The 264064-nt window shown below is 35.4% G+C and overlaps 4 protein-coding genes across 12 annotated transcripts; 1 reads left to right on the top strand and 3 right to left on the bottom strand.

The window, feature by feature from the left end:
- Positions 1-211: 211 nt before the first annotated feature.
- RPE (ribulose-5-phosphate-3-epimerase) lies at positions 212-16760 on the top strand. Of its 7 annotated transcripts, none has more exons than XM_081051761.1 (7): positions 216-414; positions 1064-1098; positions 7182-7261; positions 11821-11960; positions 12341-12475; positions 13046-13132; positions 13991-16110. In XM_081051761.1, exons 1-7 carry the CDS (start codon positions 304-306, stop codon positions 14111-14113), a joined length of 711 nt encoding a protein of 236 aa, XP_080907887.1. In that variant the 5' UTR covers positions 216-303; the 3' UTR covers positions 14114-16110. The 7 variants fall into 7 exon arrangements, with proteins under 7 accessions (XP_080907881.1, XP_080907887.1, XP_080907882.1 ...); XM_081051760.1 differs by having other exon boundaries at positions 302-414; positions 1064-1094; XM_081051755.1 differs by lacking the exon at positions 1064-1098 and having other exon boundaries at positions 212-425; positions 13991-16760.
- Positions 16761-17246: 486 nt separating this feature from the next.
- On the bottom strand, positions 17247-117541 carry KANSL1L (KAT8 regulatory NSL complex subunit 1 like). Its single transcript, XM_081051753.1, is given in 17 exon segments — positions 17247-17435; positions 17437-17565; positions 17567-17638; positions 18709-18859; positions 19929-20041; positions 21208-21262; positions 22458-22582; positions 23325-23443; positions 25416-25544; positions 31286-31393; positions 34310-34475; positions 52931-53135; positions 66888-67009; positions 71006-71203; positions 79533-79674; positions 98369-99485; positions 117331-117541. Coding segments are annotated over 16 exon segments (2979 nt in total). The 5' UTR covers positions 99457-99485; positions 117331-117541; the 3' UTR covers positions 17247-17378.
- A 10854-nt stretch (positions 117542-128395) lies between these two features.
- ACADL (acyl-CoA dehydrogenase long chain) lies at positions 128396-160944 on the bottom strand. Its single transcript, XM_081051762.1, has 11 exons — positions 160765-160944; positions 156408-156563; positions 154176-154313; positions 152657-152821; positions 148375-148441; positions 147301-147465; positions 146515-146616; positions 144908-145021; positions 137910-138037; positions 135729-135815; positions 128396-132742 (listed from the first exon to the last, which is right to left on the bottom strand). The coding sequence occupies exons 1-11, from the start codon at positions 160839-160841 to the stop codon at positions 132649-132651; spliced, it is 1293 nt and encodes a 430-aa protein (XP_080907888.1). The 5' UTR covers positions 160842-160944; the 3' UTR covers positions 128396-132648.
- A 35343-nt stretch (positions 160945-196287) lies between these two features.
- Positions 196288-225309, bottom strand: MYL1 (myosin light chain 1; the record flags this gene model as incomplete). Of its 3 annotated transcripts, none has more annotated exons than XM_081051118.1 (7): positions 224736-225309; positions 209217-209244; positions 204996-205139; positions 202812-202985; positions 202119-202196; positions 199091-199133; positions 196288-198517 (listed from the first exon to the last, which is right to left on the bottom strand). In XM_081051118.1, exons 1-6 carry the CDS (start codon positions 224850-224852, stop codon positions 199105-199107), a joined length of 570 nt encoding a protein of 189 aa, XP_080907244.1. In that variant the 5' UTR covers positions 224853-225309. The 3 variants fall into 3 exon arrangements, with proteins under 3 accessions (XP_080907244.1, XP_080907245.1, XP_080907243.1); XM_081051119.1 differs by lacking the exons at positions 209217-209244; positions 224736-225309 and adding exons at positions 209500-209524; positions 210297-211028 and having other exon boundaries at positions 196342-198517; XM_081051117.1 differs by lacking the exons at positions 196288-198517; positions 199091-199133 and having other exon boundaries at positions 202075-202196; positions 224736-225105.
- Between the last annotated feature and the right edge of the window lie 38755 nt (positions 225310-264064).

Here is a 264064-nt window from a genome sequence, read left to right on the forward strand (position 1 = left end):
GTTCCAATAACCTGATTTTATTTTATTTATTTTATTTTTTTTTAAATTTTTTCCAGGTCCAATAACCTGATTTTAAAAGCGAAGGTTAGAGGAAGGCGGAAGGGACCTTTACGCGAGGCCACGCCCCTATGCCTTCAGGCTACTAGCCCCTCCCCCGAGAGGAAGGCGGGACTTCCTCCTCGCAGAGCTGCTTCCGGAAGACGCTAGCTGGGAAGAGGCGGGCAAAACTGCGTCACCAATCGGGGCGACGCCTTGGTCTTGCCCGGGGACTCGTGGGATAACTTGCTCTTGGGAACTAGCACCATGGCGTCTGGCTGCAAGATTGGCCCTTCCATCCTCAACAGCGACCTGGCCAATTTAGGGGCCGAGTGCCTCCGAATGCTGGACTCTGGGGCCGACTATCTGCACCTGGATGTAATGGACGGGTAACTCTGCGGGGCTCGGGTCAGGGTTGCTGCACGGGGCGGGATGGGCGCACCTCTATTGAATGCCTGTTGGGTGCACGGCGTCCCTCTCCCGCGGAGCGCCTCACTCTGAACGCGGTTATAAGAACGGGACTGGGGGGAACGTCCTGGAGGCCTGGCTTAGAGCGGAGCTGAGGTGGTGGTATCCTGGGCCATGAATGCGTCCCCAGTCTCAATCTCCTCCCCTCCCCCCCGCGTAACGTGTGGTCTAGCACTTAGGATGCGGAAACGATCTTCAATCTCTAGGACACGTGTCTCGTTTTCAGCTAGAGAAACTGAGGCCGAAGGGGGGATAGGCATGACTTGCCCAAGTTCATATAGGTAGGTAGTGGTAAAGCTGGGGAGCCAGCCTTGTGTAACGATGGAGTTTGGCACCTGCGGTGAGATTGCCTGAGTTGTGCCACCTGCTGGGATCACCTGGTACTAGCCACTTAACCTCATTGAGTTTCAGTTTCATTATGTGAAAAATGCGAGTAGTAATAGAATTATCGCTTGGGCAGTACATGTAAAGTTTACAGGGCCTGGCATACAGTAAATTCTTTGTAATTGTTAGTGTATCATTGTGCAAATTTTGATTTTCCTGTCTATTTTCTCTTCAGGCACCCTGCTCTTCAGGGAGGTCAGTTTTTTGTAAGTAAATTTTAAGCACTGTAGTTATAGCACATAATATTGTTTGGAACCGAGATGATGCTAGTTTCTTAAGTTGGTTATAAAATGAGGAAACAAACCTAGAGAAGGCAGTAAGAATCTCAAGATTACTCAACTCTGTGACAGTTACAGCTTGGATCTTCTTGGGTTTGCCAAGTACCAGTTGTTCTCTTAGCCTCACTGATAACTGGCCATAAAGTCATAACCTCCATTATCTTGGGTTAGGATAGAAAAATAAATTTATGTTAAATAAGTAAAACGTCTCTGTGCCCTCATGCAAATTTGCAAATCGTATATTTACAAACAATATCAGTTCTTCCATTTTCATGTCATTCCCCTTGTAAGAGTTTTGTCTTCTTCATTTGTTCTGTCTGGTCAAGTCTGTTGTTTCTTTTTTGCATTCCACACATTACCTTAACTGGTATGCCCAACTGTTAATGGCAAAACCTTGATTTTTTTTTTTTTTTTAAGAGTAGAGTACTATGAGAATTTTATGCTAAGTGTGTAAGAAGGTCGTAAATGTTATCTCTCACAAAAGCTTAATTTTTAGTTCGTTATCATGTAGTTCTACTTATGTGCTTTTGATACCTTTGCTTGAATACCCTGAACTTTCACGGATAATATTACTTAAATGGAATGTGTACCTCAGAGATGGGTAGCTACATTTTTTTGTGTCTGAGACACAAAATGAGACGTAGAATTTTGTGTCTGAGACACCTAAGGGTTTCAGAATAGAACAGGCTACATGTATATGTATGTAGTCTATTGACACATAAAGCAATTTGGTTTTCAATAAGTCTTGGACCATGTTTGAGTAACGGGGTGAATGGAGAAAATAATTTGTTTCAGTTGACCAAAATCAGGAATATTAATGATACCAATAGTAGCTAGGATTTATGAGGACTTAACTATTTCTGTTCTATGCCTTTTGTGAATTAACTCACACAGCCTTAAGAGATTGGTGTTGTTATTAGCACTGGTATTTAACAGTGAGGAATCAGATGCAGAGATTGAGTCACTGTCAGTGGTGTCTGTGGGGACAAAGCCCCCAAAAAACAGTTTCCAGGCTCTCGGCCTCACATAGAAAGGTGCTGGCTCGGGTAGTAAATGGCCATCAACTGTGATCAGATGGCCAGCAGCTGTGGCTAGTTGGCCTTCAGCTGTAACCCGTAAGCCATTGGCCACTAATATAACGGTTGTGGCTACGCTAGCAGAAAATGGGGGCTAGCAAGAAGATGGTGGCTGGCAAGCGCGGACTGCTGTTAGGCAGATTATGTAGATCCTGCTTCCTGTGTCTCCAGCCCAGCCGCCAGCGAAATATATCGGTTTGACTCCCCTATCTATGGCTCCGTGGGTGTTCCTGTTTGGCCTTACCGTGTCCTGCGTTCTTGGGCGGGGAGTGGGAGCTGAGACCCTGCACGACAAATGGCGCAGCGAGCAGGGTCCCCTGCGTGACAGTGTCATAGCTAGGAAATGGTGGAGCTAGGAATGGAAAAATGCAACAGCTGTGTTGTGTCAGACATGAAATGTCTTCTGTGGGTACTGGACTTACAGAGAATACCTAAGACATTCTCTGTCCTCAAAGAGCAGCTAATTTATACACTACTATTTATTTCATAGCTCTCCTCCTACACTGTAAGCTCCCTGAAAACAGGTTCTGTTTCTCTGGCTCAATTCTATTTTTTGCAGGTAAAGCACCATGACAAGCTTAGTTACAGTTGGTTGAATGAATGAAAGGCTTTAAGGCTTTATCATAACCCTGAGCTTAAGATAAAAGTATTTGTTTTTTATTGACTCCTTTCCTCCTCTGCCAAGAAACATCCTGGTTTGAAAAAAAACTGAATTCTGCATACACCTTTTAAGCTTCACAGCTTTTTGAGCTAAGAGCTATTTTTATTCCCCTTTTGCAAAGGAGGAAACCAGTTTAGGGAGGTTCGTTCCCTTCCTGAATGTCCCACCAGAAGAGGTAGAGCCAGGCTGAGCTCTCAGGCCAGGGATATGAAAGTGGGGGTGGGGACTCCCTTTCCCAACGTGGCCACCCACTTTTTACCTTCCCTCTGGGTACTGCCTCCATGCTTCTGTTTCCTGGTTCCCTTTAAAAATCTCCAACACTACACTGAGTTTGGATGTGCTTGTTTTCTGGTCTCCTATGAGACTCCCATTTCTCTCCTGGTTAAAACTGAATGTCTTCATCAGGAAAGTCAGGAACAAATTCTGGGCACACTGTGGGGGTGCAGGGGTACTAGTATGGTTAGATATTTGAAATAAAGCCCAAGTGGAAAAGAAAATTGGGAAGCATATAAATGCGTCATGACTCCACAGTGACTGGAAATGTGTTGGTCCTGAGTGTGGGAACACAGCAAATAAGCAGTTTCCAAATTAGTTACCAGGATTTAAAATTTGGGAGGTTTCACATTAGTATTAGATTTTCAACTTGAAAAATATCCAAAGATTTGCCAGTACTGGGTCCACAGTCTCAGGATCACAATAGGCTCGAGTTGAATGGCAGCCACCATTAGCCCGGCCAGATATTCATTTGTTGCCTGTCCCATCTGCCCTGTTTTGCTCCTTAATGTTACCTGCCAACCCTTGTAGGCATATGAGTTTGTGATTCCTAATTCAGAGAAAGTGTTTTTTGGTTACAGTCGGTGACGTTTTATATCAAAGTTAGACCTCCCTTTAACCATCTTTGCCTGATCTGTCTGAACTAGATTGCATGACAATTACAAACAAAGCTTATGATTGATGATGGAACATGATGAGAGATAAAATAATGTGTTCCTATCTTATAAATAATGAGAGTTTATTTTCAGTCAGTGCTCTGGGAAAAACGGACACTTTTTTATTGCATTTATATTTTGCAGATTTTGCTCCCCAAAGTACCCTCAAGGAAAAAAAGACAGAGTAATGTGATAATGAAGCAGACTTCCCGATGAAGTTTCTCTTCATTAAAGTGAAATAATTTGGTGTTTTCCAAGCTGGTCTGATAAGAAGTCTTGGGCACTTGTTAAGAATTTAGATTCCCAGGTCCTCTTTGGTGTCAGTGGGCTTGGAATAGAGCCTGTAAATCCTTTTGTTGCAAGTGCTCCCATGGTTACCGTAGTCAGGCAAATTTGGGGTCAATCTGACTTCATGCTTGGGTTTGTAGCCTCTTTTTATTATGACTTAGTTAAAATCCTTGGATTTCTACTGAGGATACTGGTGCATTTTTGTTCTCCCAGCGTACTTGGTGAACACAGTGCACTGATGTGATTGATCTTTAATAGCGCTATTCATTTTATAATTTGGGGGTCAGTAGTTTTATACAATCTGCTTCTGTTTCCCAGTGAAGTAAAAGTGCATTTGTTGTTTTCTCGAGATGTGATTGTTTATTTTCATGATAAATGAAACCTAAAGCTGAGAGAAAAACAGTACAGGCATACCTTGGAGATGTGGGTTCTGTCGCAGACCACCGTAAAAGAATGAGTGTCAAAATAAAGCAAGTCATCATCTTTTTGCTGATGGAGGGTCTTGCCTTTACTTTGTAAAATACGTAACACTTGTGAAGCTCAGTAAAGCTAAGCACAATAGAACAAGGTATGCCTGTACTTCTGAGGTCACACAGCAAATTAAACGAACAGTGAACAAAATACAAATTTTTCAATTCCAGAGTTGTGTAATATTCAGTAAGCCTCCCTGCCTGCTTCTCTGACCCCTACGTCCAAGTTGTAAGTAAACACAATAAGCCTCTTATCTATAACCCTAGCAGTAATTGTTCTTAGGTGAATGGTAGAGTGATTGATTTCCTACATATTAAAAACCCAAGCTCCAAGGACCGACATGCTCGTGTGTGAAAGTGCCTGTACCAGTCCTCAGATGTGTCCTGAATCCTGACCTCCCTCTCAAGTCTCCTCCTCACCTGAACTTCATTTTTCTGTCTGTTGTTAGTTTGTTGGTGGAGAGGCAGGTGAGTATAATAAAGAGCCTGGACTTTGGAGCCAGGTTTCCTGCCTTTAATGCAGGGGTGTCCAAACTGTGGCCCGCTGGCCAACTGCGGCTCGCAATCCATTGTTAATTGGCCCGCAGCAAATTCTAAAAATATATTTAGTTTACTTAAATAAACCAGGTGAGGCAATAGTACTTCACCTCGAGTGAGTGGCCTGGCTGTTTGTGTATTTTACCGCATATAGCCCTTGGTGAAAACCGTTGAAAAATGTTTGGACACTCCTGCTTTAATGCCTCCTCCAGCACTGCCTGGTTGTGTGACCTTGGACCTCTTCTTCTCATCTGTGAAATACAGATAATGTAGTTCCTGTCTCATAGAGTTGTGAGGTTTTAATGAATTAACATGGAAAGTGTTTAGAATGGTGCCTGGTCCATATAAGTTTTATTTTTTTTATTAATGCTCATTCTGCCTGTCATCTAAGGTTGAAATCTTAACCGTGGTTCATTCTCTCTCTTCCACCCCCTACATCAGTTTACACATCCCATCACTTTTACCTGTCCTTGTTTCTATACTTACTGTTCCTTGCCGTTTGCTAACACTTACCTCCCTTCTTCCAATTTACTGCTCAGTCCATCTTCCTACTTTATTTTTTATTTGCTTCTTGCTTTAAAACCTCACTTCATATTTACAACAGGATAAAGTCCAACCACTGAGCTTGCCATTTGATACCCTGACTGGTAAAGTCTGCTGCCTGCCTTTTTTCACACCGGCCTCGCTAGTCAACGCCATCTTCCCCCTTCTTTGCACATAACTTGCCTATTTCTGCCTTTGCTTCATTTCTTTTCCCACCTTCACAAATTCTCTTTGTTCTGTGAATCTCATGATCTTCCCCCACTTTTAAAATACTATACTATTCTCTGGAATTATTTTACCTCATTTGTCTGTGTGTTATTGTTTAGTTTTTCTTGCAATCCTCATGTAGGGTATACCTATTACTTTCACAAATAAAGCCCAGATTTCAGTGGCTTAACATTATAAAGTTTATTTCTGATTCATGTAATAATTCAGTAAGCAAGTCCTTTCTTGCAGAAATTCAGGGGCATAGTCTTTCTATCCTGTGGCTCTGCCACTCCTTAAGGACTTTTTTCTTGGTAGAAGGGTAAAGTAAGAGCAGAAAAGGAATACTACTTAACCTCCTGGGCTTTGCAGTGACACGTGTCACTAAAACTCACAAGCCATGGGCCAGCTGGGTACTAAGGGAGTTGGGAAATGTCCTGGGCTACATTGGCTTCCTACCAACAAATACACTATAACAGTAGGTCATGGATTCTGCTGAGTCATTAGGCATCTCGTACCAAGGAGACTGTAAACTTTCCTGGGCTAACCAAGAACTTGCGCATATTTATAAAATACAGTGCTCTGAAGTACCCAGTATGGTAGTTGCTAGAACACAGTGACTAACTAGAGTAGGATAGCAGTTAAGTACTTTGGGTCTCATACTTGAAGACTTAATTGGAATCCTGCTCCCACAAATAATTAACTGGTTGACTTGAGGTTATTTATCCTATGCTCTTCATAAAATAACACATCTACTTCATAAGGCTACTGTGAAAATGAAATGAATTGAGAGGTACAATACCTAGCATGTTGTAAACCCTCAGTAAATGTTGACTTTTAATACATAAAGTTTCTTTATTGATGATCTTTAAGAAAGTTTTAATAAACTGTCATTTAGTGCCCTGTGATAGAAGTGGATTAGATATAGCCACAGGCAGCCTGTGACAAATTAGAATTGGAAAGACCCATATTAGAGTTCAGAACTTCCTAACTAGTATGTGACTTGGGCAAGTCATATAACTTCTGGGGTTTTGATTTTGTCATCTTTACATTTCTACCTGTCGGGGTTTATAACTTACAGTTAAATCATATGACATTATTATGATTTTTTAAATATCAAGGAGATACTTCTTTGTAAAGCCAAAATTACCCAGATATTTTTAGTATCATTTGATGCTGATGTTAAATATTTAATTGAGAAATAGTGCAATTACAGACTCCTCTACCCCCATCAAGAATACATATTGAGAAAAATACAGAAACTGAATTGAAAACATTTTCAGAGTAAGATTTTGTTTGTCTTGTAGGCATTTTGTTCCCAACATCACCTTTGGTCACCCTGTGGTAGAAAGCCTCCGAAAGCAGCTAGGCCAGGACCCTTTCTTTGGTAAGTGGGTGTTATGCCATCTGAAGCTGGATGTGTTGCTTAAGTAAAAGAAAAGTAGGTGGTTGATTTCTCAACTTCAATTTCGTCTAGAACGCTTTTACCCCATCTCTCTGTTGGGGCTTCATTGGCTGCCTGTACTAAGTCAAACTCTCCTATCTTGGGGCCTTGGCACTTTTGCTAATCTCTTTGCCTGGAAAACTTCACTTGGCTGGCTGGCTCTGTGGCATCTTTTGGCCTCAGGTTATTTGTCATTTCCTCAGGCCTTTCTTAAATTAAGCACCTATTGTAAATTAACCCTTATGCAGTTCCCATATCAGCTGGATTTTCTTCTTAGAACTTCCTTCAATCTGAGGTTATTTTTATCAGACTATATACTGTGTTTCCCCGAAAATAAGACCTAGCCAGACGATCATCTCTAATGCGTCTTTTGGAGCAAAAATTAATGTAAGACCCTGTCTTATTTTACTATAATATAAGACTAAGAATAGAGTAGAATACAACAGAACAGGACAGAACTGGGTCTTCTATTAATTTTTGCTCCAAAAGACGCATTAGAGCTGATCGTCTGGCTAGGTCTTATTTTTGGGGAAACACACTAAACTCCTTGAGAGCAGGAATTTCATCCACTTTTTTATTGTGGTTTTCCTAGAGCTAAGCATAGACACAAGATTGGGGCTCAGTGTAATTGTTAAGTGAATTAATTAATTGATTGATTTATGGTCTAGCAGTGAAGCCAGTTATTTTATGCAAATTGGAGCTTTCTGTATGTGGAACCTGTAGATGTTCCCACTTGAATGTCGTAAGATAATGTGAATTAAGATTTTTAAGATCACACAGTAACCTAGAAATTACTTCTCATGGAACACGAGTTGAGTCTACCTGTTGCTCTTTCAAACTAAGTTAGCAGTACCTCACTTGCCAAATCTCTTGTACATGAGTTTCTCAGTGGCATTAACCATATTGCAAGTTCTCAACAGCCATATGTGCCTAGTGACTAATGCACTATCCAGTGCCACTGTGAGCATGCCCTTAGCGTGGGAAGGCCTGTTGGGCAGGGCTTCTATGTAGTACCCATCCACTTTGAGCACACCAGAAACAAGTACATTATTGCCTCATTTATGTGGTACGAGGGAAACAGTATTCTACCAACGTGTTCACCATTTTGAAATTTCCAGATAACGGAATAATCCTCTGATTATCTAAACTTAATTTTGTACTACATTTTGGAAAATGAATTTTTCAATCTAAATGTGTTATGACTAACAGGTGGATGAAATGAAATAAGTAGCATTGTTTGCCCCACTGTACAGTGGCCACAGAATCTTCTACTTATGGCTTCGTGTGGATTTAATAATTTTTTCCCCCTTTTTCTCTCCCTTTTATTTGGTCTCCTAGTATTACTTCTCACTCTTACCAACCCTGCTGCCACCACCACACACAGTCTGCTTTTTCTTGCTATTTTTAGTTTGTTTTTTGCTAGTAATCTTTCTGATCAATCTTTCTAAGAGTGGGTCTAAAATAAGGATGAGTGGACTCCGTGTCCTTTATTGTTTGGGTTTTGTGACCTTTGTCTTTTATATTAAGAAACATTTGTTTGTTTAATTCTTGGATCCTGGTTGTTGGATAATTGATACGTGAATATATTCTAGGAACTACATCATACGTTGTATGTATAACTGCTGAAATTCTTAACTGTTTCATCTCAGTATTGAGTAGAAATAACCATCTAAGAAATAAAGTGAGAGGGGAAAGTTGTCTGTATCATTGGCCTTCGAGTGTGGTCTGAAGGCCCATGGGAATCCCTTTCAGATGGTCCATGAGGTCAAAACTATTTTTAAATTATTTGCCGTATGTGTACTGAGGCTGCGTAAGCTCTGGTGAGTTAGTCTGCTGGTTCCTTAGCCCGAATCAGAGCAGTGGTATTAACCGCACGAGTAGTCAGTACATTCTTCATCATGGTGTGTTCCTAGTAGGTATCCTTGATGACGCAGTGCAAATTACTGATTTTAGTAAATCATGATCCTTGAATGCGTGTCTTTTTAATATTTTGTGTGACAGTGGGAAGTCCATATAAAGCACTTCTTCTGCATACTGGGGGATGATGGTTTTCTCAAGGAAAACCACTTGCGCCATTGTTTGAGTTTTGAAATGAATTAGCTGCTTTTTTAAATGAACACCATTTTCACTTGAAAGACTGACAGATGAACTATGGTTATCAGACTTGGGTATTTTACTGACATTTTCTTTAAAACTAAGCCTGTTACTTCAAGGAAAATGCCTTACTAGATTTTGTTGCCACTAGTAAAGTTAGCTTGCAAGTGAAAATTATAGACTTTTGGAAAACTTGTATCTGCTGCTGTGAGCTTGACAGATTCCTGGTACTTAGAGCTTTTCTGATAAGATCTGTAGTGATATAATGTGATTTCTTTTTTATATTATATAATGAAATGTGTCACTATTTAGATCTGTGTAATTCTTTGATCCAATACTTAAAAGATGCATTCAAAGCAAGATGGACCAATAGGTTTTAGTGTAACAAAGTACAAAAGGTTCACTCGTAGGGTTTACAGATTCCACATTGAATTAACTTTTATAAAAGTACCACTTGTTGAGTTTTGGTGTAGAAATAGAAGGATATCCACACTTGCCTGGAAAGACTATAATATTAATGTACTCTGCCCTTTTTATGTCCTTTTCTTCATATGAAAAGTATTGGAATAGATCGAATGCAGAGCAGATGTGAGTACAGATGTCTTCTATTAAGTCCGACATTAGAGAGTTGCAATAACGTAAAATAATACCACTCCTACATTAACGTATAATAGATGTATTATTGCTTATTATTTTTAAAAATAAGTGGACTTTAAAATTTTTAAAATTTGAATTTCTTATACATTAATATTGATATACATATATCCCACATCAACATTTTTTGGGGTCTTCAATGGTTTTTAAGAATGTAAAGGGAGCTTGATGATAGAACAGTGGAGAACTGCTCACTCAGTATGTTAACGACAAGCAAATTTCCTGAACTCGTGACTCCCTGAACCTGGAGTCTCCGTGAAGGTTGCTAGTGGTTACTGCCTGCGAGACTGAGTGACAGAGCTGTCTGGTAACTTAAGGAATGAGTAAACTAGATACTTTAAATCACGTTGAATTGTCCTTGTTTATAATACAAAGAAGTAAACACCAAATAGAGCCTGTCTTTTAATATATATTCTATTTTTGTTGCTTTTGTTAGTTTAGAAATATAAACTTTAATCTTGGCTTCATTAGTCGAGTGGTACATTCTTCCTGACACTTTCAAAGGCTTACTGCGTTTCAGAGTTTTGTTTGAGTTTTGGAATACTAGGATTGTTTTCTTTAATGTGGATCAGAAATATGCTCACTCTGGCAAAACAAGAACTCAGAACATCTCACTACCATCTCTCCTGCACAGTAGTATTTACTGTTTTCCTTCTTCACAGTGGTTTTTTCTTGATTTAGTTTCTTTTAAGCTGCCCTCTCTTTCTCATTAAATGCTATTAAGTTTGAAGTCAAGATCTTTAAGAAGGCCATGCCCATTTTGCCTAATATTTATATGATTCAAGCTTTAGGATTAGGATGCTTGTCAGCCGTGTCCTATTACCTTGTTCTTCCCCCTCCATCCGTTCCTCCTCCTGCAGTCTTCTGCCTCTCAGTTAATGGCAGTTATGTTCTAGTTACTCAGGCCCCAGTCCTTGCAGGATCCTGCCTCCTCTCAGCCTCTACATTTAACCCACAGCAACTCTTGTTGGCTCTCCCTTCAGAATATACCCAGCATTCCACCACTTCCAGCCATCTGCAGTTGCTGCCATCATCCTTTCTCACCTGGGTTAATGCCATGGCCTTCTAAGTCAGATCTTGTCACTTCCCCACTCAAAATCCTGCAGTGTTTTCCTATCTCACTGGGAATAAAACCCCAATGGCCTGCACAGGCCATTGCCATCTCTCTGCTCAGCCCACGCCTCTCTGCCCTCATCTGCTCTCCCCAGGGCTTCCCACCCCAGCCACACTGGCCTCAGTAGCTACCATCCTAGTTGTGCTGTATTTACTTACGTTTCTATGGTTTGTCTCCGCGACTAAGAATGTGATCTCCATGACAGCAGAGATTTTTCTCGTCTGTCTTTTGCTGTATCCCTAGGGCCTAGAATAGTTAACGGTATGGTAAGTGCTCAGTGAAATATTTGTGAAAAGAATCACTTAGCGTTCTTATTTTATAAATGAGGAAGCAAGTCTGCATAGATAATACAACTTTTTAAAGTTTATAATAAAATGGCATTTCCTGGACCTGGACCTAGGTTTCCTAATTTCTAGTCATTACTTTCCGTATGCAGCAACATACGCTTCTTTGTAAATGAGTTTAACCAAAACCTCATCTTCAGGATAAAAGGAGGTGAGCAGTGTATAAATGTGACTATTTCACAATTATTTTGATGTCAGAAGAGTTTATATTCCAAACAGAAAACAGTAGACTTCGATAATATGAGCCAGGTATGTTCCTTTCAGCAGTATTTAGGAGATGTGTCTTTTCTTTCTAGACATGCACATGATGGTGTCGAGGCCGGAACAGTGGGTAAAGCCAATGGCTGTAGCCGGAGCCAATCAGTATACCTTTCATCTCGAGGCTACTGAGAACCCAGGGGTTTTGATTAAAGACATTCGGGAGAATGGGATGAAGGTGAGAGGCCAGTGGTGACAGAACTGTTTTGTACTATTCCTACTCAGTTGAGAAGATTTGGTAGAAGACAGGAAATGATAGGGAGATAAGACCGGACTTAGGCAGCTGTTGTTCAGCTAGGAAGCCAGAGTTTAAATATAACTTGTTTTTTAAGTATAATAATGTATGATAATTTTTTTAAATATTACTTCCTTTTAGAAACATTTACATCTAATAGCCTGTTAACTTAAAAAAAATAATTATGTAGTCTGAACAATTCATACATTCCATTTACATATGTATTCTAGTTTTTAAAAATAGACATTACTGCTATATCAGGTACACCACGATAATATAATATAGAATTGTTAATGTGATTAGCAAATTTATCTCTGTCACAGGTTGGCCTTGCCATCAAACCAGGAACTACAGTGGAGTATTTGGCACCATGGGCTAATCAGATAGATATGGCCTTGGTTATGACAGTGGAACCTGGGTTTGGAGGGCAGAAATTCATGGAAGATATGATGCCCAAGGTAAAAGAAGTATTTGATTCTGGGGTGAGGCTTTTATTGGTGTTTGTTCATTCAATAAGCCTATATTGAACCACTTGTGTATTTAGACATTTCCTGTTCTGAGGGTGAGGAGATGGAAGTGCCTACAGATCGTTGTAATACACAATGGCAAATGCTGTAAGAGATTTAGGTTTGGAAATTAGAAAAGATAATAACATCTTAATCTTGAACTTTTCTTTCAAAACCATTATCTCTGTAGCCTTTAGAGCTTTGGGGAGTTTCCATTGAATATCGAGGGTTTTATCTGTCTTGTTTCATGAAGTATGTTCCCTGCAAAGCCATAGCAAATTAAATGCCATTTCCCAAACAGAACAGAGTTTGCTTTTATAAAAGCAAACTTTAATTTGTTTTAGTATATTAAAAAGGAAATTTTCCGTAGTCATAATTTGTATATTGATATGAAGTTATTGTGTGAGACAGTTGGAGTCCTATTTTAGTGGCTGATGTTGGCTATTTTTTTGTTTATTTGGTTGTCGTCCCGCCCCCCCAATATCCACTTTAGGAGTCACTTATTTCCTCGTGTATATCTAGGTTCATTGGTTGAGGACCCAGTTCCCATCTTTGGACATAGAGGTCGATGGCGGAGTAGGTCCTGAGACCATCCATAAATGTGCAGAGGTGAGACTGCTTGACTGACCCAGACCAGTTTCCTGTCCCAGGACATTGTCTTGTGGGCCAAAGAGATTTCCCCTACGTTTCCTAAATTGCCTTTCTTTCTTGGAAAAGTATTTTTTGTTCAAATGTAGAACTAAGAAAATAAAGAGCAATGAGTGAATGTTCTAAAATCACATAATCATTAATAACTAAGTTCGGTTATCTGAGTAATGCTGAAGAAAGTTCTGTTTTGGAAAAGAATATGCTGAATGCCATGGCGCCTTCAGAAGATCATTAAGTCCCAGTGACTGAGTGAGTCATTTTTCCAAATAGGAAAAGAAAACACACCTTCTTACAAGGGGGGAAAAATGTTCTTCTGTAGAACTTAGGTGTGTTAATTACCTATTTGTCCCTTGGAAGAACTGACTAGAGCCATTTATGATGAAATTCTAGATCTGATTTCTGGATGCCTCTAACCTCCATGTGGAGATGGGGTGAGTGTTTTACCACAGCCAGGCTTAGTGGGGCACCTGAGCTTCACTAAGTGGGTGCCACCCCTGCCTGGAGCTCTGCAGGTGATTTAAGTTTACGTGGCCTGTTTGTATTTAACATCACGGTCTAATCTGCATTTCCAGTTTTTGGTTTGTTTTGTATGAAAGCCACACTTTTCTGCTTTATACTTCTCAAAAGCTTCATGTCCTCATTTGTTAAGCATTTCAACCTTTCGCCATCGAACCAGATTGCTTAAATCTCTTCACTTCCCAGTGACTCTTGTAAAATTAAAGTGCTGACAAGTTGCAAGGGTAGAAATTCTGTTTCAGGCATTCTTAGGCTTTTCTGCATCTTCCTTGGAGATATAACCGAAGTGTTTACTTCTTGCAGGCAGGAGCTAACATGATTGTGTCTGGCAGTGCCATTATGAGGAGTGAAGACCCCAGATCTGTGATCAACCTGTTACGAAATGTTTGCTCAGAAGCTGCTCAGAAACGCTCTCTTGATCGATGAAAGCACAAGGCATCCCACGTTTCTGCTCCTGAAATCTTTTTACTGGAAAACAAGAATATTGACCAAATCCTATCACAATTGAGGCAGTGCTGCTTTTCTGAGCAATTATTCATTCCAGTGACTAACATCTGTTGTGCAGAATGTTCCAAGAGGTTAGAAATTGGTGTGTATTACTACTTTTTAGTGATGGAATTTAAAGGTTAATGTGGTGAAATATACCATTTTTACTGGGAAACTTGATTTTTATAAAGAGTAAAAATATGGCTGTTTTACGGTTATAAACAGAAATGTGTCTTAATTCCTAAGGAAGGCGTATTAGATACTATGAAAAAAATGTTTTTTCTCCATTTCTAAAAAGTGTTTTCTGTTGTTTCTCGGCTATTTTCCAAAAGCAAAGGAAGTCCTTCTCTTTTTTCTGTTTCATGTCATTGATTTGTATATACCGTGTTTCCCTGAAAATAAGACCTAGCCGGACAATTATGTAAGACCCAGTATTATATTTTTGGCTCCAAAAGATGCATTAGAGCTGATTGTTTGACTAGGTCTTATTTTCGGGGAAACACGGTATGCGTGATAATGAGTAGAATGCAACTTATGAAAACTCGAAGTGAATCTGGCTGGGATGGCATACCATGTTCTTCTTGCTTCTAAAGCATCTGTTTTTTACTTTGCACCTTATATTTGATATATGAAGACTAAAAACAATGTATGAAGCCCAGGGATTTTCAGGTTATCTGTTTTAAAATACAAGCATATTTTTACCAGGGTGTTTGTTAGATTTGCTGCAGGGGCAGGTTTCTCAGTGATTTCCTCCCACCCCACCCTTTTGTTAATCATGGCCACCATTCTTCAGGACATGAAGTAATAATGTGCTAGTTCTGAGCAGAAAGGAAAGAAAAGCTTCCATTTGGAAGTAAAATTGAGTTGAATCTTGACTCTTCCCTTTCCAACTATTTGACCTTAGCAAATCAAATCAACCAATTTCTTCGAGATTCTGTTAGCTGATTTATACATTGAATGCAACTAATAAATGCAGGTTTGTACTGAGGATTAACAGAGATACTATCATACACTTAAAGCTTCCACTACTCTTCCTAGAATTGTAGGATAGAAACGAGGATGCTCAGTACAAAACTATCATTATAAATTTGTAGGTTATAAAGTACTTTGATATAATCTCATTAAATCTACAAATCACTCCTGTGAATGGTAGGACAGGTACTTTTGTCCCCATTTAAAAAATGAAGATACAAAAGCTCAGCAACAGGCTGATAGCACGGAAAGGATCCAGTAGGGCATAGGATTTTCTGGTGTGTATTCTTTTTACAAACGGAGGCCTTGGGAGGTGCATTAGGCAAAGAACGCTTCTTTTACTTAACATGGTCTTATTTCCAGTCTAACTTTACCCTGTGGTGGAACCAGGTGGCTGAGGAAATTCTGGAACTATGGATTTTTGACCCCAAGGATACATATTTTATTAATCCATGAAAGACCAGGTAGGCTAAGAGATGACAAGGTGTAGAGTTAATCCATAAACTAAATATTGTGTCTCAAATTACACTATGAAACAAATATATCTGCCACTTCATTATTGTAAATACTCTTGCTACGTAATACGTACGCGTATGGCAAGAAATAACAGGACCAGTGTCATTGAACTTCTTTAGGCGACTGAGTTTTAAGAAGTAAGATTTGAAAAGTAAGAACATTAACAGGTAAGCATGGAATAGAGCTTGCTTTGTGTTTTTTTCTAGATTACAAAGTAAAAATTTGTTTCTTAATGTTTGTGTTTATTTTAGCTTGGGAAAGTTTTGTCCCATGAATAAGGTGGTATTAAATCAGACAACAAGGTATATAGAAATAACTTTAATTAAAAAACTTACATAGATTATAATATCAGACATGACAGAAAGATTTGAGTTTATTTGCCTGACAACTTGGGTTTGTCTGGCTTTTGTTTTCTTTTTTAAAAAATAAATGTACAGTAAAACTACAAGCAAAAATTTGTCAGTATTGAATTTGAATTTGTTTTTCTTCTTTAAAGGAACTAGCATAATTTCCAGTCCCTAACAAAAACTTAATATCATCCCAAGGCTAGGCCAGATGGCCAGGATTGTCAGCTAAATGGGTACTACAAGTTGAATAACCTTTTTTACATGAGAAAAAGGGATTCATATAAATTGTCCTCAACTTTTACATAGGAAAAAAAAATGATGTAATGGCTTCAAAAAGTTTTCCTTAATGTACACTCCAGTCTCCAGTATTGAAGCATTATCCTTTGAAAAGTTTTAATTCTCACTCGAGGATACAAGTAAGAATAGATGCTTATTTGAATAGAATAAGCTATGGTATGATAACAAATTAACTAGAAATAACAATGTTTTATACTGACAGGACTTTTCCTAGAGCTCATTTAAGTTGGTGTCTTCTCACGAGATACAGATAAAATAGATAAAAACTCAAGTTGAGTAATTGAGTTTTAAAAACTCACGTTGAGTAATTGAGTTTTAAAAGATGCGATACTTTTAAAAAACAATATTTAACTCTACTTTGCTTGTCTGATTCTATTAGGAGTGCATAGAAAATAACCTATGTTTAGTCCAACAGATATCAGTGATTTCAAATAAAGGAATATTGTGTTATCTGGTATAGAAATTTCCATAAATAACATCTATTGGTTAAACATTTTTTTAAAAAAAATTCGATCTCCATAGTCAAGACTTAGGTGTCCATTATCATTGGAAACATGTGCTTCTGTATTTATAGTGCAGCTTACATTTCATGGGGTAATTCATACATGCATTTTTAAAGTGGAGTAGTCACTGCCAGTGTTTTTTTAAAACTACATACGTGTGTGTATGTATACTCTATACACACATATTTGTATACTCTAATATTTCTGAAGCAGTTTTCATGAATTACCATGTGTATAGAAAAAGCTATCATTTGCACAAGTATGTGTGCATGTATATATGTGTGTATGGATATAAAATCTTTTTAAAATGATTTACCCAGTAATGTGATTTAACATCAAATTGCAGCAGTTAATTTTTTGGTGCTTGTGATTTGCATCATAAACACAAATGACTAGCATTTGTCTGTAAGTGAAAAGCTAGTTAACTCCTGTGTTTCAAGAAGGAAAGAGACATACCTTCCATAACAGCATAAAAGATTCCTCTATGCAGTACATGCTCTTACTCTGGAATTGTGACAGGAGCGGGTGGGAGATGGAGAACAGGGATTTTTTTTTCCTCCTGTTTTCCATTCAGTTAGTTTTCTTTATCTGTTTCCTATCACCAGTTTTTTTCTTAACATGAGTTAAGTCCTAGAGCAAAGGTTTTGTACGCTTCCATTCTGTCTGCCTGCCTTTTTGGATGGTGACCATTCTCTAGTGCACTGGCACAAAAGACTTTACTGAAAGCTGGGCTCGATCTTTCAATCTGATTGTTCTTTTTCATCTTGGCATAAGAAGGCATCTGTGTCTTCATCCTTCAGTGGAAAAGTCCGTCGTTCCCACCACAGAGACTGAAAGAGAAAACATGTTCAGTTAAGTTTCAACTAATTTGTTTAAATTCATGTATCAAATGTGAAAATGTCAATTCTGTAATAACTATTCAATATTTAACACATAATGTACAAATTTTCATTTGGACTTAAATATCAAACAACTCCAAATGGAACATACTGAGAATTGTTTAGGGACCTTTGTGAATTATTTGTTCACTTTGCCTCTTCCATGAAGATGAAACACTGCCATGGGGCACTGGTGTTCATTTCCAGCCTAAGAGCACTTTGGGAAAGCCGTTGTAAAGGTGTTTTGATCTAATTCTGCACTTCAGTATTTCTCTTTGCATCTCATCATTATTACAAACACCTATTGACTTGTCCTTCTGAGTTTTCCACTACTTTCCACTGCCTATTCTATAGTCTCCATTCTAGCTGTGGTTCTCCTTTTCCAACCTGCTTATGAAGAAAAGTGCAAGAACTTTATAGATGCAGTGGTAGAAAACACTCCCCTTGAGGTGAGAACTGGATCTTCTGGGAGACAAGTAAAAATCTCTTATAAGGGGAAGTCGAAACAGCAGCTAACATTCATTGTGTTCCAGAGGCTCTTTAATCTGATTTGTTTTATAGTGAAACGCTGATACAATCCCCATTTCCTAACAGATAAATGAGTGGGTGGAATTACGTACTGACATCCATCAAAAGATACAGTGTAGTTATCATGTTTCCCCAAAAGTAAGACCTAGCTGGACAATCTAATGTGTCTTTTAGAACAAAAATTAATGTAAGACCTGGTCTTATTTTACTATATTAAATTTATAAAAATTTACATATTAATTCTTGCTCCAAAAGACGCATTAGAGCTGATTGTCTGGCTAGGTCTTATTTTCGGGGAAACATGGTAGTGATGGAACCCGAATGTTGGAATACAGATCCTATGATTCATATCCAGCATTCCATCTATACTGATTGTCATACTGCGTTTGTTGTGTCATGACAAATCCTGAATTTATAACAAGGAATTGCTACAAACAAGTTTTTAGAAGGATGAAAGGCAGTTAAAAGGTTTAGCTAGTTGTGGTTACACTTACCGTGGTTTCTTGTCCTTCGTGTAATGACGGTGAGCCATGTGCAGTCTGATCCTGGCTCTGAGGACTTGGAGCAGCACGGTGCTGGCCACTATAGGCATTAGGGTATTCTTTCAAAAGCAAGTCCTGTCCTTCCACATTTTTACTGTAAGCTCTAGGAAGAAAACCAAGAAAGTATTTATTTCTTAAGGTCTTAACATTTTATATAACCAGGTATCACTAATCAATTTAACTTGGTACTTTTCTTTAAACAGTTCTGCCCAAAATATTTTTAAAAATTCATCTGCTAATCTTCCTGATGCTACTCATATCTCAAAGATTTTTAAATTGTATTTTATGAAGTCTTTTGCCAAATTTTAAGGTTTTTGTTTATTTTTTTGTTCTCTCAGAAAACAACAAAGGACAGTTACTTGACCCTTAAAACAGTTTTTCTGAGTTTCCAGAGTATTCTATGATTATTGTAATGTCATCCCTGAAGGACTCGATTCACATTTTCTTCTGTACTTCTGGCAAGTTATATCTCTGGAATGTGGAGAAAGGTGAGAATTAAATCTCATATATGTTAGGATAATTCTTGGAATAAGGATCTACAACAAATCTGGATATCTCGAGACCTAAATACAGAAATGTATTTTAACAACACTAATTAAATGAGATGCCTGCACACCAGATTTCAACATGACCTTACTTACTGACTTTTAACTATACAAAACACTAGCCAAATGTAAATATAAACTACCAGAGATTTTTCTCAAATATATAATTACTATGTTTTTAGAATTTATTCCCTCATTGACGTTCAAAATATTTTAGACTAGTTGCTTTTTAGACTGGACAGGTTTCTTGAAAATTTTTTTAAACAAAAACATTTTTGAAGTAATTATGTTAAAATCGGTTACCCAAATTCTAATCCCTAGTGTTAGATCCAGTACAATACATTGAAATGACCTCCTTTATTTTAGGGAGAATTATCACATTTGATCCGTTAAATCTACTCTTCTGAGGTTGACAGTGATCCTGAGCATTAGAGTGGACTAAAATACAGAAACTCATTTCATCACTATGAATTAGCCCAAATATAAGCTCAGTACATGCAGTGTTTCAGTTCCAGTGCACAAATAGCTGATGTTATACAGTATGTTTTTCCTTTGTAGTGATCTCTCTCATTCATACAGAATTTTTGTTGATTCCATGGTTTTGGGTTTTAAATGCATAACACCTACCTGCTGTTTCTTCTGTGCCACTTGCTTTGCTCCCATAATGACCATCTGGCTTGTTCTCTTGCTTCATATTTTTTGTGTCTTAGGGAGAAGGCTTCATCAGAAAGATCTTCTATCTGGAATTAGAAATAAAAAGTTTTACTTTTATTAGAAACATTTTGAAATACAAGGACAGGTGTCAATTCCACATCAAGAGAACAATAATAAGAAAACTTGAAATCTAAATGGAGAAAACAAATATTGTGAGATGAACTTCAAATTCCTAAAAAGGGGGCATCAAAAACTCCCTAAACTTTCTCACTATTAGGTCATGTTTGAACACTTAACCTAGATTACAAAAAGGTTCACAGTGCTTTCATTTTATATATTTTTAAAACTTTATTCAAATTTTGTATTGATTGCCCATTATGGAGTATACTGTTCCAGGAACATGTTTATATCAAAAGTAAAACTGGTTGAGATAAATGAGAACCTAACGACTTATCTGGAGTTTTAAGATGGCGGTGGTAGTGTTTTAAGAATTTGGGTTTCCTAGCTAGGATCATTCTGAACGAGGGTAGAGTGCATTAAAGAATGGAAGGGCATTAAAAAGTAAATTTTGGTAGCTGAAAAACACGATCAGTGGGCATAGAAAGACTTATAAAAACAAAATGTCTTTTATGTAATACTGCTTCTATAGACTATCACTTTGAAATTCAGTTATATAATTTGTTGTTCTTCTCTTGATATGTTTTACCCATATACAATCCCTTTCCCACAGTTTCAAAAATTCTGGAAAAAGTTTTCATAATTCATTTGGTGACACTGCCTGATCTGATTTTATTATAGAAACATTAATATTTGGTTATGAGAGTTGTCCTAGATTCCCTGTACTTATGATGTAATATATGTACCACATTGTTTTTCTAAAGTCCAAAATGTTCCAAATTCAAAATCAGTTTGTTCCCAAGACTTTAAATTTGGTAGGCTTGAATATTAAGACTAAATCTCATGCAGGAAAAATGTGGCTTAATACTGGAAATGAATGTAGAGATTCACGTAAATTCAGTGTTTCAACAACTCACATAAGCAAATGGTATATTTTATATTTGGCTTTTCTTTTTTTTTTATACATTGTCCTTGCAGTCAAATTTGCAAAACATTTTTCTAATCAAATTTCATAAGAAAAAAATCATTGTACGTTAAAGGGCTTATATTTCTTTAGTTCCTCAAATATCAAATAAAGTAGACTTCATTCATAATATATAAACTACAATTACCCCATAAGTGAAAGGCTACTTACCTCCTCTCCGCCTACATTATATTCATCCAGAGGCTGAAGAACAACCATCCTCCAACTGTTGAAGATACAAACCAATTTCAAACAGCTCTAAGTCAAGTAGTTGCTAATAAAATGGCTCAATAACAACAAAAACTGATTTGTAGCATTTGCCAGTTTCTTTGTGTGAAGACTCCCTTCCTGGCCTCTTTTGAGTTTAATAACGACCACAGAATTCCTTTGTATTAAATAATCGGTTCAACCATTCAGTTCCAGCCTAACACCATAAATTGAAAATCACTGTTGCTACAGAACATCAAAACCACAAATAACAATTGTTATCTCTTATATAGAATATATCAACAGATTCTCTGTGGGAATTCTCATAATACCTCCTAGAGTTAATACCTTAAAGAAATTATTAACAAGAGAATTAGAAATCAGCTGTGATAGAGAGCAATAGGAATTACTATAGTCGTCACCCAGCTTACGTGTGTTTCCTTCCATCCTCTTCTCTCTCTACTTTCTGGTGCCAGATTCAGTCTTGAACTGCTGTCATTTCTAAAACAAATTGACTAACTTCACTGCCCTTAGGAAGCACAGTTTCCTGTGGCACTCAAGGACCTCCACAATCTGGTTCTAACTTTTCCAGCCTTAACTCCCTTTATTGCCCCACACAAAACCTCAGTCTGTGGCTGAGCCTTGAGCCCATGTCCATGTGCCTTTGTGTGGTCTCCATGTGACTACACTACCTTCCCTGTCCATGATTCTTCCCAGACCTTCCCATTCACCTTTCTATTTAATGTGTTTATTGCTCACTCGGCAGTATATCCAAATCTTTATTGTTAATAGGCGTTATTGTCTTACAGGGTAAATACCCCATTGCAAAGGTAGTAGCTTTTTTTAAACTCTGCAAGCTCGTATAAACCTCCATTTTGAAGAGCAAGGATTATTTGCTAATATAATTATATCCCTAAAGTACCTTTCAGAGCCATCTACATATAAGAACTAAATATTGAATTAGAAAGACTTAAGTGTGCTAAAGTGAATAAGTCAGAAATTCCCAATTCTTAAAACCTTAGACGTTGTGATACTATTTAAAGTTGAGGCACATTTTTCAGCATGGGTAATATAAAGGTTTCTTTCATCATTTTCCGTCCATGGTTATACAAGTGGGAGGAGGGGAAGAGGACCATCTTTTATAAAATTTAACTTCACTCTGAGTTTATTCAAGAAAAAGAAGGAAGAAATTTGAAAAATATAAGTATACATACCTTGGAGTAAGTATTTCCTTATATTGGAGTTTCTCTAACTTAGCTGGGGCCACTAATGACATGGGAATCACGATATTATCTATGTCATAAGAACTCTCGCTTCGCAATCTCCGTCGTGCAGTATTCTGCAGCAAAATAGGATTATAGTAGTTTTACAGAAGTATGCAGTTGTCTGTGATTATACCCTCCTGAGTTATATAAAGATAATATAGCAGTGTACAATGTGTAAGCTTTACAAATATATTGTTAAAAATCTGACTATAAATGTTGAGAAAAAGTATACCTATCTTCTGTAAACCAATGCAATTTTTTTTGTGTAGCAAGTTATACAGTGTACATTTGTATGTGTGCACACATACAAGCCTTAAAATGAAAACCTCTTATCAGAAAAGATTACCATAGGCACCCTAAATGTCAATGAAATGATCATTCAATATAAACTCACTTTTTATTAGGAAAAGCTATGAAATACTCAGTGGGCTTTAATAATGATTTTTAGTAAAGATCATTAATTATTACACTCTTCATTTAAGTGTTCCTAGTCCCTGAGCTTCACACTTTTTTTCCCTAAACTCGTCCATCTTTGACTTCTACATTGACCAGATAATAAAAACAACACAAGTGCTTGATTCTTATTAGCAAGGTTATACTTAGCTTCACATTAAGGAGTAGGAATGCTTATGATAAAAGTTTAAGCTGTAACAGGAAAAAAGCCATAATCAAGAATTAATGAACAATTAACTCCCTATAAAAATGTTTAATTATTGCTTCCTAGTAAGAAGGATGCTAATATGTACTAAAAGCAATGCTCTTAATTAACAAAAGTCAATAAAGCAGTTTTAGAGGTCAGTATACAAAAAAACCTACTTGTGATGATGAATTCTGGGTTCTTGATATAACATTGACATTAGTAGCAGCAGGAAAATTGATGTGAGATCCTGGTTCTGTGTGCTGAAAAGCAAATTCTTCAAATCTTGTTCTTTCTCCTGCCATGGAAAGAACCATTGAGAGTATCAAACGTTAACATGGCTTACAGGAGTTAGAATTATTTTATAGTTAGGTAATGTGATTCCTTATCTGTTGTGTGTTTTTTTAATTATTTTTTTAAACTCATCTCAAAATAACTTACCCACAATCCTGCCACAATTATTTATATTTTCTGGGGTCTTGACAGTTTTCATCCAATATATATCCAATACATATTTCTTTAATAATCTCATCCCCTGCCCTTTACTCTTTTCCTGTTTTCTTTAGATTATTGTAATTGTGTTCATGTTTCTGTACCTATCCAGATGTTGAACCTTCAAGACTTACCCTCTTAATTGTATTATCTGTTCTCTCTCATGTTTTCGTATGTTACTTTTCTACTTTTTGGGAGATTTTTTTGACTTAATCTTCTGACCATTCTATTGATTTTTGGAAATTTTTCTATTAAAGTACTTATTTCTGAAAGTTCCTTTTCTCTGTTACTCATTTTTATAGCATCCTGTTCTTTCATTAATGAAATTTTTTTCTTGGGTTATTATAAGTTTACTTCTTGGTATTTTCTGTGTTTCTTTCACGTTACTTTTTTCCATTTCTTTTGGTTTCCTATTTGTGAGTATATATACACTTATTTACTGCCCTTGTTTGTTTTAATTTAGTATGGATATTAAAATTTTCCTGTGTAATGTAAAATAAGATAAACAGTCCATGGTTTTCCACTTGTTACAAAATGTCCTTTATGTCTAGTAGTTTCTTCAAATCTGAATCCACATATTGAAATTGGTTCTTGGTTTCCTGGGTTTTTAATACTCTAGAAGAGAGGTTTTTTTTTCATATTTACTAGTTAAAGAGATGACACCAGATGTCCTGCTCTTTACGGAGTTGTCTAGTTACTTCTTGGTAATAAAGCGCTTTACTTGTTCTTCTATCCCTGTGTTTCCATCAAACTTGAACTTAGATCTGTCGATTGAAGTGAAACATTTTACATCTTAGGTAATTGGTATTTCATAATGCATCTTAAGAGACACAAGTTTTCCTTCCTATGTTTTGGTATACAGGTATGGAAGTTTCTTAGAAGCTGGTTGAGGCACTAAAAACAAGTATAATGAAATCTCGATGAGGGTGGGAGTTGAATTTTGTGCCACACTGGTTGATGGGGCAGTGACTTGGTCTGTCACGGTGGGTCTTCTGGAGGCAGTGATAAATGTGCTAAACCCAGCATGTGTAGTTACAGTCTAGTACATCTTGGATGTAATTAGTTTCTAATTTATTGGGCATATTGACATATTACATCTGGGAATACTTTACCAATGTATATACTATTATGTCCAGTGGAACAATGAACAAGACCCAAAGGGGAATATAGATAATTTGCTATTTAATATGTGTCTTCCCCGTTTTATTTTTTTATCATTAATTTGCAAAAGCTATGGAAACTATCTTGTCTCAAATCACCACAAAAATCTCACTTTGTGTTACTAGAATGGTTCTAGTTTCAAATACATCTCTATAGATCATCCTGGAACTTTAAGTTCCTAAAGTGAATTGAATGAGGTAGTTGAGTTACCTTAACTGAATATCGTCTAATTTCTCAAAACTCTGAGGAAGCTTCAGTGAATCAACACCATAGTAGGTACCAGAAATGGTAATAAATTTCTACACGGAAACTTTGTACTGACCTATTTTGAGTCCAGAACAACTCTGGAGAGTAAGTCCTGTCCAGGATGAAAGTTAAGTAGAAAAGAACTCTAGTCAGGGAACATAGGAAAGAAATCCTTAATGGCCATAAAGTGGATGGATCCCCAGGCCACAAATAATTCTGAACATGTTGTTTAGTGTTCACAGGCCCATGGATGTTTTGTATAATTAGTGACTGGACTGAATTATCAACTCCCATGAATCAGTGTGTACTTTGGAGATCAGACTTGATTTTCAGTTTTAGATACTGGAACTCATATCCTCATTTTAACCTACCTAACGCTGTTTCACTCAAGTGTCTTTTCTTTCTTCCCTGGAACAGCTGTGCAGAAGATTCTGGCCTTATGTGAGGCTGGCATGTAGGAGAATATCCGTTTTTCCACTGACTCAGAGAAGTGTTACGTACTAAAAGAAATGGAAAGAAAGGAAATGTGAAGTTTTAGTTCCTTAACACAAATCAGATAATGAACACGTTAATGTGTATCTACTAACATCATTGCAGAATATTAACATACCATTCAGTTACATAGTAACTACTTACCTACAAGATGGAATACTCCTAAACTGAAAATACCCAGAATTAAGATGCCTTAAAAACATCTTTAGGAAGTACCCAACTTCCTATAGTTGCTCCATTATCTGAAGGAGATGAAAAGTGATCTGTGCTCAAAGTCTTCTAAATTGTAAAATGTTATAAATAAGATTGATTCGATCTGTAAATCTGGTTGAATATGATCTGAATCCTTAAATTAGTTCCCGCTTACCCTTAAATCTGAAAATAATTCAGGACCAAGTTAGATTCTACAGAATCAACAGGCTGGGAACTCTTGGCAGCAAGAACCAGATTTCATCAAACTGACAGTTCCCAGCACCATTCTTTCACTTTTTAAAGCAATGAGATTTTTTAAAACTAAGTCACTTAATACCTCTATTTCTCAGTTGCCTTTATCTGTAAAATAGGGAGAATAAGAATTACAAGTATACTCGGCATAAGTATTCAATAAATGTTAGTTTCATCATTTTTGCCTATCTGAAACCCACATTTCCAGTATTGCATTAATCAAATTTTGAAGGGCTTCTTTTTTGAAGGGTTTTGGAAACATGGAAAGGAATGGGAAAAAACAGCAGATTTGAATGCCATATTCTCACCAACACTGAAAGCATGGCCTACCAACAGTAACTGGACTTGCTTTCAAGATGGCAAAGCACCCTAAAAACGATAGACAATTTTTTTTGTTTCTGTTTACATAGACACACAGATCTGCACGTAGACATCCACACTAGTAAGGAAGAAAGGGAGCTTGTAAGTAGAGCAGAATTTATGAGGAATCTGAAAGACTAATACCACATGGAATTTGAAGAGCAAACAGTACAAAAGCACATGGGAAAATGTGCCACAGAAAGGTGCTCCAGACCTGCAGGAAAGGAGGATGTGGAACAGGACAATCGTCTAGAGCCACTGATAGCATGCCAGCCCCTCAGCTTCACTGATGAGATCTGTCCTCACAGATCAAACCAGAGTCTCGAGCAGAGGAATGGGCAGATGGGGAGATAAGGCCGTGTCCATGTGCCCCACCTGAGACTCGTCCTGTCCATCCCTAGCTGCCTCTGAAAAATAGTACACAGTTCACATTTCTACCCCTTCTAGGAAAACCAGTCTAAACAGTGAATATCAACTTTAAGGATGAGACCACAATCAAGACTCCAAAGGTCTGACGACCAGAATCATAAAATGAAGAGGTACAAACAACAAATGAAAGAACCGTCTCAAGAAATAGATAAAGGTACATAGAGTACAGATTAACAAGTCTTTAAAACACTAATATTGCCACAAGAAACAGGCAAAAGGCCTCTCCAGAGAGACCTTAGAAATTGAAAATGTAATTATTCAAATTGAAAAAAACTCACTCACTGGACTAATAGAATGGACACAGCTAAAAATCAAAATCAGTGGGGTTGGAAGAGGCAATTCTACAACTCAAAAGAATATAGACTGATGGAAAAGAGCACAAACCAAAAAGGGATAACAGGAGAGAATAAAGAATAAATGGGAGGCTATATGTGAAGAAATGATAGCCAAAACATTCCACAATCAGTGATATTAACTGTTAAGATTTCAAAAACTCAGTATCAAAAGAAATGGAAAAAAAAACATAAATCATGCAGCACATCACAATGAAGATACCCAGAGAAGGGATTAAAAACGTTACTGCAAAGGAATGAGAATCAGATGGACAAATAAAAACTAGATCCAGGAAAACAAAGAATTTTAAAGAATTCAGGGAAATTGTTAAAATTCCTCCAAGATTTCTTATCACCCAAAAGGAATGCAGAGAAAGGGGTTAAATAGAAAACAAAAAGGCAGGCATAATTCTAAACTCATTTCTAAAAGGGCATAACTAGAATTGTTAAAGAGTTAGGTTTTAAAATGTACACGTGACTGGCACATGTAGGTGTCTCAGTAGTGCCCACTCTGTTTTACTACAGATATTTCTGAAGTATTTTAAAGCAAATTCCAGACATTCCACTTTTTTCTTCTAAAAGCAATTCACTACCCTGTCTTGTAACAGCACATTAAACATTTTGTAGAAAATCTTCACTAAGGTGATGTTTTTTTATTGAATTTTACTCAAAAGTTTTCTTTACACTTACCATTTTTCTCTTAGTGTCTTGTAAGGTTGCAATGGATGCTTAAAACAGTAGGAAATACATCACAATTCAGAGTCTAAAGTTATAACCCTCCCAGCCTTTGGTTTCTTGCTTTCCCAAATCTCCCAGATTCCATCCTAAAAACACCTTGACCCAGTATCTCTCCTGTCTCCTTCCTTTTCTTTTCATTTATTCATTCAATAACTTTATAGAGATCCAGTTACATGGCAGCACTGTTATACCCTGGGACACAATAGCAAAAACTGGCATGGTCCCTGCCCAGATATAGTTTGTAAGCATTATCTCAAAAGCTGTAATTTAATGTGTGGTAGAAAAGTACTAGTACGAGAAATTAATGAGAATATATAATAGCTAATGAGACAGCTCTAGGAAAGGCTTCCCCAGATAAAGTGATCGATTTCAAATCAGAAATAGCTGATGGCAAGAAGAATGATATGTACAAAAGCAAAGGGCATCAGGGAGCAGGACAAAATTGGCAACTCAATAGCAGTAAGGTACGGAGGAAGGAAGCATGGTAAAAATGAAGCATGCGCAGCAGGAGCCAGCCTATGTCGGTAGGGCTTTAGGGCTCCTCTGTAAAGACTATTCTCAAATATTTGAAGGGAATGGGGGTAGGGAGCAGGTGTGACATTAGATTTGCATTTTGAAAAGCACTTGGTACAGGGATTAGAGAAATAAAAATTGATTAGGCTATTTAAGCAGTATAGATAAGGGATCATTAAGTTGGACTGAGGGGTGGAAATGAAGATAAGAGTAGCAGATTTGAAACAAATTTATAAGATTGCACTGAAAATGGGTTTAGATGTGAGGAAGTGGTGAAGACTGAGCCCGAAGTTGCTTGCTTGCTTGCGATTTGTGTTATTGTTCCTCTCATCTGTCCTCTTAAAAAGTAATAAACTTTAATCTGACATAATTTTAGACTTACAGAAAACTTGGAATAGTACAAAAGTCCCGTATACTTTTTAGTCAGATTCCCTAAAAGTTAACATTTTATCACATTTTATTTTTCTGAACTCCAATGAAATTAAGTTACTGACATAATGCCCTCTACTCTAAATATGTCGAGATGTATTTTTATAAACCAAGAGCATTCTTTTGCATAGCCACATGATCAAAATCAAGAAGTTGACACTATTAGCTAACTGTAGACCTTACTCAAATTTCACCAATTATTCCTATAATGTTCTTTTTAGAAAATTCTGATCACTTTGCACTCAGTTGTCAGGTTTGTTTAAAGTTTTCTTGTATCTGAAACCGTTCTATTATCTTTCATGACTGAATATTTAAACAGGCCCTTAAATAGCCTTTGATATTTTCTCATGATTGGTGACTAACCATCTATTAACTCTTCAACCCACTACAATTTCTCTACTTCTTGGTTACCTGGAGTCAGCTGTGCTCTCATAATTGCCAACTCTAATAGATAATCCAGGACAAATCCCAGCTCTGGAAAATCACAAACAGCCGTCTACTTACCTTCACACAATTTTAGCATAGTGTCTGACACATAAGCACTTAATAAATATTAGCTATTCTTTCATTTTCATTATTGAATACACCTAGTTTTTCTAATTCATAAGATACAATTTTTAACATTTAAGGCTTTAATCCATCTGGAATGTATTTTCATGTTCATCCATCTTAAATTTGTTCTACTGTGCTGTGTAAGGTAGAGGTCATTTTATCTTTTCCCAAGTCATTATTTAATGCCACTGATTACAGAAGAAACACTTGTTTAAAGCACAAACTCTGAGCCAGACGGCTTGGATTTGAATCCTGGCTCTACTACTCACTACTCAACTATGATCTGGGCAAAGTTAGTCAAGGAGAAAAATAATACCTACTTTACAGGGTTGTAAAGATTAAAGCAATTCACAAATATAAAGCCCTTCAACCAGTACTGGCATATAAGGAAAATATAAACGTTTATCATTTTTCACTAGGCCACCTTTTACTGATATCAAATACCACCTTTATCATATAATGAACTCTGGTCTGTCTGTAGGGTTTTTCCTTCAGTTTCCTTGATCTAGTTTTCATCAGCATCGTAGTATCATACTGATTATTGCTTTATGATACATTTTTATATCTGACACACCTCCTTATTGACCTTTTAAAATTTTTATTTGGATATTCAATATTTCCTCTCTGAGATAAACTTCAGAATAACTTTGTTTCAAAAGAAGAATACCTGTGTGATTCTGATTAGAAATACATTATAAATTAATTTGGGGAAAAGGATATCTTAAGTTACAATACTGTCTTCTGACAGGAATAGGGTATTTCTCTCCCTGTAGGCACATGCGCTTCTGTTCCTAAGTAAACTTCAAGTTTTCACCTAGATCCTTGTAAAGTTTAATCCTAGGTATATTTTCATTGTCAGTGTGTCTAGGATAATTTATCCCTTTATATGTTCTAACTGGTTATTTCTGGTATATATAAAAACTACTGATTTTTTAAAATTTATTTTAAAATCTACCTTTCCCAACTCCAATTTTAAAAGGCATTCAGTTGATTCTAGAGTTTCTGAGGTAGATGATTATTTCACCTGGAAATAATTTCTCTTAGAAGTAAAACATTTTGTATGACTTTTTTGATGTTGAGAAGATTTTAGCTTTGTGGATAGTAAAAATGTTATTGTCTAGTTCTGATTACTTCTAAGCATAGACAATGTTTCATCTCAGGAATCCTACCCCCATTCAGAGTACTCATAAATGTTTCATTGTGAGTTTTCAAGTTTTATAATTTTAGTGTTTTATTTAAAATTCCTGGAACCAGCTAGTATTATGGTACATGGTATGAAATGACTGTGCAAACAAACTTTCCCCCCAAAACTAACAATGCTGTTCACTAAATAGTTCTCCGTTTTCTCACTGATGTACAATTCTTCCCTTATATAATAAAGTATAAGCTATGAAGTTTTTCTTCATGGATTTACTTTCCTAAATGTAAGCAAAATAGAATATAGGCTATTATAGAGTTTTGTCATCTTTCCACATGTACTTGGGCTAGATTCTCTCAATTCTTTTTCCAGCAATTCCTTTTATATTTTTCTGTTTATTCTTCCTAATGGGCTTTATAATTATATTGTTAAGTTAACCAAAATCTATTAGAACTTCAAGTTACATTGCATTAAACATATAAATCCACAGGAAGAATTGATATCCTTATTACTCCTACCATCCAGGAATACTGTTTCTCCACGTTTATTTAAATTTCCTTTAATATTTGTCAATAACATTTCATACTTTTCATTCAATAAGTATCACGGATTTCTTGTTAGGATTACTTCCGTGTATTTTCTAGTCGTGTGTGGGTATGTGTGTGATTTTTGAAAAGTGTATATTAAAAATTAAGGATTTACATTTATTCCTTTGTTAAATTTTATTTCCTTAGCAGAAATAAGAAATTTTATTTCCTTAGCAGAATGCAAGGTATAAAAGGTATATAAAATACAAGATTTTTAAATGACATACCAGGTGATGGTGTTATGATACAATCTCCGACAAATTTATTTTCAGCAAGATCTCCTTTTATTTCTGTCTTTTTAAACAGTGTTTCAAAGTGAAAATGAAGAGGCACATCTAGAAAAATAAAGTTTAAAAAAAGGATTTTCAGTGAACACCACTCTTTATAGGCTCTAATGTTAGGATTGCTTTTTTTCTATAAATAGCATATAAACTTTGAAAAATAAGCAAAAGCTTGAAAAGACAACTTTCAGACATGGCAGAACACTCTTTTAAAACATATCGGTAGCAGTATTTTGGAATTACTGCTTATATGCAGTTAATAAACAAAAATGCTAACAAACAACTTCATTAAAATAGTACATAAGACGAACAAAGTTATAAATACTAATAAATACTGTTTACAGGTGAAACAAATGCACCAAAAGGTCTTTAATAAAGCATACAGCCAGATCTGGCTGACTCTTTAAGTCCATTCCACCCAACCCCCACAATCTTTGCATTTGAAATAATGTTTCCAGAAGATAAAATTACATGGTTTTAATCACTTAAGGAAAAACTATAATTCAGATGCAATCTTTTATGAAACTATCAACTTTCATATTCCCTTATCTTACTAGGGATTAAGAATCCCAAAATGAATCTTTTACAAAGATTAACACCTACTGACATACTAGCTCTCTTCCTTTAAATAGAGACTTAGACATTCATTTCACTGCTTATATTCTATAGTCTCACAGCCAAAAGAGGAATAAGGTGTGCTTCACCTTTATTAAAACGGTTTTTCAATCAACAGTGCAAAAACAAAAGAATCTGAAAAAGTACTTGTTAAAAAACTTAAACTCTTTCCCAAGAAACAAAGATATATTTTATAAAGCAGGTGATATATTGAAAGTGATGTTACTGAAAGAAGGTATTTATTTTTAAGAAAACTGAACTCATAAATCAAGATTGACCCAGGAAGGGTTTAGATTTTAAAGAAGTATCTCTCCTTCAGTTGATGTATTTTAATGGCAGAATCATACTCAAATGTGGAAAAATATACATTAAAAAAGGGGGGGTTCTTGAGTATCATGGAGTCTGTCCCAAGGAACAGAAGTAGGATGGGTCAATCCTACCACTATGCCATGATCATATGAAAACTATATGACAAAATGAAAATAAAAATACAAACTAAATAGGCTGCTTGAACATCTCAGGAGTCTGATATTTCCAACTACCAAAACATCAGTGTGTTTCTTCAGAAATACCACTTATAAAGAGACTATCACCTGTTCTACTACTGTTCATCATGAATTGTGGGGCAACATGATGCAAGGAGGGAAGAGCTTTGTCCCACTCACCTGCCTTGCTTAGTACCCACACTACGACCTGTGGGCTTTTATCAGAATATTTCCTGACACTTCATTGTATTTATCATTAGGTCGGTGCAAAAGTAATTGCGGTTTAAAAGGTTAAAAATAATTGCAAAAACCGCAATTACTTTTGCACCAACCTAATAGTTTACATTTCAGTTGTCTTAAACAACAGAGCAAGTGCCTTGAGGGATTTATTTGTGTTTATACTCCTAGCACCTAGTTAATATCTAGTGTACAGTAATTAAGAGTTTTACCAAAAGAACACAAAAGAAAAGAATAACCCTAATTAGTAGGCGAGGAAGCTAATCTTAACTTACTAGAGTGGACATAAAAGGATTAAGATGAAGGATATTTATACAACTCTCAGGATTATGTCATCAGAGAAACAGACTTACTATTACTGTTAATAAGAAAACAGAAAGGCAGTAAAAAGTTAGGAGTGTGGCTCTAGAGAATGACCATCTCAGATTAAATCCTGCCTCCATCATTTATTAGCTGTGTAATCTTAGATGAGTAATTTAACATCTCTAAGGCTCAATGTTCTCATATGTGAAAGAGGACAACAGTACCTACCAGGGGTGCCAAAAAGATGTGTACACATGACTTGTATGCGTCTGTTATCAGTATATATTGAGTATTACAATTTTAATAGTTTTTTCCTTTAAAATAAATACTTTTTTTTTTTTGGCACCCTCTATTATAGGGTTGCTACATTATCTATCATAGGGTTGCTACAAGAATTAAACAAGAAACTGTAATGTGCTTACAGGGCCCAGTGTATGCTAAGACCAAATGTTTGCTTTATTGTTACATTTATTAGTGTCTTTCTATTAAGGTTTCCTCAAAGATGGAATAATATAGCTCCTGCCAGGAACTTACTTCAAAGTATGGTGTACTTAAGAAACCACTCTAATACTGGTAAAAACTAAGCTAAGATTCAGGGCCAGAATAGGTACAAATAAAAAATAGTGCTTTACAAAGAGGAGCAGGAAACAAAAGCCCATTTGAGGTATCTTCCCATAAAGGGAAGAACCCGAGGAAAACTGTGTGTATTGTAGATGTTTCTTTTTTGCTCTCAATGTTAACTTTAGTCGCTAGATAAGACTGGAAAGTTTCCAACAGAAAACCAAGAACTAGAAGCTGAAAGCCTAGTTTCAAGCAGAAAACCAAGAACTAGAAGCTGAAAACCTACTGACATGAAGCTGTTTATGTCTCATTTAATCAGTTGTAGATTATAGATATTCTTACGGTTCAAAAACTGACTATACCTAAAGATGGACAATTTTCTTCTCTCCAAGAAATCCAATGTTGATTATAAGTGGAGGAATAGTATATGGCAGTGAAAGCTCTTGCAAAATAACACATTTGAAAAAGAATATTGACTTACTGAGAAACATTTCATCTGGATAGCCATGTCATCAAAAAATGCTAAAAATTGAACAATCAAAAGGAGATCAAAACTAGCTATTTCCCAAAGTAAATGAAAATGGTTTCCAAGGAATTAAAGAATCAGCTTGCAAAGACATTAACTCAGCAGGTGACTTAATTCCTCTATGAAAACTGTTTAGTTATAATATCCAGTGACAAATAATTGATGTTATTAGATTCCTTGTAATTATAGGATTAGAGTTCACCAGAGAAAATACAGTTAGAAATTTTTTATAAGAATGCTTACCTGATGGCAACGATAGAACAGAATGGAAAGAAGAATCTAACTCTGATACGTGCTCTCTAAACATGTGAGACTTTGAATTGTGTTCACAGGTATGCCAAGTTGAAGCTGACTGCAGGCAAGGCATTTGTGTAGTATTTAAAAACATTGTTTCTTTAGAAGGCAAAGTCTGCAAAGAAAAAAAAAAAACCAAGACTCAATTTTTGCCGGAAAACTGAATCAGAGAGACTTGTCACAGTTACAGTATAGTTATCTGAATAACACAGAAAGAAGTCCTGGCTTAGTCACCCTGGAGAAAGACCTTTATAATGACACAGAGTAAGTAAGAGAAATTATTGGAGGCCATGGATGTGATAAGATTTGACTAGTCCCTTTTCAGTTTTTCAAAATGAAGACCCATTCTATGAAAACTGGTCTTTCTCCCGTCTTATGAAATTACAATAAAGAGAAGTGAGTTTGATAAATTTGGGGTCCAAAGAAAATGGTTACAATCCAGATTAGTGAGAACTGTAACTGATAGTGAGCAGGTGCTATAATAAGAATTCTGTGTTCTCTTTTCCATCTTGTAACTTGTTACAATCAGTTAATAAAACTGGATTTGCTGCCTTAAATTCCAATGCCAGACAATATCTACAATGGAATAACAGTAAAGTACTCTGAGTATTTTACATGTTGACATTAAGTAAAATTTAAGATATATCATTAAAAAAGATATGTATGAAACATGCAATATGTTACATGAATTTGAGTTTCTTAGTATTAGGTTGGTGCAAAAGTGATTGCGTTTTAAAAGGTTAAAAACAACTGCAAAAACTGCAATTACTTTTGCACTAACATAAAGATTTGAATCCAGGAATTTCAAGAAAACCATGCTGCTAAGTCAAAAAAGTTATATTGCTACATTAAGAAAAACAAGTTGTCTTTAAATGCTGGATATTAAAATTATTTTTCTGGTTATGAAATTAGTATACAATCAATAAGAAAAACCTACAGAGAAGATATTTTAAAAAATTAACAGAGTTCATTTGTACTCCTTCCCTCATTCTCACCTCTCTCCTACTATAACATTAGGGCTCATTTTTTCTTTAAAGTAACTGATATTTAAAATACTTATTAGAACTGATATCTTAAGATGCTATTAATATTTTTAACCATTTTTATTTTATAATTTTACATTAGGTTTTTCAACTTTCTTGATTTTGAGTTTCCTGGTTAACTTTGGCATTTTCTCCCTGTGTTTCCACAGCACCTTGGGCATATCTATCTGTACCATAACATTCAACTAGATTTCCTCTGGACTGTTAGCTACTTGAAGGTTGGGACTCATTTGTTCAATCTCGTTTTCCCAGAACATGACACCATCCCTGACATATGGTTAAAATTTGCTGGCCAACCAAATTGTATCTTATTTGCTTAAAGAAAATTTTTAAGTGAGTAAAACTTCAAATACATGTATGCCTGAGACTATTTCATTGCGGAAAAATAGTCTCTGTTAACATATGCTAAAATTTATCATGGAATAACTTCCATTTACATTTCATTGGCCAAGACTTAGGTCGCATAGTTATACCTAGCTGCCAGGCAGGCTGGGAAATGCAGTCATTATTCTGGGTGGTCAAGTAAATGAATGAGTTTTTATAAAAAGGTATATAATATGACGACACGATTATAAAAATGTCAGTCATTTCTAAGATTTATTCTAATGATGTTATATGTATATTTATGGGAACAGTTGCTATTTCTTACATTTACAAGATGCACCGTCATTGTAGAATTGTTTGTTCTTTTATAATGTAGTTCAGAAAGGTATAATGAACATTTATTTGAAATCACAAAGAAAAAAATGTGCTAACCTCTCTTTTTCCATATATGGCTACAGCATTATGAATAAAAGTTGATAAAATCTGAATATTTACCATATAAATACTTTTCTCTTGTAATTTTTCCAAATCCGGGAAACCCATTAGCCAATTTGAAACTATCCTAAATAATTATGGAGACAAGTGAGGGGCATGTAGGAAAAGGCCTTTTTTTTCCCCCTGCAGAGAAAGTGAAGGAGGCTGAAAAGGAATGGATGGAGAAATAAGAGAAAAACCAGGAGATTCTTGCCAATAACAATTTAAGTATCTAGAAGGTGTGATCAACAATACCATGAGCTGCATATAAAATTCAAGTAAAAAAACGCCAGAGAAATATCCACTGTTGTTTTTCAACTTTAATAATGAAACACTTCCTATGTACAAGAGAATATATCATTTGTAGGGATGGCATAAAATAAATTTTAAAAAGCACCTATACTCACCGTCCTACTTTAAGAAGCAGAACAATACAGTACCTGTGATGCCTTTTCCTTCCACTTCGCCTGCAGGAGGAGCCTGTGGGAGACAGGCTTCCTGCCTGATACCTGCGCTCACCTCCTCCCTGTTCAAAATTCCTGATTTTCAGCAGGGCACAACCGTTAAGCTTCCTTGCATCTAAAAATTACTAAATACTAGCCAGAGAAGTCACGTGTGCAAGGTCCATGAAGTGTCCTTCCCTCTTCTGCTTTGCTACTTGTGACACAGCTGTGGTGGTCAGCTACCCTACCCACATGGATGTCAAATAAGCAGGAGGAGCCTGGCTCCCCGATCACCATGTAGAGCATGGTCGTCATGCCTAGACTATGTCAATCAGTTACAAGACAAAGAAATAAACTTAACATCTTGTGTATGTAAGTATATTGTGAATAAACTTACCTCTTGCTTCTGTCAAATAGCTAAACCTGTATCTTAACTAATACAGTGCCTCCTTAATCATATTTCCCTCTCACACTTCCAGGAGTAACTGCTATCCTGAACTTTAATTTTATAATTTCCTTGATTTTCTTTATAGTTTTTCTAAATAAGTATATGTAATCCTATAAAATTTATTATTCAAATCTGTATGCTTTAGGAATGTATACAGATAGAATAATGTTAAGTATATTTTCCTGCTATATTACTCAATATTGTGTGCATTCAATTCATCATTCTCCTGTTAATAAATATCTAGATCGTTTCTAGTTTTTTACTATTTATGAACAATGGTAGTCTGAGTATCATTATATTTGTCTCCTGACTCGTTGGGTATAAGAATTTCTCAAGTACACTGCAAAAAATGGAATAGCTAGGTTATACAAAAGGATGAACACACATACTCATCTTGCCCAGACGATATGTACTGTGTTACAAAGTAGTTGTAACTAATTGACATTCCAAGAGAGCAGCTCTTAGTTCTCACTGCTTCAGATCCAATGCCAACATGGGTATTGTCAGATTTCTTATTTTTGCCAGTCTCAGAGCATACAAATAGTGTCACGATTGAAATTTGCATTGCTCTGTTTACTATTTAAGCTGACTACCTTTTCATACATTTTCGTTTTTTGGGGAAATACATATTTTGATTATTTTTCTATTGGGATGTCTTTTTCTTATTGATTTTATAAATTATGTTCTCTAGAATTTACAAATCCTTTGCATGTTCTTTATATTGCTCCCTGTCTGAGCTTCTTTTTACTTTCTTTGTGGTGCCTTTTGATCAATAGATGTTAACTTAAATGTTCCCTTTTACATACATTTTTGACAGACATGCCAGGACCATTCAATGGGGGAAAACAGTCTCATCAACAAATGATGCTGGGACAACTGGGTATTCACAATTAGGAAGCAAAAGAATGAAGTTGGCCTTCTACCTAACACCATATACAAAAATTAACTCAAAATGGATTGATGACCGAAATATAAGAGATTAAAGCCTTATATACCTCAGTAGAAAACGTAAGGATAAATCTTCATTACCTTGGATTAAGCAATGGAGTCTTAGCTATGATACCGAAAGCACAAAAAATAAACAATAAATTGGACTTCATCAAAATTAAAAAAACTTTTGTGCATCAAAAATATTGTCAAGAGGGGCCGGCCCAGTGGCTCAGGCGGTTAGAGCTCCGTGCTCCTAACTCCAAAGACTGCCGGTTCAATTCCCACATGGACCAGTGGGCTCTCAACCACAAGGTTGCCAGTTCAATTCCTTGAGTCCTGCAAGGGATGGTGGATTCCGCCCCCTGCAACTAAGATTGAACACGGCATCTCGAGCTGAGCTGCCTCCCGGATGGCTCAGTTGGTTGGAGCGTGGGCTTTCAACCACAAGGTTGCCAGTTCGATTCCTCAAATCCGCAAGGGATGGTAGGCTGTGCCCCCTGCAACTAGCAATGGCAACTGGACCTGGAGCTGAGCTACGCCCTCCACAACTAAGACTGAAAGGACAACAACTTGAAGCTGAACTAAGATTGAGAGGACAAAAACTTGACTTGGGGAAAAAAAAAAAGTCCTGGAAGTACACACTGTTCTGCAATAAAGTCCTGTTCTCCTTCCCCAATAAAATCTTAAAAAAAAAAAAAATAGGACAAATGCAGAAAATTTAAAAAATATATATTGTCAAGAAAATAAAAAGAGAACCTACAGAATAAGAGAAAATATTTACAAAACATATACCCAATAAGGGTCTAGCATCCAGAATATATAAAGAACTCTTACATCTCAACAAAGACAAACAACTCAAGAAATGTCTTCTTTTGGAGACACTTCTCCAAAGAAGATATACACGCAGCCAACAAGCACATGAAAATATGCTCAGCATCATTAGTCATTAGGGAAATACAAACTAAAACCACAATAAATTACCACATTACACCTACTAGAATGTCAATAATAATAATAATAATAATAATATAAAGTACGTAGTTCAGCTGCTGTGGAGAGCAGTTTACTGGTTCCTCAAAAAGTTAAACAAAATTACCATATGACCCTGCAATTCTAGTACTAGGTAGTACGTTAATTTGCTCCCACATTTTCACAGAAGTTGCATATTACATACATAAACTGTTCTGTTCCTTGCCTTTTATTCCTAGTAAACATACCTTAGAGACCTTTTCACATCAGTTTGTATAGTTTCCTCATTCTTTTTTATAGCATTAGAGTGTATGATACACTCTAATGTATTTAGCCAGTCTCCTGTTGAATTAACATTTGGGTTGTTTACAGTTTTTGCTTTTACAAGCAATGGTGTCATGAATTAGCTCATATTATATACCAATTCACATTTTAAAAAATATTGAGATGAACTTCACATTACATAAAATTAACCATTTTAAAGTGAAAAATTCACTGGCATTTAGTACATTTACAATGTGTAACCACCACTTTTATCTAGTTCTAAACAATTTTTATCACTCCAAAGTAAAATTCCTTACCCATTAAGGAATTTCTCCCCATTACCCCATATGCCCTGGCAACCACCAATTTCTCTTTATGGATTTATCAATTCTGAATATTTCATATTCCAAGGTGTGATCAAAAAATACAGTGAATGTTTACATAAAAAAAATTATCACTGTAAAAGACCTTGACATTAATCCCCTTCAAACACATTCCATCGTTCTTGCCACTTTCTGAAGCAGTTCTGGAAGTCCTCTGTCATGAGTGTCTTTACTTCATCCTCCATCATGACAATGCTCCGTGTCACACATTGCTTCTGGTACGGCAATTTCTGTCAAATAAAAACATTACAGTGTGTTCTCATCCACCTTATTCACTGGATCTGGCACCGTGTGACTTCTGGCTCTTCCCCAAAGTCAAAATGACCATGAAAGCTAAACGTTTTGATTCTATTCAGGACATCAAGGCAGCCACGGCAATGCAACTAAAGACACTCATGAAAGAGGATTTCCAGAACTGCTTCAGAAAGTGGCAAGAATGATGGGATAAGTGTATTCGAAGCGAGGGGCAGTATTTTGAGGAGGACTAATGACAATGTGTCTTTTACTGTAATAATTTTTAAAAATTTAAACATTCACCATATATTTTGATCATACCTCGTACAATAAAGGAGGCAAGGATATACAATGGGGTGAACACAGTCTCTTCAATAAATGGTGTTGGAAAAACTGGACAGATACATACAAAAAGTTGGATCCCTCTCTTACACCATATACACCACATACAAAAACAAATTCAAAATGGATTAAAGACTTAAATATAAAATCTGAAACCATAAAACTCCTAGAAGAAAACATAGGCAGTAAATTCTCTGACATCGTTCTTAGCAGCATCTTTCTGGATACGTCGCCTTGGGCTTGGACAACAAAAGAATGAAAATCAAAGGGAACTACATTATACTAAAAAGTGTTTTCACAGCAAAGGAAACCACTGACAAAACAAAAAGACGACCTACTGAATGGGAGGAGACATTCACAAGTTATAGATCTGATCAGGGGTGAATATCCAAAATATAATAAGGAACTCATACAACTTAACATCAAAACAACAATCCAATTAAATAAATGGGCAGAGGACCTGAATATACATTTCTCCAAAAAGGACATACATATGATCAACAGATATTTGAAAAGATGCTCAACATCACTAATCATTAGGGAAACACAAATCAAAACCACAATGAGATATCACCTCGCACCTGTAAGAATGGCTATTTTTGAAAAATTAACAAATCTAGTGAGGATATGGAGAAAAGAGAACGCTCTTGAACTGCTGGTGTGATTGTAAATTAGTGTAGTCACTAAGGAAAACAGTATGGAGATTCCTTAAAAAATAGAATCGCCATGAAACCCAGCAATTCCACTTCTGGATATTTATCCAAAGAAATCCAAAACACTAACTCAAAAAGATATATGCTCCCGTATGTTCAATGCAAGATTACTTACAGTACCTAAGACAGAAAACAACCTAAGTGTGCATCAACAGACGAATGGCTAAAGAATTTGTGATACCTACATACAAGGGAATATTAGTCATGAAAAAGAATGAAATCTTACCATTTACAACACGGATGGACCTAGAGGGTATTATGCTAAGTGAAATAAGTCAGACAGAGAAAGATAAATTATTATTTCACTTATGTGTGGAATATAAAACAAAACAAATGAATAAACAAAACATAAACATACCCACAGACGACAAGCTAATGGTTGCCAAAAGGGAGGGGGGATGAGGGAGATGGGGGAAAAAACCAAACATGTTTTCCGAAGTCAAAGTTCATTCATGCATTTATTGTCGTAATATTTGGGGGTGCCTTAAAAAATGACTTTTAAATCACTACTGGATGGTTTCACCTCAGTGAACTAGACACACTTGCTTGGGTGTCATACACATTCCTCAAGGGGAGGGACTTAGTGGTCCCTCATCCCTGAGCCCCTGGGCCCCGTGGAGTAGAACACTTAAGGTGAACAAACAAACAAATGTGTAATATGCTCATTGCCAGAATGCCAAGGTGGGTGAGGGGAGAGCCTGCATCGCGGGTGGCAAAAAAAAAAAAAAATACTTTCAATTCCAGGGTGTTATGAAGACGTAATATTACCAAATCTTGTTTTCTGTATTACTTAATCAAATGATTTCTTTTACCTACGCACTAACGTTTACCTAGGTAGTAAACTACTTTATTTTCTAATTTTAAACTAGTCATGCATTCCTAGTGTGAAACCAATTTTGTCAAGATGCCATATTTTTTTTTATATATTGCTGGGTTTAGTTATTACCATTTTATTTAGAATTTCTGCATCTCTGTTCAAAATGGAGATCAGCCTAAAATTTTCCTTTTCTAATCTGTCTTTGTTAGTTGTTTATATGAAAAGTATGCTAGACTCAATTTCTTTTCTGTAAATTTGCTAGGGTTGAATTATATTTTCCTTGAGATTATTCAGTAGCATTTGATGTTCAATAAAGTCATCTGAATCTCATTTTTTCTTGTGAGGAGAATTTTAATTACGGATTCAACATTTTAATGGTTATAAACTATTCAGGTTTTCTATTTCTTTTTGATTCAACTTTCATATGCTACATATCTTTAAGATTTTGTTTATATAAATTTTCAAATTTAAGGGCATAAAGTTACCTTGTTTTCCTCCATTGTTATTTTCAGAAGGGTCTGTATTTTTAACAGGACACATTGCCACTGTGTGTATAACTTAGGATTCTAACTTTAAGGAAGAAAGAGAAAGTTGATAGGTGGGGGTTAAAACAACGTGTAAGAACAATACTGACTAAGCAATAAACCTGTCAAATGACCAGCTCCAAGCTACATCTGCAATAGCTTTGATATAAGTGACAGAGCACAGTAGCATCACAGCAGCTAAATTATATAGCAGAACACTTAACAGTCAAATTGAAGTCTTCCCTTAAAACATTAGAATACTATTAAAAGATGTGTACCCTTCTATAAGAAAGGCTAAAAGAAGACAGTAACTATTAAAGCAGCCTAGGAATAATAAGAATGTATGTTGTGGGTCAAAAAACAAAACAAAACAAAAACTTAATGAATGAATAAGATGTTTCATTCCTTAGAAATGTTTCAAATGATTAAAAAAAAATTAGCTAACTTACACTTTTAAGATTCTTTTGCCAAAAATGTTTATGAAAGTGAACAAAGCTACTACTAGATTTAACATTTTAACAAATGTTTTTTGGATAAATATTAAGCAGTATGCAAATTAGTACTGGCTCAGTTTCCCTAAGATTTTTAAGAAACTAAAGACACGTTATTCCCATTTGCTAAGCAACTCCTGAGTTGTATATAAGTGATCTATAAACAATAAAGCACTGTCATTGATTTATGTACCTATATATCACCTTCTAAATAATATGGAAAGTAGTCATTTTAACACATTTATGTTGATGTGACACCTTAGTCCAGAAATGGCAAATGATATAGCATGTTTGCTACCAGTCTTTCCTCATTTGTAGCAAACATTGTTAATTAGTCCCAGCTCAGATGTCAAAATTTTTCTGAGTTTCAGATAGCCAAGTCACTATCAATCAACCACAGTAGGCAAGGAAGATGGGGGATATTTGCTATTTTTCCTCAGTGGCTTGAAAGAATTAATATACCATATAAAGAAGAATGCCTTATTAAAAAATAAACATATAAGGGGGTGGGGGGTGGGTGATGAGGGTAAAGGGGATCAAATATATGGTGATGGAAGGAGAACTGACTCTGGGTGGTGAACACACAATGGGATTTATAGACGATGTAATGCAGAATTGTACACCTGAAATCTATGTAAATTTACTAACAATTGTCACCCCAATAAAATTAATTAAAAAAAAATAAATAAATAAAAAATAAACATATAATCCAGCACCACACAAGTTTAAAACAATGACTTAAGTTTTGTTTATTTGGGTTCTGAAAGATACGTTTCCCTCATCCACTTCCCAGTAGAGTTTACAGAATTATGAATCAGATGACACTGAGAGCCACATTTCACTCATGCCCTACTGCTACTTAATCCCTAATATAAGTATTAATTACCATTAAGACTTGACTTGGGCATTTTACAAAGTGTACTAAGCAATACCATAATTTGTTGTGCCTCTTCTTCCTCTCCTGATTAAACATTTTCTTTAATCACATTAAGTCAGTTAAGAAGACTAGTCATTTCTTCTTTGAAATGTTTTTCTATATCTGTCCATTTCATTCCACTCTTAATAACCTTATATCTGTAATAGCCGTTTAATTGATCTCAGTTTCTCCAATCTCTTCCCAAAGCAAGTTGTCCTGTTAAAAGGCACCAAGCCAATCTTTGAAATAATATATAGATCATACCACTTCTCCACACTACAACCATCACTGATTCCCTAGTGTTATCATCATCATCATCATCCCCATCATAACTCACATCTGATGAGGACTTAAATGCCAGGCATTGGGCTAGGTACCTTTGAAATATGTTATTTAATATCAACACAATTCTGTAAGGTAACCCTATTTCTCTTTATTGCTTGATTCAGCTGATGTCTTAATTTGGGGTTATCTACTTGCCCCCAACGTCCACCCTAAGTGGAAGATTGCTTACTGGTCACAGATTCCTCCCATCCCAGTATGTATGCATGTATGTATGTATGCCCTTTTGCTACAACTTCCTTCTCTTGGTGAAATCTATTTCTCCATCCCCTTGCATCTGGGCTCGCCAATGTGACTTGCTTTGACCTACAGAACACAGTAGAAATGACCTTATTGAGATCCAGTGCCTAGGGCTCAAGGGGCTTGTAGCTTCCTCCTTGCCGTGCAATGAGGCCATTCTAGCTATCGAAGGATGAGAGGCCACAAGAGAGAACTGAGTGTCCTCGGCCAATAGCCAGTACTACTGGTACCTGCTGGAGGAAAAGGTGAGGCTAACTTCTCCCAGCTCCACTGACTCTTCAGCTGAATGTAGCCCATGAAGGTAGCCCTACTTTCATGGATGGGGAAAACACGACAGTGAGTGATCTGCATAATACCACACACTATTATTAAGAAGTAGAAATAAGATCTCAACTCAATGTGTTTTCCTGAACCCATGCATAAAACCACTAAAATGTACTGCCTCCCTGTAGGAAATGATTTTTAGTCTCTTTAGAACTTGGTACCTTCCAGATTTATCTATAATTACATAAAGCATGTTTTCTCAAAGAAATAATGCTACATATGCTATAAATTTAATTCAAGAAGGAGCTGAAGAAGCATATTATGGCCTAAGAAACATTTTTTCTTTAATTAATTGCAAATTAAATTGTATTTTAAAGAAATCTATTAGCCACATTTACATTATAAGACTTACATTAGAGCATCATTCTGGAGAACATCATCATATCTTAAATATTCCTGCCATCGCATTTTCCTAAATTTAAAGATATACTGGGGTGGCCAGTTAGCTCAGTTGGTTAGAGCATGGTGCTAATAAAACCAAGGTTGTCGGTTCGATCCCCACATGGGTCACTGTGAGCTGCGCCCTCCTTAAAGATACACTGTAGGTAGATCAAGCAATATTATACCAAGTATTAAAAAAAGCATAGCTCCTCTAAGGAAAAAAAAAACCTAACGTGTTCCAGTAATAAATAGGCTGGGACAGCAAAAGATGTGATTCAGCTAGAAGAATAAGAAAGCCAAAAAAATTAAAATACCGTTAGAAACTAAATGGAGTTTTAACAATTGTTGCTATGGATATTTCATAGAAAGAACAGTATGAAACAGGTCACAAAAGATTCAGATCAAATGTTTTACTCAAGCTCATGAAAGAAGTAGTGTTAAGGCTCAACATTAACACTTAAAACTACAAACTTGTACTTTATTTAAATAGTGCTAAATATATGCATCCTTTCATTCCACTTTGTGCTTCAGGTTCCCCATATAAAATGGGGTATGGATATTAACTAAGAAATATATATAAAGTACTTGTAAGTTAAAACAGTGCCTGGCACAATACTTGCTTAATAAATATTAGTTATTATTATTTGACATTCTCATTGGAGATCAGTATTGTAAGAAGGTTAAATTCAAGTAAAAATACATACTAATTTATGCTTTTTACTAATTTTGCCCAGCAAAAGGATCAAAAGCTCTGCAAATAATGATTCTAAATAATTATTCCAATCCTACTTCTATTTCTTTCATCTGATTGTTCTGGCAGAACAAGTAGTGTGTAACAGTTGCCTGTAGAAATGTAGACGATTAGAAGGATACATAATGAACTCACAAGTCTGCCTAAGGAGAATTTCTAGGCAGAATGTTCAAACTGCCAATTGGTTTTATTTAATTGCCTATGACAAAGTCTCTGTCCTTTTCTGTCTAAGCTGGTAGTGTTGCTGTTGACCTAACACTTAAAAATAAACCCGTGTAGGTCCCCCTTGTATGTTAAGATGGCCCACGTCATTAGATAAGTGGGTTCTCCTCAGATCTTTTCTGGATAACCCCCTTTCTATTCCTGGCTTCTGTGAAGATGGTGGATTGGATCCCTGAGTCACACCTAATCTTTCCAGCGAAGGTTATCCAGCCACAACCTTGGATTCTCTCCAGAGTGGGCTACATAGCAGTTTTTACAAAACAGGATGAGTATTTTCCATATGATCAACTTCTGGTTCCTTTTTGCTTATCAATTCCTTGCTCAATCTATCTATTTCCACTCGTATCTTACTATAAACAGCAAGAAGAAATTCCACACTTTGCTTGATAATTTCCTTAACTAAATATCCAAGAGGTCAGTGCTTATAAGTTCTATTTTCTACTTAACAGTAGAGTATTATTCAGCCCAGTTTTCTACCACTTTATAACAATGACTGCCTTTCTTCCAGTTTCTAATAACAGAAATCTTTACCAGAGGCACTTTTAAGGCTCACATTTCTGTTCATGTAAACTTCTGTTCATGACAACACAGGTATTCTCTAAGATGGCAGCACCTTTGTCTTCCATCCTCCTCACTTCCTTCTGAGCTCTCATCAGAGTCTAGGTTTTTTTTTTTTCTTTTTTCTTTTTGTATCATATACCTCAAAATCCTTTCTTCCTCTGACTATTACCCAATTCTAAAGCTACTTCCACAATTGTAGGTATTTGTTAAAGCAGTACTCTACTTCCTGGTATCAAACTCTGTATTAGTTTCCTAGGACTGTCGTAACAAATTGTCACAAATTGGATGGCTTTAAGCCATAGTTTATTTTCTCAGTTCTGGATGCAGAAGTCCAAAACTAAGGTGTTGCCAGAACCGCACTCCCTTTGCAGTCTCTGGGGCAGAGGTGTCCTTGCATATTTCAGCTTCTGATGGCGCCTGGAGTTCCTTGGCTTGTGAGGACACAACTCCAATCTCTGCCTCCATCTTCACATAGGCTTCTTCTCTGCCTCAAATCTTTCTCTCCCTTCTTTTGTAAGGACACCAGTGACAGGATTTAGGGCCCATCCCAACTCCAAAAGGATCTTATGCAGGTTCTTTAACAAAGACCGTATTTCCAAATAAGGTCAGTGTATTAGTTTGCTAGGGCTGCCCTGTAAGGAATAGAATATATGAAGGTCTGCCTGGGAACATTTGGGGATGTAAACTCTCAGTGGCTGGGATACGTGCTTGGCCTTGGAAGGATTGGCTACCCTCCCAAGGACCAAGAAAATATTTACAGGATGTGGAGCCTGGCCTTCGCCTTGGTACAGGTGGGCTGAGCTCTGATACATCTAATCTCATACCAAGGACTGGCCCCGGCTCCTAGCCAGATCCGAGACCAGTTCCTTGTGTTGTTAACACGTATGCTTATTGGCTCCTTGCTGCTGTTGTTAGTGAAGTCCTCAAAACCCCAGAAAGCGAAGGAGCAACAGCAACAGTTGTTCCCCGGCTGCCTGGGCTGCTGTAAGGTGTTTCGCTCGTGCTGATGAAGGGCCGGTGCTGTTTCTGCGCATGATGTTTTACCCGTGTTGATATTTTACCGGTGCTGTTTCTGCGCATGATGTTTTGCCCGTGTTGATATTTTACCAGTGCTATTTCTGCGCATGATGTTTTGCCCGTGTTGATATTTTACCGGTGCTGTTTCTGCGCATGATGTTTCACCCGTGCTGATAACTTTACTTGATTGGGATTTTGCCCTGCTGATGAAAGGCCGTTGCTGTTTCTACGACTCTAATTGACCGGGCCCTGGTGGTATGATGAATTGCCTCCTTGCTTGTTAGTGGTATGATAATATATTCCTCTAATCTCTGTCTTGTCTTACTCACTTTCACTTTGTAATAAAACTCTTTAACCCCTTCATCCCGGCTTGTGGTGGTGTGTCTTGCGTATCGGGCCTTGAAAATAAGTCTGTGCACAGCAATCGATAATACTTATCGATACATGCCCTAACAAAGTACCACAGCTGAGTGGTTCAGAATGTACTGTTTCATCGTTCTGGAGGCTGGAAGTCTGAGAAAGGTGTCAGCTGGATTAGTTTATTTTGAGGATTGTGAAGAAGAATCTGTTTCACGGCTCTCTTCTAGCTTCTGGTTTTCGCTGCCAATCTTTGGTGCCCTTTGGTTTGTAGAATAACTCTGATCTCAGTCTCCTGTGTGCATGTATCTCTGTCCAAATTCCCTTTATAAGGAAACCAGTCATATTGAATTAGAGTCTATCCTATTCACCTCACCTTAAGTAATTACATCTGCAACAAGCCTATTTCCAAATAAGCTCACATTCTGAGGTACTGGGGGTTAGGACTTCAACATATGCATTCTGGGGGACACAATTCAACCACTAACAGTGCTTCATTACACTGTCTTCTTGCTTGCATGGTTTCTTATCATGCAAGTCAGCTGCAATTCTTACCCATGTTCTTTTAAAGAAAGATGTTTTTCCCTGCCTTTCTTATCCTTGTTCAGTTGCCTGCAATTCTTATCCTTGTTCTTCTAAAGAAAGATGTTTTTCCCTGCCTTTTCCCAAGATTTTCTCCATTTTTGGTCTTCTGGAGTTTGAATGTGTCATGCCTGGGTGTTTATTTTTTGGTATTTACCCTATTTGATGTTCTCCTGCTAGAATTTCCCCGATATGTAGCTTGGTGCTTGTCATTAACTTCAGACAATTCTCAGGTACTATTACTTCAAATATTTTTTTCTGGTCCAGTCTCTCTTTTACTCCTCCTGGTATTCCAATTACACATTTGATAGACCATCTGAAATTACCCCCAAATTCTTGGATGTGCTGTTCTGGTTTTTTTTGTTTGTTTGTTTTTCATTCATTTTTCTATTTTAGTTTATATTTTTTCATTTTTTTTATATTTTATCATTTTATATTTTATATTTTTATATTTTTATATTTTATATTTTTATCAGTTTATATTTTATCATTTTTGTATTTTAGTTTATAAAGTCTCTGTTAACCTACGTAAGCTCGCTGATTCTATCCTCAGCCATGTCTAGTCTACTGATGAGTCCGTGCAAGGCATGCTTCATTTAGGTTAAAGTGTTTTTGATTCTTAGCATTTACTTTTGATTCTTAAGAGTTTCCATCTCTCTGCTTACAATACCCATCTGTTCTTGCATGTTTTGTATTTTTTATCCGTTAAAGACTTTAACATATTAATCATAGTTATGTAAGAGATTTGCAACGTTTTTTCATACTGAGCCTAGTTCTGATGGTTTCTTGGTCTCTTTGGAGTGTTTTTCCTAGTATGTCTTGTAATTTTTTTGTTGAAAGCTGGACATGATGTATCAGGTAATAGGACTTGAGGTAAACAGGCCTTTATCACAATGTTGTATTAATCTGGGTAACAGTTGGGCTATGTTTAATGTCTGCTCTAGGTGTAGGTGCCAGAGGCCTCAAATTCCTTTAGTGTCTTGTTTTTGTCCCCCCTGTTGACTTCTGACTTCCTTCTCAGAGAGTCTATGCCTTGTAGCTGTAACCAACTGTTATTGTACTGGGAGTCCTGTTGGTGTGGTGGGAAAATGTGGGGAACAGGAAGCATATCTATTATAGCAGCATTTTCTAGTACAATCTTGATTAAATCTCAATCTTTTAGTGGGTCTGTGTCCCTGGTCTCTGACCTTAACAAATGTTCCTTATTTTCCACCCCTGTTCCTTCTTAGGTGAGGCAGGAGTGGGAGAAATGCTCTTCTCCCAGGTGGAATAGAACTCTGGTCGAGTCTTTTCCCCTGAATGGTAAGCCTTGTAGACAATAGACAATACTCTGGACTTATTTCATAAAGGTTACCTTCCCTGTCCATGCCAGAGCCACTAGGAATCCTTCTTGGCTTTTCACTGTGAGAACTTAGTGGGTTGCCTGGAAGTGAAGTCCATGAAAGTGTGGGGCCTTCCTAAGACTGTAGTGTCTATGGGATTTTAATTCTCCAGCTAGTCCACACTCAGCCTCAAGCAATTCATCAAAATTATCATTTAAGAGTCCCTACAAATTACTTTATGGTTGTTGTGGCTTCTGCTCCAAGTAAGCAGATATTGGTTGTGACTCTCTGGATGTTCCTGTCTCTCCATATTTTGAGGTGGCAGTTTGCCCTGCATCCTCAAGTCTCTGATGGGTCCATAAAAAGTCCCGCTAATATCTTTAATAGTGTGGGGGTTTTTTGTAATTTATAGATGTAATTGTTGCAATGAGAGATGATCTACAAACCATCTACTACATGCTACCTAATATCAAAGACTCCCACCCCTCTCCAACTGGCCTTATGTAAGCTTTTCTCCACCAGTACTCAACTAAAGAGTTAAGTGCTATAGAAAATGATTTAAAACATTATTTTCTCAATTCTGCCAAGAATGCTACAATGCTAGTACCACTCTAGAAGCACAAGGGTTAATTTATTACACACAATGGATGGTTTAGCCATTTTACCCCTTAATATTTCAATGTGTATTTCCTAGAGCAAGTATGTTTTCTTACATAATTGCAAAACAGTCATCATATTCAGGAAATTCAACATTGATACAATATTTTTATAAAAGCTGTCATCAATAGTCCAGTCTTCTCAATTGTCCCAGTAATTTTTTGCCTCCAAAAGAATTCCGTTCTGGATCATATATTCATTTAGTTATCATATATATTTTTAGTCGCTCTTCCAATCTATAACAGTTCCTCGACGTTTCTTGGCTTTTCCGATTTTGACATTTTTAAAAGAATACAGCCCAGCTGCCATTTTTTAATAGCATATTTCAGATTTTGACTTTGTCTGATGTTTCCTCATGATTAAATTCAGGTTATCCATCCCTAACCAGAAGGCCATGAGGTGTCATCAAACAATATGGTGAATGTTTAAATTAAAATAAATTATTACGATAAAAGACACATTGCCATTAATCCCCCTAAAAAATACTCCCCCTCGCTTCAATCACACTTATCCCATTGTTCTTGCCATTTTTTGAAGCAGTTCTGGAAGTCCTCTTTCGTGAGTGTCTTTAGTTGTGTTGTCATGGCTGCCTTGATGTCCTGAAATGACATCATTTTGACTTTAGGGAAGAGCCAGAAGTCAGACGGTGCCAGATCCAATGAATAAGGTGGATAAGGACACACCATAATGTTTTTATTTGACAGAAATTGCCCTATACCAGAAGTGATGTGTGACACGGAGCGTTCTCATGATGGAGGATGATGATTTATGACACACTAAAATACACCTTCTCTCCACTATAGCTCACACCTGAGTGCACTGAACAAGTTGAAACTTGTCACACAGTTATGAAGTTTCAACGTGCCACTCCCCGTATTGAGGATCTCTGCCTTTCCGTTGGATGGTACTCAACCATCTGTCTTGTTTGATCACAATGGAAAGGCTCCATGTCACACATCACTTCTGGTACTGCAATTTCTGTCAAACAAAAGCATTATGGTGTGTCCTCATCCACCTAATTCACTGTAGCTGGCACCATGCGACTTCTGGCTCTTCCCCAAAGGCAAAATGATCATGAAAGGTAAATGTTTTGAATCGATTCAGAGCATCGAGGCAGCCATTACACCACAACTAAAGACACTCATGAAAGAGAACTTCCAGAACTGCTTCAGAAAGTGGCAAGAACAATGGGATAAGTGTGTTCAAAGTGAGGGTGAATATTTTGAGGGGGATTAATGGCAATGTGTCTTTTACTGTAATAATTTTTTTATTTAAACATTAACCATATTTTTTCATCACACCTTGTACATCATGATATTGTATCCTTCACATAGGCTGTTAATTTTGATCACTCAGGCAAGGTTATCGTCTGGATCTCTACTATATAGTTAAGACTATATAAATATCTTGCTCCATATCAAATATCCATTAATAAAAACTAATTTGTCAGAATCCATATTCTTACTTATAATTGGATCTATTAAACCATACTTAAAATCGATTACTAATAAAACAAAGCATTTTGATTTTTATATAAGTATATTTAAAAATATTTAAAGCAGTAATAATCAGAAGTTATATTAAATGATAGCATCAAGGATAATTTTTCCTTTGATATGTTATTTAAAAATATAATAGGAAAAAGCATGTCATACAAGAACTAAGGATAACTAATTTTGCCCTTCACAGTTTGTTTAGATATGCATTGAAAGATGTATGCCTACCACTTTGCTAATAAATGTAAAATATGCTTTTCAAAATAAATGCTTTTATTGAAGTTTATTTTATTTATAAAAGCTATAAGCATGGACATATAAAATCACATTGCTTATATTCTAGAAAATGGAAATGGAGCACTAACTAGGATTAATAAATACCAAATCTAAAAAGGAGAGCAATGTGATTTTCTCCAAAATAACTGACAGCTGTGATTTTATTTACTTTTTTTCTTTACTAAGCAAAAAAACAAATATGTAGTAAATTTATGCTCTCCTTATTACCTTACCAGTAAAATTTTTAAATCACCTAGATACGTTATTTTCCTTCAAATTAGTTTAAGCATAATAATGGATTTAATAAATGGAGATGTGAGAAATTTCAGAGTACACTGCTATGTTTAAAAATTCATTAAATCCCACGAATACAGAGGGTGCCAAAAAAAATGTACACACATTTCAAGAAAGGAAAAAAACTATTAAAATTGTAATATATACTGGTAACAAAAGATGAATACAAGTCATGTTTGCCTTCTGCAATTACAAGAGGTGCTCAAAGTGGTTACCATCAGTGTAATTTTAATAGTTTTTTTCCTTTCCTAAAATGTGTATACATGTTTTTGGCACCCTCTGTATATTGTCAATACCTACTAGTCACTTCTAAGCTATATACTATTTAAAACTTTCTAGATATAATTATCTAAATAATGGTGTACAATCCATATCCTCATGAAACATATTGACCATAAAATCTTTGTTCATGCTTTCCCAAAGGCAACCTTACCTGTGGAGTCCAATAAAAAGTAGGGCTCAATCTGTAGAGTTTTCGTTTGTGGAAATTCTGAAGTGGCCTTGTTCGAGCTGCTGTACTCATGATAGTCAAGGGTGGAGATTTCAATCTTGTCCTGTCTTTTCTCCTTTTCTTACTGTGCTTCTGGTTAAGTAACCAGCTACTGGAGGAAGACAGCTCATCTAAATTCTCTGAAGCACTGCAATGCCATGAAATAATTGGGGAATGGAGGGAATAAAACAAAACAAACAAACAAACAAAAAAGACAAAGAAAACTAAATGTAAATTTCCTTGATTGATTATGACAGAAGAGTGTTAATTTTAGCCAACTCTGTGGTAACAATTGGTGAGAGAATTAATATTTGATTAATTATTAATATTTAATTAATATTCAATTGGTGAGGAATTACATATTCAAGTTGTGAAAGTAATTTCTACTTCTATTTTTTCCTGCAAAATAAAAATCCCATAGATTAGAGATGCTCACGAGTTCACTAGTACAATGTTCATGTTCATTTGTAAATCAATAATTCATGTATTTTACACAGTGTTGCAACTATTTACATCATATTCTTTTTGCATATTGGGGAAATTACATAGGACTAGGACTACAGTTTAAAACCTTTTTAAACTATACGTTTAAAAAGGGCTGAACTCTCATCTTAAGTTGCTTATTTAAGTTGCTCTTAAATAAGCATTTCAGTGAATTTTGAAAGAAATACATAATCCTACTGTATTTAGAAATATTTTAAACTTCTGATGACACAGAAGTCACAACTATAAAATGAAACATCACACAAACTACATGAGCAAAAAGCATATTAATTTTTAATTATTCTTCATATTGCTTTTAAAACATTGTATTTAAATATCTTAAACATCAGAACATTAGGAAGAAGTTAATACTCAGGGCCACATAAATTTAATTTCCTTTATACTATTATATATAAAATAATGAAACTTTTTAGGCACTGTACCATACCAATTTAAAACTTATTTATATAGACAGTATCCTAAAATCAACAAGTGAATCTGCTATATGTGACATAAAAGTTCTAATCAACATGTAAGTTGTAAATGTGCTCTCTGGTTCAAGTAGAATTGGCGTTCAATGGTAAACATAAGCGTTTTTCTACAGCACTATCATTGGTTTTCAATCATATTTGCTTATAGTTGTTATAAAATACCCTGTTAGCTTGTGGTCAAAACAAGTAATTCAAGAATGTTTTACACAGTAATAAGAAACCAAAAATAAAGGTACCTGAATAGCTTATGTTGGTGAAACAAAAGAGAATAGTTATACATGGATTTGGTGACTATTATATAGTCAATAAATACATAACTGAGTATATACTATTGGTCAGGCCAGTATAGGGAAAAGAGTTGATGATAGCTATTTCACTTTAAAAATATTTAGTCTGCAGAGCTTTAGTCAAGTAAGTTTTAAGTCCCAGTAATAAGCGTTCTAAAGATCTTCCCTCTGAGAAAGGTTTAAGATATAATGCTACTCTCAAATTAACAGGTCCAATTTCATATCCTGATGTTACTTTCTGTGACATATCGTATGTATTGTTCCAGGGTGAGCAGAAGGCATAGATGATAGCCAATGTCAAGTTAGGCACTAAGCAGGTCAGGTGGCTGGCACAGAAGCAAGTCAAAGTCAGGAAGAAGACAGGTTTCAGTAGGTAGTTGGTATCAGAGGTAATCAAGTCAGAGAGCTAGGATCTAGGAAGATGGATCCAGGAAGACGGGTGTAATCCAGTACTAAGAGATTCTTTGTCTAGCAAGTTAGAAACACCTTTAGGCAGATTATACTGCTCTTTAAAAGAAACACTACTGGGTAGTATCTAGGGAAAATGAAGAGCTCTTACTTACTATTCTAGCAGACTGAAGCACAGTTAACTCACTCTGGTATTTACAACTCTTCACTTGCTAATGAGCTCTCAGTTACCGCCTCCCCCCGGGAGACTTAGTCCTCAAAATGGTGAGCCACCATCACCTTACTGAATGACAGCACACAACTTTGAACTGGCTAGAGGCTCACAGGCTGATTTAAAAGAAAAGCTTGTCATTTGTATCACCAAATGTTATATTTTCAAGTTTCTACAGTGGCTGACATTATCGTAGGAAAAGAGTTTAGTTTTACTATTTTCTTTATTTAACGTTCCCTGCTGCAGACGATTCATTCTTAGATGACTACTAGCACTTTTTAAGTACTAAGGATCCTTGCAAAGTGTCATCAAAAGTTATCCTTCTCAAGTAAACAGGGGAATTTACTGGAACTGATCAATGTGTACTCAATGTGTAAAGCATATTATTCTCACCAAAGCTAAACTATTTTTAAACTATTTTTTTTATTTTTGGTGCATAAACTATTTTTATAAATAATTGATGAGGTTGTTATAAAGGATTATTATAAATCACTAATAAATTCACTTATTTTACAGTGTTTTACATTAAAGAGATAGTCAATCAATGAACCTCATTGAAAAGCAGAACAAGAGATAAATTATGTTTCCTCTGGAGATAAGAGACTATCTAGGAATTAAGTATTTAGTAAAACATGAATTTAAGACAGATATCATTGACAAAGCAATATAAGACACTATCATCACAAGACATTCTTTAAAAAAAATCATAATAATAGGAGAAGAAGGAGGAGGAGGAAGAGAAGAAGGAAAATAAATATGTCAATAAGAGAAATGGCTTAGTGATCCCAATCAGTTGTAGGTACACCTAGGAAACTCCAGAAACTGATGCAATGGGCCACTGTCAAGTATTGTTATATTATAGTTAGCAAGACAAATATCAATACTTATCAATATAATTATCATTGGACTTTTGAAGTAGCAAGTTTACAAGTGGGACAGTACCAGGGGAGGCAACAAATTACATTTCTTTGATTTCTAACTGGAAGCTTTTACTCAAAGAATAAAAATCCCCCAAAGGCCAGCCTCGATCCTTTGTTATAGGCAGACAGAATAATTTGGCTTTAAAATGAATTAAATAATTGAGGAAGAGGGACAGTGAGGCAGTGAGGGTAGATTTTGGCGTACACCTTTCTACATCTCCACCACCACTCCCCTAACCCAAGCTATTTGGTGCCAGCATTACGCTAACAGCCTTATAACTAACTGGTCTCCCTTCATACATGCTTTTTACCCTCCAGTCCCTTCTATACCAGTCTTTAGGGAAAACAAGTCTGATCCTGTCACTCCCTTTCCTCCCATCTCCACACTGCCTAAACTCTCAAAGCTTTCCCATTGCTCTTAAATTCTTCATGTAAAAGACCCTGATGGTCTGGCCCCTGCCATCGCTCTCCTGTCTCATCTTGCAGGACACTCTCTCTATTCCCCGTGTTCCAGCTACAATACCTCCTTTCATTTCAAATAACTCAGAGTCTCTACCATACATGTTATTTCTTTTCCCGGAATTTTCTCACTTCCTCCTTCACCTACATAATTTCCAATAATTACTTGGCTCTCAGTTCAAAAGTAAATTCCTCAGGGAAGCCTCTGAGCCCTTGCACAGTCCCTCAGTCTTCCTTTCCAGACTGTAAGTAGTGCAGAGACTGTCTGTTTTGTTTACACTTGTTTCAGAAGTTCCTGATATTTCAAAAAGATAAAATATATATTTACACTGCCTTGAGTTCCCCTCTAAATCTCTAACTCTTTGGTTTACAAAAGTTAGTGTATGATAGTAAGATATGATGTATCTTACTTCACCTTATCTTATAATCAAGTATGTCAATGATAAATTTATAAAAATAAGCAGATTGAGAGGTACAAGATGTTTTGATTTGCAAAAGAGAAAGCATAAGTCAAGTCTAAAAAATGTCTTCTAATCTATATTTTTCTTTTAATCTGAAAAGTGAAAAATGACTGAGAGCTTTATCTAAGAAAATAATCAGAAAGTCCTCAGTTCATACTTTATTAACATTGTTTAATTTCTCTAACAGTTATTTAATGACTTCCTGAAACCACTGATTTTCTATTACAATCCCAGAAAATTTTAGCAATTAAGATATTTATGTATGATTAACAACAGGCATTGAATTTGTTTTTATAGCGTATAAATGGAAAACTTCAAGTGAATTTTTTAAACAATGTATTCCTACACTCTGATTACTATGAGAACCAAAGGCCCAGAAGTGAGTCAATTAATTTTTTACATGATAGTTCATTATAAATCACTACCAGAATCAATTTCTGCAAATCTTATACTTATACTTATGTCATAATTAATACTTAATTATACTTATATCATAATTAATAAATAAAACTATCTAAATGGGCATATATATTAGCTAACATCTTCGTGTCATCTTGTGATAGTAGCGGATGGACGTGGAAGAATAATCTAATTTCAATGTATATATTTTTAAATATAGTGAAAAATAGTCTGGAATTTTTCATAGTAAATTATTTAAGTATTTGATAACCTTTGCCTAAGCCAAACTGTGTTCTTGGAAGGACTGGAATAAATGTTATAATGCTCTACTCAAATACTTCTAGTAAATAAGAAACTTTTGGGTCTGATTATACATTTAGAATGCTAGAACCATAAAAGCATAGAAAAGATTTCATGAAGTTATTTTTATCTTTTATTCTCAAGGAATAACAGAATAAATATTCAACACAGAGTTTAAAAATACTGTTTTAGGTCAGAGGTTAAACATTTCCCCCACATTCACCTATTCTCATATTTAAACATATTCCAGAAAAAGTAGAAATCTATAATGGAGAATTAAAATGTGCATTCTCAGAGACATTATGATAGACCCCAGCCCCAGATCCCCATAAACTCACACACACAAATATCCACACCCACTACACTGCTTTGAATAGTGTCTTCAAAAATTTACATCCATCTGGAACCTCAAAATGTGACCTTATTTGGAAATACAGTCTTTGCAGATGTAAGTAGGAAAGATGAGGCTATACTGACTAGGGTGGGTCTTAAATCTAATCACTGATGTCCTTATAAGAAGAGGCAGAGAGACAAAGAAGAGATCCACCCAGGGAAGAATGCCATATGAAGACAGAGGCAGCTGGAAATGGTCTACAAGCCAAAGAACCACCAAGGACTACTAGCAACCAACAGAAGCTAAGAAAAGACAAGGAAGGGTCTTCCCTAGAACAGTCAGAGAAAGCACGGCTCTTCCTGTCACCTTGATTTTGAACTTCTAGCCTCCAGAACTGTGAATAAGTTATCTGTTATTTTAAGCCACCCCATTAGAGGTGATTTGTTAAAACAGTCCAAGATACACATCTAAGAATTATTGTTTTTCCATGATTTGTAATCTCTATTTTAAGTCTCTCCTTTTTACCAGTGCGAGTTATTTGATGAATTCAACCAGTAGCAACAAAGGTAAGCAGCAACCTTTCCCAATCTTTCCCTGATGCCCAAAATCCTGCCAACAGTTGCATTTACTATTTTCTTTTCCCTTGATAGTGTTTGGAGAAATGAATACATCAGATAACTCAGATAACTAAATGACATCTAGGATGACATAACCCATTTTAAATTGAAACTACATAAACTTACGAAATGGGCCCACTAGGGGCATTACTGATCCTCCAAATGGCAAAAGTAAACACTCTTCTCAAATGACCAATAGATCAACATCCAGGCATTATCTGGTATAGAGAAAACTGCCATGATCAGGTCATTTCCCCTACCCTGGGTACTAAGTAGGGAAACTATACCGCTACTTAAAAATACAAGTCTCTTCAACTAGCAATAAGAAAATGTTTTGAAATACACTGTAAAATGGTACTCTAAATTAATGTGGTCTCTCTAAAACAAAACAAATAAGGTACATGTACTTTCTAAAAAATTAAGGTGTACCTTAATGCAGCCATTAAAATGGAAATATTTTAAGTATAAAAATCTTCAGATATAATATTGAAATAAGATGTTAAAATGTTTCCAATAGATCTCAACTGTGAAAATAGTGTATAAAAATAATAGGAAGGAAATATTCTCTGAGCAATATAAGTGATTTCCACGTTTTTCCTAGTATTTTGTGTATTTTCCAGTTTTCCTACAATAAGTTTGTACTATTTTTATAAGAAGAAAACAAAAAAAAGTATCTAAAAATTAAACTTTTTGGGGGGGGGGAATCAGGGACTTCTAATATATTTTTAAATGGCTATTTGAGAATAAAAGACTTAGGAGACATAATAACCAAATGTAATGTGGGCTTTGTCTGGATTCTGATTCTAATAAATTAACTATAAAAAGATAATTGTGAGACAACTGGAGAAATTTGAATATGGATAGAGAATTTCATGAGTAATAAATTATGGCTAATAAGAACAATAAGCAGATGATAATAACATGATGAGTATGTTTTTAAAAAGTTTATCAAAGAAACATACAGAAGTATTTACAGTTAAAATAACAACAAATAGAATGTGCTTTTAAAAAGTCCATGGGGGGGGAAATGTGTCAGCAAGGGAAATAGCTAAAATGAGTTACCAAAATCTTAAAAACTGTTAAAACTGAGGATATGTAGATGCCCTTTATTCTGCTTTCTCTATGTCAAAGTTTTCTATATTAAAAGGTAGAGAGAAAAAGAGACCCACTATTGCAGTGCTGTCATTCTTATTTCTGGCTCTTACCTTCAATTGGGATCTTTTAAAGAATAAGGGCAAATAAATTAAGAAGCCAATATGATAGCTATATTTTTCTGAGAATTGAGATACAACATTTGTCAAACATTTCTAGCTAATGTCAGATTGGGAGATACAGTTCAGACTCTTCAATATAATCTCTGATCTGTTTTTCTGACATGAGTGACAGGTAATTTGAAATTGAGACTTTACAAATTTCTATTTTTGATTTTAAAGGAACATTTGGAAATAAAAAAAGTTTAAAAAAGTGAAAGCTATATTTTTCAAAATCCCATCATCTAAACACAAATATAGCTTTCATTAAAATTTTGACGTACACACGTCGTCTTTTTCTCTATGAAATCATACTGTACAATATTTTGTTATCCCGATTTTTCCCCTTAACATTCCAAAATGGGAATGTTCCCAAGATTGCATACTTACTATACACATAATTTTTTAATAGTTACATGATATGCCAACCAGTGGTTATATAACAATTTACTTAAACGTCCCCTAAAACATTAGGTTTTAGACTTATGTAAATCGAGATAAAGAGAGAAAAGCAAGATTTTTACAAAAGAATTCTTACTGGTCTTACTTTAAAAACACAGCAGGGAAAATTTTATTTCCTTACTGATGTTGTATATCTAGCGAATACAAAAATTAACATTATTCATAGGAACCTAAAATTATGTTGAAAACTTCAGCCTAGAATAATATGCTGCTAACAAATAATGTTTCTCATAACTGAAAAGCAACTATTGAAACTGTGATGAGAGTAAAAGAGTTACTTTATATGTGATTAGTTTGCCAGTTTAAGTGCAGTTTTTCAATTAGGATACTCAATCAGAAAGAATGGCTGCATTTCATGAGATAATTACCATTAGTGGAAATAAATAGCACCGCAGTGATTCACTGGAATCTAATTTCACATCATATTCTGGGACTCATTAAAGCAAAACAAACAACAACGACAATAAAAATCTAGACATTATTTCAAGTAGAAATCACCTTCTCATAGATACTCCATGGGGTAAACAAGGATCCACTTATAACATTTTATCTTCATTTTAGAGTATGTGATATAAAAACCAATGGCTATCTCTATAATGATAAAACGTAATGCTTCATTTGTTTGAAGACATTTTTTTTCAATTGCTCAGTTTGTGGTGATTCAACTTAGGCCTTGCTGCCAAATAAAGCTAAAAAAAAACACAATTCTGACTTCTGGGAGATAATGACACTAAAATAAGAGATGGGGATTGGGAATCAATGAATAACAAGTGGGGAAACTGGTGTCCTGGAAAATAATTAACCAAGTGAATTTACTTTAGACATTGTGAGAAAGGATCATTAGGATACTTAAAAACTGACCTTAGGTACTTTTAAAAAATTATATTAAAAAGTAAATTCTATGTGGTCCTCTAAAAAATTAATGTACAGAACAAATGACCAAACTTGAAAAATTCAAAATTTAAATGTCTTCTAACCTACTTACACACAAAAATTACAGTGTAATGTGATATAAAGCTAGAAATACATATGCTTTATTAGAAGCACTTATGAGATTACTTACCTGGCAACCTCAAGTATACAGAATATAGCTAAAATCACAAAAGCCTTTAAAGTAACAGAAAAAGATCTCAGTTAAGTCCATACACAAAAGCTCACTGCTGTCACTGTTAAGAGAGACTTTCTCTCTTACTAGAGAATATCTCTTACTATAGTACAGATACAGATACCGCTTTTGGTTATCTGATTTTCTAGTCCAGAATTAAATTAGATGAGAGGAAGCAGAACTGCAGAAAACAGCCAGGAGAGCAACAACTAAAATATTAATCTGACTATGAGGGAGAAGAAACAAAATACACAAAAAAAGTTTTTATGGAATGCTGATAACCTGTAAGAAATCTTGAAAAGCATTTCATTCATTCAACAAATACTTATTTGTATCCATGATGTGACTCACTGATCTAGATGCTTAGGAAAATAGCAGTTAATAAGACAGACCAAAAAAAAACCAACCAAACAAACAAAAAACAAAACGATTACTATCATGGAGCTTACATTTTCATCCAGGAAGACAAATAATAAGCAACTAACAAGTAAAATAAAATGTCATACGTGTTATCTCATTTGATCTTCACAACAAGCCAGGAAGCAGACTGGTCTTATTTTAACTGTGATTTAAAAAGTTGCCCAAGATCACAATGCAAATGACAGAACTGGGATTGATCTCAGATCTGTCTAATTCCAAAGTGATAGCTTAACAATGCATTTTCTTCATAGCACTCGATCAGGGTTTAAAATTACATTTATTTAAGTAATTATTCAGTTGATCACCAGCTAGCCTCTATATCGTGAGGGCAGAAACCACATCGAAAGTTAAATCCATACTTTTACCAGCCTCCTGAATAATTCAAGGACCTGAAAACAATTTAAATCCATTTACCTTCCTCCTGACCTATATGCTATTGTTGCCATAGACATTTTTTTTAACCTCACTAGACACATTTTACTACTGTTTGTTTACATATACTCATATAGTTATTTACCATTGTATTTGTTCTACATTCCTTCTTGCATCTCAAATTATTTATCTGGGATCATCACTTTCCACTGCCTGAAACACATACTGTATGGTTATTATTAGAGTCTACTAGTGACAAACTCTCAGTTCTGATATCTCTGAAAACATCTGTTTCACTCTCAGACTTGAAAGATGTTTTCTCTGGGTATAGAATTTCTAGGTAGACAGTTATTAGGTTGGTGCAAAAGTAACAGCGGTTTTTGTAATTATTTTTAACCTTTTAAACCACCATTACTTTTGCACCAACCTAATATTTTCTTTCAACACACTGAAGACGCCATTCCACTGTACTCTGGCTCCCATGATGACTCTTGAGAAGTCAGCTGCAGTCAAACTGTGTCTTTCATTAAGGTAATGTCTTCCTCCTCCCAGACCCCCACACTTGCTTTTAGATGTCATTTGTCATTTCCTCTGTATTTCTAGCAGTGGATTTCTTTTTATTTGTCCCTCTGAAAAATCTGTTTCACTTCCTGAATTTGGTGTCTTTCATCAGATCAGGTAATTTTTCAGCCAATATCTCTTCTGCTCCATTCTCTGTTTCATCTTCCAAGTCTCCAATTAAGTCTCATCTTAGACCTGCTCAATATGTTCTCCATATTTCTAAATGACTCTTCTATATTTTCCATTGTTTTGTCTCTTTTCCTATGTTCAGGAACTTCTAATCTATCTTCTATGTTACATGTTCTCTTTTCAATTGTGTCCATGTTGCTGCCAAACTCACTTAGTTTTTAATTTCAATATTTTTCAGGCCTCTGAAGCAGGGGTCTGAACCTCTGAAGGACCTCTGAATTTTTTTGGACCTCTGAAGCAGGGACTCAACAGATATTTGTATAACCATGTTCATAGCAGCATTATTCACAACAGCCAAAAGGTGAAAGCAACCTAAATGTTCATGAAAGGATCCATGTAAAAACAAAAATGTGACCTATATGTAAGACGAAATACAGTTCAAAATTAAAAAGAAAGGGAATATTGACACATGCTACAATATACATGAACCTTGATGACATGCTAAGTGAAATAAGCCTGTCACTAAAGGACAAATACTGTATATTGTCACATCATGAGGTACACAGAGAGTCAAATCATAGAGACACAAAGTAGAATGGTGATTGCCAAGGACTGGGGAGAAGGAAGAAAGGGGAGTTATTATTTAATGGGAGTTTTAGTTTAGGAAGATGAAAACATTTCTGGGGATGAATGATGCTGATTGTTACACAACAATGTAAATGTACTTAATGTCACTACACTTAAAAATGGTTAAAATGATAAATTTTGTTATGTACATTTTATCAGAATTTTAAAAATTCTTATTTAAATGACGACTTTTCTTACTTTTACATATACTTAAATGCATAAAATGAATAGTACTTACATGCTTAATAGGGATATCTTCACAAAGCGCTTTGTGGTGAAGTGTCAAGTCTGAACGACATTAAATAAACTAAGCCTTTACTCTAGAAAAACTATGAGTCTGAAATGTTTTCTTCATATATAATTATGTGTGAAGAAAAAAATAACGTATTGAAAAACCAGCAAGATACAAGTAATAAAACTAAGCTTCAACTGACGTTTTTACTCCCAGGGCCAAAAGGCTCATAAATAGATACATTTCACATTGCTTCAATGCAGGTATCTTTAAAAAGCTTTTCACATATTACTATAATATAAAGTTCTATCTCCAGTTAATTTTCAAAATCTATGGTAATGTCCTCAAATGTGAGTAATGTACAATAATCTGTTAAATTTATAGAATTTTACTACTATGCATTCCTTTTATAAAAAGTTCAATTAAAGAATACAGTACTTCTAAATTAAATTCTTAACTAATTTTACCAATACTAACTAAGTACTTTTCACAATATAGGTAAGGGGTTAAAATAAAAAACTCTAGAAACCACGTAACATCCTTTTACAGGGCTGCTCATGCTACAAGAAAAGAACAGGGGGAAGGAAATAAAGGGGCAATATTTTATTTGTCAATGTTCATCCAAACCTTAACCTAAGTCCTCCCGCTTCCTTTCTGACTTTTAACTTGGATACAGTCACTTTATTATAAACAACTGCATCTATACCCATCTTAATATCTTTCATGCCACTCTCAAAGAGCAAGTATATTTTCTCCTGTCATAAGGTCCCTCCATAACTCTGTGATATTTATTTCTGCATTTCCCATCTCTAGCTCTTTCCCATCCCTTTATTTTAATAAAGATGCTTACATTCCTTCCACCTTAAACACAAAAATACCTTACTTGACCTTGTACATCCAATTCTACTATATAGCCTTACTGTCAGCAGCCTCTAAAGTATAATATTGATTCCTTCTCTCTACTTCATCTCCATCTTCACCCTTATTAACCCACTCTTATCTTTCTCTCCATCATGTCATTTCACTGCTTTTGCTAAAGTCTCAAATTATAAATGACAAAACCTAGAGACATTTTTGTCTGGCATCTGACAACCACCATATACTCTCAAAATTTTTTACTTTTCCTCCAGAGTTATCAATCTCTTATCTGCAATATATTCCAGTTTTTATGTTCGTAGGTAAATAGATTTGTATATTTATGGTATACATTATCATAAGGAGAATTTTTAGAAAAATTTAAGTGGGGCCAGGAGTATCTCTCAAATCTTTTGTTTCACAAAGCAGTTTGCTGGTTATCTGACAACAAATCATTTAAAAAGAGTGATTACTTAAAGATAAATTATACATTTTAAACAATGTTTTAAGTGTTCTAAATTTATTCATCTTCTCGTTGATGAAAAGTAGCTATATTACATTTTCTAGCAAATGTTAGAAAATAAAACAATCTTTCCTTCAAGGGAAATATAATATTTTGATAACAAATGTGAAACTAAACGCTTTTTGAAAGAAATGTGTTATATAGAAAGTATTTTGAAAAACTGTTGCTGAAAATAAACTTATTAGTAAAATTAAATAAAACACATCAGCATACTTAAAGAAGTTGGACAACAAATTTTTATCTGCTTTTAAATCTATCAAAGAATTTTAGTAGGTTTTGAATATGTTACAAATTTTTAAAAATAAACTTTCGAATTAGTATGTAGGAACAACTACTTGACATTAGGAAAGATGGCAATTACTACTTGATTTCAACAAGAACCTTTGATCTATTACACAGGACTGAAAAGGTATGATTTAGTAAACACAGCCAATGTTACATTTCTTTCATTTAGATCTACCTATTTTTATGAGTCATCTTTTTCAACTATAACAGGTATTAAAACCAAATATTCAAACAACTGCATGAGATGCCATTATTATTATATGCTTTAAATAATTACACATTTCACCTACTAGACTGCAAGTTATTTAAAAGTGGAGACTTTGTCTTCTTCATCTTTGTATCCCTGGGACTTGAGTATATGGCATACAGCAAATAGTTATGCAATAAATACCTTGTGAATGAATGACCAAAAATACAAGCAAGTACATCAAAATGAAAATATGTACACACACCTAAGTATATGTGTGATCAAGTAATACCTGCTTAGGTAAATGGGTGTAGCCTCAAATAACAATGATCATATACCAATTTGATGGTGTTTAATGGTTCAACTTGTAATTGTGACTTTCTTAATTAGGATATGCTCTCATAAATAAAGATATCAGAGTCCTGTACAACATGTGAGCATGCTTACTTTCAAAGTGAATCATCAGTGATACAAGGAATGAATATAAAGTTAACAAAAAATAAAGCAAAACCAATAAAAGAACTGTTTCCTGAACAGAACAATGGACATATATACCCAGCACAAATAAAAATGTAAAAGTATTCAAAATTAAGACTCTCAAAATAACACATTAGAACTAAATATCAAATAACAGAATTTTATTGTAAGATTTGGTTTATATCCACTAATTTCATTAAGAATGTGATGGCTACTTAGCATAATTTTCACTATGGTATAAATTTTTGTTTCAAGCTATATTTTAAAAAATTTTAACAAATCATGTAATTATTAATATAAATATTTCCCAATACTAAGTTACACTTTGTCCTCTATGGTAGTTAAAGCAAAGAAGCCCACGTTATAATTTTATTGGGAAAAAAGATGCACACACAAAAGTATATTCTTTTAACATCTTAAATTCTAATTGCATGTTTAAAAGGAAAAATTCAAAGAGAAAAAGTAAGCAAAGTAAAAGAGAACAAATGCTCTTCCCCAAAATTATTAGGATTCATAGTATATATACATAATTTTGCTGATACAACAATAAACTGCTAATTGATTGTAGGAATTATTACATACAGAAAAAAACTCACCATATAAAAGCTGAATTAAAAATTGGCTGAGTAAAATTTAACTGGATTTTATGAATAATATTTATCAATCTTCTATGCCCACCCAAACTATATCTAGGATATTTTTTTTTCTTAAAATACATTGCAAGGGCAATATGGAACTTAAGAACATAAATGTACAAAATGGAAGTTGTATTAAATAAAGCAGTACTTCTGCAGCAAATGGTATCAGTTTTGCTTTTTCAGAAAAATTATGAAACTTCCTGGAAAGCTCTCTTCCTCATTTCTCAGGTTTGTAGTTACCTTAAGTATACATCTGATGTTATCTAAAAATGTATCCATGGTCTATTGATTGTTCTCTAATAGTGCTTAAGTAAGAAGAAAAAAAGCAGCTGAAATACTTAAAAGATAAAACAAAATAAAATAAGCAAAGACAAATTTATAAGCAAAATTATCCCAGAGATACTTACCTCCTAGAAAGGCCATTAGCCAGACATTTATGGCTACAGGATTTGGAGGAGAGGGGTGATGAAGTTGGAGACAAGTTGAGAGGGGCAATCAAACTGTTGATGATCTCAGTCAACTGTGCGCTCTGCAAGAAAACAGTCAACCTTTTACTGCTGCTAAGCAAGTGTCTACTAAATGCTTAACTTCTCATGAAATAAGTAAAGGTTTATTTTTTAACAAATATTTTAATATACAAAAATGATTGACACAGCTACTAATTTTTCCATTTATTATATCTACATTTTAAGGTACACCTTTTACACATCCTTTTTTGTTATATTTTCTTTTTCTACTCATCATACCCTCTTCTAAAACATTTGAACTCTGCTAATAGCGTCTACATAACATTTCCTTCGAGGTGGCCAAATTAATAATAACAAATTCATAAGTATAATTTATTAAATGGGTATTATGTGCAGGCACTATACTAGTACTAGAATATTTCTAATCTTTAAAACTAACCTGCAAAATAGGTAATATTAGAACTAGGATATTACTGTATGTAAAATCAATGACGAAGAAGAAATTGAAGCAAAGAAAGATAATGCAGCTTGATCGAGGATTATAAAGTTAGTAAGAAATGGAGCTAGAATTCAAATTCAGGCTTCAATCCCATGCCACACTGTCTCTCAGTATTTTCCTAATTCAAAAATATCAGCTTTTTTAGGTACCCAAAATTTTCATTGTCCTGTATCCCAAACTTAAACATATGTAATATATTTGTAATGTGGTAATTACTATTATTCTCAAAACAACCACCTACAACTATTAAAATAAACATAGGCCATATGAATGGGAATAATACATTTCTATAAAAAAATGACAACTATTTTCACTACATATATAATCCGCATTCAATATAGAAAAAAAGGGAAAGTACAGAGAGGTTTAAAAAGGAAAAGATCACCTGTAGTAATATTTCACAGAGAAAACAATTGCTATTATAATATCTTGGTATATACCTCCAGTCTGTTTTTTGAGTATATGTGGGCATGAGTATATATACAACATGTATGTGCGCACGCGCACACACACACACACACACACACTTACACACTTTTAATTAAATCATGCCACATAAATTTTCTTAAATCTGGTTTTCTCACTTTATACAATGTGACTACAATTTTAAAAATAAGACTTATTTCACCATTTTTACTAACTGCAAGATATTCTATTAAAAATAGAGGGTTACATGAAATTATTATTTTGAAACTTATTTGTATGAAACTAATAATCATGTTATTAGAAATAATGAGAACAAAGAATATGATAGAACTAAATCTAATATTTGAATTCTTCAAAAAATCTTTTATACTAAAGACCCTGAAATGTTTTTGCTATTTTTCTTGAAAAATAATACGTACCTAAAGACTTCATTTTAAAAATTATTACTCATTTTTAGATTAAAGCTCATTTTCAAAATCACCAATACAAAAAGATTCCTTATCCATTTATCAAGCATTCATTAGTTTATTCATGCAAAGAAATTTATAGAATATCTCATATTTTCCAGTCTGATATACTGACACACTCTTCTCATTGTTCCACCTTCAAAAACATCACCTAAAATATTCTGACACTGGAGGTCGCTGGTCAGGTATGTCTGAATAATTGGCCCAGATGGACAGCATTACAACCAACCCCTAGTTTTACTCTTATCACCACTCCACTCCAGCCCAATAAAATCTTACTCCTGAGTCCATATTTGGGATAGGAAACTCAGTAAAAACGAGAATAAAAGTAAAATTAGGAGAGGCATAATTTGAACTCTAAAAACAAAATGTAATCAACTTAAAAGTGAAAACACTAGCTATTGATAATAAGGTTTCTAATGTAAATACACTAGTATGAAATTTATTTTAAATTACCTGAAGTTATAAAGTCACCTTTCAATTTATGAACAAAACATATTATCTAACAATGCAAATATACACTAATACTATGAATCAGTGTTATTTTTTAAAAACTGGTATCAGTGTACAACTCAACAGTGCTCTCATATTTTAACTGCCAACTCTTTAGTTGCTTTTGAGACACCTAAATAAATTTTGTTTGGTAAGCAAAATATTCCTCTAACAAAATTAATTTAATCAAGTAGAAGGATTGCCTGATCTATATTCAAATTCCATTATGGTCTGTGAACAGTTATTTACCAACAAATTATCTTAAGGAAAATATGTATGATATTAGGTTTGCTGCCCCTGCCACTTAAAACCCCTGGACTGTTTTCCTTAACAAGTAGTATTTGAAATCAATTTCATTTTTAAGAAATTGGCCTATAAAAATATTTTTAGCATATGTTTCAAGAGCAAATGACCTGTTCATAGGCAATTTATTAATGACCTTTACAAATGATTGCTGCAGCCCGTTTTGTCCTCAGCTCTCCCTATGTCTACAGCCATTATATTACCATTGTTCTCACAACTACCATGTTTCCCTGAAAATAAGACCCAGCTGGACAATCAGCTCTAATGTGTCTTTTGGAGCAAAAATTAATATAAGATCTGGTATTATATTATATTATTATATTATTTTATGTTATATTACACCGGTCTTAAAGTAAAATAAGACTGGGTCTTAAATTAATTTTTGTTCCAAAAGACACATTAGAGCTGATGGTCCGGCTAGGTCTTATTTTCGGGGAAACAGGTACTGGATCCCTTCCCTACCAAAGCCCGCGTATGCCCATCAGCAATGGGACCTAAAATGAACAAGATACCCAGGGCCAACCTCATGGGTGAGCAACCTGTGCAGTTGCACAGGGTACTCAGAAGGGTTCCATGCTTGGTTAATGAGCTGCTGTTACCAACTTAAAACTCTTGAAAATTGTTTTCAAAAAGGGCTATATAATTTCATTTTGCACTGGGCCCTGCAAATCAGCCACTTCTGATGTTAACTTCCGTCCAATCAAACAAATTGGTGCTATCAGGGAGAAAGAAAAAAATACAAGAAATCTCTTTTCAAAAAATAAGTAGTAATCTACAGATAAAGGCAGTAGATCTGACTGACTGAGCAAACACATTATTCTGGAGTGTGAAACAAGTAGGCTCAAAGTGAATGGGGACTGATCCTGTGGGATCAGGAGAGGGAAAAGAAAGAAGTGGGAATATAACCAACACTTATTTAAAATACCACTTATATGGTAAAGTACATTCCAATTTAACATCAGATAATTACAAAATAACTTTGTGAATTATAAACTACTCATAAAAGTAATTTGATTATGCATTCCAATTAAGGAAAACCAGGCAACTGTAAATGTAACAAATATGGGGTGGGAGAATTTATACCATATTCTGACTTAACAGGAGTAAGATACTAGTATCATAGTACTAAATTATTTCACAATATACTTGTATGTCAGAAAAATTAGATGTAGGCAGGCATGAGTCCCTATTACCCAGTGGAACAATGTAATTATGCAGCTGTCGTCCTGGCCAGGTATACCCCAGCAGATTCTGTCTGGTTGAAAGGTAACAAACTCCTAGATAGCCAGGTTTGTTCAGGAGCCAGTGAAGTCTAAATCAAAATAAATGGTTTGATTTCAAAGGGTAAATATAACACAGAAGAGTTAAATTTCTGGAGTGACCCATAACAGTATTTAATACCAGGAAAGGCTTTGGAATTGAAGTAACGTATTAGGAACTTATTTGACTTCCTATTTACGTGATCATTTTTTATGAAAGAATCCATATTTCAATATTATCTTTCACTACAAATTTCCATCACTAAATGAATCAAACAACCGTTCAGTTTTATTAAGTGATACCAGTGTTCTTTCCCGTGAAAAAAGTCAATGATGATCAATTTTGTTAGAAAAAAGATTTTTCCAACCCTAGGATAAATGAGTTATCACCCTATGTACTAATACTTTACATATTATATTTAAATAATCTTAATTATATCAATATTATAATAGATATTAATCATATACTAAATATTTTACATATATTTAATGTCAAATTGCCAACTCTAATAACCCATACCCCAAGTAGACACACACATTCATTTAAATAATTTATAAAACCTACTAAAAGTCATGTTATGCCACTCACACCTTACTCTCACTTCTCATTACCTGTTTTTCTATGTTGCGAAGAAGTAGTGTAGGGCTACTTGGTGACATTTCAAAATCTTGTTCTGGTAAAGGATCTTGACTCTCTTGGGGAATCTGAGTATTCCCTGTAGTGTTTAACGAAGGTGCATGGTCTACATATTGTACTTGTTTTTTCAAAATGTCTTTTGGAAGTTGACATTCTTCTAGGATCACTATCCCCTAGGCAAACAGCAATTAAAGAATTAAAATGAAAACAAATTGACTGCTAAATTAATCTTAATGTTACAATGCACTTGAAACCATGCTTCTTATTATCCCTTGGCAATCAGAAAATACTCACTTGAAAGCACAGTTTAACTCTAAAAGATTGGCTGATTTAAAACGTGCAACTAAAATAACATGTATGTCTGATGGAGTAGGCTTGTAAAATATTGTCATAAATTATAGACATGCAGTTATTTTTCTTCTTATTGGTTTCAGTTATTAGCATTAAAAGCATGACAGATTTAGAATAAAGTTCAAGGCTTATACATAGAACATGAACATTTCAGACTGAAATTTACAACATTTCCTGATATAATCTTCTGATATTTTGGTCACTGGCATTTCCATTTGAGTTTTACATTCGAGCACTCCCAATTTCATAAATTCACATACCAAACTTAAAAACATCCAAACAACAATCTAATTTTATAGTAACTCCTTTCAGAGCTCTGTAAGGAGCCCCAACCCTGTTGCTGCCAACCAGTATCTATAGGCAGGACTGCACCCTTGAGAAAAAGTACTCTCTGGGCCAATCAAAACTCTTGTTGCTTACAAGGTAGATAAGCTAACAATAAAGACACAAGTTTTCAACTTTGGGTATTTTCTGAAATGTCAGTAACTGAATAAGTGGGGATCTAGCTGCCTCTGTACAGCCTGCCACACACACACACTTTTTCCTGAATGAGCTTGTTAAACTTTCTCCCATAGTCCTCATTTCTTCACTCCAATTGTTCTCATCCTTAGGTCTCTCAGAGACAACAGACACAGGAGAGAAAGAAGAAAAAGGAGTGCACAGATATGATCTTAATGATTTCATAGTCAGTTCTAACAGTGAAACTTCTTCCCTTCCTACCCCTTCTACCACATGTCCTCCGGCAAAGAATAATATACATTATTATATAATATACATGTAGATATAGATTTTTGCAAAATGCCAATAAGCCCCTATAGATTACTTGAAAAGCTATTAAATGCATAATGTGGCTAAAATACTATATTCTTATAATGAAAAAACAGACTAAAAACATTAATGTAAGTGTACAGGATTTGAAAATGGAACAAAGTAAATGATTGTTGTGGGCCAGCTTATATCATGTATAAGTGCTATTTACAGGATTTACATTGCCTATAGATTATAATATGCTACATCTCAGTAGTTTTAGTTTACTCTATAATTTAGACAATATAAAACATTAGAACCAACATATTCAGCTATGGTATTAAATATAATTTTATTATTTTATAGCAACATTATTACCACTGATGTTTGGTAAAAGTAACAACTATTTTTTTTTTCTTTTTACCTATACTCACAACAGTGCTAGTAACTTTACAAAGAGGAGGGGATCCAATTTTTGATCCCACCTCAATAACTATTTTCCTAGTATGCACAAATATAGCTGTCAAGAATTCTAAAGGAATATATTTAAAAGAAGTTTGTTTCATTTGATATTTTAAAAATTAAATTAAGAGTTCATAAACACAGTATCATCAATCTCAAAAAATTTTGGAAGTATCTGAAATGTCCATTCAAAATTTGTACAAGTCTCTTACTAGATTTTTCGCAAGTACCTCATGCAAAAGAAATACAAGTTTCTTCATATCAACTTAACTAATTCTCTTTGGTTTGATTATAGTTTATATTACAGGCCAGGCTGCTGTGAACTAGCCTGATTTCATTATCCCTCCTTACAACACTGTTTATATGGAAAAACTGATTCTGAATTTCAAAAGCCAAATTTCCAAACCTTTAGAATACTACCTTTTTATAAGTAGGGGACCTACTATAGTTACTTTAATGAAGAATAATACTTTTAAAATTTAACAGGGGAAACATTCATAGTCAGTTTCATAATCTATTTTTATCCCCTTAAACTGTTGCCCTGGACAAAACTCTCATCCTGTGAGAAGAATGGTCCATGATTTTTCTCTGCATGGCTAAGAATAGAGAAGAAAGGGAAGAAGAGTAAATAAATCCTTTAGAGACAGCAGAGATAGTTTATGTTCTTAAAACTCAGGACAATGATATATATGTATTGGGTCATCATGATGTACACTTTAAGTATCTTACAATTTTGTGTCAATAAAGTTGAATTTTAAAAAAATCAGGAATAGTCTAATGATAGATAAAACAAGGTAAATAACAAAGAAATGAAAATTCTTTAGAATGATGAATTGTGATAACTGAGACAAGTGAAAACTCTAGCATAAGATGAAAGCAAATCAACTGCTCCAGAGAAGACAACTGTTGTTGATAACACCACTACAGATCTTCACCGCAACTCCAAGGGTCCCCATAGAGAAGACATAGCATGAAAAAATAAACAACTGCCTCAGCAACATCTTTATTATTTATATAAAGTCAGCAAGACTAATTTTAAGCAAAAATTTAAATAAAAATTTTAAAACATACAAAATGTACCATTTAAAATGTGGAAGACTCTATTACAGGATAACAACAACAAAAAAATCTGAGAGAGACCATTTAAGACAACCTCTTGACCAAAAATAACTATTTTCATTTTTTCCCTAAGAGTGAAAAGAAGCTATTGTCTTAGTGAAAAGCTGAAACAGAAAAAAGGAGAAATAGGAAAGCTGTAATGTGTTGACAAAGCTGTTGCAAGAACAAAGAAGAGATGATGTTAATATCTGTTTTCTTCTATCGAAAAATGTAGACCTGGAGTGTGTCAAAGAAGGGGCAAATGACAGCCTAACAACCTAAAATTTGTAGATCTACTCAGTGTGTGTTTCATGACCAGTCACAAACTGGCACTTATTTAAACAGGATATTTACAAAAGATCATCTCTCAATCTCTTTCCCTTCCCTTATCTCTAATTTAACCTACAAGAAAGGGTTTGTTTTTCTTTCCTTTCAAGATACATTAAACAGAAAGTTCTGTCTCACTCAAGATAACCACTCTTCTCAATGTTTTTTCTTACAATAACTCAAGAAGCTTCTTCCCTATTCAGTATAATAATAGCTCGACTAAATTCACATAAATAAGCAAGTAAACATCTTAATTCCTAAAAAATGTAAGGAGAAACTACCAAAATAAATAGTGTATTTTGATAGCATAATTGTAATGACATTTTCCATAAAATAAATATAATATGATTCTTAAGGGAACAAAGGGCCAGATACACATCTAGACTGAAAAAAGAAAAATGTAAGACTATATAAACTATTACTGGGAAATTTAGATTTCTTTCCTTAAAATAATTTATTCTAATAGATAAAAACATATAATCAAACTTTTAAAAATGTTTAACAATCACATAGCATGCTTAGAATATACAGAATATTAAAATATCTTTTCCCAAGTCAAAACAATATAAACCAGACTATCTAGATTCAAACAAAAAACTTAGTCATCAATTTAACTGGAACCCACATTCTTGGAAGCTTCCAAATTGTTTTAAATTTGACTCATTCTTAGAAATCTTTTTGCCATAAAAATGCTTGTGATACTATATCCTTTAAAGAAAGTGATCAGAGAGGAGAAATTATCTGGTGCTCTTGAAAGGACTGAGAAATCACTACAACTGAAGGCCCAGTGAAGACAAGGTTAAAAATGAGAAACAGCAACTACAATAATTGAATAGGAAACTTCCATCAGGAAACTATTATTGAACATACCTAGTTCCCTCAAATTCATCAGACAGAAGCAGTAAGCCTAAGATTTTCTTCCTACCTATTTATCCACCTTCCTATAGACATCACCACCAAATTCTACAACGCATTAAATAATATTCATTACTTCCTAGCTTCCGCTCCTGTCCTTGCACAACTCATATTTTCTGTTCCTTTGTATCCTATACTTCTTTGTCATTCCTGAAAAAGATCATGCTGTTTCTTGCCTTGAAACCTTTCCGGAATACCCTTTCCCAGTTCAGGCAAACTGCTATTTGTCCTCGAAAGTCATACTGAGAGGGATCATCTCTTTACTGATGATTTCTCTGACCCGCTAACCCCTAAGATAAGAGTTAAGTAATCTCTATGGCACTTGTATATGATATTAAAAACATGTATCACTGCACCTATTACATTATATTACAACTAAGTATATACATGGTCTATCCCCTTCCAGAATATAAACTCATAATAGAGCCTAAAACTTACTAATCTTCATTGATGTGCAGACCCTAGGTTGGGTGGGGCCAAATACATGGTTCAAAAACTCCTTTCTGTCACAGCTTTTTTCTTTTCAGACCAATCACCATTAGTTATAAAGAGATATTTAGCAATATTTAGATTAAATAGGATTTCATGGGATTGCAGAAGAACTATGTTATTGCTTCTACGGGAAAATATACTACAAGTTCCAAGCAAACAGCCTATAATTTTTGGGAAACAATACAAGTCTTTAAACTAGGGAAATTCCACGTTAAATTTCCCCTGGTTGGAATTAAAACAGCATTTATTTGTGTAATAATTTGTTTAATTTTTACTCCCAATAGACTGCAAAACCTGAAAATACAAGAAATCTGTAGGTTTTGTTTACTACTGTATACTTAAAGAATATATTAGACATCCTAATAACTATGTGTGAATGGAAAAAAGGGAAAGAATGAAGGAAAGGAGAGAAGAAGAAAATAAGGAAAGAGATGAATGCATTTAATTTAAAACTTGCTACAACATAACATAAATTTAACTGCCATTTCAAAAAAAAAAAACTCCAAATCTACATCTTCTTACAGACCTTCTTCCACAATGTCTTACATTTCCAATTCCTTTAAGACATCTCAACATGAATACCTGAGAAAACTTGTAAATTAGTGTGTAAATAGTAAGCTCATTTTAATCAAATTTCCTATAAAATAAGCACTTTTCTCCTTTCCTGGACACAACAGATCAAGAAGAGGAGAGATCATGGTGATGGCTACACACCATATATTTGTCCAAATTCAGTGACTTGTACAGTTAGAATGTGTACTCGAAGAACAAAATAAGTAAATAAGATAAAGATAAATTCATAATTAAACACCTGTTAGTAAAAAAATGTGGAATATCAGATGAACATTTTAAAGTTACCAGACAGAAAAGATAGAGTATTTACAGAAAAGAAAAAAAAAATTACATCGACAATAGACTGCTCATCAGTATCAAAGAAAACAATGAAATAAGATCTTTAATGTGCTGAGGGAAAAGAACTATCAAATTAGAATTTTGTATCAACCTAAAATATCACTGAAGAGTGAGGGTAAAATAAAGAAATTTTGAGATATACAAAGACTAAGACAGTTTAAATGTTCAGATGTCAGTTTAAATGTCGGAAACTACTAAATAATGTCCTTCAGAAAGAAGTAAACCAAGAAAGAAAAGGCGATATAACAGAAACTGCAAACCCTTCCCAGTATCCATTTACCATTTCTATTTACTGCAAGACCCCACCCCTACTGGAGTTTAGCCATGCAGAGAACTTCTCAGTTAAAGACTATTATTCAGATTTCTTTCCTATGTATCTAGTTGTAGTCATGTGGCTAAATATGGGCCAGTGGAATGTAAGCCAATGTAGTGCAACTTCCACCAAGGTAAAGCCAAACTATGCTGCACTTCTCTTCTCACTTCCCAAGGGCTGGAATGAGGAAATGACTATTCAGTCAACACTTTCTAGAGGACAGCAGGCATCAAGATAGAAGGAACTTGAGTCCCCCAGTGACCTTGTATAACCAAGTTGCCCCACCAGCCTATACCACCTCCCCTCTCCAACTTTTGAAGCATTATGTGTCTTTTAAATCCACTATACTTGGGGGCCTTTGTTACAGCAGCTTAACCTGTAACTAATTTTATAGGTAGAACACATGAAAGAATAGTAAGCACATTTTTAAATGAAACACGTTAGAAATGTAAGTAGATTGAAGTAGGTAATATTCAATAGGTAGTTAAATAGTATTAAGATCAATGTTTTAAGTATAAAAATAAAGCATAAAAACACTGAGTACTTTTAGTCATTGTTAAGAATTATGTTAAAAATTAGGAGTAATGACAAAGGATAAAACTACAATGTATAGCATCCAAACCAGCAGAAGAAAAGAAAGGAAGAAAGCAAATTCTACCAACCCAACAAAAGAGAGGTGAAAAACAAGACACAAATAGAGAGGAGAAATAAGGGCAAATAAGAAATGAAATCTAATCAGAGTGGATGTTTTTAAATCTAGCTATGTGTACAGGTATGTAGCTTATGAAACACCAATAATAATAATAATAATAATAATAATAATAATAATAAAATTGTATCTATCAAACAGCATTACTTCAAAATATAAGAAGCAAAAACTAACAGAATTACCATGAGAAACTGAAAAATTCACAGTTACAGATTTTTAACAAATCTGTATCAGAAATTGAAAGATCTAGATTTTAAAAGACACAGAAGATATATACAACAAAGTCAACCAGCTTAATCTAACAGAGAATTCTATAATCATCAAATAAAGAATATACATTCTTTTCTATTATATATTGACCATTTACAAAATTTGCTTAGTAGTGGGTCACAAAGAATGATATAATCAAGATAGATTAGTAAGTCCAGTAACAGATTCATATAGATCCAAAACTCAGCATGTGACAAATGTGGTAATTTAAACTGAAAAGTAAGGGTGAACTACTATAATTTATAAAACAGTGCTGGGCTGAGTATCCAAATGAAAAAGAGAAAGATCAATACCTCAAAAAGAACATCAAATTAATATCAGGGATAGGATTTCTTAAATAAGATACCATAAGACATAACCCACAAAGGAAAACATTAATCCGTACAATTACATTGAAGTTAAACTCTGTTCCAAAATAGATATACTAAAAATAAATAAATAAATAAATAAATAAATAAATAAATAAATAAATAAATAAATAAATGAAAAGACAAGATACAACATGAGTGATCTGTAATATTCATAACTGACCAAGAATAGTATCCAAATTCACAAGCACATGCACACCACCACCACCACTACCACCTCCCAAAAGGAATAAAAAAGGTAAGTTAACTCGTACACCAAAAAAAAAACCCACAAAGAATGAAAGAAAAGTTGATGATTAATTACCCTGAAGCCCAATCTCACAATATTCAGTGACAAATTAAAACAGCAATAAAATAATATTTCACACTCTTTATAGAGGTCAAAAAATATAAATGTGGGCAAGAATGTGGAGAAACAGGAGTTCTTATGCACTTGGCTAGTGGGAATACTGGATTATCCAATTCCATCAATGAGTATAAGAAAGCTGAAGACAGCTATGCCTAAGATCCAGCACTTCCACTTTTAGACATATAGCCAAGAGACGCTCTCCATAAGCTCACAAAAAACACATAAAAGATAGTCATTGCAGAATTGTTTTTACTAGCATAAAAATGGAAACAATGTCTATCAAAGGAAAATAGGAAAAGAGATAAACCTACATTGTATTTATACAATTCCATTCCATGCATACAATTAAAAACATACAGAAAGGATAAAATGCATAAATATCATGCTGAGCAAAAACAAACAGGTTGCAAAAGTGTTTGTAATATGTATAATTTATATAGACTTCAAAGGCATAGGAAATAAATATTATTTGTAGATACAGATAGACACCGATGTACCAACAGTATAAAAACATACATAAAAATAATAAATATCAAAAAATGTTGGAATCAGAATAGTGGTTACAGAATAGTGGCATGAGGAAAGAATGGGATTAGGAAGAACTAAGTACCTCAACTGTACAGATAATGCTTTATTATTCTAGAAACTAAACTCATACTGGCAAAATTTTACATTCAATAAATTTTGGGGTGGATACACAGGTGTTCATTATATTGCTCTCTGGAACTTTTTATGTTTATAAATTTTCTTTTAAACTTTTATTTATTTAAGTGTATTTTTCTAGGACCCATCAGCTCCAAGTCAAGTAGTTGTTTTAATCTAGTTGTGGAGGGTGCAGCACACAGTGGCCCATGTGGGGATCGAACTGGCGACCTTGTTGTTAAGAGCACTGTACTGTAAACCAACAGAGCTAACCAGCCACTCCATTTATAATTCTTTAAAAAGCAAAACAAACAAACACTCTATGCTATTAAACGGAATCCAACAAAGAAGTTCTGAATTGCTTAAGTATAAATGATCATCATAAATACAAAAGCATTATAAAGATAGCTTCAATTTATAGTTATTAATATATTAAAATCTTAACATCATTTTTATAAAGGTTCGTAACAATTATTTTGTGTGGAGAGATGAGGAGAAACTAAAACAGTAATTTTTTTTAAAAAAAATAGAAGAACAGAGAAAATACCTTGGAGGCACGAATCTGCCTGTGAACATCCGTCAGTTGCTGGATTTTGTATTCTAGCTCAGAAATCTGGGCTTGAAGCCACGTCCATCGGCTGCCAACTCTTGCTCTGTCTACAAGCCACTTCCATTCAGTACTACAGTTACTGTAAACAAGACATACAGTGTTAGTCAAAGCACAAAGGCAATCAAGTTTTCACAGAGACTGCTTAATAACTTCCCTGGCTCCTGTTATAAAATCCCAATTTCCTTTCCAAAACATCTAATTACATGAAACAAGAATGTCATATCAACTTCTTATCAAAGAAAAAGACTTAATTTTCTTATCTTTCTATCCCACAAACACCTGTTTTTATTCAATATTACTTACCCAGCAGTAGGATAATTTCCTTTGCTACTTAATACTTTATTAATGCTGAAGGGCTGAAATAAGAGTGGGCCAGCAAAGGAAAGGAAACAAGAATGACAATACCAACACCCTGAAAAAACTGTTACATGGGCTTTTATATGCAAGCAGATGTCATGTGAACTGCTAGATCTAAATCTATGTAACAAACCACCATAGGTACTCAATTTTACTATATGTAAGTTTCCTTTGCTAAAACAGAAATCATTATTAGCTAAGTAAATACCTAAAATCAATGTAAAGAAATGGTCAAAATTATCAAAAATATGAATGTTCAGCTACATTTCAAATAAGAATACCAAATATATAGATCTTAACATGTCTATTAAAATAAACAGCTGGTGAAAAACCTGATTCCCAGCATTCATAAGCCAGAGATGATAAATAATTTATATTAAGCCTTACTTTCAAGCGTATTTGAACCCTAGTTCCTCTATCTTTCGGCAAAGGCACTACTCTAATCCAGTTTGAAAGACTACAAATTAATTACTTTGTGAAAATATTCCCACCACTTCAACTAGAAAACAATTATGTGTGTGTGTGTGTGTGTGTGTGTGTGTGTGTGTGTGTGTGTGTTTGGGATAATTAAGAGCTGCAGAATGCCAAGGAAAAACATGACAGAGATTAAAGGTACAACTGAAGGGCAATAACTACTTAATGGCAAAACACAAACTTTATGAAATATTGTCGAAAAACTGCATTTATTGTCAAAACCCACAGCATGTGCACCAAGAGTGAACCCTAAATGTAAACTATGGACTTTGGGTGATAACAATGTGTCGACGTAGGATCACTGGTTGTAACACATGCAGTAGTCTGGTGCAGTATATCGACAGTGGGGAAGTTATATTTTGTAGGTACAAAGGCTATGGGAACTTTATTTTCTGCTCAATTTTGCTGTAAACTTAAAACTGCTCTAAAAAATAAAGTTTATTATTTTTTTTAAAACACATTTAATCATAATGGTATATTTTTCATATTAACTTTAGCCAGAGATAACATTTATCCTAAGAGATCATTTATTGTCAGAGAAACGGAATACAATTATTGTTAAGTTTACTATACAGAAGTTATCCATTATAACAGGATTTTACATTACATCAATATTCCCAAAAGATTATTTTTTTTAAAGATCCTAATTGTATACAGTGTGATTGAGGAGACTTTAATATAAATGAGAGGACTTCTCTTATTATTATTATTTATTCAGTTTATCATCATTATTGTGATTTTGTAAATTTGACACTTAAATCACACTTTCATAATTATGGACAAAATAAAGGAGAATGCCTATTCAAAACACACTAATCACAGATAATATTTGATAACACTAACTGCCAATCGAGATTAGTGAGGAAGGCAAGGGAAAGATCATGTATTAGTTATCCTGGTAAAAGTGTTGAATTTTATGCAAAAAGGAAGTTATTAACAAGATAGTAACAAAAACATTTATTCTGAGCACTCTGACTACTTGTAGAGGAAGCACTGAAGTGGGATATGAGAAGACATAAGGTAACCAATTACAATGCTAGTATAATAATCTGGGTGTGGCACATAAAATTGTGATCTCCAAATATTTCATGTGCTGTCCTACATTTCCCAGATTTTTTTGCACTTAGGTTGGAGCCATGTGACTAGTTCTGACCAATGCACTGTAAGCAAAAGTGATCTAGTCATTTCCAATCCACTTGACAAACTTCAAAGCCTCTAGTGCAGATACCGTAGTACAGCTACAAGATGGAGTAAGATCACAAACCAAACCACACCGGACTTTATGTAAGCCATGGTAAACCTTTGCTGTGGTAAACTACTATTAGGAGGTTAATTTATTATTCTAAATATAACCTATTCTGACTAACATATTGACTAAAAGATGAAAATGGCTTGGACTGGGAAAGAGACAGGAGATAAGAGATGAAGATAAGAGGATGGATTCAAGGTTTATTTTAAAGCTGATAGGATTTATAGAAGTATGGTGTGGAGTAAGCATGGGGAAATCAATGATGATCTTAAACATTCTTTCATTAGATTTTGTCCCAGTTGGAAAATTTCCCTCTAACATGCAATTCTGCTTGGCTACCAAAATGATAATTAGCTAATAGTCAAATATAGTAAAAATTTTTCATGGAGTTCATGTTATTGTACTTCTAGTAAAAATAATGATATTCAAATTAAATTTACAAAAATCACTTTTATGTTCATATGTTATACGTTAAATTATACAAACAGAAAAATAGCAATATCAGATTAAATTTAAGTAAACTAATGATGGGGCTTTGTGATATGTAAAATGAATTTTCTGGAAAGGATAATATTATCCTATATTTTGATAGGAGTGAATAAAATCTATTTACTATAATTAAAAGTGGTATACAAGCTTTTCCACCAAAACTGACCTCCTGCTTGAAAACATATTTTTCTCAAAAATAGTTAACATTGCAAACATGTTACAGATAAGCATATGACTATCTCACACAAAGGAGGTTAACACCTGTTGTACCCTGAAGTCAAAAGACGTTTTATGTAAACAACTTATATAACCAATGATGTAATGGTTTATATAATTTAGAGCATAACCAATGAGAACAGAGCTGATGCAATAACAAATAAAAATATGAGGCATATCCAGAGTGTCTAGACTTCCTAATTAGCATAATAGACTGGCCTGCCAGACCACTAACATTGACTCCCTGCATCGCTCTGGTGTGTTTAACTAATCACAGACCACCAAATGCCGTAAGGAGCAGCTTCCTCCTTCCAGTGACGATAGGAGCAAAGATATCAGTGAGTGGACACCACTTGGGCAGTGAGACTAGTTAGTCCCCAAAAAGCCAGCAAATGCCTTCAATCCCCATCCTGGCAGTCACCACTGAATTTGGTGAAGGAAATAAATACATGCTGTTGAAATCAAGTTGTTTTAAGTAGAATTTCTCTTGGTACCGGTACTAACCTATTGTCAACATCATTAATCTACATCCCTGTTGTGAACTTGAAGTGTAGTTTCTCAGAAAAAGACAAGAGTTTTCTAATAGTACATCTGAAGTGACCAAGACTTGAAGAGGGACTGGTATGAAATCTTTAACATAAAGATTTTTTTAGATCACTAATAACAATGAATTAACTATGACAAAAAATCAAAGAAGATTCAGTTGCGGAAAATGACAATCCCAAGAAAAGTAAGAGTTAGCCTGGGAAAAACATATTAAATTCAGCCAAACTTCTCCACTGGTATTTTCTCACCTAGAAAGAGCTTATCCTTCCCTGGAATTTGATTCCCTTAGACCAGGGGTTGGCCATTTTTTCCTGCAAAGAGGCAGATAGTAAATATTTTAGGCTTTGTGGGCCGCCTGGTCTGTAACAACTCCTCAAATCTGTCATTATAGCATGAGAGCAGCCATAGACGACACATAAATGAATGGATGTGACTGCATTCCAAGAAAAGTTTTTGTACAGTCAATGGAGCCATACTGCCCCGTGCCACACTCTGCTCTGCCCGCCTAGCACGCTGCCCTGGCCCACCATGGCCACCACTCAGCAGCTGGTAGGAAGATGGCACTTGTTAGAGAGCAGAGGCTTTGATGAGTACATGAAGGAAGGACGATTAGAATGGTTCTGCAAAAAATGGGTGTCATAGCCAAACCAGATTTTGTCATCACTTCTGACAGCAAAAACCTTACCATAAACACCGAGAGTACATTGAAAACAACAGTTTTCATGTAACTTAAGACAGAAGTTTGAAGAAACTACAGCTGATAGCAGAAAAGCTCAGACTGTCTGCAGCTGTATAGGTGCATTGGTTCAATTATCAAGTATGGGATGGGAAGGAAAGCACAATAACAAGAAAATTGGAAAATGGGAAATTAGTGTAGGAAAGTGTCATGAACAATGTCAACTGTACTCAGATCTATGAAAAAGTAGAGTAAAAATTCCATCACTCTTCTGGATAAACAAGTTGAGAGGATAAACAAACTAAGTTCAATGAGCAAATCTCTCCATGCTTTTTGTTGTTGTTGTTACTGTGTTCAATTATCTTTATCACAAACATTTTACATGCAACTATTTCCAAGTCTTGGTTTAATTAGGATCTTCACTTTGGTTAGTAAATAAATGTGTTTATGGAAAAAAGAAAAAAAAAAGAAAAGTCAACGGGCAGGTTTGGTCCATGGGCCGTAGTTCTCCAATCTCTGACATAAACCATGTTTTCATATGCTTTTCATGGTTCCCAAGGGATTATGACTTCATTTGACAAAATATCTACTCAAATCTTTTGCTCACATTTAATTGAGTTTTCTTCTTACTTACACAAGACCTGTGTCAGACTGCATGTATTGGAAATACACATAGTTCCCAGTCTGTAGCTTGTCTTTCATTTTCCTAATAGTGTCTTCTGAGCAGCAAAAAATTCTAATTTTGATGAAGCCCAATTTATTAAACTTTCCTTTTATGGAAAGCTCTTTTAATGTCCTAAGAAATCTTTGCCTAACACAAAGTCATAAAGATTTATTTATGTTTCTAAAATTTCAAGAAGTTTGAGTTTTAACTTTTAGATCTATAATCCAATTCAAATTTATTTCTTTGTATAGTGTAAGGTAAGGGTTCATATTTATTTTTTTCTATAGGGTATTTAGTTTCTGAACTATTTGTTGAAAGATTCTATTATTCTTTAATAGAAAAAAAAAGCTATTCTTGAATAAATAAAAGACTGTCTAGGAACACTTATATCCGTTGTAAACACTACACACACACCCCTTAGGATATCTGTCTATCTCAACAGCTTAACTCAATACCACCCTATTATAGTTTAGAGTAATCCTTAAAATCCAGTAGTGTAAATTCTCCAACTTTGTTCTTTCTCAGTATTGTTTTGACCATCTAAATTTGACCAACAGCTTGTCAATCTCCACCAAAAACAGAAAAGAAAAAAAAAAAACCAACAAATTTTCTTAGCTTTTATTTAGAAGTATTATTCTGCCTTTGTTTCTTAAAAGATCATTTCACTGGATAGAGAATTTTAGGTTGACTTTTTTTTTTCCTTTCAGCACTTTAAACATACCATTCCATTATTTTCTGGCTTGCATGCCTTCTGATGAGAAGTCAGAAGTAATTTATTCTTTTGGTATATCTCTGATCTCCTAAATATATAAAATGTCTCCCCTCTCACTTACTGCTTTTAAGATTTTCTCTACGTCACTACAACTTTGTGATTTGACTACAATATACCTTGGTGTGGTTTTGTTTTTGTCCTGTTTGTGATTTCCTTAATTTCCTGTATCTGTGGTTTTATGGGTTTTAGCAAATTTGGAAAAATTGTGGCCATTATTTTTCCTAATATTTTTTTTCTTTCTCCCCTCCCTCTTACATCTAAATCTCCATTTACATAAACGTTAGAACTTTTGATATTGTATCCAGGTCTGTACTGTTTAGTTCAATTTTTTTGGTCTTTTTGCCCTATGAGCTTCAGTTTGGATAATTTGTGTTATATGTTAAAATTTATTGACCACTTCTGAATGTCTACACTCTTGTTAAGCTCAAACAATAGTTTTCATTTCAGATATCATATTTTCCCCCTAAAAGTTCAGTGGTTCTTTATGTACATTCAATTTCTCATTAGTTCTTGAGACTATACACAACAGATATTTTAGAATCTTTCCAAAGTAATCTCACCATGCCCGCTGTTTCTGTTTCTGTTTCTATTTATGATTTTTCTCCTCCTTCTTTGCATGTCTAATATATATATATATATATATATATACACACACATATATATATATAGATATAGATATTTATATAGAGAGATATATTTATATAGATATATTTATAGAGATATATTTATATATAGATCTATATAGATCTATTTATAGATATATTTATATATTGATATATAGATCTATATATATTTATTGTAGATATATTTATATAGATATATTTATATAAATATTTGTATATATATAGATCTATATGTATCTATAGATGACACATTATTACGGACGCTATGAATATTATCATTGTTGAAATTCTGGATTTTATGGTCTTCCTTGAGAGTGATAAATTTTATTTCAACAGGTTATTAAATTACTTGCTGTCCAACTTCATTCTTTTCAGCTTGCTTTCAAGATCTATTAGAGGTATAGAGTAGCCAGACTAGGGTTAATTTCACCTTACTCTTGAAGTGTGACCTTTCTGGGATCTCTACGTAATGCTCCAAATGTTCAATGAAGTCTCTCCACTCTGCTCATTCAGAACTCAAACGTCTCTCAAACCTTATGCACAATGGAAATTATTCAGATTTCAGATTCCTGATAGTTCTTTGTCCACCTTTGTGGAGTTTCATCTACACATGCACAGGTTAGTATTCAACAAAATTCTCTTAAGGGGACCACATGAAGATTTCTGGAGCCTTTTCTAGGTCCCTCAACTTCAGTCTTCTGATCTCCAGCTTTCTCAGCCTACCAAACTTGAATCTTTGTCTTAATTAGGTAAGATCATTGTGCTCCACCTGGCTTTCTTCTCCCTGCATCAGAGATCATAAAGTGCCTTCCAGCAGAAAACGAGGGCAATCACAGGGGTCACCTCATCTGTTTCTCTTTTCTCAGGAGTCACTGAATCTCTGTCCTTTGATGCCTTAGGTCCTTTATGTCCATTTTCTGAAAACAGTGACTGTTCAATACATTTTGTCCAGTTTTCTAGTTATTTACAACCATGAGCAAATATAGTACTAGAACTTCACTGCATTATGCAAAGAACTTTATCTTGTGTGTGTGTGTTCTACCTTCTCGCTCCCTAACAGTTTCTATTTTGTTTCTAATATTTCATACTCAAAATATCATCCAAAGTATCATTGCCTTAAAAAAAAAACCAAAAGAAAAAAACAACAAACTACAGTTGTATATTGGGCCAGAATCTTTAAAGAAAAAACAAACAAACATTAAAAATAGTTCATAGATTCCTTCTTTGGGGGTTTCTGGACAATTTCATAGAAGCAAAGCTTTTTATCTATTCTGTATCATGCATTTATCTCTCAATTGTTCTGTCAGAAAAACAGTGATATCATGCTTAAGCCACTAGTTTTAAATATCTTTCTTACAACTTAGCGTTTATGCTAAATGTTACAAAAATTGCTATGACCAATATGGTGGGCCATGAGAGAAACCCAAAACATGTTATATTAACTTAGAGGTAGGACAGTTAAGCAGATAGGAAAGGGATGTTATAGTTAGTTATCCATCCATTTGCTATATATATACTAGCAAAACATGATCATTTAAAAGAGACCAAGTGCCTGCCAAAACTATAGTTCTAGCAGAAGCAGAAAATGTTAGGTGTTGGCTGTTCTTTGTTGTTTTAAGCCCAATATAAATGAATTTAGGCAAGAATTGGTTTATAAGCAGAAACAAAAGGGAGTACAACTCAACTTAGGGTGGCTCTGACTATAGCCGACTTCTAATTTAATGGATAATCCATTAACACAGGAACTTGAATAGAAAAGCCAACTGCTTCTCTACATATAAACACACACACACATACACAAATGTATTCCAAGAATCTCTTGTAAAGAGTTATAAATCACACAATGAGAACCAGATTAGGAGCAAAACTCAGATGAATTCCTACCCAAATGTTCAGTAGCCTCAAGGTGGCAGTCATTAAACTGAGGGAGAGAGGACAATAACTAGTAAATTAACTAGTCTTTATGATTAACAACTAGGACCAAATAAGACCTTTGGCTGTGATATTTTCACATATAACAGACTGGATAAACCAGAATGTAAACCTACATTTTTAAGAGAACTCTATTATCATGAAAACACCACAAGCCTAACATCTAACGAGCCCAAATCTGCACCAAAAGGAAGCAGGGTGAGAATGCAATGCAGTTTTCAATAAGGGTACACACTCCAACACCTACTTCACATATAGACACAAAGGATAATGGATAAAGAATAATTCCCAAAGAGCAAAGTCGGGGACGATGGAGGACAAAGGAGTTTCTCTAAGAAAGCAGAATTAGGATCCTATCAAGACGTTACTCTAGTTCCAGAGCAAGGAGTCTTATTAATTACTGTAAGGACCAGGAACTATCATGTGTATCCTGTCCTCTTTTCCCACTGGGAGTGTTTGTTGCAGCTTTCCTGTCCCTACTCCAACATACATACAAGAAACAAGAAGGCAAGACGGTTAGAAAACGTTTCTATTAGTTTACAGGTCACCACATCATAAGGAACCTCGTCTGGATCTGACAAAGAGAAATTGACTCCACCCTTTGAATGTGACTTTGAGTTGTCATCCTTCAGGAGTTGATGTGCTTTCTCTATGAGAAGGGAATGCACGGATATTTGAGTGGCCAAAGGGGCAAATTGAACAGACTGTGTATTTTCCCTCAATATCTATTCTCCTCTATTTTTTTTAAATAATAACCTCCCCAAGGAGGTTATTAAATTATTTAAATAATAACCCCCCAAGTTTTAGTTGAGTCCATGGCAGCTCTGCTAAAGACTACATTTTCCAGCCTTACTTGCAGTTAGGTGTGGGTATGTGTCTAAGTTCTTGACAATCAGATATGAGCCAAAATAATGTGCAAACTCTGTCATTAAAAACAATTAGGTGTGGAAATCAGATAAAGCACAAGTGACTTCGTATCAACAATGCAGGCAAGGACAGCATCCTAGAGGATAGAAAAGCCAACAGCTCCCCACAAAACCCTGTGAAGCAAACCTAAATCCTTACAAAATGAGAAAAACATTCTATATATTCATGTCGAGGTCTTCTTGTTACCTTAACACACTCTTCCTTCAAAAATATTTTATGCAATTTGAGTCATTTAGGTTAATAAGTCCTAATTAAAATGTTCATTGTCTTCAAGAAAATTAAGTCTCATTGACATACAAGTTAATAACATTAATATTCTACCACACAATTGTATATACACACAGAAAATAACAAACAAAAAATAAATAAATAAAAACAATTGTGAACTCTAGGAAATTCTGACATGGAGATAAACCAAGGCATGGGATTTAGAATGTCCAAGGATAATCTGAGACTGGAACTTAAAAAGGGTTCCCTAAAAGGAAGCAGAAATGAAAGGGAACAAAAACAATCTTCATAAATTATGCAATTCTGCCTATAACTCGGGAAGAACCAAGTGTTCTAAACTGAAATTTTCAGTATTAGTTTAAAAGAAGTCACATATCAGACTGGCAAATTTAAATTTACTCTTGTTCTCCTACTACAATCTACCCATCCCCTTCCCCCAGCCAACCCAGCCAAAGATAGGATAAAAGAAATAAAGAAGAGGTTGGGAATACTTATTTACTCTTTCAACACTACCCCTTTCTATTACATGGCAAGAATTTTGAAAGTTAATGGTCTGTTTTTAAAATTCTTACAAATACCAAGCACTGACAACTAGGGACATATTAAATAAACGAAATAAATTAATTATTTAAACTGATCAAAACCTACTTGCTAAAGGAACAAGCTAAAGTCACATGCTTTAGCAGTTCAACAAGCAGTGTGTGTGCGTGTGTGTGTGTCTATTTTGCTCAGGAAGCCAGGCCACCACGTAGTGTTTCCAAATTACAGTAGTCCTCCTTTATCCATGAGGAATATATTCTAAACCCCTCAATGGATGCCTCCTGAAACCGTGGTTAGTATTAAACTCTATTTATATTATTTTTTTTCCTATACATACATACCTATGATAAAGTTTAATTTATAAATTAGGCACAGTAAGAGATAAACAATGATAACTCAAAATAAAATAGAACAATTATGACAATATACTATAACAAAAGTTATAAGAGTGTGATCTGTCTCTGTTCACGTCTTCCACCTCAAATGTAATGTGTTTTTCATCTTAACTAAGCACTGATATCATGCACTGTGACCATAACTTTTAGTTTGAGATGTGGCAGAAAAACTTGCATGAATTTATTTTCCATTTATTACAATTTCACAGATAGACGATTCATTCTTACCATACATCTTAGCAACCTCAACATACAATTTTTTTTCTTTCCTTAAGAACTCTCACTTAAAGGAAGCACTTTACGACTTCTATTTAGCATCAAATTGCTATCACTACTCTTATACTTTGGGGAATTATGTAAAATAAGAATTACTTGAACACAAGCACTGAGATACCATGACAGTCAATCTAATAACCAAGATGGCTACAAAGCGACTAAGAAGCTGGTAGCATATTACATTGTGGTACCATAGGACAAAGGGATGATTCACGCCCTGGGCAGGATGGACTGGGACAGTATGAGATTTCATCATGCTACTCAGAACAGCGTGTAATTTAAAACTTATGAATTGTTTATTTCCAGAATTTTTCCATTTAATATTTTGGACTGAAGTTGACCATGGGTAACTGAAACCACAAGAAGTGAAACCACAGGTAAGGTGGGACTACTGTCCTTTAGACTGCACAAGGGTCTGGCTAAAAGGGCAAGCAGAGCTAAACTCTAGCAAGAGCTCTGCATGCCAAGCCCTACAATTACAAATCTAAATCTGCTCAGCAGAAGGAGCACCTCCTTATACTGCACACAAAAAGGCTAGTAGTGGCCACTACAATGGGCAATGAAAAAAAAAGTTAAATAAAAGATGATTAGCCTGTGCTTGTTAGTCAGAAAGGTGACTATCACTAACCCAGAATTGAAGACAGGCATTTCTGCTGTAACACCATACATGCATTCCTGAATAACCCCATGTTCTACAAAATTAAAATAGCTGAACTTATGAAGAAAACAGAATTAGAGCCAGACCACTCAAAACCTATAGAATTTTTAAATCTGAGTCCTAACAAAACAGTAACAATCCTTATAAAAATATTAGTACAATTTAACTTTCCACTGGCATTTGTATCAACAAGCCCGTCCATCCTTTATAAAGTTTCATGCCCAGAAGCTCATGCTTCTTCCTTTGAAGTGGGTCCTTGAAGATATTCACTTCTAAAAGAGACCAGTTTAATAAAAATTAAAAATATCATCTGCTGGTAGCTTTCTTCATCAATTTCTTTTTAATACAAAGGAGCTATCCTCACAGCTTCTTCAACTAAACTTACAACTTCCTCAGATCTTTTAACACAGTGGGATACGTAGCAATTTTTAAAGTCAATAAACTAGCACTGTAATGCAATATCCAGGGTACTTTTACAGAATTTTCAGCATTTTTCTTATACTACTAAGGCTTTCTCTTTAGTTGTGAAAAAGTTTGCCCCTTGATCATTCTAAAACTAACACGTTTAAAATGGTTTGGAAAAAAATCCAAGCCAAATTCCACACTATATTGACATCATTCCCCTATATGCCAAATGTTAAGAAGTTTTTCAGAGAGAAGGAAAATTGTCTATGTCAGGACTAGGATCTATATAAAGAGAGGAAGAACATTGGAGAATAAGTGAAAGTAAAATAACTTTTCCTTTTTTATCTTTAATGGATCTAATTGATAATGGATCTAATTGTTCAAAAATAATAATAGCAACAATGTAATCGATTATGTGTACCTGTTTGTGCTTGTATGTGAATGCTTATATATGCTTATGTGTAAGTGGAAGTAGTACAACGGACAGGATTAATGTTATTATAATATACTTGCACTAACCAGGAAGAGGTATAATGTTACTTGAAAGACAACTTGAATAAGCTGTATATGTATACTGCGAACTCTAGGGTAACCACTAAAAAGAGCAAACACAAAACCAGAACAAAAAACACAGAAAAGTATAATGGATATGCTAAAAAAGGAGAGAAAGTACATCATATGAAATGTTCAATTATAACCACAAAAGGCAGAAAAAGGATGGAAGACAAAAATAGGAGTAAAAACCGAGGGTAACAAATAGAAAACAGTGACAAATATGGCAGATATTAATTTCTTATATCAATAACAATTTAAACATCAACGATCCAAATACACTAACTAAAAGACAGAAATTGTCAGAGTGGACCAAAAAACAAGACCCAACTAACTATACATTATCTGTAAGAACCTCACTGTAAATATAGACACATACAAATTAAAAGTAAAGGGGTGAAGAAAGTTATGCCAGGCTAACACTAATCAAAAGAAAGTGGCAGTAGCTATATTAAGCTCAGACAGAGCAGACTTCAGGGCAAGGAAAGTTATCACAGATAAAGAGGGACATTACATAAAAGGGTCAACAGTTCAAGAAAATAACAATCTTTAACGTGTATGAGCCTACTAAAAGAGCATCAAACTACGTGAGGCAAAAACTGATAAAACTGCAAGGAGAAATAAGTTAATCCCCTATTATAGTTAAAGACTTTAACACTTCCTCTATCAGAAATGCACAGATCCAGCAGGCAAAAAAATTTAACAGTACAGATACAGTTGAACTCAACAACACATTAATCAACTGGAAATAACTGACATCTAGAGCCTATTTCATCCAGCAACAGCAGATTACACACTCTTCTCAAGCCACTATGAAACAGTCACCGAAAGAGACCACATTCTGGGCAATACACAATTTAACAATGTTTTAAAAAGAGAGAGAGAGAGAGAGAGAGAGAGAGAGAGAGAGATTATATAATGTCTGCTATCAGACCACAACGGAATTAAATTAGAAATCAGTAACAGAAAGATTAACTGGAAAATCCAAAAATACTTGATTAAACAACACACTTCTAAGTAACACATAGGACAACGGAAAAAACTCAAGAGAAATTTTAAAATATTATGAACTTAAATGAAAATGCAAATACAAATCATCAAAATGTATGGGATGCAGTGAAAACAATGCTTGTGAGGAGAAGTATTACAAGAAATGCACAGAATTCATAGCATTAAATGCAAATATTAGAAATAAAGATCTAAAATATCAATCATCTAAGTTTCTTTAGGAAACTGGGAAAAGGGCAAAATGAAACCAAAGTAAGTAGAAGAAAAGAAATAATAAAAATTAGAGCAGAAATCAATGAAACTGGAAACACAAAAGCAATTGAGAAAATCAATGAAACCAAAAAGTGGTTCTTTGAAAAAAATCAATAAAATCAATAAGCCTCTAACCAGGCTAACTAGAAAAAAAGAGAGATGAAAAACATAACAAATATCAGAAATGAAAGAGAAGAAATCCCCACAGATCCTATAGACACTAAAAGGATAATAAAGGAACATTATGAACAACTCTAAGTTCACAAATTTGATAACCTAGATAAATGGCCCAATTCCTTGAAAAATACAATCTGTCAAAACTCACAAGAAGAAATGGACAATCTGAGTAGGCCTATATCTATTTAAAAAATTGACTCAATGATTATAACCTTCCAAAATAGAAAGCAACTAGCCCAAATGTTCACTGGTAAAAATCTACCAAAATTTTAAAGAAGAAATTTGACAAATTGTCTACAATCTCTTTCAGAAGACAGAAGCAGAGGGACTACTTCCTAACTCATTCTATGAGGCCAGCATTACCCTGACACTAAAACCAAAAACATTACAAAAGAAAACCACAGAGCGATATTTCACATAAAGATAAATGTAAATTTTTCAACAAAATATTAGCAAATTGAATTCAACAATATATAAAAAGACACAAGCTATGACCATGTAAGATTTATTCCAGTTTTGCAAGGTTGGTTCAACATTCAAAAATCAATTATGTACTCCATCATTATCAACACGCATCACATCATTATCATATCACATCAAAAAGAAAAATCACATGATCATTATCAATAGACATAAAAAAAGCATTTCACAAAATTCAACACCCTTTCATGATGAAAATTCACAGTAAAGCAAAAATAGAGGGAATTGCCTCAACTTGATAAAGTTTATATATCAAAAACCTATAGTTACATCATACTTAATGGTGAGAAACTAGAAAATTTCTTGTTAGGATCAAGAACCAGGCAAGATATCCCCTCACCTCTTCTTTTGAACATCATACTAGAAATCCTAGCTATGCAATAAAAGGAGAAGAGGTAAGAAAAGATGTACAGGTTTGTAAGGAACAAATAAAACTCTTGGTTTGCAGATGACATGATTATTTATGGGAAATATCCGAAAAACATCACACACACAAAAAATAAACTCTTGCGGCAACTAAGTGATACAGCAAGGTTGCAGGATACAAGGTTAATACACAAAAGTCAACGGCTTTCCTATATACTAGCAATAAATAAGTGAAATGTGAATTAAAAACACATCACCATGTACATTAGCACCCCCCAAAATGAAATACTTAGATATAAATCTTATAAAAGATTTATACATACAAGATCTGTATGAGAAAAACTATGGAACTCTGATGAAATATATAAAAGAACTAAATAAACAGATATACCATGTTCATGAATAGGAAGACTCAATATTGTCAATGTATCAGTTTTTCCCAACTTGATCCAGGAACTCAACATAATCCCAATCAAAATCCCAGCAAGTTATTTTGTAGATATTGACAAACTGATTCTATAGTTTATAGGGAGAAGTAAAAGACCCAGGACAGCCAATACAATATTGAAGGAAAAACAACAAAGTCAGAGGACTGATGCTATCCATATTTAAGACTTAATATAAAGAAAGCTACAGTAATCAATGCAATATGGTATGGATGAAAGAATATACAAATAGATCAATGAAACAGAGGAGAAAGCCCAGAAATAAACCCACATAAATATGATTAACTGATTTTTTACAAAGGAGCAAAGACAATGCAATCAATGGAGAAAGACAGTCTTTTCAACATATGGAAAAACTGGACATCCATATGCCAGTTTGGATGTCCTATTCTCAAATAGGACATTCCTATTCGCAATAGGAATTCTCAAACAAACCAAAAAAAAAAAAAAAAAAAAAAGAATCCAGACACAGGCCTTACATTGTTACCAAGAATTAACTCAAAACGGATCATAAACCTAAGCATAAGACACAAAACTATAAAACTCATAGATGATAACACAGGAGAAAATTTAGGTAACCTTGCATATGGTGATGACACTTCAGCTAGAACATCAGAGGCATGATCCATGAAAGGAATAATTGGTAAGCTGGACTTCATTCAAGTTAAAAGCTTCTGCTTTGCAAAAGACTCTTAAGAGAATAAGAGAAGGCACAGACTGGGAGAAAATATTTGCAGAAGACATATCTGTTAAAGGACTGCTATCCAAAGTATACAAAGAACTCTTCAAACTCAACAAAAAAGAACAACCCATTAAAAAATAGGCAAAAGATTGAGGAACAAACACCTCATTAAACATTTTTCGTGTGTGTGTGTGTGTGTGTGTGTGTGTGTGTACATATGTACATACATATATATATATATATATATATATATGGAGAGAGGGAGAGAAAGAGAGAGACAGAGAGAGAGAGAGAGACAGAGAGAGAGAGAGAGAAAATATGTATACACATTTTAAGAGATGTTATCTTAAATGTGTATACATTTTTTCAGAACTCCTGGTAAACACACACTCACACACACACACACACACACACACACACACGTAAGCATATGAAAAGATGCTCAACATCATATGTTGTTAGGGAATTGCAAATTAAAACAGTAAGATACCACTACACACTTATTAGAATAACCAAAATCCAAAACCCCAACGTCATTAAATAATGGCAAGGATGTGGAATAGGAATTCTCACTCACTATTGGTTGAAATGCAAAACAGTAGTCATATATGTCTTTCTGGAGAAGACAAAACTAAGGAGATAGTGAAAAATTAGTGGTTGTCAAGAGTTGGAGGGAGGGAAGGATGAACAGGGAGACCACAGAGGATTTGTCGGGGAGTGAAACTATTGTGTATGGTGCTATAATATAACGGTGGATACATGTCATTATACATTTGTCCAAACTCATAGAATGTACAACACAAAGAGGAAAATCTAATGTAAGCCAGGGACTTTGAGTGATAGTGTGTCTATACAGCTTCACTGACTGCAATGAATGTGCCACCGTGGTGAGGGCTGTTAAAAATGAGAGAGGTTGTGTGTGTGGCAGGCAGGGAACATATGAGAACTCTGTACTTTCTATTTAATTTTTCTGGGACCTTCACAAATTGTCACTCAATTATTATTGAAATTTCTCTAGGATTCTTTTTCATTCAACTTTTCCTTTGTTCCCCATAAAAGTAAATAAAATAAAAATTAGACTTCTCCCACTCTTTCCAAAGTGTAGAGAATTTAACAGATAATGAATGCAAAAACAATTTGTCAACTTCACATTATACAAATATAAAGGTACTCTAATTTGTAATTTATTAATGAAATATTAGTCTCTTTATTCTCTGTATGTCACACTGAGTCCATACTCCTATTTATCCAGTTCCTCAAAGGGAAATTCATCACTTGGTTCTTTACTTCTTTTCCTTTCCACTGGCAAAATAGGAAAGGGTAAAGAAAACCATGACTACTCATTTCTGTAGATCTGCAAGAAACTACCTATTTAGTTTTTTTCAATCTGGAAAGATTCCCCTGATAGTTTATAAATAAACATCAAGAGTTCTCCCTTCTTTGTTAGTGAATATCTAATCTTGTTTAAAAGAATTTCCTTATCAAGACTATTTACATTCCAAAGTAAAAACTTAAAGAAAATTTGAACGTATGGGAACTAATTTGGGGAAATCATAGGGTTTTTCTCCCAACATCCAGGACAACTGTGTGATTTGGAAGATGCTGGCAAGTTTCCTTGAATAAGACAAAGAACCATGTTTCTGCGTTAAGTCGGTGAGTTTTCCCATATGCATCCTGAAAGAAAGTAACTGATATCATTTCCCCCGCAGAAAAGAAATGCTAGAACTCTAAGGTCTTACCAGCAGAAGAGAGGTAACATAATTGTAAGTCTGTCAGTGACTCCCTCACATCGCCTCACACTTACCAGTTCAGAACACACAGACCTGACTTCCAACTGCCAGCACTTACATTTTTTTTTGAGTTTTGTTGTTATTGTTGTTGTTGCTTGAGCCTGCTTTGTCACCCAAGGAGCAGAACAGATATGCAAGGGAATTAACACAACCCAGAAACAGCCTTCACTCAGTGACTGATGGGATTTGATGCACAAATGATCCAGCTTCCTCACCTCTCACATGGTTAACTCAGGCATATATTTTACAGTGACTCCCCAAGTTTCCTGTGGAATATTAAGCTCCAGTCTTTCACAATAGTAAAGTGCTTGATAAGACACTCTTTGCCCAATCAGTGCCAATAAGATATAGGTACTTTATATTTAAAATTTCATCTAATTATCTCCAGAACTCTTTAAGTAGACCAAAGAAGAATTCTAATTTGGAGGGTAAAGAAAAATTTCAACTTTTGCTCAAGGTCACAGAGTAAGCCATGATTGTAATAATAGTAATCCAGAATCTCTGCTCCTTCACCAAAGGAACACTGGGGTGGGGGTGGAGGTGGGAGGTTCCATTCATATTGGGCTATAAAGATTGTATCACAAACCTACAAAAAACAAAATACTTCCATTTTTCTTTCCGAAGGAAAATAACTTTTTAAAAAATTGTCTAATGCATACTAGTCTCTCAACCAACAGTTATTTTTAAAGTACATCAGTAATGTCATTATGAATTAATCTATTGCCTACATTTTTGGAGGGAAAGGAAAAGGGACAAGTCAAATATATATTTAAAATAATGGTAATGGCAATGGTGAATGTGAGTGCTTTCCAATTTCCTAAAACAATTATATTCCTTGACAACTAAACTTCCTAGTCAGAGTGAAGGAATTTGTTTTTCTTATCAGGACTATAAACTTAAAAGAAAAAAAAGGCATTTATAATAATATAATCTAAGATTTTAAAGATAAATATAATCATTGTTACTTATCAATATTTTAAAAATGCAAATGTTAATATAATAAAATAATTACTTTTAAATGTCCATAGTTTTGCATATTTCATTCATTCATTCATTGAACACACGCTCATGCTGGTTCTAAGATGTACAAGATAATTCTTGTGGCCAGTTTGGTACTAGAGACAAAGGAAGAAAGGGCAGGAAAATCAAGCAAAGATTAAATCAGAGTGGAAAAAAAGATAAATATATAGAGAGCAATTTCATGGATTGCCAAACCTCAATTTTTGTACCTTTACAACTACATATATGAGTACAGAAAAATTATAATTTTTTTCAGTTTTAGCTACTAACACACTGGCTAGATCACTTAGGCAAAATTTTAGGCCTTGTCAATAGTCTATTCAAGAATAGCCACAATGCTTTACTTACAGCTAATTAGCAATTGAGTCACTTATTTTTAAGTAGTATGTATATATTCACACACAGCAGTTTAACAAATGAAACATTTTTTTTAAAATTCACCAGTTCTATAACTTAAAGATTAAGGCATTAAGATTTTAGAAAATCTATTTCCTTTTAACACATCTTGAAATCAAGACAAAATTGCTGCTATATACGTAACAGTAAAAGATCTAATAATAATTTTGCACTTACACTGCCATATTTTTTTTAATGGTATATTCATCCAAATCATCATCAGAGCTGCTATCAGTTGCATCAGAATCCAGACCCTCTTCAACATGAGACAACAGCCCTGTAGCAGACAGTGCAAATCTTTGGATTTCTGCAGCTGTACACCGTGCAAAGCCATTTTTTGTATCATTCCACAATTTACTCTCTGCAGTCAATAGGTTGATATCTGGCTTAATTTCAGTGCACTTAGATAAACTGTTATCCAAAATTGTGGCAGGTTCATGAAAGATCTTCATTTGGGGGAGTTGATGTTTCATAGAAAATTTCATTTGCTGACCATAGTGCTTAACAACATGCTTTGCCAGGCACATCTGCAAATGTTTCTGAGTTCTTCTAGCTTGGCTAAGTAAAGTTTTCTGTTTACTTACACAATGAAGTAAACGGGCATTCACTTCCTCCTCTTTTTCAGCAGCTGAGGAACTAACAGGCACATTTGAATGGCTGGGCCCAATTTTCTTTTGGGCACAGTGCAATAAACCCTTTTTAATCTCAGCATTAGTACCTTTATCCAAAAGTGCATTCTTTTGGTACCGTTGACAGTTTTGTAGTTGTACCTTATCTACATTAGTGTCTTGGGTTATATTTGAATCCAGAATAACTTTTACATCTGTCATGCACTGACTTGTGGTATCGGACAGAGGTTCCTTTTTGACAAACTCTTCAGAATAAGAATGAGAGATTTTACTGAGCTGAATGTTATTGCCATTATACAGTATATTTTTCAGTTTATTGCAATTGGGCTCTCCTAATTTCTTCTGTTTATAATTCTCATTGTATTTATTTAATGTAGAATTAGAAGTCATTAAAAGAACTGTCTGATAACGTTTTGAAGACTGAGGGGAGCCAAAATGTTTTAAATTCACAAAATTAGTGTTAAGGGTAGGTTCAGGAGTAGGAAATCCCAGCATCTGAGAAAAAGTGTCTCCCTTTAGCTTTTCATCTACAGTTCTTGAACTTTCCATGCATAGCATCTTGTCAGACTCCATGGTACTTGGCAAAGATGAAAACCAGATACCCTTTGTTGCTGCTTCCCTCAGAGCTGGGGTCATGGCGAATCCAGCAGATAATTACTGGAAACCTAAAATAATGTAAAAATAAATAATCAAATATCTAGAAAAAAGTTTTATGCTTATAGTTTTTCCAAAAGTAACAACTTTAATGTTTCTGATTAAAATGTCAATAGAACCAACTCATCCTTTATTTTCCAACTCCTAACACTATCTCTGCCCTTTTGTTCTAGTTCATAAAGAATTCAACAAGGACTAAACTATTCTTCGGTCTGACTGTGAGCCTAATACACAAGCTCTAGTTAAAGTTTCACACTACCCAGCAAAATAAGTGGTAGATAAATATTTGTGGGTGTAAATACAGTTGACCATTGAAAAATGCAAGAGTTAAAGGCACCAACCTCTCGCAAAGTCAAAAATCCACATATAACCTTTGACTCCTCAAAGTTATAACATAGTTAATTCACACATATTTTGTATGTTATCTGTATTCTTACAATTAAATAAAGAAAATTTTGTTAAGAAAATCATTAAAAATTTCTGTATATAAGTGGACCCACGCAGTTCAAACCTGTGTTGTTCAAGGCTCAACTATACATCTCAAGATTCCATTTTTAAACAATATTTAGAGAGAGAGTCAAAAAAACATTCCATCCTGGAATCTGGGTACATACTAGAAAATGTGACTCAATCTCACACTTTCAGCCAAAAGTTAGAATTACTTATTTTTATAAAATGTAATAAATTACTCTAAATGTCGATATATCAATTTAAACTTAACAATCTGAACAGTATTACTAACTAAAATATACTAAAAATGCAAGATGTAACTACAAAATAAATAAGAACTACAAATAAATAAGTATGTAATTTCACAGCTGTTAAAAATAATGTGATAATGAAAACTTGCCTAATCTGCTATGTGCAAAAATATTTCCTGAAAAAGCATCAGCAATAATTTTTTCACTTTTCACAAATGGAAAGTTATCAGTTATGATAGAAGCTATTATTCCTGCCTGGAAAGTAGTGGAACTGTTACAGATGACCACTAAAAATTAATCCCATAATTAAACAAATTTCATTTTATCAAAAGAAAACATATAAAACCATATATTGTGAAATATAGAAAAAGTTAAAATTCAGTACCATTAAAAATTATGAACAGTGAACAGTGAAAAAAATTTTATATCATTAACAATTAGACATTTTTGAAAACATTTTGGAACTATGATGCCCTGTATTTTTTGTTTCAACACACGACAACTAAGTCATTTAAAAGGCCACACGCTCATATTGAATGCCTCCACTCAAAGTTCTAGCTGTAACTCCACACCTTTAATTCCTATTTAAAAACACAACACTGAAAGCTAATTCTTTGAAAAGATTAGCAAGAGTGTTCAAAAGGAAAAAAAGACAAAAATTTCTATGCAATTAAAAAAAACAAAACACACAGGGTTAAAAGCAAGTGATAGACTAGGAGAAAATATCTACGACATACATAACAAAGAAACTACATCCAGAATGCATAAAGAACTCCTACAAATGGGCACTGCACAGGGCAGTCAGGCACTGCGCTGATAATGACATCCAAACAGTCATTAAACACACACTCAATCTCACTAGGAATGAAGGAAATGTAGATTAACAAAACAAGAGACCAGTTTTCCAACCACCAAAAGGAAAAGAATGTTCTAAGTCTGAAAATCTCACTTATAGGAATGTGAGTAAATAGATTTCTCACATCTGTTTAGACTATAAATTGATTCAGTAATTTGATAATAATGTGGAACATGTGTTTCTCACAGGTGCACAAAAGAGCAGTGTTTGTAATAGCAAAGCATTCTTTCAAAGCAACCTAGATGTTTAACAGTAAGAGAATGGATAATAAAACATGATGGGATACTATATAGCAACCAAAAAGAATGACTTAGATCTCTACGCAATATGGACAACAACAGTATCAAGTTAAACAACAACAGTGCAGAATATATAGAATGGTACCATATATAAAATACAAACACAAAACTATACCTAATATATATATATATATATATATATATATATATATATATATATATATATATATACACATCCACATATGTCTGTGTGTTTATGTGTTTATAAGACTAAAAAAACAAACCAGAAAAATACCCACCAAATTGTTAACTATAGTTGCATCTGGTAAGTTCTGTGAAACAATTAAGAGTGGTGGTTTAAGATTAGTTGAATTTTAACTACAAAATTTTATTACTTGTGGTTAAAACACTAAATCCAAAAATGAACCAATGTTAATGGTTGTTAATACTGTATAATAAAAAATAAGATATTTGCCTTCTTGTACTTTACTATATAATGTCTCAAAAAACAGTAGAGATTTCTATCTAATCCTCTCCCCGAGTTCTGTATGTCTCAAAATTTATATACTTTTATGTCTCAAAAATAATAAATTTTATATATAATAGATTCTCATTTGTCCTAAATACAAAAAAACAGCAGCAAAAAATAACCAGATTATTGGGGTTTTAGTATGTATTTTACATTCTACTTTAATGAGAAACAGAAAAATAATTATAAAACAAGCTATTAGCGTTGGGAAATTAATTTTCAGGATTCACTGTCACTTGATCAACTCAATAACCTGTATCTTCTAATCTATAAATATCTATGAAGTATTTAAATAACTACATTGATCTCTAAGGGAAACTGCTTTCATCACAGTTCCTGCTGATGAGATAGTCATATTCAAAAGACAGTACACTCTATCCCCTCCCTACCCACCAACTTCCATTCAAAAAATAGCAGAGTGCTAAGGATACACTCAAAGTGGCTAGTAGGGCCAGAGGTGAAATATAGCAGGGCCAGAGGCAGTCCAGTTCATCTTAGGTCCTGCACAAACTAAACTGAAAATAAGGGATAGAGAAAATGTAACAGTTAATAGTTAAGAACTAGAGTTGGCAGCAAAAAGAGAAGGGAAAGAAATGTATACTGAGAGTGGCTAAGATACATTTATGGTAGAGAACTAGAATAAAACACACAAAAAAGCTCGGGTGAGAAATCTAGCACTTACTTGGTATGATAGGCAGCTTCTAAAATGATCTTATGGCAGGATAGTATTCCATTGTGTATACATACCACAACTGCTTTATCCAATCATCTATCGAAGGACACCAGTTGTTTCCATGTCTTGGCCACCGTAAATAAAACTGCAATGAACATTGGAGAACATATATCTTTACGGAGAAATGTTTTTAGATTTCTTGGGTAGATACCCAGGAGAGGGATTGCTGGGTCATATGGTAATTCTATTCATAATTTTTTGAGGAACCTCCACACTGCCTTCCATAGCAGCTGCACCAGTCTGAATTCCCACCAACAGGGTATGAGGGTTTTTTTTTCTCCACCGCCTCTCCAACACTTGTTACTATTTGTCTTGTTGATGATAGCCATTCTGACTGGGGTGAGGTGATATCTCATTGTGGTTTTTATTTGCATTTCTCTGATGATTAGTGATGTTGAGCATCTTTTCACATGTCTACTGGCCATTTGTATGTCCTCTTTGGAGAAATGTCTATTCAGGTCCTCTGCCCATTTTTTAATTGGATTGTTTGCTTTTTCGTTGTTGAGTTGTATGAGTTCCTTATATATTTTGGATGTTAGCCTCTTATTGGAGGCGTTCTTTGCAAAAGTCTTCTCCCATTTGGTTGGGTGCCTCTTTATTTTGCCGATCGTTTCTTTTGCTGTGCAGAAGTTTGATATAGTCTCATTCTTGCATTTTAGCTTTTCCCTTGCCTTTGAAGTCAAATTCATAAAATCCTCTTTGAACCCAAGGTCCATAAGTTTCATACCTATGTTTTCTTCGATGTAGATATATACACAATGGAATACTATTCTGCCATAAGAAAAGATTAAATAGTACCATTTGTGACAACGTGGATGAACCTTGAGATTATTATGCTAAGTGAAATACGTCAGAAAAAGTAGAGAACCATATGACTTCACTGGTATGTGGTGTATAAAACTGAAAACAACAAAAGAACAAGACAACAAATGAAGAAACAAAAATTCATAGACAGACAATAGTTTAATGGTTACCAGAGGGTAAGGGGGTAGGAGAGTGGTAGATGAGGGTAACAGGGATCAAATATATGGTGATGGCAAGAGAACTGACTCTCGGTGGTGAATACCTAATGCAATATATAGATGATGTATTACAGAATTGTACACCTGAAATCTATGTAACTTTAACAATTGTCATTAAAACACTTGACATTTTCATTAAAAACCAAATTACCTTAATAATCCCCATCTCCTGGTATCCATGCCCTTCTGTAACCCTCACCTCTTGAGTGTGGACTAGATTTAATGACTTGCTTTTAGCAAAAGAGAATGCAGCAGTGGTTATGGAATGTCACTTCCGAGATTAGGTTGCAAAGAAACTGTGGTTTCCATTTCGTCACCTCTCTCACTCAGGGGTGCCAGCTGCCATGTTGTAAACTGGAAGACCCACACAGAGAAGAACTAACATCTGCAGCCAACAGAGCAATGACCTAAGGCCTGCTGACAGGTGTGTGAGTGATCTGAGCAGCAGATCCTTCCCCAGTAAAACTTTCAGATGACTGCAGCCTGAGCCAACACCTTGACTACAGTCTTGTAAGAAACCTTGAACCAGAGGCACCCAACCATGCTATGCCTGGATTCCTAGATCACAAAAACTATAAAGTAAGTGCTTTAAGCCGTTAAATTTTTGGGCAATTTGTTAGGTAGCAATAGATAACCAATACATTTACATATGAAGTCTTTTGGGTTCTAGTCTCTAGAAGGCCCAGCCATATCACAGTTCCTATTCTAGGATTTACACGGAGCTCCTATGTATTCTATTTCCAAGTGTATCCTTATAAGAAAGTCAAGCTTGAAAGTCTCTACAACCAAAAGAAACTCATAAAAATAGATATGTCTCTTGTAAATAAAAAAAGGTGAATTATGTTCATATAGTTTTGGCATAAAATATAAGTGCATTTATTCCAATTATTCAATATGTAATCATTGTGTGTAATAATGTTTCCTAACTGATGATCGTAAACTCTACCATTTTTGACTACCTCCATACTACATAAACAACTACATTTATCACTAAACTTCTAAGATCTACCGTGTTTCCCTGATAATAAGACCTAGCCAGATCATCAGCTCTAATGCGTCTTTTGGAGCAAAAATTAATATAAGACCCGGTATTATATTATATTATATTATGTTATATTATATTACATTATAAGACTGGTCTTATAATAAAATAAGACTGGGTCTTATATTAATTTTTGCTCCAAAAGACGCATTAGAGCTGATGGTCCAGCTAGGTCTTATTTTCGGGGAAACACGGTAAGAAGGTTCAGATTTTTAACTATGTTGTTAACCATTATATTGCCAACATGAAAAAGTATTGACACATAGCAGATGCTCAATAACCATCTGGTGAATAAATAAGTGCTTACCATATACTTAAAATAAAATCCAAGGTCGTCCTTACCATGGCCTACAAAGTTCTACGTTATCAGATCCCTAACTACTTTGCCTTCTAGAATTGTCTCCATGGATTACTGCACTCCAGAAACAATGGCCTTCAGTCATCTGAAGGCTTGACTGGGGAAGGATCTGCTTCTCAGATCATTCACACACGTGCTGACAGGCCTTAGGTCACTCTTGAAGTAGAACAAGCACATCCCTGCTTCAGGGATTTTGTGCTTGCTCTTCTCTCAGCCTGGAACAATTTCCCACAAATAAGATGGCAGGCTCCCACACTCCATTCATGTTTTTGCTCTACAGTCACCTCATTATAGTCCAGCTTTGACCAGTAAACAGTGGTACCTCGATTTTCGAACATCTCTGTTGATGAACATTTCGGTTTACAAATGCTGCAAATTTTATGAATCTATGGTATCATTAGATAGTAAAATTCATGCTAAATTTGAAGCTTTAGGGGTTGATTTTAAAGGTCTGGAACGGATTAATCCATTTTGCATTACTTTCTATGGGGAAACCATGCCTCAGTTTTCGAACGTTTCAGAACTCGAACAGTCTTCCGGAAAGGATGATGTTCGAAAACCGAGGTAGCACTGTGTTTTAAACAGCTTTAGCCCCTCACATCATGACTCTCCATTCCATCACACTGCTGTAATGCCCCTCACAGCGCTAACTACTATTTAATATTTTATTACATTCTAGTGAAAAATATAGTTTAAGGGCAAACCTCTATTTTGTTCATTGTTCTAATCCCCAACACTTAAAACAATGCCTGGTACACAATAATTGTCATATATTTGTTAACTGAATTAATAACAAATAAGTCACAATTTCTAAAAAGTGTTCCAGGATTTAGTAATAAGTAGTAATAAGTATTAACACCTATTTCAATTCTTATTTTTAAAATAAATGTTACAAACACAGCAATATATAAAAAGGATGTCAAAACCAAGTGTGGCTATTCCATAAATGCAAGTCTGGTTCAACATTTAAAAAAAAAAATCAATCACTGAAATTCACAATACCAAAAAACTGAAGAAGAAAAAATATGATTTCAATAGATGTAGAAAAATTATTTGATAAAATCCAAAATCTATTCATGATTGGGGGGTGGGGGGGCGGTGGGAAACTAAGCAAACTAGGAAAGGGAATTAAATTGCTTAGCTTAACAAAGAGCATCTACACAAAAGCCTAGAGATCACTTCCTAATTAATGATGAAGGACTGAACACTTCTGCCCTAAGCTTGGGAATGAGGCAAGGTACCTGTTCTCACCACTCCTATACATCATCATACTGGAGATCATAGCCAGTAGAATAGGAGAAGAAAAAAGAAATAAAAGGAATACAGATTGGAAAGTAAAAAGTAAACTGTAGCTATTCACAGGTGACATGATTTTCTATATAGAAAAATCTCAAGGAATCTACAAAAAAGCTCCTAGATCTGATAAGTTTGCTGAGGTAGCAAATATAAGATCAAGATACAAAAAATAACTTATATTTCTATGTGCTAGAAATAAAAAACTGGAAATAGAAATTTTAAAATTAGTATTAATTCTAATAGCTCCAAAACCATGAAATACATAAATATAACTCTACCAAAATATGTGCAAGGTTTATACACTGAAAAAAAAAAGAAATCAAGAATTCATAAACAAATGGAGTGATATACTGTGCATAGATTTTTCAATACTGTTATGATGTTTATTGTTCTTAAACTGATCTACAGATTCAACACAATCCCAATCAAAATCTTGACAGGATATTTGCTAATATCAACAATTTGAATTTAAAAAATGTATATGGAAAGGGAAATGAACTAGAAAAACCAAAACAAGAAAAAGAACAAAGCTGAAAGAATCATATTACCTACCTAATTACAGTAGTGTGGCATTGGCAAAAGAATGGACACAAAGATAAATAGGAAGAATACAAAGCTCCAATATAGACCCACACACATATTGTCAAGTGATTTTTGACAAATATGTAATGACAATTCAATGTAGAAAGAATAGTTTTTTTAAACAAATGGTTCTCGAACAATAAATGCACCTGGCATAATCCAAATGCAAAAAAACTGAGCCTTAAACCCATACCTCACAACTTATATAAAAATGGTTACATCCATCAGAATGCATCATAGACCTAAATGTAAAATTTAGAACCATAAAACTTCTAGGGGGCAAAAAAAAAAACACAGGAGAAAACCTTTGTGATATTGGGTTAGGCAAAGATTTTTTTAGATATGACACCAAAAACATTATTCATAAAGGGAAAAACAACGGACAAATTGGACGTGCTCAAAATTAAAATACTAAATAAACATTTAAAAATTATTTTAAAACAACTTTAACATAACAATTGAGAGACTTTGAGATATATATATATATAGTATACATACATATTTATATATATTATATATTTTATATATAATATATATGGAAGATATATGTTCAGGAGTTAGTGAAAATCAGATGTACAAATTCCTGAAAGTTACTGAGTTTACCATTAAGGTTAACTCTGAATAATGGTTTCAACCACTGTAACAGTTTTATTTTTTTGTAACAGTTTTAAATTGTAATTATTTTCAATGGTGTATTATTTCACTTTATGCACAATGGATATCTGGTTGGAGGCAGAATGCATAAGGAATACTAATTTGAGAGCATAAAATAATAAACAATAATCCTGCAAATTCACCTCAAGATGCTCTCTATAAGTTTCATAAGCTGTATTCCACATGATTACAATTATTATATAGCTTTTAAAATTATCTCCAGTATTTCAGAAGCCAATTTAAAAAACAACACAGTGAGAATATCTAGCTACAAATAAAGCCATGTGATTTCATTTGGGTATAAAGACTATCCATATCATAACGTTATTTATAGAGAAGTGCTTGTGAATGGCAGCTGAAAACCTATGTCATCTTTTAAAAGTAAAATAAACATTTCCCAAAAATTATGGAAATAAACTAGTTGACTTTTTAAAAGCAGGAAATGAAGAATGGCCAACGTTGACTCATAAATATAGTTTTGACTATTTTTGGTAGAAGCTAGATTTTAACCTCAATTTAATATATATCAATCTAAAACCTAACATTTGTTTAATACATATTTATTGAGCAATATGTAACAAACACCATCTTAGGTAACAAGAAAGATGGCAGTGAACACGAAAAACAAGGTTTCTATTCTTACAGAGCTTACAATCTAGCAAATGGGAGATACACAATAAATATACAAATAAGAAAATGTCAAGTATATAAGGGTTCCACAGTGTCTTTATAAAAATTAAACAAAGTAGAGTAATACAACATGACTACATTGGGGCAAAAATTCATTTAGATTTGTTGGATGAAGGAAGACCTCTGTGTTAATGACCTCTGAGACCTGAAACGACAATAACAAACTAACCAAGATTTGGGTTAGGAGACTTCCAAGGAAAAAAGACAACTAATAGTAAGCTTTCAGGAAGGAATAAATGCGGTGTGTTTGTGGAACAAATGACAAATATGTCTATAACACAGAGCCAGAGAAAGAAAGTAATAGAAAATAAGATCAGAGAGATGTATAGGGTCCAAACCATGGACATTTTATGCAAGTCAAAGCCACTGAAGATGTCTGGGTGAGGGAGTAACATGATCAGATTTACATTTTTATTTAAGAAAAATAAAATAAAATAACTGTGGTTATTCTGTAGATTTAAAAAAATTGTATTAGAGGAAGAATGGAAACAACTTCAAAGAAGGGAAGCAGGGAGATCAGTTAGGAAGCTACTGAAATATTTAATCTAAAGGAGAGATGGTACGGATGGCTTAGACTAGTGAGGTAGCAGTAGAAACGAAAATTTATAAATCTAGGATACGTTTCAAAGTAGAGGTGAAAAAACTTTTGACAGCCAACATTTTGTGTGACTTAAGGAAAAGAAAGAAATCAAGTATGACTCAGGTTTTGGCTTCAGCAACTGGGTGGTCAGTGGTGCTATATTCTGAAATGGAGCAGACTTGGGGAAACAAAAGGTTGAAGAAGAAAAATAAAACTTCTGTTTGGGATATGTTGACTTTGAAGTAACTATTAGCTGACGAAGTAGAAGCAGTTGGGTAAGCAAGCTAGAGTTCAGGAATGAAGTCATAGTTAGAGATATTATTTTGTGGATCACTGGCATACAAATGGTATTTAAAGCCACAGGATCAGAAGAGTGTAACTAGGGAAAGAATATAAGCAAAGAAAAGAAAGGAGCCCAGGATCAAGCCCTGGGGTTAACTCAAATTCATCTGAGCAAAGGAAAAGGAGCTACAAAAAAGCCTTAAAAGGAGACTTTAAAAGTCTGTCAGTGAAGTCAAAGGAAATTCCAGAATGCAGAATTGTTTAAAAGTATATAAAGAAGATACAGACAGCCATATGAAATGTTACAGTAAGGTAAAATAAAATGAGAATAAAGAAGTGATAGATAACATATTACTTCCTATATTCAAAAGTATTGCTTTTTCTTTGTTAAAAGTGCATTAAAGAAATACCCAGTACTGGCCTTGCCTGTTGGGGAAAGTAACTACCCGACACCCTCTAGCCATTCTGTCCCACCTAAGATGGGGAAACAACTGAGTTCACAGCCCAGGGGTACAGGCTTCCAAACAGACAAACATCAGACTTTAGAACACTTTCCTACCCTCCACGTCTTACTAAAGACCTATTTACTGGAGTTCTTTTTACCCAGTACATTACGCCCCCTTTCAACAAGAAATTACAAGGTACACTAAAAGACAAAACAGGGGAGAAGGTCCAAGATGGCAGATTAGGTAAACACTATGCCTGGTGCCTCCTAGGATCACACCAAAATTACAAACAAATTATAGATTATAGATTCAAACTCAAGAATCACCTGAAGACTAGCTGAACAGAACCCCTAAAGTAGAGGCCACATTGAGACTCAAAATAAAAAAATAACATAACATAACATAACATAACATAACATACAGTTTGAAGAAACACAGCAAGCATCAGAATTAGACTCAGATATGGCAGGAATGTTGGAATTATCAGACTGTGAATTTAAAACAACTTAAACAACAAATTATGATTAATTTGCTAATGGAAAAAGCAGACAACATGCAAAGACAGACACATAATGCAAGCTGAGACATGGGAATTCTAAGAAAGAATCAAAAGGAAATGCCAGAAATCAATAACACTGTAACAGAAATGAAAATGTTTTGATGGGCTTATTATTTGATTGGACATGACTGAGAAAAGAACCTCTGAGCTTCAAGATATGTCAATAGAAACTTCCAAAAGTCAAACACAAAGAGGAAAAAAAGACTAAAAAAATAGAATATCCAAGAACTGTGGTATAACTACAAAAGATGTTAAAATACATGTAATGAGAACAGAAAGTGAAAAGAGAAAAATATAGAAGAAATACTTGAAGTAATAATGACTGAGAATTTCTCCAAATTAATGACAGATATCAAACCACATACCCAGGAAGTTCAAACACCAAGCAAGATAAATGCCAAAAATAATGAAATAGCATATATCATTTGATAAATGAAGCAATGTATGAAAATTATATTACATAAAACTATATACAATAATTAGTAGTATACTTACAACAAATAATAATTTTTTACTAAACATTATCACACATTTTCCCACTAGAATGAAGGCTGCATGAAGGCAGCAATTGAATGTTGTCATTCCCAACTGTTTGGCACATAGCAGGCCCTAAATAAGTATTTATTCAATAAACACCATCCAATATAGAATGACTATTTTAAAATTTGAATATTTAAAATTTGAATATTTCAAAATTATGAATATTTAAAATTTGAATATTTTGAATATTTGAATATTTGATTATTTAAAATTATGACTATTTTAAAATTTCAAGGAAGTGGGTTCATGAGATATTTTATTGTGAAAGGACCCGTAAGGCTAGGAAACATTAGTATAGAACATTGCTATTCCATTGAAATATCATGTGAACTACACACATAACTTAAAATTTTCTACTAGACATATTTCAAAAAGTAAAAAGAAACATATGAAATTAACTTTAATTTCATTGAGCCCATAATATACAAAATATTACTTCAACCTATAATCAATATAAAAATATCTTGTAAGATATTTTACATTCTTCTGTATGTGTGCTGTCTTCAAAATCCAGTGTTTATTTTACATTTAGCAAAAACCAAGTTTGGACTAGACACATTTCAAGTGCTCAATAGTCACATGTGGTTAAAGAACTACTGTATTAGACAGGCAGTACAAAGTATAAAGTATATGGTTCTCCTAATTAAACAGGAATAACTAAAATATTTCAGTCCCCAAAGTTCCTAGCCAAACATATTGTTTAATATTTTTAGGCACCTATAATATACTTTAGGTTATACATAAAGAATACAAAAGGCAAATCTTCAGAGAACTTCCTAAGAAGCATCTTGATCTTCTTATGACTATTCACTTTCTAATTATTCAGTTTCTAATTATGCACATAATTACATGGGGAAAAAAGTATTTGAATCTTAGCTAAATCTAAGAAATTTCTTCCTACCTGCTAAAATACTGTGCTCTACTTACTTAAGGCACCACCATCATCTTTGATGATTATTTATTTTGTATACATCCAAAATACTCAGGCAAAATAGGTCCCTTTTCCTAAAAAAGTTTAGTCTGATGATATGGGACTTCAAAGAATCTGAAAGGGAAAAAACTGAGATAAAACTAAACTCCTTTTAACCACAACATACAGAAACTAAAATGTTAAGCTGACAGGATTTAAGAAACAAAACTGCAAATTAAGAAACTATATCAGTACACTTTAAGCAAGTAGATAATTTTGATTATCAAGAGGCACAGTTCTAGACAATCCAAAAATTAACTATATTTCCTGGGCATGAATTTCACGTTTGTTTTTACAACAGAGTTTTTAACTTACATTCCAGTTTAAAAGTAAATAAATAATTATTCCTTAGCACATCTGCAGCCCAGAAAATTTTGGGGTGAAAAAAAAAAGTCTGTTGTAAAACTGTTACAGATAATCCACCAAGTAAATAACCCTCCAGTGAACAATCCAGATCTCAATATATATCCGTTTTTCTTAGAAGTCTCATAAAAAATACCAACCAGAGAGAAATTTTCAGTAAGACAAGCCAAAGTTTATGCTTTTAAGTAATGAACATTTAAAAATTACACAGAATCAAAACGTTTTTTTTCCTTTCTTTTTGGTTATACCAAATTTCATTATTATAAATAAAATTAATTCAGTAAAAAAAAAGAGGGGATTGTAAATTAAGTCTACAACATAAATTCTAAGTTTTGGTCTACAATAAAATATAATCCAAAAAAGATTTGTTGTGAATTAAGGAAGAAATTAGTTGTTCTGATAGCCTTAATACTACAAATCAAAAGTCTTCCCCTGTTGTCTCTAAAATGTTTTCACTAGTGACCATCTTTATTTTTAAGATTTACAAATCATATATATTTATGAATTTAGCACTAAGTGCAATCTCATCCCTTAGTCATGAGATATACTCAATATTATGTCATCTCTCAAAAGATACTCATACATAGTAAGATAATTACAACATCAATAATTGGAGTTGATCTAAACACTTAATACTCAGGTACATATAGGTCACAAATACCAAACAATTTTTGTCACATGTTTTTTTAAATCCAAAGTTTGCTAATCTAGTCTACAGAATTGAAACCGATAATCTAGAAAATCTAGACAAGAACCACTAGACAATCTAGATAAGAACCACTCTTCCTCCTAAGTATAAGCATTAAAAACTAAAGACCAAATCTGATTTTCCATCCCCCAAAAAACTGCTCCAGATTTTGGTTGATTTATATTCTAGTACACAAACGTACATTCCAGATAGTTCACAGAAAATATCCTATCCAAATGTCCCCCTGAACATTACATTTGCTCTTTCAGCTGGAATCTGGATAATCCCTTCTCTTAAATGCAGAGCAGTAACACAAACTAGGAATTAAAGTATCACAAAGAAAGCAGATTCATCCATAAATTAAAAGAAAGTGAAAAGACTTTCGGCATTTTGAGAGATGGGAGGGAACACCCTGAAATAGGAACAAATATTAAATTATTTCCACACTTATAATTTAAATGTGTTTAAAATAGCTGATCTATTATAACAGAGAAAGAGAAGGAAAAAAATTCCTTTAGCAAAATATAAGCAGCTCTTTTAAACAGTACTGAAATATACAGGAACTCAGTTTCTAATTTGTAACTCATAAAAGTAAATCCAATTAAAACAATAAAAGTAGCGAGATGTACACTGGTATAATTTTGTCCCTCTAAAATCTAGGAATTAATGAAAAGTATGAATGCAAAATAGTGTTGCCAAGATTTCTTTATTCTACATATGGACATTCTCACTGCAGTAATTGGAATGACCAGGGTAGTTACCTCAGTGCTTTGTACTCAACAATGTTTAGAGCAAAAACTTCCATTTTGAAAACTATGCCTTAAAAGGAATTCCCTTTAAAGACTAAATGAATTTAATTAAAGATAAAGCCACTTGGGTGGCCACATATCAAACAGATCATACTTCAAGCAGAATTATTACTATTCAGCTATAAATGCATGACTCATGGAAATATAAATGAAGTCTTTTTTTTTTTCTGTGTACATCAACTTAGATCTAGAAATTTACATTTAGAAATACACTATCACATTTGCTCAGTCTATAGATTTTGGCTCCAATTTAACCTTACGTGGTTAAACATTGATGATCTACTACCAAAAAAAATTACTTTTAAAAACATGCTTGAGAATCCTTGGTCTTACAGAAATGAAAATGAGTAAAAAGTTCATTAAAACTATTAACAAAGCCTCCTTATTATAATTCAATTTTATAAATGAATGCATTCTCTCCTATTTCTGTAATTCTTAGAATATTCACATCCACAAGGTATTTCTAAAAACCTAAAAAATATTATCAAATATTAAAATTTTTCATTACAAAATGTCTTCGATTTTCATTATAAACTGTCTACAGGCAAGTGCATTACCATTTTTATTAACATTTGGTGGTAGTTTATTTATCCCACATGATCAGGAAATAAGGAGCACAATTCAGTAAAATCTCTCTTCAAGACAACATTTAGAAAGAAAAGAAAAAAATCGTTTGGAAATGATACACCTTCCTTGCTTTTCCAAACAAAATATACTGAAAATAATGTAAAATTGTATGATGACTCAGGGTCATTACGTACAAGGATAGGGGTATAACAGATGATGATATGTTCTAAAGTCAGTAAATTGGTTGCTAATTATTAATACCTATTAGCTGTCACTTTTGTTGCAAGCAGCTCCATTCTTTGCTGTTTACAACCTGAAGAATCTAAGAAGTAAACAATCCTAAACACAATTCTAAACCTGAAGGAAATAACTTTCTGCTTCCTTCAGCTACTATCTAATACTGTGTAGATAAATGTAAAAGGACATGAAGTGATAATTAAATTATGAAAACAAAAATTACATATGGCAAGTTTCATGTGGTAGATTAACAGCCGTGAAAGATGTTATAGGCAATAATTGGTGGGTTATCAAGAACAATCTGAATAATGAAACAAAAGAACTTTAGACTGTAGGCTTCTTTTTTAAGATAGAAAAGACTACACTGAAACTAGACTGATCAAAGTGAAATGGTAAGTGAATTCCCTAAAAGATATATGAATGAAGGAAGGAAATGAAAGTTATCATGATAAATGGCATCAAAGGTGGATGGAGCTCTTAGATAATGCAGCAGTTGGGAAGTCATTGGACCTTTTAGTAGACAACTGTGATAAAATCAGTGCCCACACCACCCCCGCCCCAGCAAAAAAGAGTACTTAAGGTAATGGATCAGTGAAATAATAGTAAGTAGTATATTGCCAACAATGCACTCATAAATTGAGTAAGACAAAAAAGTAAGACATAATTTTCTGATCTTCCAGAGGTCAAAAAGGCAACTATTAACAGCCAATTGGCAAGTATTTACTGAGCACCCACTATGTGATTTGCAGCATGTCAAATATGAAATATATTCCTCTCCTTCAAGCAGCTTACAGTGTTATGAAAACAGATGTATCACAGACATTGATTAAAAAAAACTATTCAAAATAAAGCAAGGTTTTCATTGTAATACTAATACCAGATTATGAACAAAGATGTAATTAATGTGAGGCATGCTTATAAAATGAGTATAAATCAAAACATTCTGGAAGATAATTTGGTGATGTTACAGGAGCTTAAACACATACACACATGGACTTTGCCCCAGTAATTCCTCTTTTACAAACCTATGGGAAAATTTTTTTCAAAGATTTATGTGAAAGGCTATTCTCTGTTGTGAAATTTACACTAGCAAAACATTAGAAAAATCCCAAACATCTGCCAATTGAAAAAAAATATTTAAATACGATAGTTACATGATGTAATGTTAAGCAGCCAAAAATAATTTTTTCAAAGACTAATGACATGGGAATGTCTATGAGGTAAAGTCAGATAAAAAAGCAACATGACCCCATTTTTAGGAAAAATACGCAAAATACATAGGAAAATATTTAGAGAGAAATACAAATTATTTGTATTTTTCTTATTCGCATTCATCTTGATTTTCCAAATTATTTTGCAATAAACAAGATTATTTAACAAAATAAGCAACTTATTTGATAAAGGCACATATCACACACACACAAACTGCAAACATCAATGTGATAGATTTGGCTGGATTAAGAAAAGTTTCATGTAAAAACAATTGCTCCAGGAGGGTTGGGGAAAAGAAATAATGGCTAGATTAAAAGAAATGGTGGCACCCTTGACACTGATCTGAATAAGCAGGCGGAAACTGTGGGAGAATCAAAGATAATAGTTATAACAGATTTACAGGATATTCAAATATATACTATTTCATGATTCATTCATTGTTTATATTCTTTCCGGTATGCTGGCTTCAGGGAGAGAAAAAAAAAAATCCTTACTTTTGTTATAAAACAGTGTTACGTGGCAATTTCTGTATTTATAATGTTGGGAAAGATTATAAATCACTTTTACTAACACAAGGCTTTTGTTTTCATAATAATCTCTTAAGGCAGGGACAATACCATGAAACTATTTACAAGAGAAAACAGATGGAGATCGGAAAAGTTGTGACTTGCCCAAAACAGCTAGTTAAGAATCGCGTACAGCTGAGACCCCTCACAGTTAAGCCTTTCTCAAGCAATCTACATTCCAGGACACCAGGTTTTTCTCCAATATTATTCTTAGAGCTGCTTTTTCCTAGTCAAAAACACTGCTGGTTTTGTCTGCAGTACTGGTAAATATCTCACTTAGGTTTTGTTGCTAACAAACCTGCCTCATCCTGTATTTTAAAAACAGTCCTAGTGACCCAAACGAAGTTTAGCAGACTGGTTAAGGAAAGATGAAAAGACGCTATCCTCTTAAATCTCGCCAGCTGACTAAAGTTTGGGGAAATCAAAAGTGAATGTGCTTCCCATACTTAAAAAAAAAAAAAGCAAAAAACAAAACAAAAAAAAAAACCGCGTACCACTGACCAGAGAGGGAGTGGATTTGCCTCGGACACAGGGGGTTAGGGAACGAATCAAAGACTGATTTTCTCGGAGTAAGAAAACATTACAAGAATATCCATCCAGTGCCTTCCTTCTTGGCTGCAAGGCTAGCGTGTTCCTTTCCAGCGGTTTCTTTAGTGACCGGGGTCTTGTATTTCTTGCTATCGAACAAATTTTATCAAATGACCTCAAATTTCCCAGCAACATCGGTCCCCCCAGCACACCGAGCAGCGACACAAACTTAGAAACACCATTCCTCAGTAATCCTCTAGGTCCTCCACCTCCATCCCGTCTAATTGGAAACGCCGAATCAACGTTTGCCTGAAATAAAGTACGAAACCGGTGATAGCTAACACAGCCGGCTCCGCCTCAGAGCTCCCCAAAACAGTGGTCACTACACCCACACCCGCTAAGGCGTGGCTGCCGTGGCAAGGGGCGGGCCCAGACCACGTGTTCTGCCTTCTGCGCACGCGCCCGCCAAAACAAAAGGAAGACCTGCCAAGCCCCTCCCCTGCCCCACGTGACCGCACTTAGGCCCGCCCCCACCTCTTCCCTCCCCTCCCTCCAGCTTCTGCCAAGGCTGTTAGGTTTAGCCGTTTAAATTTGGCTATGGTCCGACCCCTGCCCTAGAGCGCAATCCTGTGCCGGCACCCAGAGTCCAACAGCCCAGAGAATTCGGGATAAGAGGGGGGCTGCTGGTCGGTCGCCTGGCCCGCAAGTCCACCCGGAGTTCTTCGCTTTCCCTTCCCCGCGTTGCCGCCGTCCCAAGCAGAGGAGACCCACCCCCCTCAGCCCACCGCTGAGACGCCGGCCACTCGCCTGCTGGGGTGCCCTGGCTCCCCTCCGCCGCCGCACCTTCGGTTCGGCCGTGGTGGGGGCTGCTGAGGTGATCTCTAGCTGCCCGCCCGCCTCCCCCAACCCGGGGCGCCGCTGACTCGTCTGCAGAGTGCGCCCCGCTCCCGCCCCGGCTGCCGCCGCCGCCGCGGTTTAACAGTCCGCCCGCTGCCCGCAGCTCCGGGCGGCTCGGGGGACGGAACCCTGCGGTGGTGGAGGGACAGTGGGCGGGGCGCGGCGCCAGCCAATGGCAGCGGGGGAGGGGCAGCGCCATGCAAATGAGCGGGTGGCGGGGAAACCCCGGCAGGGGGCGGGGTCTGAGGAAGCGGCTGGAAGCGTTCTGGAAGTGGTTGGAGCGCGACGCCCGAACCCCGCTGCAGAGGCGCGGCGGCTCCCTGGAGGCGGGTTTCGCGTAGCTCGCGCTTCCTCCTTCCCCCTCCCCAGTGCCAGCCGGGAAAAACATACATACACGACAAAAACACGGCGGGGCGACTTCCCTTCCCTGCTCTGCTATTTCTGTACCACTGCGCTAGGAAAAACAAAGCGCAGGAGAAAGTCACGGTGCTTTACGCCCTGCCGCCCGCGCCGGGGCTGCACTGGCTCCTGGCGCCCTGACCATCCCACTCGGGCGCTTGACGGGCAAGTTTTAACAAAGCGTTGTCACAGTTGCCAAGTCTACATATCTCCGTGCATTTGCTTTTATTTAGGCTGTGCGTTCAAACCTAAAGTCCATTCTGTACGATCCTCCCCCGCCCCGGCGAGGGACCCAGAAATAGGGTGACAAACCTGCCGTGGATCCAGCTGTGTCGTTTTATGGTAAAAAATCAGGAGCCGCCAGTTCAAGCATTTTTAAATCTGTACAAAGCTGGTTTGAGTGGCGTTGGAGTTCACTCTGTTCTGCAGTAGCACAGTCAAATAAACAAACGGAGTTTTATGTGGAGATAGCTGGCCAGGGACACATAAAAACATCTCTGAGAGTTTTGCACCTGGCCCAGCGCTCCACTTACCACTAAACTACACCCTGCATTTCGCCAGCCACTCACTCAATTTTTTTTTTTTTTTTAGACGCAGGACTAAATATAGCGCTTTAGATGATGGATTACAGTATTTCTAAGTACCTAATTTTCACATGGAATGATTTAGGGGATGGAGTGCACTAGAAATTTAGATCCAGAAAGACAATTGCCATTATATCACCCTTATTAATTGGATAAGATCATGGTGGGAGTGGGGATAATCCAAGGAATTGGAGTTATAACAAAGCGTAAGATATAACACAGAGTACTGATCTTTCTAGTAGATAGTGACTTTACTGCAATATTTTTTTTATGACAAGCTGATTTATAGGCGAGAATGCGTTTTAATAATTCCTCAGAACAATAGTTTCACCTTCATGTGGGATAAAGGAAGAGTTTGAGGAAATTGATCTACCTTCATTGGAATAAAAATTATAAGTGAATGATATGTTGTGGAAATTAAATCAACATATATTTATTGGATGTTTACAATATTCAAAGGGCTACCCTAGTCCCTGGGAACAGAAATGCAAAAATGAATAAGGCATTAAAATGTTTTATTTTTAATTAAGTGTGACAACTCAGATAAGCATGTGTGGAGATAGCTCAAAGGAAGATTGTTTTTTTTTTTATTTGAGCTTCATATTTTAAAAAAGACTAGGCCGAGAAAGAAAGAAGGGATCAATAGTTCAGGAGTTAGTATCTTTGAGTTTGAGTAGAGGTTGTGTATATCATATTATTGGGCTGGAAAAGTACCCTGTCAACTAGATTGAATAAATGTTGAATAACTGAAATTCAGATTTTAACCTGAAGGAATTGTAGTGCAATGAAATCATGTGAGGATAGTTTTCTCCTATGAAATAATTATCAATTATTAAAATAAATATTCATATATTTGCCAAATGTATGTGATCAGTACTGTATATACAGCTGTAAAAAAAAGTTACTGCCCTCATGGAATTTATAGTGGATGATATAGACATTAAACTTTGTAATTATATAAGTAATAATTCAGAAAGCATAATTTTGCATATATTACCTAGTTTGTTCATCACACAACCCCTACTAGGAGGTAGGCTGTGTCCAATATTCTAGGTTAATTCTTTTATATTCAGTACTGCAGTCCTTCAAATTTGCAGACCTTAAATATTTCAATCTATCAAGCCATCATACAAATAAAATTTTCTTATTCCTTTTATATTCAGTTTATGATACTTTAAAAATAATAGGAATTGGGGGGGGAGGAGCAGGGATTGAAAATGCATGCCGGTTTTTCAGAAACTGTAGAATACCAAAGCTCCTTAATACAATAATTGACATACTGAATCATTTGTCAAATGGTTTTCTACATTTATTATTCAACCAAAGCCTGAAAAATGCATGTAGTTATTTTATTTTAAATAAAGCATAAGTCATTATTCAGAAAGTACATTCTGATTCCAGGAAAAAAAATGTAACAGTGACTAGGAGACCTCAAAAACCAGTGAGAACAAGGAGAAGGGAAGGGCACCATTCTTGCTGACATAATTATTACCTGTCTGGAAGGCCGTAAAAGTGTCCAGGTAAGCTACATTACAATGATTTCATGAGATAAACTTCTTTCCTCAACACTGTTTTTATTCAGTCCTTTCATTCAGGAAACACATGTGCTGCACTTAATAATATACAGCTGACATTGTGATAAATGCTACGGATACAGGAGAAGGATTATGCCCTGGTGTTAAATAGCTCACAATCGAGGAGATGTTACAAGCGGAGCCTTTTCTATCCCCTTCTCTTGCTCTGTTTTCCTCCATGGCACTTATTACCATCTAACATAACATAGATTTTGATTCTTTTGTTTTTGTTGTCTTGTCTTCCTACACTAGAATGTTAAGCTCCATGAGGTCAGGCACTTTTTGCTGTTTTGCTCACTGCTATATCCCCAGAGCCTAGGAGAGGGCCTGGCACATGTAAATCATCTACACATGTTTGTTGCATGAATGTATGCATTTAATTCTCACATTCTGCAAAGTGCATGCTATATTCATTTTCCGGGGTTGGGGGGAATGGGTAATTAATGAGGTTAAATATTATATTCTAGATTCTCACACTGATAAATGACCAATCTTGGATATGAAGACAGACCTCCCTAGCCAGAGTTCTTTCCTCACTACCTCTCATGGAACAGAAGGCTAGTTTGGAAGCCTGTTGTATTTATTCCTCTATCTTTATATGCCCACAGCTACTGTCATCCACTGTCATATTTTAGCATATGTTATTCCTTCTTTTTATGATCATGTTTAGAAAGCAGAATAGAAGAGGCAGCAGGGTGAAAGGTTACAATTCCTATTCAGGACAGATTTAGCTCCAACTAGCCGATATCAGAAGTAGATAAAGGGCAGGGTTGGTAGCAAGAGCTGTAGGATTCATAGAACCAGGGCAGGACACAAGAGTGATTAGAACTGACCCATGGCTACAGGGGAATAAAACAATGACTACCTGTGTACACAAATATTAATAGCACCTTTAGTCACAATAGCTCCAAATTGGAGACAACCTAAAATCCATCACTTGGTCAAAAGATAAACAAATTGAGTATACAATGGAATGCTACTCGGGAATACAAAGAGACAAATTATTGATACATGGAATAACATAGATGAGTCTCAAACAGTATGCTGAAAGACGCCAGATAAAAAAGAGAGTAATTAGTGTATGATTTCATTTATACAAAGTGGTACAAAAAACAAATCTAATCTATAATAACAGAAAGCAGATGAGTGGTTGCTTAGGCAAAGGGTAGAGGGAATTGAGTGAGATGGGGAGAAGGGGTGATGGACATACTCTATTTCTTAATCATGGTGGAAGTTAAATGGGTGCATGCATTTGTCAAAACTCATCAAAATACTTAAAACAGGTACACATTATTGTATGAGAATTATACTTCAATAAAGTTGATTTTTTAAACAAGGACTGTCAGATGAAGGTTGACTCAGAAGTCCCAAGAAGTTTTAGGTCCAAAATATATAGGCAGAAAGATTAAAAACTAATCTGTATCAGTTAGGATGCAGACAGCCTGTGTGAAATACATCCAAAAGCCCAAAATAGTGATGGCTTAAAAACATAAGGATTAATTCTCTCTCTTACAATTTATTTTATTGATTCTAAGACACATTATTTTTCACAATTGAACATTTCTGAAATCAGAATGACCTCAGCATTGATACAATAAGAAAGCATAGTATTGTTTTATTGTCACTGGTCTTTTTCTTAATAGTATGTAAGTAATGGTGCATCTTACTATAAGACTCAATAAAATATGCTTTAAAAAAAAATTTGGAGGTATCTGGCCCAGAGCTGATATAACAGCTCCACGAGGTCATCAAAAACCAAGGTTCTTTTCTACTATTCTCTTCTGCCTCCATTCTCAAAGTATCTTCATAGTCCCAGATGGCTACTGGAACTCCAGGCATTATACCACTTCCCAGGCAGGAGGCAGGAAAAAGAAAGAAGGCAAACAAGGCCTTTAAGCTGCCTCTCCTGTACCTCTCAACAATTCTACAACTTTGTTGTACCGATCTATCTAGTTGCAAAAGAGACAGAAATACAACTAAAGTTGAACACTTGTCACTTCCAATAATATAGGGATTATTATTGAGGAAGAAAAGGAGAATATATATTTGTTAGGCAATGGTCTCCACCAGTTTCCAAAGCACAATGTCTAAAATTGGTTAGCTAAATGTAACAAGCTGGTTTGGGGTAACGTCAAGCAAAGACATAGCTAAAATAGATTTTTTTGAACTACAGTCCCTTTTTCAGGCTCTTTGGCTGTGCCCAGGATTGTTAAGAATGCTGAACATATTGATGTAATTCAAAGGAATAATGGTGCCGAAGTCTGCAAAGGTAGGTTAGGACCAAAATATGGAAGGCTTTGATGCAAGGTGAAGTAAGGAATGTAACGTTTATTCTGTAGGAGTTAGTGAAACCATTAAAGAATTTTGATGAATGAAATGATAAAGGTGCTGTTTTTGTTATTAATCCCATAAATCTTTACACTAAACAGGCATATCCAGAAATATTGGTCAGAAATTGCTACAATTGGAAAAAAAAATCTCAACATTCTGATTCATTTCATATGAGATATAAACATGGTGGCCATTTCCTGGGGTCACTGAATGTGTTACATATATATTGTAACACCAGTTCTATTTCCTCAGTTATATATCATGTGTAAGAACATATGAACATTGTATTGGTCATGATGGGCCAGGTTATGATGCAGTAACAAATAACCCCAAATTTACAGTGATTTAACACACAAAAAAGTTTATTTCCATCTCATACAAAGTTTGCTGCAAGTCCAGGTAACTTTTCAGAGCACTTGTCTTCCATATGTTGGATCCGTATTCCATGCTTTGATTTTATGTCACCTCTACAGCACTTTTACAATTGTTGCCACAGAATAAGACATGTCACTTCCATCTATAATCCATTGGCAAGGACTTGTAACCCAGTCCTGCCCAATTACAAGGGAATCAGGAAATATAAACTTCTCTTTGTGCCCAAAAAAGAGATCTGTGCACTGGTGAATATTGAAACTCTCTACTACAAAAATCACGTAAACATTTTTTTATTTAAGTGGCATTAAAAAATGAGACTATGTCTCATTTGAGATATGACAATCTACAGGCACTAATCCCAACAACCAGGATCTAGTTTGTAGTTTTTATAGTAGTTATTTGTTAGTTGCCTTTTGGTTTCTATTCCTTAATTCCACTTTCCTAATATTTCCTTAATTTTCATGCTAGTATTCAGCCCTCCACCCAACTCATGTGCTTTGAGTGAATCTGCTCCTACCTCCATGTCCCAAAGTGGGCCCTACCTGGCTTAAACCAATTAATACATTCTATTTCCCTTGTCACAATCATTGGTTCAGAGGTGGGCATGTGATGCAAACTAGCTCCATGAAAGTGAATTTCAGTATTTATGCCCAAAATACTAGGTACAAGTCTATTCTCTCACTCTAGACATGAACAAGAAAGCCCATCTCATGGTCCAGTTTAAGAAATAAGTCTACACTATAAATGACAGAACACAGAGATGGAAAGCAAGTGGTAAAGTGTGTCCTTAGTGACAAAGCTAAGATGTTCAGTCAACCAGCTTTGAGTCTGCCCTGAGTTTCCAGTCTTGTGAGCCCTTCCTTAATTTTTTAAGCCAAATTTGATTTGAGCTTTCTGTTTCTTGCAACAGAAAAAACTATCTAATATAACTTTCTATTGTAAAATGAAACACAACTTCTCTTGGGATATGTTAAGATAAACTTCTGGTGAGTTTAGATTTAAGGAAAAGACTGAAGAAAATGTATGATTTTTAGTAATCAAAATAATTTCAAGAGGGATTTTATGAAACGGAATGTAAAATAATATAAATAAACAAATACATTTGGTAATAGCTTGAAACTAGAAAATCCCCACTACTACTGGGGGATCTTTGGGGTGGGGGGGGAATGGCTGATTTCAGCTATAGGGCAAGAATTATATGTGATGGGTATGGGAAATTTTGTTCTGCCAGAGAGCAAAGACACTGTCATAAATAACAGGTCATGTCAAAATGACTCAGGATTACATGATGTCTGGTATTTGTCTTAAAATAATCCATGAGTGTAGGGGGTAAATGGGGATATAGATGACTAAAGCTCAGTCATGAATTGGTAATTGTCAAAGCTGGGCGATGTACATATGGTGGCTTATTATACTATTCTCTGTATTTTTTTATATGTTTGATATTTTCCATAATACAAAGGAAAAAGAAAATATAAGAACAAATTTAAAGGGACTCTAACTGGCCTAGGATGAACCAATTTATGCATCAAAAAGAATGACTGCAATTAATTAAAATACATTAAATTTCCAAAATCCATCAGTCCTTATTAATACTAATAATATCACCACTATTGGAGGTTGCTGGGGCCTCCACTCATTACTCTGAAAATTGATGAAAGGGAAAAAAAAAATCAGGAAGTTATTCTGCCTTTCATTTACAAATTGTATTTCAGGATGTGGGAGCCATGGAGGTATAAATCCCAGCTCTCCATTCAAGAAAGAACTTCCTGTTATGTTGTAAGGAACACAGTTAACTGAGCCTCCAGGTTTTACCACGTTTAGGATGCATATTAGCTTTAAGCCAAGGCTACCTCTTCCCAGGCAGTCCCCAGAAAATGACTGAGCAGGGCAGAGGAACAAGGGACTGGCCATTCCTGCCAATTGTGGGACTCCACTAATGGGGAGGATTTACTCCAGAGGTCCTCATTGCATAGGGCAAAATTTTGTCAGATCTGCTTCACTGTCTAAGGCTCTATTCTCCCTGCTCAATACGACTTCCTTCGCTTTTCATTTTATACTTCTGTGTCTCAGCTTCTGATTTCGAGAGGGCCCATCAGACATACAGACTGACCAAAAACTTGAAAGTTCTTCTTTATGGAAATTAATTCAAAAGGATTTAAAATATTAGAAAATCAATTTTTACAACTCCAAATGAAATAATAGATTTTGAAACTAATTCTCAACAGATGTTAAGTTAAAACCACCAGGTAAAATGTTGACAGGGAATTTTACAGAGGTATCAGACTGTTATCTGAATCAACTGATCAATCTTAGTATCACTGAAACTGAGACAACTACATGTTATATGTCTCATGGTGTGATACAACAGAATATTGAGCCTGTATATAATTAAGGCTCCAGGTCTGACAATCAATTTACAAGAAATACAGTAAATAAAGGAATAAATTAGGAATCACCATGAAAAATTAATCAGATAAGTCAATAATGGTAGACATTGTACAAAATACATGACTAGGTATTTTCCAGCAAATCAATGGCATGGAGGAAAACGGGAGAAATAATGCCTAACTCATTTTATGAGGTCAGCATTACCCTGATAATAGAATCAGGTAAAGACAGTGCAAGAAAAGAAAATCAGAGCCCAATGTTGCTTATGAACATAGATGCAAAAATTCCTAATAAACTATTATCATACCAAACAATATGTAAAAATTATAATATACAATGACCAAGTGGGATTTATCCTAAGAATGTAAGGTTGGTTCAGTATTCAAGATGTGATCAATGCAATCTGCTATATCAATAGTCTAAAGAAGGAAAACCGCATGACTATATCAATTGATACAATAAAGCAATTGACACAATTAATTATCCATTCATGATTAAAATAATCAAATTATTAAGAATGAATGGAATTTCCTAAACATGATAAAGGGCAATTCCAAAAATATCTACTTTAAAAAATCATACTTAATGTGAAAACCTAATGCTTTTCGCCTAAGGTAAGGAAAAAACAAGGATGTCCATTCTTAGCATTCCTATTCAACATTGTAGTAGAAGTTCTAGTCATAATAAAAGAGAGAAAAACAGAAGCAGTGAGGAAAGAAGGACAGAAGGGAGGGAGGGAGAGAGGAAGGGAAAGAAGGAAGGAAGGAAGGAAGGAAGGAAGGAAGGAAGGAAGGAAGGAAGGAAGGAAGGAAGGAAGGAAAGAAGGAAAGAAGGCGGGAAGGAAGGAAGGAGAAAGGGAAGGAAGGAAGAAAAAGAAATGAAAGGCATATATGAGGTCTGACAATTAAGAACTTGTTGCAACAATGTTGCTAACCTTTTTGATATCAGAGGGATTGTTCTTTATGAATTTGTAACAACTGGACAGTTAACCAAGTTTACTATTTGAAAGTGCTGAAAAGACTACATGAAAAAGTTAGACTACCTGAACTTTTCACTAACAATTCATGGCTCTTACATCACGACAATGCACCAGCTCACATCACTACCTCTGAGGGAGTTTTTAGCCAGTAAGCAAATAACTGTATTGGAACACCTTCCCTACTCACCTGATCTGGCCCCCAATGACTTCTTTCTTTACCCGAAGATAAAGGAAATATTGAAAGGAAGACATTTTGATGACATTCAGGACATCAATGGTAATACGATGAGAACTTTGATGGCCATTCCAGAAAAAGAGTTCCAAAATTGCTTTGAAGGGTGGAATCTGTGCTGGCATCGGTGCATAACTTCCCAAGGGTGACCGTAGCGATATTCAGCAATGAGGAATTCAGCACTTTTTCTGGGGTTAGTTTGCGAACTTAATTTTCAAACTTCGTAGATTAAAAAGGAATAAAATTGGCCCTATTCATGGATGATATTTTCTATGTAGAAAATCCCGTTATCTACAAAAACCTCCTAAAATTAATAAGTGACTTTAGCAAACCATAGGATACAAGGCCAGCAAACATCAGTTACATTAGCAATAAACAATTGTAAACCAGAATTAGACATTAATACATTTTCAGTAGCTACCAAAATAAAACAAAATACTTAAGTGTAAATATAACAAAATATGTATAGTGTCTCTATGTTGAAAATTACAAAATGCTGAAGAAATAAATCAGAGAAGACCTAATGAATTGAGACATTCCCTGTTCATGGATTGGAAGACGCAACACAGCATAAGTGGAAATACCCTCCAAAGAGATTTACAGATTTACTCTAATTCCAATAAAAACACCGGCAGCGTTTTTTCTTTTTGTAAATATAGACAAGTTGATTCAAAAATTTGTACCAAAAGGAAAAGGAATTTGAATGGCCAATACAATTCTGAAAAAAAAAAGAATAACATTGGAGGAATTCCATGATCTGATTTTAAGACTTCCTATAAACATACTGTAGCCAAGACAGTGTAGTATTGGCAAAGGAGGAGATACATAGATCAGTAAAACAGCACAGGGTCCAGAAGAGACCCAACATGGTCCATTTACTAAAGTGCAAAGGCAATTCAATGAAGGAGACTCTTTTCAACAAGTAGTGTTGGAAGAATTAGACTAACTGTATGTCAAAAAGTGAACCTCAACATAAATCTCACATCTTATAAAAATTACTAAATGGAACACAGATCTAAATGAACAACGTATAACATAAAGTTCTTAAAAGAAAACGTAGGAGAAAAACTTTATGACTTGAATTTGGGCTAAGAGTTCTTAGATATGATACCAAATGCATGATACAGAAAAGAAAAAATAAATAAATTGGAATTCATCAAAATTAAAAACTTTTGCTCTTATAGAACACACTGTTAAGAGAATAAAAGGACTATAGCTACATATAGAGAAAATATTTACAAATCCACGTATCTAACAAAGAACTTGCATCTGGGGGAACAGCCAGAGCCTGACGACCTTACACCCTGCCACCTAGGCCACACAGGCAAGGCTCCTAGGACAGCTGAATCTCAACAGAATGCCTGTGACCCTGCTGGAACATGGGAGATTTGTGAGGTGCTGCTACAAGGCCATTTTTCACTTGCTTCCCTATACCAAGGAGGCTGTCGGGAGACATTTTCTTATTGTGTAAAATGTTCTGATGGGGCTGACGCTTTCTGCCTCACCACCCTGAAGGCACACTTGCAGCTATAAAAGTCCTTAGTAGCAGCATCATGGAATGGGTGCCTCAGCAACAGAGTGTCTCAGAGCTCCTGCTGCAGTCTTCTGGCCTCTTGTTTCACTGTCACCCTGTGCAATGGCCACAAAGAGCTGATACCTTTGGCGACTTGTCTTTTTCACTCTCTATGTAGGCTGTAAAGTGGGTCTCAAAAAGGCTCCCGTTCCTTTACTGGCTGAATCTGTCAGCCTGGCTTTGCCTGGCTTGACAGTGTTGAAATATATAAAGAATTCTTGAAGTTCACTATAAAAAACAAAAAAACAAGCAAACCAACTAAAATAGACTATTCGCCAAAGAAGATATCTGGAAGACAAACATGCACATTTAAAGCTCGTTACCATTATCATTAAACATTAGGGAAATGCAAATGAAAACCACAATGAGCTACCACAGCATACCTATTAGAACAAAATAAAATAAAAAAACACAAGTGCTGGAGAAGATGCAGAGCAATTGGAACTCTTATATTGTTGTTAGGAAGACAAAATGATAGACACTGGAAAAACAGCTTGTCAAGTTCTTTTCTTTCTTTCTTTCTTTCTTTTTTTTTTTAATTGGGGAATATTGGAAAACGGTGTGTTTTTCCGGGATGTTAAGTCATCATTTTTCAATCTAGTTGTGGGGGGCACAGCTCAGCTCCAAGTCAGGTCATTATTTTTCATTTCTTTCAGTCTAGTTGTGGAGGGCACAGCTCACTGGCTCATGTGGGACTCGAACTGTTGACCTTGGTGTTATGAGCACCACAGTCCAACCACTGAGACAACCCGTCGTCCACAGGTGGCTCAGCAAAAAGTTCAAGCCGTTGCTTCTCACTGGCCCATGTGGGAATTGAGTCAGCGACCTTCTTGTTATGAGCTCACGCTCTAACCAAGTCATCTGGCCACCCCTTGGCAATTTCTTATAACGTTTAAGAAATTTACCTTCAGAAAGGTAAATTTCTTACCTTTTACACATTTACCTTTCTGACTCAGTAATTTCTCTCCTAGGAATTTAATCTTAGCACCACAGATGTCCTTAAGCAAAGCGAATGAATAAACAAACTGTGGGACATCCATACAGTGGAATACTATTTAACACTAAAAAAGAAACACACTATTAATTCATGCAACATGAATGAATCTTAAACGCATTTTGCTAAAAGAATGAAGCCATTCTTAAAAGGTCATATACTATATGATTCCATTTATATGACAATCTCAAAATGACAGAGCTATAATAACAGAGAACAGATCAGTGGTTGCCAGGGGTTAGAGGTTCAGGGAGAACATGACTACAAAGGGCATGGGGAAGTTTTTGGTCATGATGAAACTGCTCTGTATCCTGATTATATTGGTGGTTGCATGAATCTGTACATATGCTAAAATTCAGAGAACTAAAAAAGGGCTTTTTTACCGTATGTATGTAAAGCAAAAAAAGCTGTGTGGGGGGCAAATTTGCTGTGTGTTAATTTAAAAAAAATTTAGAAAGAGAGAAGGAAAAAAGAAAGAAGGGAGGACTGTTATAAGAGACTTAAGAGACAATATAAAATTGTGCAATTTCTTGGCCTTGTTTGGATCCCTATTTGAACAAACTAGCCACAAAAGGCACTGATATAACCAAGAAAAATTTAATGTTAATTTGGAACTATATGTTAAATTTAAGTTTTTAAAGTATGATAATGGCCTTGTAGTTACATGAAAAAAAAAAAAACAAAAACACAAAAAACGAAATCTTCATCAGTTTGAAATATATGCATACATAAGAGATAGAATTAAATCTGGGATTTGCTTTAAAATAATTGAGAAAAAAGTGAGGGAGATACATTGGCAAATGTTGAAGCTCGAGGTTCATTATACAGTCTTCTCATTTTTGAGTATGTTTGAAGTTTTCTGTAACTTCTTTTCTTAAAAATGGAAAATTAGAATTAAAAAATAGAGTAGAACTTCTTTTCAACATGTATTATAAAGCAGTAGACATGATAGGCCTACAGTTGGTTTCCATCTCAATGTCAAATCTTTCCAATGACTCCAAATAAATAAATGCTGTGTATGCCAAAAATAATACTGACCTATGAAAAAATTTAGTATCCTAGAAATCTTATACCTGTGCAGTAAACTACTAAAATTACTAGATTAGTGAAGATTTGCAGTTAGATTTTACAGTAGCAATTCAAAACAGTTTCTCTTACATCTTGTCATTTCAATGACACTCAAAGAAATTAGGGCAAAAATAATTTTAAAGCAATAACTATGTTTCTAAAAATCTCAGCCGCAAACCAAAATTACTCAAGCTTTTTTGATTCTCATTAATTATTTACACACTATGGCTTTCTTGCTGTGTTGGTCCAATCTGTTCTTTTAAGCACTATTATTATTTATCATTTCTTGAGCACTTTGCACTGTGTGAGATACAGACGATAAACTCCCACCCTAGGAAACAGCAATCAAAGCCACACAAGCAAAACACAACCATTAGCTATTTAAGAAATGAAAACCAAATGAAAGGGTAAGAAGCACATTCTGAACTCCCTATTTTGCTTTCAGTTTTAAGCTCACGATACAACCCATGTTTCTTTTGAGGGTGCAAAACAACAATAGTTGGCAAGATAAGCAACAAATTTAGAAGAGATAGAAAATGTCCCAGCGATCATTCCAAGATAGTATCTTACCTTAGAAATCCTTTCACTTTCTTATATATCAAAATCACTAGAACCTATTCCGAGCTCTAGTGAACTGCAATAGCTTTGTGCATGTGTGTGTATGATTTAGGTCTGCCCAGCAGACTTCTCTGTTCCCTTTCTTTTGATAATACCACTCTGCTCCAGGAACTGCTTCTCTCAGTCTCTGCGCTCCTGATGGGACTGTCAATCACAGTGCTCCTTTCCCCTACCTTATAATGACACTGTGCTCCAGGATGTGATCCTGGAGCAGCCCAAGGTCATTTTTATAGGCCCTGTAATGAAATTTCTCTGCAGTGTCCATTAGGCCAATTTACAAAGAAAGGTAAAAATAAGCGTGTACAGTGTAAATGCTGGCAGGCTTAAACCCTAAAATCAGGCCCCTGAGACCCTAGTTCCCACAGTTGTTTAGATTGCATGGCCACAATCTTTTTAAGCTAGCACATTCACTTTTGGCTTACAATGGTGTGAATTGGGTTTCTTTTGTCATTTGCACCTGAAAGAGTCCTGAGACGTTAAATAAATTACCATGGGTCCTAAATGGTAGCGTTATCATTCAAATCCAAGTTTGGCTACCACTACCTAACAGGTTTTCCCTACTCTGTTAATTTACTTTATATCCTACAGATGTTGTATTCCTAAAATCTAGTTTCCTTTAAGATTGGGAAAGGAAGAGAAAGAGGCTGAGGGGTGAGGGTTGATCCGTCTAATCGTATATTGTTTCCTGATAGTATGAGGGAGGTGAAAGCTGCTAATACGGTATACTATCTAATAAAAATTTACTTTAACCCATTTTGTATGGGTATTTAATGCAAATGAGCAAGAACTCAAGCTGGCAATCAAATAAATTACCCAAGAGCAAGTCAGAGGTGTATAATTCTAGGAATAGTATGAAAGTATTTTCTCTTCCCTCTGCTCTGTCCAATCAGACTGGTTGAATTAAAAAATAATGTTTAATACCAACAACACCAAACAAAATGTTTAGCCTTTCTAAATTGAAAAAGAATACATATTTCTTTCCTTATAAAAACTACTTTATTCACTGTCTTACCAGTATATGCAAAAAAACAAGTACTGAAATGATGCCAACTGTTTACAAATTAAATTAATGCTTTGTTTTTTTTATAATAATTACTTTTAGTTTCAAATAAAACATCGTTTCCTCACTTTCCTATTTTAAATGCTTACTTTATTCCTTTTATGGCACTTATCATGATTTGAACTTGTTTATTTATGTACTTCTTTATTTATTTATAACTTATTTGTTTATTCATCCATTAGCAGGAATCTTGCCAAGTTTCATTTGCCATCATATTTTTAACAGCCTGGAGTATAGAAGACATAAAGTATTTGTTAAATTAATTTTAAAAATACACTGTTCTAAAATAAAAGTCACTATTTTGATATTTATACAATATACCAGTATCTTAAAACTAAAGGATAATGAATTATTCTGTATTCCTCTGTAAAACTGGGATGGGAATCTGTTGAAAGCCCAAGTGTCAGTGGATGAGAGGACCAATGACTTCTCCAGTGGGGTTAGGCAAATGCTTAGCTAAGTGTTTGGAAGGATTCCTGCTTCAACTACCGTAGCCCTTCATTCATCAGCATTTTAAGGGACTCTACATAAACTTTTGTTTGAAGAAACGGTTCCATGACTTAAGAACAGAGACAGGGTATTGGGGTAGAATTCCACTGTTCTGGGGAATTTCAAACAAAACATAGCTGAAATTATTTTGTATTCTAAATTATGTTTCTTTTCCTTTTAATGTCAATGTGCTGTATTATTATTGTTTTTATAGTATAAGAACAAAATTATTTCTGCCTCAATTTTAAACATTTAATAAATTATGTTTTTTTAGAATTTTAGGGATAAGTGAAACACCAAGGCTTCTAAAATAAGAAAATCTTTGTCTTTAACTATATGTAAAATTTAAATTTAAACCTTATGTAGGAGAATTTGAGAATCTTTGGATTCAAAGTTTTCTCCCCCCTCTGTGTTAATCTTAAATTTGCATTTGATTTCTTTCTCTATAGGAAAGCAGACAAAAACATGTTTAGTGTTTCTTCCCTCTCCAGGTTGCATTTTGTTTTGAGTAGATTTAAAACCAGATTAGTTGTAATAGGATTCCAGGATGTGGGCAGATGTCTATTTGTCACTGATGATCTCTTTTGCAATCAGCTCCTTCATTATTTCATTGGTACCACCATAGATTGGCTGAAGACGGGCATCCACATAAGCTCTGGATAAATCAGAAGATGATTGAATGAATAAATAAAAGATATTAGAAATTATAAATTTTTTTTCACCATGTAACTATTAATTACTTTAAAGTATTCATTTAATGAAATCCAAACAACAAAAGTTTTTCATAAATTTTTTTCAGTATGGCATTCATCCTCGATTGTATTAATTACAGAATTCTATTAAAATAGTGATCATCTATCAATATAGCTTTGTTTTAGTTTGCTTGAAGAGACTACAAATTCAAAATAACATTTATAGGTTTGTTTTGTTTGATTTAATTTTGTAAAAGTCAGCACATATGGTATCTTTCTTGAAAGACCAATTTAGATTTAGAAATGGATGGAATGTTTAAATTTCTTGCTATCTTTAATGTTTTCCAAGGAAGTTAAAGTCCACTAGTTTTGTAGAAAACAAAAGAGAAAAGAGTGTACATATTTTCTAACATCCTGTTAGATTTCCACCATCACTGCTGCCGTCAGGGTATAAAATGATGCTTTAGAAAATATTACTTCCCACAAAGTTAACAAGTAACTTATTTCTTGGAAATGGTTAATAGTCACCCCAGTAATGTATGAGGTTAAAATCCTGAGTGGCTGAATTCACTGGCACAAAAAAATGAAAAAAATGACATCAAAAATGTACTTTTGGTAGCAATGACAATAACCATGAGGCTGTATAGTTGTTTTTACCTTTTCTCGTCTCATTTTATCCTCTCAGCTCTGGGATCAGGGAGAATAAATATTGTATTGTTTTGCAGGTAAAGGAACTGAGGTGCAGAGAAGTTAATACATTTACTCATTAATAGTTTCTATTTAATGCTCAAATAACAAATGATCAGCAGACTGGGATGAGAAGGTAGGTATCCTGACATTTTGGCAAGTATCTTTTTTATTACATCACAATATTTTCATTGACCCAGGAATGTAGAGCTAGTTATTGAGCTTTGGACTTTCTAGTAGACAAACTCAAAGGCATTCCTTTTTCAAGCATAAAATGTTTTTTTTTTTTTAATTGAATTTTTGAGACAAATTAAATGCGCCAGCTCTCTAGAAACGTGACCTATTCTGGATTTACCTTTCTCCACATTTCATCATGGGACCTTGCAAAAAGTAAGTAGTCAATAAATATTTACAGATTTGATTTACTGTATTACAAAGGAATTTTATTGTCTCAATACCTACTGTCTAGAGAAACTTGAAAATCTAGAGACATTTGTGTTTTCAAATATATATATTTTTCTGTTGAACAGATTCCATTGCTGTCCACAAAATCCAGCCCCTGCATTTAGAGGATCTACCTGGCATTTCAGACTGCTACAGCAATCTCAATGCTTTTAGACATTTTTGGACTAGGTTGGGCACTTTTTTTCATTACAGAAGTTCCAATGGAATAAGTAACGACAGAGATCAGTAGACTTTTTATAGGTTACTAATTAAATTCAGTCATCAACTAAAATTAACAGAGAAAGGCAGCAGAATGAATGTTTAACCACACAAATGATGGAGCTCTGTGTCTCAGGCTGCTCTTCCTACCTAGCATGGCAGCGAAATCTTGAAATGGCAAAGCTTAAGCCTCACTTCTCACAGATCCCAAGCCTAGTGATTAAGACTGAAATAAACTCATTCTTAAGAGCTGTTATGTAAAAAGAAACAAAAAACAAATAAAATGAAACAAAACAAAGAGCACCTCTTTTTCTATGAAACCAAGACTCAGCAATACACACACAAAGACTGTATATATAGCTTTATCTGAGGATATAAGAAACACACTTAGATTTTTTTCTATTAAATCACAGTCTGTACACATCCACACACTGCCTAATGTGTCTAATCAGTTTTTTCTGATATTATCTACTATTCTCTCTTGTTATAAGAAGTTCCTTCTCTATGTCTTTGGGGAGAGAAATAGCAGTGTAGTTTAAAAGTTCATACAATCTTTGAAGTAATAAACTGGCCAAGAAAGGGATTATTATTCCTGAAAGGAAATATAAGTCTCTCAAACTGAAACCAGGGATTTCAAATACTAAGCCATCAAGCTACCATTTTCGCTTGCTAATGACCTGAAGGAATAGCTTCTGAGAAAACAGAGGCCAAGACTTATTATACTCGAGTCCTGGGCTATGTAGATGGTTGACTGCTCTTCACCTAATACGTCTTCCTTAGAACCCAGCACTAAACCAGACAAACACTGAGCCACCACATGTCTACTTTCCCAGCAGCAGTTGTAACAGCACAGTTAAGTAAAAAAATATAAACATCCATTATTATATCACTTTCCTAACATCGTGAATTATTGTGAATAGAGGGGTTAACATTGTGAATAAAACATGAAAATGCTCAGGAAAAATTTCAGTGATAATTTAATTTGTGCTACCATAACTCGATGTTTACTTTTGATTTCCTGACTATATGTAGATAAAAAATAAATCTGCTTTTGATGAAAGTCCTGTTTGAAGTAGTTCTAAAAGGATATACCAAAATCCAAGTCCAAGGATTGATTTAAAAAAAAAAAATCATTTAGCTACTTCATGCTTACAGTCACAAAACAGGGAAAAAGCCCTACTTATGGCTGAGTTTTTATAAAAGGTTGTAAATTATATACACCCTGAGATTAAAACGTTATGAGCTGCCCAATAGCTACAGAAAATGAGTCAATTATATCTATAACCTGAATAACTATGGTTAGTCAAAAATAAAACATTATTCAACTATTAAAAATGTGATATTAGTCCTCTGTATAAGTCAAATAAAGCCAAGCATCAGGCTTTAGCATATTGACCTCTTCACTCTCTTTAAAAATGAAATCCTAGTGGTGAGCAGATAACATAAAGCTGTTTCCATCTGCTTGAATACATTGTGTAGTCAGTTGAAAAATACAAAGATTTTGCACCTCCTTTGCCTCTATACTCAAAGTACTATGTACAGTGATTTTCCTTTCTCTTCACATCATCCAGAAGAGTGTAACAGAACAGCGATACTCACTTTGCAATTGGGTACTCCCACATGTATCCCCAGCCTCCATGGAGCTGTACACAGTCATAAGCTACCCTGTTTTGTACCTCAGATGCCCTAAATGACCGAAATAAAAAGCAGAAAAGGAACATTTGAAATGGATTTGCACGAGGTGCTTCACAATCAGGAAACAAATTATTTATGAAATGCATACATTTATCAAACAATATAAACTAGGTATATTAGCCAACCAGAGATATCACTGTAATTGTGTGTAAATTACATATGAAATAAATCTCAGGAGAATTTTCACAATAATGAATACTTTATCAATTACATTTCTGGCTGGGTTTTTTATTAAGAATAGAAATAAAATGTGGAAGCGTAGACTATTCGGTTTGGGCCATTTAAGGCCTGAAAAAAAATGCAGTAAAAAAATTTGAATTTGATCTATTTTATTTAGATTCTCTATAACAATCTAAGTTAATGGTATAATTATACAGCCATCTAGTTCCTTTTGCCTTTGTAATACGTCTCTTTTTTTTTTCTTCCCCCAAAGATGTACTTCCTACCTGAGGGCTACAATTTTCAATTCCAGTAACTGTGGAAAAAAATTATTTTTAGGGTTTTCAGAAATAAACAAAAGTAAAAGTGAAAATCTAAGATCTAAAATCTACTACTATTAAAGTACATGCCATCATATAGGAAACTTATTCATGATTATTTGGGAATTATTGTTCCTGAAGTATATGTATTTTAATATGAACTTCTTGAGAGATATTCTTTTCTGACCTTATCACAATAATTTTAACTATTATTAAAACCTGTCAGAGAGCTGGTAGGTATTTAATTCACCTTAACATAAAAATATAAGTTAGGTCAAAATTATTTTCAACTTATTTTTCAATAGCGGGAAACATAAAGCAAAGGGAAGCATTTTCCTATTTAAAATAATGTTTAAAATGTTTAACTCAAGCCATAGGACAGGTGAAGATGATTCCCAAGAAACACATTCAATATAATGATTAACAGACAAGACTCAGGGGCAACAGTATTTGGAATTCTATAAATTTTTGTGTTTGGCAAGTATTTTAACAAAATATTTACTGGGCTATAACTAGTTCTTTCCTCTGCTTCAAAATGGAATACCAGTATGTCTACATAAACCTGGTACTTTCAAAGAACAATGAGGTCAATAGCTATCCAAATATACGTTTTTTTCAAAAATATCTAAAGTTTCTTTTACACTTTTTCCAACTGGTCAAAGAACTTGCTATAAATGTAAATGTAAAATGCCTCCCCCAAAAGGGCAAGTTCCTAGTAATTTCACATCAATTTCAACTTGACAATTTTATTATTTTGGAATCATTACATAAAACTATTATGCATATTTCCCCATTCTACTCCTGACTGAACTGAACACAAGTTAATGAATAATGACAGGAATTTTTTCTAGGTTATTTTTGGGCTAATGAGATGTGAGAATGTTTATTTTTTAAAACAGAACAAACCAAACTCACATCTAGAATCTGATTTAAACTATGTCCTTGCGTCTTAAAATACACAAAACTCCGTATAGGGGTCTTTTTTTCAATCAATTAATTTTTAATACCATTGCTAATCATCTTTAATACAAATGGAAGTCTTTTTAAACTTAAGAGGACATTTTTTCTTTATACTTAATAGAGCATGTGCAACTTTTGATTGGATAGTCAATTCTTCAGAAATTCTTTTTTGACCTGAAAAATACCTTAAATAGAAAAATCCTGTCCAATCTACTCATTTCACAGATATCAAAATGTTGTTCCAGAGAAAATTAAATTTAATTATAGCAATTTAATGAAAGAATTGGGACTACTCCAGGACTCTTAAGTTTTGCTGTAATTTTTTGGTCTCACTCTTGTGCCACACTTCAGATAATTTGAAATTAAACTTACCTGAATGAACTAATCAGACATCCTACTTCAGTGTCTTAGTATTTTATTTTCAATGGCATGCTGAAAGTTAAATACCAACTTGAGTAATTTTTAGCACATTATAAATAGACTTAATGGGACCTTTCAGCGTTTTTTTTTAAAAGGTTGGCTCTTACTGCTAGTTCTCATTTACACAGCCTTCTTCCTTTAAGACCCTCAAGGTTGAGTTTAAAGTTGGAAGAATTCCATAACAGTCTGTGAAAACACCACATTTTAATTACTGTAGCACACATACCAATATTTCGCCATGGCAGCAGTGGCAGAGTCCAGACGTTTTTCTTCATGCAGCTGGAGACAGCTGTCCACAAAAGCTCTGGTTACACATATGTGTGTTTTTAATTCTGCTAGCTTATGCTGCACTGTCTTGAATTTAAAGGAAATGAAAGATAAAAATGAGCACGGCAGAAGAGCAGATTTTGAGTCACCTAGCGATCAAAAATTATATAATAAAAGAATTTTAGAACAAAACAAAAGTAGAATTACCTGTTTTTTTCCTTCAAAAAAGAGGCATATGTTAACTAGAGAGCTTAAATTTAAAACCCACTATCTTTCATTGCTAAGGCAATTTGTACTAAAAGATGCAAAAATAAATACATAAATAATCATTGTATGTTTTAGATTAAAACTTGTAGACCAGGGAAGATTCTTGAAACACTGCATGACTTTGATAGGTGAGCACCATCTTGTGGTATAGTCTGTTAGGTACAACTATTGAAAACCTATTTTCCTTCGGAATCTAAATCCATGAAGAATTTTTCTCTATTAATAAAATTAAGTAATCATATTTGTCTATTCTCCTTCTTTGTCTTGGAATAAAGTAACAATCTGGAAGGACAACATCAAAAACATTATTTTATATTGCAAGGTATTTAATCTAGACCTGTAGAATGCCATAGAAGAATAACCGAATCAGAGTACTCAGGAGATCAAAGTCCAGTACCCCAACCTCTTCCACATTTCCCCACCCGCCCTCTTCTCTCTCCCAAAGCTTATCTAGCAAAGGCTCTAACTTTAACTGAATTGTCTGTATTAACATATCCATATATCTCTTCCTGCTGGTCATAAACCACCAATAGTATTCTTGGAAATCCTTCTATCTAGACCATCCTCAATTATTCTTGACTACTCTCACTTCAATCAAATTTTCTTGTATTCCTGACTCTTGGCTCTTACATCTTGAACTTTAAGTTTACATCTGGTCTCTTTAGCACCAACTCTTGAAGGTCTTTCAGGAAAGTGGCTTGGAGTTGAAATACTGGCTTTCCACTTTGGGGAACCTCCAAAAAGTACACCCCATTCTAGTTGACCTTCTAAGTTCAAGGCCCAGCTACAGTCAGCTGGCTCTATCTTCGTTGTAGAAATTCGGGTAGAAAAAGAGTTGTGATCATCTGCTGTGGAAGTTTTGAGTGAGATCTTCACTGTGGCTAATAAAAGGCATATAAGTTAGTGACAAACGTGTCTCAGTGAAACTCAAACTAGAAATGAACCCCACCTATGTACTGGCAAGTCCAAAGCCTTGATTGAGTCCTCAAAGGAAGGCTTTGGGGACCCGATTGTCAGAGGATGCTGGCCGTGCCTTTGTTATTGGTTACAGCAATTCTCAAACCTTCCAGCATCATTGAGGTGGGGACAGTTTGAGTACTTTCCATTTCTGGAAAAGAATAGAGAAGGAGCATAACAAGACTGAGGACCAGGCAAGACCAGGGTGTGACAGGTGGAGTAGGAGATCTGAAGGACAGATTCCTCTTAGATGTGCAGACAAAACTACCGTGCTGATGAAAAACCCAACTGGCTACCTTTCCCTTGGCTTTACCCCATCTTGTTCTAGAAAAAGACAGTGTAACTGGCACTTAATGATTCCAAAACCAAGCAGTGGGAAGGCTGATGCCATCTTTTCCCCACTTCTGTATCACGACCTCTAATTCAGAGGTTACATCGAAACCTTCTTCCCTTCTCATTCTTTTCCTGACTTTTTCTATAGCCCTTTCTCTTCATTTATATTTAATTGGGCCAAATCTCTACCCTTTAATCAGCACAAAGTTCCCCACTCCCACCCAACATATCCAAGTTTACTCACAGAAAATCTAAAGATAGAATAAGAAGTGAAAAAGTGGGGAAATACTTTTCTATACATTGAAAACAGTGAAAATCCCTGAAACTCAGTTCTAAAGTTCTAAGCCTACTCCTGGTTTAGTTCAATGACACTTTATTTGGAAAATAAAGGAAAATCCGACAAGTCTCAAGATACTTTTTCCCCGCCCCCACCCCCATGGATGGCACATTTGAGAATTTATGTACTCTTTCGAATATGAGAGAATCAAGATCTCTAAGCCCAATTCTCTCATATGAGAGCTGTTCCTATGAGAACGCTGGGAGCTTCTAGAAACTGAAGTTAACTTTCAGACCAGGATGGGCTCATTTAGAATTCTTGTGTCAGTACATGCAGCGAGGTCCCCAGGTTTGAAGGTATTAATGCCTCCAAGAGTACATAATTTACTACTGGGGATAAAGAGATGAAAAATGTACATATTCTTGGCACTGAGTTCAGTGTTACTAAGCAGGTTTGGTCTTTGCTCTTCACTGCAGACATTGTGTCATAGTTTTTGAAATTATTTTCTAATAAACAGCAGCTACTAATTGTATTACACATTATTAGTGATAAAAATGAACTGGCATCTTAAGATGATTAACCATAGAGCTGGGTGGACTATGAGTAGAGCTGGGCTCCTTATTAATTCTCTAGTCCTGACTTCCTATTAAACTTTGTGGTAGTAACTTCTGGGGGGGCGGGATGCTAATAAATAGGGAAGCCATCTTGGGTGGCCGGCTGGGACACCGGCTGGCAAGTGTGCCTTCTCACACTCTTTGTGGGCTTTGTTTCTTTTTCTTTTGCTGAATAAACCGCTCTTTTGGTGGACTACCTGGAGAATTATTTGGCCGGTCGACATTAGCAAGGTGCTTTGTGTGAATGATCAACATGCTCGTAGCAATATTTTTTAACATTCATTAATAGTCACTAATAAATAATACAGCATCTAGCATTTTAAAAAAAATTCCCTGAAGGTACTATATGGCCCAGATAGAGTCTCTTTCATAGTTCTAAATGACAGAACTCTTAGAATCATAAAATTATGGAACTGGGAGACACCTTGGAGAGGTTAAGTAGCCCAGTATTGCATTTAAACAACACCATTAGTTGTACTCTAATATATTATGACTCTAATATAAAATAGTGTAATATTTTAGATTTGCTACCTAATTTTATAGTTAATTAATCCCCCACACAAGGTCTTAACTGGATATTCCCTTTCTGGAGGAATGTAAGGAAGAAGTGTTATTTTTTTTCCCTCTCCTATGCCTTTTTCTAATATTTTGTGCCCTTCAAATCAAGAGCACATACCACATAGGAAATAACTAAAGCTTGCATTAGAAAGGAACACTGACTTTTCACTTCATTGCCCATGAGAGAAGGAAGTGGGGAAAGAAAAGAAGTCTATCTATCTTAAATTTCAGGGTAGTAACACTAATGGGTGAGTTAAAAGTGTAGTTTCCAGAGTTAGAATATCTGTGTAATCTTGGGTAAGTTACTTAAACTTTCTATGCCTCAATCTCCTTATCTGTAAAATAAGGATAAGTGTGATAGTTATACAGTTACGTACTATGAAAAAAAAACCCAAGACAATCCATTTATCAGTGTCTGGCACACTGGCACAATGCAATGAAAAAAGTGGGAAAATACTGATAAATAATGATAATTAAAATGATAAAAATAATAATAAATGACAGTCATTATCATTATTTAATATCTGAATTTTACTGTTCCATTATCTATTCCATGGAAAATCGTAAGACTTGACATCAAATATGGAGAGTATGAATAAAAAGAAATGAAAATCTTATAACTATTTGCTACTTCAGTATGGTAGGTCTCAATCTTTAAAAGAAAATGAATTTTTCTGAAATGTATCCAAATGGTCAGAAAGGTTCAAAATGTTCAAAATTCAAGGATAACAAAGAGAAAGATAACTAATAGTTAGATGGTCACAAAATTACATTTGACCAATAATAATATGACATTTAAAGGTCTTCTATTTCAATTTAACAACTAGAACCATAGTGCGTGCAGCTCTAGAGTAGATGTAGGCATGTATTGGTCATTCATCTTCTCTGAACACATTCCTACATTGAATGAAAAAATATTATTCATCTGGGTAAATTTATTTATCTAGGTAAAATATTTATCTAAGTAAAACAGAAGATTAGAAGTAATACCTCAGAAATCACAAAACATGTACATTTACTTAGAAAACAATACTACTCGTTTCACTGATATACCAGTGGAAGCAGAATGCTACTGCCACCTAGTGCAATTTTAGTAAACTACCTTTAAAAGAAGGCAAAATGGCACTTGCTTTGAAAAGGATTAAAACTATTATCAAAATATATTTATTCATAATTAAAGCAGTATTTAAAGAGAGTCCTGTTCTTCTATGGGAAACATTATACTAATTTTCTATTTCCTTCACGGTTAAATGTTAAACCACATTTAACGTTGTGAGCTATACTGACAATCTGGGTAACATTATAGTCATCTTGGTTGTAATTTAATATGAATTCCACAACACCGGAATTCTAGATTTCCAGGGAAATGAAAATTATGTCTGTTTGTTTCATTTTTTATAGTACCCAGAATAGGTCTAAAGGCCTGAGTGTTTTAATAAAAACATTTTTGATGTAGAAGTGATGATGGCTGGATTTCAGAGGCAAATGATACTAATTCCAGTTTGGGTACAGCTGGGAAAGTCACAGAATGATACCAAGTGGTATCACTCCCTTTATATTGCTAAAAGGCTATAGTGTGTATGTCCAGAGTCATTCCTAGCAGATTACATCTGAGCACACAACCTTTAGAAGGTAATCAATACATATTGGGTCAGTGAAACAAAAAGGAATAAATCATGTAGGTCAGTATTTCTCAATGGGAGACTACTGGCATTTTGAGTGAGTCTATTAGTTGCTATACAAAGCTATCTGTAAATTACAGAGCAGTTAATAACAGAGCACTAAACTCTGGTCTCCAGAGCTTACACCTTAAGTCTCTGTGTACTACCCTCCCTGACATTTCTAAATGCCTGGGGAAGAGGGCAGTCATTGAGAATCACTGATATATGTAAATCAGTGATACATGAATGGAAGGAAAGCTAAAGTATAATATCTTTACTCTTAAGGAAATCACAATTTAGGCAAGTCAAATCATACTATTTTTAAAAATGCTTTCTTGACTAAATATGTGCCTGATTTCTATAGATTCAGAACAACTGTATTTAGATCTCTTAGGTCAGTAAGAAAAGGTGAAAAGAAGTTTTTTTTTTTAGAATGGAAAAAGTCAACTTGATGAATGTATAGGCAACAAGTAGGTCCAAAATGACATGGAGTTAGTCCAGACCAGAAGCAAAAAGAAGTTGATAAAAAGGCTCCTTTTATTGGAACAAAATGAAGGAAGACATTCCCTAAGGGGGAAAATAATAATAAAAGCTAACTTATTAAGTGTTTACTTTGCAAGTGTGGGGACAGAGCCAGGAGTGCAGTTTCCAGGCTCTCGCCCTCACATGGAAAGGTGCTGGCTCAGGTAGTAAATGGCCATCAGCCATGATTGGATGGCCATCAGGTGTTACCGGTCAGCCATTAGCCACTAATATAACTGCTGTGGCTACGCTAGTGGGGTTGGTTGGTTGGCAGAGAAGCGGACTGCAGATTGCGCATCGTGTGGAGCCTGCTTCCTGTATCTCCAACCCAGCCGCCAGTGAGACTATAGTGGTATGAACCCCTATCCATGGCTCCGTTGTTCCTTTTTAGCCTCAAGGTATCCTGTGTTCTTATGTGGGGAGTGGGACCAGAGACCTGGTGTGACAACTGCATTGTTTATAAACTGTTCCTTCATTAAGAAAAACTAGAGGGTCTAAAATTTGATTGGCATATTTAGTGATTATGGCCATCATATACTGAGTTCTTTTGCAAATACCTTAAACTTCCTGGCAAATCCCAACCTTAATTAAACACCATCGTCCACATTCTCTGTGCTTGAACTTAGGCAACTAAATCTTTCTATTATAGAAAGTCTGATACTCAAAAAAGCAGAAGGTACCACTATAAATTCATGATCACTAACTTCATCTGGGTCTTCAATACTGCTAGAGAATTACCACGTTTCTCTAGTTAGTTCAGTCTGTCATTCTCAAGAGGGTATTTCAAATCTTCCTTACTCTCCTCTGGATACCTGCATGCTCCATTCATTCACATTTCTCTCTTCCCTATTGTTATGTAAAGAAATGCAAGTCTTCAGAAAAGATCTTTTGCAATTTTCTACTAACACAGCTGAACCCATGCCATCCTCTTTCCTCTTTTCTTCCTATTACAATGGAGGAAGCGTCTCTCCGGTTGGAATGGGAGGGCCTATCTTTCCATGTGCTTTGGCACCCATACACTCACACTTTCTCACAGATCATATGCAGTTAAATTATCCTCTCCATATCTACAATATTTCCCTCTTTACTAAATCCTTTTTCCAGGTCTTAACATTCTCATCTTAAATAACAATAATAATACAAAATTAATAATCTCCAAATATTTCACTCGCCCCCACATATTTCCCCCCACTTCCTCCCTACCCTTCTCTTCTTGCCCCACCAGTTACCATCCTTTCTCTCAATTAACATTCACAGCCAAATTCAGGAAAGAATTGCCTGCCATCAGTATTTTTACTTCCTCATTTCCATTTACTCCTCTACTTACTCTAGTCTGGCACTACGCCTACATCAGTCCATTAATGGCTCTTATGAAATGACCTCCATATCATCACTGGCCCTTTGACCTTCATCTTTTTTTCTCTCTAAGCAGCATTTGGCCCCACTTTCTCCTACTTGAAATTCTCTTTTCTCTTGGCTTCTTTGACAACAATTGCCTGATTTGCTTTCTCCTTTTTGGGTGTTCATTCTCCATTGTCTTTTGTAGGCTCTTCTGTTCCTATTCCACCTTTATATTTTGTATTTTTTTCCTCAGGACTCTGTCCTAGGACCTCTTCTTGTCTACTCTCTCTCCATCAGTGATCTCACCCACTCCCATGGATTCTAATACCACCTATATGAAAATTACTCCATATTTATGTTTAGCTTAGACCCATTTCAGAAGGATAAATTGATATCATCTAATACTAAACCATGACGACAAGCTTACCTGCATATGTGCAAGTGGTTTCCCAAAAGCTTTTCTTTGTTTAACGTAGTTCCTGGTTTCTTCAAACATGAATTCACTGGCTGAAATTGCTAACTCAGCAATTATTAGCCTTTCCTATAACCCAAAAATTAGGTATTGAACATTATTCCAATTATACAAGTGATTTTCACATGATTTCAATGATAATAAATCTGAAAAATAATCTTTATAAAACTCCAAACAATTTATTTCTTAACTCTTTATAAAAAAAGCTCCTATGATTTCTAAGAATATTTTGACATGTCGGTAACTTCCTAAAGCAAATCCTTTATGTTTATAAATGACTGTCTTCACTATATAGTGAAGATATATATATATATATATATATATATATATATATATATATATATATATATATATATATATATATGTAATTTATTAAATTCCCTTTTCTCTTTATTCATCTGTGAGTAAAATTCTGAAACTGTTAATTTTTATTTACTGATGTCTGCACACTACCCATCTGTGGGGACAGAGTCCTAGAGGGCGGTTTCCAGTCTCTCGGCCTCATGTGGAAAGGTGCTGGCTCGGTTATTAGATGGCCATCAGCTGTGGCTGGGTGGCCATCAGCTGTTACCAGTTAGCCCTTAGTCACTAATATAACTGCCGTGTCTATGCTAGGGGGTTGGTTGGCTGGCAGGCAGGCAGGCAGGCAGGCAGGCAGAGAAGTGGATTATGGATTGCAGCTAGCAAGTGGGGTTGGTTGGTTGGCAGAGAAGCAGATGGCGGATTGCGGCTAGTAAGAGTGGTTAGCAAGCAGATTGTGGATCATGTGGATCCTACTTCCAGTGTCTCGACCAGCCGCTATCGAGAATATAGTGGTATGACTCCCCTATCTATGGCTCCATGGGTGTTCCTTTTTGGCCTCACCATGTCCTGTATTCTTATGTGGGGAGCAAGAGCTGAGACCCTGCATGACACTATCCTAATATATCTATGGAAATCAACATCTTAAAGTACATAGGTTAAATTCTGCCTATTAGTGCAAAAGTATCCACAGTGAGTTTAATTCCATCTTGCTGGTGATTTTCATATTCTATTTCTGTGCTAGTGTTTGTCGCCCTTATCCCCAATTTCATATTTAGCTCATGCTGTTCCAGTTACTAGGCAGGTACAGACTCTTATGCTGGCATGTAAGGCTCAGTGATAATTCAGCAACCACATTCTAAAAACACAGATGTGAGGGCTGACCCTATGTGGCTAAAACTTTTTAGTCTGAGCTTAACAGTGTTCGCCTTTGATTCCCAGGTGCTATAAAAAACAAAACCAAAACATTTTGGGTGATATTTCTTTATAAAGAGATAAGTGGTTAAGAAGCTAAAATCATTCCAATAGGAATCAGAACTGTAATACCTAGTTTCCCTACTCACTTATAAGCCTTGACTGAATGTCCCTGAGTTCAGTTATTTACTTATCTAGCCTACAAGAGTCATATATATGTTTTTACAACTTTGTAGTCAAATGATTAGCTATGTCACAAATTTTGCACGCCTGGATTTATATAGTTCTACATTATTCTTTTCCAGTCCATTATCGAATCAAAAGATGAAATCTTTAATACTTCTGACCTGTGAAAGCTGTTTCATGATGTAATAGAAGCCTTTATTCTCTTCTCCAAGTAGGGCACTAGCTGGCAACCGTACATCTTCAAAGAATAATTCTGCAGTATCCTAAGAGATTATACCATTAAGTACAGAATTATCTCATTTAAATCTCGCAGTAACCTAATGAGATTATTATTTCAATTTAAGAAAAAACAAAACAAAAACAAAACAAACTGGAAGCCAAATTGGAGTGGTTAATGAATACACAGTAAATGGTAAACTAGAGATTCAAACCCAGGTTCACTTGATTTTAAAACTTCTGGCTTTCCCACTGCGATATACCATCATTCTAAGCTCCAATATTGTCCAGTTATGTAGGTACTGAGGACTAGGGATTTCTAATGCATATTAAGTAAAATGTTTTTTACTTAATATGGAAAAAATTACCAAATAACAGAAAAAATATTTTCTGTTCTTATTTCATAATTTTCTTTAACATATTTCATAAATAGAGTGTCTATTAATCATGTAGTTAATTTTGTCATTTCTAAAGCAGGTATTCAAAATACCTGATTCACATCCATTGCTAAATACTAGAAAAAGATGCGTTGCACAAATGGTGGAATAAAAATCTCCATTATCACTTCTGAGAAGCATATTTTAGGAATTTAGAATTGGAAGGTATAATTGTACTTTACATAGTTCTATATATAAGGCATAATTGAGTAAATGCAATTGAGTAAATAATTTATCATTAAAAATTAAGTAAACTCAGTTATTACCTGAATATGATTTATATTAAGACTTTACCTGGGCTTTTAGTCCGATTTTATGTAGCTTTCGTCCCTTGATAAATCCTTTCATTCCATTTTCCACCAGGAAAAGGCTTGTGCCATGGGCAGGAGAGCTTGCCTCACGATTTGTGATTGTCATTACTATTACAACGTCACTTAGCCACCCATTAGTGATGAATACCTGAAAAACCCCAAGTATACTGTGATGCTCCCCAATAAGTCAGGTCCATGTGAAAATCATGACTAGGGGAAAGTATATTCAAGAAGACTAAACCAGATAAGACATGCTTCATCACTCTCTCTGTACTCTATCCAAATATTTGAAGTGTTAATTATTCATAGATGAGGTTATTAAAGAGGAGAAGGAAAATAACCCAACGCTTCAAAGAATGAAGCCTATACAGGCCTTCTATAAAATGAACATCTTTTTTTAAGAGCCAACGACAAATATTTACTGAGTGTATACCAGACACTGTTTTAGGTGAAAAAAAGAAAAAAAGAAAAACAAAAAGACCCTCTGCCATTAGTTGTATTAGATTTTAAGGGATATACTTACTCCTGAGCCTGTCTGTAATCTTAATTGGGGAAGCTTTCCAATTTTATCAGTGGGTTTATATGACTCTCAAAAAGACTGAAGGGCTCTCAAATTCTATCAAAGATTTCTTTCTCTCCTGAGATCTTTTGAAACTCTTCTTGATATTTACAAGAAAACATTTTCCCCAGTTTCTCATCAACATCAAATTTATTAACGATTAACTATTGTTTGTCTCGTATTTGGACAACGTGAGCCTTACCTTCCCCTTTTCTGGTTTGATAAGGGCTATTTGAAATCTAAAACATTTTCCCTATTAGTGAGGAGGCATGTAAAATGGAAGAAGAGGAACAGATATCATGTACTATAAATGTTGCAAAATTTATACTGTCTCCAAAACAAAACAACTCAATTCCTGCATGAACTCAAATCAGTCAGTTCCTGTGGGAGTCCCTAGATCTGACACAATCAATAATGAGTAGTCTTTCAGACCTTGAGACACTGTTACCCCTGGCGTGACTCTGGAGAGAAGGGTAGTGGAAACCTCTCCTTACACACCTTGCTTCCATTTAGAATCCAGTCACTTCCATCCTTTTTGGCATTTGTTCTTATTCCTTGCATATCACTGTAGTTGAAAAAAAAAAGATGCAAATTTCATTAATTGGTAAAAATTGAATTATGCAACTGTTATGTAAGGATGTATATAATATGATAATTCAAACTGCTTATAATACACCATTATAAAAATTGATTGTTAACTAATATTAAGAATGTTCACACAAATGCATTAAAAAATCATGTCCGATGTATTATATTCTAAATTATTTGTACAAATGAATATATGACATAAGATTACATAAACTAGCCAGGTTTTATAGAGTATAACAAAGCCCAACTAGAATTCCAAACCCTCCACCTGGACTCAGATGACTTTTCAAGGTCTATTATATCCCTGAGATTATTTATCACATTGTCCGTGCCTGCTTCTATTCACTTTTGTTGCTTCCCCTATCTTTATTGATCAAAAGCTTAGTTCTCTGAAAGACCATGTTTCAAACATCACTTGCTGTAACAAGCCTCCTCTCAAAGCAGATTATTTTTCTAAATATAAAATAATTCATATTTTTATAAGATAAATATTCATAATCAGAATACAAAAATACAGGCAATATTCTAGACAAAGGACAAAACTGATTTAATAAATAATTTTATCTCCTGGAATGAACATTTAAAAAATATATTCTTCCAGTGTTTCTCTATAGAAACAGATACATATATATGTGCATTTTTATAAAATTGGAACCATACGTATGATTTTGATCTCTTAATAATATCCAGTGTTTTTCTATAAGATACATTTTATTAGCAGCGCAGCATTTCATCACTGATTAATCATGATTTTTTAAACAATCTCCTATTATTGAACATTTAGGTAGCTTCCATTTCAAAATATCCTTCAGTGACTAATAACCTTCAAAGATCGCAGGTTCCAACCTCTGAAACTGTGTTACCTCATATGGAAAAAAGTTTGCAGATGTGGAACTTGAGATGGCGAGATTATTTTAGATTATCTGGATGGGCCCTAAAGCAATCACAACAATTATGAGAGAAAGGCAGAGGGAGATTCCACAGACAGAAGAGGAGGGGCAGTGTGACCACAGAGACAGAGACTGGAGCGATGAGGCCACAGGCAAGCAATGCTGTAAGCAACCAGGAGATGAAAGAGGCAAGGAATGGATTCTCTTTAAATAGGGATCACAATATCACAGATTATTATGATAGCCAAAGAAGAAAATAAACATGAATGCATATAAAATGTTAAAGTATCATACAAATATATGAGGTGTGATCAAAAAATACAGTGAATGTTTAAATAAAAAAATATATTACAGTGAAAGACACATCGCCATTAATCCTCCCCCCAAAAATAACTCCACTTGCTTCGAACACACTTATCCCATCGTTCTGGCCACTTTCTGAAGCAGTTCTGGAAGTCCTCCCTCTTTCATGAGTGTCTTTACTTCATCCTCCATCATGACAACACTCTGTCACACATCGCTTCTGGTACGGCAATTTTTGTCAAAAGCATTACAGTGTGTCCTCATCCACCTTATTCACTGGATCTGGCACCGTGTGACTTCTGGCTCTTCCCCAAAGTCAAAATGACCATGAAAGGTAATCATTTTGAATAGATTCAGGACATCGAGGCAGTCACGACACTCATGAAAAAGGACTTTCCAGAACTGTTTCAGAAAGTGGCAAGAATGATGAGATAAGTGTGTTTGAAGTAAGGAGGGGTATTTTGAAGGAGATTAAGGTCAATGTGTCTTTTACTCTAATATTTTTTTTTTATTTAGACATTCACCATATTTTTTTATTATACCTCGTACATAATTATACATAATGGAGTCTCCTATGTATGTGGAAAGAAAAAGGGCCAGTGAAAGCCTGGATCTTTTCCAGCAAACTCAACCTTTTTACTATTAAGGCTAAATCAAAGTTAGAAAATGGAGAATGTCTAAGCTATCTTTGAAAGTAGCAATATGAACCACGTCTCATCTTTCTTCCTTCCCTCCCACATGATTTTTCTTTAATTCTCACCATAATTCCTCAACACTCTAATCTTCACATGCAGCTCTTCTCCATTCTTGCATTCTCTTACCTACGAGGCCCCTTTGCTTGTTTCCAAATAAACTGATTGGTGATCTTTCTACTGCTCTCACCAAACTTCAAAGAAATCTGCCTCTTTTCTCTCCATTCTTATTCTCAGCTTCCTTCATAATTACATATACATCACTACAGCTGAGGACAGAGAATATAAATAAACAAAAATCAAACAAACTTTTGTTTGCATGAGTTAAGTTGGAGATAAATCACGATCTCTTATTTATTCTGTTGCGTCTAGGTCAGAGCTAACATGCAGTGGGTTGGAACTGGAACATGTTAATTACCGAGCTAATCTGATGCATCAGAATGCTGGGCAGTCAGCCAGTTATCCAGCCAGTTACTGCAGAGAATTATCTTAAAAGCCAACTAAGAAGATTAAGCCCTACCTCTTTGAGGTTCACATTTTTAGGCAAAAGATAAAAGCAAACACCTTTTATTTTGGCAAAATTAAGTGTCAGTATTGGCCTATAATTATAGATTTGTATCTGGGAAAGAGAAATACAATTTAAGCATATTACCAAGTGACACTATGAAACATTAAAACATGAAAAAAGAAAATTTAAAACATCAGGGCCTGATCTCTTCAGAAACAAGTCTTAGATTTTCAATTCTGCTCTGCCACATCTTTAAGTTCTTCCTCTGCATTACCTGTTTCCCATTGGCCTATAAGTCACTGCTTTCCTTAACATAAACCGTTTCCATTCTCGTGCTAGCTTGTCAAACTACTGCCCCCTCTCTACACTTCCTTTCATCCCCAACTCTGAAAAAGATGAGTCTGTGTTCTCTGCCTGTGTTCTCAATAGCCGCATCACTCCCTTGTAAAGTAACTTCTGCCCCTCCTCTCTACCGAAATAACAAACAAAATAACAAGACAAACAAATGAAAAAACAAAAACTCATAGACACAGACAATAGAGTAGTGGTTACCAGAGGTTAAGGGGGTAGTAGGGTGGTAGATGAGGGTAAGGGGGATCAAAAATATGGTGATGGAAAGAGAAATGATTCTGGGTGGGTGGTTAACACACAATGTGCTATACAGATGATGCGTTATAGAATTGTACACCTGAAATCTATGTACTTTTACTAACAATTGTCACCCCAAAATACTTTAATTTTTAAAAAAAGAATTCAAGCATTAAAAACAATAAAAAATAAAAAAGATCACCAGCTGCCTGCCATGACCTTTTCTCAATGCTCAACATCTTTTTGGCCTTGACATTATTATTAACACTTTGCTCCTATTCTATGGCCTTTTCAAACTCCCCCTGTGCTCACAACAAAACACTTGTTCGGATTGCCTTCAAACTCAATCTTTTTGTCTCTGTTGCAATATTATTTGTATGGTTTCAAATGAAACATAATAGCAAAGCTTTCTCCTTGGTCTACTTTCCAATCCTTTCACTTAAACTCTAGGGTCAGGTTCTACCATGTGGAAACTCTTCATCCCAATTGAATAACTGGTTCTTGCTCATTCATCAGATCTCAGTTCAAATATAACCACTTTTTATAGGCCTTCTCTAGCACTCATATTTAAATTTGTTTTTCCCTTCCCTACCAAACCCACATGTACAGTTAGTGTCTAGCATAGCATCTTGTTTCCTTCATAGTACTTATCATAATTTATAATTGTGAATATATCTGTTCATTTGTTTCTTGTCATTTTACTCAATAAGGACAGAAGCTGCATCTGTATTGTTCACCACTGTATACATGGCACACTGAAGGCACTAAGTTACTGTCAAATGACTGAATAAATAAACAGATTCATTTTCATGAATGGCTTTTAAAACCTATTGCTACTCTAGCCTGTCTTCAGAACTCAAAATCTACACTTGTAACAGCCTGCTAAACATTTTCATGTGAATGTCACACCACATTTAAAATTCATCATGCCCAAAATTCAACTCATACCCTACCTTCCATTTTATGTACATTACACTCTAGTAAGATCTCAAACATAGCTGACATTACAACCTATTTTATTGCTATTTGTATATAAGGCCTTATTTTCCTCTTGGAGTTTGAAGTTACTTGAGAATGTGAATTACGCTGTGTTCATCTTTGTATTTCTCAAAGCATTTCGCTCACAGTTTGGTATAAAGCAAGCACAGAGAGAATATTTGCTGTGAAAGCACTGCTTCCAACACTTCAAAACAAATCAAATGTTCTTTTACCTTCCAGCCCCAGGCTCTGTTATTGCTAGGGCACCAATACATTTCCCTGCAGTCATCTGGGGGATGAAGTACTTAATTTGTTCTTCTGAGCCATAGTTCGAAATATAGGGCATTACAATATTTGAATGAAGACTGAAACCTGGACCTGTACAATTCGAATATGCTCTTAGAAAAAAAAGAAGAAAATTTAAAGCAAAAAATAATTATTTTGTTCTGTTTTTAGTTTCTTCGATTTTCAATTAAAAAAAACAATCGCAAAATGTTAAAGGTCTTATTGTGTTATATAATAGCCTGCTTACCTCCAAACCTATAAAGTTCTTGAAGGTTTTCCCTCTTACTTTTTACTGTTCTTTCAATTTCTGGCTCTAAGATTATAATAGTACTCTAATAGAGTTTGATGAACACTTATTTAGTGACTAAAAAGATAAAACATTTAAAAATGTTAATCACGTACAACTGTATTACCCAAACACAGCAACTATTTTCATTTTGGCAAAATGAAAATACCTTTACCATACTGAAATATTTTGATGTAGCTGCAGACATGATATGAATTTTGCATTTAACTGCCTTCTTTAAATTATATGACATGAAAAAATTCTATTTTTTTTATATAGTTGTCTTAATAATCTCATATAGCTGCAAAATATTACAAATTGATCAGGTACTATAATTTACTTATTCATTCTCCCACTGCCAGACATTTAGGTTGCTTCCAAATTTGGGGGATTATGATCTAACATAATAATGATTTCTCTACAAGGCTGCTATTTATTTCTATTAAATTGTTTCCTTAAGATAAATTCCCCAAAGTGGCATCCTAGATCAAAGAGAAGTATTTTCAATTTTTATATGTATCCACATTTTTAATCCCCAAAGCATTTATTCACATTTTTAATCCCCAAAGCATTTATTCACATTTTTAATCCCCAAAGCATTTATTCACTATATAATGACACCAAGAGTACATGAATGTCACTTTCACTGCAACTCTGTCAGCACTGGGTATTATAGTTTTTTGGTTTCACTAACTTTTGTAGATACTCAAAATGATACCCCCAGGTTAATTTAATTTGCATTTGATTGGTAGTAAGTTTTCAAAAAAGAAAACTATTTGCATTTCTTTTTTGCTGAATTGTTAGTTCAAATCTTTTGCCCATTTATCAACTGAAATCTTCATTTGTTCTTGTAAGTTAAATGCTTAGTATAACTTATGGAAATACTTTTCCACTTTTCTGTTCTCTTTCAAATAGCCTTTTAAAAGAGAGAAAATAACCAAATGGTCAATTAGAAATGAAACTTATTTTCAATAACATCTATTTCAACAACTTAAAAGGAGATTTTTTTATCTTCTCACATTTAAAACATGTGCAAGAGTATGTGAGTGGTATAAACTTTAACATTTTACACTAAATTTTCAATCTTATAAAGAGACTACAAAGCATTTTCTATCCTTATCTCAGTAAAGTGAACAGTGTGCTTACAAACAAGATTCAACTTCAAAAGTCGCTATACTTACTGCTCCTCCCAAACAATCGCTGCCGAGTACACGTCGCCACCAACGCCACCATGCTGTTCTTCAATATTGATACCAAGCAGTCCTTGTTTTCCAGCTTTTTCCCAAAGCTCCCTACTCACTTCTCCAGCTTTCTCCCATCTGTAAATAACACACATTTTAAAATCAGAAAAACTTTTTTTTCATATTATCTGAATGGTGACAATTGGAACTTATGAATGATTTTCTACAGAACTGCTCCCTTAATTTGAAGTTTTGTTGTTGACGTTGGCCATGCCCTTCTATTTGCATCTGACTCTTTTATCATTTCTCCTTCTTTTTGTTCTCTTTCGTACTTCTTTGTATTTGCCACTCCCCCCGCCCCCACTCCCACTCTTAACTATTGGATCTGCAAATTGTATCCACTGATATTCATGGGTGTAGTTTCTCTCAGCTGGTGCTCTTAGGGGGCCAGCATAGTTGTGTCATATAATCATGCGAATTTGTCCAACTTGTCCTGTAAAAGCAATTGCTTTCTGCATATTTCCTTAAAGTGCTGACCTTATGGGATGAGACTACACAAAAGTTGACAAGAGCAGGCAATGTTACTACAGTTTAAGTAGGAACAACAGAAGAGCAGAAGCGTCTTATGGCATAGCTCTAGCGAATGAATTTCTGGAAGGATTATATGTTTGGGTAAGGTTGTGCAACTTCTGCTTTTCTTCTTTAAAAATGAGAATGACATGATGAGAGGAAAGACATGGTGAAGCTGGTTAAAGAATCTGAGGATTGTTTTTCTTCTTAAGTGGTAGTTAGGTATAGTTAGTCAGATATGGGGTATGAGATACTGATTAAAGATACATACAGATACTTCAAGAGATTTTAAAAGAAAGAGTTTGATTCTAATGTGTTGTTTTGGTGTGTTTTGTGTACTGACTAAAGTAGCTTCAAAAATATTTTTATTATTGACTCCAATTTGTCAACTTCTATCATGTTTACTTCAAGTCCTCACCAACAATTTTTCTGGAATGAAATTTAAAACAGTAAAGAAATAATCAAAAAATATTGTCTTTGAGTGAAGTATATTACATTTTCTTTTGTGCAAGAAGCTAGTCTTTCACCAGACTAGTTGTGTATGGTATCAGAGTTTAGCTAGTTTTGGTCATTCTTACCAAGAAGTATTTATAAAAACTTAATGGAAGTTATTTAAAAATAATTTTTAAAAAGCATTCTAATTGTAGAATGGTTTTGTCATAAATTATTGGCATTAAGTGAATTTTGGAAACACACCAAAATCATTTAATAGAAATGACAGTTTTTTGGTCAATAAAGTAGGTAATCAGTAATTAATTAATCAATAAATATTTCTTCCAGTAATAATAATACTTTGAGGTAGCCTGTTTCCTACCAGTATTTGCATTATGCTGGCTTTGAGCTTTTATGCATTTTAATGCATTCATGAAGCAAAAACAGAAAAAATATGGAATTGACAAGTATTTCATTGCCACTTAACCAGTTTTCAAAAATACTATTCTTAGATTGAGTTTTCAATTTTCCTCCCTTTCTCCCCCTCCCGTCTCCCTTTCGCCCCCTCCTGTCTCCCTTTCGCCCCCTCCCACCTCCGATTTCAGCCATTGTTCTCAGTCTAGTTGTGGAGGTGGCCCATGTTGGTGTTATGAACATTGCGCTCTACTCAGCTGAGCCAGTCGGTCACTGGCATTGGCCAGCCGCTCACAGCAGCTCACGGCATCTCTCGCCGGCTGCCAACCACTTACGCCTACTGCCGGCCACTCATGCTGGCCACTGGCCACTCAGGGCAGCGCAGCTCCAGGTCGAGCTATTGTTCACAGTCTAGCTGTAGAGGGTGCAGCTCACTGGCCCATGTGGGAATCAAATTGGCCACTTCAGGGTAAATAGGAGCATAGCACTCCAACCACCTAAGCTACCCAGCCACCCCTCAATTTTTTAAAATTGAGATATAATTGACATATAACATTAGTTTCAGGTGTACAACATGATTATTTGTATATATTGCAAAATGATCACCACAAGTCTTGTTAACATCTGTCCCCATCCATAGTTACAATTTTGAACTAGCTTGAAAATCTTATCTTACAGAATTGTACTGAAGACAGTAAAAAGTTTTTAGAGCACTGAACACAGTATTTTTTCAGTAGCACAACACACAGCAGTCTAGAAAATGATCTTTATTGTACTCCTAATGTACATTACTTTAAAGGAAAATATGCCACTTACTCTGTGTGATAAGGAACCACTTCTTCTTGAAAAAACTTCCTTACACTTTCCCGGAAAATGTCATGTTCTGAAGAGAAGATTCTTCTAATTCCTATGTCTGTTAATTTTTTAGCAAAAGGACTTTCTAGACGTTCTTCCCCTCCGGAATGAGAGCATCTTAAAAATATATATACATTAAGAAAATTAAGTGAATTGCTATTCTTCATATGCAAATCAATGCCACTGAAAAACATGGAAATACCTTAATTTTGTTTTTCCCCAGGCACACTTTAAAGGCAGGTAGAGTCTGAAATTTGACAAATCTGTTTAAATTTGAGCATCACCACTTTCGACAGGATCTTCCTCATCTGGATGGGATTAAGTAGTTAACTCTTAGTCAAATAACTACTTACAAATCCATAAAAAGGAAGTCATGCCTACAACTAACCATGTGTATGAGTTCAGGTAAAATAGTGTTGTCACGTGGTGGATTAAATTATACAAGATTCAAAATATTGCAACAAAATAATACCGTTAAGTCTTCATGTCATATACAATGTTTACAATAATGCAACCCCCCATTAGTATTTTATCTAGAATCATACAATTTCAAATGGCAGGTGTATAAGATATAAACAATGTTGATGTTATTGCTACATTACAGAGCCAATCTGGGTATAAATAAAAATCAAAACGTCCACCAAACTTTGTAAGGATTAGTAGGGAATTATTCCAGATCTTCAGAAACTGACATTTCCTCTCCGCACCCCCTAAACTAAGCCTAAAAATGAGACTTCTGTGTAGCCCCTTTAGTTCAATGGTCTTCAGACTTTTTTCCCCAGGGGTAGTCTTAAACATTTTTTGAAACGCTGTGTGTCACTTTTTTTTTAAAAAAAGATTTTTGTTAAAAATATAGCTAACATACGTACAATATTATATTAGTCTCAGGGATACATCATAGTCATTCAACATTTATATACCTAAAGAAGTGATCACCACCATAAGTCCAGCAACCAACTGATACCATACTATGCTATCACACACAATATTACTGACTATATTCCCAATGTTATATATTACATTCCCATGATTTATTTCTTTTATACCTGGATCTTTGGACCTCTTATTCCCCTTCACCTCCCCCACTTTTTAAATTTTTCAATTACAATTGACATTCAATATGATTTTATATTTATTTCAGGGGTACAGCATAGTGGTTAGACATTTATGTAATTTAAGAAGTGAGCCCCCTGACTAGTCTAGTACCCACCTGGTACTATACATTGTTAAACCGTATCATTGACTGTATTCCCTATGCTTTACTCTGCATCCCCATAACTGTTTTGTAACTACCAATTTTTACTTCTTAATCCCTTAACCTTTTTTACTCTATCCCCCATCCCCCTCCTATCTGTCACCCCAACAAATCTAGTACCCATCTAACACCACACATAATTATTACAATATTATTGACTATGTTCTTTATGCTATATCCTACATCCCCATAACTGCTTTGTAGCAACCACTTTGTACTTCTTAATCCCTTCCCTTTCTTGACCCACACTCCCAAACCCGCTCCCATCTAGCAACCGTCAAAGTCTTTTCTGTATCTATGAGTTTGTTTCTGTTCTTTTTTGTTTATTTTGTTCTTTACACTCCAGGTATAAGAGAAATCACATTGCATCTGTCTTTCTCCGTATGATACTCCACTCAGCACAATACCTTCCAGGTCCATCCATGCCACCACAGATGGCAATTCCCTTCCATGGCCGAGCAATATTCCATTCTCTCTCTCTCCCTCTCTCTCTCTCTCTCTCTCTCTCTCTCTCTCTCTCTCTCTCTATATATATATATATATATATATATATATATATATATATATATATATATATACATACATACATATATATATATATATATACATATATATATATATATATATATATACCATCTCCTCTTTATCCATTCTTCCGTCAACAGACACCCAGGCTGCCTCCACATCTTGGCCATTATAGATAATGCTGCAATGAACATATGGGTGCACACGTCCCCTTGAAGTAGTGTTTTGGGTTTCTATGTGTAAATACCCAGAAGTGGGATTACTGGGTCTTTCTTTGTCTCCTGTTATAGCCTTTGTTTTAAAGTCTTTTTTGTCTGGTATAAATATTGCTACCCAGATTTATTTTTTTGTTTTTTCATTTCCATTTTCATGAAATAACTTGGTCCAGATGACATTCGAGGTAATGGGACCAGGACACATAGGATCCTTGCTGACCACCATCATGTTACATCAAATGGACAGACTAAAATTCCTTTATCCCAAAATTAAAATGATTGTTTCCAATTTCTTGCTGGTAGAAATAAAACTGTAATGTACCCATTTGTCCATATAGGTTTTCCATAGTTGGGCTTTCTCCGCACAGCAAATATGTGCTGAGTCTAGGAAGCTGGAGCGCTAAGACACTGAATCATTTGTCAAAATAATTAGTAAATAAAAGAATGGAATTTACATTCAAATCTGCCTGAATCTTAAAATTTTATATCCCATGTTATGTTAAGGAAACCTTTAAAATATTTCTAAGTAAAATACACCAGAAAACAGAGTGAAAGAAGTACCAGAAAGAATAAAGACTTTCAGTCAGTCAAAAGTGTTCCAGAGAGAATATGAAAAGGAAATAAAATCAAACACTTGGCAGTAAGTTTGTTGGAGCATCCATTTCTTACTTTAAAGACCAAGGAACCTGTGCTGAATAAACTGGCCCCTTTTCTCTCTATAAAACTAGGAAATTTGTACTGAATAAATTGGCCATTATATTACTAAGGCAATAAACTGCTACTAATCTAAGATGCTAGACTCTAATTATCGTTATTGTTATTATTATTATTAGTCTCACTTACATTATCAAAGTGAGACAGTCTCCACCATTTAGCAACATCTGGGAAATGGTTATAAATATGCAATCTCAGACCTCACCTAAGACCTACTGAATCACATGTGTATTTCAACAACATCCCTAGTGGTTCATATGCATATTAAGGTTTAAGGAGCCTGTTATAAATAAAACTATAATCCCTGACCTATTCAGAGGGTCCCTCAGGTCCTCCATTATCCAATATTCTCTATACTAGAGTAGATTTTTTTCCTATACTTCAAAATAACATCACAATAGATTTAATGCAGAAGCAGATATGAGAGTTGAGCTGTCTTCTGTTAAGCCAGACATTAACAATCTGCAAAAATGTAAAACAATGTCACTCTTCTCACTTTTTGGGGGGTGGAGGGGAAAGGTTATTTTTCATAAAATTGTTAACATGTGATCGGTTTATTATTGTTCCCTTTAAATGAACTAAATACTTGTAAAATTTCTCAGTTTTGTAGATATCTATTGATAATCTAGATCATTAGATACAACCCACATAAACAAAAGATCCTTGGGACCTCCTATTTTCAAGAGTATAATGGAGTCCTGATACCGAAACGTTTGAAGACCACTGTCTTATGAAGTTCTGGGGAAATGCTTAGAAAAGTATGTGAATCCTAAGTGCAGTCAATCCTCAGTGAAGCCTTCCCAGCCCTCCTCAGGAATAGCAAGCGTTTTGTCTCCCTGCTCGCATAGCGCCCTAGAGTACTCCACTGCTGTAATGAGCTAATTTATCCGTCCTGTTACCATCATTGACAGTGAATCCTCACTGCTCCCAGTTTAGCGAACTCGCCCTAAGTGTCAGACAGCACCTGAAGCTTTTGACCTTATAAACACTACCTTAATTGTCCACTTAGAAACTGTCTTCAGGAATTCCTCTGCATGTAATTATTTAAAGGGTCAATTAATAAATCTCAAACTAATTTCCTTGTCTGATGGGGCCGTCGCCAGGTCTTTTCCGCCCCGGGTTGTCCCCTGGGGGCCACTTCTCCAGATCAGCGAGGTGATCAGCGAGGTGGGAGTCCCGCTCCTTAGTTCCCTGAGGGCTGACTGCCTTCAGCCACGGTTCTAAGACAGAGGTCGTCGTCTGTAGTCCGAGCGCAGGCATCTGCGCCCTGCGGCTGACCCCCCCTTCCCCCCCCCCCCCCCCCCCCGCGAGAACTCCTGAAAGGACAGTCCCCCCGCAGCACCTGACAGGCTGGAGTGGAGCCTGAGAGCGAAGTTATGGCAAGACCCCCTCTCGGCTTTCCCGTGGAGAGGGCTGCATAGCGGCTGCCCCCACCCTTGTCCAAGGGGACCCTACCCGGTTCCAGCCCTTTCTGCCCCCCTCTTCCTCCCGCACGGCCCAGCTCCAGCCTCGCGCCGGCCTCCTGTTGCAGTCTTCCAGGAAAGGTGGCTGTCGCCCCCAGGCTCTGCGGCTTCCCGGGCCCCGACCACGGGAGCGGGTGGGCACTCACCTCGCGGACCGCAATGGGCACGGCGCGTGCAGGCTGCCCCACAAGCGCAGGGACCCACGGAGGAGGCGCGCAGCCATAGCGGGGACAGTGAAGGGTGACGGGCGACGGAAGCGGCTTTTTGGAGACTCTAGGGCGGGTCACCCCGTGGGCAGACGTCAGCCGCACATTGTGCAGTAGGCCGGAAAACTTCCTGCAGCCACCGACATAAACACGCCCCGCACATCCTTACGAGCCCAAGTCCGGAGAAGGGGCCCAGGAGCCGGGATCCTCCGAGGCCAGTTGGGGGGAGTGTTGCAGGTTTAAAAGCAAAACTGTTCCTTTTCTCTGCAGCGTTCTGACTTGTTTAAGCAGTTGTTTTTAAAACTCTTGAACTGCTTTGTAACACGGATGTAAGCCGCGGAGCCTGAAAAGGGATCCAAGTACAAACCCACAGAAACTTACATGAAGTGTATTTTGGTAACATCGAAAATTGATTTACTTCACGTGGTAAACTCTACAAACACTATTTTCAAAGAATTGGGCTGTTATCAGTTTTTTTCTGACAAAAATTAGTGGCGACTTACTGGAGAAAAAGTTAAAATATATTCAGTACACAAAACACTGTAGTATAGTTCTCCAATAGTGTCTGATTTGAATTCATGTCTTGCCATTTTCTTTTTCCTCAAGTCTTCAAATACTGTTTCATGATCTACATTTCGATTGAATGAAGTCTGAGCTGTTGAAATTTATGGATTTTTTTTTGTAATAAGATATTTCTGAAGGTTTTTGAACTCTAAAGAGTTTCCTGAATGGATTTCTAAGAAGGTAAAACAGGCCATTCTAATAGTCGAGGACAGTTAGGACTTGAAAGGGTGCAAACGAAAAAGAGATTTTGTGTTACAAATCAAGAACTAACAACTAACAATACAGAATATAAACAAGTTAAAAAAGAAAAAAGAAAAGAAAGTGTAATTCCAAACAGAAGCATGTGAATCCGTATTAGTTGACGGGGTTGCACAAGTCTCCGTGCAGGCTTGCTAGAACTCTGGACTTGCGGGCTGGCAGTCTTACACACTACCTTAACCATTAGAAGTAAGCCAGGGTATTTACTAGCTTCATGGGACCAATAAGGATAATAATAAAACTCTACTTCCGTGTTCCTCAGTGTGCGCTGAGCACCACTACAGCTGCAGTACTTGTTGAATCAGAATATTTGAGGCTGAGGTGCAGGATTCTGCGTAGTAAATGCGTCTCATGGGTGATTTTTTTTTTAAAACAGGCCTAATGAATTCACTTTCTTTTCCTTGTGTAGAAACACTGTGGTGGCTACAGCGGGAGCCAGGGCCCTTGCACTGGAGACTGTCCTGTGGGTCTTTACTAGAAGATCAGTGAAGTCCCAGTAGCCTTGTTCTCCTGCATCTGGGGGGAGGTGGGCCAGGACCATGGCCCTGCACATGGTGGTGGCCATCTCCTTGGAGCACTGAACATGCAGACCAACATGGTCCTTGTAGTCCCTGATGGCAATAAGTGCCTTGAACTTGGTCCAGTGGCCAGTGCAGGTCTGTTTTTACACAGGCCTAGTCTTCACAACCTCATCTTTGAGGGATGTTCCCAGGAAAAAGTTGGCGATCTCAGGCTCCTTGATAGGCAGGGAGAAGAGACAGAACTCTTCCAGGGACTTCAACTTCATGTCCTTTACCAGCAGGCATGCATTATTGATGAGGAGCCACCTCTCGTCCTTGACCTTGGCTCAGCCCCAGCTCAGACCACAGCCGAGACCCTTGTTGAAGCTTCCTCATGCAACACTGTAAGTGTTAGCTGTCTTTATTCTCCTCTAGTCACATACTCCCAAAGCCTTTTCAGGTGATAGTGACTTTTAATCATGACCTTTTATAACCAATTTGACAAAACTTAGATTTCTTTTCTAATTCAAAGAATTGGCTCTAATAGTGATATTCCAGATCAAGAAGGTCTGAAAAACAATCAAGTAAAATTCATGTAGCTATCAAGATGAATATGGCAGTGCTGAGGCAGAACTATGGGGGAACTATTTGGGGCAAGCAGGCCTTTGTGGCACTTCTCACATCAAATGAGAGGCCATGTTTCTAGTCTCTGAGTAGGGCGACTGGTGCCCATGTAGTCGACAGAGGCAAGATTTCTGTACTTACAGACTAAGAATTATTGCCAAAGTTCTTAGGAAATACCATAATGTGACAAACCTCAAGACTCCGTATGTCAGAGGAAGTGATTAGTGTTTTATGAAGAGATAGGTTTCATTATAATTTCCATCTCCATAGAGAGTTGGGAAGACATTATACATTTAGTGATGTACGTTGCTGTTTCTTATACAACACTTAAATGATATACAAGCCTTTTTCAAATGTGAAAACACTAACCAATCTGTCTGGCTTTGATTTTTGGCAGAATTTGCAAGTCCATGGCTTTCAGATCAATTTTGCGCTGCTCTGTCATCTCGTATTTCTCTTTCTCTGTGTCAAAGGTCTCAACCCCCCTGGTGCCTGGGCTTACGCAGCTTCTTCTTGAAGCAAGCATCAGTGAGATATTTGGGGATTTTCATATCACTGATATCAATTTTGGTGGAGGTGGCTGTGACAGATTTCTGTTGTGTTCTATACAGAGGAATTTGATTGAGGGACAGAGATCCAGTCACATGTCACCAGCCACTGTGCAGATGCTTCAGGAAAACCACCCTCTTGCCCCTGTGGTGCCCTGAGGATGATCAGAATGGCCCTGGGAGTGATGTTGGACCCAAGTTTTCTCACGTGCTGACTGAAGGGCTTTTTGCTATGGCTCAGCAGCTTTCCAAGCACATCTGTAGCAGGGTAATATCTAGGCATTTTGTGAAGTTTAACCACTCGGGTGCCACCATTCTGTCACCACCAACTGGTTTTGTGACAGTAGCAAGAACCTTCTCCTTTTTCTTTTCAGTCCTGCATGTAGTTGCTGAATACTTCCTCTTGTACATGGCCTTTCAGGTATACACAGGTGATTGGGAATATGCCGAGTCCTCTGACTCAGCTGCAGTGGGACTTCCCTTTCTTAGGCATTTTGGCCTTGCCACTGGCATCAACCTGCTTGGCTTCAGGTTTCTTCTCCTTAACGTCTGGCTTCTCAGCTTTTTCACCTGCCATCTTGCAAGATGGGAAAGAGAAAAATTTAAGCCCGACTACCCATTGACATATAACCTTGTCATTTGGCACATTTATTTCTTATTTTCCCCAATGAACTTTTTCTTTTGTTTTCCCCTCAAAGTTAAAAGTTTCTTTAAGCACTTTGGGTTCAGCTTATCAATATTTCACCAAAATTATTGTTTTAATTTTTTATTCAGAAATAATTTAAAATTTGCAAATATAGTGCAACTGATTCCCACATGCCCCATTTGTTAAGATTTTGCCCCCTTTGCTATATATATGTATTTTTTTCTGAATCATCAGAAAAAATAGTAACCCTTAGTGTGTATTTCCTAAAAACAAAGGTCTCTTAGTAACTATAGCACTGTTATCATGTGTAGAAATCTAAACTTGATATAATATTCTTAAAAAAATCTACAGTTTGTATTCCAATTTCAATGAGTGTCCCAATGATACTCTTTCATTATAATGAAGTCTGTTAAAATGAAAAACAAACAGACCAAACTTGAAAATTCCCTGAGAAGACAAAACCGGTTTAGTAATACAAAGCATAATGTAGTCTAACAAAGTTTACACTAACTTTGCATGGGCCATTTACTGCTTATGCCTCTGAAAACCATAAGCAAAACTTGAACTGTTTCCTGGGGTTGTTATGAAGTAACCATTGACGCATTCCTTCTCTATCATTTAAGAAAATTCTAACATTGTAATCAATTATGTGAAGAATAAACAGTCACTATATAAGCTGCTTTATACAATATACCCCTGCGTCTCATTCCATGTTTTGGTTTCCGTGCTTCAGTATCTGTGAATTATCTTTTTGGTGTGTGCTCAATGAACTTTTACTAAGTAGTACTTTGGTGATTCATTGGTTTTCCTTCGGCTGTTTCTGAAGTTTAGACAAGTCCAATCCAGGACATTTTGTTATCATGTCTCTCTAGTATCCTTTAATTTGTTTCTTCTGATTTTCATTATTCATGATATTGATATTTTTTTGAAGAGTAAACACCAGGGATTTTCTAGAAATAACTTAGTTTGGTTTTTTTTGAGGTTTCCTCATGGCAGAATTGGTTCATAAGTAATGATGTCCCTCTCAGTACACTGCATCAGAATGTCCCTGATGGTAGTTTGTCCCATTCTTGGTGAGGTTAATTTGAAACTCCTTAATTTTAATCCCTTAATTTGGTTAAAATGGTGTCCACCAGGTTTCTCTATTGTAAAGTTACTATATTTCATTTTTTGGTATAAAAACAAATATGCTTTCAAATGCAGTGATCTGAGCTAAAATGAAAGGAAAGGTTAAACAAACTACCCAGATAATTTAGGCAAATTTCCCAGTATTTCAAGAACCCTTTGAGCCATTTATATTTTTATGGCAGGAATAAATCGCAGTTTTTATCTGAGAGTTCTACAAGGCATGCTTTTATTAACTGAAATGTTAATTAGAGTCCGAATAATCAGGGAATGTTCAAGTTAGTGTGTGTACCTTGAAATTGGAGCTTTAGGAGTTAACACAAGGGAAAGTAAGATAAGGACACTAGAGAAGTATGTAACAAAATTAGGAAAGGGTTATAGGAAGGAAGAGAAGGAGGGAGGGAGGAAGGAAGGGAAGGAGGGAGGAAGGGAGGGAGGGAAGAAGGAATGAAGGAAGGAAAGAAGGAAGGAAGGAAAATAAGGAAATCAGTGCAACTCGAGGATGTATGCTAGAAGTAGGAATTCAGATTCAGTAGATAGTTGTGCCTGAGGCACCATGGAATACAGGGTTGAGTGTACAGATTTTGGGGTGAGACTACATGGCTTTGACTACTGACTCTGCTCCTTACCATTTGTCTGTTGTCATTGTGGGGATTAAATATGCCGGCGCTTATAAAGGGCACGGCACTGAGGTTTGCTGCATTGTAATGATTCAGTTATTGTTGGCCAGTATTTTGATTTTGATTGACTATCCAAGGAATTTAGCTTTAATGTGGTAGGAGATAAAGGTCCCAAGGCCTAGGAGAGTGAAATTCACGTGTTTGTTAATTCATTTATTCTTTTATTCAGTAAGTACTTATTGAATTCCTCCTAATGTTGAGAGTACGATGTTGTACAAGATAAAATCAACCCCTGCTTTTAAAGAGCTCGAAATAAGTTATGAAAATAAGACTGGTGTAAGATGATTTAAAACACAAGACAGAGTATGGTACCTATAGGAGTAAGCTAACAGTCCAGAGTAGGGAACTGACACTATGGCTGGCCTACTGGAATTCCCCTTTTTCCCCTCACTTTATTTTTATGGGATAGTGGAAAAAACATGGGCTGTGGCTTTCCACAGACCAAGACCAGGGTTGGAAACCTCTGAGTTACCTAATCTCTCCATGTCTCTGTTTTTTTATTTGTACAATAGAGATACTAGTAGTGTCTGCCACACACGGTTGTGAGGCTAAACCAAGGCAAGATATACAAAGCACCCACCAGTCTGGCAGCAATAGGAGCCCAGTACATAATAACATCATTGTTGCTTTTCCTTACCTTAATTCTTAGGAGAGGCCATATTCTTCCCAGGTTGCCAGGGAAACCCATAGCACCTGACCCTTCCTTTTGATTTAGTTAGCTATCATTCATTCAGAAAGGATTTGCCACAGCTAATCCTGCTAGTTTCCAATATTTAGGCCAGTATCATTAAGTTAATCCTTGTGTTGTGGCCAGACCCCTGGATGAGTGAGGGTTACCATTACCAGTCTTAGCGTCAAGTGTAAGTCTACTCTGTTTAGCTCTTTCAATAGCTTGTTCTTCCCATTTTAGAGGAAGCAAGAGAGAGAATAGCAAAGTCCCTAGTAATACCATTTAAGAAAATTCTGCCTTTACTAGTCTTTCATTCCAGAACGTTTTTAATCAACTCTAAGGATTCCTTTTTTAAAAGCTAATACTCATAAACCCTAATGAGCAAAAGAGTTTCATTGTCCATTTCTAAAACTGAGTTATAATTTTGGCTAAAAGCTCCAGTCTGCTATGAACAACCATTGAGAATGTTAGACATTCAACTTTCTTCACATTTGGAGGAGCAGAACATTCATTCTTCAAAGGAGAACACAAAATTCCAGACCATGAATGGACAAAGGTGTTGTCCAATTCTTTGGAAGCTATAAAATTCATTCAGCTATGATGATGACTATGACAGTATCACAGGGTCACATGTCAGACACAGGAAAGTAGAGCCAAGAAGTAGGCTCAAGTAAAGAGATTATCCCATAATTAAAACAAAAGCAAGGGAAGGTGTGGCAAGGGCAGGGCTCAGCTTGAATTCGTCAGATGTTGGGAAGTTGCTCTGGCTTGACTGAATTTTCCAAAGGCTCCTTGAAATTAAAAAAAAATTATTACAGTAAAAGACACATTGCCATTAATCCCCTTCAAAGTACTCCCCCACTGTTAAAACATATGTATCTTACTGTCCTTGCCACTTTCTGAAGCAGTTCTGAGTGTCTTTACTTCATCTTCCATCATGACAATGTTCTGTGTCACACATCGCTTCTGGTATACGGCAATTTCTGTCAAATAAAAACATTACAGTGTGTCGGCATCCATCTTATTTGCCAGATCTGGCACCATGCAACTTCTGGTTTTTCCCCAAAGTCAAAATGATTCAGGACATTGAGGCAGCCATGACAGTGCAACTAAAGACACTCTGAAAGAGGACTTCCAGAACTGCTTCAGAAAGTGGCAAGAACGATGGGATAAGTGTGTTTGAACAGAGGGGGAATATTTTGAGGGGGATTAATGACAATGTGTCTTTTATTGTGATTTTTTTTTAATTTAAACATTCACCATATTGTTTGATCATACCTCGTTATGGTTTATGAAACTAAGTAGGAACTCTTTGTACTTGATTTTGCATAAGTATATACTCAAAGTAAATATTGTTCGTGAACCTTCAGCTATTTGGCACCATATGACTAATTTTTAAAATTAGTTTCAGGTGTACAAAACAATGTAATGGTTAGACATTTATCATTTATATCCCTCACACTGTGTCAATCCCCCTCCCCCCATCCACTACCCCTCTGACATCGCACACAACCATTATGTTTCCTATATACATATATATGTATTTAAAATTATAGTTGACATTCATTATTATTCAGCTACAGGTGTACAGCGCAGTGATCAGGCATCTACACCATCCCTGAAGTTGGCCCTTAGAATTTTTTTCAGATAATAGTTAAATGTAGAAAAGTTTGATATGGGTGAAGGTTTCCCATACTTTGATGACAGGTCGTAATAAAAGCAAGTCTCAGACCAAACTCTACAACTTGTACAGACATGTATTAAACATGTATTTGCAAGCAAGCACAAAACTTGCTGCATACTGCAAGGTAAAAACCCAGCTCTTAGTCCTCTTAAGTGCTCTAATGACCTTTGTATAAAAGTCCACTTAAGCTGACTCAAAAATATTTCATAGGCAGGTTCTATTAACATTATAGTTGGCATCAGAAATCCAATGGATGGACACAGGCCAATTGGAGGATCAAGCCCTCCTGTGACATGGATCATCTCTTTGTCCAGATCATCCATGCTCAACACACTACCCACTCATTACTCAGTGTCCATCTCAGTTGTTAGATCAATTGTCACAATTGTCCCAGTATTTCTTGTTTGTTTTCAAATAACCCTTATTTTACTAAATAATGACCCCAAAGCACAAGAGTAGTGATGCTGGCAATTTGGATATGCCAAAGAGAAGCTATAAATTGCCTCCTTTAAGTGAAAGGTATGTATGTATAGAAAAAAACATAGTATATATAGGGCTCGGTATTATCTGCATTTTCAGGTATCCACTGGGGATCTTGGATTATATCTCCATGGATAAGGGGGACTATGTCTTTGACTTGTGGCCTCTCAGGCTGTCAAGAAAGAGAATAACAGAATGAGCAAAAATCTAAAGGGAGAGTGACTTTAGGGGCCTGGAAGTAGCCTACATTCTTTTGACCCATACACGTTCCATGGGCCATAACTAGTCACATGATCCCATGTGGCCTCACTTGGCACCATCTAGATTGAGGAGACTGGAAAATGTCTTCCTTTGTGCTCAGGAGTAAAAAGAAAGGGTTGGTGACCATATAGCCCTGACTCTGCATATCTTCCATCTCCTCCGGTAAAAATATTACCAATAGATGTGATTTTCCATATTCTTGTTTAAAAATTTTGATTTGTAGAGTGAATTTTCTGTGTGTTTACTTCATTCTCCTTTTAAGTTGATTCAGTAAGTCCAGAACCTGTGCAAGCACACATTTATTGAATTCCACAAATATAAAGATGATCATGACCTACTCCCTGCCCACAAGAACTCACTATCTTGGGAGAGATATAGATGTAAACAATTATAATCCGATGTAAAAGGCACAATTATAAAGGTATTTACATAATTCCATTAAAACATAGAGGAAATAGTTTCTGGATGGTAGGGACTATGTCTTATTTGTCTGTGTATCTTCACAAGTACAAAGGATGTGTAGAGGGGAGTCTTACACATGCTCAACACTCAGTGATATTTGATGAGTGAGTATAAGTAAGTGAGGTAATAAGGAAAGGATGAATGGATTCATAAGGACTTTGAGACATAAAGAGGTAGAGTGTAGAGGGACCTCTATTGATATTGGCTTTCATATTCAAATATCAAACAAATATATACAAAAAAGATTAAATGACAGTTTTAAGCATGTACTGGATGTAAAATACTGAAAAATCTTAAGAATATTGGCAAAGTGCCTCCATCTATAGTCTGTGAAGAGGTAAAGACCTCTTCACAAAATTGTACTTTTGTAAGTACAAAATTGTACTTTTTATGATTTTGACTTTGAACTCTTTATTTATTACAGTGTTTCATTTCAGTTGGTAAGGAGATTTAACAACTTAAAAGAAGTTGTAAGTAATCACGAGATGCAGTGAAATGTAGTCTTTGCCTGCAAATTCTACTGCTTGCATGAAATTTTAAGAGAGAGTCCTGGTCTCTCATTTACCTACCAAAAGCTTTTATTCAACTGTGAGTACATATTGGAGTCACATGAGGAACACATTCAGAATAACTTGTTCTTAAATCAGATTTCAGAAATCAACCACTGGAAGGTAGAGCCCTCACTGAGAAGCTTTGGGGTACTGTACCCACCTTCTACAATTTCTGTTGCCTTGTATTGGTTTCCTATTGCTAGTATAACAAACTGCCCAAAATTTAGTGGCTTAAAACAACACAACTTTACTATTTTACAGTTCTGGAGGTCAGAAGTCTGAAATAGTTTCATTGGGCTAAAATCAAGGATGTCGGCAGGTCTGTGTTCCATCTGGAGCCTCGAGGGAAGGATCCATTTCCTTGCTTTTTTAATCTTCTATAGGTTGATTGCATTTCTTGGCTCACGGTCCCATCTTCAGCCACTCCAGCCTCTGCTTCTGTCTTCACATCTGCTAGTGACTCTGATCCTCCTACTATGTTTCCCTGAAAATAAGCATGGGTCTTATATTAATTTTTGCTCCAAAAGATGCATTAGGACTTATGTTCAGGAGATGTCATCCTGAAAAAATCATGCTAGGACTCATTTTCGTGTTAGGTCTTATTTTGGGGGAAACACGCTACCTCTTTGTTATAAGGACTCTTATGATTACATTGGGCCCATCTGGAAGCCAGAATCCACAATTTAATCATATCTGCAAAGTCCCATTTTATTATGCAAATTAACATATTCACAGGATCTGTGGATTAAGACTCGGACATCTTGGGTTTAAGAAGCAATATCCAGCTTACCACATTTCCTTCATGTGTAATTTTTATTTTTTTCATATTTTATTTATTTATTTATTTTGGCATCCAATATTACTTCCTATTAATTTCCTGTGCACAGCACAGTGGTTAGACATTTATATAATTTAAGAAGTGATCCCCCTGACTAGTCTAGTACCCATCTGGTGTTATGCATAGTTATTACCATATTATTGACTATATTTATGTTTTACTTTGCATTCCCGTTACTGTTTTGTAACTATCATTTTGTACTTCTTAATTCCTTCACCTTTTTCACCCTGCCCCCCAATCCCTTTGCATCTGTCACCCCAACAAATCTAGTACCCCTCTGACCCCATACATAGTTATTACAGTATTATTGACTATATTCCTTATACTATACCCTACATCCTCATAATTTCTTTTTAACAGCTCCATATGTTCCTGGCACCTTTTGAGCTACTGCCCAGTGCTGAAGCTCAGAGCAAGCGAGTCTGTCAGTGAGGAAGTACTTGTGCAGGTCTTTTAAGAGGAGCATCTGGGAATGCAACCAGCCAACCGGCTCATTCAGCCAACATCTCTGCTGGTTTTCACAACTACAAGTTATGGAGACTTCTCTCTCCCTGCACTAGAGCCTTGGGCTAGGGAGCCTGCTGTGGGGCTGGGATCTCTCGCTCTTCCAGGCTGTACCCTTGCAGCTTAGATGTCCCTCCTGGTGGTCACACACAGATGTGGGACCAGCCTGTTCCTTGTCTCCACCCCTCCTACCAGTCTTGAGGTGGCTTCTCCTGTATGTCCTTAGTTGTAGGGTTTTGGTTCAGCTGGACTTCAGGAGATTCTCAATGATGGTTGTTCTGTAGTTTAATTGTACTTTTGATGTGGTCCTGAGAGGAGGTGAGCACAGTGTTTACCTATTCCACCATCTTGACTGGAAATCCTTCATATGTAATTTTTAAAATATGAGGATTTATGAAGAATAAATGAGAATGCATGTGAATAAAATATTTAGCATAGGATCTAACACATGAATAGCAAAGAAATGTTAGCTATTGTACTTCTAAAATATATTTTCTAATAGACTTTTGATGAGTGTAGCATTATCTTGTCTTATTCACTGACAGATGTGGTAGGTGTTCAATGATTACTTACTATGTGAATGAATGAATACTAAGTATCTACAGTGGGTACATATTAACTTTTCCATATATTCCATCATTTCCTTATATTCCGTAATCACATGAGCCAATTATTCATTATCTATCTATCTATCTATCTATCTATCTATCTATCTATCTATCTATCTATCTTATTGTTTCTGTTTTTCTAGAGGACTATATGAACTAATATGCACTGAATTAATATATACTGATCATTTAGAATTATATTGGAACCCTGGTGGTACTTGCTTCATTTCTGATCAGTTGGAACTCAAATAATGAGCTGTCCAGGCTAAGAGTATGCTCTGTTATTTCATTCTTCTCACTTGCATTATCTTTCTTTTGACTTCAATCAAGAGTAAAGCAACAATTAGAGCTACAGAAAGTAAACAACGTAGATTTTGTTTCTGAATATGAAGTTAGAGAACTCCTGTATTGAAGGTTGTCAGACATAAAGATCTATTAATTAGGGTTAAATAATTCAATTTCCTGAAACATTTCTAGGGAGGGTGGATACTTGTAAAGAAACACATTCATGTCTGATTCAGTTTTCCTGTTCCATCTAGAATCATTGCAACTATGCCAATGGTATAACTCTTGATATTAGCAGGAAAATTACATTAAATGTGACAGCTCTAAAGCATCTACATCTGTAAATAAGGAAGCACAGTCGTATACTAGTTACCACTCTAGTCCAAAGAGAAATTCCTTATTCACAGCTCTTAAGGTTCTTACAAGTTGGAAAACAGAAGGCTAGAGGGATGGAGACTTATTTTCTTCTTCTTCATCTTGCCCAGCCAAAACTAAATACATGCTCATCAGGATTCTGAGATGTAGTACTATGTACATTTCTGTCCCCTCATTTTTCTTCCTTACTTACACGATTAGTTTTGAAGAGTGGTTTCTCAATGTGTGTACTATTTGTGGGTTAAAGTAAAAAAGATACATGGGACCTCCAAATGGAGTAGCAGATGGTTTTCCATTTTCTGGATACCTCTACCTTCAAAGTAAAGAGAAGAGCAGGTGCAAAACCTAAAAGGAAAGCCTAGTGGGAGGACAGCTTAACAATTGGCATGTTTGGAATGTAATATAGTGAATGAGTAGGAAAATGGCCTGAGATGTGGGGAGGGGATGGCAGTCTGGGACCAGGTCACACGGAGCATTGGAGCTCAGGATAAGGATTTTGGATTTCATTTTAGCATCAGAAAGAAGTCTTGGAGGGGTTTTAAGCAGGGGAATGGAATAAGTATTTACATTTGTGATTTGGTGAGTGGTTCTGTGGAGGCCGGTTAAGAGTATCTTGCGCCTAGGTAAGAGATGATGATTACCTGGAAATAGATGTAGTGGAAATGAAGGAAGTGAAGAGATTCTCAATATATGTTTTTGGAGATAGAATTGACAGAGCTTGCCAACTGTCTTAGGCTATTCTGGCTGCTATACAAAATATCATTGACTGGGTAGCTTTTAAACAACAGAAATTTATTTCTCACAGTTCTGGAGTTTGGAAGTCTAAGATCAGGATGCCACATGGTCAGGTGAGGTCCCTCTTCCAGGTTGCAGAAGTATCCTCACATGGGGGAAGGGAAGAGATCTCTCTGGAGCCGCTTTTGTAAAGGCACTAAGCCCATTCATTACATCTCTACCTCATGACCTAAGCATTTCCCAAAAGCCCCACCTGCAAATACCATAACACTGGGCATTAGGTTTTCAACATATGAATACTGTGGGGGTTGGGAGAACACAAAGATTCAGACCATATCATCAACAGATTGAATGTGAGAGTAATATTTCAACTGAATATCGATAGAAGATATGACTCAATAGCTGACTGGAAATACGGCAACTTTATAGTCATGAAATAGTTTATGAAAAAAATATGCCATTTCCACCCCACCCCCCACCCTGAACTGCTAAGTTTTTCTCTGATGCTGGATTCTAGGTCTGTGAGATTGGTTCAATGAATCAGTCTATTTTTTTAAATAACATGTAACATTATTTAAACAACAGTTACTGGGATTAGTGTTCTCTTCACACAGGAAGAAAATTATTTTCTGGTGTTACAGACTCCCTAGTGATTTAATGCAGGACTTGGAGATATAAAGGATAGAGTAAAGAGGGAGGGAAGGCGGGGAGAGAGAGTGGATGAGCTGGAGAGACCAGTGCGTCAGGTTTATAGAAGCCCAGCTTTGTCATGAAGTCATACAGGCAGCCCGTATGGTAATGTGATTGCTAACTTTGAACCTAGGGCTGACCCGTGGGGTGATGAACTCATATAGCTTTTCAAAATATTGCCTAAGTGTAAGCAACTTTAGGAAAAATTTTACATGGAGGTCTTTAGAATATTTGAGATTAGATCATCTGAAGACTTTGACTCTGAGACAGAGATTTGTGTGAAGGAAGTTTGTGGGGAAATGTTGTTGGGATTCACACTTGCAGGAGTGTGCAGTGCAATTCTCCACTGGAGCTTGCTGTAAACTCCGCATGACATACTGTCCCACAACTGGAACCTCTAATAACATTGGATCTGCGACGTCATATAGCTTAAGACGCAGAGCTCTTTACACCACAGCCTGGACCTGCTGCAGATACTTTTTCTCCAGCTTCTCTCAAAGTTGACAATGTGTGTGTGTGTGTGTGTGTGTGTGTGTGTGTGTGTGTGTGTGTGTCTGTGTCTGTCTGGTACATGTGTCAAATGGTATTCCCAGGTATTGAATACACTGTCTATTTGGAGAATTTATCTCCTCCCCTCTGGGACACAGGTGTTTTACTTGCCATTCCTTGCTCATCTGACTGATTAACATAATGTCATTTTTTTACAGTGGAAGAAGTGATGTGTGGAATACTCAGGTCATCTGGGTCCCTTCAGACTCTCTTCTGACACACAAGGGGAGACTTAACATAGCCTCAAGGTAAGATTGTAAATGGGCTACTATTCTGTTCCAAGGAAAAGAAAACTGTTGATAATTGTCCTTCTTGATAGGGATGGAAAACAATGTATTTGCCAAATCACTGACTGTCTACCACATACCTGAGGCCTCTGCAATCGGTGCTACTTATGTGCCACGCTTGTGGTAGTTTACTTTCCTTTAGCATCCATCTCACTTTTGTAGAGGCCAGACTGGTGAATTAATGGAGACATGACTGGGACCACCACTCCCACACACACCCTTTAGTTCTTTATAGGTGACACAAATCATTGCTCTGGAGTGTATATTGTGTTTGATTCACTCTCTCGGCTGGGACATGATGGGGCAGTTTTAGAGGCTTCTGCCATAAGTTCTCACTGCTACAAACAAGTGACACCAAAGATTGCTAGCAAACTCCCAGAAGCTAGGCATGGGACAAGTTCTCTTTCACAGATCTGAACAGGAATCAATCCTGCTGAAACTTTGATCTTGGACTTCTAGCCTCCAGAACTGAGATGGTAAATTGCTATTGTTTGGGGTACGTTGTTAAAGTAGCCCTAGCAAAGCAATACATCTGCCAAAGCCATCTAAGTCTATAGACTTATTATTTTACCACTTGTCCTGAATTTCTCAAATGCCTCAGATTTTGTTCCTTCCACTACACTCCTGTTAATCAGCATTCCATCCCAGTTCACCACCCATGACATTTTAAACAACTGCCCTGGTAGGCATGCCGACGGGTATTTCTGTTCCTCCTACCTTCAGTCATGGCATCCTCACTGTGGTTTAATGGCTATGATCCAGCTACAAAATCTCACTGAGAATTTTTTCTTCAGTCCAACCAATACTCTTAGGTTGAATACCTTAGGAAAGACTTTGAGGAGGAGATTTGCTTGTAGTAAGGTTTTTTGGGAATGTTTTTAGGATCAATACCTGTGAGGAGTGAAGAAAATAGGATTGGACAGAGGTAGGAGTTAAACTGTAATGCAGTTGCTACAAAGGCCTTAGCCAATTCCACATGGAGATCTGGAGTGGGGACAACCGTTCCGAGTTGCTCTGAATTGAGATGGGGGAGCCAGTGGATGTGGGATTCCACTGGAGGTCTGGCTGAAAGCTGTCAGCTCCCAACATTCTCAGAAGTCGGGGAATGAATGCCGCTGTCGTAATGGGGAGAATCTGGCCAGTACACAGCATTCTTCGCTTTTTTCATTAGAACGCACGTAGAAATATGAGTTAGCGTATAACAAACATCCTCGGCCTCCATAGAGAGACATTTGGTATGTACCTGACTACGTGAGTCAGCTTCTTTTTCTGTTCATGAAAGTCATACAAAAGCAACGGGGAGAACAACTACTCCCAAACTCATTTTTTGTTAAATTAGGAGATGGGGATAGGTCATGACTTTGACAAATGCAAAATCTCCATAAAGCATCTGCAATCTGATAGAAACTTCAAAAGAAGAAGTGAAAAAAATTATGTAGAATAGTGAGAGGGCTCAGTAATGATGATCTGAGAAGCGATTTGCAGAAATATATTCTAAATGGGAGGCTTAATCTGAAATGCAAAAGACATAGCCCTTACTTACAACCACCAAATACAGCATGTGTTTGAGCCAAAGCCACAAAAATACACTCCCTGAAAGTAAGGCACTCACCTTTGGGCCTAAAAGCTTTCTCCTTTGTTTACAAAACTAGAATGGGAAATGGTATGAGTAGGGTTTAAATCAGGCAGATGCTATGGGAAGAAGTGAAAAGAAACATGGAAGATACAGAATGTCCAGTGACAGCAGATTTCAGAAAGTCCCTAGAAAAATACATTTCCTAAAGGTGAAGAGACTCTGAATTGCAAAGGCAATATTTCTTGTTTGCAAAAATGAGTTGTCAGCTGTGCTGTTGGAAAAAGGCTTGTGTGAAGTTGTGGGGTTTTTTTGTTTGTTTTTAAATGAACTTTATTTTTTTAGAGCAGTTTTAAGTTCATAGAAAAATTGAACAGAAAGTACAGAGAGGGCACACAAATGTCCTGTTTTCACACATGCACAGCTTCCCCGACTATCAGCATCCCACACCAGAGTGGTACATTTGTTATTGTTGATGAACCTACACTGACACATTGTCAGCCAAAGTCCCTAGAGTGTATCAGGATTCATTCTTGGTGTTGTACATTCTATGGTTTGGACAAATGTGAAATGACGTGTATCCATCATTATTGTATCATACTGACTGTTTTTACTGCCCTAAACCTCTGTGCTCTGCCTATTCATCTCTTCACCCCACCCCCCTAACCACCCAACTCTTGGCAACCACTGGTATTTTTATTGTCTTCATGGTTTTGCTTTTTCCAGAGTGTTATATAGTTGGAATCATACAGTAAGTAGCCTTTTCTGATTGGCTTCTTTCACTTAGCTGTATGCATTTAAAGTTCCTTCATGTCTTTCCATGGCTTGATAGCTAATTTCTTTTAGTGTTGAATACTATTTCATTGTCTGGATGTACCACAGTTTATTTATCCATTCACCTATTGAAGGGCATGTTGGTTGCTTCCAAGTTTTGGATTATCAATAAAACTGCTGTAAATATTTATGTGCTGGTTTTTATGTGGATATGAGTCTTCAACTCCTTTGGGTACATACCAAAAATCGTAATTGCTGGACTGTGTGGTAAGGTCACATTTAATTTTGTAAGAAACCATCAAACTGTCTTCTAAAGTACCTATATTATTTTGCATCTCCACCAGTAATGAATGAGAGTTTTTGTTGTTTCATATCCTCACCAGCATTTGGTGTCAGTATTTTGGATTTGGGTCATTCTAACAGGTGTGTGGCGGTATCTCTTTGTTGTTTTAATTTGCAATTTCCTATTGACATATGAAGTATGATAAAAAGATATGGTGAATGATTAAATAAAAAAATATTACAGTAAAAAACACATTGCCATTAATCCCCCTCAAAATACACCCCTTCCTTCAAACATACTTATTCCCTCGTTCTTGCCACTTTCTGAAGTGGTTCTGGAAGTCCTCTTTCATGAGTGTCTTTACTTCATCCTCCATCATGACAACGCTCCATGTCACACATCGCTTCTGGTATATGGCAATTTCTGTCAAATAAAAACATTACAATGTGTCCTCATCCATCTTATTCACCAGATTTGGCTCTTCCCCAAAGTCAAAATGATTCAGGACATTGAGGCAACCAGGACAGAGCAACTAACGACACTCATGAAAAGAGGACTTCCAGTGGCAAGAATGATGGGGAAAGTGCGTTCGAAGCGAGGGGGAGTGTTTTGAGGGGGATTAAAGGCAATGTGCCTTTTACTGTAATAATTTTTTAAAAAATTTAAATATTCACCGTATGTAATGCCTCAAATAATGTTGATCATCTTTTCAAATGCTTATTTGCCATCTTCATATCTTCTGTGGTTAGGTATCCACATCTTTGACTCTTTTTTTAATTGGTTTGTTTTCTCATGGTTGTTTGAAGAGTTCTTTGTATATTTTGGATAACAGTCCTTCATCAGATATATCTTTTGGAAGTATTTTCTTCCGGTTTGTGGCTTGTCTTATCTTTATGTTGACAGTCACTTTTGCAGAGTAGGAGTTTTTAAATTTAATGAAATCCAGCTTATGAATGATTTCTTTCATGCATCATGCCTTTACTGTTGTATCTGAAAAGCCATCGCCATACCCAAGGCCACCTAGATTTTCTCATGTGTTGTTATCGTCTAGGAGTTTTGTACTTTCACATTTCAGATTTATGTCTGTGATCCATTTTGAGTTAATTTTTGTGAAGGATGTAAAGTCTGTGTCTAGATTCATTACTTTTCATGTGGATATTCAGTTGTTCCACTACCATTTATCAAAAGATTATCTTTTCTTGATTGAGTTTCATTTGCTCTTTTGTCAAAGATCATTTGACTATAGTTTTGAACCTATTTCTGATCGCTCTATGTGTTCCATTGCTCTCTTTATCTATTCTTTTGCCAGTACCACATTGTCATGATTACTGTAGCTTTATACTAAGTCTTGTAGTTAGATAGTACCAGACCTCCAACTGTGTTCTTCTCCTTCAGATACAAGCATAACTCAGAGCTATTGCGGTTCAGTTCCAGACTTCCTCAGTAAAGTGAATATTGCATAAAGCAAGTCATACAAATGTTTGGGTTTCTTTGGTGCATATAAAAGTTATGTTTATACTATACTGTAGTCTATTGAATGTGCAATAGCAATACGTCTTTAAAAAAACAATGTACATACCTTATCTTAAAAAAAATGCTCTATTGCTGAAGAATGCTCACCATCATCTGAACCTTCAGCAAATTATGATCTTTTTGCTATTGGAGGGTCTTGCCTCAGTGTTGATGGCTGTTGATTGATCAGGGTGGTGGTTGCTGAATGTTGGGGTGGCTGTGGCAATTTCTTAAACTAAGACACAATGAAGTTTGCCGTATTGATTGACTTCCTTTTACTGGAACACTTGGAGGCCTCTGCAGGGTTATTTGCTGGCTTAATTTCAGTGTTGTTGTTTTGTCTCTGGGAAGAGATAGGCCTGAAGAGAGGGATAGAGATGGTAGAACAGCTGGTTGGTGGAGCTGACAGAACACACACAACATATATTAAGTTTGCAACCTTATGTGGGTGTGGTTCATGGCTCTCAAAAACAATTACGATAGTAACATCAAAGATCACTGATAGAAGATCACCATAACAAATAAAATGATAATCTTTAAAAAATTGAAATATTGTGAGAATGACCAAAATGTGACACAGAGATACAGAGTGAGCAAATTCTGTGGAAAAATGGCACCGATACACTTGCTTGATGCAGGGTTGCCATAAACTTCAATTTGTAAAAACCATGGTATCAAAGCACAATAATTGAGGTATGCTTATATCCTGTTGGCTTTCTGGGTCTTTTGTTTCTCCACATGGGTTTAGTCTAAAGCTACATTGTTGCAACCGTCAGAGTCTACATTCCGTGATACATAATGCTGTGAATATACTCATTGCCTAGCTTCACAACCAGATTGACATTTATGAAATGCATTTTATAATGAAACCAGAAGATGGCAATAGAGTAGCATAAATCTAAACACTAGCTGCAGTTAATGTAGCCTTTGTCCTTCAAAATACTTGCATTGACTAGTTCTCCAACCTTTTGTTTTCCAATTCTTGCAAATAGCTTGTTATGCAAGTGTGCTGAAACACATACTTTTCAATAAAAATTAAAAAAAGAAAAGAAAAGAACACAAAACACAAAACAAAGCAGAAAGAAAACCAAATAACAATAAAACTCCACATGATGTCAGCAACAGAATTTTTGCTGTGTGCAGCAGAATATCCAGGACCCTTTCTCAGCCAGGCAAGTTCTCATTTCAAGAAGTCTGTAAGAACATGAAAAAATCAAGCCTGTCTGGAGCAAGTGCCACATCCCAGAATAATCCAGTGACTTGCATGTAATTGCTTTCAGTCCTAATTTTTGACGTGTAATATAACATAGTGGTTAAGGACTTGGGCTCGTAGAAAGATTTGAGTTCAATCCTGATTTTACAATTTACAAACTCTATTATCATGGGCAGGTTTTTCTTTCTGAAACTTAATTCCCTCTTCTGTACATAGGAGTAATGCTAGCTGTTCTCTTGTGGTGATACTGTAAGGATTAGATGAAGTGATGCATTTACTTAGGTGTCTGACATGTAATACGAAGCTAAGATATGTTAGCTGTTATTGTTACTACTAAATTGATTTGGAAAAAAAACAACTTTCTTTGTAATTAGTTTTGAAAGAATACTAACCATTGGATTGTGTCAGAATATTTCTTTTATTGTTGCTTGTTAAGTATGTAATGAAAACAAAATAAAATAGAAATAAAATTGTCCAGGAACAAGTTACAAGTTTCTATTTATACTGGACATTAACTACTGTCATTATATCAGAGCTAAGTGGAAACTGGTATATTATTTAGAATGTTTCCCTTTCTTTGCCACAGATATATATTATCCTTAACAATGTGTGTTCAATCTCCTCTAATCAGTTGGTCAAATGAATACAAGTTCATTTCCGCTCATTGATGATGGGATTAGGGCTTTATAGAGCAGTACTATGTGAAATCATCTTATTTGTGCCAGTGATTGTAAAAATACCAACAAACTGAGATTTTTTTCCATTGCTCTACCCGAGCTATCAGTAGGAACTCAATAGGAACATGTAAAGTTTTACAGTTTAATTTGCAGAAAATAGCAAACTGCATTCAGATCAATGAGGGCTCCAACTTATAACTTGAGAGAGGAAAGAGAGAGGAGAGAGAGACAGAGGAAGAGTGAGAGAAACTTGCATTCACAGAAGTCTCTGAGCCTATAGAGAAAAAACAACATAATTGGCCATTTCTTTCATAACAATTAAAGCAGAGATGAGAGTTGGTGAGCTTCAGTGCATAGAATTGTCCCATTCACCGTCTTTATTGGCATGATGTTATCTGTCTCCTGTCATTGTTTCTGTCTTTGAAGTCGGATTATACCTGTGCTAGGCGCTGTTCAAGGTGCTGAACACAGTCCCAGCCCTTACGGAGCTTAAATTGTGCTGCTTACCAATTGTGTTTGGTTAAGACAATAAATAAACAAATGATGATATACCTAAAGAGGATGAGATCTAAAGGGAGAAATGAAGCAGAATAAGGAGAGGTGGTCAGGGTTGGTAATAGGACTCGTGTGAGCAGAGATTCAGGAGAAATGAGGTAGAGAGCCGAGAGTGTAACCAGCGGAAGAGCTATCCAGGTGGGGAAATAAATAACCATGTTCAAGAAGCAGCAAGGGGACTGGAGTAACAAGAACAAAATGTGATAGAGAGAAAATGATGAAGGGATGAAGTGAGAGATATAGTGGGAGCCAGATAATGTAAGACCTAAAAGGACATGGTGAGATCGTTGTCTTACTCCAGGTGAGTTGGAAATGGATTAGAGAATTTTAAGCAGGGAGTGATATAATTTCACTTATGTTTAAAAGGGATAATTTAGGCTATGTTGTGGAGGACAGAGTGTAAAATGGGCAAGGATGGATGTTTGTGGATGAATTCAGAGGCTATTTCTGTAATCCAAGTAAGTTACAGTAGCTTGAGAACCAAAGTGCTAGCAGTAAAGGTGGAGTGGGGAGTGGTCAGAATTTGAGTCTATTTTGAAGATTAAGTTGACAGGATGTGTTAATAGCTTGAATGTGGGAAATGAGAGAAAATGACATATCAAAGATGATTTCCAGGTTTTTCACTGAGAGGGGAATACTGTGTAAGGAAGAGGCTTTAGAGGGGAAAATCAGAATTTCCTTTTTGGATATGTTATGTTTGAGATAACTATGAGACATCCAATGAAGAGGCTGACCAGAGACTGAGATTTATGAGCCTGGAGTTCAGGGGAGAAAACTAGGCCAGATAATTAATGTGGGAGTTATCAGCATATAGATGGCATTTAAAGTTATGAGAGTGGATGGGATTCCCTAGGAAGTGATGACGAGAAAAACAGATGACTGATGTTAGGAAAACCAAAGAAATTTCAGGAGATAGGAGGAAAACCAGGAGAGTATACAGTCCTGAAGAAAGTGTTTCAAGAGGAGGGAGTAATTAATTTTGTCAAATGTAAATGATAGGTCAATTAAGTTGAGGACTGACAATTCAATTATGAAATGGAGGTAAATTGTTGCTTTGATTAGGTGAACTGGTGAGAGTGAAAACCCAGGGGGGTTCAAGAAGAAAAACTAAAAGGGAGGAATTGAAGGCAATGAGTGAAGGCAAAGCTTCCAAAGAGTTTCTTTGTAGAGGAGAGCAGAGAATTGCGGAAGAGCTGCAGGGGGGCAGTGGGGTCAAGAAGGGGTTTTAAAACACGGGAGATATTATAAGTGTGTATATTGATGGAAATTATCAAGTAGAAAGAGAAAATTAATAATGCCAGGGTTGGAGGGATTGTAGAAGCTATTTCCTTGAGCAAGAGGGGATGGAGTCCATGCACGAGTGAACAAGATGTCCACAGCCAGCTTTTCCATAGTAACTGGAGGGAAGGCAGAGTCTACGGGCACAGATGTGTGTAGGCTGGCAGAGAAGGGGGGAGAGCTTATGGAAGGTCTCTTGTGGTTTCTTCTGTTCTCGCAGTGAAGTAGAAAGCACAGGCATCCTCTGAGAGTAAGACGAGGAGGAGGTGTTGGAGATCTGAGAAGAGAGTAAAAAGTGTGAAATAATCATCCAGGAGCATAAGAAAGTAAATGTCTGAGGGAAATGTGATAATATTGCTGGATGAAGGGCATGTAAGTTCATAAATTTAAATTGAAACCGGTGACCAAGTTTGTTTTTCCTGCCACTGTCAACTGTGCAGGTGTCACAAAGTTGGCTGAAAGATGGATTTCACCAAGGTTGAGGTTTGGCGATGTTAGTACTACAAATGACAAAAATGATACATTGAAGAGGTACACAGAGATGCGATTGTAATTATGGAACCTGAAAGTAAAACTAGATAAAGAGTGAAGGGAACGCTTGAGAGGGTGAGAGACAGTGGAGAATCAAATGTAAGTAAGGTCAGTGGTTTAGAGTCGTTGAACTAAGCTACGAAAGAGAGTGAGGGAGAAACTTAGGAAACGCTATGTTTGAATCTGAGATTTTGAGGGGTGTGCAGTTATTGGTAATGGCAATATCTAGGGGCATCACCATGTGATTAGGTGGCTGAGGTAGGATTAGAGGACAAGATCACTGGGGTGGAAAGGGCCGTGGTGCTTTTGGAATGTGGGAAGAAGCATTTGCATGGATATTTGAATCCTTAATACTTGTGAGGGTGAGTGACCTCGGGGTCTCTAAATGACTACAGCGACGCAACAGTTGACATGGCTTGATGGCAAGAATGTCAAAGCTGGAGTGTTCAAGGGTGGAGGGAGAAGAATATTCTGGAAAAGACTCAACTCATCTCCAGGTCTTGTAGTATATGAGGTGTGAAGAGTAAATAGGTACCACTTGCAGGGAAAAGGTGTTCTCAGGGGAAGGCCATTTTGGTTAGAGTAAGAAGATGAAAGGACCTTTAAGAGATTGAGGATGTACTTTCTCTCTCCCTCTGCCTCTCTCTTTTTTAAACTGTTCAATGCATTTTCTTTTAAGAGATTGATAATTGCTTATTCTACACAAACTGTCTCTTTTAAGAATATTGCTGCCAATCATTACTACATTAACTGGAGATGAAATGTTTTATGAAATAATCTATATTTTCTTTATGAAGCATAGACTTTTTTTTTGGTAACGGAAAGTTCAGTTGAATGCTCTAATGAACTGTAATGTAAGGCATATTGAACCAATTAATTTAGAAAGTTGATGTAAGAACGAGATTTTTTTTGTAGCTAGTCAGATGTTCTGAGCATAATTATCTCAGAGTATAATTAATAATAACAGTATGACTTAAGATAAGACAGAAATAGTAGGATCTTTTCTGATAAATAGTTGCTTCACTTAAAGGTAAATCAATTTTTTTCTGACAAATGGGGATAAACATTTATAATTACATGAATTGACTTTCAAATGAGACTTCTGAAGAATCATGACTTCATTTTGATTTTAAGAACTCAATTTGATACACACAACAACTTGGATGGCGTTCAAGGGAATTATTCTGAGTGAAAAAAGCCAGTCCTATAGGATTCCATTTTTATGGCATTCTTGAAATAACACAATTATAGAGATGGAGGACAGATTAAGGGTGAGAGGGCTTGTGGGGAAGGGTGAATATGTTATACAAGATAGCAAGAGGGAGACTTGCGGTTATGAGATAGTTTGTATTTTGATTCATGTGGTAATTGCATGAAGCTACACATGTGGTAAAATTACATACAATCATACACACACACACGCAAATTAGTATATGTATAACTGGTGACATTTGAATAAACTCTGTGGATTGTTCTAATGTCCATGTCCTGGTTTTGTATTATTCAATAGTTATGCAAGATGTTAGTATGGGGGGAGAAAGAATGAAGGATACATGACACTTCTCTGTGGATTTATGTGCAACTTCATGTGAAAACACAAAAATAAAAAGTTTACAGAAGCCTTTCTAGATCTCCTAAGAAACACAAAATAGCAAACAAAAATATCACTGGAATCAATGGATGCATAATTTAGAAATGAGATAATGCATTGTGGGGGAAGAATAGTATGAAATTGAAAAGCAACACTTCAAGAAGTCTTTCCTATTTTCATGCCTTGTGTAACGCCAACAATAGACTAGTATTATTTTAATACTTTCCAAATACTTGTCTTATCAGCCCATCATTATCTAGCCTTTCACCCCCGTCCCCCCATACTCTTGGCATAATTTCCCTTGGAAATGCATTCCGGAAACTCTAAGCGTCAATGCATAGTTGTTAATGCTTTCTTTTAGTAGATGCTGATAGCGATGTAGTCCATTGTCTCCATTTTTGCCTTGACTCTTTGGAAGTTCAGAGCTAATATATAAAAAATACAAAAAAGATTTACATACAAGAGAAAAAAGAATTACTTTCATATATAAGTGAATAGATAAGCTAAAGATGTTTAAAATATCGTTAGAAGTAAATGAGGAGTTCTGTGTCACTTACCCTGACTTTGGTTCTTTTGAAGCCCCCTCTGTTTCCTTTTTTAAAGTAATTAACTCTACTTTATTGCTACCTCTAATGCGCATTTGACTTCAGTCAGCTAATTTCTTGTTTCTCAGAGCAGCCCTGTCTCTGCTCAACCCTCTTCCAACTACTACAGTATCTCTCTTACAAAATAATCTCTTTCTTTAGTTTTACTAACCATCTACCTATAGGAGAAATGTGGAAGGATACCGACAGCAGATCCTAGAAAAGAACCTAGGTTTTCTTAAGGCAGTTGATTGCTCTATCTGTTGACAAGACTATATTTCAGGGTTTGATTGATTCTGCTTAATTAAATTCTCACAATCATAGGATTCAGAAAGGGAAGATTTAAAGAGACAGATCCTGCTCAAATTCATACAGCGTGTTAGAAATCTATCCAGGGCTCCACACTCCTCCTTCAGTGCTCTTTTCATATGTATCATGAGATTGGGAGATGAATTGTTCATGTACATGCACATTGCTGACATTAGCAAGTCGCGCAATACTTTTTAAATGAAAGGAATAAATATACTTTGAAATCTAATTGTAGTGAAAGCACTCCTTGAAAATATGCTACAATAATGGGGACACACACACACACACACACACACACACACACACACACTGGGGTTGTCAAAAAAATGTATCCAAGTGAACACTTTGGTCAATGTTGCTCAAGCAGTCGTTCGCCATAATCAGAAGTGTCTGGACACAGATGGTAATCACTTTGAGCACGTCTTGTAATTGCAGAAGTCAAATGTGACTTGTATTCATCTTTTCTTACCAGTATATATTGCATATTACAATTTTAATACAGTTTTCCTTTCTTACAATGTGCATACATTTTTGTATATATATACATTATATATATTATATATAATTATATATAATATATATATGTATAAAAGCATACATATATATATATATATATATATTTATTTATTTATTTAAACAATACCCCATTTCAGTAAGCATCCTTGTATGAAGAGTCATTCATTATAAAATAGTTTCTTGGTTCTTGCGGATAGCAGATGATAACAATGATTTACATTTATCCAATGCTTTTATAGTTTCTCAAATATTCTCATTTGATATCTGTAACCATCAAATGAAATAAGCAGGATTGGTTTGCCATCATTTTGTGGCTTAGAAAGTGAGCCATGACCAGAACCAGTGGCGTGCTAGAATTAGAACTCAAGCCTTCTGACGTGGAGTTTAGTGCTCCTCTGACTAAAGTCAAGTGCTTCTCAAGTCAGCAAATGTTGCTTAAAGGCTGTATCTCCACGCTTGCTGCTACCCCTGCATTGAAACCTGGCACACACTAAGGGTCGGACAATGCTACCCATGGTGAATGTGGACCCTGGAAGAACAGTTAATATCTGGCAATATTTATTATTTATGCTTACTTTAATTTATGGAGCAAGATGTTATTCAAAATGTAAAATATTATTTCATGAAGAATTACATTCAGCATTCAGACACTACTTGTAGGACTATTTAATGATAGTAGGATTTTAGCTTTCATCTAAGAGATATTTATGTATAATTGTACCTGGTAAACTAGGTGAGAGGGCTTGCTAGAAGTTCCTTTGTAGGAAGACCCAGGAGCCTTCTAAGATAACTCATTGAGAAAAAATGGATTTGTGCACAATGCATTTGACTAAGTAAGAAAGCTTTGGTTCTTGGTTCTGGGAAAAGGGAGTGGGGGGCAGGGTGGTTTTGAATACTGCAGAATGCTTGCCATTTGGTTTGAGTATTCACCCTAGCCCCACTAAATCAATGTGTGTGCCCTACTAGGCTGCTGCTCTTCCTTGTAGCACTATTGTACAAACTAGGAAACAGCACCTTCTTTAGACAGAAGCTGCCCCAGGAGCACAAGGCTTGGTAGCTCAGCAAGATGATATAGTCTTTGTGGGAAGAAAATGTCTTGTCATCCTTCAAGGAGATGTAGCCCCTCACTAATGCCTTGGCCCATGGTGCCGGGCTAACAGCCCGTACTCAATTCTTTATTTGGGCATACGCTGTACACTCTTTTGCAGTATCCTATGCATGCCTTCTCTGGGGAGAGCATAAAATCACACCTTACCAAAGCCAATTTCACTTAAACTATAAAATATTAATTACATCAGCAGCTGTGTGTAGGGACCCTTTAATAGAATTTAACATTGGGGGAGAATGTCACTATCACCTACTTTTGAACAGAAAACTGTACTGCTTTGACAACTTGAGACTCCAATGATTCAGTAGGGGCAGGAGATAGTGGTGTCCAGCAGACATGGCCAAATGCACCAGGGGCACAGTGGCAAACTGTGGATTTCCAACAGACATACTGGTGCACAATGGTACTTGTGAGAAATGGCAAAAGCATAGCAGATCTGGTAGTACTTGACTGGTGCCACCAAACTAAATTGCATGGTGGTTTGTATTGGGTGCTCAGCAATGCAGTGGGCCTGGAGGTCTTGCCTTAACAAGGTGGTAGTTGTGGGGGAGGACACATTCGTGAAATGTGGTCTTTTGCCCTTATTGTCTGTCCATCTATTCCCATAATCTGGTGGGAAGCCTGGAGTAACTCAGGTTACACAAACTAAATATGAGATACACTATTTAATGCAGCTCATCCTTAACATTTTGTTTGAGGTCAAACATTAAAAAGATTTTAGGAAAGAAAATGTGACCTGATGTGATTCTTGCAGGAATGTTTTGTATATATATATATATATATATATATATATATATATATATATATATATATATGTATAAATATATAAATATGTATATATTTTCCCCTGGGAATGAAACTTTGATAGGCTTTTATATTTTTGTACAAGCCACATCCAAATAATCCTACAATTAATTTTTAATATATAAGAAGGAATGATCCTCCACACCCCATGCATAACTTTAATAAAAGTGAGCTAGCTGACAAGGTGCAAATTGACAAAAAGGTGATGGGGGTGGTCATTGCATAAGTGAAGCACAAATAATAGGTTTTAGAATTTAACTGGTTGGTCAACTCAATGAAGAGAAAAATGACTTTTGGGGAGGTGAGAAAATCATTTAGAAAAGTTCTTCTGGTATTTGCTTTAGTAATTAATTTTGAGAGAAATGGCATGCTCTAGTACAAAGGCTGCACAGCCATTGTCACCTTTTTATGTGAAAGAGACAGGATTACAAAAAATTATAGTATAAAAAATAACTGTGTTTTTGAGTGGGCTGACTCTGATGAGGTACAGGCAGGAAACAGCTTTATTCAGCCTCGCCACTCTCCTGGAGTCTCTCGGTTGAATATCTTCCCTTCTGGATCAAATCCTCCATCATTTACAATGAATTGTCCAGTACTCTTATGCAATAAAAATATCCCTGTTACTTTCAGTCAGTATATTAAAGCATTTTTTAAAACATATACAACCCTCTTCCCAAGAAACGTTCTACTAAATATAGTTTTTCCCACACATCTCATTACGTAAAACATGAGTGGTATAGTTAAATGAACAAGATTGGAAGCTGGGGAAAATGATCTTTTCGCTTGTTGACTTTGTCCCCTGTCGGATGGAATATGCATTGGTTTAGAGGAGTCTTCTGGACAGAGACCATCTCCACTTATTAATTATTTAATGGTCATCCTGTTGCAAAATTTGCACTGTTAAAAGTGAACCACTGATGCATGTGCTTTACATAATTAGAGCTTGCAAGGTGAGATAACAAGTGTCCGTAATTAAGTAAATTAGGACTTTTTCCTTGGAGGAGAGCTTTTATGCCACTTTTTGAAACATGTTCATTCCACTTCCACTCTCCTCTACTTCAAAGGCTTGGGTCATTGCAATGACATTCTCAGAGATGCGGGCTGCTGTCTGGGTTAGCTCACCCCTGCTCTGTTGCTATACCACACGGAGCCACTGGGGTCCAACTTGAATTCCTCTTGCCTTTAGACTGGCCATTTTAATGGCTTTCTATTTGTTAAGAGGCCAGTTCTTACAGTTTTCTTTCCAAAATTATTTTATCCCTGTCAATACAGTAACATACATCTTTAGGATGACATACAACCAGGTGACTCCCTAAAGGGGCGTAAATTAGGGTAAAAGCCACAATAGTTCACTCCCTAATATCTTTTGTGTTAAATTCAGAAGGGGCCTTTTAGAGCGACTTCACCACGAATATATATATATATATATATATATATATATATGTATATATATATATATATATATATATCTGTATCTGTATATGTATATATATGTCTTCCTTTTTTTTTGCTGTTTGAAAGGATCATATTGGTTGCCAACCAGAAAGCAGGTTTTGGGGAGCAAGGGTGGAAACTGGAAGAGCAGGTTATGACAGCAGTTCATTCAGCAGCCACAGAGGGCTGGCATTGGGGAGGGGACAGTGGAGGTGCCAAGATGGAGACATGCTGGATGGAGAGAGATTTATATATATATAATCACAGAGCAGTAAGTCACACATGGTCATCAGAATTGTAGCTTACACTTAGAAAGTAACTGCTATGTGTGTCAAATGCAGGCAGGATCACTTTATATAGAAGGCTGTCCAGTCTCCATCATTCCTGGGAAAGTGGTTTTATCCCTGTTTTTATAGAAAAGAAAACAGAAATTTAGCAAGATTTAGTGACTTGTTATAATCGCATTTCTACATCTTTCTGGCTTTTTATCCTATAACCTTTATCATAGCAGCCTGACCAAAAAGCAAAACAAATGTAAATAACTTTCCTCAGTATTTTATAAAGTAAGCGAGCCATTTATTAAAAAAAATATTTAATTTATAATTGTATATTCTTCCTCATTCCAAAAAGGATGAGGAAGATTGTAAAAGCAAATAGAGTAAACTCAGTAGGTTATAAAAAAGGAAAGAAAACTAAGTACAGGGAAAATAAAAGCAAAATAGGTGAATCAAGAGAGAGAAAAGTTGCTATGAAGTGTGTACAAAAGCTGTATTGCAAGTTTTGACCCACAGACTTATATAACAAGGGGAATCCTTCTTGCCTTTTAGACATAGCATTAAAATATACATTTCCAGTATTTCACACATGTTCTTTAATTTTGTTCTTTTATTTCATCATTGAATATCTAGTCAACCAACACAAAAGTGTGGAATTGAAGCTGATTTGCTGTTCTGTGTACTTAATAATTTCCATCTTTGTGGATGTGTTTTAAATTTATGGAACCTATGCTTCTTATCAATATCATAAATGCTTTTTTTCCAGTTTTGAACTCATTTTTTATAGTATATGTACAAAATACAATAAATATTCAAATAATTCCAGAAAGAAAGAGAAACAGGGAATTCATTGCACAAACCCAGATAGTGTTGTTGGCCAAAGGTGAATGGTTAATTAATAAGAAATGACATGAAACGACAGGTGGAAGCAGCCATTTGGAGGCAAAAAAACCCCCCAAAAAATTCAGCATATAATCAGTTGTTTAAGCAAGTCACTGAATAGTGCTGAAAAGTGTTCAAAAGAATAAGTTGTATAAAAGTTGAACCTTAAATATTCATACTTAGAAGCTCATGTCATAGAGTCCTTCCTGCATAGATACTAGAGGTGGTTTGCAGATATGTCCAACAGATCACGGCAAAGAGAAAATAAAAATAGTTACAGGTTTTATAATGTCATTGAATTGGGAAAAAAAAATCCATTGTCCAGGACTTCTTTTTTTGGTTCTGAGAGAGACTTATTATTTTTTTTAAAAGAAATAATTGACATGCATCACTGTATAAGTTTAAGGTATAGAGTATGATGGTTTGACTTACATATATTGTGAAATGATTACCATGATAGGTTTAGTTAACATTCACCATCTCATATAGGTGCAATAAAAAGAAAAAAACAAAACAAAACAGTTCTCCCTGTGATGAGAACTCTTAGGATCTACTCTCTTAACAACTTTCCTATGTATCATGTAGCGGGGTTAACTATAGTCATCAGGTTGTGAATTACATCATTAGTACTTATTATTTTTATACACTACATCCCTCTAACTTATGTACTTTGTAGCTGCAAGTTTGTACCTCTTGACCCCCTTTACCCATTTTACTCATCCTCCCTCCTCTCCCCCCCGGCAACCACTAATCTGAGATTTTTTTTCTAAGAGAAAAATCTACGTGATATGAATAATTTCTCTGCCTTTAAGAATCAAGAGGTTGCCACTTTAGAAAAATGTCTTCAATGTGTGTAATTGCTTTTTGTTCTCCACAACCTCTTTAATAAGTACAGAAATTCATCAGATGACAAGACTGCTCTCTAAACCTGTCCAAGATTCTGGAAACAGGTTTGTATTAGGTACAGATTTTTTGTTTGTCGTCAAGCTCAGCGTAATTCAAGAGAAAAATTGCACATTGAGGAAGTGTTGGTGCCACAGTCAAGAAAAGAATGGCAGGGGATTTACAGGCAATTCTGGTAGCATATAGGTTATTGTGAAGGAACTTGCAAATATCAGTTTGGTCTCTCACGTAAGAAAACCTACAATAAGAGAGTCCATTCTATCACTATTATTCCCTTGGGGGTCTTCATATTTTCTATTATAGTGTTATGACGTTACCTACTTTTGATCTTTTTTATTCAGTGGTAACAGGAAAAAGATTAGAATTTTGGTTGTTTAGAAAATGTTAGCTAATTCTCTTTTTATCTATGTTTAGCAAACTCAGCAAATAATATGTGTTAAAATCTTAGTCTAAAGCCATGTAAATTTCAAGGGATATTAAATCTGTTTCTGATTTAGTTATACATTACTCATGGAAATATATTTGGTAGAAAATGCTTGATGTCCAGAAACCTCATGAACCATTTTATCATCTTTTTTTATTTGATCTAGGAAGTTGATTTTCATGGGTAGTAAATAAAGTTTATATGTGGAAAGATGAAACCATGAAGTCTGTCAATATGGTTATTATAGTTTATACCACTAATTTTTCCAAACAGATTTGATATGACTTACAATAAAAGCATTTTCAATCGGGCAGTGAAAAATAAAGGTAAAACGAAATAAAAAAGATGTAAAGAAAAGAAAAAAATGTTTATATGGGGAGAATTGTAAAATTTATTCGATTTATTCTGAGCTTCCTGACCACCAATGCAAAAGGCAAACCAAATGGTTTTACCTGGAAGCAGTCTGACACTTTGCTCTACCTTCATTTTGGATAATTCATGCATCACATTATGGAAGAAAAAGCTAAGCAAAGAAACCAACAAACCAGGAACAAGTTGTTTAGCAATAGTTCCCAAAATAAATGAAACCTTGATCCTTCTTGCAAAATACTGCCTAATAAAAATAGTCTTATCCTTGTCTTTTGAAATCATGGGTGAAAATTGTTGGCCCCTCCCCCACCATAAACAGTTAAATGAAAATTGAGTAATTTGTTAATTGTGTGGAAGTTTTCATTAAATATCTATTTAATTTTTATTTGGATACCTATTCCTTTTGAAACCTAAACTCCTTTGTAATCTCTTTTTTTTTTAAGTAAAGTATTTATCTTTTAAAAATGATTTTGTAACTGAATCTTCCCTTTAGCATTAGTTCTACTACCATTATGTGATTTAAAAATTAAAAGAAATTTTGATTTGTTTTAAATTGCCAATCACAAAAGCCATCTGTCCCTACTATAAAAAGTCAAGAATGCCTACAAAGTAAAGAAAGCATTCAAACAAACAAAAATCTCATAATTATACCTGTTTGTACATAACCGTCAATAACACCTTGGTGTCTTTCTCAGCCTTTTGAGTGTGTGTGTATCTTGTAGCATAAAGCTTTATTGTGTCTTATTTGCTAAACTAATAGAACTTGAATTTGGAATATTGAAACAAAGATCAACTGCAGAGATGCACTAATTTTACTGGATTAAATATTGGTAGATTTTATTTGCGATGTGATATTCAGGGGTTAAAACTTAAGGAATATGACAGATAAATTGTGAACTCATATATTGGTAAAGGGAAATAAAGCAATGATTTGAATTACTTATCTATAGGGTAGAAATAATTTTTAGAATTAAAAACATGTAATAACTGGGTTAACCTATTCTCTGTTTTTTCTCAACTTTCTCTGGTCTTCCCTAGTCTTTTTGTCCTTAGGCTTCCATTTTCCTTTGCATTCCCCATGCCCTCTCCCTTACTTTATATTTCTTTATTAATATTATTAGCTTGTAACTTTCAATATTGTTTACATATATATTTGGCTAACTATCTGTTTTCTCACCAAGAGAATGTAAATCCATGAGGACTGCTGTTTTTATATGTTTTGTTCACTGATGTGTCTAGGTAGAGTAGGGCCCAAATGCACATTTCAAAAATGTTATCAATTCAATAATTTCTTCATAAGATTTGCCATTATTGAAATAGACTGATTTGATAAAGAGAACTTCCTAGACTCTCAGGAGTAGCACATTTATGGCAGGCATGCCAGACTTCCCACTACTGTTTTATGGCAGACTTCACAACAATTCTTTGAATGCTGCTCAGTCACAATGCTCTTTCCTATTGAACTTGGGCACAGCTATATAATCCTGGTTAAAATAGTGTTCCAGACAAACACTACCAATGGCCAATTGAAGAGTTTGTACCCATTTATCATCTGGTTCTAGAACGTGGATACATACTTTGGTGTCATCTTACCGGCAATTGTAGAAACTTTTACTTAATACATTCTTGCGTTCATTAGTTCATTACAACATTCACTAAATTTTTATTGAGTACCTATTTGGTTTATTACTCACCTAGTCATGCATGATAGAAATGTCAATGGGACATTCTTTTTACCTTTAAAGTTAAAGGGATAGAAGATATAAGAACAGTTTCATTCATCTATTCATTCATCTATTCATTCATGCTTTTAAAAATATTTATTTAGTGCTAACCATGTGTCAGGCACTGTTCTAGGTTCTGGGGATACAGATATGTTGTGAGCAACCAAATAATTAAGTTATATTCTAAATATGATAATAGATGCAAGGTACTATAGGAACACAATGGTGGGTGTTTGTGGGTGGATGAAGTGAGGGAAGGTCACTGGAAGAGGTGATACCTTAGCAAATTCTTAGATGATATAAAATAATTTTTCTGAATAGAAACTTACATAATACGTTTAAGAAGTAATGATTATAATAGCCACCATTTCATTTATTTAGCTCATACAATAAATAGTCCTTACATAGGCACCTTATCTCTGTTGTCTCATTTAATTCTCACAACAGGGCTTCCTTAGTATTTTATGTATGATATAATCAGTAGAAGTAGTAGCATGGGGTTCAAACCTAAGCCTGACTCTAAAGCACCTGCCCTTTCAGGCAGGCCCAGGTTTTCCTGACTCTAACTAATGAAAGTGGAAAATTAAGCAAGACTCAGTGTATGTTGTCAAATAATTACCACTAAGTACATTTTTAGCATATTATTGATTGAGTCTTTAATATATATAATTTTAAAGTAGAAAAACATTTCCCCCCAATATATATTTTACTTATCACTTTAAAATTTATATCTTCTATTATACCACCAGGCATTTTTGATTATCTACTGATATTCTAATAGCATTATACTTATTCTCATCCTCTACAGTGAATATCATGAGATGAGTTGGTTTTTGTCTTCACACACTAGAGGAAGACAATAGGAAAGCACAATCTTATTTGTCTTTTCAAGGATAGAAAGAAGAGCTTAACCTAGTTGCTTCTGTAGTTATTTTCTGCCACCTACGTGATTACTGACAAAGAAATTTAACTGCTATTATTTTTAAAAGTTCAAGCAGACTAGGAGCATTTCTGGTTTTTCTTGGAGTATTTCTGGGCAAATTGAAGATCCACCCCTGAAAAGTCTGAGCTTTTGCCCTTCTCAGCACATTTGCTGGCCTAGGGCAAGAGTTTAGATAGAGGTGCGCTCACCATAAATTTAAATATTTAAAAGTTATCAATCAAATTAACAAACTTACATAATATATACTCTGGTACTTCCCTGACAAATATAGTTTCAGAATAACTTGGAAGACCAGGTTAGAATTCTTGGACTCCTTGGTGGACTCCTTGGTTGTGGTAGCCTGTTCTCTCCTTAGTTTCCACATACACCTCCATCCTTCACTGCAGGGGCCTTGTGGGTAACTCTATCCTTACTTTAGACAAAACAAGACAAAACCAGCTGGCTTTGTCCACCCTTTCTCTGGTCTTTGGTTTGCACACACCTGTGACAGTCTTCCCTTAGGAAGAGAGATGTAGGGAGAATCCCACCCAGGTCCTGGAAGAGAGCTTGGGACATTTGGGAAGGGAAGTCTGGGGTCCTGGGTATCCAGAGTGTGGTCTAGGAGTAAGAACATGAATTCCAGAAGTGTCATACTGTATTTCTGGGTAGACTCCTTGGCTCTGGGGGTATGTGGCTGGAGGAAGATGAATGGGGCCCTCTCAAGTGTGGAGTCCAGGGCATGGGCCAAATTTGTCCTGGCCAAGATTGGTTCTGCTTCTGTTTTACATGACCATAATGATAACACAGTAGCTCTGGCCAATCACATTGTAGGAACTTGCAGGTGAAGGCCAAGGCAAAGTATAGCCAGTACTTCTTCTTACTAATTATTAGTGATTAACTAAGAAAATTTATCTTGATATGAAGTTTCTGGAAAGATTCCCAGCAGCTGTTTGGAATGCCATCACACTTCCTTTTGCAGTGGCTTTCCTTAGCTCAGGGCTCACTCATTGAACTGTAAAATTGAGATCATTGCCTGAATTATTCTATCATTTTTGCTCTTCCCTTGCTTCAGTTATATTGTTAATTCAAGGGAATGTAACTCTAGTCTGGACTCCAAATACTTGCTGTTTAATCTCCTCTTTTCTTTTGGGATATAGACTTGGTTTGCTGAATAAATCTATAGATTCATGGTTTTCTTTAGGCTTAGAATTTCAAGGAAGATATTCTGTCTTCATTCTATTAAGTTCCAAGTTATATTGAACACTATGGAAAAAGACATGTAAATACAATTAGAGAAAGACATGTTAAGAGTTCTTTTTAATGTAATATTTCTTGCAATATTTTACCATGCAGTCTGAAAAAAAAATTTTATTTCCCCAATTTAATGATCATTTATTTCATAGAGAAGAATAAGTTACCATGGACTACATTTCAAACATACTTTGAGGCAAAAATAATTAATATTTTTGGGGGGGACAGGAAGTAACTTCAAAATAGTTTAAAAAAACCTGAAAATATTTGCTTATGCAGTAAAAGCTTTTCGAAAGTTATTTTTGAAGACTGAGGAATTAAGCACCTGTCATTTTTGCCAGCTGGTTTAAATGTTAAAAATTATTGTCACTCTTCCACCCGCTACTCTATTTTGCACCTGCTACTACTTGAGCTATGGGCATTTCACACATGGTAATTTAATAAGGTTAGGTCCCATGACAGTGTACTAGATGTTATCCCACTGGGAGTGAAAGCAGTTTTATAAGATCTTAAGAAAAAAGCATTAAATATGAAGCTTGAGACTAAAAATTTAGTACCTTGTAAGATATCACATTTTTCTAATTGAAAAATGTTACAGGAGTGTAAAAAATGGGAAATTTAACCACATATTCCAAAACAAAAATGAGCCTTTTGTGATTGGATTATTTGTACTGGTCAACTTCTTGACATGGTGACATTTGTAATTTTTAAAGAACATTTTTATTGCCTTATATAACAACTGAATATAAATATATATTGAAACCTGCACTGTTCAATTTGGTATTCACGAGCCACATGTGGCTATTTAAATTAATTAAAATAAGATACAATTAGAAATTCAATTCCACAGTCACACTACCCACATTTCAAATGCTCAGTAGCCCCATGGGACTATTGGTTACCAAATAAGACAATGCAGATATAGATTTACATTTTTACTGAAAGTTCTGTTGCACAGAGCTGTGTGAAATTTCCAGTTTGTGGTCTTAGGCAAACTTGGTCTTAAAGATCTTGAGGCCATAGTGAATTTTCCTTAAAAGAGTAATTGTAATGTTCCAACATCATCTTGGCTATAAGCGCATAGGTCAAAGTTGAAGCCATTGGCTACTGGAATCTGAGTGACCTTTGCTGAAGTTAGAAGGAGCGTGTTAACCTAAAGTGCCCAACATGAGGAAAAAGTTGTTTCAGCTTCTACACATTTCTAGGCAAGCAGGTACTTTTCCAAGATTTTACAGCCCCATATATTACAGATATCCTTCCAGAGAGTAGGAGAATTATTATTCACTTCATCTCTTCTAAATATCCAACTATTAACTTGCAAATCCTGCCTCTGTTCTAAAGTGATACATGATAGCATGACAAATTAAGTTTACACGATGAACTTTCCTATCAATTAGTCTTCCCATTTAGGACATGTGTTAAATGAGTGAAGCAAGATTTTGGGACATGGACATGCAAAGTAGAGGCCATCATAGCAGGAGAGAGAACATTAACAGACATGTTCTTCAGTAACAGTCTCATCCCCAGAGAGGTTTTTGAAAGTAGGTCACTACTTTCAGAAGAAAGTAGAAGGTCACTTTAAATTTTATCCTTGAAAACATTCAGTGAAAAGGATCAGGGCTTATTAGAATTTCCTAATAGGCCAGGTTGTCACTAGACATGAAATAGATCTTGTCATGAATACAGTGATTTACACAAAACTGAAGAAACCTGCTTTCATATTAAATTGTCTAGGTAGTTTATATTAAAACATCTCTGATCCTTGAATTCCCTCAGTTCTCTGTTTCACTTTTTCAGTAATATGTGATTATCATTATTATTCAGTTTGTTATTGCTATGTAGGCTGTAATGATTTGTTCTCTTACAAATTTATAATTTATCCATATTTGATACATTAAGGAAAGGACTGAGGTTTTAAAAATTATTTTCTCTAAGCAAGAAGATGAAAACACAATGAAACATGAACATTCCAGACTGACCAAAATTATTTATTGATTTATTAATTTAAGGATGTTCATTAACCCATGGTAGAAAATAAACAGTGGTGCTAGGGTTTGAAATTTTCAGTATTTTATCTTTGTCTAGAGCAGGAGACACTTGGTTTGTGTGGTATAAATACAATTCAGAGGGAAATGTGAGGTATAAAAAAAATCAGGGAGTCCTTCAGTCTAGAACGGTCCACAATGTTTTTCTGAATGATGGTAAACAAATCTGGACAGTTAATCATGGGTGTTATTAAAATAAGTTTCCAGCCAGTCTTCCCAACCAATGCTTAATCTGTAAAGGAAAAGGGAAAACGAGTTAGATATTGACTGCATGTTTTCAGAAAGAAAACTGGGGAGGAAATAATGTGAAATGCAAAATATGAAAAAGTACAAAATGAACCAGCACTTCTAAGGTAAGTTGTTTCTTAGTTGCAAGAACTTAGTTGCAAGTGCTGGACCAGTTATTATTAAAAACTACCTAAGTTATTTAAAGAACTTTGGCCCATGCTTTTATTAGTGTTATGTCCCAACTAAATTAATTAATTAGTCTCTGGTTTGCTGAATCTCCACTGCAAGAACATATAGCACAGTCCATAGCCAATGATAGCGTGAATGGACGGAAGCAAAAACCTCAGAAGTTTTTGCTTATAAATTGTACAAAAATGCTCTATTTCTAAATAACCCATTTCAAGGAGTTGATATTTTCTTATTAATATAGATAACTCTTAATTAAAAACTTAATGCTAAAAAAAAGAACTTAATGCTAATTATATCTACAGCATCCACATATAAAGTGAAGCTGTTAAAGTTTTAAAAGAAACACTATTAAGACAGTCTTAACAGTAAAAAAGAAACAGATGTATACCTTGAGAGCTCCATTTAGATAGACATGATGTGCTTGACAAAAGCTGTAGGCACAATACAGACAGTTTAGAGTTAGAAAACAGTCAAATTAAACAAAAGAGCATTTTACAAGTTACCTCAATCCTAATTATTATTAACTATAACACTAGAGTTTATTTTTTTAAGCTTTGTACAGACCATTATACTTATTACTGGATTTATGGCCTTTCCCCTAATTTTATAAATTAAATTTTCAATAAGTGGTACATTCATATGGTCAAAATTTTGTTTTTTAAAGTATGAAAGAGTTTATAACAACAACAAAAAAATGTTCCTCACCAGTGTCTCCCAGCTATCTAGTTCCTCTTTTTATAGCTGAGTTCATGGAGCTATTATGCATGTGTAAGAGACATTTTATAAAAACAAATATATGTTTTTAAAAAATTTCTTTACATAAATGGTGGCATACTCTATAAATTCTTTTGCACTTGCTTTTCTCACTTATAATACATTTCGGAGATATTACCAAAACTATTTAGAGTATCATTATTTTTTAGGGCCATATGGTATTTCATTGTGTAGATTTTCTTTTTTTTTAATTAAAGTTTATTGGGGTGACAATTGTCAGTAAAGTTACATAGATTTCAGGTGAACACTTCTGTAACACATCATGTAGATTTACCGGAATCTATTTGATATATCCTGCATCGATGGACATAAGTTGTTCGAATATTTGTCCATTACAAACAACACGGTTAATGAATAACCATGTATCACTCATTTCACCTGAGTCCAAGTATATCTAAAGACTACATCCCTTGAAGTAGATTTGCTAGAATTAATAGTACCATATCACCACATATGGATCTAAATGACTTACATTCCCAACAGGAAGGCATGATACCAGCTTTTTCCACACACACTCCTCAACTCAAAGTGTGGTCTAACTTTTACCCTTTGGCAATCCGTTTATTTAAAAATGGTATCTCAGTGTAGTGTTCATCTACATTTCTTTTATTGTTAATGAAGTTTAGCATATTATACTGTATTCATATGTATATGTATTTCCTTTTTTATGAATTGTCTCTTCATGTATTTATTAATTTTTCTATTGGGTTGTGGTATTTTTATTAATTTGTAATAGTTTTTGTTTTAATTAGGGAAATAAGCTCTTTCTAATATTGATTGTAATTGTTTTTTTTTTCTTTCTTTTTTTTTTCGTTTTAGGTTTGCTCTTCATCTTTTTGTTTCTGGTACCTTTGCCATATAGATTGAAAAAATGTATGCTTTATTTTATCAAAATTTGAAATGCTTTCTGGGTTTTGTATTAGTGTTAGAAAGGCTTTTCCACTTCAAATGTTACAAAATAATTTTTCCATGGCTTTTATGCTTTTTGCTTTTACATATAAATTTTTGACCCACTTGAAATTTATCATGGTATAAGTTCCACATCTGACTTAATTTTCTACATGACTATCCAGTTGTCCAAACAATATTTATTGAATGATTCTTCTTTTATGTAATGTATTCGTGGCAATAACCAAATGTGAAACATGGTTTATGGAAAAAAGTGAAGTTTAATCAAGATTGTCAGTGAACATATGTTTGGCTGATTCTGTTCCTTTTCTCCTGTCATCTCCTCTCTTTCTTTCTCTCCCCTTTCCTTCCTTCCCTTCGTCTTTCTGCTTTTCTTTTCTTTCTTTTTCTTTTTTTTTTTTTTAATTAAAACCCTGTCTTTATTTGGGAAAACACAATCTCTTTCTTCAAAGTGCTAACTTCCCAAGACCTCATTATCATGATTAGTTTTGTCCTTCTCTAAACTATTCCCAAATTCTATATATTTCTTGTCAATTCTTTTTTTTTTAAATTTATTTATTGGGGTGACAATTGTTAATGAAATTACATAATTTCAGGTGTACAATTCTGTATTACATCATCTATAAATCCCATTGTGTGTTCACCACCCAGAGTCAGTTTTCCTTCCATCACCATATATTTGATCTGCTTTTCTTTTCTAATGACTTTTTTCCAAGTCATTAGACTTCCTAACTCTACATTTACATTAAACCTATCAACATATGTGTAGCTTTATTGAAATGGAGCTAAATTAGTCTTTTTGGGAAATAGATAAGTTTCTCAATTTTATTGGAACCTTTTCAATTTACAAATTATAGCATGCCACTTTATTTTGCATCTTTATTTTGTGTAGTGAGTTACTTTTCAGATCGTTTGGGTGAAGCTGCTGTAAATTGGTAGTAAGAACTAGGTACTGTGTTTCCCTGAAAATAAGACCTAGCCAGACAATCAGCTCTAATGCATCTTTCGGAGCAAAAATTAATATAAGACCTGGTATTATATTATATTATATTATATTATATTATATTATATTATATTATATTATATTATATTATATTAAAGACCGAGTCTTACATTATAGTAAAATAAGACCAGGTCTTATATTAATTTTTGCTCCGAAAGACGCATTAGAGCTGATTGTCCTGCTTGGTTTTATTTTTGGGGAAACATGGTAATTGGTCATTCTGAGATGACTTTCATTTAAGCACGAACACTAGACAAGGAGAACTAAATTTTACCACCAGCCTTGCCATTAATGATGTGACCTTCACTAATAACTAAGCCTCTTTGGCCCTCAGTTTCTTCATTTTCATAATTGTTTGATGTAAAGAATTCTGAGTTCTCTCCAACTTTAACATTCTATTAAATTTTATTTAGACACAACCCTGTCTATCTTACAGAGACATTATGAAGATCTAACAAGAAAAAGTACATATAGGAACACTTTTTAAGCTGTATAACAATACACAGAAATGCGAAAACCCACTGGAATGAAGCTTATGTATATACATAAAGTCAGGTCTTCACAAGATATCTGTTTAGAGTTATTGTATAATTGATTGATAATAGGTAACATGTGTATGTTCAATAAGAGAGGCAAAGAAAAAAAGAAGTTATTTTAAGCTCAAAAGGAGTCCATAACCAACCCAATCAGTTAAGAGTTGCTGTAACTACCAGAGCGCATGAGTTTGTACCTTCATAGTTAATGCAGCCATTGGAGTCTTCTTGACCTGCCAGTAGGGTTTCCACTTCTTCCTCTCTCATCTTTTCACCTGATAAAGCAAATCTCTTTGTTCAGAAAGAAGTCTAGAGGGTATTTTCAAAATTCCACTATAAGTGATCAGTTTAAGGCTCCTGAAGACTATGACTAAGCTCTTGAAGGATAAGGAACCAACCCTTCCTATTCTTTTGGCACTTAGTATGTTGTCAAGAAATTGTCTTTGAATGAATTCATTGCGCATTATACCGGATCAAACAAATCATATTCTGTAAGAACTATAATGCTTTACTTTACTTATTTATTACCGGTAATTTAAGTTACTATTTCCCCAAAACAAACTGAAGCCAATTGAAAGCCAATTGGCTTTCACTGAAGCCAATTGGCTTTCACTGAAGCCAATTGAAATGGTCATTAACTTTTTTTTTAATTTATTGGGGTGACATTTGTTAGTAAAATTACATAGATTTCAGGTGTACCATTCTGTATTACATCACCTATAAATCCCATTGTGTGTTCACCACCCTGGTCATTAACTATTGACTATTCTTTTTCATTTTCCTTTGTAGTCTTTCCCCATGCCTATTTGGGTGATAGCATGATTCCTCTAAGTCATGCTCTTTCCTATGTATTTTGTTCTACTTAGTCCAGGGAAATAAATTGTCCTTACCCAGTGTGGCTAGAACGTGACGAAGTTCAGCACCCATGACTGTGCCATTGCCTTCCTTGTCAAAGACACGCAGACCCTCAACAAAGTCTTCATAACTGCCCTGCTCCTTGTTGTTGGAAATAACTTGCATCATGGGCAGAAACTGTTCAAACTCAATTTTCTTGGCATTCATCTCTAGAAGAAATGGCCGTTTAGGGAGTTATTAGCTACCATAAAATGCCATCTGTGAGTATCAAAAGTTCTCTAGATGACCTGAAAAATCATTATACAGCTTAAGTTTCAGTTGGTAAATTGCTGATAACAAAGATTTGGTAATAGATAATAGCATAGACTCTGGAGTCCTAGTGCTTGAACTTTTATCCCCAATCGCCATTTACAACTATGTGACCATGGGCAAGTTTCTTAACCAATTTGTGCCTCAATTTTTTCATCTGTAAAAATAGAGACATAATCATAGTATTAGTGTGGGAATTAAATGAGATGATACAAGCCAAGTGTATTACAATATTTGGTACAACTGAGTGCTTAGTGTTAGCTACTATTTTGTTAGTATTGTCAATTTAATATTTTCTATAAATGTTAGGGAAGCAATATAAAATTATAGTAATACAACAAACCCATTAGCATATAAGTATAGTAAAACTTAACTTTAATATGCAGTCCAGCTTTTGTAGGACCTTCAGCTTCTTTACATTTTAAGTAATTTAAAAAAGAAGCTTATAAGCAGAGAGTGTGTGTCAAATGCTTTGTGATTGCCTGAATTTGTAGTTTAGAAGCCTAAGGATGATAGGACTCTCTTTAGTATCTTCTGACAAGGAAAATCAGATTCACAGTAAAAGTAGAAAAGGCTATCCAGATGTATGCAAATAGATAAAGTTATGTACCCCTACAATCCAAATTCCCTTTTACTAGTCTTTCCTGATAGAATAGAAATCTAGTACATTGGGTAATATAAAAAGACTCAACATGGTGAATAAATGAACATTTGACCAATTGTTCCAGTACAGATGGACGTTTGATAAGTTAGAAAATGACACTTAAGAAAGTAGATTTGGCTTGCTGCTCTCTCATTTTATCTCATGTTCTCAGCTACTATTTGTGTAATTTACATGGATTCTCCTCCAAAGAAAATGAAGTTTGAGGAAAATTCCAGCAGACTGATTTAGAGTTAGGTTTTCTTGAAATATTTTTTTTTTCTGTTGTAACAAAGGAAAACAGTTATTTCAATTATCAAGGAAAAAGATTATTTGCTCTCCCTTCCTTTTTTCCTATGGCAAAGATAAAAAGCCCACATATCCACTTGAAAAAACTTCAGTTTTGTCTTGTCCTTTTATTTAGGGTGGTATTTTTCCAGTAGACTATTACACTTTTCCAGGAATCTTGGGATTGAAAAATTTTTTCCTTGTTCTAGACTAATGACTGGATTTTTGTATTGAGCAAAGAACTTCTGCAGTTTTGCTATTTATGTATCTTACTCACTTTTGTCCCAGGATTTACCTTGGGTGACTGAAAGCAGGTTTTGGCTTATATTTTTAAGTCTTTGTGTAATTCTTTGGAAATTAAAAAACAACAACTCTTATTAAGATATCACCCTGTCTATTCTTAATTAAGATAGCTGAGTTTCCTTTAAGATGGTCACAGAAACAGGGTGTCAAACAGAAATACCATGGGGCACAGTCAGCAGGTATTTTCAGTCTCCTGAGAACATTGTGATTTCATTTTTCCCGCTTTTATCAGAGTAGATCTTCTCTGTGCCATTGTCATTTCCTCAGAGTTGTTTGCAAAGTACATTATGTTTTAGCTATATCTAACATCTTTGTCAAAATGTATTTTTGCCTTGGAAGGTTTGAAAAAAATGTGTGGATTTGGATATTATTTCATTTCATTAACCTTTAAATTATGAGCATTAGATACGGTGATGATGATGATGGTGTTAGCATTAGATATATTTCCTTTCATTAGCATGAAATTTTATCATGCTTGTAAAGTCTCAAAGGACGGTTAACTTATTTTATGAAGGGAAAATACTGAGACTCTAGGCAGCTAACTGGCACATTTACTATCAAAATCAAATTAAGCCTTATTTTGTGGCACTAATTTCTCAATAATGCTCTCTCTTTTTCTCTTACACACACACACACAGACACACACATTTCCAAACTTCTTGGCAAAACCTGTGGTTACCTTCATTGCTGGGATTTCCCAGAACCTTCTTGACCTCTGCATTGGTGGGGTTCGTGCCCAGAGCCCGGAGAACATCGCCAACCTGGCTTAAGGTGATTTTGCTTTCACCTGTTCTATCAAACAGGAGAAATGCCTCCTTGAAATCTGCAAGAAGCAAGAAACATTAGGGTGCTCTTCTCTACCTCAGACCTATAAATTAACCCTAACTTAATCCAAAGATTCAGTTCAAATTCTCCTTTATTTTACAACTTTTACCAGCCACTGAAGTTGTGCTCATTGGACTCTCCCTTTTCATAGTTCAAGCAATCATTGACAAACACTTTTGACATTTCTTTTGGGGACTATTTTAAAACAGCTTTTCTCATTTCAAGTCATATGTCATTATTAATCAGATATGAAGATTGGAGCTCTTAGTCCTATTTATTTATATTTTCTTCATCTGCCTGGGAAGCAGGATTGCGTTAAGAAATTTTAAGGTCTTGATAAATCTTAAGAATTCCTTATGTAATCTCTCATATACTTAACAAAATTAATAAAATTCCAAGAAAACAAATTTTTCAATTTGGGTTGAGTTTTGTGAGGTTAACCCAAACTTTTCAGAGTATATAGAAAAACCCCCTCTTGAGGTACAAATTTCCTACATGCTCTCCGTAACTAGTTTTCCACAGGAGTAACTTCATTTTTCAGGAAAAAAAAATTAGAAAGGTCAGACAAATCTTTAAGTTCTAATAGTGTCATTTAACCACTTTAATGTACGACTCTAAGAGACCCCTGGTATAATCAATTCAGAAGGAGGAATGTTTGTTTGGATCTATTGTTGTGGTAATCTCTTTAAAGTTTACTTTTTTTTTCACATAATACATATGACAACATGTTGCTATATTAGCTTTAGAATTTAAGGATATATTTTCTAATTAAAATTTTATAGAGGTAATTGTAGATTTACATACAATTTTGAGAAAACATACATGGGTATTTCTTAAATACTCTGTCCAATTTTCCCCAATAGTAACATTTAGAATTTATAGTGTTCTGTGGTGACCGGGACATTCACATTAATAGACTTCACCAATTTCACTCGGATTTCTCTTGTTTTACTTGTACTCAGGTGCAAGTACATATTTAAAAAGTATTGTCTATTTTTATCACAATCACTCTATTGCTTACTTTTCCTAAATTTTGTCATTCCCCTTTTATAGAACTAATTTTTTCTTTCAGAATTACATTCACAAAAGAATTAAGAAGTGTACACCAAAACGACAGAAAGGGGTGCTACTATGGATGAGGGGCCAGTAAAGACATTTTAATTGAACCTTCTAAACTAAACTAAACTAAACTAAACTAAACTAAACTAAACTAAACTAAACTAAATGAAATTTTCTAGGGCACCTAAAACTACTGATGGCAACTCGTTGGGGTTAATACTAACAACACTCAAACAAACCATTTGTGACTGAACTGGTAGGGGTGGAAGTATTATTTTTTAGGCCATTGGTGGTCTGAAATCAAAAGATGCCTTCTAGATAGATTACCAGATTTTTGCTGTCCCCTCATCCACTAATCTAAGATTGCACCAGACATAGTCACAATCAACTATTGTGACCATGTTACTATCCTTTTCTAATATTTGCTCTTCAACTTCTATGAAGTGTGACTATAATAGGCTATTTCCCGAATCTAAAAACATGCTGCAAGCACTGTGGGGTCATTAGTCAAATGTTCTTTTTCATCTTTCTCAGGGACATGTGAAACTGAACTATTCCTGTTACTGGCTCCAGGCTTTTATGCACAGCTTGCTCAGAGGGCTCACTATTACCCTGGTCAAATGCTTGATATAGAAATAGGATTTTATGGGCTGTAATAGAATCTTCCTGACATTAGCCCTTTTGTTGATTTAAAGGCCAAGGCCAGAAAGATCTTCCTACCCCAGATTTTTAAGGATTAAGTTTTTCTCTGGAAGAGTCTAGAACAGGGGTTAACAAAGTCCTGACTAGGGGCTGGCCACCTGGTTTTATAAATGAAATTTGAATGGAATACAACCATTTCATTTATGTATTGTCTATGGCTATTTTCATACCTCAGTGACAGGGTTGAGTTGTTTTTGCAGAGACTGTACTGCCAATGAAACCTAGCATATTTACTATTTGCCCCTTTAAGAAAAAATTTGCCCGCCCCTCCCTGGTCTAGCACAACACTGTTCTAGAACTTTTTTTGATCAAAATGTTCTATGTCTGGTATCTGGACTGCCCCCAAATGTAGCTACTAGCCACCTGCAGTTCTAGAGCACTAAAAGGTAACTAGTACAACTGAGGAAATATATTTTTAAATGTATTTATTTTTAACTAAAGTTTAAATCTAAATAGCCACATGTGGCTAGTGGCAGCTCTACAGGACAGCATAAGAGGACTGAGACCTTTCGAATGCTATAATTTTCTAGTGGATTTTTCTTCTTTCCTCTAAACCAGTGATACATTCAAATAGAGCAGTTTTGAGCAAAGCTACTTAATCATTAAACAAGGAAGTAAACAAAGGAAGTCGTCATTTCTGAAAATATATGATTTCCATTTCACTTAAAATGCTACCAAAAATGTTCATTTTCCTGATCCAAGAGAAAACCAGTTCACCACACCAATGTGTACTGAACCCCTCTATATGAAACCTATTTCATATATGGAGTGCTAAGTTTAATAGTAATAGTTTAATAGTTCAGATCTGTCCCTGAAAGGGCTTTTAAGTCTTTTATTGTTTGGTCCTACTGTAACTGGGCTGTCAAAATGACACTGTAAATTAGATAGTTGAGAGGAGTAGGATGTAGTAGCTGATAATGTAGCAGCACCACTTATTAAAAATACATCAAAAAATTAGAATTACCATTTTCAATAAGAAAGAATAGTCACTTGTGGTATAATTTTATATAATATTGAGTTCTGAGTCATGAAATCATCTAATCTATCTAGATGAAGCCATCAGCCATTATACATGGACACATGTGAGTCTATACCACAGCAGGTATCCTTTATTTTTAATTGATGTTTGAACATGAGATATTCCAGAAACAAACTGAAACAAACTGAAAAAATGTGGAATTCTTTAGGTAGAGAACTGAGTGTTTGAATAGATCCTTATTAATCACGTATAATTATTTATATATTATAAATCATAACATGTATAACATACATATTTTGACAAATATTCTAATTTATATGATATCAAATAACTCATTTTTTCTCCCCTTCCCTTCTGTAGATGTATTTATATCTCAGTTTATTTGAACATGTGGCACTTTCATTCCATAAAACATGCCTTGGTACACTTCCAGTGAAAAAAATCAAGATCTGTACGACACAAGATTCTTGGATTTCAAGACTGGAAGGGGAAAAAGTGGAAGTGTTAGGAAAACTATTCAGAGTCGCTTGAATCTTAAGAGTTTGAAGTCTTCTAGTTAGTAACTGTTTTATGAAAGAAATTTCTTTTCTCTTATGAAATAAATTTCTAATTAATTTAAACTAATACAAGATTTTGATCCTACCACTAATTCTTTGGGTCCTTGAGGAAGTCTCATCCCCTCCCTGGGAGTCTGTCCTGCATCTCTAAAGATGGACCAGGACACATCTATTGTTTCTTCCTTAGTTTTATGATAAATTACTCCTCCCTCTTTGTCTCTGAATTCTCTTTTATTTTGTATCCACTTTACCCACTACTTGTCTGGATTCATTGTGATGACCATTGAAATTATGTAGATTTGGTAATTGGCAGTTTCATAATCAGTTTTATTTTCCAAATTTAACAATTTAGATCTGCCAATATTTCTTTAAGGATTTGATTAACAGATAAGCTATCCAAAATCTGTATCTTTTTTTGATATATGTATCATCTGTGTATCTATGTATCTATGTATCTATCTATCTATGTATCTATCTATCTATCTGTCTATCATCTATTTGCCTACTGTATCAAATTGGTTTTATTTAGAATTCAGTGAATATAATGACCTATTTTGTAGTGTTTATCTACTGTTTGCTTAAGCCTTTGATGGTTAATTATAAGCGAGGGGTTCAGGTTGTTGAGAGAATTTAGAGTGATTGAGAGCATTTCTATTTGGAGTGGCGACACCAGTCAAGATAATTAGGAAAAGCTATTCTCATCTTAAGGGAGTTGGTTTTCCTCACATGCCATCTTTATGAGTGTGCACATATTAACAGCTATATCTTTTAAACTTACCATCCTGCTGTTCCTTAGAGAACTCGATCTGTTAGAAAGAAATTAACCACAGAGAATATTTTAACCCAACAAAATGTCCTGACTTTTAAGTGTATCCAAGCTCATTCCCTGAGTAATCTTTAAAGTAAGCTCCCAGAATAAGCCTACTTTGCAGCGTTCAGGCAGAGCTTGGACACGAGTAACAGGTTGTGCCATGCAGTAACATGCCTTGGAGGTAAGTAGTATTTCAGAAACTAAGCAATATTCTGCCTCCATCTGGAATACAGAAGCTCAATTCACTTACCAGCAATCTGATCAGCACTGAAGGACTGCAGTGGCGAGAGAGGGAGAAAGAAAGAAACAACTAGTACTTTTTCAAATGCATTGACAGAAGAATGGTTGCTCTCTGCTGTGAGATTTTTAGGAAGTCATGTAGGTGTTATAGAATAAGAAGATTGCCTTAGGATACTTTTGAATCTAGGAAAAATAAAAAGCTATTGCAAAAGATAGTTATCTTAATTGCAAAAGATAGTTATCTCTTATCTTAATGAATCAATTATTTAACAAATGCTAAGTCAAATACTTCCTGGAATAATATAATAATATATAGTGTATATAAGATATATTTAATACAGATACACTGTATTAAAAAGTACACACACACTTCATTAGAAAGGTCATCTTAAGTCTTTCTTCTGTTTATCTTCTACATTTTTACCCAATGCATCTGAAGTAGTTTATTTAATTTTAGATATTGGCATCATTGGATTCTTGTTTAAGATATCATATTATTCTATAGTTGCAGGGGGTTTTCCCCCCTAATTTTAAATATAAAATACCTTATGTGATATAGCAAAATTTGGTGAAGCATAAAGTACTACTTTTGGGAATAAGTTGTATTTTTCCAGTTGGCATAATAGCTCAAATTAATCTCTTCTATCTTCAACCCATCTCAGCAAAAACCAAAAGTAGATTCTGAAGACTCATACTGAATATGTTCTCTCTTCAGTTCTCCTTTTTGTCTGCCTTTCTTCTCCATAAGATTATATCCGTGATCCATTTCCTCCTATAAATGACAAATAGTTTTCTCATAGGACCCACCATGATGGAGCTGCAGGGCTGCCAAACAGCGGCGAAGCTGAAGAGTGAGTTGAGGGCTGTTTCAGTCCCTGAGTGGGGGCCTCCCTTGCTGAGGTTGCCTTTTATTTCCGGGGAAGCTGTGACCTCACAGCTGGCATCAGGTTTCAGAGAGAAGTGGCCACTCCCCTCGGAGAGTTTTTTAGCTTTCTTAGGGCAAAGGGAAAGAGGGATCTGTACCCTGAGGGCTATTTTTAGGAAACCAGTAACTAGTGGTGGACATACATATTGAGACTGAGGCCTGTGAGTACTTTTATGGTCTTTATCCCTGAGATGTTCTCTTGGAATGTTTTCTGTTAAGAAAATTCTTATTTGTTCAGTGGCAGAGGAGTTTAAAATTTCTCTAAGGGATTGGGCGGTCTCCTTCTCCTAGTCAATTTCGGACTTTGCAAACTTCAAGCCTGCACATTTTGGTATTAATGAAACTTGTAGGATAGGACTGGTTTGGGGTTTCAAGTGGCAACTGCTATAGAAAGAATATCCTCTGAAGCACACTGTCTCTTGTGGTAAAGTGCATAGGACTTGACCTGCCACGAAGGTTCTGTGTGTTTCTTAGGGTACACTCAAGTGATATAACCGGGTAAGTTCTTGAAATACCCAATTAAATGCCCAAATTGTATTCTCAGAAGTTCAGAGCTTAACTAAGCCAGGAATAGTTTTGATCTCTGTTTTGTACTGTTCTCCCTTAGTTTCCTTACCTGAGGGAGTGGGTGTTTTCCTGCCTCCCTGTTATCTTTACGGTGGCTGACCTGTAAGATTTTTTTGATTTCCTGAAGTACTTCTAGGCAGGAAAGCTGATAGACTATTTTTTTAAAAAAATATTTACTGACTTTATTATTTTTTTATTTGTAAGCTTCATTCTTGGTTCTTTTATAAAATTAAATTTATTGGGGGTGACATTGGTTAATAACATTATATGAGTTTCAAGTATACAATTCTATAATATATCACTTGTATATTGCATTGTGTGCTCACCACCCAATGTCTAGTCTCCTTCAGTCAGCATATACTGGGGTGCCAAAAAAATGTATGTAAGTGGACCCTTTGGTCAACGTTGCTCAAGGAGTAGTTCGCCATAATCAGAAGTGTCTGGACGGTAACCACTTTGAGCACCTCCTGTAATCGTAGAAGTCAAACGTGACTTGTTATCTTTTGTTATCAGTATAGAGTATTGCAATTTTAACAGTTTTTTTTCCTTTTTAAAAATGTATATACATTTTTTGGCACCCTTTGTATCTGACCTCCTTTACCATCTTCCTTTTCCATCGCCCCCCTCCCCCCCGCCCCAATCCCTTTGGTAACCATACTTTATCTGTTGCTAGACCATTTTTGCATTTATTTTCTCTCTTATTTGAAGTTTGAAAATTTTGTGTAAGTTCTTACTAGAATGTGATGATTCTATATCTGTCATGTCAAACATTTTATGGCTAAGACTCCAACTGAGAAACAAAGGAACTTCAAACAAGGGACATAGAGTACAAAGCTAAACTTTAGAATTTTAAAGGTATCTCAGGGATTGGCTGGTAATGGGTTCTCATAGCAGTTTATCTGAAAATAGAGAGCACTCCCTTCCTAGAATGGTACTGAGAAAAATGGTAGGAGGAAAAGATTGGCCCTAGTGTGTCCACTGAAGTTCAGACAACATGTTTATCAGTTTCCTACATATTTAAAGCAGCTTACAGGCATACAAAATGTTGGAAATAAATTCTAACTTAAGTACTGTTTCAGCAACTGTTTATTTTTAAGGAAATGGTCACCAAAAGCATGAAGCCTTCCCTTGCTAGGCAGATGTATACTTTGCAGCTTTTATTCAAGCATTTAGGAAAAAATCAACAATTAAATGTGTACCACTTTTTGTCCAAAGACTACCAGTACTGAAAAACATCTCATAGACCCATCTCATTTGGGTCTTGAGTCCCAAAATGTGGATTGAAAATATAATGTTTTAAACATTAGTACCCAGGTAAACATATCTTCATAGATAGATTGACATTTTGGGAGGTGATTGGGAAATGGAAGTTAATAGAAAAAATTTAAATGCTTTGAGGGAAACATTAGAGGGGAAATCATTAGAGGGAAATGTAAGGGAAGGATGAAGGTGGAAAGTTCTAACCTTTGATAATTGTGTAATGTGGAGTCTCATGATTTTTGATGCAAAAATTAAAGCCTTTTGAACAGACCATGTTTCTTTGTGTTCTTTTTAGTCTTGTAATTATATGTATTGTGTCATTAAATTTGAATCTCCTATGACTCATATTGAAATCTAGCATATATCTTTAGTAGAGCTAACAACTATAAATAATACAAAATAAACTCATCAAAGTTGTCCTAATGAAAATAATGCTCATTTTCATGTTTTCTTTTTTTTTTTTCCAACAGAGAAATGTGTCCTTGAATACATATAAAATATGGTCAATTTGTATAAAATCTGTTGAGTAAACTAGAAAGTCTCTTTAACAGTTATATTTATGTTATAATAAGCTTGGATATTATGTAAATGTTTATTATTATGAAAATAGAAGTGGTAGGCAGTAGCCAAACTATTTCATTCTAGTTTTTCTCTATATCTTCATCACATGCAGAATGAGAGTTTAGAGTTTTTTGTATCTATTGAGAATAAAAGTAAACATTTAAGCAAGTTATTGACAACAGTAGAGAAGGCTACCGTATAGCCTAGTCTAGAGAATAAATTGTAGTTTAAAGGTTAAAAAACCTGAGTGCCATGATCATAGAGTAAATGGGAAATGTATTCTCTGGTACAGTTTTACAAATGACAAAAACTTTCTCTGGCATATCTTCCTTGGTAAAGTAATCAGTCCTTTGAACAAAGGCATGATATAAATGTTAAAGTCAGATGATTTTGAACTCATTTCCCTATGTCATCATCTGGTTTGTTCAAAAATTAGATTTTTTTTTTTTTATTTTGTTGGGGAAGGAGAACAGGACTTTATTGGGGAACATTGTGTACTTCCAGGCCTTTTTTTCCGTCAAGCTGTTGTCCTTTCAGTCTTAGTTGTGGAGGGTGCAGCTCAGCTCCAGGTCTAGTTGCAGTTGCTAGTTGCAGGGGGCACAGCCCACCATCCCTTGCGGGAGTCAAAACGGCAACCTTGTGGTTGAGAGGACGAGCTCCAACCAACTGAGCCATCTGGGAGCTCAGTGGCAGCTCAGCTCAAGGTGCCGTGTTCAATCTTAGTTGCAGGGGGCAGAGCCCACCATCCCTTGTGGGACTTGAGTTGAACCGGCAACCTTGTGGTTGAGAGCCCACTGGCCCATGTGGGAATCGAACCGGCAGCCTTTGGAGTTAGGAGCATGGAGGTCTAACTGCCTGAGCCACCGGGCCGGCCCCCTAAAAATTAGATTTAAGTTTTTTCTATTTGGAATGCTCTTCTCTCATCTCTGCTTCTTAGAAATTAACTATTCCTCAAGGCCCTGATGAAATCGCCTCCTCTTGAGAAGAACATTTTCTCTATTTACCTAGCTCCCTCCTCCCACTAAAATATGTTTAACCTTCCTGATTGTAAACTTCTGGGAAGCACAGGTCATTAAAAAAGCCACTTACCTTTGTCCAGGACATAAACCCAGGTGCAGGCTTAGCCCAACTTCTCCATCTTGGAGGGCTTCCCTTGCCTTATTCTTTGATTTTATCCCCAATAATTATAAAATACCTTATCTATATTAAATGCTCAACAGATTTTCATTAACTCAAAATTATTAGAACATTCAAATACCTGGTGATGGAAGGAGAACTGACTCTGGGTGGTGAACACACAATGAAATATATAGATGATGTATTATAGAAATGTACACTTGAAGCCTATATAATTTTACTAACCAATGTCACCCCAATACATTTAATTAAAAAATATCTGATTAAATGTGATCATTTAAAAAAATCATTAGACTGTATGTATAAGTTTTTCCTTCAGACATAAGCTCCTTCTCTAGAATATTATATTCCCTGAGAAGAGACTGTCAGTCCCTTCAAAGAGCTTACATTTTAGAAGAAGTGTGTACATTCTTTTTTGATACTGCCTATCCAGCACCTAGAACTGTCAAGCACATAGTAGGCATGCTCATCTTGAATTATTGATGTATGTGCCTTTATATTTCCTGAACCTGTCCATAGATTTTATATAAATGCTTATGATCAGAACATGTAATTCACCAACCCTCAGTTTGTTTGTTTTTTGAAGTTTTTCTTCCCATCTTTGCTTACATGCTTATACTAGACTGGTAGTAAAATAACTACATTCTACATTCTTATGACTTATGTACTATTTGCTGTTGAATTTAAGTAGTAGTGAATGAGGTACTGTTACTAAAAAGGATTTTTGTTGCAATGTTTCAGATCTTTTCTCACTTTGAGAAGCATTTTTTTCTAATGGTAATCATGAGGTTTGGTTAATTGATTAAAGACAAAATAAAGTCTCTGGTATGTAGAAGGAATTTATTTAGAGGTAAAATACTCAAATGCATTTAATCAAAAGGCACTGAAATTGATGTATGTTAAGATTTAGTGTAACAAGAAGAGCTATAATTAAAGATGATCTGGGTGACATGTGATGTTGAATACTGAGGGGAAATCAGAAATCAGCCCTAGGAAGGAATATAGACTACAATCTTTAAAGGAAATCATCCCTGCAAGATACAATGGGACCAATGATTGGTGAGGCTAAATAAATCCGTTACTCTAACCAGGGTCAGTTTTTAATCAAGAAAACTGCCTATTCTCTGATTTAATGCATGGCAGAAAGGTCAAAGACCTGGATTATGCAAACCCTAGGGAAAATTTACTAATTTGCACTCCAATCTCATAGAGTTACTAGGAATCACTGTAAAAGGTCAGAAGTACTACTTGGGAACTCTGAGAGTTTTTACCTCAACGAAGGATATACCTAGGCTGGATGACTCTAATATGGTATAAAAAAAAGTTTAGAACAATGGCAATACACTACTGGCCCACGTTGTCTGATATAAGGAGAATAGATGGCTATATTGGGTACATTGATCTGAACAGAAGAGGAAATGAATAACTCTCTGCTAAGGATGCCTAGACTAGTCAACTGAATTCAGTCACATTACAGCAAAGGCTTAATTATTAAAGTAACACATTTCAGACCTACATGAATTAACAGAGAGGCCTAAGTGAATTTTAATAAAAATTTTTAAGTGTGATCTAAGTGTACCCTTATTCAGATCAGCTTTCCCATGGTTAAAACCTGATAAATACATTTAATATTACCTGAGGGTTGTACTTTTTCTACTTTGTGTATGTGTTTGCATGTTATTTATTAAAAATCCAAGTTATGGTTTTGTTCTTTCCTTCCTCCTTTTATTTTTAAAATATGAGCATTAGAAAAATTCTTTGTGTGTATTGTAAGAAATTATAAGTATCTGCTTTTTCTTGCATATTTGGAATAAAATTTCATTTTGTGACAATAGGGACGTGTGGATATTAGCATTACTATGTAGACATCCCAGGTCCTTTGATATGGTGGAAAGAAAACTAGACAGGGATTAAACTAGTCAGAATTTTATTTGGGCTTTCTTATAACAAATCATGTATCTTTGGATTAAATAACTTCTCTTGTCTGGGTTATAGCTTCCTTATATCCTCGTATAAAATATTATTCTGAGTGATTTCTAGGGTTGCTTATAGAACTACAATTTTGTGAGTTTTCCATCCTTTTGTCAATAGCATCTTCCTCAACGCTCTTTTTCTAATGGAAAAGTTCAGGGTGCCTGCGAATTCAATTAATATTATTTTGAAGTAGTTTAGATAAAGAGGAGTTAAGCAAAATATCATTTCATAGCGCTTTGTTCAATTGACTCAGATGTTTTATAAACAGGAAATTATACCATTGGACACTTAGTAGGTACAAAGAACCTCACATATAAAGTTGAATATGATATGGTTTTATCTTGAGGAAAGTCTTCTCTGACTTCAACTCACTATTATTGATTTATGCCTAGAATAGCAAGGATTTATCATCCATATCATTTAAATTTTAACGAGTATAATTGAAGCCACTTCTACTTTTGCCCTCCAAATTCTGATTTGGGTGAGAAATAAACTGTAGAAGTTGATGTAGGAACAAACTATAAAAGATCCTATCTTCATACAACAAGTATTTCAGTATGAAGAGAAGCAGAAGAAAGTGTAGTATCAGCAGACTAAATATAATCCTTTCCACAATTTCCATGAGTCAGATAGTGCTTGATGCCGGGTAATTATGGAACAGCTTCGAAAGACAACTTGCCAGGGGGTTCATTTGCGGCACTAAAATGTCGGGAGGCTAAATATGGCACTGTCACTTTGTAATCTCCTTGTCTCCAAAGATTTCATTTTCTTTCAAATGAAAAGTGCTATTCACTATTAATTGGTAGACGTATATGTTCCTTTTCAAACTGCATTTTACTTCACAAAGACATGATCCAGATACATGTAATTCAAAATAATAATTCTAGAGAGTTATGGGGATCTTTAACATTTTCTCACTCCGTTCCACTGGTTATCTTCTTTTACAACCGAGATATTTGAAAGTGGAAACTTGATAATGATACCTAGTGATCGTCTCCAACAGTTTTTGATTTGCTTCTGAAGTTATATTCACACCATAAATGGATTAATAATGCAAATTGGTTGATGTTACAGTTGCATTAAAAATGAATTTGTATTATTGAAAAAACAGAGTAAAAGAAGGCAAACTCTTAAAAGTATATAATGAAAACTTAGAAACAACTTATAAATGTTTTCACCCATTCCTTCTAATTAGAAATTGACCAATCTAATACCAATCCTGCCCAAACTCTTCCAAAAAATTGAAGAGACAGTACTCCCTAACTCATTTTATGAGGCCAACATTACCCTGATACCAAAACCTGGTAAGGACAACACAAAATAGAAAACTACAGACCAATATCTCTGATGAATACAGATACAAAAATCCTAAACAAAATTCTAGCAAATCGAATACAACAATGCATTAAAAAGATTATTCATCACGACCAAGTGGGGTTCATCCTCAGGGCACAAGGATGGTTCAACATCCACAAATCCATCAATGTGATACGTCACATAAACAAAATAAAGGACAAAAATCATATGATTATATCAATTGATGCAGAAAAAGCATTTGACAAGATACAACATCCATTTATGATTAAAACACTTAATAAAATAGGTATAGAAGGAAAATACCTTAACATAATAAAGGTCATATATGACAAGCCCTCAGCTAATCTCATGATTAATGGTGAAAAACTGAAGCTCTTTGCTCTATATTCAGGAACACGACAGGCTGTCCCCTATCATGTCTGCTTTTCAACATAGTGTTGGAAGTCCTTGCCAGAGCAATCAGGCAAGAGAAAGAAATAAAAGGCATCCAAATTGGGAATGAAGAAGTTAAATTATCACTCTTTGCAGATAACATGATGCTATATATAGAAAACCCTGAAGACTCCAGCAAAAAGCTATTAGAAACAATCAATGAATACTGTAAAGTTGCCAGCTACAAAATCAACGTACAAAAGTCCATTGCATTTCTATATACTAGCAATGAAATCTCAGAAAAGGAAATACAAAAAAAAAAAATTTCTTTTGCAATTGCAGCAGAAAGAATAAAATACCTAGGAATAAACTTAACCAAGGATGTGAAGGACCTTTATGCTGAAAACTATAAGAGATTTTTGAAAGAAATTAAAGAAGACACAAAGAAATGGAAAGACATTCCGTGCTCATGGATTGGAAGAATCAACATAGTTAAAATGGCCATATTACCCAAAGCAATATACAGATTTAATGTAATCCCCATCAATATTCCAATGGCATTTTTTAAAGAAATGGAACAAAAAAATCATCAGATTTGTTTGGAACCACAAAAGACCCCGAATAGCCAAAGCAATCTTAAGAAAAAAGAACAATACTGGAGGTATTGCACTCCCTGACTTTAGCTTGTACTACAGGGCTACAATAATCAAAACAGCATGGTATTAGCAGAAAAACAGACACATAGACCAATGGAATAGAATTGAGAACCCAGAAATAAAACCACATAAATATGGACAGATAATTTTTGACAAAGAAACTAAAAACATGCAATGGAGTAAAGACAGCCTCTTCAATAAATGGTGCTGGGAGAATTGGATAGCCATGTGCAAAAGAATGAAACTGGATTGCTATCTGTCACCATGTACCAAAATTAATTCAAAATGGATCAAAGACTTAAGCATAAGACCTGACACAATAAACTGCATAGAAGAAAACATAGGTACTAAACTTATGGACCCTGGGTTCAAAGAGCATTTTATGAATCTGACTCCAAAGGCAATGGAAGTAAAAGCTAAAATAAACGAATGGGACTATATGAAACTTGAAAGCTTCTGCACAGCAAAAGAAACCATCGACAAAATAAAGAGGCAACCAACTGAATGGGAGAAGATTTTTGCAAACAGTGCCTCCAATAAGGGGCTACTATCCAAAATATACAAGGAACTCATGAAACTCAATAACAAAAAAACAAACAACCCAATTGAAAAATGGGCAGAGGACCTGAAGAGACATTTATCCAAAGAGGACATACAAATGGCAAATAGACATATGAAAAAATGCTCAACATCACTAATCATCAGAGAAATGCAAATAAAAACCACAATGAGATATCACCTTACCCCAGTCAGAATGACTGTCATCAGCAAGACAAATAGTAACAAATGTTGGAGAGGCTGTGGAGAAAAAGGAACCCTCATCCACTGTTGGTGGGAATGCAGACTGGTGCAGCTGTTATGGAAGGCAGTGTGGAGGTTCCTCAAAAAATTACGAATAGAATTACCATATAACCCAGCAATCCTTCTCCTGGGTATCTACCCAAAAAATCTGAAAACTTTTATACATGAAGACACGTGAGCTCCAATGTTCATTGCAGCTTTGTTTACGGTGGCCAAGACATGGAAACAACCAAAATGTCCTTCGATAGATGAATGGATAAAGAAGTTGTGGTATATATACACAATGGAATGCTATTCAGCGGTAAGGAAAGATGATATAGGAACATTTGTGACAACATGGATGGATCTTGAGAGTATAATGCTAAGTGAAATAAGTCAGACAGAAAAAGCAGAGAACCATATAATTTCACTGATATGTGGTAAATAAACCAAAAATAACAAAAAAAAAACAAGACAAACAAATGAGAAACAAAAACTCATAGACACAAACAATAGTTTAGTGGTTACCAGAGGGTAAGGGTGTGGGGGGAGGGAGATGAAGGTAAGGGGGATCAAATATATGGTGATGGAAGGAGGACTGACTCTGGGAGGTGAACACACAATGGGATTTATAGACGATGTAATACAGAATTGTACACCTGAAATCTGTGTAATTTTACTAACAATAGTCCCCCCAATAAATTAAAAAAAAATAAATTGACCAAATGTGTTCTTTTCCTCAAACTAGATAAGGTTAAGGTTTAATCACTATACATGTGGCATAATATTTCTACATACTATTCCAAAGAATATTTGGTTGGGATTTCTAGTTTAAATAATGATATTTATTTGTAAATAGATATCCCATAAAATTCTCAGAATATTAGCCAGGTGGAAAAATTTGGAGGTCAGGTTTGATATATATATGTATGTTTCATGAAAAACATCATTATTTAAAAATTCAATCAGTTTTACCATTTACTAACATTTTCAAATACTTTGGTATAGTTATATTTTTCCAGCTTTATTGGGATATAGTTGACACATAACATTGTTTGAGTTTAAGGTGTACAATGTGATGATCTGATACATGATGACTTTGATATTGTGAAGTAATTACCACAATACAATTAATTAACACATCTACACCTCACATAGTTATGTATTTTTTTTGTAGTAAGAACTTTAAAGATTTACTCTCTTAGCAACTTTCATGTATACAATATGGTACTATTAATTATAGTCACCATGCTGTATACTCAATCTCCAGAAATTATCCATCTTATAAGTGGAGGTTGGTATCCTCTGACCATCTTCACTCTTTCCCCCACCTCCAACCCCACCCCTGACAACTATCAATCTACTCTAACAGCATTTTTTTTTTATATCCATGTTCTCTTTACAACTTTGCATACAAAGCTGGAGCAAAGTGACTAGGAATCTTTCTAAGTTCCTACTGTTCCACCTTCTGTTTGTAAAAGAGAACACTCAACATGTCAGCAATGGGTGCTAAGATAGTGGAAAGCTGTGGAGACCAGAATAGTAGCGACATACCAAAGTCAAAAGTCTTGATGAACTTGCTCTGATCTGTGCTTGTCACTCCCTCTTCTGGCTACACAGAGCTGTGCAGGGTAATATAAAAGCAACTCTATCTCACACGCCTGAGAGCAAAAAAGGCTCCTTACAAACATTCTTAGAAACAGCAACGGCAACTTACTCTTTAAAAACAGGAGGTAGTTTAGAATATAGTTAACACAGGTGAGTCTAGATTTCGCCCACTAGGTTAATCCTAGCTTCACCACGTACTAGTTATTTGATCATGAACTTCCTTTAGGCTCAGTTTCTTTTCCTGCAACATGAGGCTAAAACAACTTCAGTGTAGCATTTTAAGAATCAAATATAACAGGGCACAGAGTAAATTCACAATGAATATTGGTTGTTATATTATAAAGAACTTTATAATTTTCAAAGCTTTTAATAGGTCATGACGTCATTTGATTTTCCCAACAATTCTAAGTGGGACTGAGCTTGGATTAGCTTCGTTAGAGATAAGAAAAAACAATCTATAGATGAAAGCAAACAGTCCTATAACTGAACCAGAACAAGTCATGTGTCACAAGGTATATGTAATATTTGCCTCCACTGAATACCCATCAGTACCTAGGTGTATTTTTGGGGAATGCTATATTTCCACATTGCCCATTAAATCGGAAGTTTAAATCTTTCCAAGTATGTGGTCAATCGTTGCTGTGAGATTTGTTATTTGATGAGTTTCTGTCAATGCATTTTGTACTTTTACCACTTTTTATAATATCGCCTGCAGTATCTAGTCAGGGATGACCTGACTGAGTGATGACTACAATGAGAATTGAAATTTAAGCAACACAATGAGAGACATGCTTTGAAGTCCCATCACCTCACAGCAATCCTGACATATCAGCTAAGGCATGCATCATGCAAAAATATCACTTCCACCTTGGAGGTCTTTTAAAATCTAGGCACATGATCATCTTATTGCTTATTTATTTTTGTTATTTCACTTAGTTGCAGTTTGGGGCAATCGGTGTTAATTCTTGTGTTTGCACCTACAACTGCTCTCATGGTAGGTTTTAATTGCTACTTGAGATTCTATCAGGCAGTGTTCTTTGGTCTGGGCATTGTTGCTGGAAGTATCAGCTCTCTGAAAGCAAAGAGTGCTTAGAACCATCCAGGACAGTAACTTTAATGTTCAAATATTAGCAGTAAATGTGATTTTGAAAATGGATACTCATAGAAAATCCATGGCTGTAGGACATCAGATAAGCATTCCCTCAGATATCAAAAGTTTTATGTCAGAACAATTGAAGGACTATTCAAAACGAATAACCAATAAACTAGAAAATCAAATTGAAAAGCACATTTTCGAAATTGATAAAACTAATTAATATTTAAAATTGTTCAGAGTTTATGGTGAGTCAAATATATGGCTGTTAAGCATGGTATATTATAAGATGAAACATAGACATTAGGTTGGAATAATACTGAGGGATTAAATATTACTGTGATTATCATACTATAAAAGCTAGTTATACTTAAACTTTAGCATTACTCAAAGTCCGAAGGGCAGATAGATTTCTAAATCATATGATTTATGAAAGAAAGTTTAAAATCCAATTAAGTTTTGTTCTTTATTGAGTTTTCAGAAAGCTAATGAACACATATAACAGCTCTATTAATTTCTTTAAAGTTCATTTTCTCTGCTTGAAGAAAGTTTATAACTTATACGAAGTAATATAGCTAGGAACATCATTAAGTGATTAAAAGCATCATAATATGAAATGTTTTAATGTACATTTTCATTAGCTTTGTTATCTACTGGGGTGAAATTAAATTTCATTAAGTTTTCACGTTGCTCACATTTCTTGGCTATGCTATAATACCTATACATATGCATTGATTTCATATTGATAAATGAAAATCATTGAAGGCATTTAAATTCCTTTACAAAAATGTTAGTTTCAATCCCTTTTCTTTCTTTTTTTCTCTTTCTATCAGGAATGGGCTCTCTGAATGAAAGATAAAGATTAATTTCTTCCTATTTCTTCCAGATTCATTTAACTTCTTTTTGGTTTCTGTCCCTTACTGGAATATATCACTTCTCTTGTTTTTCAATGAATTAGTGAAGATAGAGCACACCCCATCTTTACAGAGACTCTCTGGGAGTATTTCCTTCTTTTGCTTAGAGATGCTAACTCATACTAGTATTAATTCAGCATATAGGTAAAAGGATAAACCAATTTTCAAGATTCAGAAGAGTGTCCCTTTTTTTGCTCATTAGGAACAAGTAATCAGTTTAATTTCTGGATTAAAAAGGTGATGTCTTTTCTTGGAGACTTTTTCTCTCCTGAACTAAAGTTTTATTTATTTACTTATTCTTACACAGTTCCTCAGCGAAGAATCTTAATGCATGTTTTCATTAGTGAGATAATTATTTTTCTTCTTAAGAAGGTACATTTTTTTCCTTCTCAGATGCTTATAGTCCCACATACAAAGAGATGATATTGTCTTATAAATCACAATAAATATAAAGAGGAGTAGCTTTGATACTGATTCTTGTAAAGTTAGTATAGAGTGGAGAGTCAAAGAACAGAGATAATCAGACTTATTGTAACCTTATTGGCTGTAATCTTGCTCATTGTATAATGCAGTTAGTGTGCATCTAGAAAGGTACTAACTAGGGTTACTGGGGATAAAAATTTGGTTTTCTCTTAATGAACTGTATGTTGTCTTCAAAGTAGAAAAATATTTATTAGAATATCTGACATGCATTTCTCCTCCTAAGTGGATATTCGATAAAAAGAATTCCTAACCAATAAAAAAAAAAAGAATAGTTCCTAGGTTCTTTCCAAATATGACAAATTCAAGATAAAATATTTGTGATAATCTACTCCTACTTTGAAACATAAAATTTCATGTTTAACCAGAATGCTATAAAATTATGAATATACTTATTTAATTTCATCACATATCTCTAAGGATGATCTGATTAAATATTTGTATCAAGAATATTTTAAAAATCTACAATTATACTAAAAAAGTCAATGAAATCTTTATCTATGGGTCAGCATTGCCGTTGCAAGTAAACCATGTTAACAAAATTCGGATTTATTACGTACAGAACTTTTGACTTAAGTGGAAAGATTACTCATAGGCACTTTGGTCCATTAGTTTTCCATATAAGGCAAGCTTCCTTAGATGAAGATTTTCAAACTGTCATTTGAATCAATATGAGCCTGGTGAATGAGGAGAAGGTGCACATTTGATGGGTCACATTACCGAGTGATAACAGGCACATGCATTGCGTCAGTTTTCCAAAAGCAGATAATCTTTTGGTATTTGAGAACTTTGATTATAGCAAAGTGTTGACACAAAAATGAATCACATTCTCCTTAGTTCAAGATCAGTATTCAGTAGCTCAAAGACATAAGCTGAAAGCTATGTAACCAACACGTTTTAAAGTATTTTTTTGGGTTAGTTTCATTTAGAAACAACTCACACATTCTGAATTAAATACTGTGTATAAATAAACAAGATGACAGTTATAGTCACTGAAACACTTGAGTGCATAATTGTCTGCACTGAGACCTCATTTAATGTTGTATCAAATTTTATTAAGCAAAGCTGAAGGGGAATTAACTTGAATTGCAAAAATCTTCTCTTTTTTCAGATGAAATAAAGCAGCTGTTAAATAAGTAGATCCAGGACAAATGGGTCATCAGCTGTTTTTAAACTTTTGGAAACAAGTGAATGGACTAAAATTTTCCTTTTTGTATAGCTTTAAAATAAGGGATCCGGTTTCCACAGATATTTCATTTTTAAAAGAACTACTGGTTTAAATATCTGTAAAACACCTTTGCACTTTTGTACTTTGCCCTTCAATTGCACTTTGACAATTTAGGAAAAAAAGGGAAACTAGAGAACAAAAAAGTAGAGCAATACAGGTTCCACATACACGATCATTCATACTCAGGGTAATTTTACTGAGATTACACGTTTGAGTTTATTTATCTTTGAAACAGGATTCTCTTCTCCCCATATCTATGTGTTCACTTAGTAATGCCATTTCTCTCAATGAAAAATATACCTGTTTGCAAGTTCCTAGAGTTCCCTACTGTTGAAAGATGTCTCAGTGACCAAACAATTCACCCATTTAGTTACCTTAACGGCAGAGAGGTCAATTTTTTCTTCTTTGGGTGGGGCAGGGGCAGGTGCAGGCGCCGGGGCAGGGGCTGGGGCAGCGGCAGCAGGCTTCTTCACATCCTTCTTTGGTGCCATTTTGTTTAAAAGGATGGGTTAAAAAAAAAAAAAAAGAAGGAGTACCTCTAAAAGAAATGATTCTTGGAAGAGGAGTGCTGGTTTGGTTGATCCCAGCCCCGTGTCTTGAAGGTGGACCCAGAGTAGTCAATGGTATAAGGGCCTGCATATATATTTCACTTAGTGCCTAATAGAATCTTGACACATGCGGCTGGATTGGACAGTTCGCTAGTCAAGGGGGTTGGCATTCCTTCTCCGACTATAAATGGAGTCTAAAGGGTCAGGGGTTCATCAATTCTTTTAAACTGCTCTTGCTTTAAAAAAATTTTTTTTGTCACCTCCATATATAAAGGGAGACAAGTATGACGAAGCCAGCTTCAGATCCTTTGGTGACAGTAAAGTAGATTGATGGATACTTTTTCTTGGTAGAATTACAGTTCTGCTGAAGTTGTAAATCTCTTTTTTTCCCCCCATGCCTAAGAAACTTGACTGAAGGATTTGATTTCAGCTTGGAATTTTGGCAGGGAGTATCATCAACTTTCACCCAGCTCCTTTGCTCATGCTCCTCCCCCCTTGCCATAACTTGCAAGAAAGTGTTGGTCAGCAAAGAGGTAGTGATGTTTAAAAATAAAAAGCAGACGTATAAGGAAAACCTAACAAGTCTTAAAGTGGTTTCCCTTCTAGGGAATACAAACTCTGGCTTAGCAAAATGTATGCTAAACAAAAATAGTTTAAAACTACTTCCCATAACTTAATTTTCTTTCAATAACTTAATTAAAAATTTAAATAGAATGGATATGATGGCGAGATTTACCTTTTTGCAAAACAACTTTTCTAATAGTAAAATAACTTTCAAAGTAGATATCCACTTTACTTTCTAAATGGCATAAAGTCTGATTATTTATTAATCCATACATTTTTTATCCATACATTGGAGGTAAGACAAATATTTAAATTGACCTAATTGGCCAGAGAGATAAAGAGAGAAAAGGACTTTAATTATCAGTATGGTGTAAGTTTTTGTGAGTAAACTTGTTCCTTTTCTGTCCGTGGCCTCCTCAGTTTGCAAGGCTAGACTCTCATATTAAGAAGCATAAGAATAACCAGTGTTCCATCTTCACTTCTGTTCTTTTAACTTGTGAGGTATTTAACAAATGAGTTATTATTAACTGGTAAAAAAGCAGTAGCTAATTTGGGATTTTTGAAAGAGCCATATTTGTACATTACATGTATAAGAGCATAGATACATACATACATAGGAGTACCTATATACATGTATAAATATATGTGTAAATATACACATTACATATGCTAATTGTTGAATATAGTTGTGTTTAAAGATATAGATTCATTAGCCATTTTCTTTTGGTCTGATATAAAAGCATTCTTCACCTTGGGGAAGGTCATTATTCCTCCTTATATGTTACAGCTGAGAGAGATTAAGATTCTCATATTTGCAATTCACTTAGATCACACTGACCCACAGTTAATCAGTCTCCTTATCTCATGTGGTGACCTGATCTACTGGATTATTTTATCTATAAGTGTGCAAAAATTTTTGATGAACTCCGTCCCCCATGTTGCCCCACACCAAGGACTCAGTTATGACCTAGATTAGCTGCTGTACTCACTTCTTACATACAAGACAATCAAGAATCTGAGCATATTTTATAAAACTAAACTCTTTCAAATTAAAATCGTTAGAATATAATTTGAAAATAATAATCTGTTTTATAATAGAAACACTATTTTATGAATAGTAGAAATTTGTCCACCGGTTTGTTTTCCTTTGGATTATCAAAGGATAAGTGGGGTTTTTCTGCAATTACTGAATGATAGATATGCTCTTACTTTTAGCTCATAGCCCATATTAATATTTTGCTCCACGTGCAGAAAGTCCTTAAAAATCATGACAGGTTTTCGTCAAAGAGTTTTATCTGTTCTGAGGCTAAAATTTGAAGTAGGAACACACTTTCTTTTTCATGTTAAAGAGGAAAATGGCATGATCTCACCGTATTTCTAAATGCATTTGTATCACCAAATATATATCACGAATTTGTGACTTCATAGAGGAAAACATGTTGGTGTAGAATTTTCTACTTGAAAAGTAGAAATAACAAAGGTAATGTGCCATTCACATTATAAGAAAGGTACGTGAGTGTGACATGATATTGCTGTTGATATTAACCTTGACCATGTAGCTGAGGCAGTATTTGACAGGCTCCTCCCCCAAATCCCTAACATAGTCCAGTTATGAGAAAAACACCAATCAAACCGAAATCGAAGGACATTCTACAAAATTCCTGACAAGCACTTTTAAAAATTGTCAAGGTTATCAAAAACAAGAGAAGTCTGAGAGATTGTACCAGCCTAGAGGAGCCTAAGGAAAGATGATGAGTAAATGTAATGTGCTGTCCTAGATGGACCCCTGGAATAAAAAAGAGACATTAGGAAAAAACTAAGGAAATCTGAATGAAGCATGGACTTTAGCTAATAGTGTATCAATATTGCTTCATTAGTTGTGATAAATGTACCATACTAAAGTAAGACACTAACAGAGGAAACTGGGTGTGGAGGACATGGAAACTCCCTTCTCAACATTTCTGTAAATCTAAAATAAAACTTTCTAAAATAAAAATATATGTATATTAAAAAAAAAAGAACTAAAAAAAAAGTAAAAATAATTCACCTGACACTTCAAAGAAATGGCGTATAAGATCTCATTCTTACTTAGTCAATATTCTTTGTGTTTTGATCAGGTATATTATAGAAAGAACCTTTGTAAACATTCACAATTTATAGCATTGAGGCCTTTTGGCCTGTTTTGAAACAGTCCTATTGGGCACAATGTATTTGTCACTTAGGCATTATTAAAATTCTGCGTGGAGAAAGAAGAATTCTGTGGCTTTCTGAAACTATGATCTTGAGTAATTTTATATGATAATCAGAATCAAAACGAAATTTTCCTCTTGACCCTGACTTTTTATAGGACTGTGTGACAAGAGTTACTTGTAAGGGGAAAGAAGGGCAACAGCTGAGGAATCATGTTCTCAGTGACAGCTGATACGCTCTTGGCACAGGTCTTCCAAGTGTTCCTCATGCTTAACTGTACTTTTTGCTGTATACTTCTTTTTTTTTTTTTTTTTTTTGGTTTTATCAAAGTACAGGGAAATGGCAGAGAAGGGACAAGTTCATTGCTAAAGGTGGCTTATTATATTCTACCTTCTTCTACTTTCTAATATCATTGTGGATTTTTGTTTTTGTTTTTTACCACATGGTCGAGATTTGCCACACATTAATCAGTACCTCATATGATAGTGTAGGTTTTTAGGTTCTTTTTGGCTAAGATAAAATACTGGTTTTTTATTTGGAATATTGGGACTAGGAAACGAGAACAACCAGTATTTTCCCTTTATTTCACTGTCCTCATCACAGCCTAACATGCTAACCCACTGATTACGCAGCCACAGGCATTTATTAGTTCCACACACATTGACCACTTAGTGCATGCTAGGCTCTGTTATAATAAACATTAGGATTACTGGGTAAACAAGATGGATTTGGTTTCTGTTCTCTAGAAGTTCTGTTGCAAGCTGTCAAAGATAGCAATCAACTAAACAAAATGATTGCAAACTGTCACAAGTAATACAAAGAAAACAAAACAAGTGCCATGAAAATAATTGCTTGAGGTATGGTAGACACTATCTTTGTACAAGCCCCTTGGAGGAGCTGCCATTTCAGCTTAGAAGGAAACCCTTTCGTGGTAGTTGGTTTCTAGTTTTAGATTTCCTGATAATCATACTTAGAGCAGAAGTATTAATATTACATAATTTGCAATTGTATAGAATTTAACCATTTATAAAATGAGTTCAAAATGTGAAATGTATATACCCTTCAACTCAGCAGTTCCAATTTTTCATAATTAGTAATGATTCTCCACTCTGTTGCATGTTAAAATTACTTGGAGAGACTATTAAATGCCCATGCCTGGGCCCCACTTCCAGAGATTCTGATTTAACTGGTCTAGAGGAGGGAGAGGCTGAGGAGCATGGGCAGCAGTATTTTAAAAGATCTCTGGATAATTCTAATGTGAAGCCAGATTTGAGAAACACTCACACTCATGAACCAGGAACCTATACAAGGAGATTACTACAGCATAGTTCAAATAAGAAAAAGATTATAACATAAATGCAATGTATACTGATAAGGAAAAGTCTTAAAGACGTGAAGACAGGAACGTGCAGGATATGATGTAGTTTGATACCGTATATAAGTATACCCACAAAAATCTACATGATTCTATATGCACATATGCATGTATGCCTAGGTTGGCTATTGTTCAGATAAGCACGAGAAGAGTTATGGGACCTTCATAAAGAACCAAGCTGAGTGTTGATTGAGGGACAGTAGGGAAGATTAGGAAGACTTTACTTCCCATTGTGCCTCAAACAATGAAGCATGATACCATAATTTATGATACGAACTTGAGAAATGATATCACTGTACTTCCCAAAATGTTCATGCCTATCTGTGTTGCAGAGGAAAGGTGACAGGAGAAAGGGGCTTGAAATCTGGAAAGAGAAGCTACTGGGAGCTAATTTTACAATCTCACTCATTGAGATGTTCTTCCTTTGGTGGCACGGTCGCTTCCTCTCCACTTTTCAGCAGTTATGCTCGATCTGTGTATCTATGGGATACATACCCTACACACACACACACACACACACACACCCTACACATACACACATGCCCACCTTACACACACACACCCTAACATACACACACACACACACCCCATACATACACTACACACATATACACACACGCACACACACTCCTTTCGTCAGCAACTAAGTATATCCCTGGATAATTACATCGGGCTAAGAGCTTCTTACTACTTATTAAAGAAGATGGGTTTTTAATACTTATATTGTGACATGAAAATTATTAATACATCTAGATTCACAGCTTCCCCCTCCCACTCACCATTGGCCTATGATAAAACAGTAAATCTTCTAAATAGTTTCTGTGCGGAAAGCAATTAAGACTAAGAAGACCCATCCTGCTCAGGGGTTCGTAAGAAGAAAGGTGAGAGCTCTTGGGAGTATGCAGTGGGGCAGCCCATCCAGTGGGTGTGGGGAACCAAGATGGCAGGACTGAAGGAGTTCTGTAGGGGTAAAATAGAGAAAGGGAGAGACCTGGGAATTTTGAAGTACTAGAGAATGAGAGATGACAGAAAATTGTAATAAAAGTTGTAGTGGACTAAGTTCTTGGACTTCTTTGATGCTTTGAGTAAGACGTAAGTAAAATGTAGAAACTCCTGTTTGGGCTGGGTTTCTTTAATTGTGACCACATTCAGTGTTGATGCATATTAGGTGCTCAAAGTTTATGATGAATAAACTTTGGATAATAACATGTAATTCACAGCATGTATGGATTAAGTAAGCCTTTTGGAAACCACAAGGAAATGCAAGATGTTTTCTTAAATTTTCTTAAGTAAAAAAAATAAGTGTGTCAGTTAATAAGTGATAAAATGGCAAAAACTTTGAATAGAATTTTCAGTTTCTCTCTTAATGTCGGGGTCATGAGCTAAGTTGACACTCCTGTTTCTTACGTATAGGGTAAATCATTGCTGAATTCACAGTCAGACCTTTCCATAAGCCATGGACAGAGAGTATAGATTTACTCTATGTGCCCATTTTGGTGAGATGCAATATTACAGAGCCTATTTTGTGTATTGCTATGATTGACTGAGCTAGGTTTAGAACAAGTGGTTCTTATTAAGGAGAGATTTCTCACTTTAGATATGGAATGAATAAAAAAGATATTACTTATGATTCTCAAAAATATTAAAGGAATGTAAATGTGTACTAGAGTTTGTTAGTATCTATTTATTGAATACCATGCATTTAGCATACACTATAGGTACCTATCTTGTATAGAATTCTGAATAAAGATGAGGAATACATTCAAATTAGCTTTTTAAAAAAGACAATGAAGATAACATCTCTAGCCTCAGGTAAATTATTCAATAAACATTTATGAAGCGTCTGCCACGTCGTGTGCACTGTACTAGGTACACTGTACTAGATAACAGTTGTGAGCAAAATTGTGAGCTTACAGTCTGGTGAGGGATAGAAACACTGGTAAATCATCACCTAAATAAATACCAAATTATAGCTGAGATGAGTGTTTGAAAGAGGATACAAATGGGTATGAGAACATGTTGTTGAAAAACCTTGTGGACATCAGCAAAGTCCTTCTTAAGGAAAGGGTCATTGGGTTGAGAACAGGAAGAGGAACTGTTAGGTGAAAGGGGAGGGGCTGAGGATTCCAGACAAAGGAAGCAACGGATCATGAGCCATTTAATAGCAGTTGCCTTTCATATACAATAAAGGCGTATTTATATAAAAGAAATATTGAAGTAACCTAGAAAAAAATTAAAGGAGAGTAAAATTAAAAAGTAGATTGAAAGTGGTTGCATTAATTGTCCATCCTGGCAAATCCAAAAGACATTGAACATTTAAAAATTTGCTTTCTTGGTTGAGTCTGTAACTGCAAAATAACTTAGGAATCCCATCTTTGTGCAGACTGGAATAAGAAGTAGGTGGAAGCAAAGCAAAAAAATCTTGAGAATGCAAAGTATGTAATGGATTTTATCTTATCTTTCCTCTTACGATGAAAGGAGGAGAGAGGTATTATTCCCACTTCATAGTAAAGACTTTGTAAAACTGGGACATTGATTTCTTCAGCACGAGAAGTTCGATGTGTATATTTTGCCTCCTACCAATCATTTTGCACAAGTAACTGAGTTTGTGTGTGTGTGTGTGCGTGTGTGTGTCTTCTCTGCAGATAGAATTCCTTAAAAGCATAGACACTTATTTTGTATTTCACCCAATAGCGGGACCGTTAAAGGTGTTTAGTAAAGTTTTTAGTAAAGTTAGTAAACTTTAGTAAGTTTTGTTGAATTAGAATGGAATATGTTATCATAAATCCCTTATTCATTCTGAAAAGGGAGTATTGCTTAAGTATGTCGTAAACAATAATCATGAAAATTTGAAGTTCTTCATATGAAATGTCTTTTCCATTTGTTATAATCACTTTTTTGTTATAATGAAGTATTCTATTCAGTTTAAAAGTTTGCATCAATTTTATTTGATCTATCTTTTTAGGTAAAATAAGAATTAACATGGATGTGTGAAGAATTAATGTTTGTATGTGTGTAAATGGCAAGATCTTAATAATGGTTATTTCTGAGTGGTAAAATTATGAATGAATTTCCTTTTGCTTATCTATATTTTCTATTTTCCTCTGTGACCACAGTTCGCTTATATAATAAATAAATAATTCAATAATTTAAAAAGCCAACAATAAAGGTTAGATATAAGTATAATATACAGAGTTCATGGAAAAGCCCACTTGTTAAACTTTCACTTTAGGCTCAGGATTTCTTTCCCTTACACTTATATAGCTCAGTTCATGTCAGTGTGATAACTATGTGAAAACCTGCCAATGACATCATTTGAAATAAATGGGCTTCACATAATTCCATGCCATACCAGCCACTTCTCTAGATTTTAGCTCTTAGTCGACATATGCACTACCCAATAATTTGCTTACCAAAGCTCTTCTATCACCTGCAATTTATTTCCTTGTCTGAGCTTTGTCTATAAATTCAATCCACATTTTGTCTTTATGGAAATCACATCTTCTTAATGGGTTTTCACTTAATAAATTGAATAAAAAGTAGAGTTCATGGTATGAGTCTCTCGAGCCTAATAAATAGCATTTATTAAACCACACACTATTTCAATCACAATTGACCCCATTGGGAATCAGACTGTATTTGTGGTTTATTCAGATAATGATTAGGTAGTTAGTTCATGAAGCCCAACCTCAAAGGTAAAGCAAGAGGTGAATGGTTGAATTATTCCTCTGTTAGAATATTGACTAGGGAAATCTGGTTTAATTCTCACTAACTAGGCGAACATTGACAATTACTTTAGCTTCAGAGAGGTTTTAATATAAAATGAAAGGAATGTATGAGGTAAGATCCAATATCTCTTTTTACTGAAAAATTCTGACTTTTACTTTTTAAAATAGCATCATTATTATTAATGGCCATCTATTGAGTGTTAATGTGCATTTTCATCAATCCTTACAACAGCGCTGCAGTAGATACATAGTTTCCACTTTCAGATAAAATAACTCAGAAAGGTAAAGTAATGCATGAGTTACACACAGTAAAAATGTCAAAAAAGAAATGGAACGTGGTTTGGATGTAATCTAAAGCCTAAGCTCTTAACTATTGCTTCCTATTGGCTGAAGGAAGGATAATTACATGTGAAAAATTACGTGGATTACACCTCAGCTCTTCAGTGATGATAGAATTAAATGTTGGCTTATAAAAAATGATGCACTTTAAGGTTACATATTAGACGAAGAGGGGCAAAAAGACGGAACAGAACTATTGGGACATTGGCGATGCTGATGGCAGTGATGGGAGAACTGGGAACCACAGAGTGGAAGAGAGCATACAATAGTGATAGAATCACACTCCTGGCATTTATTATTCAGAAAAAGAATTATATTTATATGATCATTCATTAATGGAATCATTATCTATGGAACTTGCAGGATTAATTCCTAATGACAGCCAACAGGCTGGGTGTGAGCTGGTTCCCACTGCTTCCCTAGTCTTTCTTCACTGCTCTTGTCCCTTTGCAGCTCATGCTGGAGTCATCCTGACATTCCCTGCTCATTGCTGTATCCTTTGCCTGGAATACTTTTCCCCTCACCTTTTCATGGCTGCCTCCTCAGATCACTTAGATTTCAGTCTAAATTACCTCTTCAGAAAGACCTTTCCCAATCATGTTAACTTAAACAGCTCCTATCCTGGTCATTCTTCTTTAGGCAAGCATTCAGTTTTATTTTCCTCATTGCCTTGATAAGTTTCACATTTTTAATTTGTTTTCAAATATGTTTAGGAAGTGAGCTCCATGAGATCTGTCTGGTTCTACACTGAATCTCAAGGTACCAGCTTATAGTAAGCTCAAAACAAATATTTATTTATTGAATGGATGAATAAATGAATGAAATAGTCGTATATGTTTCGGCAATGGCCAATTATAAATAAATGACTCAAGACAGTTTGGAGCACCAAAATTAAGAACTTGGGTAGCTAGATTGCGAAGAATGGTAATAAGTAGAGAATTGACTATGAAAGTTGTGGACCAAAAAAGGAGTTCTATGTAAAGTAACCTCACAGGGTGATCTGATCATAAATTCCTAACTGGGCAGGTCATGGTGGGCAGTCATGCACCAGGAATATACCTTCTTTAGTAAAAGTTGACCTTTGACTTAATTAAGACGTGTCCGTTGTTTCTATGCATCTAGGTTAACACACCTTTGAAATAAACTGAAACCACTCTCAAGGGAGCACATAATCCTGTTAATTAGCCTATAACCCAATATCTGCTTTGCTTTTGCCCACCTCTGTGTCATATTTTTTACATTCCCTCCTTAATTTCAAACGCATTAAAAAAGCTGCCAAACTCTTTTTCTCTGGACCATTTGAGATCTCGCTCCATGGCATATGTTGTCAGTTTGGCTCAAATAAAGTCTTACAAAAATTCTCTATGGACTTGGGCATTTCTTATGTGGAAAGAACTCATTCTGAAAAGAAAAGCTTTGCAATTATTTAATCGGAGGAAAGGAAAATGGTGGCTTAAAAGCAATTTTAATTTTATGTAAAATGTGACTATTAAGAGAATAGTTATTAATTGTTCTTCATATAAGACTAACTGGGATGAGTGAAAAGATTTTCATTTTAAAATTTACCAACTGGGGATTATGAGATACTTCAACAGTGTTCTGAAATACTGTAAACTATTTTCTCTTATGAATAGTTAGGTGTTCAAGTGTGAGCTTGCTAAAGGACTAGGAGTGAATGATAAAGATTTTATTTATTTATTTATTATTTATTTATTTATTCATTTATTTATTTATAGTTATTTACTTTCCTTTCATCACTAGTTTTTAACCAGTGTTATTTCTGTAACACTTAATAAATCCATGTGTAAGTAGTGGACTGGTATTATTTTTCTCCTTCTGCTCTTAGAGTTACCTTATTAGAGGTCACACAACATTCAGGGCAAGTTGGAGCCAGTGCGTAGAAATCTTGTTTTCTGAGGGAGATGGTGAGCCATGTGGAAATGGAGTCAGTATGATTCTTTACATGGTTAGCATGCTGCTTCCCTTGGAGGTGGGGGTGTAAGGTTTCTCAAAGAAGGACATTTATAGTGATTAAAATTACTCATAGGTTGCTTCATTGTGTAATTCTGATACTGTGGTGTGTGATTCTGGCAATAGGGAAGTATAAAAGGGGCAGAAAATCCCAGACAGTGGCACAGAAAGACACAGATGCTACCTCAAGGAAAGGGGTCGTGGCCAAGAGATTGGTCAGACTCTTGGTCAGGAATGCCTCTTAGTTACTTCCAGAAGGAGAGCTGAGAACACAGACGCCCAAGGTCAATGACTGTCCACCAGCCTTCTATCATTCTATGATATTTAGTATAGCTCCAAGAACCAACTGGCAGAAAAAGCTTTTGGTATTATAGTTGATATTTTTCCGGGAAATGAAGTGTAAAGTATCTTCCAGGATGAAAACGTTAAGAAGAAATTCTAAATGTGTTCATAAAAGTCAGTAAATCCACTTCTAGGCACATGCCCTACAAAAGTGCCTACATATGTGTGCATAAGATGTACATAAACACCCTTAGCAACATTATTCACAGTATCAAAAACTGGAAACAACTCAAATGTCCATCAACAGCAGAAACAACTTAAATGTTCACCAACAGCATAAGGAAAGTATGGTATTCAAACAATGATACACAGCAGTAAGAATGAGCAAACTCCTGGTAAATTTAATAATATGGATCAGTCTCACATAATGTTGTGCTAAAGAGCTCAGATTAAAAAAAACACCACAATGTATACTGTGTAATTCCATTCATATAAAGTTCAAAACCGAGGGAAACTAATGATGGCATTAGAAGAGAGGATGGCGGTTACCTCTGAGAGAAGGGAGGGCTAGTGATGGTGAGTGAAAGGGCTGGTGGTTACACAAGTATGTTCACCTTGGGATAACTCATCAAGCTATACACTTAACATATTTGCACTTTCATGACTGTATGTTATACTTTAATAAAAAGTTCAATAAGGAAATGAAGTGTACTTCCCCCAATATAAAATGCATGACATTGGATGACATCAAAGGGACAGAGTGACCCTGTTTTCAAGCCTGTTCAGGGAGTCTGAGAATGGCTGTCTTCATTATGGAGATGTGCAGCAACTGCAAGGACGAGAATAGCTTGTGGCTGACAGTGCATCTGCTTTTTCTCATCCTGCTCAAGGTTTTCTAATTCGGGCCCAGGAGACTATCCATGTCTCCAGAAGGACACACTGTGGCACGTTAAGCATTCTCTAGGGACCGCCAGCTTCAGCCTGTGCATTTGGAGGAGTTTTACAGGAGGGGATAGCATAAGCATAAAGGGCATGCTTGTCCCGCTGTCAACAGGCACCAGGATTTAAAAAATGCGAGACATTTGTTCTTCTGTAATTATAATTTACATCATGAGATTTTTAGCTTTTTAATTGCCTGATACATTACTTTCGTATCAAATAGTTGTGACATAGAGGAAGTTGGGGCCATAAAAGCTGGGAAGAAGGCAAAATGGAGTGACAACAGCTCTTTTCTAAGCTTGTAATGAATTATTTGTAGTCAAGACCAAGCACATGTATTGATTCTCACCAGGTGGGAGTCTTTACAGAGTGAGAACGTTGTCTGCCCTGGAGGTGAGCCCCATGGGACCATTCACACTGCACTCTTTCAAATGAACAGATTAGATCCCTCATAAAATGCTTCTTCTGACATATCCACACTGTGTATATTAAAATCCCTTGGTGCCCTCTTGGCAGTTAGGATTCTCATAGCTTTAGTGCAGCACAGCCTGTGTACCAGCTGGCAAGGTGATTTTTTTCCCCCTTTCCTTGGAATGTGTAAAGGAAGAATTAGATTGCTGTTTGTTGAAATAGACTGTATATCTCACAAGTCCCATTTCAATAATCTTCTGGAGGCAAGAATGAATTTGGGATTGGAAAGGGCATTACGAGACCTGGCTAAATAAATAGCAGGAGGTCCCTTAACACCTGGCCAGCCAGCAGTATTACAATGTGACTTCAAGGCTTTACATTTCACAGTCTCTTTCTTTAGCAAACAGAGTCGGAAAGGTCTTATACAGAAACAGAATTTTAAGTCTGAACACTCAGGAAACTTGGTCTTCAAACTTAGTCTAAAGCTGTCACATAATCCCCTGAGAAGTGCCAGAAACTTTCCAACTAAACCGTTTTTTTGTCTCCAGTAATTGTTAAACCCGATATGCCTTAGGTTTCCTTCACATTTAGTCTTTTGAGATATATGCGTATTCTTGAACATTTCTGTAGCATTGAGACTGGACTCCGCCATCACAGGTATACAGAGAATGTCTGTAGTGCTGTGCATTGATATTGCAAGTCTAGAATACACAAGATATCCTGGCAAAAGGAGGAAGACCCTTGGTTAGGGCTTGGAGGAGCGAGGAAGCGGCAGTTCCTGAATGCTCAAGTTTAATGTGTGGTTTGATCCAAGTTCTACCCTCAAATTATATTTCTTTAGGTGTGAACAAGAAGGACTATCTAAAACAGGCCTTGTTTGTGAGTGGAATATTTTTTTTAATTTAATTTTTATTTTTTTTAATTAAAAAGTTATTGGGGTGACAATGGGGATAGTAAAATTACACAGGTTTCTAGTGTACAATTCTGTAATACATAATCTATGTATTGTGTTGTATGTGCCTTCTCACAATGGTTTATTTTTCATAGCATGTAGAAGAAAAATGGATGAGCCCCCGCCTCATCTCATGCTACTCTCCTCGTCACACATGAGACCCTTGTCATACTGGCCTTTTTCAGTTCATTCTTTGTGTCTCTGGATCCCAGGACCTTTAGATATGCCTTTCTCTCTCCCCAGGCTACCCTTTCTACCTTTCTTTTTCTATCCTTCAAGTCATAGTTTATGTATCATCTTCTCAGAGAGGCCTTACGTATCACACTATCGAAAGCAAATTCTACTCCCCCCATTCCATGTGCAACACTTCATTTGATGGACATGGCATTCATAAGAATTTGAATTATTTACTGTCTTTGTTGTGCAGTTAGTTCACTTATTATTATGTAAATTCTATGAGGCAGCATTCATGGCTATCTTGTTAACTGTTGTAGTTACCTAACTGCACAGTATCTAACATATAGTGTGTTCAATAAATATTTGTTGAATAAATGAATGAATAAACTCATTTTGGGTGCTACATTTTTCTTTTTACTATACTAGGTTTTTCCTGGAGCTAGCGTCTTAAATTCTTTTCTCTCTCTCTCTGGAAGACTGTTATAATTCTTTAAAAAGAAAAAAAGAAATAGAAACATCTATTACAATTTTAGAGAAAGGAAGAATGAGAGTTGCTCTTATTTTTTCTTTTCAATCTTGTATTTGTTATCTATTGCTACATAACAAATTACCTCAAAACTTAACACCTAAAACAACAATAAACATCTATTAGCTTACACAATTTCTATGTATCAGGAACTCAGGACCAGCTAAAATGAGTTGTTCTGGCTCAGAGACTTTTCATGAAGTTATAATCAAGATATCGACCAAGGCAGCAGTCATCTGCAAACTTGACGGGGGCTGGAGGATTCACTTCCAAGGTGGGCCACTCATGTGGTTAGCTCACAGGGTCTGGATATTGCTAGGAGGGCTCAGTTCCTTGCCATGGGGGTGTCTCTGAATGGCTGCTTGAGTGTCCACAAAATGGCAGCTGGCTTCCCCCAGAACAGTGATCCAAGAGAGAAAGCTGAAGCTGTAATGTCTTCTTTATAACCTAGCTTCAGCAGTCATACATCTTCATTCTCAGTATACTGTTTGTTACTCATCAGTCCTATTCAATGTGAGAGGGGATATAAGGGTGTCAACATCAGAAGGCAAGAATCATTGGAGATCATGTTGGAAGATGGCTTCCACAAGTCTCTGCATGATTGTGTCCTTTGGTTTCTGGGTTTTTCCATCCTGTTTCTCTCCCTCAGTCAGTCAATAACAATATCAACCTTCTAATAAGGAGATTTCTCAGGATACAGAGACTCCATAGCAGAGATCTACATGCAAGAAAACAGTAGTATTAGTGGTTATTAGTATCAGTTTCTGCATGCACAGAGATATCCTTAGGCCTATTAGGCCTATCACTGTACCTGCATAAATAGTAAATACATAGAAGATTCTCCGCAAATATATATAGAATGCGAGAATGAAAGAAATAAACAAAGAGATCAATTTTTCTCCCTCATGAACCTGAGGGTTGATTCTGTGCTGTGACTTACATACACAATTGCCAGGCTTCAGAAATACACATCAATTTTAATCAGAAAGAATTAAACATGCCATTAACTTTTAATTTTCATAGTCTGGGTAGATGCCTACCAGACTTGAAACCCATTCAACACAAACCAGACAGTTCTTTCACTTTTATTCATGGATAGTTTTATCCCTTCTATGGTTTTTTTAAAAAAATAAGTATTTGCATTTAATGGAATTGAGTCCCATCATTAAATTTAATGCCTAATACACAGAATGGGTATTTTTTAATCCTGCACCTACTTGCCTTAGTCATAATCTATCTCTAAAACTTTCTGTAAATATTATCCCTGTGGGCCCAGCTACTATCATTAAATTTATATCGTACTTATTTAGAAAATGCTTTTGGAATTAAAAAAATATCCACAGTCTAATAACCTACCCAAGTTATCTTTCCTTAAAAGGTTCAAACTGTGAGATCTAACTTTAGCAATGAAGCATCAGTGACATTTTATATCATAAGAATACCTTCATTATGATTCTCATCAAGTGATTTGGTGACTAGGCTTTGTTAAACAGGTTTTTCTAGAGAACTGCCAGAAAATAAAAATTAAGAACTCTCATTCAGTACTTGTGGGAGTATACAGTTATGGGATAACTACTTTGTAGATCAGTTTAATAGTATCTTGTGCAGTTGAAATTGTATATATCCTATGGCCCAGTAATTCCAGTCCTGGGTATATATTAGGAATACTCAACAACATGGGCATGAAAATGTACACTGCAGCATTGTTATATGAAAAATTTGCAAAACATAAAATATAAAAATACTAATGGATAACAACACAAACAATTAAAATATAAAATACTGATATAATTCATACAATGAAATATTCTACAGTAGCAAAACTAAATAAAATATTAACATATCAACATAGATGAGTCTTAGGAATATTACATAGGAAGATAAAAAGCAAGTTGTATATGTAGTACATGATTCCATTTGCATAGCTTAAAATATACAAACCAGTATTATATATCATTTATGGCTAAAAAGACAGAATAGAAATACAACAATATTAATGAAAATGACAAATCTCAAATTTAATATCGAAATTTTTTTGTAAGAGGGTGGGAGGGTAAATGGGATCTGGGTTGGTAGATAGAGGGACTTAATTGTAATTTTAATGATTTATTTCTTGTGCTAGATGGTAGGCCTATGGTTTTTGTTTCATCATTTATACTTTGCAGAATATTTCATAATTTAAAAAAATCCAAATGAAGTGCTGAATCTTCTGAGAACTATAAGCTTGGTCTCTTGATAGTGAAAATTAATATAGGGTTATAACAATGCCTAACATGTGTGCAAACATTTATGCAATGTTTTTTACTTGAGTTTCCTTATTTTTTATGTAGATCTCTGCTGATTCCATCATTGACTTCATCTTTTATCCAAGTAATTATTTTGTGCAAAATCAAATGTACCCTTTCCTCACTGTCTTTCTTTTTTTTAAAAAAATTATTAGTAAAGTTACATAGGTTTCAGGTGTACAGTTTTGTAATACATCATCTACATATCACATTGTGTGCTCACACCCAGAGTCAGTTCTCCCTCCATCACCATATACATTTGATCCCTTGTACTCTGATCTACCAGCCCCCTCCCTCCTTACCCATCGACAAAATAAAGAGACAACCAACCAAATGGGAGAAGATTTTTGGAAACAATGCCTATGATAAGGGGCTAATACCCAAAGTATATAAGGAACTCATACACTTCACTTTCATCTGTAAAAGTCAGTTGGTTGCATTAGATCATTTTTGGCCTAATGTATTGTTTGGTTTAAGTATAAAAATTTGAATATTGAAAATAAAGACCCTAGAAAATAAATCCAGGTTTATAAAATGGAGGATTCACCTCTTAAGAATTTCTCAAATGCTTTTCCCATGTATTTTAAATAATTTTAAAATACAAACATTCAACAAATATTTGCTCTTCTGCTCTTTCTGTTTGCTTTTCTAATGCTGCAAAAGAGTTCAGGAAAATGAAGGGAGGAAGAGATGAAGGAAGGAGCACTCTGAGTATGGCCAGCTCTTTTTTTCTGTATATGATGTAGTTGCTATACTTTTTTCACTAGGCAAGTGCTTAGAGAGTTGAGGATTAAATTTCTGTAAGTGTTTTGGGATTTCCCTCATATAGTCTCTGGGCATTCTGCCCTTCGTTGGCGAAATACAGGTCTTGATGCTTGGCATTGGTTCTCCTGGAGTAACTGTACTGTAAGTTCTAATAATTAAATCTATATGTCAATGATCTTTAGAAAACAATACCCCCATGTTCACACAATGAAGTTTCCAGCATGCTAGTTGTCAGAAATATAGGGGAGGAAAAGCCTAGTGAATAAAGAAAACTAAATCTCAGATGCAAGGACCTACTCATAATTGTCCCAAGTTTCACTGAAGCATTGGTTCTCAACCTTGGCCACACATTGGAATCACATGTGGAATTGTAAAACAAAACAAAACAAAAAACAAAACAAAACAAAACAAAACAAAAAACATTGATTCCAGGTCTCATTCCCAGAGATTCTGATTTGTGTAGTATGGATGTAGACTGGGCATCAAAACTTTAAAGAACCTTTCAGATGATTCTAATGTATAGTAAGGTTTATGAACCACTACATTAAATTGCTATTTTTTTCTGTATGAGAGGGCCTGAAATTGTGATTCAAAACTTATTGACTCCTAATTCACATATAGTCCTAATCACTGTTGAATCAGTTTATGTAGATTGAAGGTAACTAGTTAAAGGTGAACAGTCTCCAGAGCCAGGCCCAATGTAGACAAAAATGAGAGCTGTCAGCTAGAAAGCAAGGGAGGAGGAGTGGGGTCCATTCTCTCCTCTTGTGCGAATAGAAACAGAAACCTATTACCAGTATCCCTGGGTGTTAGTACTTAGTGCTTTGGACATAATGAACATTTAATCCATATTCATTGAATACACAAATGACCACATGAATAAAAGAAGGAAATGTTGATCTAAGAGGAACATTCAATGAAATAATCATGATCATGAGAACTAAAATCACCTTGCAATTCTATAACACTTGTGAAATACAGAATTTGAAAGTCCTACTTGTATCTCTATTCTATTTATTCCCCTGGCATTTGTAGAAAGGCAGAATATCTTTGTAATGTTGATTTTTCCGAATCCTAAACAGGAATGGAGATTGCAGGTCATCTCAGTTCTGGTCTGAGTTCACCTATCATTTAATTCCCTCCCAGGAAGCTAGAAAAGCGTTCTTTACAGCTGTCCCAAGATTAAAAGGTTCCCAAAATACAATTAAACACTGAACATTCAAGGACATTTCAAGATGAAATATGCTTCTTTTAATTTTTTATATTTTATTTTTTTACTTTCTCAGTGGTATCTTAAGTATTGAAAACATTTGATGAATGATAGATCTAGGGCTATTCTTAATTTCCTTACCAATTCGGGAAGCAGGTTCCATTTCCCACTCCCCTATGCTTTTATCTCTGCCCCAAACTGCTGTAAACTACAGAGGGTGTGCTTTTGCTTTGAGACAGCGGTTAGCACCCCTACATCAATTCTGTTAAAGGAGCTTCCTTTCAGGATATTTACAGCACTTCAGGGTGAATTAAGTTCTCTTTAACCTTCGCAGGGGAGGCAGGAAAATACTGAAACGCCTGCTTCCTTTATCCCTCTGCTAAATCTATGCTGCACTTGACTGGCTTCCACTTGAGTCAGTCAGTCTGTGCAGTATTAGAAAACATTTTTCTCAACTAATGTCGAAGAAAACCAGACCAAAAAAATCAAGTGCCTAAGTATGGCAGAAAATGAGGAAAGGGAAAAAAATGCAGCAAATAATTTTGGTTGACTATTTTTGCCTTTTACATGAGTCCTGTTGTCATGATACCAGGTTTCTGTTTCCTTCGGGTCCCCGGTACAGAGGAGGAGAAAGGCATAAGAAGTGTTTGTTTTCTTTTACTTTAAAGATAGAATTACTGCCATTCATTTACTTTAGGACGTCTTATTTTTTATGTTAAGGAAAAGTTTTAGCAGGAAAACAGTAATGGGCAAAAGACTCCAAGACCTAACTCCTTGGGATATCTCTTTTAAGTTAATTTTTTTCTGTTTATAAAACTACACCTGCTCATTGTAGAACATTTAAATATTGAAGGCTATAGTTAACAGAAGTTAAATTTTTCAATAATTCCATTGCTGGCAATAACAATTTAGCATATAATTTTCAAGGTTTTTTCTATACATAATCTAATATATATATTATATATGTATAAATAATATAGCAATGATGGCATTTTTTATAAAAGCAGATTGTATTTTACACATTGCTCTGCAACTTTCTTTTTCTTAGTTCACAATATATACTTGTTATCTTTTCATCTACACTAAAGTTGTATTGTAATTCTGGGCCATTTAATACAAAAAATGTGTGTCCAGTTTTCATGTATCAATTGAATTCAAAACTTTACCCACAGGCACTTGCCTGAGAAAGGATTTTGTTATCATCATTATTTATTTGCATTTATAGAAATAATATAGCCTAGTTCCATTTGGAAAGGCAACATAAGCATTTACTACACATGTACCATATGTTACATGTAGGGGTGACACAAAAATGGATAAATTGTGTTCCTGCCCCCAGTCTAGTGCAGGTGACAGACAGGAGTGATTACAGTCCTAAGCCATTGAGTTCACAGCAGTGGTCTAAGTGAACTTACTTGGTAGAATAGAGGAGGCAGACAAATTTGGTTGAGGGAAATGCGTGATAGATACACTGGGAAGGAAGTGCATTTTGCATTAGACCTCAAAGGTAGGGTTGGATTTTGATAAGTGGACAAAGAGACAGCCTGGTGGGAACAGTGTGAGCTAAAGTATCTAATCCTAAATGATACAACATTCTCAAGGCAATGTGAGAGTAGAGTACGTGTGTAGAGGGAGAGGTAGGACATAAAGTTGCAAAGATATCTCTGGGTTAGATTGTGGAGGGCCTTACATCTAAGGCTAAGGCATCTGGTTTGGATGTAAAAGTCAAACTGATGATTTCTGATCAAGTGGTTGTCTGCATCTTCCGCACCCTGCTCTATTAACAGACATTCCTGGTTTGTAAAAATCTTCCATAAAAAAAAAAAAAAAAAAACACCTGAATTCTTTTTGAGTAAGAGATCATTTTTTATTCATCTTTATAGCCCCAATATCTAGTAAAGGGACTCTCATATTGAGCGTTTAATAATTGTTAAATTGGTTTTTGAAAGTTATTAACTGAGTAACTGCGATGAGCCAAGTTCTCACACATGCTATTTCAGTTATTCAGTAAGATAGATATTATTATATTCCTTTAAGAAATTAGGAAATATTGCTCAGAGAAGTTAAGCATTTTGCTTGGAGTCACACAGCTAGAGAGCTGTAGTTCAAATTCAGGTCTATCAGATAGCCAAGACCTGTTTTTTATTTTTTTTTCATTCTCTCTCTCTCTCTTTTCCCCTTTGTCATTCCACATTAGTTTCTAATAGAAATTGCTATGCTTAGAATGAATTTCTGAGTTACGACAGTACATTTATGTTAGGATGCACTTACACTAGAAAGTTATTTGCTATCTGTCTGAAATTCTAAACTTAACTAAGTATCCAGTATTTTTATTTACTAAATCTTGCATTCCTACATATGTACAATTAACCTTCTCCAACTAGTCCAACTGATGTCTTCTTTTCCTTTCTCTCGTTTTTTGTTAACACTTGTAAATGCAACCTCTAACAGCCTCGATGAGCCAGGAAATGCTGTGATTCACTGTGCAAGGTTCTGGCAGATTTAAAGGAATGTGAGGGAAACCCCTTCATTATTTGCTTGCTTTTAATGCTGTCAGACGCTAGTGTATTTAGGAAAAGAGACTGTGATTCTGTTTGTTTGTTTGTTTATTTGTTTGTTTTTAATGGATAACCACATGTAATATAAATTCCCTTTCAGGAAATTTTGGTTAACATGAGAACCACCATGGACTTTGAGTCAATCCTGTGTTTAAAAGCTGCTGTGGGGTGCACTAAAAAGGGGTACTAGTTGTCTGCTTCCTAGTACTCATAATGAAAAATTTTGTTCTATTTTCTTACCTATAAAAATTATGAAGTATTTCATGCATATAGAAATATAGGGACTCATAACAAACTATACATATACTTCTGCATCTTGCTTTATCCATTCAGCATTGTTTTTGAGATTCATCCACTTTGATACGTGTTGCTCTATTCATTCATTTTCATGACTATAATATTTCACTGTATAAATGCACTATAATGTATTTATCTATTTTCCTGTTGATGTTGAGATGAGCATTATTATATATAAGTTTTTGTATACCTGCAAGAGTTTCTTTAAGGTATATAGAATATATATAAATTATATATAAGGTATATAGGGCACAGGTATTGTCAACTCTGCTAGATATTACTGGTTTGACCTCCAAAGATGGACCTCAGTTGTAAGCTCCTGTCATGTATGAGAGTTTCCAATGCTACAAATTCTCACCTAAACTTGAAAAAGTCATGCTCTTAAAACACCTGTCAATCTGAATGGGTATAAATTAATAGCTTTTTATTTTACCTTACATTTCAATTATTAACGAGGTTGAGCATTGCTAGTAATATGCTAATTGACCATTTCTACCTTTTGTAAATGGCCTGTATGTATCCTTTGCCCATTTTCTGACTAGGATATTTTTTGGGTCTTTTATGTATTCGTTTGTGGGAACTCTATATATTCTGAATATAAGTAATTTTTATGTGGTTTGTAGATATCTTCTCTCAGCGTGTTGTGTATTATTTTTTTCATGCATTGTATACAGGTTTTTAATTTTAAAGTTGCCAAATTTATTCACTTATTTATTTTATAGTTTGTGCTTTTTGTTTAAGAAATCATTTTTAAGAAATATTTTGTGAATCTAAGTTCTTTCATTTTTTTGTATTTTCTATATTTCTATATTTTTGAGTATGATATAAAATAGGGATACATTTTTAACATATAAATAATAAAAAATCTCTAGACTAGGTAAGGAGCAGTCCATTTTATTCCCCTACAACACAAGAAACAAGTGTCTGTATATCTGAGAATGTTTCTGGAATTTCTATTGTGCTTCTTTGGTCTATTTCTCTACACCTGTGCTAAAATCTCAAGGGCTTGTCACTTTAGTTATATAGTAATCATGCTATACAGAAGGATGGTTTTCCCAATGATTTCATCTTGGAAAAATATCATATCCAAGTGTGTTGATGGTTGTGGTTAAATTAAAATACATTTAGTACTAAATGTATGATCCAGAGAAGAGACCAAGCACCTCCTTATTCCTTCCAGTTCCCTTGTTTTTGTATTTATTGTAAAGAGGAAATTAGACTCTTTGCTAAAAGATCTTTTTCTAAATTAAAGCTTTCCAAAGAGTACTTAGCATGCTTGCAGGTCAGCACTGATGAACAACTTGGAATCAGGCTACTAATATTCACAGAACATGCATATGCTAAGTGACATGATTGTAAGATATTCTGGAGGCCAACCTTGTAGTGCTTTCTGGTAGCATTAAGTGTTTCCAAGACAGCCCGGCAAAAGAAAGGAGATTAGAGTTACTTGTAACACCTTTGCATATTTCATCTCACTATAATTTTATCAAAAACTGAATCTGATATGTATAAAACTTTGTCTTTGAGAGTTGATTACAGTTTCTTCATTTATTTTTTTCCCCCCTTTTTTTGCTAGTTACTTAGAAGTTTTACACCCATTGTTGGATAATTTGACATTGAAGATACTTACAAATATATTTCACTATGAACTTTAACATTTAAGCAGTCTCCACTGGCTTCCCCCTGAGAAAACTGAATACTTAAGTACACATTTACCCTCTCCTGTGCATTTCCAAAATTTTTTGATACAACCTGGAATTTTAAGCCCAGAAGGAAATTCATGGATTCCCCATTCAAGGTACTCTCCTGTATCAATCTGGAGATTCAGGCAAGATTGGGATTCTTCCCATAGTTATTGCTCCATTCCCTTCTTCTCACCACCATCTCATCTTTTGATTGAGGGGAGTTTTGTGTGAATGGGAAGGACAAGAGAGAATTCATTCTGGTTTGCTTCCTCTGTGCCTGTGATAAACAGTGACTAGTTCTAATTATTATTATTATTATTATTATTATTATTATTATTATTATTATTATTATTTTAGTTGCTACATTTCCTGCAGAATTTACTCAAAATGTTAAGTCTTCGGTGGGACTCAAACTTCGCTCAGAAGTAGTAAAGGCCATTCATAGATTCAGAAAACACCCCAGGTACTGGCTGTTGTCCAACTGGATTGGGGGGATCAGAACTTGGATAGAGCTGCAAGTAGTGCTTAATAACTATCTGTTGAATAAATAACACACGCGTTCCAATTAGAGTAGGGATAGAGGATTAAACTGTCATTGGTTTCCTACATTATCTGAGCAAATGCCAGCTCATGAGAAATGCCTCAAATCGTCATGCTGCTTCCCTTGTTGACAGATTTCTAGTTAAGAATTCTTAGTGTTTTCTTAATTCATTTCATAGTGATCTCATATCCAACAGTGGCAGGGTTTTTTCTTTAATTGAAATCAGTTTATTTAGTAAAATGATGCTAATCAATATAGATAACTTGTGGTCAGAATTAATATGCATCCACAGACACTGAAGTATTTTTAGAACACCTAGTAAGTGGTTTTAATAACTAAATTTAACGACAAATGTTTGTAAAAATGTGAAGGTCTTTTTGAAAGCATTCATATTTAACATGTAGCATGGAATTCTCTAGACATGCATATTCTCTTTGCAAATGGACGTTTTGAGGCAGGGTAAAGTGCTCTTTCAAATACAGTACTATTACATTTAGTTGAAAGCTATTGGAGAATGCAATGGGCTTAAACTGCTCTTTGTGTAATTCTAAACTGCATCTTGTTTACTGTGTGAGCGATTCAAAGGGAAAAGGGGCAAAGCAGCAAAGCTTCAGCTACGGTATGAAAACGAACACAAGCAGAATGTTTCTGAACTCCCTTTCCTGTGTCTACTTGTTCTCTGCTTTTAGAGATTCTGTGAACAATGTCCTTTCCTTTTAAGCAGAATAAAATGAGTGAAGGGAACAGTCAAAGAAATGATGCTGGGAAATGTTTATAACAAGAAGACATATGGGTAATCTAGATGGCTCAGAAATTATGGTGTTTTATTTCTTTAGTACTTGTCAGTGTGGAAGCTAGTAACTCTCTGATCTCAATGAAATTAATTAATATCTTTTGAAAGCTGGTGTCACCTATTTAATCATCATTTTAATAAATGCAATTGTGATATAATTGTAGAATTTGTAACATTTTGTACTTGCCAGAGTAAGTTTGAGTATGAGTTTTATCAGCATATGTACCAGTTCATTTTCTTTCTCTCTTCTCTGTCTTAACTATTGCCCAGGCAGATATTTAAATGGCAAGAACTATTAATCATGGACAGGAATGAGTGTCTAAGGTGTGTGCGGCACAACACGAGGCTACAGGTGCAAACTTGGATTGGACAACCACTGCGTGGCCACCTTGGGAGAACCCTGAGGGATGTTCTAAGCAGCCACATCACTATTACCCTCTAAAGATTTGATCCTGAATCCCTTCTGGTCTTTTACCTTACTTTGTTTTGTCAGATTAATGTAAGTTTTGATGACTCTTTTACTCTTTTAACTTAAGGTCTAGATTTGAGGCAGGTAAAAAGGACCTACTTCTTTTTCCCTTTTGTCAAGGTCTTTATGAGGCTTTAGAGCTTACCTTTCCTAGCTAGAGAAAGAGGTGAGGAAAAATACAGAAGAAAACAACAACAGGGAAACTTTTTAAATTCCCCAAACAAAATTGCCCCGAATCTCGGTTTCCCTTTATGTGGTTCTATCCAGGTCTTTCCTGACATCTAAAAGTGAATGAGAGACACTTCTGGGCCCCACTTACCATACCGGCCAACTGCAAGGGAGAGAAAGTCAAAGAAAGAACACCATATAAGGGCGAGTCCTGCAAGGAACAGAGTTCTATGAGGAAGTGTTTACCCTACCACTTTTTCAATAAATCTTTATGACTTACTACAGGGGTACATGTGTATGTCTCTTAAGACTTCATTTTCTCCAAGGCTTATTATATCTTAGTTTTTATTTCTGGGGAGAAAGGTGGAGGAAGGGAGAGGGGAGTTCAGTGTCGATCCTTGGAGGGGTACTTCTATTGCTGTTTCACCAATCCGAGTATTTAAATATGTAATGCAGAACATATAACAAGTATATTATTGCCTGTAATTTAATTTTAAATACTTAAAACTTTAAAACATGGAGAGTATGCTGTATATGTAGATAGTTTTCTTTAACATATTCCCTAAGAATAAGAATGCTCATTACTTCACTGGTTCTTTTTGTTGTTGTTGTTGTTTTGTTTTGTTTCAGGTATACATAACAATGTAATAGACATTTATACCCCTACAAAGTGATAACCCCCCTCTCCCCAATCTACTACCCCTGTTACAATTCCACTGATTTTATTCCCTATGCTGTACTCCACATCCTGTGACTATATATATATTATATATTACATGTTTATATATATAAATTATAGTTGACATTCATTATTATTCAGCTTTAGTTTCAGGTGTGCACTGCAGTAGTCAGGCACCTACATCGTCCGCGAAGTGGTCTCCCCAATAAGACAAGTTTCCATCAAATACCCTACAAAATCTTTACAACATTGTTGATTATATTTCTCAAACTGTGGCAATCTTGTGGTTACCAGTTGTGCTTTCTAATCCCCTCACCTTCTCCCTCATCCCCACCTTCTTCCCATCTAGCAAACCTCAGTTTTTTTCTCTATATCTCTGAGACCGTTTCTGATTAGTTTGTTCATTTATTCTATTCTTTAGATTCTACATATAAGTAATATTACATGCTATTTGTCTTTCTCCGTCTGACTTATTTCACTTAGCATAATGTTCTCTAGGTCCATCCATATCACTGCAAATGGTAAGATTCCGTTCTTCCTTAGGGCCGAGTAACACTCCATTGTATAAATGTACCACAATTTCTTAATCCAGTCATTTACCTATGGGCATTTTGTTTTTTTTCCATGTCTTGACTATTGTGAATAGCACTACAGTAAACATAGGGGTGCATAATTTATTTGAATTAGCATTTTGGATTTCTCTGGATAGATACCAAAGAGTGGAATTGTTGGGTCACATGGTAGTTCCATTTCCAGTTTTCTGAGATACCTCCATACTGTTTTCCATAGTGGCTGCACCAATCTGCAATCCCACCAGCAGTGCACGAGGGATCCATTTTCTCCACATTTTTGCCAGCACTTGTTGTTTGTTGATTTATAGATAGCCATTCTGACTGGAGTGAGGTGGTATCTCATTGTGGTTTTTATTTGTATTTCTCTAATGATTAGTGAGGTTGAGCATTTTTTTCATATGTCTGTTTGTCATCTATATGTCTTCGTTAGAAAATGTCTCTTCGTGTCCTCTGCCCATTTTTTAATTGGCTTATTTGGTTTTTTTTTTGGTGTTGAGTTGAATGAGTTTTTTAATAAATTTTTGATATTAACCCCTTATCAGATATATAATTGACAAAAATCTTCTCCCATTCAGTAAGATGCCTTTTTGTTTTATTGATGATTTCCTTTGATATGAAAAAAACTTTTTAGTTTGATGTAATCCCATATGTTTATTTTCTCTCTTACTTCCCTTGCCTGAGGTGACATATCAGTACACATACTACTATTTACTGCAAATTTACTTCCTATATTTTCTTCTAGGAATTTTATGATTTCAGATGTTACGTTTAAGTCTTTAATCCATTTTGAATTCATTCTTGTATATGTTGTAAGGAGGTGATCCAGCTTCATTTTTTTGCATGTGTCTCTCCAGGTTTCCCAGCACCATTTATTGAATAGACTGTCTCTCCCCAGTGTTAATTCTTGCTTCCATTGTCATAGATTAAATGACCACATAGGCATGGATTTATTTCTGGGCTCTCTACTCTGTTCCATTGATCTATGTGTCTGTTTTTATGCCAGTACCATGCTGCTGATTACTATAGCCACACAGTATGATTTGATGTCAGGTATCGTGATACCTCCCACTTTGTTCTTATTTCTCAAGATTGCCATGGCTATTTGGGGTCTTATATGGTTCCATATAAATTTTAGGATAATATGTGCTATTTCTGTGAAAAATATTCTTGGTGGTTTGATAGGAATTGTGTTGAATCTATATACTGCCTTAGGCAGTATGGACATTTTAACTATATTAGTTCTTCCTACCCATGAGCATGGTGTGTGTTTCCATTTATTTGTATATTCTTTAATTTCTCTCTTCAGTGTCTTATAATTTTCCGAGTTCAGGTCTTTTACTTCTCTGGTTAAATTTATTCCTAAGTATTTTATAGTTTTTGAAGCAATTGTAAATGGGACTGTTTTCTTAATTTCTCCTTCTGATAGTTTATTACTGGTGTACACAAATACAACTGATTTCTGAATATTAATTTTGTATCCTGCTACTTTACTAAATTCATTTATCAGTTCTAATAGTTTTTTTGGTGGAGTCTTTGGGGTTCTCTGTAGTATCATGTCATCTGCATATAATGAAAATTTTACTTCCTCCTTACCAATTTGGATGTCTTTTATTTGTTTTTCTTGTCTGATTGCTGTGGCTAGAAGTTCCAGAACTATGTTGAATAAAAGTGGAGAAAGTGTGCCATATTGTCTTGTTCCAGATCTTAAGAGGAATGGTTTTAGCTTTTCCCCTTTGAGTATGATGTTAGCTGTGAGTTTATCATATATGACCTTTATTATGTTGAGATATGATCCCTCTATTCCCGTTTTGCTAAGAGTTTTTATCATAAATGGCTGCTGGATTCTATCAAATGCTTCTGCATTTATTGATATGACCACATGACTTTTATTTTTCATTTTGTTAATGTGGTGTATCACATTAATTGATGTGTGGATATTGAACCAACCTTGCATACCAGAAATGAATCCCGCTTGATCGTAGTGTATGATCTTCTTAACGTATTGCTGAATTCTGTTTGCTAATATTTTGTTGAGGATTTTTGCATGTGTTCTTTAGGGATATCGGCCTGTAGTTTTCTTTTACATCACTGGTTCTTTAGCTTTTGAAAAATCCTCTTCTGAAGTCCACATTCCAGAGATAATAAGTACTTTTACATGTTGCTGTTTGAACCCTCCTTAGAGAGCTCTTTAAGTTTCGTGAAGGAAGTGAAAGATGCTTTTTTGATGGTGAATTGAGTGATGTTAAAGATATGTGGCTTGGCTAGAAATACAGAACAGGCACCTCTAGAAAGGGATTTATGAATATGGAGAAATCAACAGCCCAACACCCTTTAAAAAGGTGTTCTATTCCTAGGACCTATTTGTTCCCGGTCCCCACAAATTAACCAGGAAGTCAGTTGACTTCCCTTACCAGAAAGTTGATGGTCTTGCTGCTAGAGCACCATCATCTCTGAATTGGGACACCACTTATGCAAGGTGTTCATACAAGTGTCTAAAGGACAGTGCTGGTCTTCACAGAGCTTCCCAGAATGGGCTGTATGCCTATATGAATGCTTCTGTGACTACTGATTAATAGATTTTTGTATGAATGACTGAATTCTGTCTGAGATTTGCTTTCCTAGATAATATGCCAACCTAGTAGCCAGATTACAAGGAGATATAGCTCTCATCTCTCTTATTGTTAGAGGCTTACTGATATCTATCAAAAGGACCTACTGATCATGAAGCTCAAATTGGCTTAGGTCACTTTGCAATACCAAGAAGGGTAGTGATAAAATAAGGCACAAAAGAAGTAAACACTAACATTTCTTGATAGGATGACCATATGATGTATTTTTCAAACAGACAATTTTGTCAGTGAAAAGGGGCACAATTAATAACTAAGCCAGAAAAATAGACATAAAATCAGGACACTACTGGGATGAGTGGTCATCCAACTTCTTGAGATCCTATGTCTATTACTGTGCTAAGTCCTAAGGATAAAAAGCGAATATATTTGCATTTATACCTGACTGGGGATGGTGAGGTAAAATTGCCCAGCAGAATGTAATTTCTAATTTTACTTTATTCAATTCCAAAACTCCCATTTCCTCTACCAGACATTTTCAGTCGAAATAGGAGGACTGAGAAACATTATTTTTCTGGGCCCTACTCTATTCCTACCCTGGTGAAGGCTTTACTAATCTTTGAAATTTTTGCCCCAATTCATTTAAAAATATCAATTCTGTTAAATGGCATCAAGAGTTAGAACCTAGAGTTTCTGACATGAATCCGTTTCTTCAGTTACTTAAAAAATGAAAAGATAAGCTTCTAAGACAAATACAAAGGAGGGAAGTCATTTTTCTAATTTTCTTTTTTATTGAGGTGTAACTTACATCAAATGTACAATGAATTTTTACTTCCATGTAGATCAAGATATTGAACACTCTCTACATCTCAAAAGGCCTCCTATGCCTCCTTGGGAAGTCATTTTGAATGACTAAAGCTGATATTCAAGATTTGTTGTTAAGTTTTATATTTAGTCTGAAGCCCTTTGAATTCAAAGGCTTGGGAAACTGATCTAACAGCAGGGATGGGCAAATTCTTGCCATGACTCCAAGGAAGGAAGGAAAAAGTGGAATGGGAAAGGAGCAAACAGAAAGATAGTAAGAGAAACATAGAAGAATACACTCTGCCCTGCTCTTCTTTTTCTCCACACTCCTTTCAGAAAAGATAAACAGCTAGCTGTCTGCATCTTTAATTCCATGCCTTCAAAAAATAAAATAAGGAGAAGAATTATAATTTATTGAGTGCTCACTAGGAGCCTGGGAGGCAAGTGTCATACTAGATACTTGATGTACATTACTCGTCAAACCTTCACAACCATGCTATAAACTGCAGACCAGCATCTTTGTCTCTATTTTACACTTGAGGGATCTGAAATTCCAGATATGTTAAGAGATTTACCCAAATCACATAACTTGTAAGTATTGGAACCATGATTCAAATCTTTTCTGCCTTCATAACTGTCGTTGGCTAGACATGTAAATGCTATTCTAGTGTTAACTTATCTATAAGATAGAAGATGGACTTATTATCATTGGTTAAATAACTTGATTGGCGAAGATTTTTTTCTAGTCAATACCACTGATTTGCAGTTTACAGCTAGTTAGGCAGATAGGAAAAGGGAAAGAACAAAGCTAATAGCAATTAGCCTTGCCTTCTTTTACTCTTTTACACTTTTGAGGGCAACATATTAATTTGCAAAGAGAAGCTGTTTCAGGTCAGCACTGAACCAACTCTAACTATGGGAGGATTCTAGGAATCCCTTGCAGTTATTATGGTTAGGAGATTTCTCCTACTACCAGGAATTCCAAGTGATGTCTACACTGGGAAGTAAAAAGAGAGAGTTGAACCAATTATCTGGAGATATATTAAAAAAACACTTATGTGAACCACATAAAATTATAATTTTGTATGTGAAAAACAGTATCAGCAAGGTAATATGATTCAATTGAATATTACTGCAATAGAAGAAAATTTGCGATTTGAGTAGTAGCTCTCTTCAAAGATGAAATTAGGTATTATTCTTTAATTCTAAACCTGACACTGTCTCTATAAACAAAGCCAGGTCTATTTGTCTAGACTTGACATCTTGAGCTTGAAAAGTACCCTTTTCACTCTAAAAAAATCACCTAGTATACACTCTCAGGAAGACTTCATTAATTTATTTCTAAAGAGAGATGATTTTAAGTATGTCAAGACAAAGAGGCGGCCTCTGTGATGTTACAGAACAGCTGGGCTCTGGGTGTCCCTCAGGACGCATATGGCATGTGGAGTTTCTACTTGAAGAAGCTTCTCTTAGTGATAAGGCAATATGGGCTTTACCAGTGAGAAAGCGCCAGGCCTTCAAATGGGAGCAAAGGGACCTGGGGACTAAAATAAAACTGAACCAAATGGTGGAAACATACTCAACTCCTTAATTTATCTGATTAGAGCCAACAGGCGCCACCGTGTAGAACATTTGCTCCCATCACAAATGCCATTAAAGTGGCAGTGGAACTATTTCTAGGCTTGCCTCCAGATTAATGGGGGATGAACTAACAGGGGATTTGGTTTCAGCTTGGAATCACTGAGAAATGGTGACAGACTGCAGTCACTGCAAAAGTCTGTGGGCATTAAGTGTTCTCTGGAGCACATACCTGCCTGAAGGAGATTCCTCAGCCCCTCGGAACATTCTTCTAACCCCAGTCCCAAACCAACCCAACTCCAATCCTGTATTACTTTGTTATATTCTTTTAATGCAGAAGCCTTGTTGCTTAGATTTAAGACTATTGAGTTTGGTTAATGTGTTACTAGGCTACCTTAGTGTTTAATCATTGCCTCTTAAAATTGTGCTACGTTGCTATAAAGGGTACAAAAGAGGCAGAAAGCTATCTTTTGGTTTTCTGGGTTGGATAGTAGTTACCAGTAGGAGAAAAACATAGAAGACTTTGTTCTAGGGCAGTGTTTAAAAATCCTGACAGTCCTTCCCTGACCTTTCCCAAATCAGTAGGCCTGTGTCTCCCCTCACCTTCCACCCCCAGCCCCTCATCAATATGCCACTAGCTATGTGTTCTTGAATTACTTAACCTCATTGGGACTACTTACTATTTTCAAAAGTAAGTCTGAAAATCTCTAAGGATCTTGAAGCTGCTAACATGCTACGAGTGTAAATGTAAAAGTACTTTTAAAGATTAAAGGTGCTGTGTAGAGAATTGTTATATAAAAATCCTCCCAAAATTAGTCCTTTCAAACTCTGCTGTTAGGTGACTGATCATTATCATCAACTTCATTTTACAGAAGTAGGGATTATTTTTTCTAGTACTTTAATTGAAATGTTTATTGAGCACCTGTGCTGAGTGCAGAAGCTTATCCCAGTATGTTGGAACTGAATCTTATATGATTTAGGGGACCCTCTTTTTTACAAAACAGACAAGGACAAATACAAACAGGTGCAAAACTGAATAATTATTCAGAATGAGAAAAGAAATTATAAGTCACTGGAGGCTTAGAGATTTAAATTCCTTGCTTCTGAGTTCTCTGTAGGCAATTTACCAGCATTCCTTACATAGAGATGCTTCTGATTGAAATCTGCCTTCTGCTCCTTAGCTAGATAGAACATTCTGCGGCTCCCAGCAACTCCTAGCACTCATTGGGGCCTGTTTGAGTAAGCAGCTTTGAAGTTTAAGCTTCATGAAGCTTCAAAGTAAATAAGCCTCTAAGTCCCGTAGGGAATCAAGACACATAAGATAAAATTCCCAGTCTCAAGACAGTGACAGTGTGTTGTAGCTATTAGACTTACCTGGTGGTGTTCATCTACCTGGAACAGTTCTACAGGCCAGCAGAAAGATTCAAGTGATGACAATTATTTTATTTAAATTTTAATTTTGAAATAAATTTAGACTGACAGAAAGGTTGCGAAAATAGTATGTAAGTTGCCCATATATTCTTCACTTCTCTTAACATTAACACCTTACAATGTACAATTACTGACAGCAGGAAACTAACATTTTTACGATGCTATTAACTAATTTATAGACTTTATTTAAATATTATAGTTTTTCTCCCAATTTTCACCACTAGTCTATTTGTTTTAGGAACCAAGTCAGGATCCCACATTGCCTTTTGTTATGTCTCAGTTTTCCCATTTGTGACAGTCCCGTAGGGTCACTTTCACTTTTGTAATTTTTACACTTTTGAACAGAGGGCTGCTCAGGTGTTTTTTAAAATGTTTCTCGATTTGTGTTTTCTGATGTTTTCTCATGATTAGACTGAGGTTATGCATTTTTGTCAGGAATTCTACAGAAGTGATGCTGTGTTCCTGGTTCATAATCCAGTAATATGTATTTATTTTCTTGCCAAATTGTTTCAGTATTTGGCCCTTAGGAGCTGCTTCAGGCCAGCTCCAGTGTCGTTTCAACATTCCCTCAAACTTTTCCTAGCATTTCTTTACTTTGTGTACAAAAAGATGTTCCAAGCTCATCTTGTATTTCCCCTTCCCCATCCCTGACATCAATCACTTTCACAAGAAGCCCACTATCAGGCCTTTTCTGTTAGTGTGTTCTTCTCTTTGTTCCTAAAATCCTGGTTCTTGGATAGGTTATTTCCTAAAACAACTCAAACACATGCGCTATGAATCACTAAGAGTGGGCCTATGCATTCCTTTTATAAACTGCAATTGTAAAAGAGTCTGGAATGTGAGTTCTGGTTGCACTATCAAGGGCTGGACATGCTAAAGGACTTCTAAGCAAGCCTTTCAAGGCAGTTGCTGAAGCAATAGGTCATTCTTGACATTTCCCCTCCCTCATTCCCCACGCACAACTGCCTCCCCTCCCCCATCCTCACAAGTTCATCCCCTCTGCTCATCCTTATTACCACTTCTTGCGTTCTGGTCCTTGCCAGGGCTTTCCTGAGATATGGCATGGCCTACCAGTGGTTTTCTTGCATCTAGACTTTCCTTTCTCCAACCTGTCTTCCATGTGGATGCACAAGTAACCTTTCCATTTGCAAACCTAGCCTTACCAGTTCACTCTGCCAAAAATAGGAGGGTTTTTCTACAGTTTGATGGTTTTTTTGAACCTATCATTTGTGATATGGCTCCCCATTATGGACAACAGTGGTTCTCAAAGTGTAGCGTAAATCAGAATTCTTACAACACACATTGATGGGCTGCATCCCCAGATTTCAGAGTCAGTAGGTCTGGTAGGCGGTCAGAGACTATGTACCTGCAGTAGGTTCCCAGGTGATTCTGACGATGCTGGATCAGATAACCCATGGCCAACTGGAGAATATCCAAACTGCTGAACAAAAAACCCAACTCTCATAACTATGTCCTTTCACTTACCTCCCATCTCTCTACACGTTTTACTCAAACATGCCAACCTTTTCATGTCTTTGCAGAACTCTGCGTGTACTAACCCCCCTGACTGGTCTGGCCTTTCCTCCTTGTTTTCCACATTTTTGTTTATTTTGAGGATGACTACCCTGGCTCTCATCTCTGCAATCTTTATTTCTCCAGCCTCAGAAGGACGGTTTCTTCTGCAGTCCAATTACTTGGTAATACTATGAGAACGACAGCTTGATGTGGGATTTAGCTGTTTACTCATTTGATTCTCCCAGTAGTTTATGAGTTCTCTAAAGGCAGGACAGTGCCAAAGTCTTACTCAGCTTGGGCTCCCCAGCACCCAGCCCTCATGGCATTGGCATAGAATAAGCACTGAAACAATGTTCAATTGAAACACAACCTTTCCAAGGCAAGTGCTATGCTCTTTATGCTAAAGAACGTAATAAAGCATTTATAAGAAACTGTAAGATTTATTAGTCACATTACAGGTGAAAATGATATTTTGAATCAGAGAGTACCCTAAGATACAGAATTATCCAAATGACTTGGAGACTCTGATCAGTTCTTACACCAGGTAATTAGAATCAGTGTCCTGTCACAAGTCGGGGATGGGCCTATGTGTCTGGCAGCACAGCGCAAAGTGATTTGCATGTTAGGTACTTCTGCTGTGATGCAGATGAATAACCCAATCCTCCTAGATGTCTGGTCGGTCAGTCAGCTAACGAAGAAATTGCCAGTCGCCCTTTGCATCCTATTTTTGTTGTCAAAACATGCCAGATGCTACAGTGACCACCTTTAGTCTTAATAGCATCATACCCATCTACTTAACTAGAGAATTCTTAACCAACCCTTGGTGGATGTTACATAGGCTTGGTGGTCTATAAACATGGATGGAAAACAATCACATTACTTTTTACCAAATTCTAACTGAAATTAAGCATTTCCCTCAGTTATTAACATAGGCAACAAACCGCCATATCTGCACTACCTGAGACTTTATCCATAGAAATCATCCATATTTTTATACCACAAGACAGCAGTTACTTCTTTTCATCATGACTGCAAATTATGGTAGTTACCAGATATACCGCTAGATTTTAAAAATTTATTTATTTTTCAGTTACAGTTGACATTCAATATTATTTTATAATAGTTTCAGGTGTTCGGTCTAGTGGATAGACATTTACATAATTGATGCAGTGATACCCCGATTAGTCTGGTACCCACCAGGCACTATACATAGTTGTTACAACATTATCGACCACATTCTCTATGCTGTCTTTTACATCCCCACAACTATTTTTTAACTACCAATTTGTATTTCGTAATCCCTTCACCTTTTTCACACAGCCCCGCAACTCGCCACCCCCTTGACAACCATCAGTTTGTTCTCTGTATCTAGGAGTCTGTTTCTGTTTTGTTTGTTCATTTATTTTATTTTTTAGATTCTATATCACTAGATTTTATTATATGTGCTAAGAAACATACATACTGTACACATTTTAAAGTACTTTGATATCTATATTTTAATACAGTTGATTTCCTTTATAATCCTACATATTGAAGTTATTTACATATTTAAAACAAAAATGCTATGTACTTTATTTTATATATAAAACATTATTCAGAGAAGGGATCCATATTCATCCACAGACTAGGAAAGGGTTCCATGACACCGGAAAGTCTGAGTACTCACATTGTAGAAGGTAAGGTTAGGACTGAATTCTGTCAACATTTACTTTATAGTGTAAGTTTGGTAGGATAATTTTTAAAAAGGAAAAATTCAAGTTGTCTGTGAATACTCCAATTTCCCTTTATAGAGTTCATACAATACTGGAATGGTTAATGAGTTGCAGCAAAGCATTTTCTTCTATTATTGTGTACAAACTGCAAATGAAACTTTCTTGGATTTCTTGGGCTACATGCTCATGGTGCTGTAATAGTTAAATTAATTTCTAATATGTCTCATCTCATTATAGATCTATGCAATAGTCTCTTCTATGCAATTTTAAATTGAGCTTCAGGGAAGATTAAATACTTAGGTATTCCAGTTTGTATAAAATTTCCAGATCCACACAGATTAGACTTCCTCCGTCTAAATGACCCTAATCATTCTAATTTAACTAGATGGAGCTTATTTCCTTTTGACAGAGCTTGTCATGTTGAATCTTACCCATGGAGATGAACAGCATGCCAAATGGATAATAAGTATTCCAGATGTTGCCTTGCCACTTTCCAGCAAAGTTATTAATAAAAGTCAGTTGCTTCTTGTCTTTTTTTTTAAATCCTCTAATATTGCTGAGAATATAAACTTTCTTTCTCCTCATTAAGATATGGTAATTTCGAAGTACAGTAAATGGGCTGCTGCAGAGGAAGGTGATTTTTATAAAAGTTCTTATCCACTGCGAATGGTGCATCAGGGACTCTTAGGGCAAGGGGAGGTTTGGTGGGACTGAGGATGGGACAGAGTAAAGGAGGACGTGAAGACTGTAATAGAGCTTTGAGTTTGAAGTGTGTGTGTGTGTGTGTGTGTGTGTGTGTGTGTGTGTGTGTGTTGGAGGGGACTGAACATCAAAAGAGCCATTTCATTTACTTCCGGTTGACAGCCTCTCGATGAAAATGGACCTGCCCTAGTTAAAATGTGGAAGGAAACCTGAAGGCGTTTTGATAATGCATCTTGTATCCATACCTTTGCCCTATCCTTGCAGCAGCCCCGGGAGACATCTAGGCAGGGACCCCACCACCAAAGTCCTTTGGTGGGATTTCATGTGTGTGCTCTCAAGGCACTGAGTGGAAGGTGTGTGGTTGTCGTGGTTGGGAGTGCAGAGAGAACACTGGGGGTTGAGGGGGATAGAAGCCTAGAGAGAGAGGCCAGACATAGAAAGCCTGATTCCAGGACACTCTTCTAGCTAAAGATATGCCTTTCCAGGCTTGTTAGAAAGAGCTAAGTTTTCTTAAGTATAAACGAATTAGATAATCAGAACTGGGAAAAACCTAATAATACTAACGATAATTATAATAATTTTCCAGTGTGATGGCTTCACTGTTTTTCAAAACACTTCAGGCTTGGTGAATTTTAAGTGAATTTTCTTTCAATAAAACCAAAACCATAACACTTTTGAGCTCCCCTTTATCTTGCCCTCTCCCCTTGTAAAGCTAGGGAAAGGCCTTTGTATTTCTAAAACCATGAAAGTATAGTTTAATATTACTCTTGAGAAAGAAGAGAGGTCTACATAAGTGGTAAAGTCAATACAGTTCTAGTTTTCAGAAAACAGTCTCAACTGGCATCATAATACATATTTGCATAGTCTTATATATCCAGTCTTGCACTCCCCTCATCTCTTACGATTTTCGCTTTAGTTAACAATAACTGACATCCAGTTTCAATTGCTCTAAACTTTTAAGTGGAAGAAATTGACCATTAATGCCATGTTTGTTTTGAAGTCAATACTTGCATCATTTCCAATATATCTGAATTACTACGTGGATTTTTTGATGTAGATGCCATTTCCTAAAATGTCAACAGAGTAATGCTATTCTGGGTGCAAGTATTTTCCCTCCCATCATCTTTATTAATTTTTCAAGTTCATTAACAATTGAAATTATTAAACTGAGCTCTACTGACATCTGCTGGACAAAATCTGTTTTTAATTATATTACCAATTCAGTAATGCTCAGGTTTTACTAACTAGGTGGTTACTATTAATTAAACCAATCAAACCAAGCTGTGGTAAATGAAATAGAGAACAGAACTAAGCTAAACATCAGATTATTAACCAGCATGTAAAAAATCTAAGTAAAGGTTCCTACGTCCATTGCTCTAGCTAGTGGAACCGTATTTCAGTTTGGTGGTTTAACCACTTTTCTGAACGCCCTCTAGGCGTAAGACACTGTAGACACAGTGGTCCAGTACTGGAACAGGGCCCCTTGCCAGGAGCACAGATCTGGTGGGGAAGGCATGTATCTAAACAGGTTATTTCAGAAAGTATTCTATGCATAGTGCTTCCTTTTTCAGCAGCAACACGACTATGTTGTACTCATTGTTCCTAGATCTTTGTGGAGGGATTACACCAGAGCAGTATCATTTATCCATTAAGCACACCACATAGTATTTTTCATATTTGTACTAGGGATTTTTTTTATGGGCCTACAAAAATGTGTGTGTGTGTTATGAAATATAACAGGAAAACAGTAAATTGAAATCAGCCAATTTGAAGTGTCTACAGAACATACAATGTTAACCTCACCGTTTTTGAATTCAGTGGTTCTCCAACTTGACTGTGATCAGAATCATTTGGAGGACTGACGGTTAAAGCCGAGTTTCTGACTTAGTAGGTCTTGAGTGGGCCCCATAATTTGCATTCCTAACAAGTTCCAGGCGAAGCTCGTTAATGATGCTGTTCCAGAAATTGCATGTTGAGAACAGTCTGAGAATGTGAATTTACCTTTCTGGGCTTGGGCAGTCAGATAGTCGGCAACACCATTCACTGAATTAAGACACTAAGGATTTTCTTTCTTATGACATTTCTTTAAATCTTTCTGTATTTAAGACACTATTGCAGCAACTGTATATATCTAGATATATTTTGTCTTTCCCATACTAGCTGTAATACAGGGACACAAAAAGGTTCAATTCAAGTGCTGAGAGAAAAAGAAATAAAAATTCTGTAGGCAAAAACAACAACAAAAAAGAAATTCAGGTGAAATTCAGGTGAAGTGGCAACTTGAGGGAGGGAGAAGTAACAAAGATGATAAATTTGGCTTTTGTAAAGGAAACAAAAGAAAAGGCCATTAAAGCCAGACCTACAAGAAGGTCTTTTAATATATTTTAATAATATATGAATGTAACACAATTTTTAACGGGGCAGGTGTGAACTTGTGAAAGATAGAATAATACTCGTACGTGCCATGCATTCCCTGTTAGAAGTGGTAGAAAATGCACTGGTTATGTCGGTCATCTAAACATGGATTGATTCCCAGTACAGAACACCCAGGCACAGACTTACGTGAATGGGAGTATGACCGCACTCACTTGTAGCCGCCTTTCAAGTTAGGAGAACTAATGGTTTTTTCCTACTTCTAATGAAGTTTCCAAGCTTCCTGGGTCAGCCCAGTTCTTAAGCACTGGTGTTCATGGATAAATGACCTCTCAGGTACTGTAGACCTGTATCACTTTATGAAATTCTCATTTAGGAAACATGGCAAATGACAGAAGATGGCCAATTAGGGCAAATGACACCACTAGTATACATCAATGACTCAGAACATTCTAAGAAAACATAATTGGAAAAAGAAGTGAAATTGATCTGCTTTTGTGTGTGTGTGTGTGTGTGTGTGTGTGTGTGTGTGTGTGTGTTTTAAAAGACCTTTAAAAAGTTGGTTGGCTAATCATGACTTCATGGCTTCTTATAAATTCTAAACAAGGGACCAAGGGTTCTAATTTTCCTCATACAAGCCTTGATGGTTCCAGATGACTCAAATTAATTATTTAGTATAGATATCTTCCATTTGATTCTCATATTATCAGAAACTTATGTCTCTTCAGATTGCAAAAGGTTCCAAACCCTCGGCAATTTCCCATCAACATTATAAACACATACTTGTTCCAAGTCCATTTCTTTCACTCACTAAGATCACCACCTCAGAAAACTGATCACCTCCAGACCGTATTGCCTTGACATTATAGGGAATTATGTGTTGTGCGGGAGACCCTGTTCGCTGTGCCATTTGTCCTGCGGGAGACCCTGCTCGCTGTGCCATGTGTCATGCAGGGCGGCCTGCGGGGTCTCTGCTCCCGTTCCCCACATAAGAACG

This window comes from Rhinolophus hipposideros (assembly GCF_964194185.1).
Source record: "Rhinolophus hipposideros genome assembly, chromosome: 6".
Taxonomy (NCBI): Eukaryota; Metazoa; Chordata; class Mammalia; order Chiroptera; family Rhinolophidae; genus Rhinolophus; species Rhinolophus hipposideros.

What these genes read in the sequence shown, in the direction of transcription:
- RPE (XM_081051761.1), top strand. Translation starts at nt 304, where the DNA reads ATGGCGTCTGGCTGCAAGATTGGCCCTTCCATCCTCAACAGCGACCTG. An exon ending in TTCGGGAGAATGGGATGAAG is followed by an intron (nt 11,961 to 12,340) that starts GTGAGAGGCCAG and finishes TCTCTGTCACAG; the next exon opens with GTTGGCCTTGCCATCAAACC. An exon ending in CCATCCATAAATGTGCAGAG is followed by an intron (nt 13,133 to 13,990) that starts GTGAGACTGCTT and finishes TACTTCTTGCAG; the next exon opens with GCAGGAGCTAACATGATTGT.
- ACADL (XM_081051762.1), bottom strand. Translation starts at nt 160,841, where the DNA reads ATGGCTGCGCGCCTCCTCCGTGGGTCCCTGCGCTTGTGGGGCAGCCTG. An exon ending in ACAGAGCCTGGGGCTGGAAG is followed by an intron (nt 148,442 to 152,656) that starts GTAAAAGAACAT and finishes TTTCAACTACAG; the next exon opens with TGATATGCAAGGAATAAGAA. An exon ending in AACCACTTGCACATATGCAG is followed by an intron (nt 138,038 to 144,907) that starts GTAAGCTTGTCG and finishes TTTAAATTCAAG; the next exon opens with ACAGTGCAGCATAAGCTAGC.